We start from the raw sequence: 225,659 nt of genomic DNA on the forward strand, positions 1-225,659 counted from the left end.
AAATTATACAAAATATAAGTAATAAATTATAACAAAAATGTATTTTCATTGACTCCCTCGAACTTTCGCTGAATTTGTATACATTCTTCTCTATCTTCTGTTTTTTCTAATAATCTGGAAATTTATTATTTTATGTTGGAATTCTCGCTCATTTTTACTCACACCCCAATACATTCCACATGCAAAACATGTGAAACGAATTGTTTAGGAAGTCGTAAGAAGATGTCAGGTCGAGCGTTCCTTCTTCATGATAGTACTATTCAATTATATATACAAAGGTTGAAACTAATTCAAAAATCAATTTATTCCAGATCTACCAACTTAAGATACATACATATAATAAAGTAAGTGTTGCCATTAAGGCGAACTAAAAAGGTTTAAATAAATGACATTGAGATGTCGTGGTTACATGGTATGTTGTTTTTGTTTTTTTTTTTTAATTGATTTTTTTTTTTAACACTTGTAGTCATCAAACCATTTTGGTGTTCTCGTTTGCGATTTGATGGTTCACCGCCGCCGTCCTGTGTGCTCGCCTTTAGAGAGTTGTCATTTATAGAATACCTGGCAGCATTGATTTCGGAATTTTCCTCTCCCTCTTCTTCTTCGCTTTCGTTGTTTTGTATGTCAGTGTCAGTTAACAGCTGATAAGTGTTTCGTTTGTTATACTTTTTTATTTGTCCGGTATGGACTGTCCTGATTATTTCTTGCATAGACACACCATATAAAGACCGGAATCTTTCGTACGTTTTACCCTCCAACACCCATTTGTTTACATTGTTGTATTTGTAATTTTGACATTACGTCCATTTTGAAATGCGAAATCCAACAACAATTCGATGCGGTTTTGACAGATTTTTTTTTTTTATTAAATTGCTGTGGTGAGAATTTTAGATTTGATTTTAGCTGTCAAATGAAGCATTTCTTGTTTTGTTAATTTGTTTAAAAATGCAGGATCCAAATGGAATGATGTCTTCCGTGCAAAAGGTATCCTTCCACCCATGCTCGAGAATGCCATTGAGAAGCGAACTGGTGGTGAGAAGCAGAAAAATATCGAAGACATGAACATGGACGAATTTGAAGACTCCCAAGACGAAAGTGTTCGCGAGGAATATCGTCACAAACGAATGGCATAGATGCGAGCATTCGCAGACAAGGCTCTTTTCGGTTCAGTGACCAAAGCTGGAGAAGGTATGTGGGTTGTGTTGCATTTGTACACAAATAGTGTGCAGCTCTGTTCGCTCATACACCACCATATGCAACAGTTGGCCATAAAATTCCCACAAATTAAGTTCCTGCGGTCGATAGCCACTACCTGCATCCCAAATTTAACAGAAAAACATCTGACAATAGTGTTTATCTATTTTGAAGGCCAGATGAGAAAGCAATTCATTGGTGCCTTGGAGCTTCGTGGTTAAAAATTCACCACCGATGAATTGGAGTTCATGTTCGGTCAGTGTGGTTCAATTCCAACGGAAATCAAGGAAGATTCCAAGCAACAAACTAGTGACAAAATGCTCAGCGACCTAGAATCCATTGATTTCTATTGATTTCGCAATTAAGAAGAAATATGTTAGATTTTTAATATTTATTTTTGTGTTCGAATGTATATTTAAATATTCAAATAATAATAAAAAAGAAAATGGTACCATAGGTTCCACGAACAATTAAAAGCCGAATGCAAATTTTAAAGTGTTTTATTAACTCCGAGTCAGCCGAAAAAAAAATTAATAAAAAAATGCTTAAACATTTTTAATAGGAAAAAAAACATTGGAACTTATTTGGACGTGCTTTTTTAAGTTGTTTTGTTTTTTACTAAAAAGTGTGAATGCAAAGTTTTTACTCACACTTCAAGGATTCCAGGAATGGAGGAATGCTTCTTGGTTTTTGGAATTCGATTCTTTTGCTTGTTCGGTGATTGAACAACTGACATGTACGGCAACTGTGTACATACAGCTTGCAATCCTTGGCCGCTGAATGCCAAAAATATCGCTTGGATAGTTTTGAGAAAGTCTTTTCATGGTCCATGTGTCCGCTGCTATCGTGGCACATCTCGAGAATGCCATTTTGCAATGATTTAGGAATATAAATCCGACCGAAGCCTTTATTGTTTTTGTAAAGTAGAATGTTGTTTTGAATATAATAGTTTCTTTTTATTTTATGTTTGTGTTTGTGTTATTATTTAAGATTTTAATTAAGTCTTGACATTCTGGATCATTGTTTTGAGCAGATGAAATTTGTGTCTCGTCGTTGGATTTGAGAATGAGTTGAGCTACGATGCTGTTTGGGATCCTTGATAGTGAGTCAACACATACGTTGTGTTTGTCTGCTCTATGTTTAATGGTAAAGTTGTAAGATTGTAGATCCAAGAGCCATCTTGCAAATTTGCGATTGTATTTACTATTTTGTAGAAGGCATGCTGTTGTCCAATTATCTGTAACTAATGTAAAGCATTTAAGACCATAAAGATAGATGTGAAATTTGTCGGTTATAGCCCAGTGTATGGCAAGGCTTTCGATTTGATGTATGTGGAGGTTCTTTTCAGTATCCGCTAGTGCACGACTGGCATACGCTATTACGACTTCTCGATTGTTTTGCTTTTGGATGAGAATAGCACCTAGTCCAGTTAATGAAGCGTCAATTTGAACCTCAGTTGCACATTCGTTCATGAAGTGCCCAAGTATTGGTGGTGATTTTAGTTTTTGCTTTAGAATTTCAACTACTTCTGCAGCTTCTTCTGTCCAAACGAAAGGTGCAGAGTTGTAAGCGTTGCGTATTGGTAGGGCAATTTTTGAAAAATCTTTTATGAATCTTCTGTGATGTGATGCAAATGCGTGAAAAGATTTGGCATCTGTTTTAGTTTTGAATTCTTTGTTGTATCGGTCTATGGAGCTTATACGGTTTGGATCTGGACGTATGCCTTCGGCGGAAATTCCATATCCCAAGAAGAATATTTCGGTTTTGAACAGTTGGCATTTCGAAAGTGAAATGCGTAGGCCACTCTTAATCAATTCTGTTAATGCATTTTCAAAATTGTCTAATATCTAATATCGATGGTCGGGGCAGATTGGCCAATATCGTCCATGTAGGTTATGGTGTTTCTGGTTTTGTGGAAAGTTTGTCGTGTAATGCGTTCCATTGTTTTGGGTGCATTTGACAAACCAAATGGCATTCTCATCAACTCAAATACTCCATCTTGTGTAACGAAGGCGGTTTTGTGTATGTCTGATGGTTTTACCTTGACTGTCATGAAGGCTGTTCTTATATCCATAACATTAAATATTTTTGAATCAGTTTGGATAAGTTTTTCTATGTCGTCATCAATATGTGGTGGTGGAAAGTTGTCTTTCAAAAATTTTTTGTTTAGATGCGTGTAGTCTACGGTCAATCTACGTGGTGTGCTTGGATGGTGAGGCTGGTTTACAATCACTGTGTAGTATGTATTAATGTAGTACATAGATTGAATTACACACATACTCTCATATACAAAATTATGAATTCTCATTATGTTATAGACTAGTTAGTTATTAAAGTACTCTTGAACTAAGCACAAGCATTGGCCTTTTATTCTGCGAACACCACATGGTGGCAGCGGTGGGATGAAGAAAACCACGCGGGAAAAAAAAATAAATTAAGTTAGAATTCGCGCATTTTTAAAAGATTAAATTTTTCATTGTTGTGCAAAATGTCGGAAAAAGATGTTAAAGTTACTATTAACCATAGCAATTACGCGGTCGAGGCTCCTGCCCAGTTTTCTTTCGAAGATCCTTCTCAATGGGGCCGGTGGAAAAGAAGGTTCGAGCGTTTTAGAATTGCGTCTGGGTTATCTACAAAATCCCAAGAAAACCAAATAAATACTCTTATGTACGTGATGGGTGATGCAGCCGATGATATTTTTTTATCATTCACATTAAGCGCAGAAGATTGTAAGAATTACCTATCGGTTTTACAAGCCTTCGAAAATTTTTTTACCGGTTTACCGGTTGTCGGAGACCTGTGGCTACAACTCTCTCAAAGATGAGATGATTCGAGATCGGTTAGTTGTATGGGTGAGGGATAAAAGCTTATCCGAAAAGTTACAGCTTGAGGCATCTCTTACTTTAGAAAGAGCAATCACAGTAATACGCAGCAATGTATCAGTTCGTCGTCAGCAACAAGAGCTAAATACGTCATCACCATCAATCAACCGGTTTCAATCAACACACGAGGCAGCAGCAGCAACAGTTCACAAAAGACGATCATCTCAAAAGCCAACAATAAATCATCATCAGAGCCCAAAAGAACAGCAACAACGGACCGTCAACAGTAATCGAGGAACCGGGAATTTCTCAGCGAATACAATAAAAAAGAAATGCGATTTTTGTGGTAATGATGCCCACTTCGATAAACGCATATGCCCTGCATATGGCAAACGCTGCAGCAAGTGTAATAAGTGGAATAATTTCAGCTATGTTTGCAAATCGAATAATAACTCTTCGAAACATATTAACTCTATAGCTGAGCACACACCAAACCCAAATCATCTTGACACATTTATTGGTACCTTTCATGCCAAGGCAACTGGCAACCGCGACCAGTGGACCGAAGACATTGTCGTTAATGGTGTCAAAGTGAATTTTGTTCTTGATAGTGGTGCTCCCGTCAATGTAATCCCTTCGTTAGTTTTCTCTAATTTTTTTTCGACAACTGTTCTAGAAGTCAGTGGCCGCAATCTTGTAGGACCAGTTGGAGAAAACCTACAAATAATCGGTTCATTTGAAGCAAAATTAGAATGCAAAGGTAGATTTTTACATTCCACGATTTATGTCATAGAACACTTAAAAGCTCCATTACTGTGTCTGAAGGCATGTGAACATCTAAAATTATTGCAGAGATTAAATGCTATCGATATAAATAGTGCAAATATTCGATCTAACGTGCAAATTGAAATTGAGTTTCCTCAATTGTTTCAAGAATTAGGTTGCCTTCCTGGGCAGTATGAAATCAAAATAAAAAGCCCAAGCAATCCGTACGCTATTTATGCAGCAAGAAGAGTGCCTATCCCATTGATAGGGAAATTAAAATCAAAATTGGACGATATGGTAAGGCTGTAAGAAGTGATCAAATTCGTTGACGAACCAACAGAGTGGTGTGCTCCACTTGTCATAGTACCCAAACCCGATGGAGATATACGACTTTGTGTTGACCTTCACCGACTCAATGAGTGTATAGAACGTAAAGTGCATCCCATGCCAAGCGCAGATCACACCCTAGCCCAGTTAGCTGGTGCTAAATTTTTCACTAAATTAGACACAAAGGACGGGTTTTGGCAGGTAAAACTGTCACCTAAGTCGCAGCTACTGACAACTTTTTTGACGCCATTTGGAAGGTTTTGCTTTCTTAGGCTACCATTTGGAATTTCAAGCGCACCGGAGATTTTTCAGAAACAGATTCAGCGCATAATTGAAGGTATTCCAGGGGTGGTGTGTCAAACTGACGACATACTTGTTTATGGGTCGACCATAGAAAATCACGACAGTAATCTCCGCAAAGTACTAGGAAAGTTGAAGTCTAAGGGAGTGACTCTTAATCGCGAGAAGTGCCAGGTTGGTTTAACATCAGTAAATTTTCTTGGCCATAGAATCGATGGCACTGGCATTCATCCAGGAAGATCAAAAGTTGAAGCGATCGAAGGATTTTCACCACCAAAGAACGTAGCGGAATTGAGAAAATTCCTTGGTCTCGTGAACTGCTTGGGCAAATTCATCCCTAACTTGGCTTCGATTTGTCATCCACTGAATGAGCTCTTGAAAAACAACGTCAATTTTACATGGGGTGTAAGTCAAAACATTGCATTTCTTAATTAAAAGAATATTTTGATTACAGAACCTGTGTTGAAAATGTTCGACCCAAGCAAGAAGACAATTATTTCAACAGATGCTTCCTCATTCGGACTTGGAGCTGTCTTGCAACAGGAAGATAGTGATGGTTTTCTTAAACCAGTCGCCTATGCATCTAGAACGCTGAGTGAAACCGAAAGAGGATACGCCCAAATAGAAAAAGAGGCCTTAGCGATAACATGGGCCACGTGCGAGAAATTTAGAGATTACATAACAGGTATGTCATTTTATATTGAAACGGACCATAAGCCATTGGTTCCGATCTTCACTTCCAAGAACTTGGATGAATTAACACCCAGACTGCAAAGATTTAGAATGCGAATGATGCAGTTCTTATTTAAAATTTACTATACCCCTGGGAAAGATTTAATTGCAGCTGACGCCTTATCCAGAAGTCCAATTGAGTCATCGAACCAGAATCCAGAGAGCGAAGAAGACTTAAGGACTTTCGTAAAGGCAATCATTTCAGAGCTACCAGCAACAGAAAATAAATTGGATGAAATCAAAACAGCCCAACAGCGTGATACAATTTTGATGGAAGTTGCGAGATATGTCCGAGAAGGATGGCCTTTAAGGCAAAAACTTACTCCCGAAGCAAAGCAATATTACAATGATCGATATAGCCTGGCAATCAATGACGGAATGCTGATGTATGGCAATCGTTTAGTCATCCCACATACAATGCGTGACGAGATGTTAAAAAGAATCCACGAAGGCCATCTAGGAATCAAGAAATGTAGAGCTCGTGCTAGGCAATCAGAATGGTGGCCTGGATGCGCAAAGGCAGTGGAACATGTCGTCAAAGGATGCGAAGTGTGCATTCAACATACTGCCCCGAGGCATGAACCACTTATTCCGACTGTGACTCCAGAAAATCCTTGGCAGATGGTTGGAGCTGACATTTTCTTTTGTAAATCAAAAACCTACCTAATTGTCAGCGACTATTATTCACGGTTTCCAGAAATCGCTTTATTGGAAAATCAAACTGCAAGTTGTATTATTTCTAAACTTAAATCTATATTTCCCAGACATGGGATCCCGGAGATAGTACGAACTGACAATGGTCCACAGTTTAAGCAGCTTGAGATGTCAGAATTTAGGAAATTTGCCAGGCATTGGGGATTCCAACACATAACCTCGAGTCCAAGATTCCCGCAGAGCAACGGCTTTATAGAGTCAGCAGTGAAAATCATCAAACTTCTTTTGAAAAAAAATGAAGATCCTTACCTTGCCCTTTTGGAGTACAGAGCAACGACAACAGCAAATGGATATAAAGGATAATGTATTGACCAATGAATATATACTTATGTGTATAGGAAAAATTAGGTTTTCCTTCGGCTTTTTTGGTCACTTTGATCGTGGCAATGAAACAAGGTTGTTACATTAACTTTTCCCGACGTTTCGGCAGGGGTTGCTGCCTTCCTCAGGGGAACTTTATTAAACATGAAAAATAAAACACATAGTACAATATTGTGGACAACAAGAATAAGAAAAAACTTACAATTTAACAATTAAATTTTAAAACAATGTAAAAAAACACTTCTAATTAAGAAGTTCAGTCTATAACTACAAAAAAACAAAGAAAAAAGCTCTTATGAGGAAACAAGTGAGCAATATACAGATGATATACTCTGTGTGTCTTGCTTGCGATTCATATTGTTTTTGTTTTTCAGGATATGGAGCGTTTCGAGTGTATATCGCTTGGAAGTATGTTTTTCCGTTTGAAGAACTTTAACACAATCGAAATCCGGAGAATGACCTTTGTCTATTGAATGGGCCGCCAATGCGGTTTTAGCCAGGTTATTGTTTTTGATGTCAGATTTGTGGTTGGACAATCTTTGGCGCAAGAATTGTTTGGTGGTTCCGATGTAGCAAAGGTTACATGTTTCGTCAGGTTTACCTTTGCAGTTTATTTTATAAATCACATCAGTGCGTTTATCTCTGTCTATTTTGGTCTTTAGTTTGGTGAAAAGGTGTCTAATTGTCTGGTTAGATTTAAAAGCCAATCGGACATCTTGGATGTTTTTGGTGACAACTTGCTTAAAACTCTCAGCCAGTTTTGGAACGTAAACAATGCTTTTGAAGTATCCTTTGTTGTTATCCTCACTTTGTTGTTTAGCGCGTCTGCATTGTTGTTGTAAAATTAAGCCACGAATAATTGCTGGCGGGAAACCGTTGTCGCTTAAAATTTTGGTCACTTTGATGGTATTTGAATGGTGGAATCTTACGTCACTTAACGTAAAAACTTTGTTAATTAAATTGGAAGCTGTGTTGAAGATTATGTGTTTGGCTTGGTTGGACCGGAAGTTGATCAGACGTCCTGATGCTGTTGGTTTTTGAAACCAATCAAACGACAATTGAGTGTCCATACGGTGGATTTTGACATCAAGGAACGATATAGAACTGTTGTTTTCGTTTTCAACAGTGAACTGTAGTTTGGAGTGGAATCCGTTCAGGATCAATAATAAGTCTGCGACTTTGTATTTGTCCATAACCGCAAATATGTCATCAACATATTTCACTATAAAATTTGGTTTTGCATTACATCCAGTTAAACATTCGTCAAGTAAATGGTCCATTACCAAATCAGCAATAGTGGGCGAAAGAGGGTTACCCATTGGCATTCCAAAAATTTGTTTGTAGATAATGTCCTTAAACTGCAAATAGTTGTTGTCTTTTAAGCAAAAATCCATGATTTCAATAAATTTAGTTTGGCTGATTTTGGTATGTCTGCTAATCGTATCCCATTTCTTTTTAATAATATTAATAGCCAATTGTACTGGGATGTTAGTAAATAATGAAATAACATCAAACGAGACCAATACATCATTACTTTGTAATTTAACATTTCTCGCTTTGTCAACAAATTCGTAAGAATTTTTTACAGTGTATTTTGTTTCATTCGTCACTGATTGTAAAATTCTACCAACAAATCTGGAAAGCTCATAGCATGGTAAATTCAAAGATGATACAATTGGACGCATGGGCATGCTTGGTTTGTGCGTTTTTGGTAGTCCGTAGATAGAGGGAAGCTGCGCGGTGTATGTTGTCATTTTGTTCTTTTCCTTATCGTCTATGTGGTTGTTGTTGTTGAGCCACTTAACAACAACACTACAAAACCGAAACAATGAGTTGGTTAAGTGGCTCAACAACAACAACCACATAGACGATAAGGAAAAGAACAAAATGACAACATACACCGCGCAGCTTCCCTCTATCTACGGACTACCAAAAACGCACAAACCAAGCATGCCCATGCGTCCAATTGTATCATCTTTGAATTTACCATGCTATGAGCTTTCCAGATTTGTTGGTAGAATTTTACAATCAGTGACGAATGAAACAAAATACACTGTAAAAAATTCTTACGAATTTGTTGACAAAGCGAGAAATGTTAAATTACAAAGTAATGATGTATTGGTCTCGTTTGATGTTATTTCATTATTTACTAACATCCCAGTACAATTGGCTATTAATATTATTAAAAAGAAATGGGATACGATTAGCAGACATACCAAAATCAGCCAAACTAAATTTATTGAAATCATGGATTTTTGCTTAAAAGACAACAACTATTTGCAGTTTAAGGACATTATCTACAAACAAATTTTTGGAATGCCAATGGGTAACCCTCTTTCGCCCACTATTGCTGATTTGGTAATGGACCATTTACTTGACGAATGTTTAACTGGATGTAATGCAAAACCAAATTTTATAGTGAAATATGTTGATGACATATTTGCGGTTATGGACAAATACAAAGTCGCAGACTTATTATTGATCCTGAACGGATTCCACTCCAAACTACAGTTCACTGTTGAAAACGAAAACAACAGTTCTATATCGTTCCTTGATGTCAAAATCCACCGTATGGACACTCAATTGTCGTTTGATTGGTTTCAAAAACCAACAGCATCAGGACGTCTGATCAACTTCCGGTCCAACCAAGCCAAACACATAATCTTCAACACAGCTTCCAATTTAATTAACAAAGTTTTTACGTTAAGTGACGTAAGATTCCACCATTCAAATACCATCAAAGTGACCAAAATTTTAAGCGACAACGGTTTCCCGCCAGCAATTATTCGTGGCTTAATTTTACAACAACAATGCAGACGCGCTAAACAACAAAGTGAGGATAACAACAAAGGATACTTCAAAAGCATTGTTTACGTTCCAAAACTGGCTGAGAGTTTTAAGCAAGTTGTCACCAAAAACATCCAAGATGTCCGATTGGCTTTTAAATCTAACCAGACAATTAGACACCTTTTCACCAAACTAAAGACCAAAATAGACAGAGATAAACGCACTGATGTGATTTATAAAATAAACTGCAAAGGTAAACCTGACGAAACATGTAACCTTTGCTACATCGGAACCACCAAACAATTCTTGCGCCAAAGATTGTCCAACCACAAATCTGACATCAAAAACAATAACCTGGCTAAAACCGCATTGGCGGCCCATTCAATAGACAAAGGTCATTCTCCGGATTTCGATTGTGTTAAAGTTCTTCAAACGGAAAAACATACTTCCAAGCGATATACACTCGAAACGCTCCATATCCTGAAAAACAAAAACAATATGAATCGCAAGCAAGACACACAGAGTATATCATCTGTATATTGCTCACTTGTTTCCTCATAAGAGCTTTTTTCTTTGTTTTTTTGTAGTTATAGACTGAACTTCTTAATTAGAAGTGTTTTTTTACATTGTTTTAAAATTTAATTGTTAAATTGTAAGTTTTTTCTTATTCTTGTTGTCCACAATATTGTACTATGTGTTTTATTTTTCATGTTTAATAAAGTTCCCCTGAGGAAGGCAGCAACCCCTGCCGAAACGTCGGGAAAAGTTAATGTAACAACCTTGTTTCATTGCCACGATCAAAGTGACCAAAAAAGCCGAAGGAAAACCTAATTTTTCCTATACACATAAGCAAATGGATATAGCCCTGCCGAATTATTGATGAACCGACGATTACGAACGACTTTACCACTTGCAGCCAAGCAATTGCGTACAAAGTCTATTAGACAGGATGAACTCCAGCATAAAGAACAAATTTTGAAACAAAAACAAGCAACCAATTTCAACAATAGACATGGTGTCCACAGCCGCCCAGATTTTCGGCCTGGCGACATCGTTTGGGTTCGAGATCTGCAAGTTTGGGGCAGAATTTTGAACTAAGCTGATTCACCACGCTCCTATTTCGTCGAAACTGAAAGAGGTACATTTCGAAGAAATTCATTTCACCTTGTTTATTCTTTCAGAAAAGACATTCCTTATGTATCTAATGAGGTACATATACCCGAACCGACAGATGATGTGATAACAAGTAATGTGCCAACTACTAATGAAGACTCTAAAGGGGGAGAAGAGGTCACGAGAAGTTCTGACTTAACTAGACATCCCAATTATCTTACAACAACTCGATATGGTCGAACAGTATTTAAACCAAACCGGTATACATCATCATAGAAAATATACTTAGAATATCATTACAAATTATTGAAATGTAAATATTTTGAAAATGTAATTAATTTTATTCTTAAAAGGGGAGATGTGTAGTATGTATTAATGTAGTACATAGATTGAATTACACACATACTCTCATATACAAAATTATGAATTCTCATTATGTTATAGACTAGTTAGTTATTAAAGTACTCTTGAACTAAGCACAAGCATTGGCCTTTTATTCTGCGAACACCACTATCACTACTGGTGAAGCATATTCTGATTGTGAGTCTCGAGCTATTTTGAGATGTTTCCAATTTTCTACGGTCTCGTTTATAAATTTTCGATCGCTCCATGAGTATCGATATGGCTTTCTGAAGACTGTTATTTCGCCGCTGGTGATGAGAGAATGTTCGCCGATCGTACAATGGCCTAAGACGTCTTCATCTGTCGAAAAGGCTTGCAAATTGTTGTAAATTATTTGTTGAAACTTTACAATTTGGATAGAAGTAAGATTTGTAAATGATGAAATCTGATCTTCAGTTTCTTTTGATAGTCTAGTTGGAATGCTTTGTATGCCCTTAGAAATGCAAGAATTAATGCTGGTTTTGACATCGTCTGTGACTGAATCTTTAAGAATTTGGATATCGCCGTTCGACTCAACAATTATTGTTAAGTTGTTGGCTTTTCTCCAATCGCTGCCAAGTATGAGTGTAATTTGAGTATTGCTTACAACTGCTACTGGGCCAAATGTACAAGATATGTCACCTACAGATATAAATAGATCTATTTGACCAATTGGCTTGCACTCGCTGTTTATAGATGTGATTGAAGGTCCATAATATTTCTGGATGCAATAACTTGATGGGATTGAACGGCGGTCGATAACTGACTGTTCTGCACCACTGTCGATGAGTGTTGAAATAGGAGTTCCATCAAATACAATCGCCACCTTTTGTGTTAAAAGCGCAATTTGCTTGCTTTGGAGGAATTTTATTTGAGCAGTTGTTGATTGAATGACCTGTTTTGTTGCAGATGGTGCATGGTATGTGGCATTGAGAGACTGGATGCGAATATTTTTTGCAACGTGGACATAAGTAACTATTTACTTTGAAGTTATCATTTTGGGCTGTAGGTTTTTGGAAACTATATTGTTGGTTGGATGAAGATGGATAGTTATTGTTATGCTGTTGAGAAGTGCTATTTATGTATGGTTGTTGTTTATCGTTTGGAATGTGTTTTACAGTGTATTTTGTGTCATCATCAAGAGTTTGGGCTATTTCAAAGAGTTTATCTAATGTGGTGGGAGCGCCTATACGCATGAGTCGGCGGTCAGTGTTCTTCGACTGGAATCTTTATACCACTTGGAACCTTAGTTATAATTTCCAACTTACCGCTCAGATATTGTGTGATTGACTCGTTTGGATGTTGAACTCGTGCATTGACCCGTTCGTTCCATTCTCGCAGTGTTGGTTGCTTGATGAATCTTTGCTTAAATGCCATAAGCCATGCTGACCAGTTATCTTTGTTTTCGCCTTCGAAGTTCTGCCAATTTTTGGCAATTCCCAAAAGTTTGCTGGTGCAGAAAGTAGACTATTTGAGGTGCCCGCGTTTGTAATGGGCTGTACTTGAAAGTTTGTTTTGTATGATGATTTCAACTGCATCATCTTTTGTCGTAGCCTTGACTTCCAATCCTCTTTTTTTGATTTCACTCTTAAGAAAATCAAGAGTGAATTGGTTAAGGATGGAAGCGTCGGTCGTTGTTTCTATTAATTTGTCGAGAAGCGACATTTTGGTTTGATTTTTTTGCTGTTCTGGTTTTATTAATAAGAGTAAAAGTATGATTTGTTGTTCTTTAGAGTTACCGACTGCGCCATGTAAGTAAAGTAATATCTCATGGGAAGATATTCGATTAAAAAAGGAACTTTTTTATCTAGAAAATTAAAAACACGTCCGTTGTCGTTGAAACTAATTCAAAAATCAATTTATTCCAGATCTACCAACTTAAGATACATACATATAATAAAGTAAGTGTTGCCATTAAGGTGAACTAAAAAGGTTTAAATAAATGACATTGAGATGTCGTGGTTACAGGAATTAAGATAAAAAACCATAAAATTGACGAAATACATTCCAAATTAAAAATACCCCCCCTCAATTTGTTTGAGAGTCCTTTCTGTATAATTCTACATAATTATCTGTATAAAAAAAATTATTTACGCACAGACATCTTTCTTAAAAAAATCTTTTATTGGCTCTAGGGACCTTAAAATGTCAAAATTTTCAATTCGACAAATCGGACCGATTACAATAACATCTTATTTAAAGTTAATAACAATTGAATTTTCTCAAGAAATTTCTGAAGTTAAAGTACCATGTATGAGTCATTCTTGTTAATTATTTATCCCTAAAAGAAAACTAAACAAAAAATGTTCCCACTATTATAAGCATGGTTTGAAAATGTCTGTCTCATTTGAAAATGATTCAAAAAAAAGTAGGTCAAGCCTTCCAACGTCGACAAAGGAATGTCCCTACAAATTGCCCTAATTATGTTGCAAGAGTGACTTTACATAATTGTACGCCCGCAACCTTCACCTGCCGAAAATGTTAAAAACAATTAGATCGGTGATTGTGCATTTGTGACATTGTCCGATTTGGGATTTTGAATTTCCAATCGCAAAAGAATGTCAACGCAAACGACTTAAAAAACTACAATTTTTCAATCTATGCATCGACTTATGAGCCCTATTCCGGGAAGGTATGTTGTGGACGCCTGGTCAGGAACCGCATCCCCAATCCTAAAATAAGAAAATAAAAGAATAATTAAATAATAACCAAATAAATTTCGTACTTACTCAAATGTTGTTCAATGTTGTTTTGTAAGTGTAATATAAAGTGATGCAGCCTCATTGTTGGTCTCCATGGAAACTCTCCATACCTCAGTAGAGAGAAATTCCATGGGAAAGCAATGGGTGCTTTCCGGAGGAGATCTGGGTTTTGTGTATTGTCGTTTAAGTTGGTTGAATTGTTAAGTTGCATGTGAATGAAACTTTGTTTTATGTCCGTGTTAGTTTTCAGTACTGACGGTTAATGCATATCATTGCGGTGGTTAGGTGATTCGTATTCATATGTTTTGTTGATACTTTGTCATTATGTGTATGGATTTGTTTAGTGTTCTGTATTACAGGCATAGAGGAAATATATTATCTAGAGTCCCGACCGGTACCCGTCCTACCTGAAACACCCCCAAATTTTATTCGAGGTGAACTCTCCCAAATTCGAGGTAAACTCTCTCAAATTCACTATCGGTCAATACATGTGAGTGGAGAAAAAAAAGCAAAATGGGGGATTGGGCTAAAAAGAAACTTATGGAATTTTTGTGACCTGTCAAAAATGACAATCAATTTTGAAAAACAAAACAATGGGTTTCGGATTTTAAGAGTAAGTTTTTGTTAATTGTTTTGATTTTTAATATAATTTGATATTTTTCAGACCAAAATTCTTTATAATGAAGGGGGTATATACAAGTTCACTTCATTGAATAAAAAGTAAGTCAAATTGCAGTGAAGGAGGTGCAACAATAATCGATATATTTTAAAGTCTGTTTTTTTCATTTTAGATAGTGCCATAATGCAGGAAGCAATTTCCCTTGAGTAATCTTGAAGGCAAACCAAACAAGGCGCTGATTTGCAGGTAAGTTTTTTGTATATTATATTTCTCTTAACGAAATAATATCAATATTTTTAACTAAAAATACTGCCCATTATTTTTGTATGTACTTCTCAACGGCAATAGCTGCCGCAGGCGTTGACGGTGGAGGTGTCACCATCAAAACCATTAGAAACAACACCACCAAGTCAATGATGCAAGTGGATGTTTTGCCATGTAATAGTTGACCGCTGACGCCCTTCTCCATTACATACATATCGAAACAATCGCAGGAAGGCTCCAAAAAATGTCCAACCTTAACTGTAAGTCAGTTCAAATTTTAAATCTACAACGAATCCATTCGTTTTGCTCCTAAGGATCGCACTGGCTTAACGGTGGCAATCATTGGGAGGCAAATGAGCTGGGCCGACAAGAATCCCCAAGAAGCCAAACAGATTCAAATCAGTCTCTCGGCAGCTACTGACGATGTCAGCGAGTGGATTCCATCGATTTTCACACAGAAAATCAACATCAAAAAAAGTGAGTCAACTCTCATTTCAGATTTCCTTATATAATAAAAATTAATTTCTTTATAGTCACCACAATTCAGTAGCGTCATGGTCAACCTGCCGATCAACCATTCACAGTGAATAACCTCTATTCGTAGCGGAAACGGTCCCTGTGTTGTCGACAATGCGAACACAATGTCATCAAGCCGGAGTACCATCCAGGATCGATCAAGTATCGCATTCAATTGTTTACTCACTACCATGTGCCCGACGTTCTGCTTGTGTGTTGTGAAAATCCACTGAAGCCTGGCACGTCCACTGAATTGATCCTCAAGTTAACTAACCCAACGATGTACCATATGACCACAACCATTATGAAACTGCCAACCAAGGAAGAGGAACGACGAATGATCGACTTCAAATAAAAGTTCAACGAAAGTAACCAAAGTAAATAACAAACAAATCGAATTGGAAATTCTTATGTTGTTTCTCTTATTTTTTTTATAGATTCACCACTTGGAGAAAGTCCAATAAAGTAACAATCAAATTGAACTTCACACCTGAAGAGGGACTAAAACCAGGCGATTATGTTACCCTTAGTTTCTTGATGAAATATACTTTTGTGAATCCATACACACGCCCGAAAAGAAAGGACGTCGAAAACACGCAGTTTTTGCAAAAGTTGGTCAAATTGAAGCCTAGATTTATTTCTATGTATATCTAGAAAATAATCTTTTTTGCAAACAACTTGTTTATTTATTTTGAGCTATTGTGTAATTTTGAATATATTGTATATTCTACTGTTTCTTTGCTGACTAGGATTATTTTTCTTCAAAATTATTTATGATTTACTTTACTTTAATAATAAAGAAATTGTTTTGAATTCAAAGATGTTGGTGCTTTTTGGTTTAGGGGACCTACATAACTAAAATGTTCGTTGGAATTTTTAAACACCCATTTAAACGATATAAATTTTGCCCTGTTTTTTGTTTGCTCGTTTTTCAAATTGGAAAAAATCATCCGTTAAATTAAATTGCATATTTTTTAAATAACTCACGTTTGAAACTTCTTATTCTTCTGATGTTTTGGTTTATGATGTTCCTGTGTTCGCGATTTTATATGGTCAACAGACTCATGAGTCTTCATTTTATTCTACCTCAAGTTTTAAAAAACCTTAATTGTAACTTTTATGGTTTTAACCTTTCTATACCCGCGTCAAAAAAATAACACGTATACCCGCGCACGGTCTCTCAAACCGAAACTAAAAAGCCCGTAGTTTCTCTTCTACTTCGAATATCTTTATTTTTTTTTGTATTTAATAAATAAATTAAATTGCTAAATTACACCGTTACTAACATATTTGAGAAAAGGTAATTTTACGGTCTCACTGACCAATGCGCGGGTATAATAAGGTTAAATAGTTCGTTTGAGATAATTTTTGATGCTGATTACCAACCTAAACTTCGATTTTAGCTACATGTGTTCAAACTGAAGAACACCATTTCTCAACATTTTTTTAAGCAAAATATTGAAAAAGATATTGTAGATTTGGAAATCATCAATTTTTTTTTTTTTTGAAAAAAAAGCTTGAATTTAGTGAGCCTAGAAAAGCCTTAAATGTATGTATATTATGTCACTAATTATAACGTTGAGTGCCGAATGGAATTTAAAAACATATTTGTATTAATTTCATTGTATTTAAAAAAATATATAAACATGGTTAACAAACCAGGAAGTGTACATATTTAATGATTACATTTTTTTTTATCACAAAAAAGAATATATTAATTAACGTAAAATTTAATATGGATATAAGCTAAACAAATTGTTTTTATTCATATGCTCATCCTTGACAACAAAAAGGAGACATTTAACATTTTGAACTATTAGATAGAAATGGTGTATGATGTTAGTGCTGATGAGTTAGTGTGATGTTAGTGCGAAGTTTTGAGTTCGCTTTTGCTTGATATAGAACTCTCCAGCTGTGATGATTCTCATAGTATCAGCTGAAAGATTTTTAATTTTAAAATAAATTACCTCAAGCAAAAACATAACACTTTTCACTTACTCTCTGTTGTAAAACATTTAGCTTTTAGTGCCAGATCAAGAATTGATAGTCCAGGCTCTGGATCGGATTTCGTTGTAATTCAGTTCACCTAGTTGTTCAACATTTCTCTTATAGAGCGCCTCTGTGACTTTTTCGTCTTGTTTTAGACATACTTTTGCAATGAGAAAAACTTAAATAGCTAAAAGAAGTGATTTATTTGTTTATTAAAAATCACCTCCATGGACTAGAAGCATCACATCTTCTTTGTGCTTTTCTCTTCTCTGTTATTTTTTGTTTTCTTAAAGGAGAAATGCAATTTCTTCTAGTGGGATAAAAGTGAACAACTTGAGAAGCTTCTCGACTTCAGAATCTGGCATTTTCAAAAAGAACTGATAAAGAACAAATGGCGACATTTTTTCTTCGTCCAGCCAAATACCATTGCTAGCAGATTTTCCGAACTTGTCTTCTCCTTCGTTGGTCACAAGAGGAGGTGTCAATCCAAATACTGATTTCTTCTTTTATACTCTGCTGATAGTTTGTGGCCAGTCATTAAGTTACCCATTTGTTCACTGCCTCCCATTTGAAAGCGACAATTGTATTTCTGAAGGAAATGCAACCAGTCATAAGCTTGGAAAATTTGATATGCGAATTCGGTAAAGCTCATTCCAGCTGCACTATCAAGTCGCTACTGGACTGACAATATTGAGAGCATTGATCCCATTCGAAAGTGTCTTCCCATATTGGCAACAAAGTCTACTAAATGCAGATTTTCGTACCAAGATGCATTGTTGACGACTCTAAAAGAAAGATTATCAAAACGATTGAGTTTTTAAAGAACATTAGGTTTCTATTATAGTTACCTAATAGGAGATAGGTCATTTTTGTTTTCACTTTTGCCCCAAAGTCCATCCTGATGATTCTTGAATATTCTATTAAGGTGTTTTTCTATAACAATTAATTTGTCTTAATGACCGACAACCCTAGTTTATTTCGTTCTGTTTTTGTTTTGCCACTAGGATCACCGATAAGACCCGTAGTTTTTCCAACTAACGCAATTGGATTGTGTCTTTCTCGATGCCATGTAGAAGTCCAATTATTACCAGGAGATTGTCAACGTGTAGACTATCGGCAGCTGGATCAAAGCCGGCGTAGATTGTTTGTTGTTTACTTGTGAAAAGTTTTGCCATTTCCGGACTACCGTTTTAAGAAGAACAGAATATAATTCATTACGATTTCTTATAGTTTTTATAAACATACAAAACAATATACTACTTACACAGCGGTGCCTGGAAAGAGATCCTGAAAGAATCTAGAGCCAAGTTACGTAGGGAAATACTTCTTCGGATATGATGAGGGCACTTTTTATATCGATGAAATAGTAGACTCTGGATCATTTTGTATGAAATTATTTATATAATATAGATAAAACAGTTAATCAGGAGTACTATTAACAACTTTGTTTTTATAATTTTTCACTTTTGTGTTGATTTATTTAAAGTTTAAATTGCAGAAATTGTATTTTGTATTCTTTTTAATCTTCAATGTCAAAATACTTACCTGGCTGTTGATCTGCCAAAACTGGGTACAACTCAAATTGGGTCACGTTCGCATTGCAGTTCTAGGGTGCGCCTATACTTTCGGCATGATTTATTCTGTTTTTAGCTAAACTTTTCATAAAAATTATAGAATTTGTTTGCCAAAAGCCGTTGAATATTATTTTTAGCACAGTTTTCACTAAAAAGAAGTTGCAAAATTAATTTTTATTTCTTTTCGCATTAATTTTTCAATTTTTGAATTCAACGAATCTCTTTTTTGAACGGCTGAGTTCACCTCATAGTTTTTTCCCCCGCGGTTAAGCAATATGGGCACAAATTCCATAACAACTACATTCAAATTGGCTTGGTCCCATAAGAAATGCACGGGACAACTAACACATGCTTATACCTATGGACAAAATCCTCCCAATTTAGTTTGTAGGCCGAAAGAGAGCAAACCCATTAAGTCGGGACTCTAGATAATATATTTCCTCTATGGTTACATGTGTTACATGTGTTCCTGTTAAGCGGCATATACACGCATCAAAATCTCATCAAGCATGTGCGAGTGTGTTTGTAAAATCTTTTTCGCCTTGAACATACACACATCAAGCATCATTTCTTCTTAGATTTTGGATGTGAATGGATATGCGAATTTTTTGTTAGAAAAATATGAGTGACACGGACGTTGCATAGCTCTGGGACTAGCGCTGGCGTTAAAAATGAAGAGGACAAATTTGCGGAAAAAACGGATCTGGATAAAAGAGTGGCTGAAAAAACGAAATCAGTTTACACATAAAAATCTTTTAAATGAACTAAAATTAAGTTCGCCAAGTGACTTTAAAAATTTCGTTCGCATGAATGAGGACACATAGAACCAACTTCTGGAAATGATAACACCCAAAATTATCAGAAAAGATACCGAAATGCGAGAAGCTATACCTGTTAGTCAACGTCTGTCAATAACTCTTCGGTTTCTGGCTACAGGCAATAAATTTGCAGACTTAAAATTCATCAGTGCTATTTCTGAACAGTCTATTGATCGAATTGTCATGGAAACGTGCGAAGCTATTATTGAAGTCCTAAATATTGAAAAAGATATTGTAGATTTTGAAATCATCAATTTTTTTTTTTTTTTTGAAAAAAAAGCTTGAATTTAGTGAGCCTAGAAAAGCCTTAAATGTATGTATATTATGTCACTAATTATAACGTTGAGTGCCGAATGGAATTTAAAAACATATTTGTATTAATTTCATTGTATTTAAAAAAATATATAAACATGGTTAACAAACCAGGAAGTGTACATATTTAATGATTACATTTTTTTTTATCACAAAAAAGAATACAATATTATTAATATTAATTAACGTAAAATTTAATATGGATATAAGCTAAACAAATTGTTTTTATTCATATGCTCATCCTTGACAACAAAAAGGTGACATTTAACATTTTGAACTATTAGATAGAAATGGTGTATGATGTTAGTGCTGATGAGTTAGTGTGATGTTAAGCCTAGTACATACTTCCTCGTGAAGTGAACGTTCGCCAGTGGAGAAAGTGAACTTTTGACATTGCTCACTGGTACACACTTGTGAGTACACATTTTGCACGTGAATTGCCCGTGAACGAAAACTCTCCACTTTGTTCTCCACTCAGCTTCACGAGCATGTTCACGGGTGAACCAAAAACTGAAATTTGTATGGGTTCACGAGATGGTTCACAAGTATGTACTAGGCTTTAGTGCGAAGTTTTGAGTTCGCTTTTGCTTGATATAGAACTCTCCAGCTGTGATGATTCTCATAGTATCAGCTGAAAGATTTTTAATTTTAAAATAAATTACCTCAAGCAAAAACATAACACTTTTCACTTACTCTCTGTTGTAAAACATTTAGCTTTTAGTGCCAGATCAAGAATGGATAGTCCAGGCTCTGGATCGGATTTCGTTGTAATTCAGTTCACCTAGTTGTTCAACATTTTTCTTATAGAGCGCCTCTGTGACTTTTTCGTCTTGTTTTAGACATACTTTTGCAATGAGAAAAGCTTAAATAGCTAAAAGAAGTGATTTATTTGTTTATTAAAAATCACCTCCATGGACTAGAAGCATCACATCTTCTTTGTGCTTTTCTCTTCTCTGTTATTTTTTGTTTTCTTAAAGGAGAAATGCAATTTCTTCTAGTGGGATAAAAGTGAACAACTTGAGAAGCTTCTCGACTTCAGAATCTGGCATTTTCAAAAAGAACTGATAAAGAACAAATGGCGACATTTTTTCTTCGTCCAGCCAAATACCATTGCTAGCAGATTTTCCGAACTTGTCTTCTCCTTCGTTGGTCACAAGAGGAGGTGTCAATCCAAATACTGATTTCTTCTTTTATACTCTGCTGATAGTTTGTGGCCAGTCATTAAGTTACCCATTTGTTCACTGCCTCCCATTTGAAAGCGACAATTGTATTTCTGAAGGAAATGCAACCAGTCATAAGCTTGGAAAATTTGATATGCGAATTCGGTAAAGCTCATTCCAGCTGCACTATCAAGTCGCTACTGGACTGACAATATTGAGAGCATTGATCCCATTCGAAAGTGTCTTCCCATATTGGCAACAAAGTCTACTAAATGCAGATTTTCGTACCAAGATGCATTGTTGACGACTCTAAAAGAAAGATTATCAAAACGATTGAGTTTTTAAAGAACATTAGGTTTCTATTATAGTTACCTAATAGGAGATAGGTCATTTTTGTTTTCACTTTTGCCCCAAAGTCCATCCTGATGATTCTTGAATATTCTATTAAGGTGTTTTTCTATAACAATTAATTTGTCTTAATGACCGACAACCCTAGTTTATTTCGTTCTGTTTTTGTTTTGCCACTAGGATCACCGATAAGACCCGTAGCTTTTCCAACTAACGCAATTGGATTGTGTCTTTCTCGATGCCATGTAGAAGTCCAATTATTACCAGGAGATTGTCAACGTGTAGACTATCGGCAGCTGGATCAAAGCCGGCGTAGATTGTTTGTTGTTTACTTGTGAAAAGTTTTGCCATTTCCGGACTACCGTTTTAAGAAGAACAGAATATAATTCATTACGATTTCTTATAGTTTTTATAAACATACAAAACAATATACAACTTACACAGCGGTGCCTGGAAAGAGATCCTGAAAGAATCTAGAGCCAAGTTACGTAGGGAAATACTTCTTCGGATATGATGAGGGCACTTTTTATATCGATGAAATAGTAGACTCTGGATCATTTTGTATGAAATTATTTATATAATATAGATAAAACAGTTAATCAGGAGTACTATTAACAACTTTGTTTTTATAATTTTTCACTTTTGTGTTGATTTATTTAAAGTTTAAATTGCAGAAATTGTATTTTGTATTCTTTTTAATCTTCAATGTCAAAATACTTACCTGGCTGTTGATCTGCCAAAACTGGGTACAACTCAAATTGGGTCACGTTCGCATTGCAGTTCTAGGGTGCGCCTATACTTTCGGCATGATTTATTCTGTTTTTAGCTAAACTTTTCATAAAAATTATAGAATTTGTTTGCCAAAAGCCGTTGAATATTATTTTTAGCACAGTTTTCACTAAAAAGAAGTTGCAAAATTAATTTTTATTTCTTTTCGCATTAATTTTTCAATTTTTGAATTCAACGAATCTCTTTTTTGAACGGCTGAGTTCACCTCATAGTTTTTTCCCCCGCGGTTAAGCAATATGGGCACAAATTCCATAACAACTACATTCAAATTGGCTTGGTCCCATAAGAAATGCACGGGACAACTAACACATGCTTATACCTATGGACAAAATCCTCCCAATTTAGTTTGTAGGCCGAAAGAGAGCAAACCCATTAAGTCGGGACTCTAGATAATATATTTCCTCTATGGTTACATGTGTTACATGTGTTCCTGTTAAGCGGCATATACACGCATCAAAATCTCATCAAGCATGTGCGAGTGTGTTTGTAAATTTTTTTTCGCCTTGAATATACACACATCAAGCATCATTTCTTCGTAGATTTTGGATGTGAATGGATATGCGAATTTTTTGTTAGAAAAATATGAGTGACACGGACGTTGCATAGCTCTGGGACTAGCGCTGGCGTTAAAAATGAAGAGGACAAATTTGCGGAAAAAACGGATCCGGATAAAAGAGTGGCTGAAAAAACGAAATCAGTTTACACATAAAAATCTTTTAAATGAACTGAAATTAAGTTCGCCAAGTGACTTTAAAAATTTCGTTCGCATGAATGAGGACACATAGAACCAACTTCTGGAAATGATAACACCCAAAATTATCAGAAAAGATACCGAAATGCGAGAAGCTATACCTGTTAGTCAACGTCTGTCAATAACTCTTCGGTTTCTGGCTACAGGCAATAAATTTGCAGACTTAAAATTCATCAGTGCTATTTCTGAACAGTCTATTGATCGAATTGTCATGGAAACGTGCGAAGCTATTATTGAAGTCCTAAATATTGAAAAAGATATTGTAGATTTTGAAATCATCAATTTTTTTTTTTTTTTTGAAAAAAAAGCTTGAATTTAGTGAGCCTAGAAAAGCCTTAAATGTATGTATATTATGTCACTAATTATAACGTTGAGTGCCGAATGGAATTTAAAAACATATTTGTATTAATTTCATTGTATTTAAAAAAATATATAAACATGGTTAACAAACCAGGAAGTGTACATATTTAATGATTACATTTTTTTTTATCACAAAAAAGAATACAATATTATTAATATTAATTAACGTAAAATTTAATATGGATATAAGCTAAACAAATTGTTTTTATTCATATGCTCATCCTTGACAACAAAAAGGTGACATTTAACATTTTGAACTATTAGATAGAAATGGTGTATGATGTTAGTGCTGATGAGTTAGTGTGATGTTAAGCCTAGTACATACTTCCTCGTGAAGTGAACGTTCGCCAGTGGAGAAAGTGAACTTTTGACATTGCTCACTGGTACACACTTGTGAGTACACATTTTGCACGTGAATTGCCCGTGAACGAAAACTCTCCACTTTGTTCTCCACTCAGCTTCACGAGCATGTTCACGGGTGAACCAAAAACTGAAATTTGTATGGGTTCACGAGATGGTTCACAAGTATGTACTAGGCTTTAGTGCGAAGTTTTGAGTTCGCTTTTGCTTGATATAGAACTCTCCAGCTGTGATGATTCTCATAGTATCAGCTGAAAGATTTTTAATTTTAAAATAAATTACCTCAAGCAAAAACATAACACTTTTCACTTACTCTCTGTTGTAAAACATTTAGCTTTTAGTGCCAGATCAAGAATGGATAGTCCAGGCTCTGGATCGGATTTCGTTGTAATTCAGTTCACCTAGTTGTTCAACATTTTTCTTATAGAGCGCCTCTGTGACTTTTTCGTCTTGTTTTAGACATACTTTTGCAATGAGAAAAACTTAAATAGCTAAAAGAAGTGATTTATTTGTTTATTAAAAATCACCTCCATGGACTAGAAGCATCACATCTTCTTTGTGCTTTTCTCTTCTCTGTTATTTTTTGTTTTCTTAAAGGAGAAATGCAATTTCTTCTAGTGGGATAAAAGTGAACAACTTGAGAAGCTTCTCGACTTCAGAATCTGGCATTTTCAAAAAGAACTGATAAAGAACAAATGGCGACATTTTTTCTTCGTCCAGCCAAATACCATTGCTAGCAGATTTTCCGAACTTGTCTTCTCCTTCGTTGGTCACAAGAGGAGGTGTCAATCCAAATACTGATTTCTTCTTTTATACTCTGCTGATAGTTTGTGGCCAGTCATTAAGTTACCCATTTGTTCACTGCCTCCCATTTGAAAGCGACAATTGTATTTCTGAAGGAAATGCAACCAGTCATAAGCTTGGAAAATTTGATATGCGAATTCGGTAAAGCTCATTCCAGCTGCACTATCAAGTCGCTACTGGACTGACAATATTGAGAGCATTGATCCCATTCGAAAGTGTCTTCCCATATTGGCAACAAAGTCTACTAAATGCAGATTTTCGTACCAAGATGCATTGTTGACGACTCTAAAAGAAAGATTATCAAAACGATTGAGTTTTTAAAGAACATTAGGTTTCTATTATAGTTACCTAATAGGAGATAGGTCATTTTTGTTTTCACTTTTGCCCCAAAGTCCATCCTGATGATTCTTGAATATTCTATTAAGGTGTTTTTCTATAACAATTAATTTGTCTTAATGACCGACAACCCTAGTTTATTTCGTTCTGTTTTTGTTTTGCCACTAGGATCACCGATAAGACCCGTAGTTTTTCCAACTAACGCAATTGGATTGTGTCTTTCTCGATGCCATGTAGAAGTCCAATTATTACCAGGAGATTGTCAACGTGTAGACTATCGGCAGCTGGATCAAAGCCGGCGTAGATTGTTTGTTGTTTACTTGTGAAAAGTTTTGCCATTTCCGGACTACCGTTTTAAGAAGAACAGAATATAATTCATTACGATTTCTTATAGTTTTTATAAACATACAAAACAATATACTACTTACACAGCGGTGCCTGGAAAGAGATCCTGAAAGAATCTAGAGCCAAGTTACGTAGGGAAATACTTCTTCGGATATGATGAGGGCACTTTTTATATCGATGAAATAGTAGACTCTGGATCATTTTGTATGAAATTATTTATATAATATAGATAAAACAGTTAATCAGGAGTACTATTAACAACTTTGTTTTTATAATTTTTCACTTTTGTGTTGATTTATTTAAAGTTTAAATTGCAGAAATTGTATTTTGTATTCTTTTTAATCTTCAATGTCAAAATACTTACCTGGCTGTTGATCTGCCAAAACTGGGTACAACTCAAATTGGGTCACGTTCGCATTGCAGTTCTAGGGTGCGCCTATACTTTCGGCATGATTTATTCTGTTTTTAGCTAAACTTTTCATAAAAATTATAGAATTTGTTTGCCAAAAGCCGTTGAATATTATTTTTAGCACAGTTTTCACTAAAAAGAAGTTGCAAAATTAATTTTTATTTCTTTTCGCATTAATTTTTCAATTTTTGAATTCAACGAATCTCTTTTTTGAACGGCTGAGTTCACCTCATAGTTTTTTCCCCCGCGGTTAAGCAATATGGGCACAAATTCCATAACAACTACATTCAAATTGGCTTGGTCCCATAAGAAATGCACGGGACAACTAACACATGCTTATACCTATGGACAAAATCCTCCCAATTTAGTTTGTAGGCCGAAAGAGAGCAAACCCATTAAGTCGGGACTCTAGATAATATATTTCCTCTATGGTTACATGTGTTACATGTGTTCCTGTTAAGCGGCATATACACGCATCAAAATCTCATCAAGCATGTGCGAGTGTGTTTGTAAAATCTTTTTCGCCTTGAACATACACACATCAAGCATCATTTCTTCTTAGATTTTGGATGTGAATGGATATGCGAATTTTTTGTTAGAAAAATATGAGTGACACGGACGTTGCATAGCTCTGGGACTAGCGCTGGCGTTAAAAATGAAGAGGACAAATTTGCGGAAAAAACGGATCTGGATAAAAGAGTGGCTGAAAAAACGAAATCAGTTTACACATAAAAATCTTTTAAATGAACTAAAATTAAGTTCGCCAAGTGACTTTAAAAATTTCGTTCGCATGAATGAGGACACATAGAACCAACTTCTGGAAATGATAACACCCAAAATTATCAGAAAAGATACCGAAATGCGAGAAGCTATACCTGTTAGTCAACGTCTGTCAATAACTCTTCGGTTTCTGGCTACAGGCAATAAATTTGCAGACTTAAAATTCATCAGTGCTATTTCTGAACAGTCTATTGGTCGAATTGTCATGGAAACGTTCGAAGCTATTATTGAAGTCCTAAACGAGAATATCAAAGTAAATAAAACTTTATTTTTTCAATGTAAATATTTTTTTATTTGTATTATTTTCTCTGTATTTTAAATCAAAATTAGAAATATAACTATTTAAATGATACAAAATTCCGAGAAACTTCAGTATTTTGGGGAGAAAAAAAAACCTTCCGAATGTCTTCACACTTGCAACGCAAAAACAAGAATAAGAATGATGCTTGATCAATCACGAATACACACTCTTCAACCACTTGTCAAGCATAGACCCCTGATTGAAGAAAAATCAAAACATTTTGATTTCGCGTCAAGCATACACACGCTTTATACGTGTTTCCATTTCACAAACACACTCTCACATGTTTGATGAGATTTTGATGTGTGTATATGCCGCTTTAGAGGTACAATACATCATCTGAATACCTTTTTTTGCCTGTATTGGTTTGATGGTAATTTCTGCTCACCTTCATTTGGCCGGTTACCACATAGTAGGGTGGAGGTGTATAAAGAATTTGAATTCAAGTTGAAAAAAAATAATAGTTGTTGAGTATTATAAATTAATATTGTCAGTCTGGCAACACCATAAATCTATAAAGCTTTTATTAATGATCATTAAGAATTATGTATACCTAATCTCTAGTTTGTAAGAATATGAAATAAAACACTCTTTTATTATCCATTGAACCATAAAAGTCTTTTTCTGTAGTTACAGTACACCACATAAATGGCGACGAGATAAAAAAAAATTAAAAATCAAGTTTTGATTTATTAATACAAATTTAAATTTATATTAGTTTCTTTTTTCGGTTGAAAAATTTTAATGATCGGTCCTGATAAAGATACTGAAATTGATAGTAAAACAAATATAATGACGACGACAACCGTATATCAAACAGCAAATTTGCCAGAATTTTCTCCATCAATTGAAACGTGGTTTGTGTGGAAAGAAAAACTGGATCTGCACTTTTGTGAAATAAATTGTGACGCCGAAAATACAAAAAAGGCTATTTTGTTAAAATCTATTGGTTCTGTTCCATACAATTTACTTCACAGCTTGTGTTCACCAAATTCACCAGTTTCAAAATCATTTAAAGAATTGTGCGATATTTTGGAGACTCACTACACACCTCCAACTATCATATATCGAGAACGTCGTAATTTCCATAATGCCAAAAATGGAGGCGAATCTGTGTCTCAATGGTTTGCTAAAGTTAAAAAATTAGCCATCAATTGCAAATTTGGAAATCACCTAGACGCATTTATTCTTGATAAATTTATTATGGGTCTACCAAATCAAATTTTTGATAAAATTTGTGAGGAGGATGAAACACTCACAGTTGATAAGGCCCTAAAAAAAGCATTAATTGCAGAAACTAAATTTTCAACAAAAGAAGAAGCAGCAACAGATTGCAGCGTGAACATTATTAAAAAGCTCAACAAGTACAACAATAAATTTAACAAAGGCAGCAGTAGCGGTAACAACAGTAACAAAAGCAACAACATTAACAGCGGTAATCATAGCGGACAAAAATCATGCAAGCATTGTGGATGGCGAAATCATATTTCCAGTGCATGTAAATTCAAGAGCAGCACGTGTAACTATTGTTCAAAGATTATACATTTGGCATCTATTTGTCGTTCTAAATTAAATAAAAGTGTAAATTATTTTTCTGATTCAGATGATATTGTAGTTAGTGATGACATTAATGTAAAAAATGAACTTGAATATTCTGTTTTTAGTCTCTCCACAGGTAATTCGTCTGATGTGTACTCGCTTTTGGTGGAATTGAATGGAACATCCATGAACATGGTTTGCGATACGGGTGCTCGGTGTACATTGATTTCAGCTTCAATATACCGAAATTTGCATAATAAGAATAAGCTTAGACAATGTAGCATACCATATGTTAATTATAATGGTGATCGAATTAAAATACTTGGTGAGTTTGATGCTACAATTAAGTACAGAGATATTAACAAAAATATAACAGTTGTGGTGTCTGATACATCTAATCCACCTTTGTTAGGGCGTTCATTTTTAAGAAAATTTAATTTTGAACTAACACAAATTAATTTAATTAATGATGATCAAAAGTATTCGGTTGTTATTGAACAGTTAAAAAGTGAATTTAGTGGTGTTTTCGATGAACAGTTGGGTTCGTACAACGGTCCGAAAATCTCATTACCAATAAGTAATGACGCAAAACCAATTTTTTTTAAACCGCGTTCCATTCCATTTGCCTGGAAAAATAGAATTGAGAACCAATTAAGGGACTTAATTAAGAAAGATGTTCTAGAACCTGTAGATAGTTCTGATTGGGGTACACCATTAGTCCCTATACTCAAACCAAACGGTGATTTACGTATATGCGGTGACTACAAGGTGACCTTGAATAAATATTTGGTGGATATAAAGTATCCATTGCCTCGAATAGATGAAAAGGCGGCAAGCTTTTCACAAAGCTTGATTTATCAAACGCCTACAATCAACTTATTTTAGATGATGAATCACAACTTTTTTGTACGTGGAGTACACATATTGGAACTCTAAAAATGAAACGTTTACCTTTTGGCGTTAAGCCAGCCGCAGCAATATTTCAAAAAACGATTGAAAATCTTTTACGCAATATTCCTTATGTTGTTGTTTATCAAGATGACATTACTGTCACTGGTAAAACCTTTCAAGAACATGTTCAAACACTGAAACTTGTTTTAAATAAGCTTCAAATAGCCGGTCTAAAGTTGAACAAAAATAAATGTTGTTTCTTTCAAACAAAAATAAAGTACCTGGGATTTTCCATTGACGAATTTGGGTTATCTAAAACAGATGAACGAATTTCGAATATTTTAAAAGCCCCTATTCCAACTAACGTTTCTGAATTAAGAGCATTCATCGGCATAATAAACCATTATTCGAAATTTATTGATAAATTTGCTGATAAAATGATTCCCTTATACCATTTATTACAGAAAGGAGTTTCATTTAATTGGTCAAAAGATTGCCAAAACACTTATGACTCAATTAAAAAGGAAGTCACTTCAGATAAAGTTTTGGTACATTTTAATGCGAAATTACCAATAGTTTTAACCACAGATGCTTCCAACAGTGCAGTTGCTGGTGTACTTTCGCATAAATATTCAGATAACACCTTTAAACCTATTGCTTTTATATCACGGTCCCTTTCGAAAAGCGAAAGAAATTACAGTACGCTTGAAAAGGAAGCTCTAGCTATAATTTTCAGTGTAACCAAACTAAGACAGTATCTACTAGGCAATCATTTTATTCTACAAACTGACCATAAGCCTCTCATATCAATTTTTGGTGAAAACAAAAGCCTTCCAATCATGGCAGCCGCAAGAGTTCAAAGGTGGGCATTCTTTTTGTCAGGCTTCAATTACACGATTCAGTACGTTAAGGGAAGTTTGAATGAAGCTGATAATTTATCACGTATTCCTCATGTTGTTTCTTTGGAAGATTCTGCCATTGAAGAAAATTATATCAACTTTGTTGAAAAAGAAAACAATTTAAGTCTTAATTTTAAAGACATTGCTATTGAAACAAGGCGAGCCCCTGTTTTGTCAAAAGTAAATCATGCAATTCAAAACGGTTTAGTCAAAAATTTAGATGAATCAGAATTCAAATCATTTAAAACTAATCGTTGGAATTGACGGTTGAGCAAAATTATATTTTGTGGGAATTTCGCTCTATAATTCCTCAAAAATTGCGTAATTTAGTTTTGAGCGAATTACACATGTCACATCTTGGCATCGTTAAAACTAAGGCACTTGCTCGATCATATGTTTGGTGGCCAAATATAGATGGTGACATCGAAAACTTAATTAAAAACTGCAACCCATGTCAAGAGTTACAAGCAAACCCAGAAAAAAGTCCATTGATTTCCTGGCAACCGACGTCTTCAGTTTGGAGTAGAATCCATATTGACTTTGCTGGTCCAATAAATGGTTTTCATTTTCTCATAGTGATTGATTCCTTCACTAAATGGGTCGAAGTTTTTAAGACCACCGAATTAACCACAAGATTTGTTATAAAAAAATTGAGGGAGCTATTTTGTCGCTATGGTATTATTGACACTTTAGTTAGTGATAATGGTCGACAGTTCACCTCCGAAGAATTTAAATACTTTTTAAAAATGAACAATGTAAAACATATATTAACAGCTCCAGGCCATCCAGCTACTAATGGCCAAGCTGAAAGTTTCGTTAAAATACTAAAAAAATCATTTTATGCTAACATTAAATCTGAAAAACAACCTGATATAGACACTATATTAAATCGATTTTTATGTGATTACCGTAATACAAAGCATTGCACAACTGAAGAATCACCAGCAAAATTATTTTTTGGCCGAACTTTGAAAACTCGATTTAGTTTATTGAAACCACCATTAATTAAAGATAATATTATCAAGAGTCAAATCAAAAGCCAACAGAATTTTAAAGGTAATCGTCAAATAAGTTTTAACAAAGGTCAAAAGGTTTACATTCGTGATTACAGAAATCCCAATAAACCAAGTTGGTCAGCAGCAACCATTGAAAATAAAATTGGGCCTCGTACTTATTGTTGTATCATCTCAAATAATAATTGACTAATCAAAAGACATTTAGATCAAATTCGGGGTGAAAACAGAAGCGATTCTCAGATAATTGATGCTGAGGTTATTGATAACGTTGCACCTGAAACACATACTATTACAAATACCATTCCACCTAAGGAGAGTACACCTCATGGCAGTTCCTCAAATCAAATTGAAAATGTAGGTTCTATTCAAAACAGACAATTAAGAGGAAGACGCGATAAAGGTAGAGCGATTTGTGAAAAGAAAACACATAAATAAATGTACTCTAACGTAATATCTTTTTATAGAATGTAAGTAATTTAAATTTGAAGTAATTTTCTTTTACTTTTTTTTTTAAATATAATAATTTGAATTTTGAATTGAATGATTTGGTAATAAAAAGCTCATGGAGAGCATGTTAAGTATTATAAATTAATATTGTCAGTCTGGCAACACCATAAATCTATAAAGCTTTTATTAATGATCATTAAGAATTATGTATACCTAATCTCTAGTTTGTAAGAATATGAAATAAAACACTCTTTTATTATCCATTGAACCATAAAGGTCTTTTTCTGTAGTTACAGTACACCACAATAGTAATAAGAAAACCTTAAGAAAATAGGATTTTGGGTAAATTTTTTTTTTCAATGTTAAGTCTTTGAAATAAAAAGGAAAACATTTTAAATGAATTATTTATAGAAAAAAAAGGGTGGCTGCTAAAAGTAAATACAAAAATTAAAGTGAAGGTCGAGTGCTGGGCAGAATCGAAGAAGGTGGTGAGTGTCTTAAAATTTTTTAAGTCTAGAAAGTTATTTATTGTTTCTTTTTTTTATGCCAGTTTAACTCTCGTTTTCTTTTTTTTTATATTTGATTGTGAGGTGCGAAAAAAAGATTGGTGTAAGACTTGTGTTCGGTCCTGTGATTTGTTTGTATAGTGCCCTAATAGATACATCCACAGAGCTCTTTAGGGGTAGGGATCTAGGGCTCCGTCGATTGCGTTTAAGCCTAGTACATACTTGTGAACCATCTCGTGAACCCATACAAATTTCAGTTTTTGGTTCACCCATGAACTTGCTCGTGAAGCTGAGTGGAGAACAAAGTGGAGAGTTTTCGTTCACGGGCAATTCACGTGCAAAATGTACGGGAACTGTTGGTGAAGCTTTGACATTTGGTTTGTTCATGTTCACAACGTGTACTCACAAGTGTGTACCAGTGAGCAATGTCAAAAGTTCACTTTCTCCACTGGCGAACGTTCACTTCACGAGGAAGTATGTACTAGGCTTTAAGATTAATTAAAAAAATACCGAAAAGGGTGCTTCTACGCAACGTAGAAACATAGACTACCAACCTGGCTTTTTTTTGTTACCATTTTCTTTTTGTTCTTTTTCTTGTTTTATGGTGTTAATTTTTTTGCTAAAATATTTTGTTTACACCTTTCTGTTGTTATACATTTTTTTACAAATCTAAACTATGCCTACTCTGTCATTTAAATACAAAAAAACTTCCGACCAAACGCCGGTAACGAAAAAAAAAAAAAAAAACAACAGTTTTTTTGTGTTTCGCCAAGCGAAACAATGAAAGCTTAATTTTCTTTTCAGGGGTGCCAGGGGTAGTGGAGTGAAAGTGAAACTAAGATGACCTGAAACCGATAATCGACCAACAATATTGGGGGTATCCAAAACTGGCCGCGGAAACCTAAAGTAGGGTGGGTAATGGCCCCACTGCACATCATCCGCAGTGCCCTGATATGGCAATAGTCCGTCCGGAGCTCAACAACCCCACCTAACCAAATCTTCCTATCTCTTTTTCCTACCTCATCCTTATCCTATCCTTCAACTTCACCCACCTCCTCTTGCCTCGCAACAGGTATAATTATAATCGAATCAATTTCATTGAGTGTTCGTTGACCAGAAGGCTCATGGCAAGACTACTTCAAAGTAAGTTTCACAAAAACCACAAACTTTGAAAGCACTAAATAATGTGTTTTTTTTTCAGCAACCAAACAAAACGAAGCAGTATTGCAACAATTCCTTCAATGAAGATGAATCGAAGTCGACTTGACTCTGCAGTTCATTTCATTCGACGACAAGCGCAGATTTTCATCCATTGTTAATCGGCCCTATCGAAGTAACCGTCGGAACGGAGTTCTCTCCAATTTCTACCGAATCGGAGACATTTTGCTTTAAGGTAGTTGTCCGATCAGCTGATCGGAAATTCTCTCCGTCAATGCTTTGCGATGAGATACTTGTTTGATTTTATTTTTGACAGATACAAACACAATTTTCCGAAGTCCTCCGACAAGTTCTCGTTTCGGAAAGTGTTTTCTTTTTTTAAAAAATAGCTAATTAAAATGTAAGTAATAAAAAAATTACCTTTATTTTCGTTTTCTTGTGTTATTAATAAAGGACGGTTTTTAATAACACACTGTCGGAAAGTGTTTTTCTTTTTTTAAAAAATAGATAATTAAAATGTAAGTAATAAAAAATTACCTTTATTTTCGTTTTCTTGTGTTATTAATAAAGGACGGTTTGTTTTTAGACAAAATAACAAAAACAAGCGCAATGTTCTCCTATTTTTTTATTTAGATTCAGCGTCTAAAAATAAACCAACGCTATACATTTTTTATAATTATTGCTTGTATAAGGTCAAATAAATAAATAAAACTTATGTTTCAACAGTTTTTTTTTCAATTTATTCTTTTTCTTTGACACTTCAAATGGAAACAAAAACATGTGTTTGAAATAGGGAGGGGACTTTCTTCGATAGTTTTGATTTAAAAATCGTTGCATCTACTTACATGTCTTAAAAATGCTAGCGCATTTTAATTGAAAAAATTGCTTTCTATAAGCAATAAATTACGTTCTGCCACCAATTTTTCATGGTTTAAAACGCTTATTGTCTTTATTTTATAAAATATTATCGAAAATATATCGCATTTTCGATACATCACTTAATTTGCCCATCTTTGCCTGAAATTTATATCCATCGCATTGCGTCGTCTCATGTCTGTAAAATTTCTTCCGATGACAGCTACCTCAAACCGGAATTCAATCTTTTTTCCTCGCAATTAAGGAAGATAAACGCATATTCCATAACAACTACATTCATAATCGCTGGTCACATAAGAAATGCACAGTATAACATATACTTAGCCTTATGGACAAACTCCTCTCAGTTTAGCTTGTAGGCCGAAAGAGAACGAATCCATTAAGTCAGGACTCTAGATAGTATAGGTTGTCTATTAAAAAAACCAGGATCATAAAACAAATAAGCCATGTAAATCGAAACTTTGAATACTGAAACAAGCAAGTAAGTAAGTAGGTAGAAACAGCCTTGCACACTCTGGTAAGAACTATCGAATACTCCCTAGATAAAAAGGAATACACAATGGTGGCCTTCTTTGATATTGAGGGCGCTTTCAACAACGTTGACACATCCGCTATCACTTCTGCTATGACGACCTTAAACGTCGAATACTCAATCTGTGAGTTGATTAATCTAATGCTTAAAAGCAGGATCATCAACTCCAGTTTGGGAGATTTTTGCACAAAAAGGTCTGTCAGTAGAGGCACTCCGCAAGGTGGTGTTCTGTCCCCTCTCCTGTGGAACATAGTGGTTAACCAACTACTAATATCCCTTGAGAGGGATGGCTGCAGAGTGGTTGCGTATGTCGATGATGTTGCTATCGCTGTCTCAGGGGAACATCCTACTACACTGAGAGACTTCCTCCAAAATGCACTCAATATGCTCACTAGATGGGCTGATAACTGCGGACTTAGTATTAATCCTCAAAAAACAGACCTCGTCCTTTTCACACGGAAATACAAGATCCCAGTAATTGTACCTCCTTCAATAAAAGGTATACCACTAATTTTTACCAATGAAGCCAAATATCTTGGTCTGATATTGGACAAAAAATTAAGTTGGAAATCCAATATACAGGAAAGAGTTAAAAAAGCTACAGTAGCTCTTTTCCTTTGCAAGAAAGCTATAGGAAGCAAATGGGGTTTTCAACCTCGCATAACCTACTGGCTATACACATCGGTCATCCGACCAATACTTATGTACGGGGTTGCAGTATGGTGGACTGCACTGGAGAAAGTCACATACTGTGACATACTCAGCAGAGTTCAGCGCACTGCATGTCTCTGCATAAGCGGGGCATTGAGAACCACACCCTCAGCAGCGTTAGACACTCTCCTCCATCTGACACCCCTCGACATCTTCAGTAAACAAGTGGCAGCGAGTACAGCGATAAGACTCAATGCCTCATCTCAATGGACCAACAACAATGTGGGACACTCCATCATTTTGAACCTCTTTGGTTCTATACCAAAGTACATAGACTACACTATACCTAAACCCCTATTTGGAAAAAACTTCCAGGTATCCATCCCATCCAGAGATGAATGGGAAGACAAAAAACTCCTGGATAAAGTATTCATTTTTATACAGATGGATCTAAGACAAATGAGGGAGTTGGTAGTGGTGTGTACTCAGAAAAGCTTAATCTAAGCATCTCATTCCGCCTCCCTAATCATTGTAGCGTTTTTCAAGCGGAAATTTTGGCGATCAAATAGGTTCTCTCCTGGCTAAGAGAAAACGTGATATCAACTTCTGATATCCGCATCTTCTCTGACAGTCAAGCTGCTATCAAATCTCTTGACGGTGTCTCGACCAAATCTTTGACGGCCCTAGATTGTCGATCGTCTCTTATGGAGATGGCGCAGCAATTTAACATTCACCTCTGTTGGGCGCCGGGCCACAGAGACATCACAGGTAATTGTAGAGCCGATGAACTCGCTAAAAATGGAACCGTCAAACCTATTTCACCTGAAAGGGAGAAGATAGGTATGCCGATAGATACATGTAAACTTATGCTAAAAGAAACAGCTTTTGCGATAGCAAATTCTAGGTGGCACAGCTTACCAACATGCGCAGCCACAAAACTCATATGGCCTTCACTGGACCTAAAGCGCTCTAAAGACTTGTTATCTCAAAGCAGACTTCATATTAGCTCCCTAATAGGTGTCCTTACAGGACACTGTCTTATAGGCAGACACGCAATACGACTTGGCGTAGCCTCAAATGACTTCTGTAGGAGCTGCATGGACGAAGAAGAAGAGGAAACAATCTCTCATCTCTTATGCACTTGCCCTGCTCTTTCACTCAGGCGCAAAAATTCATCTGAGGGACTACTCTTTTGATAATCCCAGCGAACTAGCTAAAAAGGATATTAAATATCTTCTTCGCTTTATAAAAAGCTCAAAATGGTTCTACTAGTTAGAAGTATTTCTCTAGATTCATGTGGTATCACATAGGCCGCAGCCACGTTAACCTAACCTAACCTAAGTAAGTAAGTAATTATTCAAAAAAAAATAAAGGTATAGTATGTACACATTTTTTTTTGTAATTATATGGATTCAAAAATTCATAAATTTAATAATATTAACACTAAACATTGCATTTTGCATCATAGCTCTGTTGAACCGTCTGTTGCGATCAAATATCATTGTTCTTGTTGTTCCTGTTGTTGTTATTGGTGTTGTTGTTGTTGGTGTTGTTGTTGTTGTTGGTGTTGTTGTTGTTGTTCTTGTTGTTGGTGTTTGTTGCCGTTGTTGTTGTTGTTGGTGTTATTGTTGTTGCTGTTGCTGTTGTTGTTATTGGTGTTGTTGTTTTTGTCGGTGTTATTGTTGTTGCTGTTGTTGTTATTGGTGTTGTTGTTGTTCCTGTTGTAGTTGGTGTTGTTGGTATTATAAGTGTTGTTGTTGTTTGTTGGTGTTGTTGTTGTTCTATCTATTATATTCTCTTATCAGTGCATTTCGATATTTCATAGCTTACTTCCTTACTTAAAGTGGCTCTACAGTCCTGTGTGAACTAGGGCCTCACCCAACAAACTTCTCCATCTAGCTCGGTCCCTAGCTAGATGTCTCCAGTTTCGCTCTCCAAGTTGGGTGAGGTCACCTTTCACTTGTGCGCGCTACCTGATCCGCGGTCTTCCTCTACTGCGCTGTCCTGTGGGTGTGGATTCGAAGACTCTCCGGACCGGAGCATTGGTTTCCATGCGCTCTACGTGACCCAGCCATCTTAGTCGTTGGACTTTTACCCTTCTGGTTAAGTCTACGTCGCTGTACAGCCCGTACAGCTCGTTGTTCCATCTTCTCCACCACTCCCCTTCGATGCATACGGGATCGTAGATCACACGAAGAACTTTTCTCTCTATAATCGACCCAAGGTGTTTCATCCGCTTTTGTCATAGTCCATGCTTCTGCACCGCATAGCAGGACGGGGATGATAAGGGTCTTATATAGCAACACTTTGGTCCCTCGAGAGAGGACTTTACCACTCAATTGCTCTCTTAAGATAAAGAAACAGCGGTTAGCAAGAGTTATTCTGCGTTTAAACTCAGCGCTGGTGTTGTTTCTGCGTTTACAGCGGCACCTAGGAAGAGGAAGTCCTACTACTACCTCAAAGTTACATCTGTCGATGGTGACGTTTTGACCAAGACGTCGATATTGTATGTCCTTTCTTGACGACAGCATGTACTTTGGTTTGACCTCACTACCCTGCAATGCATACGGGACCGTGATCACACGAAGAACTTTTCTCTCTATATACGACGCAAGGTGCTTTCACCCGTTATTCTCCGTTTGAGCGTAGGTAGACGAGTCCTTAACTACCTCAAAGTTACATCTATCGATGGTGACGTTTTGGCGACGTCGGTGTTGAAGTCCTTTGTTGACGACGGCATGTACTTTGTTTTACCCTCATTAACATTTATTTTTGTCGCCTCTGCCTAAATACTTTCAAAAGCCCCATTGACGTCACGCCGAGTTCTTCGAATTATTTCAATGTCATCACCATATGCCAGTAATTGGATAGACTTTTGAAACTTTACATCTAGTGTTGCTGTGGGAGCTCTGCACTATTCTTTCAAGTACAATGCTAAAAAAAATCAAATGAATTCTTTATTGTCATCTTGCACAAACGGAAGAGTTTGGCTGGGATGCAAAAACTAGACATGGCTCTATACAGCTCGTCCCTGTAGATTCTGTCATATGCGGACTTGAAATCGATGAAAAGATGGTGGGTGTCGATTTGGTGTTCTTGGGTTTTTTTCAGGACCGTAATGTGAATATTTGATCAACTGTTGACTTTCCTGGTCTAAAACCACACTGATAAGGACCTATTAGGTTGTTGACGATGGGCTTTAGAGAAGATTCTATAGGTGATGTTAAGTGGACTGATTCCTCTATAGCTGGTGGAGGATCGGGCAAACAATACTTAGGTTCCATTCATCGGGCATGCTTTCTTCCGACCATATCTTACAGATAAGTTGGTGCATGCTCCAAACCAACTTATCTCCAGCTGCTTTAAAGAGCTCGGCATTCAAGCCATCCGCTCCATCGGCTTTATTAGACTTCAGCTTAGATATGGCAATCTTTACTTCGCCTAAGCCGGAAGGATGGGATTGTTGGGTTTCGTCGTCTATGTTGAATGGATCATCCTGCCTGAGAGTGGAATTTGGTTCGTCGTCGCCGTTATACAGTCTGCAGAAGTGGTTCTTCCATATCCTCGGCATTGACTGCGGTAACACTATGATGTTTCCGCTTTCGTCTTTGCAGCCTTCGGTTCTAGGTTTACGCACCTGTGAATTTTGTTTCACCTGTTGGTTTCAAACTTCATTCCTGCTTTTAAACCTCTCAACATCTTCGACCGTACGCTTCTCATGCCCTCTGTTTTTCCTTCAGAGGTGGCTTCTCTGATTGCATCTTGGCAATGTTGCCTGGTTTTCGATACATTGTGTTGGCGGCAGAGAACTTCTAGAGAGGTTACTTGTATCTCGGTCGGAAAAGGATTTGGCGATCTCTTGCGATTGCAGCCGTTCGACGTTGTACCTTTTCCCAGTACCTCCCTGTTTTGCTTATGTCTGGAAATCCGAAGTGCTACATTGCCTACAACAAGGTAGTGGTCCGAGTCGATGTTAGCTCCTCGAAAAGTTCGTACATCCATAATGCTGGAAACGTGTCTGGCGTCGATTGCAATATGGTCAATCTGGTTGACGGTAGATTGATCTGGAGAAGTCCAAGTTCCTTTGTGGATGTTGAGGTGTTTAAAACGCTTACTGACTACCATGACATTTCGCCCCGCAGCAAAATCTATGAGCCTGAATCCGTTGTCGGAAGTGTTGTCGTGCAGGCTGTGTTTTTTCCGATTATTGCACAAAAGATGTCTTCTTTTCCCAGCTTGGCATTAAAATCGCCCAGGACTATTTACATATCGTAGCTAGGGCACTGCTCATATGTTTTGTCTAAGAACTCGAAAAACATATCTTTGGTGTTGTCTTTTTCTTCTGTTCGGGCGCGCGCGCATATCAGGCTAATGTTGCCGAATTTTGCCTTGGTGCGTATGGTCATGAGGCGCTCATCAATGCACCAATAGCTCAAGACTTCTTGCCTAAGTCTGGCTCCAATGACGAAGCCGCATCCTTGCCAAGATTTTTGTACAATCAGTTCTTAGCTCCTTCATAATATCTCGGTTTATGAAAACTACTAATCCACCACTCGCTCTTCTAAATTGTGGTGAACGTACTGCGGGTGTCCATGTCAAATCAAATACTGGGGAAAATTTTGTATATCTGTCAAAATGATCCACAAGGAATATTTCATACAACAAAAAAATGTTAAAATTACATAAATAATTTAAAAAATTTGGATATATTAATTTATTTGATAGTCCTGAAACATTGTAGGACACGATTTTTGTTTCAGTTTTCTTACAATCTAAAATATTTAAATTTTGTTCACAACAGTCATATAATTGCTAATCTAATATGGTCTCGCATTAACTGGATTCCAGATGGAAATCCATTCTTGAAAAATCTTTATTATATATTTCCCCTCACTTTGCAGCTCATTTGCTACCACCGTAAACAATTTTCCTTCTATATCAAGCTTTTGCCCTTGAACTTAATTGTTTCTGTTTTATCAAATTTTCTTATTGCATTTCGTATTCGTAGCAGATAATTGTGACGTTCTTTTTCCTTCTGAGTCATATCCCTTTGAATGCCATACTTTGTTCCTGCTAGTTTAGCGGTATTTTGTAGGATTGTTGCATTACTGCTTGTGCTTCAAATTCGACTAGAAAATTCTACTTATCAACTCTCCCTAAACTTAAAATTCTTACAATCTCTAATCTTTCATTTATTTTAAGAATGCTTTTACATAGCATTCATTTATCATTTTTTTCCAGTGAATCCTTTTCGAACTCTTTAAAATGAGATTGTTTTTTCGTGTATATTTATCAAACGTTTCGTTTTTTCTTAAACTCTCTTCTGTATATTCTTCGAGCTGTTGTATTTTGTTTTTGAAATTGATGTTTTCTTTTTTCAATTCTTTTGAGTGAGAATCTACTGTATCCTTTGTGCTCTTCATTTCTTCCTGTATGATTCTTCGAAATTGCTCCATCATAGTGTCCCATGTGGACATTTCCACTACTGTTTGATAAAGCTTCGTATATTCTTCGTCCGAGCCATAGAGGAATATATTTACCAAGAGAACCAACCGATACCCGTCTTGATTGAAACACCTTAAAATTTTATTTGACGTGAACTCTCTCAAATTGGCTATCGGTGAATATGTACATGTGAGTTATGGACAAAAAGAAAAAACAACTTATGGAATTTTTGTGACCTGTCAAGAATGACAATTCCACAATTTCAATTTTGCAAAACAAAACAATGTGTTTCGGCTTTTAAGATTAAGTTTTTGTTAATTTTTTCGATACATAATATAATTTGATATTTTCAAACTAAAAGCCTTCATAATGAAGAGAGTATATACAAGTTCACTTCATTTAATAAAAAGTAAGTCAAATTACAGTGAAGAGGTGTCAAAATTATCGATTTAATTTATAATCTGTGTTTTCATTTTAGATGCTGCCAATTACATACCATAAATGCAAGAAGCAAACAAGGCGCTGATTTACAGGTAAGTTTTGTTTTATATTATATTGCTCTTAACAAAATAATATCACTGTTTTTAAAGACAGACGCTGTCCAATTTCTTGTGTGTACATCTCAACGGCAATAGCTGTGGCAGGCATTGAAGGTGGAGGTGTCACCATCTCTACCAATAGTCAAACCATTTAATGCAATAAAATCATCATCAACAACACCACCAAGTCAATGATGTAAGAGGAAGTTTTGCCATACAATAGTTGACCGCTAACGCATTTCTCCCAGCAGCTAAGTGTTGTATTGGAACGACATAACAGCAGCAACTGCCAACGTGGCCTATTCACCAGCTACCAAGAAATAAATTCATATCGTGAACAACTCACTTAATCTTCATATTTTAGGTGTAAAGTGTACTACCAGCCGGTAGTTCTGCAAGAGAAGCAAGAAAAACAAGACTTAAATCGCAGGAAGACTCCAAAAAAAGTCCAACCTTGACTGTAAATTATGTGAGTTCGAATATTAAATCTAAAACGAATCCATTTATTTTGCTCTTAAGGATTGCACTTAACGGTGGCAATCATTCGGAGGCAAATGGACTGGCCCGACAAAAATCCCCAAAAGGCCTAACAGATTCAGATCAGTCCCTCGGCAGCTACTGACGATGTCGGCGAGTTGAATCCATCGATTTTCACACAGAAAATCAACATCAAAAACAGTAAGTCGACTTCCATTTGAGATATCCTTATATAATGAAAATTAATTTCTTTATAGTCACAACAATTCAGCAGCGTCATGGCCAACCTGCCGATCAACTATTCACAGCGAACAACCTCTATTCGCAGCGGAAGTATTTGTGAATCAAGCGATCTCTGCGTTGTCGACAATGCGAACAGAATGTCATCAAGCCGGAATACCATCAGGGATTGATCAAGTATCGCATTCAATTGTTCGCTAACTACCTGCCAACCAAGAAAGAGGAACGGTGAATGATCGATTTCGAACAAAACAACAGGCGACCGTGCCTGCAGCAACATCGACTCCATCATTAAACACGAGTCTATTGAGATACACATAACTGACTGAGGAACCACGTTGTATTAAGAGTCCCACCAACGCCATACTAGACATATTGGATTCTTCGTTTGTACTAAATCAACGCGGGGGCATAAGAACCTATCGGAATAGTGCGATTGGATTGTTAGGAATAAAATCTTGTCGTGAAGTGTAATTTCTACAAAAAAAAAGAATATTCATATAATTTGATTTTAAAATGAATGTGATGAACACACTTACATATCTTGAACTTGTACCTCTTAGTGGCCTGTTATTTTTCGCTCCAGAATATACATGTTGGCGTTGTAACTTCTTTCAGGGAATGTCACTTCTTCTGTTGCAACATTAAATTAATTTAATTAAAATAACAAATTAATATTTTGGATTTAAATTGTTTTAGCTTCATTTGGTTTACTGGGAAAGATTTTGGTTTGGTTACATTTTGTTGAGTTTTCAAATTACAGTTCTAGGGCAGTTGTAGGTCGAAAGGGAGCAAACCCCATAAGTCGGTTCTCTTGGTAGATATATTTATTAGGGATGTGGTTTTTTACTGGGTACACCGACCAAATCCGGTGATAGCTGTGTTCTCTTTCGTTTACCTGACTGATCCAGTTTGATTATTGTGTTAACACCACAGTTTAGTGATCAAGTCTATGCAGTAGACTGGAACTCTATATATCACTATAAATCTTATAGTGGGTTCAGCTCTTTGCTCTCGTAGGGTAGTCGTCTATAACCCTACTCAATCTGCAAAGACTGGTGGGTTCGGATTCCTCAACTAATCGTTGTTTGTTTTCCTAAGTTTTTTTTACTGCATTGACTACTTTTCTTCAATTTGCTTAAGTAGTGTAAACCAATCAACTAAACTGCGGATAGACTTTGACAAATAAATAACGATGTTTATTTTTTTTTTATTTTTTCTACGATTTAATTTGCATCACCCTATGGGTTCTTAGTAAGTGATTGAGTTATCTTGGGTTATCTACCAGCCCACAGACGGCGTTCCTATTCTTATAGTGTGGTGTCTTTTATTGACACCAACTAAACGAGTGCCAAATTCACCACAGAAACAAGTGAACCAAAGAAAAGAAACACTGAGATTAGTTTTAACAATTTTAATAATAATGATAGTAATAATAAATTAACAAGTACATAAAGTTAAATGAATATTAATTGAAATTAGAGACTTTGTGATATAAAAACAGACCGAATTCAAAGAGAATAAAAGTACGAGTGGTTAGAGAAATTCAAATTTCAGTTTGTATCTGCCCAATTTGGCCGTTTGGTTTTTCGTACACTTTGAGTTAAAGATTTGTTTTATTCTGGAATTTTCTACTTTAGTTTTTGGTACACTTTGAAGATGAAATGTTGAAAGTTGGAATTCGCCAACAGGAGCGTGACTGTCGTTATAGTGTCGCCACAGTACTCCCCCTTGAGTGGGTTTTATCAGCTGGTTGATGAAATTTCACGATTCGTCTTTGGTAAGTTTGTTGTGGCGGATCCATAGTGGAACTCCAAAGATGTGGATGGATTTTTTGAGTTGTTGCTGCTGTAGATGTCTCATCTGCTTTGATGCTGTCGGATTTACTGATGTAACATGGTTTGAGTCTGTCAATTGACACATTTTTTTCCTGGTTATTGATGTTTAATTTGTAGATTCTGTCTGATGTTCTTTCGATGACTTTATAAGGACCTTGGTATGGTGGTTCTAAGGGAGCTTTAACGTGGTCACAGCGTAACCAGACGTGTGTACATTTGTTGAGATCCTTGGAGATAAAGATCCTGGCTTTGTTGTGATGTGCAGTTGGTGTTGGACGTATTCCTCGCATGTATTCTCGATGTTTTTCAATAAAGAGTGATGAATCGGATGAAAGATCTGTTGACACAAAAAACTCACCAGGAACTCTCAGATGTGTGCCGTAAAGCATTTCAGCAGGAGTGGCTTGAATATCTTCCTTGAAAGACGTCCTTAGTCCAAGTAATATAGTCGGCAGAATCTCAATCCATGATTTTGGAGAACACATTAGTGCTGCTTTGAGTGTCCTGTGCATGCGTTCGACTATGCCGTTGAATTGAGGATGGTAGGGTGTTGTTTTTGCCTTCTGTGTTCCCACGAGGTTGGTGAGTGCATGGAAGAGCACTGACTCGAATTGCGATCCTTGGTCTGATGTGATGGTAACAGGCGAACCATAATGAGATATCCAGTGATTGAACAGTGCTGTTGCGACAGTGTCAGCGGTCATGTCTTTGATTGGTACTGCAGCTGGCCATCTTGAAAAGCGGTCTAACATGGTGAGGCAGTATTAATAGCCTTGGACCATTGGTAAGAAGATAATGTCGATGTGCACATGGTTGAATCTTGAGTCTGGTACTGAGGTGGTCTGGTTGAAGTTTTGTGTGTCGATTTACTTTGGCTCTCTGACAAGATAAACACTCTCGAGACCATTGTAATGTATCTTTGCGAATGCCAGGCCAGGTGTACTTCTCTCTCAGCAGACATGAAGTGGTTCTACCGCTGGGATGTGCGATGTCATGGATGGTTTTGAAAGCTTGTCTTCTTAATGATAACGGAATGTAAGGTCTGACGATTCCTTGGGAGATGTCGCAATAGATCTTGACGCCTTGTTCAGCCTGTAGTTCTTGAAGATGTAGTGAAGATGGGTTGGTTCTTATGACGAATGTGCGACAGTCCAAGAGATGGTGGAAAAACTTGATAGATGCAAATATGGCAAGAAGCTCATGATCGTATGTGCAGTAGCCTTAGTTTTCGTGAGAAGAATCCAAGTGGTTCCCAATTACTTCCAGACAATTGTTCCAGTTTGGCTCCGATGGCGGTGGAGGAAGCATCAGTTGTGAGTTGTATCTCAGCATCTGGAGAAGGAAACGCGAGAAGGGCCAGGTTGGCTATTCGCTTTTTGCATTCCTTGAAAGCTTTTGATGCTTCTTCTGTCCAGATGATTGGTGTTTTGTCTTTTTTCACTGAATGCTTGAGATAGTTGTTTAAAGGAACTTGCAACTTTGCTGCATTTGGAATGCAATGTCTGTAATAATTGGTAATTCCAAGAAAGCGTCTAAATTATTCTATGGTTCCCGGTTTTTTGAATTCAAGGATGGCATCAACTCTATCGCTTGATGGCGCATATCCCTGAGCGTTGATGATGAAACTGAGGAAATTGACTTCTTTCTTACCAAATTCGCATTTTTTTGTATTGATGTTTAGTGAAAACGCTTGTAATCTTTCGAAGACTGTTCTGAGGTGCTCTTGGTGTTGTGTTTCGTTTTGTGACATGATTAGTATATCGTCAATATACACAAAAACGAAATTGAGGTCTCGAAAGATTGAGTCCATAAATCGCTGAAACGTTTGTGTGGCATTTCTTAAACCAAATGGCATAACCGTGTATTCATATAAGCCCCATGGTGTTATGATGGCTGTTTTGTGGATGTCATCTGGGTGCATGGGAACTTGATGATATGCTTTGTCCAGATCAAGTTTGGTAAAGATAGATGCGCCATACAAACGAGTGAAAAGGTCTTGGACGAGTGGAGGTGCATATTTGTCAGCTTCAGTTATGAAATTTAGTCTTCTGTAGTCGCCATTGGTTGTCTTTCTTTTTTGTGAGGATAATGGGACTTGCGTAAGGACTTCTGGGAGGTCTGATGATGCCTTCTTCCAACATGCTGAATATTTGTGTCCTTGCTGAAGATGCCTTTTCTCCTGCGAGTTTGTAGGACCGTGCAGAGACTGGTGGACCATGTGTGATGATGCGATGAGCGTAGTGGCTATTGTTGAGATTTGGTTTGAAATTTGGTCTGGTTATGTTGATGTATTCTTTGAGGAGCTGGGTGTATTTGTTTGGAAGCGATGTATTGATGGTGGAGATGTTAAACGTTTTCGTCTCTAGTGATTCACCTTTGGTTGACAAGGAGGTGAGAGGATCTAGGAGACGCTGGTTTTTTAAGTCCAGAAGCAGTTTGAAGTGGGTAAGGAAGTCGGCTCCAATGATGGCAGTGGGAATGTCGGCAATGATGAATGTCCAGGAAAAACATCTTCGTAGGTTGAGGTCGAGCTTTAGGATTTTAACGCCATAGGTGTTGATGGTTGATGAATTTGCTGCGTAAAGTTGCATCGTGTCTCTTTCAGGCTTGGTTTTGAATACATTCACCGGAATGATTGAGACGATAGATCCAGAATCAATGAGGAAAGTTTGGTTTGTTGATCGATCCTTGATGTGCAGTCTGACCTCTCTGAGCGATGCATCTATGCAGTCACCAACTACTGCTCGGTTGATGACAGCATCATTAGTTTCCCTGGTTCGATGTTGTCGGTCCAAAACTGCACGGCTTGGTGCAATGTCAAGCGTCACTTCCATATCGATTGTGATAGTAGCAGATGCCGTTGTTACGTTTGGGAGTGGTGGATCTTCCTCGTGGCCGTTGGACATGGTGTTGACACTGTTGTTGTTTGTGATTTGCCTGTTGCTGTGGTTGTGCACTTCTCATCTCATAGAGGGTTTTGTCTATTTGTTGTTGATTTAAGCTTAGGCTCCGTATCACTTTTTGGCAATTGAGAATGGTTAGTTGCATCTCTTGCAATTGTTGCTCCAAACGTGAGTATTCAGACTGCATTCTGAAATGAGACGGTTGGATGTCCCTGCCGTGAACCGCCATGACAGAAGTGCTGCTGAGAGCATCCATTATGCGGTCTGCCGTGTCTGCTAGGACACTCAAGTCCTTGAGATTGTCGGAAACCACCAACAATGGACGAATTTTTTCGGGCAGTCGCTCTGTCCAGAGCTGATGTAGAACCTCATCTGTTACGGCGTTCTTGGCAAGCTCTCTGATTTCTTTAAGCAGTTGGGAAGGTTTTTTGTCGCCTAGGACCTTCTCTCCGAGTAACTTCTGGAGCTGCCTCTGACGAGATTCTGAAAAACGTTGGAGTATGACGGTTTTCAGGTTCTCTGCGCGTCGCTGGAGATTCTGTTGGCAACGAAATCCGCTTCAGCAGTCGCGAACCAAAGCTCGGGTGATTCTTGAGCAAATTGAGGAAGATGCAAGTTGACAGCATATATGTATTCCTGTTGTTGTAGCGTAGGAGAAAGCATGCCGATTTGGTTGAATGGATACATTTTGTTTCCATCTCCTCCAGTCAGTCCGCTATCGCAGTGTGCAGTTTGAGCGCCTGAGTCGTAGGGTGGATTTTCTACGTCAAGTAAGCTCTGATTGCCATCCATTGGATTTTCTTGGGACATGGTTCGTGCTCCAGAGGTTGCTTTCGGTGGTGTTCGGCTCAACATGAAAATAATTTCAAATACAACTTAGAAAAAAATTAACGTATATCACGTCGGGGTCACCAATGTGGTGTCTTTTATTGACACCAACTAAACGAGTACCAAATTCACCACAGAAACAAGTGAACCAAAGAAAAGAAACAATTAGATTAGTTTTAACAATTTTAATAATAATGATAGTAATAATAAATTAACACGTACATAAAGTTAAATGAATATTAATTGAAATTAGAGACTTTGTGATATAAAAACAGACCGAATTCAAAGAGAATAAAAGTACGAGTGGTTAGAGAAATTCAAATTTCAGTTTGTATCTGCCCAATTTGGCCGTTTGGTTTTTCGTACACTTTGAGTTAAAGATTTGTTTTATTCTGGAACTTTCTACTTTAGTTTTTGGTACACTTTGAAAATGAAATGTTGAAAGTTGGAATTCGCCAACAGGAGCGTGACTGTCGTTATAGTGTCGCCACAATAGTGTAGTTCAAAAACAGTCTATATAGTGTTTTTGGTGTAGTCAAAGATGAAATAACTACACATACATTTATATTTTCAAACAATTTATTAACAAAAGAATTTCTTTAGCTTAAAAAAGTAAAAGATTCTATTAGAGTGAAATGAATAGATAGTTAAATGAAGAGATACAATGAATGTTGTAGATACTTTGTTTAACTATTCATATTCAGTATTATGGCTGAAACACAAACACGCTTCAGCTTCGGCTTCGCCTGACGTTTACGAGTTCAGCCATAGGAATTTAACGCATGCTATCACAATGGAGCTTCGACCTCACGTTTCGTTTGACAATCGTAAGGAAAAGAACGTAATGTAACGTAATGTGACTCCAAACGGAAGCTCTAGTTCAATTATCTGAACATTTGCTTTGTCTGACAGCTCATCAGCTGTAAAAAAATGTCAACAAACAAAATATTTACTCTTTGGAGGGATGAAATAATAGAAATGTCATTCAAAGCAACCCCGAAGCAGGCCTAACGTAACGCAGACGAAGCCGAAGCTAAAGCGTGTATGTGTTTCAGCCATTAGAGGCCCTGTTCCTGGAGCAAGAGTTTAGTTTTTTTCTCTCTGCCTGGAGCTAAGTTGCCACAATAGAGTGGCACGTCAAAGATGGCACATAACATGAAAGTTCTTGTGCTGATCTTTCTTGTTTTGATTTCAGTTTTAATTTTTTTCTCTTAAAACGTATTTCTCTACATAAAATTTGAGAATAAATAAATGAACGGTTTCTATGTATATTCGTAGCGAAAAAGTTTTTGATTTTTTTAAAACAAAATTACAAATAAGTTGAAGAATACCTTGTGAACGATGATTTCCTCAACAACACAAAAACGCCGGTCTCGCAACCCACACCACAAATCAAACTTTAGGTGTTTTAAATCCCTCGAAATCGCCCAAATCCTTCGTGCCACGCCGCGCTCAAACCCTTGTAATCCTATCAACACTCCGATCAGAGAGAAAAAACTGCTCCGATTCTGACCAATACAGAAGCAGAGAGAAAAAAACTAAAATTTAGTTTTTTCTCTCTGTACAGAAGCAATAGTCTTCAGTTTTTTTTGTTTGACACCTCATTTGTAAAAAATTGGTTTATGTGGGAATATTTACTATTGGTAGTCTATTATTTTGAAACAAATTTTAATGAAATTGCATTTAATTTGTATCCTTTATTAATAATTGTGAAATTGCATTCACTGATATCTAAACCTTTAAGTTTGTGCTATAATACATAGAAACATTAATAAAACTATTGCTTAAGTCATATTTTGAATAGCTTCGAATAATGGTAAATCCTGTCGTTTTCTTCTTCGTTCACATTTTGGACAAGGTTCTAATTCGTTTAAGCAACTAGCATGAAATACTGCTCCACAAGGTTCACACTAAATATAATAAATTTACAATCATATAGTTTCATTAGATAAACAGCTTTATTACTTACTCGATATGTTGTGTCAATATGAAACGGATATAAGACTTTATGACTATTGCAAATTTCACAGATGAATCCTTTTACACTGCACAGGACACATTTAAGAATGTGTAGTTCTCCAGAACTAACTGCTCTTTGAAGCTGGTTCGCAAGAGTTCCTCGTTGAATTAAATTCAAGTCTCCAATCGAATATTGGTGTATGTGCTCAAAGAGATAATCTTTCATAAAAACTAACTTTTGCAATTCTTCAATGCTTGAAGGACAACATGTGTAAAGGTAGGCTCTTATGAAATTTAGACGTATCCGAAGCGACTGTAACTCAGCCATTTGTTCTGATGCATGATAGATGTCTGGATTAAGCAGCTAAAATTAAGTTTTATTTTTTTTTGGGGAAAAATGAAAATCAAATAAACTTACTTTTAAATCAATAAAAGGATGGTATTGGAATTCAGTAAGGAATTCCGCAACTCTTTTCGAAACCGGATATCTACGGAAATCCCAATTATAAATTATTTTGGCTGGTATAAGAACAAGTTCGACATCCATACAAGCTTTGCAATAGTAGTTTCCGCTGAACGCGCATACCCTAAAAAAATTTCATTAATTTGCTACTTATAGATATGAATATCATTTAAATTTATTAATAAGCAGTATTTTTTTCGTATTAAAATAAGAGAATATTTGAAGATGAAGTTTATTGCCTTTCAAGAGAAAACATTTAATGTACTTATGTATGTATCGTTAGTAGCAACGTAACTGGTAAATTCATAGGAAATAGGTTGTAGCAGTTGTAATTAGGCCATAGCATTCTTTGTGGATTAATTATTTTGTCTTTTTTTAAAATTACATACAATTTACTTTTTGATGTTGTATGTTAAACAAAACTAAAAACACTTTTGTTGATTACATAGCCTTGACAAATATTTATTTAAAAATTGATTTTTGAATTTATTCTTTCTGATCTTGTTACTCCTTTTGATTTTTGATTGGCATACATAACATACCGATCATTATTTTAGGAACAGTTAAATCATTTATTTATACAATTTGTTCCTTGGCTCAATTTATGAATAGTAAATTTACTAACAAAATAACAGTTCTTTTTTATTTAATAGTAAGGTTCAAAAACATAGAATATTGTCATTAAGTAAATGTATTTATTAAATTTCGTTATGCGATTATTAAATAATAATAAAGCATTTAATCTAGAAACTTTTCAAAATTGTACCAATTTATTAAATAATTTTGGTTTAGGGTCCATACGATTTTGCATACCAGAGCCGTTTTTAACTGTTCACTATTTCTTAGTAAAAAGAATATAAGATTAGATTTTGTGATCAATTATTTCATACATCAAAACTATAGAAAATTTCTGCAAAAGAAAATGAATGAAATTCATTAAATTAATCGTGGCATTCAAAAACGTAAAGTAAATTCACATATTTCGATTACACTATGAAAAAGCCCTGCTTTACATATTTACGGTTGCATGGCAGTTGTAAAGTGGACTATATGTCATGTCAGGAACCCTTAAGTATTGTATTTAATTTAATAATGTTGAGCACAATGGCACCAGGTGACCCGAGTATGTTTGCTGAAAGAAAAAGAACGATAATGACCTTCCGCGTCTGAAATTCCAAGGAACTGAAGAGAACAGAAGAGTACTTAGGACAGCGCAAATATGTAGATCCAGAAGAAGCTATTTGTAACGATGACTTTTACATAATTGAAGATTCGAAGGAGAAGGTGGAGGAGTGGGAGCTGCTTTCCAGCAAGTATACAAGGTGAATGTTAGCATTCGGCCCCACCACTACCTGGAAAACAGCTCATCTTTAACGGAATACAAAAAAAAAGCAGCAGGTTCCGATGGTATATCCAACGTTGTACTAAAACATTTGCCGATGGAGGCAATTGACATTTATACAACACTCTTCAATAATGCACTGACCAATGCATATTATCCAGTTCGGTTTCAAGGCGGGCCATGACACAATTCATGCTGCGTCTAAACTCGTTTCTGATATCCAATGTTATAAATCAAACCAACAATGCACTGGTGCTGTTCTGGTTGATTTGGAAAAGGCTTTTGACACCATATGGTTAACATTCCAAATGTAACAATGGTCTTCAACAGGGAGCGGTGAATTCGGCGATTCTCTTCAGCATTTACACCACCGATCTCTTAGGTAGTCTTTGAAAGGCAATTGCGTACGACGACGATCTAGTTGCGTACAGAACGGTCCAAAAGGTTAAGGTTATTGAAATTCTCTTGCAGCGTGATTTCGACAAAATTCAGCGATATTGCGACGACTAAAAACTGAAAATAAATGTACAGAAGTCGGAAACAATTCTGTTCCGGACTCCGTTGGCTAGAGCCACGAGGCATATGTGCAAGAATTGGCCCAAGATGGTCATCGTTGATGTTCACGGGCAATGATTAACGAGCAAAAGTGTAGTGAAGTACCTCAGTATCTGGTTAGATCAGTATTTATATTTCGCTCTGACGAAATGGCAGTCGACTTGACCCCTGAGTGAAGGTAAAATATATGTTTATAGGTACATGGCCATCATACGGCCTATGATTGTTTATGGTTGTCCTGTGTAGTTCTGTAGTTCAACGAAGCCCATACCTAGATGGAGTAATTTCAGGTGTTCGAGCGGCAGTGTTTACGACGATGTACCGGCTTCGGTTCCGTAGAGCTGTGTCCGAACGGGACCGAATTGAGAGGGTGAAGCGGGAGAACCAGTTTGGGTGGCTTTAATCGGCACTTGATAGTAGGTCGGAATAGGTTTTTAAGCCTTAGCCGGCTTACATACTTGTTCTATAGTTTTAGTGTTTATTTTTTAGTAAAGTAGGCATGCCGGAACAAAAAAAAATTAAAATAATAATAAAAAAAGATAAACCTAGATTTGCTTCTGCGGTTGTTCTAGTTTTCAGTAGTTTAAGACCTAATTTTAAGAAGTTTTTAAGTAAAAGAAAAAAAAAATACTAAAATTAGTTCTTTAAAATTTTCCAATAAAATAAAATTGAATTATAGTAAAAAAGATCACAGGGCCAAAAGGCATTAGTATTTAGTATTATAATTTAACTTAGAGTGTACATATGGGACCAGTAAGTTAGTTGTAAGTTATGGTTAATTAGGCAAGTTTTATGAACTTTTGTCTAGCTTTAAGATAAGTTTAAGAATTAATTCATAAAAATGACTTTAATAAAAAAAAAGTGCGTTGTTGGTTTTAATCCCTGCCTGTGCCATCTAAAGTTTTTTCACTGGTACTGCCTCTTGCAAGAAATTGACAAATTCTCCAAGAGTAGTTCTTGTCATGAAAAGTGCTTTCTCAAATTAGCCGTTCGGATTTGGCATATAAACTGTAGGTCCCCTCCATCCTTGTAATCACTCGCACACAGGAATGGTTGAGAGTTGTAAGTCACTAGGCCCTGGTTCTCTACGGACTCTTGCTCCACCTAAGTTATTTGAAATAACTGAAAATTGAGATTTAACATAAAATCTAAAGTGCGTCTAATAATGTTGCCAGGGACTGTACATATGTAATTACAAATCCCCATATTTTTTAGTAAATTGAAAAAAGTGTAATAAAATTTTGTGATCCAAGCCAAATGAGAGGATTTTCATCATGACGTATAAATGAGGTTCTCCCCTAACGGAGTATCCGGATACCTGGCGACCTCCGGATTAACTAGCCTTATCTGTACATGCGAATCTCTGTGCAGATGGACATTTTTTCTTCGCGTCTCGTGGGACCAACAAATGAACAAAACAAACAACAAAAACAAAAATAAAAACATAAGTGAGACCGGTATCTCTTCAGGACCGGGCGGCAGCTTGGTGTCAAAGCCTGCTATCGTATCTCTTGCGCCCAACACAGAGAAGGGAGTAGTGGCTAACCATGGACCCTCCTCTGCTGCTGGTAGCAACGGGATTAAAAAGGTAGCGATACCTAATTTCAGTAGTGGCAGGGTTGTGAAAAATGGCCCTACCACTACTACTGAGAATACTTCCAGAAATGGCAAAATCTCTAAAGGTCTTTATAGACAAAGGCGGCATGCGGCGAAAATCTTGAAGGCCTCTGGTGCATCATCGGGGGCTGAAAAGACACTGTAGCAAACCGCTAGCGTCGAATGGGCCAAAAGCATAATTGCTACAACTAGATCCAATAAGGACTCTACGTCCAAAAGAGAAAGATCTCTTGAGGGGGCCGCACCGACACCAAAACGGCCTCGGGTGCATAATACGAGCACCCCCCTCAATCCCATCAGGATTGTTTCAGTTTCAGTGACGTCGCGAAGGGCAAAGTCGTGGTTGCGGTCATTGACAGGAGCGATGATGATGGCACAATATCGGCTGATCGTTGGCAGTTGGTCAAGGTTAAGCTCTCGGGTGGCTTTTTGAGCATTTTGAGAGAGCTTCCAGGACCACTTCCTTCCATAAGCGATGGGGGTTGGCATCAAAGCCATGTCAAACTCATGGTTTGTGGCGACCAGAAATCTTGTGACCTTTACAAGCTTGCTGTCAGCCGGTTAGGTGAAGTTTGGCCAGGTGCGAAGCTCGAAGTTGTCGCTGTGGAAGACATTCCCAGCAGACCTAGAGCCCGCATCTGGATACCGATTAAACCTGCTGGTATCGAGGACATTCTCGAGATGGTCAAAGTGTGTAACCCGTCCCTTCCGACGCATAACTGGAAAATAGCCAAGCTAGAGGAAGTGAAGGGTCTTTATAGGAGCGCCATTGTGGTACTCAATAAAGAATCCTTGGCTCCTCTAGCCCTAAACGAGGGCTCCATAAACTATGGTTTCGAAACCATTAAAATTCGAATATATAATAAAATGCACGACTGGGTCGCACGAACTTGCTCCTGTATGCAAAGAGTCTGTTTAAAAAAGTACTTATATGAGATTTAAAAATATTCCTATAAAATAAGTTTGGCTTCAAAGATATAAATGCCATTTGAATTGTCAAAAAACCGCACAATCTTTGTATATGAAAACCATAGTACTCTCATGAGCATAAACTTTTAAGCCTAGTACATACTTGTGAATCATCTCGTGAACCCATACAAATTTCAGTTTTTGGTTCACCCGTGAACTTGCTCGTGAAGCTGAGTGGAGAACAAAGTGGAGAGTTTTCGTTCACGGGCAATTCACGTGCAAAATGTACGGGAACTGTTGGTGAAGCTGAAGTCAAATGTTCACAACGTGTACTCACAAGTGTGTACCAGTGAGCAATGTCAAAAGTTCACTTTCTCCACTGGCGAACGTTCACTTCACGAGGAAGTATGTACTAGGCTTTAGGGCGACCAAATGCCGAGTCGTTGGCGTGGCGTTAGTACCTATCGAAAGTGGAGAAATTCAGCGGGAGCGAGAGAAAAATATTATTCCCATTCCCATAAGCAGCCAGCAGAATAAGGGAGATAATTAATTTTCGACCGAAAAAGTCAACACAATTTCCTTCATTTTATTTGAGTCTATCCTCTTATATGTTTTCACATAAAGAGCTTTCATATAAAGGTTGATGAATTTGTTTTTGTTTTTTTATATCAATGCACTTTATATAAAAAACAAAATGGCTTAATATTGTATCTAATAAGGGGATGAAACAAACTTTTGCATTCTTACGTCAGCTGTTTAGGATCTTTTACCGATATTTGTTTTTATTTACATTCATAAGTCTGCTTTTACTTGGGTACGATCTTTGTATATGAAAAATGGTTTGTATTATGTATAAAGCTACGATGCGATTCATATAGATTCAACTTGTTCCTTAAAAGCTTTTTTCCTTTAGATAGCTTTATTGTCATTTCATATTAGAAGAACCAGGATGGAAAATAAATAAGATAAGAAAGAGGCAGACCATGAATGGTTAAATTGTAAGGCGATCGCTTATTGGTTGTGTAGTTAGGTAGCAGGTAGATGCCTAAAACGACCATAGAATAGTTCACTTGGCGTGCTTAGCTTTATGCAGATAGATAGATAAGGACATGTTTATGATGATAATGAAGGAATGTTATTGGTGGCTTAAAAGGTACATACTATATTCCTTCTTTACTACAAGTTTTCAGCGCAAACATGGAGTTATTACGTTCAGTCTATTTTTTTCAGTAAAGTTTTAAAAAACAAGCATACGAACAAGTACAAGAAATTGCTGTTCATGTGTTGTTTACAGCCAGTTAAGAAGTGACTGCACTAATTTGGATGAAAGCTAGGAATGTAATTACAATTTTGTCAAAATAATGCGCTCTTTCGGGCTCATGCACACTAAAAATAATTAAAAAAATAATATTTTAAGATTCAAAATTTTACTTGAAAAATAAGTTTGTCTTCAAAAATTTAAATGCCATTTTATAAATAAAAAAACCGTTGATTTTTTAAATTTTTATTTTGAAAATCGTTAGAGCGGTTTTTTTTAAAATTAATTTTTTATATATAAAATTTTCCAATTTTGTTCTAAAAATATTTTTGGAATGCAGTTATTTAGTGATTGTAAATATACGTCTTACGTTTGCATTTCGTAAAAAATTGTTGACCCGTTTTTGAGATATAGAGTTTTGAAAAATAAAAATTCAATATTTTTTAAAAAATCCAAACAATTAAAAATTGAATTTCTGTTAATCAAATATTGTTAAGGAAATATAGGAGCTTATTCAGAAAAAAAAATATTAAAATCAGTTCATAAGTTGCTGAGAAAATTAAAAAACAAAATAACGGTTCTATGAGCGGTACCTTTCCTGAGCAATACAAAAATATGGTTTTCTTATAGAAAGAAGCCAAGTTAAAAAATAAAATTTTAGATAAAATTAAAAAAAAATCTATCGGTTTGTTTTTGAGAAAATTCGAATTTTCGTTTTTTGACCAAAAAAATTGTATGGGGGCCACTGTTAGTTTTGATCTTAAAAAAAAAATGAAAAAAACGCCTAACGCGAATTTGCTCAAAACCTTAACTTCCAAGTTTGAACTCAATCGACCCAATGGTTTAGGCTGTAGGAGCGTGGACAGACAGACAAAACCGACCGGACGGAATCGCGGGACCCACTTTTTTCGACTTCTCTATCATCGTAATATCATGTTTGATTAAAATCTCGAGTTCGAAATTTTGCACGAATGCAAAACTTGCCATATAGTTCCTATATGTCGCAAGTAAAAAAGATGAGGTTAACGCGGAAAGCGGGCCTCCAAAAACTACCGAAGGTGAACTAGCGGTTGGTGAACCTGGCACGTCGTCTTCTCTCCTAACAGAGGGTGACGATGCACCCTTGTCCTCTCCAATCGCGAATGCACTCTCTACAAAAGTCGTGGACAGTCCATCCTTAATGGAGATTGAGGACGACCTTAACATGATCCTTCTGAGCGAGGACGAACTCTTGGGTTCATCCTCAGACTCAGAGGAACAAAACAAAACCGTGGTGGAGGTTGATCTGCCTAATTGTAGCCAAAATGCTGCAGTTAGTACAGATTAATCTCCAAAACTCCATAAAGGCCTTGGCCTCACTTCTTCTCCGTCTGGCGACTAACGGGGAAGATATTGTCCTGATCCAAGAGCCATGGATTGCAGGATCCGTTGTTCGAGGACTCAGGACTCCTGGATACTACACACTTTGTGTGACAGATAAAGGTGAACCTAGATCTTGCATACTAGTGAAACGTAGCATTAATGTATTTTTACTCCATCGTTTCAGTGACAAAGATACCACCGTAGCTAGGCTAGAAACAACCAAAGGAAGTTTCTGGCTGGTATCGGCGTATTTTGGGCATGACCACCTTGGCCCTCTCCCTGGAAAAACCCTGGAGAAAGTCGTCGCTGAAGCGGAAAGGCAAAGGATCCGCCTAATTATTGGGAGCGATGCTTACGCTCATCATACTGTATGGGGCAGTACGAATATCAACGACAGAGGTGAGTCTCTTTTTGATTATATTCTTGGTACTAACCTCTTAGTAAGTAATGTTGGTAATGAACCAACCTTAATAACTAAAACTCGACAAGAAGTCTTAGACATAACTCTTGTCTCAGATAGAATACATCATTTGATCTTGGACTGGAAAGTATCCAAAGAACACTCGTTCTCTGATCATAGATATATCCACTTCAATATAAATGTGGATGATAACCCGAGTCCATTGACTTTTCGAAACTATCGGAAAACTGACTGGGCTTTATACAGGAGCTCATTACAGAGTTTACTAGAACCTGGACTATCTAGTCCTTCCTCTAACGCTAACGAACTTGACAACAAAGTCAATGACCTTACCTCAGCTATGAACACAACGCTAGAAATTGCTTGTCCACTTATACACATAAGAGGAAAGAGGAAACCACAATGGTGGGCCTCAGAGCTTGACTCGCTCAGGAAGGAATGCAGGAAACTTTTCAACCGGGCCAAAGCTGCAAGACTAGCCTCTCATTGGGACTCCTACAAAGAATCCCTAAGAATCTACAAGAAGGCACTAAGGAAATCCAAGCGATCTTCTTGGCGATCCTTCTGTGGCATGATAGAAGAAACTTCTGAAGCCTCTAGGTTACGGAAAATTCTTTCAACTAATCCAGCTATGCCAAGCTGCTTGAAAAATACAGACGGCTCCTGGACAAATTCAAGTAATGAATCGCTGAACTTACTATTGGACACTCATTTTCCTGGTAGTTCTCTTACCGAAACTTGCAACAGTTTTATACGTTCAAGTTCAAATTCAACATATCCACAAGGTCTAATCACAAAGGATAAGCTACAATGGGCTCTCAACAGCTTCAAACCATTTAAAGCTGCAGGACCAGATGGTATAATACCAGTCGAATTACAAAAGGCTTCTGATATAATTGCACCAATCCTTGAGGCAATTTTTACAAGCTGTCTTTACCTGGTCCATGTTCCCTCGGCATGGAGAGAAGTTAAAGTTGTTTTTATACCTAAAGCAGGTAAATGCTCCCAAGTCAATCCTAAAGATCTACGACCTATAAGTTATTATCATTCCTTCTTAAGACCCTGGAAAGACTTCTGTCTTCGTCTCAACATGTATGGTAAATCGGTGGAAACAGCGTTACACACTTTAGTACGCATCACAAAGAGTTCACTTTGGTTGCTTTCCTTGACATCGAAGGTGCCTTTAACAACGTGGACACATCTGCAATCACATCTGCACTGACATCTCTAAATGTAGAGAGTTCGCTTCGGGAGTTAATTCATTTAATGCTTACTAGCAGAATAATTAACTCAAAACTGGGCAACTCTTCTTGCAGACGATTCGTTAGTAGAGGGACACCGCAAGGTGGTGTTCTATCCCCTCTCCTCTGGAACCTAGTGGTGAATGAAATCCTAACTAGTCTGGATGCGGAGGGTTTCAAAGTGATAGCATATGCGGACGACGTTGATATAGCAGTTTCAGGAAAGCATCTCAATATCCTAAAAGAACTCTTACAAAATGCCTTAGACAGACTAATACTTTGGGCTGATCGGTGTGGACTGGATGTTAGCCCACACAAAACTGATCTGGTCTTATTTTCGAGGAGATACAAAATTCCATTTGTCAACCCTCCTTATATTAAAGGAATCCAATTAAAATTCTCAGACGAGGCTAAATACCTAGGTCTTGTCTTAGACAAAAAACTAAATTGGAAACGCAACGTACAGGAAAGAGTCAAAAAAGCTACTGTAGCTCTCTTTTCTTGCAAAAAAGCTATTGGTAATAAATGGGGTTTACAGCCCAGAATCACGCATTGGCTATACACATCGGTAATCAGACCGATTTTAACGTACGGTATGGCAGAAGTTAAATAAAGTCCAACGTTCAGCCTGCCTATGTATAAGCGGATCGCTTCGCACGACCCCGTCTGCGGCACTGGACACCTTGCTCTACCTTACACCTCTTGACATATTTAGTAAACAAATAGCTGCAAGCTCAGCTATTCGCCTCAATGCTTCTTCGCAGTGGACTAACAACAACATTGGCCACTCCGTAATTCTAAGGTACTTAGAATAAATTCCAAAGCACACAGACTACACCATCCCCCAACTACAATTCGACAGGAATTTCCAGATTTCTATACCTACCACATCTTTTTGGGAGGATAGGACATTCTTAGAGGATGAGTCAATCCACTTTTACACAGATGGCTCAAAAACCAAAGAAGGGGTTGGTGGTGGTGTGTACTCTGAACGACTGAAATTAAGTCTCTCATTCCGCCTTCCCAATCATTGTAGCGTGTTCCAGGCGGAACTTTTGGCGATTAAGGAAGTCTTGTCTTGGCTCAAAGAAAACGTGATATCAACATCTGATTCTCCGACAGCCAGGCCGCTATCAAATCTCTGGACTCTGTCTCTACAAACTCTATAACGGTCCATAACTGTCGATCATCTCTAATGGAGATGGCGCAACAGTTTAATATTCACCTATGCTGGGTGCCGGGCCATAGAGACATTCCAGGTAACTGTAAGGCAGATGAACTCGCCAGGAACGGTACAGTGCAGCCCATCCTACCACGTTTGGCAAGTACTGGCATACCAATCGCTACTTGTAAACTGCTACTAATGCAAGACGCTGCGAGGAGGGCAGGCACCAGGTGGACCAACATCACCACGTGTCAAGCCACAAAAAACATCTGGCCAACACTGGATTTAAAACGTTCAAGGTGCTTGCTCTCTCTAAGCAGATCGCATATAAGCTCGATAATAGGTGTCATAACCTGACACTGTCTAATAGGAAAGCACGCCACGAGACTAGGCGTATTCTCAAATGACTTTTGCAGAAGCTGTATGGACGAGGAAGAGGAAGAAACGGTTCTTCATCTTCTCTGCACATGCCCTGCTCCAGCTCGAAAACGCAAGAATTACCTAGGAGAATTCTTCTTTAACGATCTAAACGATCTAAATCATATCAGTATAATCAGCCTCTCACGTTTCGTAAGGGACTCTAACTGGTTCCATTGAGCTTAGGAGGAAGCCTCAAGATTCATGTGGTATCACAATGGGCCATTAAACTGGCCTAAGTGTGTCCGTTTCCATCTTGGGCAGCCACTATAACCTAACCTCTCCCCTAAAATCGTCGAAGTTTTCGATGCAAAATCATTATTTTATCTTATTTTATTGGACTTATATTTAGAAGTAGGAAAACGATTGTCGAAGCAGCTTTCATTTATTGCAAAATTTCAATTAATTTGTCTCAAAAAACAGATTTTATAGTAGTACACATATGGAATTTGTGATCAAGCTGGAGGCAATGCAGTTTTGTAATGTTTGTTTTTTAAATATATGTAAAAGTAATATAAACTTACTGGGCTGGTGAAAATCCTATTCCAAGAGGATGTGCGCAAGATTTACAAAGGAATCCCTGTTCATCTAGTCCTTTTTCATGAGCTAATTTGCATAAGGTTTCTACCATTTCCTGAAGTTCACTAATATCAAATTTTTCGGAGACCGAATGTACAATAACCTCAAAGTCAGCAGCTGCCTTAAAACAACATTTAAAAATTATTATTACTTGTATTCCAACTATTTCGTTTACAAACCATACAATTTGTTCGTGTTCTGGAAGAAAATTATTTCCTATGTTTTCAGTTTCATTTCCAGTTAATCCAACGAATTTTTCCCAAACATTGGTCCAATCAACTGGCCTATTATCTTCATGTTTTTTAAGCAATGTGTTATAGCTACATCTATCAATAGGTGAACGTACAGAGTTTACGGAGCTGACACTACTTATGGAACGAGTTAAATTAGCTGCTTCGTACAGTAATGTACTATTGTTATTTGTATTATTTTCATCAGAATGTTCTGATGACCAAGATGTCTGCATTAAGTTCGTCAGTGAATTTCCATAGAAAGGTTTTTCCCCAATTTCTGAACGTTTTAAATTATCTTTTAAATCATTAATTGGGTTCTCTACAACTGTAGTGGAAGAGACGTGTTTTGATTTTATTTCAGAACTTTGCTCAATGATGGCTTCTCCTTCTTCGACAATTTTTTCCATTTCGTCGTATTTTTGAAGAAAAATGTCTACATTTTCTTTATGAGTTAGATCTTCCACTGCAAAATTTGACGTTCGGCTAAAGGGAGAGTTTGAAATAGATTCAGAAAACAGTTCATTGGTTTGAAGTGGTCGTGGCGTAGGTATATTGACAACATCGGTAATAGAACTAGCTACGTCAACACCGCTGCTAATCTGTTGAAAAAGAATCGATTAACTTTTCATTATTACATTAAAAATCGTACTGGACATGATTTTAATGGCAAAGTCCATAAACCAGATAGTTGTAATGAATAGTTGGGCCATTGATTAAGAAGGCTTGAGTTTACTGGTAGAGTGAAATTAACACATGATTCAATGCCTTCTATTATTTTTGATGCTACTTCAGTAATATCAGAGTCTTTGAGGAAAGCATTTCTTTTGTAGTAAGGATTAAGTGCGGCGCCGTTTTTACGAATGTTGTTTAGGTATGATGAAAATAACGATTCATTTAAACTAGTACGAATCCACGAACGACAATATCCAATTTCAGAAATTATTTGAGTATGAGCTTGTATCTGAAAAAAATATAGATGTGTAGATATTATTATTAATGAGATTGTAAAGACTGAGTTCATAAAATGTATGTAATATAATATAATATAATTTATGTAATATAAATGATATGTAATTTATGTCTCAACGTATCACATTTTTAGTGCGGTGTTCGTTTGAATATATGTAGATCATTAAATATAAGGTTACGCTTTGAAGCATCTGCTTCCCAACTGCTATCTCTAACTTCATTTACATTTTGTTTGTCCGCTACGGTGTGGTTTTCTTAAGGGTATAACCTTACATAATTTGTTTCTAAAACAGTATGTTCTATAGATAAAGGTTTTTAAGCTGATGAAGTACTGACTTTAGTTACGCTTTCGATGTCTCCCAAAGGAATATATTGTAATGGGTTCAACTTGTCAAATGATACTGTTAACATTCCTCGATGTTTCAAGGTCCCTAAAACCGTACTTCTGTACGACATAACTCTTAGCGACCCGGAGAAAAAGACATTCTTAACAACACGCAAAAATCGACTAGCTCCTCTAAAAGATCAAGAAACATAGGAGTTGCTAAAAGGCAGATACCCCTTAGGAAGACATTGAAGATGTTTTGAACTTAGCTCAAAAATCTATACCAGTACTACGTAATGCAGACTTTAAGGTGCTCGTCGGGTTAACCCAGTGTTAACTTAGATTGCTAGCACGTTAAATAAACAGATTAGTGAGGCGGTAAATAAAACTGATGATGAACTTTACAGTAATTAAAATTAGTCTTCAGCACACCGAAGTCGCCAGCTCTAACCTTTCTACTCAATGGAAAGAAGACTAATACATAAACTCATGTGTATTAGCTATTAAGCAATTTAATCTCCTTTCTTAACAACTTTTAGCAATATTGACTAGACAGCAGTAAAACTAGTGACATAAGAATTTCCACCACTTATAATGGGATCTTTTTACGGACTGGATTCTGTTAAACGTGAAGGTAAGGATCTTTTTACGGACTGAATTCTGTTAAACGTGAAGGTAAGAGCAGACGCCAACGCACATTACGTTCATAAGAAAGCTTTGACATTAATTCCAGAATCTCTTTGACTATAAATTAGAAAATAATCTTTTAGTATTAAACAGAGAGAACACAACCACTTTTGGTACTAGTAATCGTAAGGAGGTACTCGACATTTCTGTAGTCAGCAATTCAAGCACCTGTCGTATAGACCAATGAGGACCGCATTCTTTCTATTTTTCAGACGGAAATTCATTTTCCTGATCAGCTGATACGATAAACTGAAAGTAGAGGGTAAAGAAGTAAAGTTCAAAGTTTTAAGTTTATTACACTTGGCCAACTAACTATTTACTTGGTCACTTAACACTTGTGCGCGCCACCTGAATTGCGGTCTTCCTCTACTGCGCTGTACTGTAGGTGTGGATTCCAAGACTTTACGGGGAGGAGCATTGGTTTCCATGCGCTCTACTTGACCCAGCCATCTTAGTCGTTAGACTTTTACCTTTCTGGCTAAGTCTACGTCGCTGTACAGCTCGTCGTTTCATCTTCTTCTCCATACGGGACCGTACATCGCACAAAGAACTTTTCTCTCGAAACGACCCACACAGGGGCCAAATGCATGAATTCTTGGCAATAATAAAAAAAAAAAATTGGGGGTATCCAAAAAAAATTACGGTGTTGTTGTAGTTAACTGACCTAATTTTACAAGTGCGTTATTATTTTTTTAATGCTGTTTGCATTTTGACCACGTCATTCGTCTGAAGTTGTACATTCTGAGCAGTGATTTAGCAGGAATATTTAAGTAAAAAAAACTAGGAAGTGTTAAAGTCAATTATTTACGAATTTATTTATTTGTATACATATTTTTTTGAAATGGATTCAATTCCCACAGGTATTTGGACAATAATTATGTAAAATTATATTTTTGTGTTGTTAAATAAAATGTTGGTGAATTTTTGAAAGTGGGTTGTAATTGAAGAAAATTGTGTTTTTCCGTATTTTCGTGTAAGGTTCTATTTGTGAATATGTCAAAACATGTCTTCGAAATGTATCTTATTTGATCGTGTGTTATGTGTACTTGTTGTTACTTCAATAAAAAGTTGCGCCTTTTTGCGCTTTTTGAAGATATCGCTTCTCCAAGAGGTTGTTGTCTCGACTATAAAAAAATATGTTTTTTAAAAATATTTGTTTCTATTTTGTTGTTGTTGTAGGATCAGGTTAAACTGACATTTTTATTACAAGACGTACATTATTTCAACATATGAAGGAATCAGGTGACGTAACCTCGGCAATCCAATCTTCAAAATTAAAGGAATTCGTTGAAATTCGTACGAAATTTCCTGATCATGCTAACCCTATGTTGCGAAAGCGAATTACATTTTTCATTTCCGATTTCAAAAAAAGATGGCAAAAATGTTGTAGAAAAGAGCAAAGGTTTCTTATTTTTAATAAGACTTGGCTTGATTCTGCAATTAGTTTCAAGAATTATGCAATTTCTGAGAAAAAAAAGGGTCGTCCTTGTAAAAGTTTCGATGAATTTTCACAAATAACCAAACGCTTAAAAACTGAGAAATTGAGAAAAGAACACTCAGCTGAAGAACTAATTTTTGCTACTCAAATGAGTTTACGATCTTCAGGGCAAGTGGAAGCATCTAAACTGCTGAAAGATTTGAGCACCAGTTCGCCCAAAAGAGCTGCAAAATATAGGTTGGCGTACAAGAAGTTTGAAGGCGCTAAGAAAAAACAACTTTCTGGAAGAGAAGCTTTGTCGATGTTTGTTGAAGCCAAACTTACAAGACACCAATATAGCATCATACGATTAAATGCTAAATCAAAGTTTCCATCTTATAAAAAAATACAACTCGCCAATAAAAGAATGTTACCCCGCAAAAGAACATATTACGGTTACGGAGACTGTTGCTGATATCAAATTGCAGGCTTTACTTGATCATACTGTGAATAGGCTATTAGATGCTCAAAAGGAAGTTTTGGACGTGCAAGAAACGGATTCTTTAAATAATTTGAATCTTATATGTAAGTGGGGTCTGGATGGTTCAGCGCAGTCAGAGTATAAACAACATTTTTTTGATGCAAATTTTAAAGATTCTAGTATCTTTAGTTCCTATTCGATTGATAACAAACAATCCAGGAGAAAATCAGCAACTTGTTATTTGGCAAAATGAAAGGCCCTCCTCAACACGGTACTTCAGGCCAATTAAGTTTATTTTCCAGCATGAAACAACAGAATTGGCAAAGAACGAAGTGGAACTAATGCGCAAGCAAATTGAAGAGCTGCAAGAAGTCACATATACAATGAATAACATCGCAATACATGTAACAATTACTATGCTCTTTACAATGGTGAATGGAAAAATTTGCATGCTGTAACAGACACCAAATCAACCCAAAGATGCTTCGTTTGCGGACTTACGTCCAAGGATTTTAATAACTTAGAAAAAGTATCCAATACTTAAATTATAGATACATCACGATTAGAATTCGGGTTATCTGTGCTGCATGCATGGATACGTTTCTTCGAATGCTTGTTGCATCTTAGTTATAAACTACCATTAATGAAGTGGCAAGCTCGTGGAGAGGATGAAAAAAAATTAGTTGCTGAGAGAAAAAAAGAAATCCAAAGCAAATTTAAAATTGAGATGGGTTTGGCAGTCGATAAGCCAAAACCTCGCTTCGGAAGCAGTAACGACGGAAACACGGCTAGAAGATTTTTTAGTGATCCAGAAGTTGCGGCAAAGATTACTGGGTTGGATTTAAATGTTATCAAAAGGTTTAAAATTGTTTTGCAGACTATAGCTAGTACTTATGAAATCAATGTGGACAAGTTTCAACAATATGCCTTTGAAACTGCCAAACTGTTTGTGGAAAAGTATAATTGGTACCCAATGCCACCTACAATCCACAAAGTTTTGATTCATGGCTCAGCAATCATAGAACATGCGTTATTGCCAATAGGCCAGCTTAGCGAAGAAGCACAGGAAGCACGCAACAAGGAATTCAAAAAATATAGAGAAAGTTTCTCTCGCAAGATATCGCGTGTCAAAACAAATGAGGATATTTTGAATTCACTCCTCATTTCTTCTGACCCGTTTATTACAAGCCTAAGAAAACTTCCCCAGAAAAAGGCTTATAATATTGAGAATAATGTTCTTGAATTGTTTAAGGCACCTGACCTTCCGTTTACCTCGGATACTTCCGGTACATCAGCTCTTCTTAGTTCCGATAGTTCTTCCGAAGCTGAATAATCATTTTTTTGAATTTAAATTATTATTTAAACACTAGATGTATGCTTTTTATTCATTTTCCAAAGGTTTAGTGCCATAAAATATTTTTTGCCAAGAATTCATGCATTTGGCCCCTGTGTGCGACCCAAGGTGATTTCATCCGTTTTTGTTAAAGTCTATGCTACTGCACGGTAAGCAGGATGGAAATGATGAGAGTATTACTCGTATATAGTGACACTAAAATGGAAAGGGCATTACTGCTCAATTGCTTTCTTAGCTCAAAGAAACAGCGGTTAGCAAGTTATTCTTCGATTGATCTCAGCGTTGGTGTTGTTTTCGGTGTTTATAACGGAGCCTAGTAGATAAAGTCCTTGACTACCTCAAAGTTACGTCTGTCCATGGTGACGTATTGACCGAGAAGTCGGTGTTGTAAGTCCTTTCTTGACGACAGCATGTACTTTGTTTTGCCTTCAATTACCGTTAAACCCATTTTTGCAGCCTCTGAATCAAAACTCACAAAAGCCCCATTGACATCACGCTGAGTCTTTTCGATTATGTCAATGTCATCAATGTAATAGAACAGACTTTTGAAAGATGTGCCTCTATTGTTGCCATGGGAGCTCTGCACTATTCTTTCAAGTACAATGTGAATGAGCGTGAACTCTCCATTGTCATCCTGCACAAACGGACGAGTTTGGTAGGGATGCCAAAACTATACATGGCTCTATACAGATCGTCCCTGTAGATGCTGTCATATGCGGCCTTGAAATCGATGAAATGATGCTGGGTGTCGATTTGATATTCTTTTGCTTGTTTCCATTATCTGCCGTAATGTGCTTCTCTAGCTTAGATATGGCAATCTATAGTTCGTCTAAGTCGGGAAGACGTCGTCGTCTTCACGCTTCTTCTACTCTCTTCTCGCCTCTTCTGCTCATGAAGCTCATGAGCGCTCTTGTCCTTCTATGCAGCGCCGCTTTAAGAGCCTGTTGTTTGGCTGCATTTGCCTGTCGACATTCCAAACCTGGGGTTCCTTGTTGGTAGCTGCTTGAAACCCAACACGTCAGAGGCAGCTTCTCTGATTGCATCTTGGCAATGTTGCCAATGGTTTTCGATTGTATCTTCCCCCAGCATCTCCCTGCTTTGACTTGGGTTTGGAAACCTGAAGTGCAATCTTGGCTACAACGAGGTAGTGGTCTGAGTCGACGTCAGGTCCTCGGAAAGTTTGTACATCCATGATGCTGGAAGCGTGTCTAGCGTCGATCGCAATATGGTCAATCTGGTTGACGATAGATTGAACTGGAGAATTCATAGTTCCTTTGTGGATGTTGGGCTGTGAAAAACGCGTACTGGCTACCAGGCGTTTTGCCCGTAGCACAATCTATGAGCCCGAATCCGTTTTCGGAAGTGTTGTAGTGCAGGCTGTTTTTCCCGATTAAAAATACAAAATGGTGTGGCGCAACATTCCGTTGGGAACCAGGGCCTAGTGACTTACAACTTTCAACCATTCCTATGTGCGAGTATTGTTGTCAGGAATGATAGCGACCTACGATTTTAGTCCGAAAAAGAACGACTAATTTGAGAAAGCACTTTTTCATGACAAGAATTACTCTTGGAGATTTGTCAATTCCTCGCAAGAGGCAGTACCCGCGAAAATTAATTTTTTTAAATTCAACAGACAGGGATCGAACCCAAGACATCTCGCATGAGAGTCCAACGCACTAACCACGGGTACTACGTTTTTCCCGATTATTCCACCAAAAATGTCTCCCTTCCTAGCTTGGCAATAAAATGGCCCAGGACAGTTTTAATATCGTAGCTAGGACATTGCTCATATGTTTTGTCTAAGAGCTCGAAGAACATATCTTTCGTGTTGTCATCCTTATCTTCTGCGGGGGCGTGGGCGCATATAAGGCGCTCGTTGATGCACCTATAGCTTAAGACTTGTTGCCTAAGTCAGGGTCCAATAAAAAGCCGCATCCAAATAAGCGCTGTTGATTTTCTCGGTAGCAGTCACCATAGTAAATATCGCAGTTTTTCATCCTCTTTTTGCCTGGCTAATCGCATCGTATTTCCTGGATGGCGGTGATGTCTGCTTTATAACAGTCTAGGGCCTCCGCTATTTCTCCTGCTGCACGTGGTCTGTTAAGGGACCTAACATACCATGTGCATATCCGAAGTTTGTTGTCCTTAGTTTGTTTGCGTGGGTTGTCAACAGTAAATCCGTCCGTATCCGAGGCTTGCTGGTGCTTCGCAACTGGGTTTTCTTTATGTGGACAGGAAGTCCACACTGGATTTTGAGAAAAAGCTGTAAACGCTTGTGTCCTCTGGAATGCACATGTCTATCGTTTGAACATCCAACTAACATACAACTAACTATTTGCCCAGGGCAAAATTTAAAAATATATCGATCCGACTTTTTCACAAAACCGTCTCTCCCGATTTTGTCGACTATACCGCTTTTTGAACGTTCCTGCTTCTCGTTTTTTTTTCGCATTTTTAATATTATATATGACTAATTTGGTAGTTTTTATCAATACTATTTTGCAAGAACATAATTAATTGAAAGAGGTTAAAAAAGAAGTGCAGGGAAAACGACACATCTCAATGTCATGGTAGGTAATATATGGAACAATTGTAGGATTTAACAACATAATTAGCTTAATATATATAAATAACGTGACACGATGCGTGTCCCCGATGGACTCCTAAACTACTTAACCGATTTTTGTCAAAACACCATGTGCAGTTTGATCCAAAGATAGGTTATTTTGCATCTCAACTTATGATCGCAATATTATTTTTTTGCAAATGATTTGTATTATTATAGTATTCATTAGATGGCGCTATGTCAAACTTCCAAACAATTTAATAGCATAACCACCTCATGTTGCTCAGGCTTTAGTATAGGTAAAACCTATTTTGTATTAAACGAAATGCAGTTAATTTTACTTTTTCAATTTTAGTTCTTAGCAATTATTCGAACAATTACTAGATATTGTGAATGTTAAAATAGTACTGCAACCAAAGACTCAATGCATTAAACTGACGAAATTTTTCTGCACTGTTGATTCAGAGCATTGTTCCGGATATACAGAGCTATTTTGGCCCCAAACATTTTGACGAAATTAACTTCCAGATACATCAGTTGTTACCAGGCGATCTGATTTCTTTTAAATCAATCGATACTGTTGTTAATGAAAATGATAGTGTACATTTTCCAATTAAATTCTTAAATTCCCTAGATATACCTGGAATGCCACCACATAATCTATTCAAATTACGCAGAAGAATAATAAGTGAACAATTAATTTGAATCTACCTTCAAATATCCAACGGTGCCCGTTTGATAATCAAAAAAATCAGTTTAAATATTTTTTAAGCAATCATTTTAACTGGAAAGTTTAAACGAAAAGTGATTTTGTTGCCACGTATACCGTCAGATTCTAACATACTTTTGAGAAGGTTAAGGTTTGTTTAGCTTTTACCATGTTTATAAATAAGTCTCAAGGCTAAACAATGCCCATTTCGTGCTTTAGTGTTTCTCATGGGCAATCTATTAATGTTAGTGTTAACTTGAAATTAAAAATATTTTTAATTCAAAATAATTAATATTATTGTTAGAAGATTTTAAATTATTCGCGCAAACTACCTTATTTATGAGTTCAACTGTCACTGTTATTTACTAAAAACTTTGTAGTATATTAGTTTCTTTTTTACAAACTTAAATAAAAATAATAGTACATTTTAAATTTAATTCTTTTGTAGGTATTGATTTTTGGTTTACATTAACTGTACGAAAATTTTGATCAATTGTGTTCAAAGTCCTATCACAGTATATTTTTATACCAGCTTTATCGTTTTCGTCTTTGTCCGCTTTTTACAAATAGTATATAATATGACAAAAAACGTTAGCCACAACGCGTGGGCGGGTCAGCTTGTATAAAATAAACCAGTCTCTTTTAACCTACTATTTAAATGTCAATATACTGAAATAGATATTTCTTTGTTGATAATATGAAATTTATGAAAAGTCGCGGCTCTAGGAGGTTCTTCTTAATAGAAACTAGAAAAGTATTCTATGAATTGCTTGATTCGAATTGCTAGCTTCAATCATACAATTAAATACAGAAAATCCAGCCCTTAAACATTATATTTTTAATAATTATCGATTATTTTCTGTTGATTTGAACACTTAGTATACCTACCTTAAGCCATTGCATTATTCTATTTTTTGTTTTAGTAACATACATACCTGGGTAATGACTTCTTTGTGCATGAAAATCAATATCGGAGGCCAGAAATTAGGCTCAGGCCTACGGTCTTCATCTCCTGATAATACATGGACTGTTTGCCAAATAAAAGAGTCTTTTAGACCATGCAGGAACATTGCTTCTAGGGTTGTGCACAAATTGTTGGTGGCTTCATTTAGGTCTAAGTACTCTTAGTTTTTACCAACATAGACAAAATTATATTTTCACTTATTATATTTGCATTTACATTTATTTTAATTATTATTTACCCATTTTGGTTTCATTAACAATAAATTGTATTTCCCTTGCATTTTCACTGAGAGTACTCAATAGAGTCTCTTTTACTATGTTTTCTTGTTTTAAAGAAAAATTGGATTTAAAGAACGAACTCATTACAATCACAATCGGTATTAGTTGTATTATTTATATAATTAACAGAAAATATAATATAATTAAAAGTAAACACTCAACTTCCCAAAATTTACAAGGAACACAGCTCCAACTACCAACTTCAAAAATTGGTTGTCATAATATGACATATGAACATAAATAAATCAGTTTTCATTTGTTACTGATCAAAGACAGTCCAGTACAAAAACACTCTATGTGCAGATAAAAATTCTTCGTGCGTATCACCCTCCAAAACCCATTTGTTTACATTTTTGTATTTGTGATGTGGACGAATTAAACGAGAAAAATTGACGTGTTATCACCCATCCATAGCATCACTTACTAAGTTGTTTTGGCGAAATTTCATAAATTAGAGGAGAAATGACACGCACACTAAGAAAAAGTTTATGAGGCTGGTTTCCGTTTAGCTTGTAGGCAAACAAAGATGTCTACCGAGGATTTATATCTTCATATAGAGTGTTTTTGGTCCAGTAGGAAATATAAAACTCGGCTGTCAAACATCTGTCGATGAGAGTACGTATACGTAAGAATACACGATACATAACCCATTCCTATAAGCTCTCACCCAGCAAATATTTTTTTATTTATGGACGTGTTCAACAACCATGGAACTTGAATGAACAGAATCTCAAGCGCCAACGTATGGACCTATTCTGATAAGTCTGTAATACTGCCAGGGAATTCTGTTATGAATATTATATAATTAGCACCACAGTTCGAGGTTTTATTAAATTTTAATCTGGAAACTTCGAAAATGAAAGATGTTGATATGCAGAGCTTCAGTCAGTCATCATAAAATTATAGCTAAACCCTAAAGCCTAGTACATACTTGTGAACCATCCCGTGAACCCATACAAGTTTCAGTTTTTGGTTCACCCGTGAACTTGCTCGTGAAGCTGAGTGGAGAACAAAGTGGAGAGTTTTCGTTCACGGGCTATTCACGTGCAAAATGTACGGGAACTGTTGGTGAAGCTTTGACATTTGGTTTGTTCATGTTCACAACGTGTACTCACAAGTGTGTACCAGTGAGCAATGTCAAAAGTTCACTTTCTCCACTGGCGAACGTTCACTTCACGAGGAAGTATGTACTAGGCTTAATCATGGTTCGGTCTTGCCAACGTGGACATACTGAATAAAAATAATGTATGTAAGTTATGAATCAGTTAAAAATTGTTTTTATTAAAAAATAAGTCATAAATAATTTAATTCATAAAGTTAGTTCATGACTTATGATCTTTAAAAAATATCAAGGGGCGACTTTCCATTACCGCAGCACGAATTTCCTTCTGATTTTTTTTACAGTTAGGTAGGGGTCTCAATAAAACATGTTTTAAATATTGGGGCGAGGAAACAACTTTAAGTCATAAAAAAAATATTTTCTTTTTCGGACTTAACCCTACTTTTTTGTTTTGCATTTTTGAGCCTAAAACAAGTTTTTTTTTAATTGATAGCACGGCGCACAGTGGGGCACCTTGTATGCGAGATTGGACAAAACTCTATAAAATCTAAAGTAATGAACCGATTTTGATAAAATTTTGAGGAATGATAGCGAATAGCAAGACAAATCTGACCAACAAAATTCCGCCCATTTCCACGCCACGAGAAAATATTTTTTTCGGAGAACATTTATAAAAACAAAGATTTGTTTACCAAATTTAACGTATATTACGAAAAAAATAATATATAGCGAAAAAAACAATTTAAAAGCATGGTAAATTACTAAAAAATTAGTTTTAATATGTTTAAAAGTGAATGGTTCTGCGTAATGACATTACATAATAATAATATAGATAGTTGTTGTTTTCAAAGCTTATCGTTTGATTTATTACAAAATAAATTCAAATAATAAATACAATATAAAAAAATAATTCAAGAACATAAAATAAAAATAAATTCATTTAATCTTAATAAGTTATCTATTCTTAAATAAATTAAACTCAAATTAGTTCACATAAACTTAATTTGATATATTTAAATCTATGAAGTTTCAATGGAAGGTATTTCTGATAGACATTTATTTCTTTAATCCCTGGTACCAATTAAAACTTGTTCAACGAGAAAATGAAGAACGAATTTGGAAAAATATTCGACTATTTTCAACCCATCATTCACCAGCTCTTCAATTTTCCTTTTCGGAAGAAACTCCGGGAAAAGTTAGAAAAAAGATCGTGTAGAAACTGAAATTCTGAATCCTTGAGAAACTGAAATTCAGTGCAATGGATTCTTCATTAAAATAAAACATTTAATGTATTTTGAAATGATAGAAGAAAACGCTTCATGGAGTATATCCTGTACTTATCATGCAACACCATACCCCTCTGACTGCGGAAATAAAAAATGAAACTATAACCCATATATCAAATCGTTTCGAGAAAAATTGGAAAATACTTATTGACATTGTCTAACAAAAAATTATTATTAATTTATTCTATTGAGAGCTTTTCTTATAAACCAAAACTAAGTTCGTATTCTGGTACATAGATGACTTTAAGGATAGGTAAAGAGACGAAATGCAAAATAGTAGCAAGCTAAATAAAAAGGGATGTACATATATAAAACTCTGTTTACCACATTGCCTCATTTTTTTCCGATGCTTTATATCATATTGTTAGAACCATAAAACCCTATTACGAGACACTTTCACTTTCAATTAAACTTCAGAATTTCAGAAAGTAGTAAGCTTATAGCAAGAGTCAAACTACGATCAGAGGCTCATCATAAGTGCATGTGTTAGTTGTTAGTAAAAAATAATACAAGCCTAACACACGCACAAAATACAAAACAAAATTAGCATTTAACTATTACAGAACAAAAAATTACGATAGTGGAGCACTAGTTCTAAACAATGATTTTAATCCCACCTTATTTAAATTTAAATCTATCGATGAACAGTTTAAGTTATATAAAATGCTCATTCGAATTTAAGCTTCATTCTTGCCATAGTTAGTTCTATGGAAGTCAATATGTATAAAATCAAACGTGCGCAGGTGATGAGTTCCGCCCGGTAATTCAAATGCACACAAGATAGCAAATAAGGTCATTATTAACACGCCTTGGAGAGATTGCATTTGAAGAAGTAGAATACGATGTTCATAGGGAGGCAGATCATAGGGATCTTCCCAAGGAAGACCTTTTAGGGCAAAGCGAATGAAATTATGTTGAATTGATTCAATACGTTTTCTATGAATTTCGTAATAGGGAGTCCATACCTGCGAAGCATATTCAAGATGAGGACGAACATGGCAATTATACAAAGAAAGGGTAACATAGGGATCATTGAACTCCTTTGTCCAGCGTTGTATAAAACCAAGCATAGAACTTGCCTTATTAACAATAAAATTAATGTGATGTGTAAACTCTAAGTTTGAACAAAAATGTACACCTAAATCTTTAAATGTGGAGACACGACAGAGTTTTTGCTGTGATATACAGTAGTCAAATACGTTACTGATTAGTTTTTTAGTGAATGTTATGGTCTGGCATATTAAAGGGTTGAGTAAAAGGCTATTTTTCCCACACCAAAATGTGAAACTATCAATGTTGGCTTGTAAAAGAATACGATGATGGTTGGACTTTATTATTTTGAAAATCTTCATATCCTCAGCAAAAATGAGACGTTAACTTGAGCGTAGACATGACGATACATCGTTAATAGACAGGATGAACAGAAAAGGGCCAAGATGGCTTCCCTGGGGAACACCAGATTGAGCAGCAAAAGGTTCAGAATGAAAATTTCTAAATTTTACCTCGTAGGATCTGTTTTCAAGGTATGACTTAATCCAAGCTGAGAAAAATGGTGGAAAACCAAGAGCCTTTAGTTTAAATAAAATAATTCCGTGGCTAAGTTGGTCAAAAGCTTTAGAAAAGTCAGTGCATACACAGTCAACTTCATAACCTTGTTCTTAAGCGTTTTAACATATGTTTGAGAATGTGAGGAGATTAGTAACGGTTGATCTTTTTTTCACAAAACCATGTTGCTGTTCGCAAATAATATTTTTACTAAAATATGCTACGCTTTCACAAACAACTTGTTCAAATGCTTTAGGAATACAAGAAAGCTTTGCAATGGGCCTGTAGTTGCATATATCCGACTTGTTGCCTTTCTTGAAAATTTGTGACTTCTTCCATATACTGGGAAATTTGCCTGTTTTTAGAGAAAGTTTGAATAAAAACGTAAGGGGTTCAACTAAAGCATTACTACACTTTTTTAGTACTATCGGGGGAATACCATCAGGACCGATTGAGCAGTCATCATTCAACGCAGATAAAAGATCAAGGACCGTACTCTGTAGCACAGGTATGTGACTACAGCTAGTTTGCGAAAAAGTGTGAAGATTATGAAAATATACTTCATCAACTTCTTGAGGGCTATTAACAAATGACTCACGGAAATTCGATGCGAAAGCGTTACAGATATCAAAAGTTTTATCTAACGAAAGGTTCTTGTAAGTGAAGTTAACTGGAAAGCCATCTGATTTTTTCTTTGAGTTTACAAAATTCCAAAATTTTTTAGGATTCTCTTTCAAAGAGGTGCCCATATCAGTAACATAACAAGCATATAAAAAATTAGAAAGAGATTTAAATTGGTTAAAGAGTTCAACATAAAAAGTTGACTGGAGACAGAGTTTTGAGATACGTTTTCCATGCCTTATTTCTTTTGTTACGCAGTAAACGCAATTCCTTCGTGTACCAAGGATGGCTAAAGTTTGTATTTCTTGATCTCTTTATCGGTACATTTTTTTCAAAACAACAATTAAGGATCCTATAAAAGTTGAAACTGCTTCGTTAATGTTAGAAAATGCTAGTGTATCAGCAATTCCAGAAATGGTTAAATCTTCAGACAACTGCTGGAAATTGGCTCTTCTGAAATCAAAATTATATAAGCAATCAAAAGCATTACTGTGATTAGTAAGGTGATTACTCAAATCAAAAAAAAAATATCCAAAGGGGGGTGATATTTGTCAATATTAGTAATTCCTTATCTAGATTCTAGAACAAGAATACTAATAGCGTCAGAAGAAAAGACTAAATCGAGAATTCGATTCTTTGAGTTTTTAATACAGCTTGTTTGCTGTAAGTCAGTAAGAAGGACTTTATCGAGAAGAGATAGTTCCATTTGTGAAGAAGAAGCTTCAAGGCAGGATTCGTCTTCGGATGGAATCCAGTCAATGTGTGGTAAATTAAAATCACCTAAAAGTAAGATATTGGTGTCAGAGCTGGACAAATTTATAAGATAGTCTAATGCCTAGGAGAGATCGTTATAAACAGACTCCAAACTTTTTGGAGGAATGGAAACGTTTAAAATGAAAAAAGTCTTAGTCTGTACCATTATCTTTGCACATACCAGTTCAATTGATAATACAAATGGAAAAGATACAGAAGAAGAGAAATATGTATTTTTTACCGCTATGAGAACACCTCCACCTAAATCCTTTGCATTACCAACATGACTATCGTTTCTGTAAACTTCGAACTCTTGACTAAAAAGTTCTGTGTCGGAAAAGCTTGAATTAAGCGACGTTTCTGTCAAAACGAATACGTCGTGTGGAAATGATTGGGAGTTAAGAAAAATGTCAGTAGTCTTGCTACGGAGTCCCCTTACGTTTTGGTAGAAGAGCGCAAGCCTGTTAAGTTTTTTGATTTGTTTTTCAAAGAAACACCCTGTTTTTGACTTTGAGTAAATTCTTTGACTAAAGTCTCTGCTTGCCATATATTTGGATTGCAAATAGAATCAAAGTAAGTGGGATTCATTATTAATTTAAAAGAGGAAACAAAGCTTTTTGGTTTACTGATCTTAGTACACCTGATAGATGAGCTGGAAGGTATGCTCTTGGTAGATACTAAGTGAGAAGTTATATCTTTTGGCGTAGTAACTGGGTCCAGACGAGATATAAAAATTATTTTTGGTTTGGAGACAGCTTTGATAGGGATGACGTTGTTTATTACAGTTCCTGTAACGGTGTCACTATTGGAAGCTAAATCTGAGGCAACAATTTGAGGTATATTGGGAGTTCCTGTGGGATCTGTAGGTATTGGAGCGATGTTGACATTTGTTCTTTTTGATGGTGGGGTAGAATTTTTAGCAAGTTCAGAGTTTTCTCGGCTTCTTTTCTTAGACTTTTTCTTTTGTTTCTCAGGTACATTTTCTGCATTATTAACACCAGAACCTGATTGGGCGAGAATATCTTCACATGTAGAAGAGAAAGTAGTGGGAATAGGCTGTGCCAAATCATTAGTCGAAGTAGAACTATCGACCATGATATTGGTTACAGAGTATGCATTTAATTTGCAAACTGCAGTGTTGAAAGACTTCAGTAGCTCTTCAAAATCTTTAGAAAGTTTTAAAATGTCAGCCTTAAAAGAAGACATTTTAAAAGCTATTGAGATACAGAGAGCTTACGGCAGTCGTGACAGTACCAGTAAGCAAATTTAGAATTGGCTATTTTTTCAATGAAAGCGTTGGTTGAACCAACGCATTTTGAATGGTAAAGATTACCACAGGGTCCGAAACAGGCAAATAGTGGATTATTATTAGCACCCTCTTGGCAGTTTTTGTTGTAGCAATCCATATTTCCTAAGGAGTGTGAAAATAAACAATAATAAAAAAAATATATAGATAAAATGGTATTTAAATTAAAAATAATAAAAAAAAAAAAAAAATTACCACGTGAAGCGGGACTCGTACCTACGTGCTTCAACAGAAGTCTCAATTAATTTCAGAAAATCTGTTAACTCAGTGCTGGGTTATGTAAGGGTTTTTCACATAAGCGTCTTTTTAACATATAAGATCGACAGAGCTGGTTAAAAGGCATAAATATAAAATTCCATAATCAAAATAATTAATGTATTGTGTTTTTTTTTTGTATAACTTCCCAACCTAAAATTGCTCTAAAAACCGCCTCCGGACGTATTCGGATGAGATTTTTACTGAAAAATGTTGCTGAGACCCTACACTATCTATTGAAAATAGATTGCCAACAGAGGCAAACAGAGGAAGTAGTTAAAACCTTATGCGAACTAAAAAAATCACAGAAATAGTGTTTTTTCGTCAAAAATTACTTTAACACTGAACAATAAACAGGGAAGAAATGTCAAAATCAACCATTTTTGTGTGTTTTGTATGTAAAAAAGTGAACTTTAAAAATTAATTAAAAATAGAAATAAATGTTTCTTCGCTCTTAAATTGCTATAGTTATTATTTATTTGCACATATCTATCGAATAAAAAAAACCGTGAGTCAAAATTCGTGCTGCGGTAATGGAAAGTTGAGCCAAAATCAATTCTTAAGCTAATTAATTACATACTAATTTAAAAAAAAAATATTATTTTCCAACTTTTTAAGCCATTTAAGAATTAATAAAATTGAAGACATAAGTAAGTAAGTGACTTATGAATTAAAAAAGAATTTACAAGATAGAATGCAAATTTGTCGATTTCATTCACGTAATGAATTTAATAAAAGAATTCGAAAAATAAACACAGCATTCAAAGCTAAACTACTTTCTTTATTGACATTTAACAAATAATTGAGCGGTGAAGTTGGCAGCTGAGAAATTTCGGAATAGGGATGAGCAAGATGAAAAGGTAGTAGAATTAAAGAAGGAACCTTAGTGACAAACTCAAGATAATTGTGAGAATGTTGCCAAGTTAACATTGGGAATCTGAAAAACCTTCTCTCTCAGTAGAAAAGTGAAGAATTGAGAAAAACTCACACTATGCAGGAAAAACGTTTTAACGGAAAAGATGGTTATTTTATGAACTTAGTAACAAAGACCTTTGTAGGTATGAACAAAGGAATACCAGCAAGCTTTCGAGCCTTCTGAGGTACTTACACTGCTCAAAAGCCTGGTTAAGTCTTTTTCCTTTGGACCATAGCAACGACCAGTCTATTCAGTTTGCAAAGTTAACATTTTTTTTTTTTTTTTTTTTATAATTCATTTTTTATTAATTCATTCTTAAACCTATCTTAAAGCTAGACAAAAATTCATAAAACTAGCCTAATTATCTATAACTTACAACTAACTTAATTGTCCCATACGGACACTCTAAGTTAAACTATAACACTAACTACTAATGCCTTTCGGCCCTAAGATCTTTTTTAACTTCAATTCAATTTTATTTATTTTGTATTTATTAGAAAAGTTAAAAAAAAAAACTAATATCAATATCCTTTTTTATTTTTACTTACAAACTACTTAAAATTAGGTCCTAAAATAAAACTTAAAACTAACTTAAACTACCTATTCTACCTATAAACTACTTAAAACTAGAACAACCACAGCAGCAAATCTAACTATCTAACATTTTTGTTTTTCATATTTCGTTGCCTTTTTTTTATTTTTTTTTTATTTTTATTTATTTTTTTTTTAATGTTTTTTTTTTTTTTTTTTTTTTTTGTATTTCTTGTTTTTTGTTTTTTTTTTTATTTTTTTTTTTCGTGCCACCATGCCTATTCTACTTAAAACTAAACCCTAAAACTATAAAACAAGTATGTAAGCCGGCCAAGGCTGAAAACCCCATCCCGACTACCCAATATCAAGTTTGAAGCCACCAAAACTGGTTCTCCTGCTTCAGCCTATCAGTTTGGTCCCGTTCGGACACAGCCCTACTGAACCGAAGGAGCTCTGCTCCGTCTTGTGCCATGACGTCCCGACTGTACGGGAGTCGCCTATCCACGGTTCTTCGTCTGACGTGGTAGATTAACGGAACTGCCAATCTATCCTGTATCAGACCGCATTTGTCTAAAAAGAGGAATGCCTCTGGTGGAATGAAGCCGCTCAAGCGTGCACTCTCAAAATACTCGTCGTTCGGATAGAACGCCCCGAAAATTAAATTGTTGGTCGAAGACATAGCTCTTGCAATGTGACCTCGAACGAGTTTTATCACGAAATTGTCAATTCTGTTGACTCGAGCCCCGTTGTACAGGACCTCGTTGGAATAGTAATGCACATAAGAAGATTCGGCTGTTCGATATAAGCCGGTACAGCGTCCTAAACACTGCCGCTCGAACACCCGAAACTTCTCCATCTGGGAAGGGGCAACGTTAAACCACACAGGACAACCATACACGATCATTGGCCGTATGAGGGCCATGTAGCAAATTACCTTCACTCTGGGGTCAAGCCGACTGCTAAAAAACAGCCGTTTCGTCAGAGCGAAGACTCCTCTGGCCCTGGTCAGAGCAGCATTTATATGTCTGTCGAAATATAAATACTGATCTAACCAGATACCGAGGTACTTCACTACACTTTTGCTCGCTAATGGCTGCCCGTGAAGATCAACGATGACCATCTTGCGCCAATTCTTACACGTATCCCTCGTGGCCCTAGCCAACGGAGTCCCGAACAGAATTGTCTCTGACTTCTGGACATTTATTTTCAGTTTCCAGTCGTCGCAATATCGCTGAATCTTGTCGAAATCTTGTGAAAGAGAATTCTAATAACCTCAACCTTTCGGGCCGTTCTGTACGCAATTAGATCGTCGTCGTACGCAATTGCCTTTGTAAGACTACCTATCAGATCGCTGGTGTAAATGCTGAAGAGAATCGGCGAATTCACCGCTCCCTGTTGAAGACAATTTTTAATTGAGAATGTTGTGGTAGAAGTTACATTGCCACTTTTGACAACAAACTTTCTACCGTTAAGCATATCATAAAGTATATACAACAATGGCTTGCTTATGCTAAGCCTGCTCAGTTTTAGGTGAAGACCCTCTAACCATACGGTGTCAAAGGCCTTTTCCAAATCAACCAGGACAGCACCTGTGCATTGTTGTTTTGATTTATTCCATTGGATATCAGAAACGAGTTTAGACGCAGCATGAATTGTGTCATGACCCGCCTTGAACCCGAACTGATTATCCGGAATTATTTTGTTGTCCGCAGCCCACTTAGTCAGAGCCCTATTAATGATCTTTTCGAAAACTTTGCTGATGCTCGGAAGAAGACTTATCGACCGAAGATTTGACGGGTTGGAGTTGTCCTTTCCCTTTTTCACAGCCACAGCGGTCTTCCAATGCACTGGATTTTGAATCTATATACATATATAGAAGTTTAATTAAAATTGAATTTAAAATTTAAAACGAAAAGGAAACGACGGTATACGTCCATCTATATTGTAAAGAATATTTATAAAAAAAGAAAGTGGGTAACAGGCATTTTCCCTCAGGCAACTTGGAAAGCCTAAAAGTTCCCTCTACAAGTCCTTAGGGACTTGAAGTGTACGAGCAATAACAGGCGCGCAGAAGATTAGTCGCTATTTAATTATCTAAAAAGGATAACCAGTTTATTAAGTAACCTAGTAGAAATTTTATAAATTAACTTTCAACTAATTCTTGATAAAGAAGATAGCTGAATTGGTTAGCACGCTGTTTGAAGTCCAGCTGACTGCAAAATCATTTTTATATATATTTATTTTTTTTAAATCTTAATCGATTAGTTTTTTTAATAGTGCAAATTAAAATAAAAGTGTAAGAAAAACGTAAGAAAAATTATAGTGTCGTAATAGTAAAAGAAAAAAGAAAAGCAAAATTATAGTGGTATAAATTAAAGTAAAAAAAAGGGTTTTTAAGGAATCTTGCGGGAGTTAAGAAAAAATAAAAAATAGATTTTATAGCGACAACGAATTCAACGCCGATCGACAAGCAGCAGTGGCCACTTCTACTTCGTTTTTGGTGAGTCTTTGAACAATTTAATTACAATTTAAATATTAAACTTACGCCAGATTACTAAATAATACAAATATCTCATACTTAAATTCTTCCCGAATAATTTAATAAGGGATTAATCTATAATTTTTGTTTTACTTTTGTTAAAGTTTTATTTTCAATTTTGTTTAACTTCATGAAATAAGCTTTATAAGCGAAAGATATGAAAGTAACGTAACTTAAAATGTAAGCATAATTAATATTATTAAATCTGAAATGAAGTGGTAAATTTTTGTATTAAGAGATGAGTGTGGCGGAACTTAAAAGACGAGGAGAAGTTAAATAAAGACACAAGGCAACGGCCTAGTCACTGATAAAGCTTCGGTTCCCTTATTGATATTAGTTTTTTCAAAATTTTCTAATAAAAACAAAACAAATAAAATTTAAATTGAAGTAAAATAGATCTTAAGGCCGAAAGGCATTAGTAATTAGTGTTATAGTTTAGCTTAGAGTGTCCGTATGGGACCATTAAGTTAGTTGTAAGTTATGGATAATTAGGCTAGTTTTATGAATTTTTGTCTAGCATTAAGATAGGTTTAAGATTGAACTAATGAAAATGAATTTAAAAAAAAAAAAAAAAAAAGCTTCGGTTCCCATCGATCACCGAAATCAAGCATCAGTGAGCGTGGTTAGTAGAAAGATGGGGGACCGTCTCGAAACCTACCGCGTGCTGTTGTCATGTGTTATTTCTTTCTGTTGTTCCTTATCTTCTGTCTTGTATTAATGTCTTGTGTTGTTATCACCTTACATAGCCTTAGTTGCTCAAGGTGCTGTGTTCTCTACTCTGCACATTTATGTGCATAGTAGTGTGAAATGTAATGTAATGTAAATAAAGACACCAGTATTAAGGGTCGTCTAGGGAAGTAAGACGAAAATGGAAGGGAGGGTAAAGAAATATCACTCGCGTACCTTTTAATACCTATAGGTACCATAGACTGGTATGATTTTTTTTTGTAACGATTAGGAGGTCAAAGAACCACCCCAACCGACGAGCTGCAGTGTTACCAGCATACCAGCACCGAACTTAAGTCCAACAAAGTCGTTACATTTGTTAGCATGTTTTGACTACATAATTATTTATTTATTGAAGCAGGTTGGTTGAGTGATTTAAAGTAATCTTACTAAAAACGTTGTAAAATACTCGTACATAACAAAATTAAATGATTGACAAAAAAAAATTATTTAAAAAAATATTAGAAAAAAAAACCACCACCAACTAGGACAAGACCTACGACTCAACTGCAACAGTGCATAGGGGCGGACCCAGACTTTTCATCAAGGAAGGGTCACACTCTTAGTAAAGGAGGCTATCAAAATTTAACAATTGCTAAATTGAAAACTTTAGTTGTCAACTGTTGTCCAGCAATGTATGGTCTAACTACTTAATTTGGATGACTCCCTACATAGAAAGCATTCCAAGATTTTAACAGTTTTCTAAATAAGCCATATTTAAGAGCTAAAACGCAATAGTTTAAAGGTTTTTCGCGCAGAAATGTAGGAAATTGTTTTGAAACGTTGCTTTTTTCCAAAAATACAATACACTTTTGTTGTTTTTATTTCTATTAATGCAAAAATTCAAATTAAAACAAAGTAAGGTAGGTAAACAAATAATTTGGGAAGAAAAGTTTTTGTAGCCCTTACAAATTACACGTTTTAAAGCTTTTATGTCAATAGATATGAAACGTTTATTATGTTTTTCACTTAGTTTAACAAAAATGTCGCTTGATTTTTTTGGGAGGTTTGTATTATTGAAATTCGTGTTTAAATCTCAGTTCTAGAGCATCCAAAGCAAAAGTAGATTTATTTTTTTTAAAGTACTTTTGTATTCAACAGAAACCCAATTTTGAAATAAATAAAATGCACGACTGGGTCTGTTTAAATATATTTCCCATATTTTAAGATTTAAAAATGTACCTGCAAATTTAGTTTTTCTCAACAATTTAAATGTCATTTTATTTGTCAAAATTTAAATGCTATTTTTTTTGTCAAAAAATCTAGATTTATTTATTTTTTTCGAAAATCATTTTAAATTTTGTTTTAAAAATATTTCTGGTAAGCACTTAATAAAGAGCTTATGAATATACATATGTACATTTTACATTTAAATTTCGTCAAAAAATGTTGTCCTCTTTCTGAGATATCGAGTTTTGTAAACAAAATTAGTATTTTTTTTTAAATAAAAAAAGATCTCTTATTCTAGGTTTCTTCTTAAGAACTTGAATATTTACTCTTTTTCAAAACAATTTTTATGAAAATAATTTAAATCATGACTAAAGATTTTTCAAATTCAAAATTAAGTAAAAAGAAAAGTTTTAGTTGTTTTTGACAGCAAACCACTTTTTGGCGAATATCGTTAAATTACTAACAAATCTTCAGATGAAATCTTTACTTATACAACTTAACTGCATAAGCTTTATGGGTCAAGACCCCTACGACCCCCCCTGGATCCGCCATTGGTTTGATTGTATTTAAAATTTATTCTTTGGGAAACCGTGGGATTCAAGATCCCTGGATTAAAACCCGAAATGTTTTCAAAATAAAAATTAGCGAATTACAAAAAAATTGAAATAATGAAAAAAAGCAAATAACAAAATAAAATGGTGTTAAAAGCCCGGATGCGTACCGAGCAAAAGAACAAAACAAAAATAGCTACTTATCTTCACATCTCGATCCTCTATCCTCGAATCTCCAATTTTCTTTTTATTATTCTGGATTTCCTCAATAACCCCCAATTTCTCTTCCTCCTTCTCGACTTTTCTTTTTCCTTTACACAATTTCTCGAAAACTTTCTCTCTGTCGCTTATCGCTTGCGAGGCTCTATCTAGAGTGCCTTCCAAGCTAATTTAAAAACTAAAGGCCCAACTATAATAGGCTCATAAGTAAACGTCCGAATACAAAGAATCTCAATGCGAGTGAGCATAATAGAGTCCAGCTCCGTTTCGTTCAATTTTTCTCAGTTTCGTTAAATTAAGCAAACTTAAGCAAGAGCGATCCCAGTCGCTCGCCGCATAAGTAAAATCTGACATGTCGATACGTGAAAAAATTGCATTATGGCTATCCGCAGTAATTTCAGAAACTTAAGTGAATTTTCGTTGGGTTTTTGACATTAGCCTATGTTTGCTTATGCTTATTGTAGTTGGGCCTTAATTCTTCCTCCCTCGACCATTGCAGTCGCACACACTTTCATCCAACACAAACATTCTTTTTCGTGATTGTCGGTCACAGCATCACGGCTTCCAGGAAGCTTTAAGCTCATCAGGAAAGCCACCGTTGTTGACTCTCAGCGAAACTTTCCTTTCACACACACAATCACGGTTTCAACAAGTTGTTGGATGAGCTTCCAAAATTTGCCGAAACATAATGGCGAATTAAGACCCATTCCCAACTATTCTATTTTCGAGAAAGTTCAAAGAAAAACAAAAATGGAGAAGAAGTTTAAACTAGACATTTTCCTATAACTATTACGCGAGGTTTGAGGTGTGAATTTCGTACCAAACATGAAATTAAGCGACTTAAAAAAAACATTTTTTACATAAACGGTTAGATGTTAATTATTAAATCTACGTTAAGAATTAAAAATGTGAAATTAAAATAGATATGTTGTTGTTATTGCTGTGTAGGTAAGGGTCCGCCTGACCTCATACTTCTTCGGCTCATCCGCCGGCATTTTCGACCTTGTCGAAAGAACTAGTTCTCTATCTCGATCACCTGCTTTTGTTGCTTTTGCAAAATAAAGACTAGGTACACCTGTGGCTGATGAGACCATGATCGCTCTCAACTTTGCCGATATTTTGCAGCCACAACCAGGGAAAAGATAGAAATGCTGGTTTTTGTTGCTGTAAAATTTACCCACCCACCTTACCTCCCAAGAAATGTGTTTACTTTTCAAGAAAAGCAAACCATTTCTTTAGGCTCAGCCAGGGATAGACAACAATAACAAAGGATTACCATCATTACATTTAAAAGAGAAAAAAGAAAAAAAAATCATTAGTGTGGCATATTAATTAAACAAAAATGACACTGAAAACCCAAAAAAAATACTACTACAAAAGGGACTTGACTCAGACATCAACAAACGGTTTTAAATCCTTAACATGCCACGTTCCTCGCTCCTTACCGCGATCATCTATTAAGAGGTATGTCCAAGGTGACATCCTCTTGCTGACCTTGAAAGGTCCTACAAATTTGGTCGCCAAATTCGCCTAGAAATAACTTGCTGCATCGGACAGCGCGAAGTTTCTACACCAAACGAGATCACCCGTGTGATATTGCGCGTCCCTCCTACGTAAATTATAAGTCTTAGCAGCTTTCTCTCTCGCTGCTTCCAACTTTCTCGCTATGTCCTTTCTCAGTTTCCAAACTGCCTATCAATTTTAGTTTTATCTGGGTCCCTATCGCTATCCCTTCATTATGGCGAAAAGAAGAAACACATTTTCTTCCAACTCCCGACATACCGCTTTCGCCGTTGCGGACCGTAACGCGAAGAACAAGGGGAATTTAGTGAATTAATCGACGACCATTAAAATGTATACGAATATTCGCGACGATTTTGGTAATGGACGCACCAAGTCCACGCAAATCATTTCCCACGGTTGGGAATTACTGACTTGTTCAATCATTACACCAGCTGGCTCTTGTTCACTGGTTTCACGCTTTGATAAATTTTACAATTTCTAACATACCTCATAATATCACTCCTCATTTTGGGCCAGTAATATTTTTCTGCTATCCTAGCAAAAGTTTTCTTAACGCCCATGTATCCTGAAAGCGGAGCATCATGGCACTCGTTAAGAATTCTCGTCCTATTATTCTTCCCTAACACTAACTTCCACTCCTCACCATTATTTTGAACGCCCATTCTCAACTCGCCAAGATGGGTAATCTAACGGGCTCTTTTCTACCTGTAATTTCAAATGCTTGTGATGTTTGTCGTTCAAATTAGTATGACCGTCACACTCTAAAGCCTTACCTTCGATTTACTCCAATCCCTTCATACCCCACTGAAATTTTACATATGGATATTATAGAAATCAAAGAAGAAAAATTTATTACTTGGGTGGATAAATTCTACAAGTTTACAAAATTTTTCCGTATCAAAAACAAATCAGCTCTACACATCCGAGATAAAATAATTAAAATGATTCATTTTTACTCCGTCATAAGAATTTTAGTAACGTATAATGAAAGCAGTTTCATTAGTCCCTTTGTATTAAATTACATAGAAGCTCTTGGTATTATCGTCTATTTGGCACCCCCACGAAAAAGCGTTTATTACATTTCAAAGATATCGTCAAATCAGATCTTAAACATGAGATCAAACGCAACCAAGCAAAACAATTAAGGGGATGTAATAAGAAAAGATCACCACCTAAAAACTATAATTCTGGTGAAATTTTTTTCAAGAAAGATAAACAAATAATGGGAAAAGACAAACCTATGTTTCAAAAAGAAACAGTAGGGTTAGATAATAAAGTTACTATAACAACAACCAACGGTAAACGAATTTACAAATATAACCTTCTGTTACAGATTAAACTCCTTGCTGTGTGCGGACGCTCTTGTAAACATTTATGAATATCAGAGTCCATTAGTAGCAATTAAGCAGGGAAATAGAAGAATCATAAATGGTGTTCTAAAATCATTCATCTTATAAATTTAACAGCTTATGAAGAAATCGTAAGTGACATCAGAATGGACATAAAACATTACGTACCCCAAACAAGCGCATACTTACCACAGCTAGAACTCCAACAATCGAAGATAGAAATGTTTTTAGAACAATTCCAAAGTACGAAAAGAAGAAATCGATCAATAAACTGGATTGGATCCGCTTGGAAATGGCAGGCTGGTAATCCAGATGCAACGGATTGGGATACTATTGTTTCTCAAAATAACAAACTAACCAACAACAGCAATTGGCAGTACCACTTAAATCAATATTTAAGTGAAGTAACTGATGCTCTTATTGATAAATATTATAAAATAATTGACAAAATTAATGTGAATCATACAGAGAAATACGAACAAATTATCTATAACAAACTTGGCCTTTTAAAAGATGAACTAGGAGAAATAGTTCTTGTAAATTCGAATTTATTCAACAAAGTCGAAATTGCAGATATTCTTTCGAAAATAGAGACACTTCCATTTAAAAATGAACGTCAGGCTATAGAATATGCTGAACCTATGATGCATGTTAAAAATTCTATCCTGCTTTACGTTATTTGCTTGCCTCAAACTGAAGATACAATTTTTAATAACATTATTGTTAGACAAACAGTAAAAAATAATAAAAAGGTACATTTAAGCTTTTTAAATCTATTCATTTCACAACACTTTAAATATGGTATAACAGTAAAATGCAGAGAAATTGAAGAAACCACGCTTTGCACTTTTGCAGTAGACCTTAACTTCAAAAATTAGCTTCAGACGATTGTGCACTAAAACTTTTTTATGGTGAACAGGCAAAATGCGATGTTAGCTTTGAAAATAGACCAGTAATAGAATTAATTAATGAAAGTACACTATTTCTTACTAATTATATTGGCAACATTTCTTTTATAATCAATTTCTTTAACGAATCTATAGAAGTAAATAATATTAAATATACAAATAGGGAAAATAAAGTATACCACATAATTCCTCCACTGCTTCAAGATAACCTTACGGAAGCTCAAATAAGAATCGATCTTCAATATTTGCATAAGCTACATTTAGATAATGTAGAGAAACTTTCGTATTCAAACACTGGATTATTCTTAGGGTCAGATTTAACAATTCTTTTTATCAGTATAGTTATTAACTAAGTTTAGTTTAGTTTCATAAGACGACAAGCAAAACATAATAAAAAACTCATTATTCTTCAATTTAATCCAGTAAAACTCAATTAAGACTCACTCAATTCAATTTTTACCCAAATTTCAACACTAGAATCAGTACAAAATTAAAAAATAATCTGCGACACGCAGATACTTAAGAAAGGGGGAGTTAACACGACACCCAATTCCCTTTTCCCATAACAAGTATTGAACCTCTTTTTCGTTTCCCATTCTACTTTTCCCACAATAATCCATTCCCATAAATCAGCAACAACCCAAATTCAAATAAATATTAAATAATTAAATTCCAAGAATAGTTTGTACTGAATTTTATATTATTATTTCTTTTTGCATAGTTTTTGTAGCATAACCAAAATAATAACTTTTATTAAATTGTATATTACTGTTTGTATTTCTAAGAATTACTTTAAAACAAATTGTATGATTTTTGTAGCATAAGCAATTTATAAATGGATAAATACAGGTGAATAAAATAAAATTGGCACTAAAAAGTCAACCACGAACCTAAATGGTGTTTTTTATTTCGTGTGGCAATACACACGTTAACTTGTATGAACGCATGAAAAAATGGAGGTGTAGTAGAAATGTTATGCGCATGTCAACAGGTCCGTAGTGTGAGTTCAAATTTTAAGTTGAAGAATTGTTTATACTTAAATGTCGAAGTGCAAAGCTGTTTCACTATCAGGATTAATTATCGATTACACAAAAGCTAAAAGTAAATAAAAGGAGAAAGTTGGTGCAGATGTTGAGTTCATTTGAAAAAAAAATGAAAACCACTATAATAATATGAGAACTCTAAGTTCTATTGAAACAAGAGATAAAACTTCAGATGATGCAGATTTTCACATTTTTAAATTGTAAGATTTAACAAAACGAAAACCAAAACTGTTCATGGCAATCGAAAATTGATGTTTTTTTTAAATTAAAATTGGAGCTCTACCAACTATTCATAAAAGAACACCTGCAAGCTTTTCTTTTTAATAAATGACCGCGTGCTTATGTTCGTTATATTTATGAATCTTCTGAAATAAATAGTTAATAATAACAATGAATTCTCTTTTTATTAATTTATTTTAATCGATAAACATTTCAAGTAGCAAAGTTACAAATTTGTTGTGCATACCTACATTAATATTATTTTAATTTATTTAAATAAACTTTTTTCTATATTTTATCATTTCATTATTTTTAACATTTTTATTATTATCATTAAAATGCTATTTTTCAATACGACCTATTTTTAGACCAATCTGAGTAAGTACATTATGAACAAGAATTCAATGCTTGAGTAAAAGCTTTAATTGATACAGTTTAAACTTAAATTTATTTCAAATGTACACAAATACATAGTTATCTTTTAAATCGCCATAAAATACTTGTATATACTCTTAGTTCTTTTCCAATCAGTCTTTAGAAAAAGAACCAAGCTTTATCGACGTTGTTGATGTGTTTTTTTTGTTATATTTACAAAATTACAATTCAAACGCACTTGCTGTTACAATTATTGATTGAACCACAAGTACGTTGCTTTTACTAAAATCCTTCTAGTAGGAAGCTTTTATATAACCGAATTCTTAAATCTCAGAGTCATAATTGTGGGTATTGACTTATGTGGGTTCTGTCAAAATATGTTGGAGTATCACCCTTAAGTTGTGTCAACACGGGTGATGATTGTGATGGACTAAGTATGGGGTTATCTTCTTTTGGTGATCCAATTGTGAGTCGAACATGCAAGCCTGATTCTTTAATGAGATTAACGACATCACCGTGGCTCATACCTGCTATATCTATTTTATTGACTGCAACAATTCGATCGCCAACTTTTAAGTCTCCACAACGGTCAGCAGGGCTTCCCGGAATTAACTTTCCTATAAAAAAAAATATTATTTTGAAAAACGATTATTTTTATTTTAAACAAATAAATATTAGAAAAAACAGTACATTTAAAAAAAATAATTTTTCACAATTTATTTATATCAACATTTCAATTCTCATCGTGAAAGAGAATGTAGAGGAATTTCGTGTGGTATCTGTCGTGCTAAGGTTGATAAATTCGACTCGAAAGTAAATTGCAGTATATAACGTCAACATGCAAAACAAAATAGTAAAATGACTAGAGCTCTAGTTGATAGGTCTCCTAGAACGCTAACTTCGGCATTCACTAAAATAGCGGTAACGCAGTCAAGGCATTCTGATTGGTTATTGATAAATGCAACTACAAAATGAGTTTAAATTTCCCCGCCAACATAAATCGTTCAGTATTTGAATACAAATATAAATCACTCATATTATATCTTACATTTTATTTTATTTTATTTAACAATAAAATTAAATCTTTGAAGTTCTCAAAACACAAATGTTTCTTATTTTATATACTTGCATAGTCACTAATAGAACAGTATCGGATTGATTACTTTGTAGTTGACTTCAACCAACAAAATCTAATGCCAACAAGCTAAAGCGAACAGCTAATTCATAAAGTCATTGAAGTATGTGTGACATTTGCGATCACAATTGTGACAGTTTCACCTAAAAATTTAGTAGTTAATTTTATGTATGCGTGAAAACAATCCAAATTTGTTCGTTGAAATTCACTTCTTTTCGTCGGCATTTCAAATACAACAATGTTAACAAATGGGTTCTGAAGGATTATAAGTACGAAGGATATATATCTTCATATATTGTTTTTGCTTAAAACTCTTAACCATTCATGTGTACGTGTACTGTTGTCAGGGATGGAGGGGACCTACAGTTTTAATCCGAATCCGAAGGCTAATTTGAGAAAGCACTTTTCATGACGAGAATTACTTTTGGAGGATTTGTCAATTCCTCGCAAGATGCAGTACAACTTTACTCCAATTGAAGTAAGAACATTAAAATCTACTTCCTAGTTCGCACCATTACCAATATTTTCAGGTCTCTGTTTCTACCCACTTCAATTCTACCAACAAATAGACTGAACCTACTTCTTTTTCCTCCTTATCAATCTTGTATGTAGTCTCGAAATGTTCATAAAAAATACAAAAGAATTAAAGTTCGATTGAGTATGAAGTGAAGTGGGATTCCTTTTTATCTAATATATTCTAGTTTAACCTTTTTACATTGTGTGTAATACATAACATTACATTACATTTCACACTACTACACATAAATGTGCAGAGTAGAGAACACAGCACCTTGAGCAACAAGGCTATGTAAGGTGATAACAACACAAGACATTAATACAAAACAGAAGAACAGAAGAGAAAGAACACAAGGCAACAGCACGCGGTAGGTTTCGAGACGGTCCCCCATCTTTCTACTAATCACGCTCACTGATGCTTGATTTCGGTGATCGATGGGAACCGAAGCTTTAAGAACTACGTAACTCGAAAGTAGAATTCAAAACAAGTCAAAATTGAAAATAATCACTCTACATCAAATGTGTTTGCGAGCCAACCAGGCCCAATTTGAAATCATGATAGAATTCATGTCAAATAATCGGGACCTTTCCAAAAGATATTTTAAATCACCCGAAGGTCCACCACAACGTGATATCAAAGGATGGAAAAAAGTAAGAATGTACACTAAATTTAACAACCCCCTTATTAATTCACGATTTATTTTCAGGTGTGGTCGGATTTCAAACACAGCACCAAGGCCAAGTTGAGAACAAACAAATTAAATTTATTGGGCACTGGTGGGAAATAAAGTGGCTTAATTGCTTGACCTTTCAACAGCCGTCGAGGGAATGCCAGGGATTTGTAGCTTCGCGGTTGTCATTAATAACAGTGATGCAAGACATATCCAAAATAGTGAAATCTATGTATGACTCTGGCTGCGGACATTGCAAAACAAATTGAAAGTGAAAGAAGTGGAAGTTAAAGTGAAAACATCACTCGGCAAAAAATTAATCCTAAAGAATTATCTATTATTCTTCTGCGTTCATTTTTCTCGTACCGCTATTCATTTTCTTGCAAATTAAACCAAATTCCAACGGTGCCCAATTTTTTAATAATAATTCTTGTACAAAAATTTTATGTTTATTATTGTTTTTAAAACTGTCAAACAACATTTCAAAACAAGTTGGTATAACTGACATCCGATTCTTCTTTCATACTTTGTACGATTTGAAAATAGTATCGGAAATGAGTTTGAAATATAATCAAACTTGATTTGTTTGCTTTTAAAATGAAAAGATATTTTAAAGTTGTCAAAAAAAAATATAAAACTTTGTTGATGTACTGAAATTGTATTATGATTAAAATAAGAATTTCTTGTAGCACTAGTCCTTGCAATCAAAACATCCTAAAGTCATTTCACCTGACCACTACGAGCTCAATTATTGCAATTCCGATGCCAACAACCGAGAACTAATTTAAAAAATATAACATTAACATATTGAAATATATAATATGAAGGCTTAAATAATTCAATTTTTTTTTTCATTGAAATAATATAATTTAAAAAATGTACAACCATATGAAAAGTTCATTTTTTTAAATCACTTTCATTACAAAAAACCCCGACTAGTTTGCCTACATTATTTTTACACATATCTCCTTCAAATTTTTAATTTTATATTAAATTATATTATGATGCATTTTCATTTTTAACTTCCCATAGGAAGTTATGTAATCTGTGCGATTTGTCGAATTAAAAGATTTTTAGAGAAATGTTTGTGTGTGCGTGTGTACGTACGTTCTTACTTCTACGTTCGCGAAGTTTTCTTCTTCGTCAATAGCTTAAGAACCAGTAGAGATATGGACTTCAAATAAATTTTGTTATACAGATAATAATGCAGAAAGGACTCTTATAAAAATTGAGTTGCTGGTTTTCTAACACATAGCAATTTAAAAAAGTTGAACATTTTGGTTAACCTAATATATCTCACGAACTAATAACGCTAGAGTCTTAAATTAAATTTTAAGTTATTTATTGTAACGTGATACCAAACTAGTATACTTTTGGAAAAAACCAGTTAACGGTTTTTTTTTAATCAAATAAACTAAAAATGTCACTTTGAATATCTACCGAACAAAAATTGATTATATACTAAAAATAATTTTGTGCAACGAAGAATAACGTTTTTGTCATCTGGTAAAATTTGGAGAATGGAATTGATAGTTTTTTTTATAAAAAAAACCTAAAAAAAGCTTTGCTAAAGATTATGACTTCAAACTAATTTTGTCTTATAAGATATATTGTTTTCAACATTCGATAAAATTTTGATACAAATCGAATTAGCAGTTTTTTAACAAAAAATAGAATCCTAAAAAAAGCATTAACCCATTAAAGCCCTGCGATGCCAAATGGCATCGCAAAAGAAACCGAAATATATCCGTTATTTTTTCCAATTCTTTTGACCCGGTTGATCTAATTCCGTTATTTTCTTATCAGGTGAGTATGTAAGAAGTGTTATTTTCAACATTTATAGTTCGAAAGTGATTCAGTGAAGTGTAAGCTAATTTTAAAAATGGAACAATGTGTGGATCTAGAGTCTCTGCGAAAATCGCTTGCGTAAGTAACCAAAACTTGCATCTACGGTATATTTTTTCATTATTTTATTATCTAAATATATTATTTCACCTAATACAAGATAGAAACATCGAGTATATTGGTTTTTGTGTCGTGGGGAAGACCACATTTATGAGTGATGCCGTATGGCATCACTGGGCCAATATGGATGTGCTATTATTTTGCATGTTTTGTATGAGAATTTATAGGTATTATTCCAATAAATCTTTGCAGACCTGGATTTTCGTTGCAGGATGCACTGGATATCTTATTTTCGGATGCACCTGAGAGCAATGCTCCTGTTGATATTTATATCGAACCTCCTGAGCCTTGTGTTCTCACCGATGTGTCAAAAAAATGTAACTGATGTTGCTCCCATAACAGTCGAAGAACTCAAATGTTTTGTTGGAATTTTAATTCTAAGTGGCTATAATGTTCTGCCTTCCTGTCGTCATTATTGGGATCAGAAGTCTGACATGTATAATGAAATGGTCAGCAACGCTATGCGCCGAAATAGATTTTTATCCATTTTGAAATATATACACTGTGCTGACAATGATGCGGATTTTGATTCTTCCGACAAGGTTTGGAAGCTGCGTACACTAATCAACACCGTCAAAAAAAAGTGTATTTTGGCAGGCATCCAATGAAGCAATTCATCAGAGGTAAGCCAATCAGATTCGGATTCAAAGCCTGGTGTGTGAATTCTCCCGACGGGTACCTGGTAAATTTTGAAATCTATCAAGGAAAATTACAGAAGGTTGATCCAATACATGCATCTTTGTTTGGAAAAGCAGCCGCACCTCTGACGAAGATGCTCACAGAATTGCCAAACAGTGTCCGCGATCTTTCTTTCAACATTTTTCTTGACAACTTGTTTTGCGGGCCAAGCCTTTTTTGTTATTTGAGAGCACACAATTACTCTGCTACTGGAAATTTTTGAGAAAACAGAATATACAAATCATCATCCGGGAAAAGTTTTGCAGAAAAAAAAGTAAATTCTAAGCTCACTAAAAATAAGAAAAAAACAGCAGCTTATTTCGCATAAGAAAACTTCACAACTTACCCTTCCTAGTAGATCTGAGTTTGAAAAGCAGCCAAGAGGTAGCATCGCCAGTGCAATGGAACAAAACGATGAGATTTTGTATGTTCGTTGGAGAGACAATGGTGTTGTTACGGCCGGATCTACAAAATTTGGAGTGAATCCAACAGTCCCTGTAAAACGTTACTCTCCGGAATTGAAAAAAAACATTACGGTTCAAATGCCTTCAATGATACACCGCTACAACAAAGGAATGGGAGGAACAGATCGAATGGATCAAAATATAAATGTATATCGCATCAACATCAGAAACAAGAAATGGTGGTATGGGATTTTTTCTTGGATGATCGATGCAGTCATTCCAAATTCTTGGATTCTTTCAAAAAAAAAAAACAAACAAAATAACGCAACTGAATTTTAGACGTGCTATCGTCGAAACGTGTCTGACAAGGTATGCTGTGTCACGAAAAAATCCCGGACCTTCTGGAAGGTTTATTTCATCGGCCAGGGCCTTGGATGATATAAGATTTGATCGTTATGACCATTGGATTATTTCCACACCAGACAAAAAAAGGAAGAGATGTGCTGCTCCAAACTGCAAGTCTTATACCAGAACAATGTGTAAGAAGTGAAAAGTTGGTTTATGTGTCGAATGCTTCTTAATTTTTCATTCCAAAATGTAAATTCTTTTGAAAATAAACTTTGTTTGATTTATTGTAACACAATTTGATTTTTTGTTAAATATTTATTTTCCGTTTTTAGCGAAAATCTATAGATAGCAGATAAGTGGAATGCCACCGATGCCATATGGCATCGGGCATTTAATACAAAATGGGTGAGCATATATTAAAAAAAAAATTTTTTTAGGTTCTAGAACCTATCTACAACACTCTGACCAAATATTATACAAAAATTTTAACATAAAAAAATACGGGCGCTGTTCGTACAAATTGATTTTTGACTCAAATATCTTTTCAGAAATTTGAGGTATTGGCTTCAACTTAATTTTTTTTAAATATTGTTTTCAACATTCGATACAATTTTGAAAAAAATTGAATTAAGAGTTTTTTTAACAAAAAATAAAAATCTAAAAAAATTAATAAAAGTCAGTAAAAATTGATTTTCGAATAAATATCTTTTCAAAACTTGGAGATTATGCCTTCAAACTATTTTTGTCTCATAAGAAATATCGTTTTCAATATTCGTAAAATTTTGAAAAAAATCGAATTGATAGTTTTCTTACAAAAAATAAAGACCTAAAAACAATACTAAAACTTGATAAAAATTTACTTTCGACTCAAATATCTTTCCAAAAATTAATAATATTGGCTTCAAACTAACTTTGTCTCACAGAAAATATTGTTTTCAATATTCAGTAATTTTTTTATAAAAAATCAACAGCAAGTTTTTTTCATAAAAGAATAAAATCTACAATTAGTCAACAACCACGGTAATACAGCGCACCTGAAAAGGTACAGTGGGGGCGTGCGTTGGGAGTATAAATTGTAGTGTTTAGTACTAAAGTAATATAAAAACAAATATTTTAAGTAAAAAAAGGCCAAGAGCATCAGTCGTAAATTATGCAATTTGAGGTGAAGGTGCCTTTTGTAAAAGATTTTGAGAGCAAAGAATTCACATTCTCAGATCATTTTCCAGTCGTTGTTACCTTCCAATGGCATCTACAACCAAATGAAGAAACCCGTAACACGCGATTACTTCCTAGACTCAACTGGAATACCTCAAGAAGAAGAATAGACAACAACTTGAATCGAAACTTTAATCACACCAAAATGTAGACTTCCCATGTTAAAGCAAATTTTAAAGTAATCTTACCCTCAACAACAGGGCAGTGAAAAAAAGAGCTAATTTAGAAGGAGCCTTGGTTTGATGAAGAATGTCAAAAAGCTCGTAAGAAATCCTTTGCATAAGAAAAGATAAATCATAGATACGGAAATTAATCTTCCATAAGTGGAGTTAATTCCACTTCTTGAAAATTTATTTTCGAGGATCTCTTACAGATAGAAAAGCGGCTGGTGCAAATGCTACTCCTGTTGAGTTCTATTAATACGGAACGGTAATGGAAAAAGAACGTCTGCTAATACTTTTTATTGGAGTATTTGAGGAGCATATTTCCTTAAATGAACTTCGAAATGCTATAATCTTCTAGACACAGCTATACTCTAAAATAGATAACATTTTTATTGTCAGAAGACTAGCTGAAAGCTTTATTAAGCAGGGAAGAAAATTGTATGCATTTTTTATTGATTTTAAAGCAGTATTCGACCAAGGTGCTTTATTCTACAGCTATTTGGTCTTGCCTTGTCTCTGAAGTTTGGACGCGTTCTTGAAGAGCTGTATAGAGGAACAGAGCCTGCAGTGAGGAACGGAGCTGAGCTTTCTGATTGGTTCACAAACACCTCGGGAGTAATACAGGGGTGCACATTGAGTCCCATCTTGTTTTCGCTCTTCATAGATGACTTTTTAGATTACCTTCTAGGTGGTGTTGATTTTGTTGCAAAAAGTTTCACCCAGTGAATAAACTCTGAATACATTATGTGAAGAGAATATTTCGTCTGCCAAAAATACGTCAAACTACGTGATTATGCTGGAAACCGGGCTATTATCTCTATTCATAAAAATCCTGAAGATGGAGGCGGATTATCTTCTGCACGTTTTCAGTATGCTCGAATACCGACTGGTTAGAAAAATAGAAATAAAAGCTATAGAAGACAAAAATCCCTGATGCAGTGAGTGGTAGAGTCTCGCAGAGGGGTGCAATTTAAATTTTAATTTAAATGCGGAAGATTTATCGCACAGTTAAGCTCTTATTAACTAGAAGAAGAAGAAAAGTGTATACAGAATATGCAGCAGTTGGGTACTTGTTCAGAACAACTTACAGACTTAATCATAATCTCACAGGAAGGAACTACTTACATGATTCAAATAATGTAAACGTCATTGCTACGTTGGTCAAGTGAAGAAGCGAACTACTCAACCTGAACTTCATATCGTAGAGACCCGATTTATAACGAGTGTATTATTTGCAATTTAGCAGAAAGAGAGAACATCATACATTTCGTCGGAATTTTAAGAGAAACTACAAAAAATATTCTTGGAAGTGACTTTTTATCAGAGGAACAAGTTCTTAGTACGCCAAATGAGATGGATGTCTCCAAGCCGTAGAACTATTGCAAGGTTGAGTTACGATATATGAACATAAATCCAGAATTTTGCATGAAGACTTCTGACGTTTCAAATTTGCTACTCACTTGTTTTTTTTCTCTGTTGTTAATAACAGTAATATAATTTATTTAAGATGTCAATCTGGCCGACGGCAAATGCTTTGCTATTATGGTTTTTGTGATATAAATATTTATGTAATAATTATTGTAAAATTAATCTTTAAGTGCCTGGCGCAATAAAGAATTACTTTTGCGGATACACACAGAAAAAAAAATTAATTGCAAAAGGAAATTTGTTGTATACATTCTACTCCCCCGCAAATAGAAATGAAAATGTCTGACAAAAGGAGAACGAAACATGATTTTAAAAGCAAAACTCATATCTGAAAATGAGGAAAAAGACAAAACTTGGCATTTTTTTCCATCCCTTTCCTTCTTTTTAAAAATCATCCGTTCTCTTTAGTGAATTAATTCTTTTTTGCGCTCGTGCAAACAGGCACTAAATCAATAAAAATCAACTATATATCTATATATCTAAAATCTACAAACAATAGTACGCGAATTTGGTAAAAAATGTTGTTCGATTCGGGAACAATAGAAGGTATTGACTTCAAATACATTTTATTCATTAAATTTGTATTTGTTTATATAAGAAATACAAATTTTTAAATTGGTATAAATTGGTTTTCGACTGAATTGCAAAAGCAATTAAAGTGTCAAGAAATTATATACATACATTAATTTTTGTCTATTAATGTAATTGTGTAGATAAAACTCAACAGAATACAGTGCCAAACACAGATTAGTAAGGTTTACTCTGTCAAGTTAGCAACATCCTGACATACCTATCTAAGTAATCTGCATTCAAATAAATGTTGAGCAGATCATATTCGTTTCTTAATAAAAGATCACACCTAAAAAAGCAACCAAACACTTAGTCAAAATAGTGTTTTCGACACTTACAATACTTACAGGGATAATACTTATGTGTTACCTGTAATTTTAAAAGCTCTTCTTCAAATACTATTCAAGAGCCTAAAGGAAGTTACCGGAGCACAAGTCCAGATATGAGAATTATACTTAAGTTCAGATAAGAAAGTGAGAAACATTTTTGCATCGTCTGGCGGCATCGGGTATGTGAGATTTCCACAAGAGGTGGTTGGTAAAGCACATACCAAGAACATTGAGATGTTCAGTTTTATTGATACAAAAGCCACTCAAAGATACTGGGAAGGGGGTTTATCTCGGTTTAACGATACAACAAATCATTGGATTTTCGAAGCATTAAATTCCTCAAGGTTTCTTATTCCACGAATTATACTTAAGTTCAGATAAGAAAGTGAGAAACATTTTTGCATCGTCTGGCGGCATCGGGTATGTGAGATTTCCACAAGAGGTGGTTGGTAAAGCACATACCAAGAACATTGAGATGTTCAGTTTTATTGATACAAAAGCCACTCAAAGATACTGGGAAGGAGGTTTATCTCGGTTTAACGATACAACAAATCATTGGATTTTCGAAGCATTAAATTCCTCAAGGTTTCTTATTCCACGTTGTCCAGTTCTATAATATATTTGAGAAGAAGGGACGTGATTCTGAAAACGAATATGAAAACCTAAAAGTGCTTTCGTCTTTCAAACCATGAAAGAAGTTTGGAGGAAAAACTGAGCGCTGGGGCACACCAGCATTTATATTGTGAGTTTCAGACTCAAATTCCTCAAAAACAATTTGTATTTGACAGTTCAAAATAAAATTTCCAATCTATAGAAGAAGGGTTTTTGATACCAATTCACGCATTTTAGATAAGAGCAGACTTTATCAAATGTCTGTGAAATGATAAGATTTGATTTGTAATGATTTGATGTCGATAATTTGAGGGGAAAGAAGATTGGCCTTTTTTGGCTGAACAAATGCTGCTTCCAACTACTCCAGAAGAATAGAATAATTGAAAGAACACTTCTTTATAAAAGTAGAGGAGATACCGATGTTCAAATGGTAGACATGTGCATTCAAGAGGATACAAGCGTCCACAGGTTTTTCTCAAAGACTACCTCTGTCTATCAACTCCTACTCTCACCTCCCCGAGTTGAACAGATAGAGATAGATAGAGATAAGTAAATTTTATTTATGAAAAACAAATTTTTATACATTGTATTGAGTAGTGAACATGAATAGATTAAGACATGACAAAGTTTGTCGTGTGTCTGTAGTATACAATATTATGTGATAATAATTCGTTTATAATTTTTAAACATTAATTTTATTTTTAACTGATAAATTTTGCCAAATATTTGTAATATTACAATTTTTAAAACAATTTCCGTGGACTTTGAGTTTAGTTAAAACGGAATGACTTTTAGTTTAGTTAAAACAAAAATTAAAATTTTAAGTAAAGCTTAAACATGCATTATTGCATAGCTAATTGAAAACTTTCGGTGATTATCCTTGTTCTATAAGCATAGGCCTTACTATAATAGTTGAATAGAAGCTGCCAGTCGAAACCACTTAGATAAATCTTTACTTAATCGATGTAAACTACTTTTTACCAAAGTAGTGACGCCTTATTTCTTTAAGCGCGGGACAAACTCCAATAAAATGAAGGATGTCTTCCCTCTCTTGCAGATTACATAAACTACAGTTCACCGCCGTTTGATGTGGAGTAAAGTTTAATTTGATGAGTTCGCCTCTAATTTTGAAGATGGTCCCTATGTTGTAGCACGAGAAACAGCTTTTAAAGTAGTTATTTTCATTAAGAAGGTAATTGAATAATGAATAATACTTTCGCTCTGTTGAACTGTGAGCTTTTTCGATAAAGGCATATCTTTCATTTTCATCAGTCAGTTGGATTATTTCATAAAAAGCTAACTCATAGCTTCTGACAAGTTAATCGTTATTCCACAGTTTCCGGCAAGTTTCACCCAATTTTTGACGAAGAGAGTTTTCTTTTTCAGTGCATACTTAAGAATCATCTTCGGAAGTCTTGATTCGTCCATATTTATCACCCTTAATAAATAATCTGCATGTATTTTAAGAGCAGAAATAAACATTGTTGGCCACCCCGACTCCAGGTGATACATATATTTTGGCGTGTTTAATGGAAGGTAAAAGATTTTCTTTAGAAAGAACCGAAGCAGGCTTTCAGTTTCCTCCTGTCGTTCTATCCCCCAAACTTGTGCACCATAAAACATAATAAATTTGGCTGTAGCATTAAATACACTATATTTGGAGCTGGTAGTTATTAAATTTTTGCTGAAAATTTGGCTGCAGCATTAAATACACTATATTTGGAGCTGATAGTTATTAAATTGTTGCTGAAATTTTTTTTCCAATTCTGGCATATTGCTGATTTCGCCTTATCTACTTTATTTTTTAGGTGGTTTTCCATTTTTAAATTGAACCATAATTTCATTCCGAGATAGGTATATTTTTTTACTACTTCTAGCTTACGTTCGCCATTTTTTCCATTTTCACCGCTTGCAATTCTTCCAGACCCTTTTTGGAAAATCATAACCTTTGATTTTTCCACATTTACCTCCAGGCCCCATATTAAGAAATACTGATAGAGCTTGTTTATCATCGGTTGCAATGAAGATGGTGATTCGGCAAGAATGACTATGTCATCCGCGTACATGATAACCTTTACCTTTGTGTTGTCAATACCAACCCCACATGTAAGGTCATCGAGAAAGAGTGCGAACAGTAAGGGGCTGAGGTTGCAGCCTTGTTTGACACCTCGGTTTGCAATCAGTCTTTCTGATCTGTCTCCACTATTGCTTATATTTGCTGTTGTTTGCTGATAAAGTTTTATTAATCAAAATCAAATCAAATGGGGTGGCGCAACAGTCCGTTGTGAACCAGGACCTAGTGACTTACAACTCTCAACCATTCCTGTGTGCGAGTACTGTTGTCAGGAATGGAAGGGACCTACAATTTTAGGCCGAATCCGAACGGCTAGTTTGAGAAAGCACTTTTTCATGACAAGAATTACTCTTGAAGGATTTGTCAATTCCTCGCAAGAGGCAGTACCCACGAAAATTTTTTTAAATTAAGGTGGCACAGGCAGGGATTGAACCCAAGACCCCATGCATGACAGTCCAACGCACTAACCATCATGCTACGGGTACTCGCAAAAAAAAGTTTTATTAATGGTCGTGCGAATTTTGTAGATATTCCTAAATTGTACAGCTTGTAGAACATTGCATTTCGATTTATCATGCCAAATGCAGCTCTAAAATCGACAAAGAAAGTATAGAGCTTTATATTATGGTCTTTTTTTATTTTCGCTATTGAAGTTAAGATGAAAATGTTATCGATAGAAGAGTAACCAGAGCGGAAGCCAGCTTGAAACTCGCTGAGTTTGTCTTTCACGGAAACCCACTCTTCGAGTCTTTTGTATAATAATGTTGTATAAGCTTTTAGCGCCGAGTTGAACTGATCCCCCCATAATTGGCTGGATTTGAGCTGTCACCTTTTTTGTATATTGCTAATATCAAGGACTCATAAAACTGATCAGGTAGTGTTCCAAAGTTAAATATGATGTCGAGTGCTTTTGCGAAGTTCTCTTTGAAAGTTTGGGAGCTATATTTGTAGAATTCGGCCGGTATGCCGTCAGGTCCTGATGCTTTGCCATCTCTTAAGGAATAAAGTACCAATTCGACTCCTTCAAATCTAATTTCTTTATCTAAAAGATCGTCCACAATGTTGGGTTGTGCAAAACTCCACGTAGTTTGATCCGTTTGGTATAATAGAGATTCAAAATGGAGTCGTAAGCTTTCCAAGGGAATCGAAACTTGTTCTTTTGATTGGTAGTTACCAGACAGTTTTCTAGTTAAAGACCACAATTCTTTTGCATCCTTCCTTTGACTTAGTTCACATGCCAATTTTTCTTCATTAGCTCGCTTTTTTATTTTTACAGTCCGTTTATAGTGCTTATTTGATTCCAAATAATCTATTCTAATCGACTGAGATTCATTTTTTCTTAACAAGTTAAGCAAGGCTAAACACTTTTTTCTAAGTTTTTCGCATTCACGATCATACCATGCGGATTTCTTATAGAGTGTACCTGATTTGGGAATTGATGTCGCCGATTTTATGACGACTGATTCGAGATCACATAAAGGCAAATAATATGCAATCGATCCCGTGTTGAACAATCGGTTGCCTAGTACCTTAACTGGAGATTGGGTTCTAACCTTAGTAGAAAGTTGTTGGGGGCTGCAAACGAGAGTGGGGGAAGGGGTGTTTCCACTCTCCTCACCTCTCCTTATCTACACAGCAGCGGACGAATTCTTGAGATGGAATCAACGGTGGCGTCTACAGTTCCAGTAAGGTTGAACTAATTAGTGAACACCTTATAGAGCTTCTACGACTTATTCGGAGCCCAGGCCTATAAGGAGCGGTTTATCCGGCTAACCGTTGGAGTTATACTAAGGAACTGGCCCTCCAAGTTGGGGGTTGGCCATCGGGGTAACTTCCTGACCACGTAAAAAAAAACCTTAGTTGCGAAGCACCAACAAGCTAAGCAAACGAAATAAGGACGACGAACTTCGGATCTGTACGTGGAATGTTAGGTCCCTTAACAGACCACGTGCAGCCGAACAATTAGCGGAAGCCCTAAACTGCTGCAAGGCAGATATTACAGCCATCCAAGAAGTGCGATGGGATGGACCGGGCAAACGCAAACTAAAAGACTGCGATATCTACTACGGCGACTGCTACCGAGAACAAAGACAGCGTCTATTTGTGTGTGGATTTGTTGTTGGAACTAGGCTCAGGCAAAAAGTCTTGAATTTCAACAGTGTGAGCGAGCGCATCACGACAATCCGCATCAAGGCTAAATTCGCCAACATAAGCCTAATATGCGCGCATGCCCCAACAGAGGAGAAAGATGAAGACACCAAAGACATATTCTTCGAGCTCTTGGACAAGACATATGAGCAGTGCCCTGGCTAGGAAGAGAAGACATCTTTGGTGGCATAATCGGGAGATACAGCCTGCACGACACTACCTCCGACAACGGGTTCAGGCTGCTCGATTTCGCTGCGGGGCGAGACGTTCTGGTAGCTAGTACGCAGTTCACGCATCTCAATATCCACAAGGGGACATGGAAATCTGATCAATCAACTGTCAACCAGATTGACCACATTGCGATCGACGCACTACACTTCTCCAGTATACAGGATGTCCGAACTTTCCGAGGGGCCAACATTGACTCGGACCACTACCTCGTTGTAGCCAAGGTACGGCTACGGATATCCCGGTCCAAGCCAAAACAAGGAAGTACTGTGAGAAGTTTCGACGTTAGACGGCTACAATCGAAAGAGAAATGTCCTTTTCCGATCGAGTATCTAGTAACATCTTAATGAATTCTATGGTGCCTGCATTAAGCATTGAAAACCAGTGGCAACATTGCCTTGCAGCCATCAGAGATGCCAACTCTGAAGTGCTAGGTTTCACACGGCCACAACAGCGAAACCCCTGGTTTCATGACGAATGCCGGCAAGCGCACGCAGCGAAACAGGAGGAATACAAAATGGCGCTGCACAGAAGGACCAGAGCTGCTCGCGAGCTCTACGAGCAGAAGAGGAGAGAGAAACACACCGGTTTCTTAGATGAAAAATAAAGAGAGCATGAGAAGCACGCGATCGAGGAGATTGATGGATGTCACAACAGGAATGAGGTTCGTAAATTTTACCAAAATGTAAAAAAAACCTCCCAAGGGTACCAGCCACGAACCGAAGCCTGTAAAGACGATCAAGGGAACATCGTAGTAGAACCGCAGTCTATGTTGAGAATATGAAGACCACTTCTCCAAATCATATAACGGCGATGACGAACCGAATTCCGCTGTAAGGGAGATAGAACCACTCAACCTAGGCGACGCAGATCAACAATCCTGCCTACCCGACCTCGACGAAGCTTTATCTAAACTGAAGTCAAACAAAGCTGCTAGAGCTGATGGTATCGTCGCCGAACTATTTAAAGCAGCAGGCGATGACTTGTTTGGGAGCATGCACCAACTCATCTGCAAAATATGGTCGGCCGAAAGCATGCCCGATGAGTGGAATCTCAGCATAGTGTGCCCGATACATAAGAAAGGAGACCCCCCAAATTTCGCCAACTACAGAGGCATCAGTCTCCTTAACATTGCATATACGATCCTCTCTGCCGTAATATGTGAACGTCTGAAGACGTTTGTCAACAACCTGATAGGTCCTTATCAGTGTGGCTTCAGACCAGTAAAGTCCACTGTCGACCAAATATTCACACTACGGCAGATCTTGGAAAAAACCTAGGAACTTCAAGTCGATATCCAACATCTATTTATCGATTTTAAAACCGCATATGACAGCATCCATAGGAAAGAGCTCTCAGTCGTTCTTTGACTTCCAAACAGTGAAGAAGTGCTAGTGATTATATTTATTTCAAAGTTAAATAAGTTCAATAGTTTTATTAAAACTAAAGTTGGCTAGTTGCCACTGTATTATATAACAGATCGGTAGCCTAGTGGAACCGGCTTATATCGAACAGCCGAATCTTCTTATGTGCATTACTATTCCAACGAGGTCCTATACAACGGGGCTCGAATCAACAGAATTGACAATTTCGTGATAAAACTCGTTCGAGGTCACATTGCAAGAGCTATGTCTTCGACCAACAATTTAATTTTGGGGGCGTTCTATCCGAACGACGAGTATTTTGAAAGTGCACGCTTGAGCGGCTTCATTCCACCAGAGGCATTCCTCTTTTTAGACAAATGCGGTCTGATACAGGATAGATTGGCAGTTCCGTTAATCTACCACGTCAGACGAAGAACCGTGTACAGGCGACTCCTGTACAATCGGGACGTCATGGCACAAGGCGGAGCAGAGCTCCTTCGGTTCAGTAGGGCTGTGTCCAAACGGGACCGAACTAATAGGGTGAAGCAGGAGAACCAGTTTTGGTGGCTTCAATCGGCACTTGATATTGGGTACTCGTGATGGGGTTTTAAGCCTTGGCCGGCTTACATACTTGTTTTATAGTTTCAGGGTTTAGTTTTAAGTAGAATAGGCATGGTGGCACAAAAAGAATAAAAAAAAAAAAATACAATAAATACAAAAAAAAAAAATTAAAAAAAAAAAACATTAAAAAAAAACATGGAATAAAAAAAAAAACAACAAAAAAAAAGACAACAAAATATGAAAAACAAAAATGTTAGATAGTCAGATTTGCTGCTGTGGTTGTTCTAGTTTTAAGTAGCTTATAGGAAGTTTAAGTTAGTTTTAAGTTTTATATTAAGAACCTTATTTTAAGTAGTTTTTAAGTAAAAAAGGATCTTGATATTAGTTTTTTTTTCAAAATTTTCTAATAAATACAGAAATAAATAAAATATAAATTGAAGTAAAATAGATCTTAGGGCCGAAAGGCATTAGTAGTTAGTGTTATAGTTTAACTTAGAGTGTCCGTATGGGACCATTAGGTTAGTTGTAAGTTTTGGATAATAAGCTAGTTTTATGAATTTTTGTCTAGCTTTAAGATAGGTTTAAGATTGAATTAATAAAAATGAATTTGAAAAAAAGTGGCGTCCGCAGACAAGTCCAGGGGTCGTGGGTTCGAGTCCCAGAGCGAGTTAGCAAAAAATTTGGAAGCTTTTTTTCATAATCGGGAAATTGCCAATTTTATAAACTGGGAAAAAAGGCAAATGATGAAGGAGAAAAGAGCAGGGGTATCGAAAGATACCTTTGCCAACACATCGGGTGATGTTGCGGTGCCAGCAGCGGTACTGCAAACAACTGCAACAACATCAGGTCAGGCATCTGGCCATTCAACGTCAAAGACCTACAAAAGAAAGCTGACTAAACAAAGCCCAAATAAGGTCAAGAGAACCAATTCGGCTAAACGGCAGGCCAACAAAAAAAATGGAGAAGAGGGAAGGTATCACCACGGAGAGTGAATTTTCAGACTACACCGAGTCTGAGAAAACTGAATATATGTCAGAAGGTGGAGAGGGGCTCTTTAGGTCTCCGAATAAGGTTTTAATCCTATCGGAGCCAGAGCCAGTCCCGCAGAAAAACAAGGCTTTGGAGGTAGCGGCGGACCTCCAAAATGAAAGAGAACGGGTGCAGGCCCTGCAAGACAAACAGGCAGCAATCAGCCAGTTCGAGCAAAGCCTCAGTAAGCTCAAGGAGGAAATTGCGCCCCTCCTCAGTCAGCTAAAGCTGAAACAAGAGGCGTGCCGAAAACAAGAGGCAGCCCAAAAACTACAGCAGCAAGTACAATAGCAGCAAAAACAACAGCAACAACAACCACAGCAGCAAAACCAGCCACAACCCAAGCCCGCTCCCAAAAACACAGGAGAGGAGCAAAATAAAAAGAGGCCATCAGCAGTGACAGGCCCAATGTCGGAGGGCCCATCGACTTCGGCTAAGGCCAAGCAACAGCTACAACCAAGGCAGCAGGAGCAGCAGAAGCAGAAGCAGCAACATCAACAGCAGCAACCTCAACAACAGCAGCAGAAACAGCAGCAGCAACACCAGAAACAACCACAGGCCAAGAAAGAAAAAATACCACCAATAAGAACCCATAGAGTTGACCTGGACGACATAAGACAGGTATGTAAGTCGGCCACAAAGGCCAAATTTTTAATTAAACTCTTAAGCGAAAAAGAAAAGAATTATTAGGTCCAGTGCTTCTCACTGGCCGAATACAAGTTAGTAAAAGGGTTGCTAAAAGAGGCCACAGCTGAGTTCTTCAGCTACACACCTAAATGTGAGAAATTTAAGACGGTCCTTCTGAAGGGCATAAGTTCCTGCACGGAACCGGAGGAGCTCTTAGCTGAGCTCCGCCAAAAAGCCAGTGACGATCTCGATTTAAGCCTTTCACTACGGTGAAGTCCAGACAAGGGGGTTATAGGCTGCCAATGTTCCTCGTAACATTATCGCCCCAAAGCAGTTTTGAGAGTGTGAAGAGAATCGAATCCAACAAATGAAGCAAAAACAGGCCAGTCAAAAAGCCGAAAAAAGTCGAACAGTTCGACAGGCTCCAACACAACAATTCGTGGATCCCAAATGGTGTCAGGGAATGGGAACACGAGACAGGCTCCACCAACGGTTGCCCCAAAGGCCCCTGTACCTAAGGCACCAGAGGTGCAGCCTGACATTGTAGCCTTGTTGTTGAGCATTCAAGGTCAACTATCAGGGCTACAAAGTCAGATAAAGGAGCAAGGCAAAAGTGTAGATCATCTCTACTCTTTGTTGCCTGGCCTGGCGCAATTTAGACCATAATGGGCGCGCTGCCGGAGACGCGCCTTAAAGTCCTAGCTTTGAATGTAAATTCACTGATAAGGATTGAACGATGAGCCAATTGTTCCAATTGTTGAAAGACTACAGTCCCGATGTGTTTATGGCTAGCGAAACTAAGCTAAACCACAAACACAAATTGACTCATAAAAATTACAATATCGTAAGAAGAGAGCGACACCGCCCCCTTGAGTGGGGTCGGTGTCGCTCCTCTCCCTCTCTCAAGGGAAGCGGATGTATATGATTGCGGCTTATGCGGCTGGAGCTCCGCAGGTCACTTACTTTGCTTCAGAACTCGAGATTGTTTTTAGGGAACTTAAACTGAGCTTGGAAGAAAACTATTTCATCTTGGCCGGTGATTTGATAGCAAAACATGAAGATTGGGGAAATCAACATAATAATCCCAGAGGTAACCATCTTTTTAATTTGATGAATCTTTACAGCGTTAAATATGGCGTCGACCTGCTGGCTACTGAAAAGCCATCGTATCCAAGAAGTGGCTCCTTTCTGGATCTTTTGCTGTACGACACCAAACTGACAGTTACAGACAAAGTGGGTAATCACCCTCGAAACTGATTACAGACAGTCGAGTACGACAGTGATCACTGCGGACTGCCTACTGTAATGCAGATTCCGAACGAACGCGTGGAATTGGAAGAATACGTTGCAACGCACTCTTACAATTACAGTAAGATGCGTTGGCCTCGTTTCACCAACGCCTTAGCGAGAGAACTTCGTTCGAGTGACATAGCCCCACCAAACAACAGAAACCTGACAAATACAGAAATTGACCAACACTTACAACAGATGGATGAAACAATAAAACGAACGATGGAACGGACAATACTAAAGTACAAAGAACGGGACCAAATGGACGCATACAGAATCGCGACTATTGACGCACTGCGAAGGCGCAAGAGTGGCTTACTGACAAGACTCAAAAACTTGTACAGACGACTTACAGACCCACACGACTTGGAGGTTAGGACACTGAAGTCGTCAATAAAAAATGTCAATCTGTTGATTAAGGAAAACTACAGGTTATCAATTAACAAGTACTGGGACCACAAGATTCGGTCAGATTCAGGAAAAAGAACGACAATGACCTTCCCAGTCTGAATCTCCAAATAACCGAAGAGAACAGAGACGTACTCAGGACAGCGCAAATAGATCCAGAAGAAGCCATCTTTGACGATGACTTTTACATAATTGAAGATCCGAAGGAAAAAGTGGAGGCGGTGGGATCTGCTTTCCAGCAAGTGTACAAGGTGAATGTTAGCATTCGCCCCAACCACGACCTGGAAAACAAAGCCCTACTTAATCACTTTTACCTCCGTAATGATATCACACATTGGCGATCTGAGAACCGCGGTTTCATGCGGTTCAATGACGATTCCTTGGCAAATGCCATAATCGCCGAGCAAACGGGACCACGTCCCTTGTTAGTGACGAAGGTTGAGCTTCAGCTCATCTTCAACTCAATAAAAAACAAAAAGTCAGCAGGTGTCGATAGTATATCCAACGTTGTACTAAGACATTTACCGACGGAAGCAATTGACATTTACACCACTCTCTTCAACAATGCACTAAATAATGCATATTATCCAGTGCATTGGAAGACCGCTGTGGTTCATCCTTTCCCGAAAAAGGAAAAGGACAACTCCAACCCGTCAAATCTTCGGTCGATAAGTCTTCTTCCGAGCATCAGCAAAGTTTTCGAAAACATCATTAATAAGGCTCTGACTAAGTGGGCTGCGGACAACAAAATAATGCCGGATAAACAGTTCGGGTTCAAGGCGGGTCATGACACAATTCATGCTGCGTCTTAACTCGTTTCTGATATCCAATGGAATAAATCAAAACAACAATGCACAGGTGCTGTTCTGGTTGATTCGGAAAAGGCCTTTGACACCGTATGGTTAGAGGGTCTAAGCATAAGCAAGCCATTGTTGTATATACTTTATGATATGCTTAACGGTAGAAAGTTTGTTGTCAAAAGTGGGAATGTAACTTCTACCACAACATTTACAATTAAAAATGGTCTTCAACAGGGAGCGGTGAATTCACCGATTCTCTTCAGCATTTACACCAGCGATCTGATAAGGTAGTCTTGCAAAGGCAATTGCGTACACCGACGATCTAATTGCGTACAGAACGGCCCGAAAGGTTGAGGTTATTAGAATTCTCTTTCACAAGATTTCGACAAGATTCAGCGATATTGCGACGAATGAAAACTGAAAATAAATGTCCAGAAGCCGGAGACAATTCTGTTCCGGACTTCGTTGGATACGTGCAAGAATTGGCGCAAGATGGTCATCGCTGATCTTCACGGGCAGCTATTGGCGAACAAAAGTGTAGTGAAGTACCTCAGTATCTGGTTAGATCAGTATTTATAATTCGACAGACATATAAATGCTGCTCTGACCAGGGCCAGAGGAGTCTTCGCTCTGACGAAACGGCTGTTTTTTAGCAGTCAGCTTGACCCCAGAGTGAAGGTAATTTGCTACATGGCCCTCATACGGCCAATGATCGTGTATGGTTGTCCTGTGTGGTTCAACGTTGCCCCTTCCCAGATGGAGAAGTTCCGGGTGTTCGAGCGGCAGTGTTTACGACGCTGTACCGGCTTATATCGAACAGCCGAATCTTCTTATGTGCATTACTATTCCAACGAGGTCCTATACAACGGGGCTCGAATCAACAGAATTGACAATTTCGTGATAAAACTCGTTCGAGGTCACATTGCAAGAGCTATGTCTTCGACCAACAATTTAATTTTCGGGGCGTTCTATCCGAACGACGAGTATTTTGAGAGTACACGCTTGAGCGGCTTCATTCCCCCAGAGGCATTCCTCTTTTTAGATAGATGCGGTCTGATACAGGATAGATTGGCAGTTCCGTTAATCTACCACGTCAGACGAAGAACCGTGGATAGGCGACTCCTGTACAATCGAGACGTCATGGCACAAGGCGGAGCAGAGCTCCTTCGGTTCAGTAGGGCTGTGTCCGAACGGGACCGAACTGATAGGGTGAAGCAGGAGAACCAGTTTTGGTGGCTTCAATCGGCACTTGATATTGGGTAGTCGGGATGGGGTTTTAAGCCTTGGCCGGTGTACATACTTGTTTTATAGTTTTAGGGTCTAGTTTTAAGTAGAATAGGGATGGTGACACACAAAAAAATACAAAAAAAAAAACAAAAAAAAACATGGAATATGAAAAAAATATATAAAAAAATTAAAAAAAAAAAAACATAAAAAAGACAATAAAATAGAAAAACAAAAAACGTTAGATTTGCTGCTGTGGTTGTTCTAGTTTTAAGTAGTTTATAGGTAGAATAGGTAGTTTAAGTTAGTTTTAAGTTTTATATTAGGGACCTTATTTTAAGTAGTTTTTAAGTAAAAATAAAAAAGGACCAATCTTCCAAGGGTCCATGCAATTACTCGAATACGCAGATAATATTGGCATAATTGGAAGATCAAAGAGTAATGTCAGTGGAGCGTTTTTGAGCATTGCGATGGAAGAGAATAAGATGGGTTTAGTGGTCAATGCTGTCATCAAAAAAGGACATTGAACAACATCGTCTTGGACAAAACGTCACCATGGACAGCTATAACTTCGAGGTAGTTAAGGACAAAGAATAACTCTTGCAAATCGCTGCTTCTATGGACTTTGAAGGCAATTGAGAAGTAAAGTCCTCTCTCGAGCATCTAAAATCACCATCTTTAAGACACTCATCGTCCCGGTTCTCATTTATGGCGTTGAGGCATGAACCCTGTCAAAAAAAAATGAGAGCGTCTTAGGATGCTACGAGAGAAAAATTCTTCGGGTGATTTTTGGTATAACGACGAACTGTACGGGCTGTACAGCGACACTGACCTAGTTAACAGAATTTAAGTCCAACGGCTTAGATGGCTAGGTCATGTAAAGCTAATAAACATCAACGCGCCATGCACATGGGGCACGCGGGTGGGTGAAGACCTCAACCAACTTGGCGTGCGACACTGAGGACAGCAAGCTAGGGACCGACCTGGCTGGAGACGTATGTTGGTGGATGCCCAGGTCCGCTCGGACTATAGCACCACCTTAAGGGGACTCCGTAGCAAGACTACTGACACTTTTCTTAACTCCCAATCATTTCCACACGACGTATTCGTTTTGACAGAAACGTGGCTTAATTCAAGCTTTTCCGACACAGAACTTTTTAGTCAAGAGTTCGAAGTTTACAGAAACGATCGTCATGTTGGTAATGCAAAGGATTTAGGTGGAGGTGTTCTCATAGCGGTAAAAAATACATATTTCTCTTCTTCTGTATCTTTTCCATTTGTATTATCAATTGAACTGGTATGTGCAAAGATAATGGTACAGACTAAGACTTTTTTCATTTTAAACGTTTCCATTCCTCCAAAAAGTTTGGAACGATCTCTCCTAGGCATTAGACTATCTTATAAATTTGTCCAGCTCTGACACCAATATCTAACTTTTAGGTGATTTTAATTTACCACACATTGACTGGATTCCACCCGAAGACGAATCCTGCCTTAAAGCTTCTTCTTCACAAATGGAACTATCTCTTCTCGATAAAGTCCTTCTTACTGACTTACAGCAAACAAGCTGTATTAAAAACTCAAAGAATCGAATTCTCGATTTAGTCTTTTTTCTGACGCTATTAGTACTCTTGTTCTAGAATCTAGATCAGGAATTACTAATATTGACAAATATCACCCCCCTTTGGACATTGTTTTTGACTTAAGTAATCACCTTACTAATCACAGTAATTCTTTTAATTGCTTATATAATTTTGATTTCAGAAGAGCCAATTTCCAGCAGTTGTCTGAAGATTTAACAATTTCTGGAATTGCTGATACACTAGCATTTTCTAACATTGACGAAGCAGTTTCAAATTTTTATAGGATCCTTAATTATTGTTTTGAAAAAAATGTACCGATAAAGAGATCAAGAAATACAAACTTTAGCCATCCTTGGTACACAAAAGAATTGCGTTTACTGCGTAACAAAAGAAATAAGGCATGGAAAACGTATCTCAAAACTCTGTCTCCAGTCAACTTCTCTTTTTATGTTGAACTCTTTAACCAATTTAAATCTCTTTCTAATTTTGTTTATGCTTGTTATGTTACTGATATGGGCCCCTCTTTGAAAGAGAATCCTAAAAAATTTTGGAATTTTGTAAACTCAAAGAAAAAATCAGATGGCTTTCCAGTTAACTTCACTTACAAGAACCTTTCGTTAGATAAAACTTTTAATATCTGTAACGCTTTCGCATCGAATTTCCGTGAGTCATTTGTTAATAGCCCTCAAGAAGTTGATGAAGTATATTTTCATAATCTTCACACTTTTTCGAAAACTAGCTGTTGTCACATACCTGTGCTACAGAGTACGGTCCTTGATCTTTTATCTGCGTTGAATGATGACTGCTCAGCCGGTCCTGATGGTATTCCCCCGATAGTACTAAAAAGGTGTAGTAATGCTTTATTTGAACCCCTTACGTTTTTATTCAAACTTTTTCTAAAAACAGGCAAATTTCCAAGTATATGGAAGAAGTCATTTCTAACACCAATTTCAAGAAAGGTAACAAGTCGGATATATGCAACTACAGGCCCATTGCAAAGCTTTCTTGCATTCCTAAAGCATTTGAACAAGTTGTTTGTGAAAGCGTAGCATATTTTAGTAAAAATATTATTTGCGAACAGCAACATGGTCTTGTTAAAAAAAGATCAACCGTTACTAATCTCCTCACATTCTCAAACATATGTTCAAACGCTTTAGAACAAGGTTATGAAGTTGACTGTGTATATACTGACTTTTCTAAAGCTTTTGACCAACTTAGCCACGGAATAATTTTATTTAAACTTAAGGCTCTTGGTTTTCCACCATTTTTCTTAGCTTGGATTAAGTCATACCTTGAAAACAGATCCTACGAGGTAAAATTTAGAAATTTTCATTCTGAACCTTTTGTTGCTCAATCTGGTGTTCCCCAGGGAAGCCATCTTGGCCCTTTTCTGTTCATCCTGTCTATTAACGATGTATCGTCATGTCTACGCTCAAGTTAACGTCTCATTTTTGTTGACGATATGAAGATTTTCAAAATAATAAAGTCCAACCATCAACGTATTCTTTTACAAGCCGACATTGATAGTTTCACATTTTGGTGTGGGAAAAATAGCCTTTTACTCAACCCTTTAATATGCCAGACTATAACATTCACTAAAAAACTAATCAGTAACGTATTTGACTACTGTATATCACAGCAAAAACTCTGTCGTGTCTCCACATTTAAAGATTTAGGTGTACATTTTTGTTCAAACTTAGAGTTTACACATCACATTAATTTTATTGTTAATAAGGCAAGTTCTATGCTTGGTTTTATACAACGCTGGGCAAAGGAGTTCAATGATCCCTATGTTACCCTTTCTTTGTATAATTGCCATGTTCGTCCTCATCTTGAATATGCTTCGCAGGTATGGACTCCCTATTACGAAATTCATAGAAAACGTATTGAATCAATTCAACATAATTTCATTCGCTTTGCCCTAAAAGGTCTTCCTTGGGAAGATCCCTATGATCTGCCTCCCTATGAACATCGTATTCTACTTCTTCAAATGCAATCTCTCCATCAAAGGCGTGTTAATAATGACTTAGTATTTTTTCATCAACTCAATAATGGTGAAATTGATGCACCTTATTTGCTATCTTGTGTACATTTGAATTACTGGGGCGGAACTCATCAGACTGTAGCCCCAACTTAAGTAAGAGTTTCCATTAGAAAAATATTATTTGTCGATTTTATCTTGCCCACACATGGAACAAAAATTATCTATATACCTTCTGAAAAACTAATAAGTTTTAACTTCTGAAACCGGTATGTAAACGACCTCAATTTGGTTTCGGTTTACCCGAATCGATATATAAACGTAATAATATATGTATAAATCTTAATCTATTTTAAAACCCATGACAGCAATGATGTGAAAATTAAATAATAAATTATTAAATCAATTAACCAGAATACACAGCTTTAATTAATCAAATATATCTGTTAAATAGTTTAATTGTTTATCAAATACAATTATAAACATAAAGCGACTTACCAATAGCTGATCCGAAGTATTGATTCGATGATGATATAATTACAAACCCAAAACCTTCACTTTCATGTCGACTAACAATTACATCGTATGGATATCGAATCGGTCGTCCTTGAGTAGGAGCTGAAGAATGTCTCATTCTACGTCTCAATATCATTATCACTTGTCCACGTAGGGCAGCTTCACCCATTAAAGAAACAACTTTATGATGAGATGAATTTACCTAATATAATACGAAGAACTTAGTTAAATAAAAATAATAATTTAAGATTATCATTACATATTATAAATTTATAACCTCCGTCTATTCTGTCTGTGGGCTTGTTAGTTCGCAATAATTCCAAAAACTACTAAACATATTTGTATGTTATTTTTTTTCTATTAATTAATGGTTCATGGTTCATTAGAGAGCTTGAGGGGTATAATATGTTAAAATTTCTTACACTAGTCTGGGAAAGCTAGGGTCAAAGTTTCCAATTATTAATTCAAGACATTTTATGAATGGAATCGACGCAGCAAAGCGCCAAAAGCACCAATAACCACATATTGGATTTTTGTAAAATGGCATTTAGGTGACTGAACTTGCTTAAGTTCCAAAGGAAACTATGACCGAATGTAAGATATAATATAATATTAATAAAATATTATTTATTTATAAATTATTTTATAATAAGAATAAGAATAAGTATTACGCAAAAGTCAATTCATTATTTGGTAATATAATCCAGTCTTCTATTTTAATTGAAATTCTGTCAGCTTTTTCAATAAAGATCTTGGAAACCGAACTTTGATTGATACTGAATTCTTCAGAATTTCCGCTTTGCAAACCAGGAAAAGACGACATATCTCCAATAACACTCATGCTCAATACTCAATTCTATAAACAACAACGCTACAACCTCCAGATAACATGGTTACATAACACCAACATCTACCATCTAAAAAATGCCCCTGTTTGTCTTATGATTTGTATGGCAAAGCTTGAAGTTTCTCATCAATTTTTAGTAACAGATATTTGTGACAAGTGAATCATTGGAATATGTACTATATGAAGGAGCATAGAATGATTTTGGACATCAGTAATCAAGTTCTGAAATAACGAAATGTCGAGATTCAAATGGACTTTGACAACAAGAACTATTAAAAATGTCATTAAAGAAGATATACGCCTGCCTTCTTCTTCAGAAGTTTTCGTGTGGAAAAAAAACCAAAAGATGACTATTGACCACATTGATACCTCATTGTGAAACCAGACACTGAACAGAACATCATAATCGGGAATCGAATATTGTTAATGTTAATTTAATTACTTAACATGTTTAAAACTTATATGTATTTCAATTAAGTTTTTCTCTATACGTTAAATACGTTTATTTAATATTCAGTTCATTATTAATAATATTGCTAACTTATGAAATCATTGTTTTGATTTAAATTGGATGTTCCATCTCTACATTTTGTTTGTGAAGTATCGATAAATTTCCAAGTATGGATGTGGTACATCAAGTTTTTGGCGATAGAGTTAGATTGGCCAAAAAAAAAGTTAGGGATTTGCTGGACTACCATAAAGGATCGTTAGATGCAATATATGGAATATTAAAAGCTTCTTCTAAAACCAAATAGTTATAAAAAAACCATTACTTATTCTAAATCCATGACAACAAGCTCTGTTACAGATGTAGAATAAGAAAATAATGGATAAGGAAACTGCATACAATGCATGGAATGCACTTAGACAGCAATTTGAAGCACTTTCTTAAGACCAATAAGATGTTCAAAATGTTCACTGTTCTTTTGCGTCAAATTGGTCTTCTAGTGAATATATTTCCACGCATTTATTAAAACTAAATGGTCTAAAAGCTGAAAATAAAAAGGCACTTCCAGAGATCAAGCTGGATGTTATTCACAAAAGATGAACAACAAATGTTTAATGAACAAATTTAACAAAAATAAGCAAGACGTTCGAGTGCAACGTTCCATTTGCTTTTAAACGTTTATGGCTTAACCTGTAAATGTTGCCTAGTTTATTTGAATGATGTCATCGTTTATTGAAGACGAATATTGTGACCACCGTATAGCTATTATTCAGAGGCTATAAGTAGAATATCAAAAGTTGAATTTAGAGATATGTATGCGAACGAGGTTAAATATTTGGAGCATATAATCATCTTTTCTCTGTGAAAAACTACAGAACTTCCTTGGTCCGGCAATCGCCAAAAGCTTACACTAGATTTCTGAGAAGAGTAAGCTGTTCAAATGATCAGGTGAGTTTAAGAAAAGTTTTCAAAAAGTTTTCAGAAACTGAAGCGATGCTTATGTGACTCTCCTGTGCTGGCATACCCGACTCCAGGCAACCCATTTGTTAACAAAAATATTAGTTTGAAATTCAAATTAGTTCGCATACTTGACTTAAGCTTAAAATTAATGAAAAACTTTCATTTAACAACTTGTTTTTCTATGGCAATGAGAGCTCAAAATAAAAATTGCCGATTGATTGTTGAATAAGTTTGTTACTTTGTAGATAAACGTCGAGGTCTGAACGCTGGAATACTATCCGCAGAGGAGTTTAAATCATTATACATCAATTCTAATGGCTTATTGAAATGGATTTTATTTATTTCACAATCTATTTTTTGAGTTCTTCCCCTTGATTTTGAAATTGAAATTGGCTGATGAATTACTACTTTGTCAAGATCATCAAGGGTAATCACAAAAAATATTTCAAGATCATCAAGATTCGATATACATACATATGTGCATAATTCAGATGTATGTATTAAAAACAAAAAAAACATTTTCCCTTGTTTGTTTAAAATGTTTCCGGTACTTATCATTCATTTCACTTATTGATGACTTGATTTTGTCGTTGTTTCATTTTATTGGACAACGATATATCACTGCATTCGTCGTAATTGAAAACGAACCCAGAAGTTATTTGTTTATTTTCTTGATGTCAGTGCAACATTGGTGGAAGAACTTACCCTGCGGTAACGGCCACACGTTTGTAATTTTACAAACGCATTATGTTTTTTGGTTTGTACAAATTGGGGTTGGGTACGAAAGTACCCCAATCCTTCTGTTTGCCACAGAAGGGGGTACTAGGTTATGGTAAAACAGTTTAATGTTTTTTTTTAAGAAAAGCAAAACAACGTTACATAGCTTTTGTACATTTTTTAAAATTTTTTTTAAATAAAACTTGTTTTTTTATTGAATTTATAAAAACTATAATTACTTATTTACTTAAAGAAAGAAAACATAAAACCACTTGTACGAGATGAATGTTATGCATAAAGATAATTTTGTAAGGACCTTGATAACGTAAAAAACGCTGAATATTACTGGCCAATATTAATTTTTCCTAAGAATAAATATGCATGCATATCATTTTTTAAGGTGTTCTTGTTACTGAATTTTGGGTCAATCATTTCGCGTGAAAATATCAAAAATAAACTTTCTTGTTGCTTATTGCCGCAGAATTTTTTTAATATGTAATCATATTTACAACAACATAGCTTCATACACCGTTGTGATTATTTTTTCGGTAAACACACTCAAAAAGTATCGAAGAACAAAATCATTAAAATTTTGATTGATAGAAAAGAAGTCTTTCTTTTTTCATAAAAAACATTATCTCTATCTTACAATTCTTGAATTCTGACGATTTTACAGATTATTCTAAAAGAAAGATAAATGTTACAACTCGAAATGATTCACTTGTACTTGTAAATTTTTTGTTTAAATAATTTTTTGGATTTGAAGTATTTTTTAGATAATTAGATAATTTTTAGATAATCGTATTTATCATTTGGAGAACTGTAGTATTTTCTAGTTTCCTACGACTTTTAAATATACTAGCATGTGAATGAATTGATAGTGTGTGAACACAAGGTTGCAAAATATGCTTTACACTTCACTTACTCTGGAACTAATCTTACATAAAAAAAAGATATAACATATTAAGTCATTTTATGGTTTAAATGTTCATAATTGGTAGAAGTTGTAATGGAATTTGTCATAATAAGTTCGAGTAGAATATTTTGAATTATTTTGAAGATGAGATTTTGATAATTTTTGTTTTTATATTATATTTGATCATACCACATTCACTCCATCGATGCTTAGAATTTCATCACCAGTAGCAATTCTAGGATCTCCATCAGCTGCACCTCCTGGGATTACGTGCCCTACAGTTACTTGGGAACCCTCTTCAGTTCCTCCAACTATGCGGAATCCAAAACCTTGGGCTTGTCTTTCCAACGTTACTTCAGATAGCTCGCATTCTTCCTAAGAACAACAAAAAAAGAATAAAAAGAAATAATGAAACAACTTTAAAAACATACATCATTTCTAGTTGTCGTGCTAGTCACTCCACTTATATAGTTCCACATTTGTGGAGCTACTTGCATATAGTTTTGTTGTGGTTGTTGATGCTGATGTTGCTCCGATAACAATGGACGATGAATCTCCAGTGGACTAAATCCTGTTTTCCTTCGATCGTTCAATAACTCAGTCACTCTTTTTTGTATCCTTCCATTTTGAGAGTTTTGATGGTTATGATAGAATCCATGATGGAATTTGTAACGCTGATAGTCCTGACAATCATAACAATAGCAACTATCCTGGTGATAGGTAGGCACTGGAGCCATTATTGCCATATGAGGTGAGTACAATCCGCTTCCTACTTCACCATTTTGTTGAGCAGGTTCACTGCCTTCGTAAGGCTCTCTTTGAACTGTAAGTCCATCGTATAGAGAATTATATCCGAAGTCTGGAGATGTAAGCATATTTTCATATCCATCTATTTTAGGCAGCGTTCTATTTGTATCCATTGGATAAATGTTATTATGATTTTCATTTACTAATGATGCTTCAGCTAGTCTTTCACTTAAGCTCGTTACTAACTTTGGATATGGATCCATAAATGGGATATCATTATTTATGGAATCAATTTCTTGCAAACTATTGGTCGACTTGGCATCTGCACCGATGGACTTGTTGTCTTCACTATGTTTCTCCAGTCTATTTGTTACTGCAGCTATTTCTTCATTAAGCTCATGCGAAGGAGTCTTCACGCGAGCACGTCGTGTATCAACCAATGGTGTTTTAGGCCGAATTGGCAAAATCTCTTTCGGTTGAGTGCTATAAAGTTCCGCATTAGGTGTTTTACTCCGAAACATTCCACTTCCTAAAACTTGCTTGCTGCTTAAACTGAATTTTCTTAATTTACCACTACTAACAGACGTTAGACCACCCGTATTTGAACTGCTTATATTGTTCCCTCGTTGAATTTTTACCGTAGTTGATTCAGTTTTTGGGCAATCTTTTAAAACCCGAACTACTTCACAGTGTGTCATATGGTTCACTGGAGAATTGTTTATCTCAAGCAAAATATCTCCTTCTTGAAGATTTTTACAACAGTTTCTATCTAGAATTTTTTTCACCTTCTGACCATGGGCGCTATCAGCAATTGTAAACCCAAAACCCATACCGCCTTTAGAAATAGCCAATGTAAGTACCTCGGGTTTTTTCATTAAAATGAATTCATCATTTACGTTTTTGTCATTTGATTCACTTGATATTCCTGGACCAAGTTTGTGTGTCTGTTGGTTATTTCTATCCATTCCTGTGGAGTCAGATATATCTACAAAATTATAGTTCCCATCCGTATTCAAATTCATGAGCATTTGATTTTTGTCTGCGTTCGAGCTTATTCCATCGACAGCAATTGTTGTTACAACTTCAGTGTTCGGGTCGTTTGGATCAAAAGGAAGAGGATAACCCCTGCACACTTCTAGGGTAACCGTCTCCCCAGGTAATATACTTTGGAATACATTTACCATTTCATGGTGAGTGAACCCCAGGACACAGGTGTCATTTACAAAAACGAGAATATCACCAGTTTGCAACTGACCATCCAGCCATGCTGGACCATTTGGAACAATCGATTTAATTTGCAAAAATTCCTCTTCATTATCATCACCTCCCACAATTGTGATGCCAAGACCACGAGATGATTTCAAAAGAGTTGTTGTTATCCTCTCTCCTTGCATTTCTTGAGGGTTTTTGGTGAATTTATATGGCAATATTGAATTGTTTTCATCGGGCTGTACCAAATCACCGACATTAATATGTTCTTGATTTGACTGTTCAGCAGATCTTCTTTTAGCCTCAAGAACAGGATTCTCATATTGCGTACGACGGTTAACGTGATCTATGTAATATGTGCCATAAAGAGCATCATCGATCTTTTCCCAACCGTAGGGCAGTTCATTTTCACTACAATCTTCCAGAGATTTTTTTTGAAATTTTGACAGTCTAGGATCAAGCCAATGAGATGTGCCTGTGTTGTGGCTATAATGACAAGCAAATTTATTAAGAAAAAATAATTAGTTGAAATAAATTCAAAAAAATTAAATTACTCCATTTCAAACCAAAAGTAAAAAAAAATAAATAAATGCAATTAATAATAACTGCGTTTTTTAGGGTTCATGATTATGGGTAATCTTACACCGTATAAAATAACAATTAGATTAATGACAGTCAAAAAAGCCGAATTTCATCCATGTATGGTGATAGTCAAATTGACAGCAGTCACAACAAAAATGTTGTAGTCATTTTCCAACAAATATGAAATAGAGATACCAGGCGCTTTCATAAACAACTGCAATATTTTATCAGTGACCTATTTTCCGGTGTTAGTCTATTTGACTATAAAAATGTGACAATTACTGATAAGTAATAACCTGTTGAAAATATATGAATATTATAAGTGGCAACACAGGTTGTTGTTATCTACTTTTAGCATCCTCTTTATCATATCATGTACTTATGTAATTTTTCTTCTTATCTTTTAACTTTATTTCTGTTATACATAATTGAATTAAATAAAGTCAGTCTTGTTCTGGAACTTCAATAGGTTATGGGCCCAGGTCCTACTCGTGAAAAGTTGCGAAATTTTCATAATTAAAATTAAAGTAAAAATAATTAATATGAGTGGGTCAACAAATTTTCAAATCGAAAAATTGGATGAAGGGAACTACGATTCGTGGAGCGTGCAAATGAAAAGCGTTCTCATATGTTCAGAGTTGTGGCCCTTTGTTTGCGGGAAGCAGGTAAAACCTGAAGTAGATACTGGGGCTGATGCTGCGGTTGTTACGGCTGCAAATGTGGTGGCGGCGGCATGGGAGGCTTAGGATGAGAAAGCATTGGCATCTATTATGCTTTATATTAAGCCATCCCAAATTAACCATATACGGCATTGTAAGAGCTCATTTAAGGCATCGAATAAGTTCCGTGAGGTGTACCAGCTAGAGGGTCCTGCAAGAAAAGTATCGCTATTTAAGCAGCTGTTGGGGCTCAGAATGGCAGAGGACGGAGATGCATGTAGCGAAGTATGTGTTATCATTCCAGAAGAACTTTTGGTAATCATTTTGCTCTCGAGTCTTCCAGGTTCGTATGAAAATTTCGTTATAGCTATCGAAATTCGAGATACGTTTTATCTAAGATTATTGAGGAGGGGGAATGTAGGGTAGACAAAGGTAGCGGTGTTTTGTTGGCGGATAGCAAAGCATACTTGGTACAATCCAAAGGTCAAATATCAAAGGAGAAAGCAACTAAGAAGAAAGGCAATGTGAGATGCTTTAAATGTGGACGCAATGGTCATTTTGCATCAGAGTGTAAAGAGCGAAGAAAAGACGAGAAATCAAACCAGCATGTATCTTTCTTATCAATTGTAGCGGCTACAAGTACGGAAAACTTATCAGGTGTGGCATGGTGCGTTGACAGTGGGGCAACGGCACATATGTGCTGTAACAGGAATCTGTTTTCTACCTTCGAAGAACACAGAGAAGAAATACAAGTAGCGGGTGGAGAAACGGTGCTTGCATACGGTAGAGGAGATGTCGAATTAAAAACAAACGGTTCTCACGGTTTTACGGTCATTCTTAGAGATGTTCTGTATATGCCGAATTTACAAAGCAATTTTATATCAGTTAGCAAAGCGGTATCAAATCATAACACTGTTTTATTTGATGATAATTATGCATGGATAAAAAACAAAACTGGTGGTGTTGTGTTAAAGGCAAAAAAGGTGACCATCTTATTTTTATATGATGAGAGCAACGCCACGCCTGTCTAGTCGCACATAATAATGTTAGTGATTCTATCATATGGCATAATGGGTTTGGACATTTAAATTTTGGCAGCCTTAGTGATATTGTTCGGAAAAATATGGTAGGTACATGGCATGAACATTTCTAATATATCTGAAAGTGTATTGAGTTTTAAATGCACAAGCTGTCTAAATGGTAAAATGTGCGTGAAACCATTTCCCAAAATGTCAGAGAATCGTTCAAAGCACTTGTTGGAGCTTGTCCACTCGGATGTGTGCGGTCCTATCAACACGTTTTTAAATGGTGGGGCTATTTATTTTGTCACCTTCATTGATGACAAGTCGAGGTACATTTTCGTATATTTTCTGAAGTCCAAGGATGAAATTCTTGGAATTTTTAAGAAATTCAAAGCTGAAGTAGAGCTTCAAACTGGTAAAATGATCAAAGAACTCAGAAGTGACAACGGCACTGAATATGTTAATAATGCTTTCAACAGTTTCCTAAGTGAGAGTGGCATTAAAAGACAGCTAACAATGCCGTACACACCTCAGCAGAATGGTGCAGCAGAACGTGTAAATAGAACACTTGTGGAAATGGCGAGAAGTATGTTAGGTCATGCAGGTATAAAGGAACATTTCTGGACAGAGGCCATTAGCACAGCAGCGTATTTAAGGAATCGCTCACCTACTAGGGCTTTAGTTGACGTTACTCCATTTGAGGTATGGACGGGTCATAAGCCAATCGTAGCACAATTAAAGGTATTTGGATCTAAGGGAATTGCACTTAACAAAAGAGAACAAAAATCGCATCAAAGGGTAAAACTGTTTTAATGATGGGATATTCTCAGACTTCTAAGGCATACCGAGTTTATGATGTTGAGACGAAATCTATCATAATAACCAGGGATGTTGTGTTCATAGAAGATGGGAAAACTGAAGAAAAAGACTTAATAAATGAATCTTTTCCTTGTATAATCAAGAATAATGACTCTACTGATTCATCCGTGGAAATCGCTGAAGGAGACGTGTGCGAGGAAAGTGAGAAGGAAGGTGACGTTGTTCAGAAGGCAAATAGCGGTGAGTGTATTAAACAGGAAGTTGTTAGAGAGGTGGGTGCTCCTAGGATAGGCCCGCGCAGACCATACGGGGAATCCAGGACGTCCCAAAAAACAATACAATTTGGTAAATTTGAAGAGTTCTAACCAAAATATTAAGGTTCCGCAGACAGTTATTGAGGCTGTTAACGATAATTCACATAAAAATATGTGGGTCAAAGCTATGAGCAGAGAATTTGATTCACTTATTGAAAACAACACTTGGACTTTATGCGATCTACCTCCAAACAAAAAGGCGATAAATTGTAAATGGGTTAAAGCAAGATTAGTTGCCAAGGGGTGCAGTCAGCAGTACGGTGTAAATTACGAGGAAACTTTTTCGCCCGTCGTAAGATTCGCTACCATCAGAATGATAATTGCCTTAGCTGCAGAGTACCAGCTGTTTATACACAAAATGGATGTGTCCACCGCCTATTTAAACAGTGAGCTACATGACGAAGTTTACATGAAACAACCAGAAATGTTTGCTGATGAAAAGTGTCCAGATATGGTTCTGAGATTGAACAAGGCAATCTATGGGTTGAAACAATCTGGGCGGGAATGGAATGCGATGCTTGATGAAGCATTAAAGAAAATTGGATTTTCGCAATGCGAAAGTGAGCCTTGTGTTTATGTTTTGAATTTTGAGAATGAATTCAACATAATCATAATCGCAGTCTATGTCCACGACATCTTAATTGCTTGCTCTAATGAAACTACACTGGCCAGAATCAAAGCAAGTATAGCAAATGAGTTCGAGTTAGTAGACAAAGGCCAACTTCACTATTTCTTGGGAATGGAAGTCGAGGTGAGCAGGACAGAAAATTCTATTACATTATGCCAAAAGCAATACATTAATGAATTGCTAAAAAATAACCACATGGAGGACTGTCGCGAAGCATCTACACATCTGGATTCAGGTTTTTAAGTGCATTGTACGTCTAAGGAGTGCAAGAGAATCGTTGAACGAACCTACCAAAGTTTGGATCACTAATGTATTTGGCCATATCGACTCGTTCAGATATATTGCACTCTGTATGCAAGTTATCACAGAGAAATAAGGATCCACACGCTGAACACATGGCAGGGATAAAGCATATTCTCAGATATTTAAATAAAACCATAAACTTTAAACTAACTTATAAAAGAACTGCAAAGCCAATTGAGTGCTTTGTTGATGCAGACTGGGGTGCGGATATTTCTGATAGAAAATCATTCACAGGTTATGTTTTTCTCTTTGCAGGCAGTGTTTTTTCATGGGAATCGAAAAAACAAAACTGTGTGGCCTTAAGTAGCACCGAAGCAGAGTACATGGCCTTAGGTACTGCAACAAAAGAAGCAGTTTACCTTCAAAAACTTTTGACTGAGATCGGTCTACATCATAATGAAACACCAATGATCATCAATGGAGATAATCTCAGCGCACAACAACTCGTACGAAATCCAGTCTATCACTCGAGGAGTAAGCATATAGACATCAAGTACCACTATGTCCGTGAGATTTTCCAGCAAAAGAAGATTGATTTGCAGTATGTTTGTACCAACAACATGATCGCTGATGTTTTGACCAAGAATCTTCCGAAAGAAAAACACAACAAATTTACTCTTTTAATGGGTCTAAATTTAAATTAATTAAAATTAAATTATTAAAATTATTTAAAAAAAAAAATGAATATGTAATGTACTTAAAAAAAAAAAAAACAATGTGTTGAGGAGGAGTGTTGAAAATATATGAATATTATAAGTGGCAACACAGGTTGTTGTTCTCTACTTTTAGCATCCTCTTTATCTTATCATGTACTTATGTAATTTTTCTTCTTATCTTTTAATTTTATTTCTGTTATACATAATTAAATTGAATAAAGTCAGTCTTGTTCTGGAACTTCAATATAACCTTAAGTGATAACCTTTTTTTTGGGTCGATTTCAGAAACCCAAAAATTTGTTTTTATTATGAAATGACGGGTAGATAACTATTATGTGTTGCTAATGGTAAAGTAGCGTGAATTCTAATTGTAAGAAAAGTGTCCGACACCTTTTGTTTGATCTATATCGTTTTGTTTTAGTAGGATAGTTTGTTATTACACTCAGATGTTTTTATAAAGAAGCAAATAATTGCGAAAAAGAAAGTTGGTGAAATAGAAATACTTTAAAAAGGCTTTTATCTTACCTTTCCTTGTTTCTTTGTTTCTTGGCGTTTCTTTATAATTGTTTCTAGTGTTTCCGAGTAAACAAGAAATATGCCGCCGGACAATTTCAAGTGGAGCAAGGAGCTCAAAAATACTCTATATGAAGATATAAATAAATGTGGACGAATTCAACGAAAAAAATGACGTCTTTTCACGCATACATAAATAACTACTGAGTTTTTAGGGGAAATTTCATAAATTAGAGGAGAAATGATACGTACAGTTAAATAAGTTTATGAGTCTGATTTCCGGTTTAACTTGTAGGCAAACCAAAATGGCTCCCGAGGATTTATATCTTTATTAGAGTTTTTGAAGGAGCTTATAAACAAATTTATTTCAAATTTCGAAATTCATCCTGTTTTGTACGATCCCCGTACGGACTACTACAGAGTTAAAAAGAGGAATGGTTGAGAGAGTCTCGTTTGGTAGTTTAAGCTTTGAAATGTTTCAGATTTTAATCCAATTCCTTTTTTTTCTTTTGTAAGTAAGTAAATAAGTAATTCATTTATTAACAGTTTTTAAAATAAATATATAAACATTTGTTTTTGAATTTAAAAGCTTTGGCTTTGCCGTCAGCTCGACTAGCAACTTAAATTTGTTGTGACATTGGTCAACTTTGTTTTAAATTTCAGTTTTAATTATATATTGATTTTTACAAACATAATATATACATCTACTAGTTTAATCATATTCTCTCATAATCAGTTTTCTAAATATGCAAATTTCCTGCAGATAGCTGACAATTTTGTCCAATTTGGTCCATTCAATATTAGAATTGTCTCTTGTAGAGTGGGAGAGAATTTTTTTAAATATGAGAATCTCTTGTATTTGAAAATTGGACATACGCTTATAAAATGGAAGCAGTCTTCTTTGGATGTATTATTGCAGAGTGTACAGTACTTGTTGAAACTTCCATTGTATGGTCTACCGTTGAGACATGAGACTTCGCATCTAGCTTTGAAAATTAAAGAAATATCTTTGTAGCTTAAAGATTCATTGAAATAGTTATTGTTACTCAGATTAAATTGTAACTGGCTACATAATATTCGACTTTTTGATTCACTAGCTGTTTTTATAAATTGATTCCGAACCGAGTCTTCATTAAGCTGGATAATTTTATGCATTTTTTCCTTAACATCAAAAATTTTACTTGTATCAATTTGCATATCTTCACCAAAAGTGGCAATTCGTTGCCATTTGTCATACCACCAATCATTCCTTATTTCGTAAAGCAGCATCATTTTGCTCAGTCGCTCATCTGGAAAACCTAACACTTAAATAATATAATCCGCTTGTAGTTTCAAAGTGCTGGTAAATATCTTAGGTAAGCCAGTTTCTAAGTAGATCGTATAGTTCGGCGTGTTGATCGGTAGGTTGAAGATTTTTTTGATAAAACTCCTCTGAAATTTTTCAATTTATTCATACTCTTCCATTCTCCAAACTTGAGCTGCATAAGATAAAGTCAACTTCACAGCTGAATTAAAAATTTGGTATTTGGTAGACAAATATAAAAGGTTGTTCGAGAAAATCTTTCTCCATGTTAAGTTTATTAGACTTTGTGATGTGTTGGCTTTAATGTCAAGGTGCTTACTAAAATTTAGTCGTGGGTTGAGGTTCACTCCAAGGTATCTTTATTCGTTTGTCACATCCAAGCTTCTTACATTGTACTTAAAATTTCTTCCAGCTTCAGTCCGATTGGATCGCGAAAAGATCATTATTTTTGATTTATCAGTATTGATTTCTAATCCCCATTTATCGCAGTATGCAGACAGGTTAACTATGTCATTAATAAATAGTGAAAATAAAAGCGCATCAAGCGGACATCCTTTCTTGACACCAGAATCAGTACTAAACCATTCAGAACAATGCGCTCCATCCCAGACGTTAGCTTTTGTGTTTGTATACATATTATTGATGACATGTAAAAATCTTGTTGAAAATCCCATCTTCGAAAGTTTGTATATTAAAGCATTGCGACCAAATCAAACGCTGCTTTGAAGTCGACAAACATCGAGTAAACCTTTTTATTTCTTGCTTCAAATGCTTTGATTATCGATCACAAAATAAAGATTTGGTCAACAGTGGAATAATTTTTCCTAAATCCAGCTTGGAAGTTTGATAATATCTATTTCTCTTCTGCCCACTTTTCCAAACGGTCGACAAGAACTCCGCAAAATATCTTAGCTATGATATTTATTAAAGATAAACCTCTGTAGTTTGAGACGTCATTTAAGGAACCTTTTTTATGTATTGGGAAGATAACCCAAAGGACCTTATTTTAAGTAGTTTTTAAGTAAAAATAAAAAATATGTTGAAATTAGTTTTTTTTTTAATTTTCTAAAAAAATAAAAATAAGTAGAATTAAATTATAGTAAAATAGATCTTTGGGCCAAAAGGCATTATAATTAAGTATTATTGTTTATCTTAAAATGTCCGCATGGGACCAGTAAATTAGTTGTAAGTTATGGTTTATTAGGCTAGTTTTATGAATATTTGTCTAGCTTAAAGTCAAATTTGTTTTATTTCGTTTTTAAATTATTCTGAAATTTTTTCCATGAAAAATTTGATTTCGACCGACACTAAAACCATTTCGAGGTATAATTTTGCAAATTAATTTAAAAATGATAAAAAAAGAAAACGAAATAAAACAAATTTGACGCAAACCGTGTTGAGAAATTTTAATTATATATATTTTAATATTATATATGGGTACTTATACGAAAGTTGGATAACTTTAGAGGATATTTTGTTTACGGTAGTTATTAAATCAAATCAAATACTGAATTTGAATGACGAGGTTACATAGTAGTGATACATGTTATACCTACACAGTTTTTAAAGTATTATAATGGAATTTAATACAAATTATTAAAAATCTCTTAGGATTTAATAATGATCACTTAAAATCACTTAGTAACAATTAAAAATAATTAGTAATATGTAATACTGGGAGAGAATACTATATCCGATTTCAGAACAGACTTTTGACATTTAACGTAACGTTATTCACTTATCTTTTACTACTTTTACATAGTCTTACTAAATATTTCTAAGAAATCAACAAGCAATAAAACCAAAATGTAAAAATATTCATTTCAAAAGTACTAATAATCATAAAATGAAGAACAATAACAATATACCTGACACAGGACTAACGCCATAGGACTGACGAAAAAGACGAAATTTGAGATTATAAGCAGGAATAATGTTGTTTGCTTGTAATTTCGAACGTCAACAAACTATATTTGAATAAATCAAAGTCTAATATGAATAAATAAAAACAAACTTTTGATTAACAAAAATTTAAAAACTGGCTTGTTGAGTGGCTTGGTACGTTACGTATATGGACACCTAACATAATCCAAACTCTGGTACAGTTATGATGGCCGTCGAATTGTGCGACCCGCAACTAACTTTATTACCAACATTAAAATTCAAAGTGGGATTTGACGTTGAGTCGGCGATACTTCACACGAATTTTAAATTTAAACACAAGGGACTGACGAATGAAAGTGAACACAACATATCTTATTTTTTAAATAAAGTGGAGAACACTGCTGTATGAAAGTTGTAGTATAAATTTAACTATATACTCGTACATCACAGATTATAGTAAATTAAAAAGTTTTCTCAAATCAATGATAATGTTTAATAGACAGTCACTTAATTGTTGGTTTTCAGGGTTGTGACAAGCCAAGGGACTTACATTTTAAGAACTAATTGTGTTTCTTTTAATAACTTGTATTCACAACGAAGAACTCAAAATTGGGTGACTAAATAAAAGTTTTTCTATTGTTTTAAAATAAATTGTAATTTCAATAAAATATAATAAGACTTTGTATATATTGATTGATGACATCGAGTTACCGAACTTTTGTCTAATCACCCATACATATATACATACATGTATAGTCTAGTTTAAACAGAGGTATATATACCTATATATATATATACCTATATATATATAACCTATATATATATATATATATATATCTATATATATATATATATCTCTATATATATATATATATACCTATATATATATATACCTATATATATATATACATATATGTAAATATATACGTACAATGATACTTACGCCAGAGCGGTTACAGTGGGGCATAAAGTTTTAAAAACTGGAATTAATATTGACAAAAGAGGATCGTATATCCCATATTTTGGAATAAAATCGAAGACGTAATTACGATTTTCTGATAAAAGTTTTGAATTAAAAACCGCATAGTTGCCACCAGAGTAATGGTTTGTTTTCAATTGTAATTTAACCTATTAAAATTTTTCACTTAAAGTAAACACAAAAAATGATGTTTGTAAAATTATTTTGGATCTAGATTATTTTTGAAATAAATATTAAATATATAATGGAGAACTAATTATTTTAATAAGAAGAGGTTGGGAGGGATGAGGCAAGGACGATGAAGTAAAGATGACATTTGGAAGGGTTGTCCTAGCGAGAGGGACAACCAAGGGTCGGTCCAGGCGACATTATCGCGCGTCAAAAAAAAAACCTTAGACGTTCAGACCGAAAATTATTTTTTTTGTAACAGATTCTAGGTTCAAGAACCCACGGCAAAGCTAGACAAAGGGTTATTTTAAGACAACCTAAACCGATGGCAAATAAGTCATTTACAGGTCCTAGTTGTCTACAAGGGCAAGTAGGCTATCAAGGAAGTAGAAAGAGGTAAGCTTCCGAAATGAATCCAGAAAACCCGAAGATCTTAAATTCCGAAAACCTAAAATCCAGAAAGGCTGTGAAACTTTTACTGAAAAAAATTAAAATATACTATGTTCAACAAAAAAAGCCCTCTCACTCTGATTGCATTGGTTTTCATTAGCAATTCATTTTTAAAGCTCTGACAGAGTTTTCTTTTTCAAAAACCAAAAGCACCTTAATAAAACCCAATGAATAAGCTCTTTGATTGCAATTTAGAGTGTTAATGCTAACTGTGTTAATATGTATAGAACAAGCGCACGATTGTATTGACAGTATCCTAATGGCAGTGGGTACAAATTTTCCCTGACGCAGTGTAGTAAGTTTGCGTTCCTAAAACACCCTACCATCACTTTATAATTATACAAAACAGCCTTTATCAATATAAATGTAATGCTAACACACGATACACATCAAAGTGCATATCAGCACATTTAAGCATAAACAATTTGTGTGGGAGTTCATCCCAAAAGTAAATTCCATATTTATCTTGTATCAACAAATATAAGACAAAACAAGTATGATCATCAGTCAAACTTAGATTTGCTAACTTAACATTTAATTAATATAAAAAAGGGTTTTATCTGAGCAATACAAGCTCAGTCATGTTCAGTTCATACAGTTAAGTTCTTATAGAACAGTTGATCTTCGTATAGCCTAAGATTTCCCCCGACCCGTAAGGGATCTGAAGTTTTTTTTAAATAAACTAAAATTATTAAACATAAAACGGAGTTTTCATTTAGTTGTAGTATTCTCTAATAATATATTTTTTAATTAGTAAGGGTACATCAGGCGCCACAAGACCGCCCATGAAGCTTGTACTGACTTTTTTTTGTTGGTTAGAGTATAGTCACTTTCATTACGTTCAGAATAATGTTTTATTTTATTTTCAATTTTTTCGTATACAAGCTATTGAAATGTGATGTTGTAATATAGTCTGGGAGTAGTGTTACGTTCTTCACTTTTCTTCGAAGTAACTATTTTAATTTTTTTCATTATAGAAATTATAGATAATTATTGCAAAAGAGCAATTTTTTCGCGATCTTACGATTCTGGGAAACTGTTTTTCCGGAACTTTTAGTTTTCGGGATTCTGCATTATTGTGATTTTGGTTTAACGGTATTTTGGATTTTCGAGATTTTTGGTTTTCGGGATATAGGTTTTCATTTGTAAAAATATTAAAAATTCTATCTTTTCCTTGTGAAAAAGCTGACTTGTTGGTATGGCAGTTAGCTATAAATTTCACTTTGTTGGATTGATTATGTACGACCAATGTTCATGAAAGGTCGTTATAATTATATAATATTTAAAAACGTTTCGCCTATTTCTTTTTAAGACATAAATGTAAGTTTTGTATAATATATAAAGGCCAACAGCTTATGAGGATTTTTCATAATGCTTATGAATATCTGCAATTATTCGAAATAAATATAGAACATAATAATAAATAAAATTTTACTGAGTTTAATCCATTAGAATTTTCCAAAATATTTGTTTTACATTCAGGCATTAATAGAGTAGAAACTACAAAGATTGCTATTCACGTTAAACTCACTCAATAAAATAAAGTTCACCACGTTCAGTATAAGCAGTTTCCCACTTTGGAGGCAACGGGCCAAGATCGTTATCTTCGTCATTTTCTTTTAAGCCGTGTGATACTGCTCCATTGCAGTATTTGTGACTTGCAATATCTGAAATTGATACAAATAATACGGTTTAAATTATATTAATGAGTATAAGCTTATAAATATCTATCAAATAATTTACTTCTAAATTAAAGTTATTACGCTCTTCCAAACAAAACAAATTAATTCTAGCTTTTTTTAAGTCCACCAAATTCTTTCCAATCATTTGGAACTTTTTGTATTTCAAGAAGTTAATCATAGATTGATTCCAATGAGCTATTTGGTTTTGAGACATTTAGAAATCCTATGAGCATTTGTAATTTTTGTTGGTCTTGAATACGTAGAACAAAATTGTAAACGAAAATTGGAAATTAGGTTAGAAAAATTATAATGAAATAATAGTAGTAGATAGAGGGGAGAGTACGATAACTCAGACGACGAAGTATAATGATGGATTTCTATAGAACAGTTAAAGACAAGCATTTTTTACAATGGGAGTGGGGGTCTATTTCCACCCGTTAAGGCGGTAGGAGCAATTTAAATAGTAACTTTTCAAAACCTTAAGATTATCTACTATTGTTTTTTTTTTATTTAGAATTCTTTGCTCTCATTTGTTTTTAATAAAAAAAACTGAAAACTAGATGATATTATGTCTTCTTATTCTTGAGAAAATTGAAAGTTTCCAACAAAAATATTTAATTAAATTATTTTTTTCTTGCTTGAGTATTTACGTAGTTATATTTCGATAGTAATAATCGAATATGGATTATGATATACCTATGATAAACTAATTATTTGTCTTAATGCCAGCTTATTTAAATGCAAAAGAAACTTTGCATGCACTCCATGTTGCACCGAACTCACCTTGGAACCTCCTAACCTTGCACCCACTCGACCCACCCCAAATCCTATAGTTTGGCCAAGCAGGGGGGTTTCAGGGGGGCAGCATAACCCCCCATCCCCCCATACATATCCCACACAACCAAAATGTTTGTTTTTAACTTTTCTGACAAAATCCGTTATAATATCTTGTTGCCTAAATTATCGTTCTTTTGCCTAGATAGATACATAAATCGATACCTTAATTTTTCGAAATATTAATTTCTATTTTGCCAATAATTTTTGAGTGATGCATAAAACGGATAGATAAATCATAAACGGAAATGTGTGGAGAATTGTAAAAAAAATTAATAAGTATTCTAACCACCACCACTAAAGTATAATTAACCACCTTTTTGCAAAGCCGCCAGGGGATGAATATTCATATACAGTGTTGGCCACAACAAAAACAAATTTAGCTGTCTTGCCAATTTAATTGGATCAAACAGATCTGTTTTATTTTTGCAAATAATCCATTAATTCCTCGTTCTTCAATTTCCCAATTATTTTCTATGGGTTTGAGGTTTGGGGACTGCGCTGGCCATTGTAACACTTTAATCCGGATTTCTTGAAACCTGACCTTAACCGTATTGTACATGTATATTTGGGTCGTTGTTGTCCTGCTAAAATATCCATCCATCGGAACCCTTGAAATTGAATTTGGACTCGCTTGAAAAGAGTAAGTTCCTCCAACGGTCCAGTTTATGTGGTCTTGAGGAAATTTTAATCTAGCCAGTTTGTTTTTGGTGCAAATAAAAGGCTCTGAAAGATTTTAGTGCACCATCAACACCTCGTCTCCGAATTGTTCTCGCGCTTACGTTCAGGTCGAATTGAGTTCATAATTCTCTCGATGATATAAAAGGGATTTTTTATTTGATTGTATTATTGCAGAATCCTATCGATTTGTTATTTTTATTAGGCGTCTACCTCGATGCATTGTTTGAATTAATGGGCAAATCACTGATTTTGGAATTGAATATTTTTCCGATATTTTAATTGGATTTATTTCACTTTCATATTCTTTCATACTTTTTTTTATTTTGTAAGAGATTTTTTTTAAATGGAATGATGGTTAGTGCGTTGGACAGTCGTTCTTTGACTTCCACGCAGAGAAGAAAGTGATTGCAGCTTAATTTAAATAACTTATCGGTAGCCTAGTGGAGATAGCGTCCGAAGACAGCTCCAAGTGTCGTGGGTTCGAGTTCCAGGCGGAGTCGATAAGAAATGTCATCGCTTTTTCACAACGGAGAAATACTTACTTACTCACTACAGTACGGAGCGGACCTGAGCCTAAACAAACATGCGTGTCCAGCCAGCTCGGACCCTAGCTAGCTGTCTCCAGTCTCAACAGAGAAATAGTCGATTTTATAAGCTGAGAACAAAAAAATAGAGAAAGAGAAGAGAGCAGGGGTATCGAAAGATACTCTGCTGACATATCGGGTGATGCGAAAGTACTGCCAGCAGTGGTACCGTAAAATCGGGTCACGCATCGGACCCGCAAACATCAACGACCAAGAGGAAGAGGCAAACACAAACACAAACACCCAACCTCGTTAAAAGTGCCAATCTAGCTAAGGGCAGATCATTGAAAAAAAAGCTGCAAAAACATAATTAAGAAGTGAAGTCTCTGAGGGGAGAGAAATTAGGGAGGAGAAAGGAGGTATACGTCTCCGAAGATCAGGTCCGTGGTCCTATGGAGCCGGAGCCAGAGCCGTAAAAAAGGCGTTGGAGGTGGAGTTGGACCTCTTAAAAGTGGAAAAGCTGATGAAGGCCCTCCAAAGGCACCACCAGCAACAGCAGGCCTAAGTGTTTCCAAAGAATGACTACAAGAAGAGCCGAAACAGCCGCAGTAACAACAAAACCAGCCACAACAAATTCAGCAACACCAGCAGCAACATCAGAATGATGATCTTAACATCAAATTACTCTTTACCCTATCTTTTCCTTTTCAACCACCTCTTATCTTTATTGCACTAGAACTAAGTTGTTAAACGACCCGTGCCGATGATCAGCTTGGCTGGAGGCCCAATTCAAAAATAGGTCAGTCTCTAACGGATTATCCGGATACCTGGCGACATCCGGGTTAACTAGCCTTATCTATACGTGCGAATCCCTGTACAGACAGACATCTCTTTCTTCGCAACTCGAGGGGCCAAAGATGAATAAAAAAAAAAGAAAAGAATGATGAGACCGGTATCTCTTTAAGACCGGGCCGCAATTTGGCATCAAAGCATGTTGCCGTATCACACATACAAGGGAGTAGTGGCAATCCATGAAATGGAAAGGGAAACTCTCGAAACGCCTATACAAACAAAGGCAGCAAGCTGCGAGAATCCCAAAGGCCTCTGGTGAATCATTGGAGGTTTGAAAGGACACCGCAGCAAACCGCTCGCATTGAATGCGCAAATAGTGTTCTTGCTGCTACAAGGACCAGTAAAGACTCTACGTCTAAACGCGAAAGGTCTCTTGAGGGGGCCATACCAACACCAAAACGGCCTCGTGTGCACAACACCAGCACTCTCCTCAATCCCATCAGGAAACAAGCCAGCTTCAGTGGCGTCACGAAGGGCAAAGTCGTGGTTGCGGTCATTGACAGGTGCGATGATGATGGCCCAATATCGACTGATCGTTGGCAGCTGGTCAAGGTTAAGCTCTAGGGTGGCTTTTTAAGCATTTTAAGTGAGCTTCCAGGACTACTTCTTTCCATAAGCGATGGGGGTTTGCATCAGGGTCATGTCAAACTCATAGTTTGTGGCGACCAGAGGTCTTGTGACTTATACAAGCTCGCTCGCTCGGTTAGGGGAAGTTTGACAAGTTTGGTGCGAAGCTCGAGGTTGTCGCTAAGGAAGACATTCCTGGCAGACCTAGAGCCTGCATTTGGATTCCAATCGAACCTGCTGGTATCGAGGACATTCTCGAGATGATCAAAGTTTGTAATACATCCCTTCCGACGCATAACTGGAAGATATCCAAGCTAGAGGAAGTAAAGGGTCTTTATAGGAGTGCCATTGTGGTACTCAATATAGAATAATTGGCTCCTGTAGCTTTGACCAATGGTTCTATAAACTATGGCTTCGAATCCATCAAAATTCGAATTTATAAAAAAGATGAGAATACCGCGGATAACGGGCCTCCTACAACTATCGGTGGGTGGGCCTGGGACGTCGTCTTCTCTCCCAACAGAGGGTGACGATGCACCCATGCCCTCTCCAATCACGACTCCACCCTCTAAAAAAGTCGAAGACAGTCCATCCTTAATGGAGACTAAACGTGATTCTTCTGAGCGAAGACGAATTCTTGGGTTCATCCTCAGACTCAAAGGATCAGAACAAAACCGTGGTGGAGATTGATCTGCCTAGTTGTACCTAAAATGCTGCAGTTAGTACAGATTAATCTCCAACAGTCTCCATCACTTCTTCTCCGTCTGGCAAGTAACGGGGAAGACATTTTCCTGATCCAAGAGCCATGGATTGTGGGATCCGTTGTTCGAGGACTCAGGACTCCTGGGTACTACAGACTGTGTGTGACAGATAAAGGTGAACCTAGATCTTAAATCCTAGTGAAACGTAGCATTAATATATTTTTACTCCATCAATTCAGAGACAAAGATACCACTGTACATATACATATACATATAAAGGGTGATTTTTTTGAGGTTAGGATTTTCATGCATTAGTATTTGACAGATCACACGGGATTTCAGACATGGTGTCAAAGAGAAAGATGCTCAGTATGCTTTGACATTTCATCATGAATAGACTTACTAACGAGCAACGCTTGCAAATCATTGAATTTTATTACCAAAATCAGTGTTCGGTTCGAAGTGTGTTTCGCGCTTTACGTCCGATTTATGGTCTACATAATCGACCAAGTGAGCAAACAATTAATGCGATTGTGACCAAGTTTCGCACTCAGTTTACTTTATTGGACATTAAACCAACCACACGAATGCCTACAGTGCGTACAGAAGAGAATATTGCGTCTGTTTCTGAGAGTGTTGCTGAAGACCGTGAAATGTCGATTCGTCGCCGTTCGCAGCAATTGGGTTTGTGTTATTCGACCACATGGAAGATTTTACGCAAAGATCTTGGTGTAAAACCGTATAAAATACAGCTCGTGCAAGAACTGAAGCCGAACAATCTGCCACAACGTCGAATTTTCAGTGAATGGGCCCTAGAAAAGTTGGCAGAAAATCCGCTTTTTTATCGACAAATTTTGTTCAGCGATGAGGCTCATTTCTGGTTGAATGGCTACGTAAATAAGCAAAATTGCCGCATTTGGAGTGAAGAGCAACCAGAAGCCGTTCAAGAACTGCCCATGCATCCCGAAAAATGCACTGTTTGGTGTGGTTTGTACGCTGGTGGAATCATTGGACCGTATTTTTTCAAAGATGCTGTTGGACGCAACGTTACGGTGAATGACGATCGCTATCGTTCAATGCTAACAAACTTATTGTTGCCAAAAATTGGAAGAACTGAACTTGGTTGACATGTGGTTTCAACAAGATGGCGCTACATGCCACACAGCTCGCGATTCTATGGCCATTTTGAGGGAAAACATCGGAGAACAATTCATCTCAAGGAATGGACCGGTAATGTTGTATAAAGTAGAACTTAAAGGTATAAACTTTGTATAACACTTTATCTAATACTCATATTTATATACAGACAAACATTGATTTATAGCTATTAAGAATACACTAAGTCAGTCTTATACTTACTGTGGTTAAATAAAGAACTATTTTATATTAAGTTAAAATACTTAAAAGTCTTTTCTTTTAACACACATAACATGGTGTCAGATGTGTGTCACTAAGTCTTAAATCCTAAATAAAATTAAAAGTCAAGTCATAAGTATAAGCCGAATTAAGTTAAATAAAAAACGATGTCAAAGAAGCCAGAAGATTTGGTTTCTGTCTCAGCAACGACACCCGTATCGTCGGTGTCACCGCTTAACCTAAAAAGCACAAATTTGCCAGCCGCATGGAGACACTGGCTCAGTCTATTCAAAATTTATTTACGTGCGTAAGTAGCATTATTGCTACATTACATGGGTCCTGATTCACTGGATATATTCAATTCTTTCAATGAAGATCTGGACAAAATCACATACGATGTCCTCGTGAAAAAACTGGATGATTATTTCCTTCCAAAGGTGAATATCATAATGGAAAGGTATTCATTTTTTTCCAGGCGACAAGGTCCAGACGAATCCATTGATGAATTTGTCACTTCGCTCAAAAACTTAAGTCTGACATGCGACTTTGGAACCCTACGTGAGGATCTAGTTCGCGACATATTCATTTGTGGCCTTCATAACAAGTTTTCTCACTTAAAAGAAAAGCTTCTCAATGAAGACAAAATAACTTTGGAAAAAGCAGTCCTAACATCCAGAAGCATGGAGCTCAACAAAGAGCACGTCCAACAATTGCAAGCCCAGCAAACAAGCAGTTTCATCGGTGCTTTGCAGAAACATAACAACAACTCGTCATCAGAAGCCCAGAGTCATCGTCATCATCGGCAGTTTTCAAAGCCAGCTCGTCAACAACATAAAACGTCATCGTCGTCATCACCACAGTCTCATATAAAGTCGTCTTCAAATCGTCAAAACTCATTCCGCTATTCACGTCATAACCAGCAACAAACCGGTCGAAAAAATTACCATCAGCAGAGTTCACAGTACACTTCATCGAACGGTAAGAACTCGTGTAAAAATTGTGGACAGGTTCACAAATACACTTGTCCAGCTATGGGTGTAACTTGCTACAGGTGTAGAGGTAAAGATCATTTTTCGAAAATGTGTCCAAGGAATCTTCAAGTCCGCAACATCGAATTTGCGACTGATGTGTCGGATACAGAATCAGTCTTGTCAACATTATTTATTGGCGTTCTACAACAACAACAGAACGAAAATCAACAACGTCAACGTCATCATAGTCCCCATCATCAGTTCCAGAATCAACAACGTTATCAACATGACGAAGATGAGCCCCAATGGCATGTGTCTTTGCAGATCAACAACTGCAAAATTTCCTGTCAACTTGACACAGGAGCTCAAGGTAATGTCATGTCTGTCAATCAGCTACAAACACTTGGATTATCCCGCAGTATTATTAAATCAAGTAATCAAAATTTATTAACTTTTAGTGGTGAAAAAATTTATTCATTAGGATATTGCATGCTTAATTGTACTTATAAAAATATAGTTTATAAAATTAAATTTATAGTTGTTGAAATTGATTGCAAGTGTCTTATAGGTCTTAAAACGTGTCTAGAAATGAATTTAATTAAGAAAAATGACGAATATAATTTAAACGTGAATGCAATGTGTTCTAAAAATGATGAAAAAGATATTCATAATTTGCCAAATTTTGTAAAAGAATTTAAAGATGTCTTTGAAGGTTTAGGTTGTTTGAAAGAAAAGTGCCATTTTAAAGTTAAATGTGATGTAACTCCGGTAGTCGACAGCCCTCGTAAATTTCCATTCGCGTTAATGTCGGATTTTAAAAAAGAGCTCGAAAGGTTAGAAAATCTTAATGTCATAACAGAAGTTAAAGAGCCTACTACGTGGGTCAACTCTATTGTTTTGGTTAAAAAACCCAATGGGAATTTACGTTTGTGTCTTGATCCGCGTAACTTAAACAAAGCGATTCTTCGCCCACATTTTCAATTTCCGAATGTGGAAGATATTAAAGCTCAATTGAGTGGTTCAAAATATTTTTCCGTTTTAGATGCAAACTCGGGTTTTTGGATGATTCAGTTAGACGAAGAATCTTCAATGTTGTGCACTTTTCATACGCCTTTTGGCCGTCGTCGTTTTTTGCGCCTACCTTTTGGTATAAATGCAGCGCCTGAAATTTTTCATTGTGAAATGGTTAAACAGTTCAGTGATATCCCAAACCTAGAAATTTATATTGATGATTTTTTGATTCATGCTAAGACCAAAGAAGAGCATGACAAAGTATTGAAGTTAGTTTTGCTTAGAGCCAGGGATATAGGTTTAAAGTTTAATCCGTCAAAGTCAAAATTTTTTCAAAGTGAAATAACTTTTATCGGTCATTTATTTAGTCATGATGGTGTTCGTCCCGATCCATCGAAAGTTGAAGCTGCTATACCCAGGCCAAAGTCCAAGACGGAGTTACAACGCTTCCTGGGTATGGTTAATTATTTAGGTACATTTGTCAAGGGAATGTCTGCCCAAAATGTTAATTTGCGTAATCTTTTAAAGAAAGATGTAGAATGGCATTGGTCCGATGACCATGAAAAAGAATTTAAAAAACTAAAAGAGTTGATTTCCAACACACCAGTCCTTACTTATTTTGATGTCAATAAACCATTGACACTTTCAGTTGACGCATCGCAAAATGCAGTTGGAGCTGTAATTTCTCATGATGGAAATCCTATTGCGTACGCCTCAGCTACACTTACAACGTCTCAACAAAACTATGCTCAAATCGAGAAAGAGCTTTTCGCGATTTTATTCGGATGTACTAAATTTCACGCTTTCGTATTTGGCAAGTCAGTCTTAGTTGAGACAGACCATAAGCCCTTGGTTCCGCTTTTCGATAAGGCATTGTACAAAGTCCCAGCTCGGTTACAGCGATTTATGCTAAGACTCTTAGCATATGATTTAAAAGTTATTTTTAAACCTGGAAAGTACATGTATGTCGCTGATACATTGTCTCGTGCTGCAATGCCAAACGAAACCTTAACGGAATTTGACAAAGACATAAGTCTTCATTGCAATTTAGTCCTTTCTTCTCGTCCTTTATCAATGTCAAAATCAAAATATGAAGAAATACAAAAAGAAACAAAAAACGATAACGTATTGTCAAAAGTCATTGAATATCATTTTGCCGGTTGGCCAAACAACAAATCAAAAATAAATGAATTTTTAATGCCATACTATAATATTCGTAATGAATTTGAAGTCATAGATTCGTTACTATACAAGTCAAATCGTCTGGTGATTCCTTCAAAAATGCGCCATAATATTTTAATGCTTTTGCATGAAGGACACATGGGCATAGAAAGATGTAGGAATTTAGCCAAACAATCAATTTATTGGCCAAATATTGACCAAGATATTTTAAACGTCATAAAAAACTGTGACGTATGTATTCGCTACCGCTCAAAAAATCAAAAAGAACCTATTCAGTTTCATAATGTTGTGTCTATACCATGGTTCAAAATCGGAATGGATTTATTTGAATTCAATAAATGTATGTATTTATTGGTCGTCGATTTTTTTTCAAAATATATCGAAATTGCACAGTTAAATAAAAGTTATTCAAGTAATGTCGTCATAACTCATCTCAAATCCATTTTCGCACGTCATGGAATCCCAACCATTATGTTGAGTGACAATGGACCCCCTTTTAACTCTGATGAGTTCAAACAATTTTCTGAAAAGTGGGGAATTGACCATGTTACCTCAAGTCCATATTTCCCTAGGTCCAATGGATTGGCTGAACGTTCTGTTCAGACCATTAAAAAATTGCTTAAAAAATGTCACGAAACAAATTCAGATCTATATGTAGCTCTTTTGCACTATAGGACAACTCGAAAGGGAAATATTAACTCGCCTTCAGAACTTTTAATGTCTAGGCAATTAAGAACAAAACTACCCGTTTTAAATGAAAATTTAAAGCCTGTCAATGTTGACCTAGATGAGCATAATAAGAAAATTAAACTCCAGCAAAATAAGACCCGTGATTATTATGACAAAAATGCTAAAGCATTGCCAACTTTGACCAATGGTCAAAATATTTATTATAAGAAAACTCCAATTTCAAATTGGGAGCCAGGTATAGTTTTACAGAAATGTCCAGAGCCTCGGTCTTATTTAATTAGTTCAAAAGACGGCTCAGAATATCGTCGTAATAGGGAGCATCTCCTAGAGGGATCCTCAATTGACACTGAAAAAATTAAATCAGAAAATAATGACCATATTCGAAATGGAAAATGTCAGCAAGAATCTTTGCCTGTTGAAGGAAAAGGTAATGAAGATGTACCTCATTCGGGTGATTCGAATAGCCTCACTCCAACGCCTGATTATGTAACTCGTTTCGGAAGAACAGTAGCGCCACCGAATCGTTTCGGTTTTGATTAAAATTAATTACCTAATAAATAATGGCATTTTTCCAATCGTAGAATTTTTGAATTACACATTAAAAAAAAAAAAAAAAAAAAAAAAAAATGAATATCCAAATTTGGAATTGTAAAATTTAATATTTAAAATTTTGAATTATTAAATACTTTATTCATCTGTTTGAATATTTATTATATCTTTTAAATATGAACTGTAATTAAGACAATATTGAAAAATTGAATATACATATGTATTTATTTTAAATATATTTTAAATGTATATTATATAAATTTATAACCGAATTTCAAATGTCCTTCAAATATATATCATACATTTATAATTAAATATATTCAATAACCAATAAGAAAAATTAAATAAAATGTAAACTGAAAAAGAAATATTATATAAAAGGGAGATGTTGTATAAAGTAGAACTTAAAGGTATAAACTTTGTATAACACTTTATCTAATACTCATATTTATATACAGACAAACATTGATTTATAGCTATTAAGAATACACTAAGTCAGTCTTATACTTACTGTGGTTAAATAAAGAACTATTTTATATTAAGTTAAAATACTTAAAAGTCTTTTCTTTTAACACACATAACAGGTAAGTTGGCCACCAAGATCATGCGATTTGACGCCTTTAGACTATTTTTTGTGGGGCTACGTCAAGTCTAAAGTCTACACAAATAAGCCAGCAACTATTCCAGCTTTGGAAGACAACATTTCCGAAGAAATTCGGGCTATTCCGGCCGAAATGCTCGAAAAAGTTACCCAAAATTGGACTTTCTGAATGGACCACCTAAGACGCAGCCGCGGTCAACATTTAAATGAAATTATCTTCAAAAAGTAAATGTCATGGACCAATCTAACGTTTCAAATAAAGAATCGATGAGATTTTGCAAAATTTATGCGTTTTTTTTTTTTTTTAAAGTTCTCAAGCTCTTAAAAAATCACCGTTTACATATACATATACATATACATATACATATACATATACATATACATATACATATACATATACATATACATATACATATACATATACATATACATATACATATACATATACATATACATATACATATACATATACATATACATATACATATACATATACATATACATATACATATACATATACATATACATATACATATACATATACATATACATATACATATACATATACATATACATATACATATACATATACATATACATATACATATACATATACATATACATATACATATACATATACATATACATATACATATACATATACATATACATCCTTCCTAGCTTTATACAATTTTGAACAAATTAGTTTGTATTTTTTTCCAATAAATTATTTTTGAGAAAACATTCTTTTCACAACATTATTCCTTATTATCTTCGTAACAATTTAAAGAATTACGAAATTAATTACAGGTATCTGAAGACATAAAAAGTGTTTTGAACAAATTAGTTTGTATTTTTTTCCAATAAATTATTTTTTAGAAAACATTCTTTTCACAACATTATTCCTTATTATCTTCGTAACAATTTAAAGAATTACGAAATTAAATACACGTATCTGAAGATACCTGTTTTGTCTGTCACTCTGTATTTGTTGTGCTAACCTCACTAACTTCAAATAAAAAATGAAAGGGAAAATATTTCGTATGCAGAAGTGCAAATTTTACAAAACACGATACATACTTTTAAAGTAAATCAATCTGAATTTTAAATTTTAATTTTATTTTTTTTAATAAGATACCCTCAAGAGGATAAAAATCTGAATACTTGAAATTATATAATTTCACACCAAACTGATCTCTCTTCTCTAAGCTAATGACTATGACATTAAGGATACATTTATATGGGTAAGGTATACATTTAACTTAAAAGACAAAGTTTAAAACCTTATATGAACGTCCAATTACATTTTACACCATCGACCACGCTCAATGCAATTTGAAGTGAAAAGTTTCGGATGAGTACTAAATTGAACTCGCTTAGTATTCAATATTTATAACGCAGCTAATCCTATTATTAAAAAATGTATCATAAAAACAACCGCGAAAACGTTAAATATTATACTCATTACACAGATTTAATAAATATACCAATGAAAAAACGTTATAAACCATTGACTTGATAAAATGGAAGAACAAATTATAGTCTAAATAACGCCTTAGGTGCAAAATCTGCATAAAAAAGCGTGGCGGTTGCTCTAAGCTTTAACTTTGAAACTCAAAGTTTTTGACATAAACCTCGTGGTCTTTAATACACAACTTGCTTCCTGGTCATATCTTGAATAACAAAAACCATTTTATGCTTTGAGTTGCAGGATTCAGTTTAGTTTTTATTTAAATATGCATATGAACGGTAGAAAGTGCATTTATTAAGGGTGCATAGCTGTACGAGTAAAGTATATGCAATTTCCTGTTCTATGCATGTGAGTTTGCTTTAAAAACTGTTCCTTACAAAGTACATATTTAGATTCACCCAGTGTTTCATACTTCAGAGATTTTTATCAAATCGCCTGGCCTTTTATTTTCCGTTGAAATAGATTAAGAAAGTGAATGCTTTTACTCACTGAACTGAACAGCTTTATCACGTATGTATATATGTATGTAGATTTAGTATATTTCACAGAGTAAAATGGAATACTAAGAACAAAGGGTGTTGGTCCATTTTGAGTTGTTTTTGCATATATCTAAATGTTTGTGTACGAGTAGGTATATCTTGTTTACATTTAAAAATACAGCTACTATATCTTTATACATATCAATTACAATAAGACTTGTTGTGCTACATAACGTACAGGCTTTCATTTTATTTAAATTGAATAACTTAATAAATGCTTTTTTTCCTTACAAGTTTTATAATTTAAATTATTTAAACATCTTGTATAAAATGGTCATGACTTAGCGAAGATTATGTTAGGTTAAAGTGGCGGTCCGTGATGGAGTAGGATACACATAGGCCTCTAAGCTCATTCTTCATTGCGTCCTACATTACCAATAGTTTACATGTAGCGATTGGTGTGTCAGCATTTGCTCAATGAAATGTGTTAGAATGGGTTGTACTATACTATTCCTGGCGAGTTCATCTGCCATACATTTTCCTGGAATGTCTCTATGGCCCGGCACCCAGCAAAGGTGAATATTAAACTGTTGTGCTATCTCTATTAAAGATAATCGACATTTATGGACTGTTATAGAGTTTGTAGAGACAAAGTCCAGAGATTTGATACCGGCCTGACTATCTGAGGAAAATACGGATATCAGATGTTGGTATCACATTTTCTTTTCTTTTATCGCCAAAAGTTCCACCTGGAGCACGCTACAATGATTGGGAAGGCGGAAAGAGACTTAATTCCAGTTGTTCAGTGTACACACCTCAATAAACCCGTTCTTTTGTTTTTGATCCATCTGTATAAAAGTGGACTGACTCGTCTTCACAGGAATGCTCTATCCTCTTGGAAAGACCTGGAAGGTATAGAAGTCTGGAAGTTTCTGTCGAATTGCAGTTGGGATTACGAAATGTTTTTGTTAATCCACTGTGACGAAGCTTTGAGGCGAAAAGCAGAGCTTGCAGCTATTTGTTTGAAGAATAAATCAAGAGGTGCAGATGGGGACTTGCAAAGCGATCCGCTTCTACATAGGCAAGCTGAAAGTCGGACTTTATTTATTTTGTTGCGGTTTATAGCTCTTTCTAAACAGTTCACAATAGTGCCAGGCCGGCCGCGCAGCCGTACATTAAAATCTCTCTCATTACCGATGTGTGTAGCCAATTCGTGATTGGGGGTTGTAAGCCCCATTTATTAATAGCTTTTTTGCAAGAAATGAGAGGTACAGTAGCTTTTTTGACTCTTTCTTTTACATTGCATTTCTTATTTAGTTTTTTTTCTAAAATATTATTATTATTATTATTATTATTATTATTATTTTTATTATTATTATTATTATCATTATTATTATTATTATTATTATTATTATTATTGTTATTATTATTATTATTATTATTATTATTATTATTATTATTATTATTATTATTATTATTATTTATTAACACAAAATTACTACTCCTATGCTAATAGAAAAGAGCTCTAGCTACAAAAGCATTCCACTCTAATATAACTTATTAGTTAATTATATTATTAAATTGTTCATATGAAGGTATTTGTCAAGTTTTAATATATTTTCGACATTAATTCTTTTAAGAAACCAATAAATATTTTGGTCGGTTTTTAGAACAGCATTAATTTTTTTGGAAATTCTACATGATGATAAGCCAAGTATATGTGGCATGTTCAAGTTGTTGTTGCATGATGGGTAGACAGGTGGACTTTCTTTCCTTAGCGGATCAGTCAGTGTTTATCTTTACATAATGATTTTCGTAGCTATTCCAGTTGAGATTTTTGTTATTTTTAAGTAATTGATCGATATATCTTTGAATGTCGTTCTTTGAAAATGTATAAACAGGTGATTCGTTGCAGTGTTTTGCAGCTTTGTCGGCATGACTGGGTACCCACATTAATTTGAATTTGTTCGTGTGTTTTATGAGCAAATCTCTTATATTGTCCACCGATAAGTGGATTGCAGGACAGTTTTAGCAGCTTCAAAAATGGCTAGTGCTTCAGAAGCAAATTCCAACTCTTTTCGGCGAAAGTTGAACGATAGATTCTGTTGTTTGTGTTCTCTTTATTGTATACTGATAGAGTTAGTTCTACCGAGTTTGTATCAATGTTCGACGGTGGGAAGGTTGAAGTGGTGTTTCCTTTGACGCGCTTAAATGGTAACTCCATTTGTTTTGCAGTTGACAAGGCTTTAGTAATTGTAGATGGAAGACGCATATTTTTTTAATTTGGAGGCTAAGTCGATATCTTTATCAATGACGGAGTCCTTGGAGAATAGAAGCCTTGACAGTATTTTTAACAGGCTTTCTGATTGACGCTGTTCCAAAGTAGGAAGTCCAGCCTCTGCCATGATGTTGTCTATTCTTGTACTCCGATAGGCGTTGATACTTCTTCTTGCGGATTGATGGTATGTTGATTTGAGAACATTTAAAGTTGAGGTTGGATGTTTGCCATAAATATAAAAACCATAATCGATTTCACTTTAAACTAAAGCTTTAGTAATTCTACATAGTGTATTAATGTGAACATTTAATTTATTGTTGGATAGATAACTTATAATATCGCTTCTTCCAGCTAGGCTCTTTTTAAGATTCATACAGTGTGGTTTCCAATTAAACTTATTAAATCTTAATCCTAAAATATCTAAGTTTTCTACGCTTTCAATATTTTCATTCTTTATTGCTAGGTCAAGTTTAGGACATGATAATTTGCGACATATATTTAGTTTTACATTTGTTTAGTGAGAGCTTTGCTACTGAGTTATTACACCATTCTACAATATCGATTACAATTTTTTTTTAAATGTATTTTTTTGCTTTCTCTAAATCGTTGAGTTTACACATGATGAAAATATCATCAGCGTAACAATGATCGAGAAGTTTATATTTTTCAATCATGGCACTGATATCATTAATAGCCATTAAGAAAAGCAAAAGTGATAATGGTGATCTTTGTGGGATACCATTATTTAGTGGTTTGGCTGTGGAAAAAGAATTGTTTACCCTAACGGATATTTTGCGATTTGATAAAAATGATTTAATGAATGAGTATATTTTCGGACCAATGCCCCGATTTTTTAATTTGTTTAATATTAAGTGGATACCTATGCGGTCGAAAGCCTTCTCAAAATCTAATGAAAGTAGCGAAATGTGGTTTCGGGATGATAAAGCTTTTGATATGTATTGATCGATGTGTAGCTATAGTGTCCGTATGGGACCATTAAGTTACTTGTAAGTTATGGTTATTAAGGCTAGTTTTATGAATTTTTGTCTAGCTTTAAGATAGGTTTAAGAATGAACTAATAAAAATGAATTAAAAAAAAATGTGTAGCAGAACCACGGAATAGCCTCTCTTAGATTTCAAAGCAACTTGGTTGGTGCTTATAAATAAGACCCAGGGGTGGAATCGGCTAAGGTGATTTTTGATTGTCACCTTTGTGATCATAAAAAGTGATCAAACTAATTTTTGCGTCTGTGTAAGGTGATCACCAAATTTTGTTTAGAATTTGGTATCACTTTAAAAGAAATTCACTGACGTTTGTTACAATTTCAGTTGTTGTATACAAAATCCGATCTGAAGCTATCATGTTGATGTTCTGCCTGCACAATAGTCAGCATTTAACTTTTCTCGTTTCTATGCTGTGTCTATGACTCTGTTTCCATACAAAGCTGTCGTGAACACTCCCGCCATTATTTGCATTTATTGCCAGAATTTTTCTGTTCTCGTTGCAGATCTAGATTGTAATAAACATTCGATAAGGCAACAAAAATAATTAATGAATCAAAAATTTCTTCCTTTTCTATTGAAATACATATGCTCATTTTCCGAAGGGCTAAGAATTATAATATGACTCCCATCAATGCAACAAAATCCTACCTCCAGGAGTTTGATATTTTTCGTAGAAGAACATTTTTGTTGCTTCTGAAGCCGATTGATTAAATTTGATTGTTAGTGGGCACAATTTCCTCTCCATTTGTTTTAAAGTCAAAGAAATAACCTCACATACAGTACTTTGGCCCGTTGGAGCTGACCAGTCACCCCCAATGTTTGCCGCAAGGACAATAGCATAAAAATTATTAATGATTATTCTCCGCAGTCCAACTGTCGCGAAGTCACAAACATAAAATTGCCGTCGGTAATTCAAAAAAAGTCGCACAAATTCAATTAACGATTGTTAGTGCCCAAAATGAGGTAAAAAGAATTTAAACGAATTTAACCATTTGAAATAAAAAAGAAAACAGTTTTTATTTTACTTTGTAAATTTAAATTTTGTATTTTAGTTAATTTGTATGATTTTAGGTAGAACTTCTTTATTTAGCTTTCGAACTTGCCTTTGGTATCCACCACCTCCAAGAAAATTAAAAGTCACGGCTAATAGAAGGATAGGGAGAATGTGTGTTGACCGCATTCCAGCTGACAAATCCAGAAGAAGAAGTAGGATATGTAAAAATGTTTCCTTATTCAATCGAAAGTTTTTTTTAAGAATCTGTTTAATACAGAATATTATTTATAAATAAAAAAAAACAAGTTATAATAAATAGGTATTTATATGTGAACAAATATATAGCACATATGCGTACTTACTTAAGACTTGAAAGATCAATAATGTTTATTTTATTGCGGAGGTTAATCCTCAAGAGCCGGACATTTTTATTATGATTAATATTTTCATTTTCAGCATTTTCAGAAGGTAAAATCAAAGGCACAAACGCAGTTATATTGTCTTGAAATTTCAGCAACTAAAAATAAAAATCAACCGTTTTTGTTGATTGTGACTGTCACCTATCACAAATCACCTTACCCGATTCCACTCCAGGTACTTACTTGAGAACTTTAATTGGATTCCTTTAATAAAGGGAAGAATTTGTTTTTCCACGAAAATAGGAATAATTTGGCTTTGTGTGGGTTAACAGCCAGTCCACACCGATCAGCCCAAATTATTAGTCTGTCCAAGGCATTTTGTAAAAGTTTTTTTAAGTTCTTTACTGAAATCGCCATAGCAACGTCATCCGCATGGGCAATCACTCTGAACCCTCCGCATCCAGACTAATTAGCATTCATTTACCACTAGGTCCCAGAGTTGAGGGGAAAGAACACCACCTTGCGGTGTCAGTCTACTAACAAATCTTCAAGCAGAAGAGTTGTCCAGTTTTGAGTTAATTATTCTGCTAGTCAGCATTAAATGAATTAACTTCCCAAGAGAACGCTCTACGTTTAGAGATGTTAGTGCATATGTGATTGCAGGTCTGTTCACGTTGTTAAAAGCACTTTCGATTACAACGAAAGTAACCACAGTGAACTCTCTATGATGTATTCGATGGTGCGTACTTGTGTGTGTAACACCGTTACCACCGATTTACCTTTACAGTAGGCATTGATATCAATCAATCGTTCCAAGGTCTTAAGAAGGAATGATGACAGACTTATAGCTCGTAGATTTTTAGGGTTGACTTCCGAGCATTTACCTGCTTTAGGTATAAAAACAACTTTAGCTTCTCTCCATTCCGAGGTAATATGGCCCGGATACAGACAGGTGGTCTGAAAAATTTGATAATTTTCCATCGAAATAATAGAAACAAACCCAGGTTCAAACGACATAAGTCAATTAAAAATGAGGCAACTTTCTAGTATATGATTTGCCAGCTTCCAAAAAATAGATCCAAGTTTTTTAAAAGTTGACTGGAAAGTAAGTAAAGACAAATTTTCTTTGGAACCAAGTCAAGCTTATGTGAAAATATCAGCTGGTTATGTTTTTTCATTCGATTGAAAGCTAAACTTTATAAGATTGACATTGAAATTTGAATGATTTATATTTGCATTTCATTTTGAATTCGTGTGTCTTTACAGAGCAGCTGATTCTGAAACGTCAAAATCATTCTCCGCTAACTTTGTAGCCTGATTTTTTACACTACGTCGGGGAAATTTCAATTACTTTTTTAGTTAGATTTAGCCAATCAGAACAGAATCCCTTGACTAAGTAGTCTTTAGCTTTGTGAACGCGACCATTGTGATTTATTGAGATAATAGTGTAGTTTAGTGTTAAATTGTTACTTATTATATTGAAAAAGGAAAAATGTGTTTTTCGTACATACGAAACATAAAGTCCAGGAAAATTTTACAAACAAATGGAGACCTTCATTTATACGTCCTTTCTTCCAAATTTTTAATACCATGTAATTCTACTAAAAAAGATTAGAGCACTTTTTTCGTACAGTAGATAGATTTTGAGAACAATGTTGGAAAACATAAAATTTTAATGCATTTAGTCAAACAAATAAAAAAAATCCATATTTTTAGATGACGAAATTTTTTTATTAGATAGATAGATAGATAGATCTTTATTGTAACTGAAATTCTTATAATTTAAACCTAGATTGCACAATTTACAGAGATATGGTGTCTTACATTCTACCTTACTACTGAAAATATTATAACAAGCATTCAATTTATATCACAGATATATTACATTTTGAAGGAAAAGTTACTAAAAAAAAACCTTCATTAGATATTAGAATTTTTTCATAGGAAGAGAGAAGTGGGGAGCAGAAAACTGTCTTAAGATGTTGTTTAGATTTTATCACAGAAAAAAAGTATATTAATAAATAAGAATGAATAAATTAAAGAATAAATATATAAATAAATAAATAAATAAATAAATAAATAAATACATAAATAAGTACAAAAAATAAATAAATAAATCAACAAGTGAATAACAAATAATTAAATACAAACGAGAAAATAAATTAATTAATGAAAAAATGGACAATAAGTAATAAATTAATAAATAAATAAATAAATAAATAAATAAAAATAAATAAATAAATAAATAGAAATAAATAAATAAATGAATAAAATAATTAAACACGAATGAATAAAATAATTAAACACGAATGAACAATTTTAATAAATAATGAACAAGTGAACAAATAAATACAGAGATTAATAAATAAATATTTTAATAAATTAAAAACCATTAATTAAATTACCTAAACAAATAAATAAATAACAAGAAACAAATAGAGAAAACAAAATCAGTATATAAATAAATAATAATTAATTAGATAAATGTGCCATTCATTTATTAATAAATAAATCAAAAGAAAACAAAAATTTACTAACACCTTAAGCAGCTAAGTTTGAGATTAAATTGTTATCCGAACAATTACACGATAAAATATAACGGTCTTGTAACTTCGAAATTCTTACAGGAACCTCATCAATATTTGCTATTCTATGAAGCTCTTTTGTAGAAAAGTACCAAGGCAGATTAAGCATAATTTTTAATATTTTATTTTGCATTATATGTAATTTTTGTATATGAGTTTTGGCACATTTTCCCCAGACAGGGGAACCATAGAAAATTATACTTTGGAAAATGGACTTAAATATCATTAGTTTGTTTTCTGCACTCATCTTAGACTTGCGATTTATAAAAGGATAAAGTGTTTTTATCACAATATTCAGCTTATTTAATGTTTGCTGAATGTGCAAGTTAAACGTCAATGTTTTATTCAGGTGTACCCCAAGATACTTAGCACTTGACTTCCACTCAATTTGCTCTCCGTTCAATTGAAGGTTATTGTATGGCAGTAAACAAGGTTTCCTTTTTTTCGTAAAAAAAAGAGCCTGTGTCTTTGATGCATTTATTTTTATTTTCCAATTATTGAAATAAATCTGAATAGTATTCAGAGCAGATTGCAAGTTGGTTTCAATGCAAAAACCAGTTGAATCTGATGAATAAACGCAAGTGTCATCAGCAAATATTGCAGTTTCACAATTTTGAAGTTTAGGGAAATCGTAAGTATATATGTTATATAAAAATGGGCCTAGAACTGACCCTTGGGGTACACCTGTAGTGATATTGTTCTCTTCAGTGTACCAGTTGTTCACACAGACTTTAAATGTTCGGTTTGACAGAAATGACAAAATAATTTTTACAATATACAAGGGAAATCTCAAGGTAACGAGCTTATGAATCAAGCCCTCATGCCAGACAGTGTCAAACGCTTTTTCCACATCAAGAAGTACCATTCCTGTGCTCTTTCCTGAAGACAAGTTTTTCTTTACAAACTTTGTTATTCTGTCAATTTGGTTAGTTGTACTATGATACCTTCTAAAGCCAAATTGTTCTGGTGGCAAGATATCAAATTGATCTACATGCAAAACGAGTTTGTTTTTTATAAGTTTTTCTAAACATTTGCTTAATGAGCACAACAAACTAATTGGTCTATAACTAGAAGGATCACTAAAACTTTTTCCTGGCTTATGGATAGGAATGACTTTGGCTGTTTTCCACTCTGTGGGGAAGTAACCTGTTTTAAAACAATTGTTAAACAAATTTTTGAGATATCTTATGCCTATTTTTGGAAGATTCTTTAAAAAAAGATTTTTAATTCCGCCAAATCCGGGAGATTTTGTGGTCTTAAGACTTTTTAAAACAAATGCAACGTCATCAAAAGATACTATATCTTCGGTTACATCAAGGACACTTTCGTTGAGTAATTGCATTGATTGATTAACAGTACATTCTATGTGATTATTAGTTACATTGTTGCCGGCAACTAAACTGTTTGCACAAAATGTGCGGGCTAATGCGTTGGCTTTTTCGTCGTTGGATATTAATATAGAATTACCTATTTTAAATGACGGAATATGAACTTTTTTCTTTTTAATTACTTTTATAATATTCCAAAACGGCTTGCTACCTTTATCTAAACCCTGTAATTTATTGCCCCAGCTCTGATTTCTGAAAAGAAAGATTGAATTTTTGATGAACAGGTTAATTCTATTCATTTCAGATAGAAAGTATTCGTCCCCGGTCCTTATCCATTGGGTTCTATTTTTGTTTCTTACTTTAATTGCTTCCACTACATAGGAGGGAAGTGAATTATTATTGTTTCGACTTTGAGTTTTTTTTGGAACGGTTTCTTCAACACTCTCGAGTATTGATGCTGTAAGCGTTCTAACTGCTCCGTCAATTTGTTCGATACTGATATTATTTGAATTCCTCTCTGTACTGTTTCTCAATTTGAGGTGGATACTTTTTTTAAATTTTTTCAAATCAGCATTTGAATAGTCAAAAAATTCATTGCAATTTTCCACAGGGGTTGACTCTATGTTTATTATTACCGGGAGATGATTCGAACTAAGATCATTTTCAACAACAGGTTGATTGAAAAGTTCGGGGGAATTTGTTAGGAATAAGTCTATAGTAGATGGATTAGATCTATTGTTTGGGGGCATACATGTAGGTTGAGGGGGGTACAAAATGTTAAATGGGTGTCTTGAGTCTAAATCAGCTAGTATATTTCCCCATGCATTAGCTCTGACACAGCCCCAATTTCTGTTCTTGCAATTGAAATCGCCACCAATCAAGTATGTATCATTTAATGCAATCAATTTACGTAAATCGTTACGGAAATCAATCCTTTTTTCTGGGGAAGTAGAACCACCCGGAAAATAAATTGAAAACATTTTTATAGAACGCCCATTTTGAAATGGTACTTCAATGCCAATATTTTCAACAAGTTTAGTTTTAATCACAGGAAGTATTTTATGCTTAATCGTTTTTTTAACTACCACCGCAACACCGCCCCCTCTTCTCTCTTCTCTATCTACACGATAACATTTGTAGTCTTTATTTGAGATATTTACATTTTCATCTAACCAAGTCTCATTTATTAAACTAACATCAATATTATGTTTGCTTAAGAAAGCAAAATATTCTAATTTTGTATTCCGAATGCTTCTAGCATTCCAACAATTTATCTTAAAACTACTATTCATACTTATTTACCTGAGTATAGATACTTAATTGCTAATTGTGCAATCGTATTAAACTGATCTGCTTTAGTACTGCATCGGCTAAGTAATGTTATCATCTCTGCTGTGAGTGAGTTGATTTCTTCCATCGAAAATAGAACGTTGTTCCCACTGTTTGTGGTCTCAGCAAAATCGATTTTGTGCGAGGTGTTAGTCCACACATTGGAGTTGTTGTTTGTTGCTTCATTATCGTTTGGTGCTAATACCTCAGTAATGTTTGGACCTTTGGACTTCTTGTATGGCGTGAGCGCGGGAAAGTCGGATTTATTTGGGATATACGAAGTATGTTGTTGGTAAACATCCCTTGATATCACCTTAGCATGTGTTCTATTTCGTATAGATAACTTTTCGCGAATTTTAAAGAAACTTTGTCGGCTGATGCAGGTTGGGTCATTGGCCTTGTGGACTTCGTTGCAATTTGCACACTTAATTTTGTTAGATTTACAATTTTTTGTCTCTTGATTTTCTGCACAGTTGGCACAGTGAGTTTTAATATGACAATTTTTCTCTCCGTGCCCATACATTTGGCAGTTGTAACACTGTGTGAGTTTGTTTCTCTGCCTTCGGGCAAAGTCCCATTTCACTTGGGTTTTAAGTATCGATTTGCATTGTTTCTTCAAATCATTTAACTTAATTGAGCCACACTCGAGGTACACAAGATAGAAGATGTCTACAAAGTTTTCATAGTTTTTTTTAATAATTTTTACATTAAGGCATTTTAAACCAAGCGATAATAGCTCTTGTTTAATCACGTCAATGCTTAATTCATGTAGGCCATATAGAATGACTTTGAAAGACCTTACAGAGGGCAAATCATGCGTAAAAAACTGCCAGTTTTTTTCCTTAAGTGTATCGCAAAGTTTGGCATGAGTTTCAATGTCTTCACAATTCACTTTTATCCCAATGGACATTTTCTTTACACTGTAGTGTTCTATTTTGAATTCATTAAGTAAGGCATGAATACATTCACTTGTTTTTTGAAGTACACAGACCGATGGGATTTTGGATTTTTTATTTGACACAATTGGTTGCGCAATAATTTCGTCGTCTACTTCAATATCGATATCTGTATCTGGATGAGTTTGTAAAGGAATCCAACGATTATGCTCAATAGAGCTAATCTTTGGGTTTTTGCTGATGGAAGGCATGGTGTCTTCACCAACTGGGGATCGAGATCTCTTAGTAATTTTAAAGTTTATGAAAGGTACCGCACAAAATAGGACAAACGTCTGACGAGTTTGAAGGTACGATTGGGTTATGCCTGACAAAATGTTTGTATTGAAAACCCAATATACAAAGTGATTGCATTTTTTTTTTATTATTTTGGATCTTCAACCTTTCTATTGGACTTATAATAACCTTCCAAAAGAGCTCTTTATCACGAATATCGCTCGCGTTAGAACTAGTCTTATCGTTGCATATTTATTTTTATATAATGTCCAAAGGAAACCCATACAAGTAATCCCGGTAAGAATGGTCTAAACTGAATATGGTGATACCCCAGGTCATCCGGTTTTAAAGTACCGGATATTTTAATGAAGTTTTGAAAAAACACATTCTTTTAGTCAAGTTTTTATTCACCCTGTCTACAAATTATTTTTGTTTTCAGTTTTTCTAGCATTTAAAATTAACAAATGCAAAAGGAAAAAAAATGTCATTTCGATACAAACTAATGAACACCCAATTTCAATCTGTAGCATATAGTACTGACAAAAACTTTGATACTGGTTTGCAATATTATTTTCCTATTTTTTTTTTTTTTTTAATTCATTTTTATTACTTCATTCTTAAACCTATCTTAAAGCTAGACAAAAATTCATAAAACTAGCCTAATTATCCATATCTTACAACTAACTTAATGGTCCCATACGGACACTCTAAGTTAAACTATAACAATTAAAACTAATGCCTTTCGGCCCTAAGATCTATTTTACTTCATTTAAATTTCATTTCATTTATTTTTGTATTTATTAGAAAATTTTAACAAAAAACTAATATCAATATCCTTTTTTTATTTATTTTTACTTACAAACTACTTAAAGTAAGGTCCTTAAATAAAACTTAAAACTAACTTAAACTACCTATTCTACCTATAAACTACTTAAAACTAGAACAACCACAGCAGCATTATTTTCCTAATCTGTTTTTTTTTTTTTTTTTTCATTTTTATTTAATTCAATCTTAAACCTATCTTAAAGCTAGACAAAAATTCATAAAACTAGCCTAATTATCCATAACTTACAACTAACTTAATGGTCCCATACGGACACTCTAAGCTAAACTATAACACTAATTACTAATGCCTTTCGGCCTTAAGATCTATTTTACTTCAATTTAAATTTTATTTGTTTTGTTTTTATTAGAAAATTTTGAAAAAACTAATATCAATAACCTTTTTTATTTATTTTTACTTACAAACTACTTAAAATAAGGTCCTTAAATAAAACTTAAAACTAACTTAAACTACCTATTCTACCTATAAACTACTTAAAACTAGAACAACCACAGCAGCAAATCTAACTATCTAACATTTTTGTTTTTCATATTTTGTTGTCTATTTTTTTATTACTATTTTTTTTTTTTTTTAATCCATGTTTTTTTTTTTAATGTTCTTTTTTTTTATTTTTTTTTATTTTTTTTTTTCTCTATTTCTTTTCGTGCCACCATGCCTATTCTACTTAAAACTAAACCCTAATACTATTAAACAAGTATTTAAGCCGGCCAAGGCTTAAAACCCCATCCCGACTACCCACTATCAAGTGCCGATTGAAGCCACCAAAACTGGTTCTCCTGCTGCACCCTATCAGTTCGGTCCCGTTCGGACACAGCCCTACTGAACCGAAGGAGCTCTGCTCCACCTTGTGCCATGACGTCCCGATTGTACAGGAGTCGCCTGTACACGGTTCTTCGTCTGACGTGGTAGATTAACGGAACTGCCAATCTATCCTGTATCAGACCGCATCTATCTAAAAAGAGGAATGCCTCTGGGGGAATGAAAGGACAACACAGGACAACCATAAACGATCATTGGCCGTATGAGGGCCATGTAGCAAATTACCTTCACTCTGGGGTCAAGCCGACTGCTAAAAAACAGTCGTTTCGTCAGAGCGAAGGCTCCTCTGGCCCTGGTCAGAGCAGCATTTATATGTCTGTCGAAATATAAATACTGATCTAACCAGATACCGAGGTACTTCACTACACTTTTGCTCGCCAATGGCTGCCCGTGAAGATCAACGATGACCATCTTGCGCCAATTCTTACACGTATCCCTCGTGGCCCTAGCCAACGGAGTCCGGAACAGAATTGTCTCTGACTTCTGGACATTTATTTTCAGTTTCCAGTCGTCGCAATATCGCTGAATCTTGTCCAAATCGCGCTGCAAGAGAATTCTAATAACCTAAACCTTTCGGGCCGTTCTGTACGCAATTAGATCGTCGGCGTACGCAATTGCCTTTGTAAGACTACCTATCAGAACTGCTTTGGGGCGATAATGTTACGAGGAACATTGGCAGCCTATAACCCCCTCGTCTTGACTTCACCGTAGTGAAATGCTTGACGCCGATAAAATCGAGATCGTCACTGGCTTTTTGGCGTAGCTCAGCTAAGAGCTCCGAGTTTGAATAGTGTCGAGAGAATCACATCTCTCGACAATCAAACTGTACGCTGGGAGACATTAAAAAGGCACGACGACATTCTACAATGTACGAAGTGCCAGAGGTTTGGCCATGCCAATGCCAACTGCAATATGCAGTTGCGTTATGTGAGGTGCGGAGAAACCCACAAAGAAGGAGAATGTAAGCTGGGGAATGATCGGGTTGAGGATTTGACCCTGCTCAAGTGTGTCCTTTGTGGAAACCAAGGGCACCCGGCTAACTATAGGGGTTGCCCTAAGGTACAACAAATGAAACAGAAACAGGCCAGTCAAAAAGCCGAAAAAAGTCGACAGGCTCCAACACAAAAATTCGTAGATCCCAAATTTTCCTACGCCCAAATGGTGTCAGGGAATGGGAACACGAGACAGGCTCCACCAACGGTTGCCCCAAAGGCCCCTGTGCCTAAGGCACCAGAGGTGCAGCCTGACATTGTAGCCTTGTTGTTGAGCATTCAAGGTCAACTAACAGGACTGCAAAGTCAGATAAAGGAGCAAGGCAAAAGGGTAGATCATCTCTACTCTTTGTTGCCTGGCCTGGCGCAATTTAGATCATAATGGGCGCGCTGCCGGAGACGCGCCTTAAAGTCCTAGCTGTGAATGTAAATTCACTGATTAGGATTGAACGAAGAGCCAATATGTTCCAATTGTTGACAGACTACAGTCCCGATGTGTTTATGGCTAGCGAAACTAAGCTAAACCACAAACACAAATTGACTCATAAAAATTACAATATCGTAAGAAGAGACCGGCCCGACTCCACTCAAGGGGGCGGTGTCGCTCTCTTTATACGAAAAGGCATTAATTATAAAGTCATATACAACAATGAATTGCGAAAGCTCAAGACGCTAGAAGTTTGCGTTGTATGCATCTCTCTCACGCAAGGGAAGCGGATGTATATGATTGCGGCTTATGCGGCTGGAGCTCCGCAGGTTACTTACTTTGCTTCAGAACTCGAGATTCTTTTTAGGGAACTGAAACTGAGCTTGGAAGAAAACTATTTCATCTTGGCCGGTGATTTGAACGCAAAACATGAAGATTGGGGAAATCAACATAGTAATCCCAGAGGTAATCATCTTTTTAATTTGATGAATCTTTACAGCGTTGAATATGGCGTCGACCTGCTGGCTACCGAAAAGCCATCGTATCCAAGAAGCGGCTCCTTTCTGGATCTTTTGCTGTACGACACCAGACTGACAGTAACAGACAAAGTGGGTAATCACCCTCGAAACTGCTTACAGACAGTCGAGTACGACAGTGATCACTGCGGACTGGCTGCTGTAATGCAGATTCCGAACGAACGCGTGGAGTTGGAGGAATACGTTGCAACGCACTCTTACAATTACAGTAAGATGCGTTGGCCTCGTTTCACCAACGCCTTAGCGAGAGAACTTCGTTCGAGTGACATAGCCCCACCAAACAACAGAAACCTGACAAATACAGAAATTGACCAACATTTACAACAGATGGACGAAACAATAAAACGAACGATGGAACGGACAATTCTAAAGTACAGAGAACGGGACCAAATGGACGCTTACAGAAACGCGACAATTGACGCACTGCGAAAGCACAAGAGTGGCTTACTGACAAGACTCAAAAACTTGTACAGACGACTTACAGACCCACACGACTTGGAGGTTAGGACACTGAAGTCGTCAATAAAAAATGTCAATCTGTTGATTAAGGAGAACTACAGGCTATCAATTAACAAGTACTGGGACCGCAAGATCCGGTCAGTTAATTCGAGCGACCCTAGTATGTTCCCTAAAATCAACAAGATATTCAGAAAAAAGAACGACAATGACCTTCCGAGTCTGAAACTCCAAAGAACCGAAGAAAACAGAGACGTACTCATGACAGCGCAAATAGATCTTTGACGATGACTTTTATATAATTGAAGATCCGAAGGAAAAAGTGGAGGCGGTGGGAGCTGCTTTCCAGCAAGTGTACAAGGTGAATGCTAGCATTCGCCCCAACCACGACCTGGAAAACAGAGGCCTACTTAATCACTTTTACCTTCGAAATGATATGACACAATGGCGATCTGAGAACCGCGGTTTCATGCGGTTCAATGACGATTCCTTGGCAAATGCCATAATCGCCGAGCAAACGGGGCCAAGTCCCTTGTTAGTGACGAAGGTTGAGCTTCAGCTCATCTTCAATTCAATAAAAAACAAAAAGTCAGCAGGTGTTGATGGTATATCCAACGTTGTACTAAGACATTTACCGATGGAAGCAATTGACATTTACACCACACTCTTCAACAATGCACTGAATAATGCATATTATCCAGTGCATTGGAAGACCGCTGTGGTTCATTCTCTCCCGAAAAAGGGAAAGGACAACTCCAACCCGTCAAATCTTCGGTCGATAAGTCTTCTTCCGAGCATCAGCAAAGTTTTCGAAAAGATCATTAATAGGGCTCTGACTAAGTGGGCTGCGGACAACAAAATAATTCCGGATAAACAATTCGGGTTCAAGGCGGGTCATGACACAATTCATGCTGCGTCTAAACTCGTTTCTGATATCCAATGGAATAAATCAAAACAACAATGCACAGGTGCTGTCCTGGTTGATTTGGAAAAGGCCTTTGACACCGTATGGTTAGAGGGTCTTTACCTAAAACTGAGCAGGTTTGGCATTAGCAAGCCATTGTTGTATATACTTTAAGATATGCTTAACGGTAGAAAGTTTGTTGTCAAAAGTGACAATGTAACTTCTTCCACAACATTCTCAATTAAAAATGGTCTTCAACAGGGAGCGGTGAATTCGCCGATTCTCTTCAACATTTACACCAGCGATCTGATAGGTAGTCTTACAAAGGCAATTGCGTACGCCGACGATCTAATTGCGTACAGAACGGCCCGATAGGTTGAGGTTATTAGAATTCTCTTGCAGCGCGATTTGGACAAGATTCAGCGATATTGCGACGACTGGAAACTGAAAATAAATGTCCAGAAGTCAGAGACAATTCTGTTCCGGACTCCGTTGGCTAGGGCCACGAGGGATACGTGTAAGAATTGGCGCAAGATGGTCATCGTTGATCTTCACGGGCAGCCATTGGCGAGCAAAAGTGTAGTGAAGTACCTCGGTATCTGGTTAGATCAGTATTTATATTTCGACAGACATATAAATGCTGCTCTGACCAGGGCCAGAGGAGTCTTCGCTCTGACGAAACGACTGTTTTTTAGCAGTCGGCTTGACCCCAGAGTGAAGGTAACGGCCAATGATCGTTTATGGTTGTCCTGTGTTGTCCTTTCATTCCCCCAGAGGCATTCCTCTTTTTAGATAGATGCGGTCTGATACAGGATAGATTGGCAGTTCCGTTAATCTACCACGTCAGACGAAGAACCGTGGATAGGCGACTCCTGTACAATCGGGACGTCATGGCACAAGGTGGAGCAGAGCTCCTTCGGTTCAGTAGGGCTGTGTTCGAACGGGACCGAACTGATAGGGTGAAGCAGGAGAACCAGTTTTGGTGGCTTCAATCGGCACTTGATAGTGGGTAGTCGGGATGGGGTTTTAAGCCTTGGCCGGCTTAAATACTTGTTTAATAGTATTAGGGTTTAGTTTTAAGTAGAATAGGCATGGTGGCACGAAAAGAAATAGAGAAAAAAAAAAAATACTAAAAAAATAAAAAAAAGAACATTAAAAAAAAAAAACATGGATTAAAAAAAAAAAAAAATAATAATAATAAAAAAATAGACAACAAAATATGAAAAACAAAAATTGTTAGATAGTTAGATTTGCTGCTGTGGTTGTTCTAGTTTTAAGTAGTTTATAGGTAGAATAGGTAGTTTAAGTTAGTTTTAAGTTTTATTTAAGGACCTTATTTTAAGTAGTTTGTAAGTAAAAATAAATAAAAAAGGTTATTGATATTAGTTTTTTTTTCAAAATTTTCTAATAAAAACAAAACAAATAAAATTTAAATTGAAGTAAAATAGATCTTAAGGCCGAAAGGCATTAGTAATTAGTGTTATAGTTTAGCTTAGAGTGTCCGTATGGGACCATTAAGTTAGTTGTAAGTTATGGATAATTAGGCTAGTTTTATGAATTTTTGTCTAGCTTTAAGATAGGTTTAAGATTGAACTAATAAAAATGAATTTGAAAAAAAAAAAAAAAAAAAAAAGTGCGTTGGACTGTCATGCAAGGGGTCTTGGGTTCAATCCCTGCCTGTGCCACCTTAATTTAAAAAAAAAAAATCACGGGTACTGCCTCTTGCGAGGAATTGACAAATCCTTCAAGAGTAATTCTTGTCATAAAAAAGTGCTTTCTCAAACTAGCCGTTCGGATTCGGCCTAAAATTGTAGGTCCCTTCCATTCCTGACAACAGTACTCGCACAGAGGAATGGTTGAGAGTTGTAAGTCACTAGGCCCTGGTTCACAACGGACTGTTGCGCCACCCCATTTGATTTTTTAATTTTTTTGTATTCAATGTATGTTTTTTTGTCTTTTCTAATAATTGATTCAACAGTGTTAGGAGAAGGTGCTAACATCGTTCGTTATTATGTAGTTTGCCACAACTGTACACAATTCCTCTTTTTTTGATATTCTTAGCAAGATAACGAGAGCTGTTTTTTAGTTTTCACAAAATAAAAATGCTTGCATGCTAGTTCACTTTAATTAAAAAAGAAATGTAATAACTTTCCTAATATGTATGGGATTATAATGATATAGATAGTAGAATGGAAATGTATGGATTATAAGTGACAAGCTACAATTGTATGTTATAAAAATGCAACAAATTATCATTATCATCATACCAAGCAGAAGAGGTCAAGAAAGCTTTTAAAAAGCTCAAACAAAACAAAGCCGATGGAATATCAGCAGAGCTATTTCAACATGGCGGGCCAGCTTTAAATCTAGCAATTCATGAAATACTAGTGTACGTATGGGAACATGATGAAATGCCAGAAAACTGGCAAAAATATATCATCTACCAAAAAAAAACTAAGTAACTGCAAGAAGAACAGTTAGTCAAACAATCAAGGTAATGGAGCGTGAATTTGCAATAGTGCAATCCTTTGAAAACCTTGGTCAATAGTAGCAGCCAATAACAACATAGAAAAAGAAATACACGAGTAGCTGTTTAAAGCCTACAGAACCTACCATAACTTCAAACAGAAATCAGTCCGGGAAGTCCTTTGTAGTACATTTTATGATAGGCGACAGCGTGCCATACCATACTTACTCAGGAGAGATGGTGTATAACAGGTCACCCGAAGCCTTTGGACGCGCAACTGGATCATTTCTTTCGATCGGGATAAATTGAGAAACTTTTTGAATGAGGCTAGGACCAGTTCCTGGTTGCGCTCAAACAGTATTTCTACCCCAACCGATTCGTTTTCTTATAAAAGGATGTTTTAATCAAAAACATACATTTTTTAACATACTATTTTTCTTGAAGTGTTAGCTTTACTTAAGTCAAAAAAAATTAAAGTCAAATCTAAGAAATATTTCTATTATTGTAGCTATGTATAAAAATAATTTTAACAAATTGCATATACAAAAGTTATAACGTTTTTGAAATATAAATATTTATTTTAAAAATAAATGTGTATAATATGTACTGCAAATATATAAATTTTGATATTTAAGTATTAATCGGTCTAGTATTAATATGTTGATTGTTTGGTATAAGATGAACCAAAAGGCTAGAGCGAGTAGGTCGAGCTCAGAAAAAAAAATCGTATCAAAGGCGATTCTATTTTCTCTCGTTTAGGCGGGAGTGGCAACTTTCAAAAAAAAATCACTTGAAACAGTCAAATAAATATTTAAACAAATTATTTGATTTTTAAATAAAATTGTATAACTGTATTTTTTTGAAAAATTAATTTTTAAGCTACTAATATAAAAAAATGAGTTGTATCCAAAAAAAAATTTAAAAATCTATAATCCACTAATTTAATATCTAACCAGAGCAAATCAAGCTACTTTAAATATTTATTTTAATTTGTAGAAAACTAAGATACATTTGAGCATCCGTTTTTTTGTTTTTCATTGAAAATTAATAATATTTTTAATTAATTTTGAAAACAAAAATCTTAAACCACATAAAATTAAAAACATCTTTCTTTTACCTATAAGTTCGAAATAATTTTTTCATAATATATTCACCTAAACAATTTTACTTAAAAAGTAAGTTAAATAATAAGTTTATTGATCTTCAAAATGCTATAGCATGACTCTTATGTGTTTTATTCATATTTTTTTTCAGGTACATTTTTTAGATAACTGCACCTGCCCTTTAAACCTGTATCTATAAAATTAATTTGTGAAAGAATATTGATAAATAACTTGAGACATGTTTCAAAACTTTACTTTTTATTGAATAATTGTTACCTACCTTTGGTTCTTTTATGATAAGAACTGCTAGCCGATTGATGACTAGTTATCGATGAAGCGCCACCAAGTGATGTTATATCTTCTCGAGAGTTCACCAAAGCATTAGATGAAACGTTCTTTTTAATGAAACCATTCACACTGCCTATTGATGATGTATCTGACTTATTGGATGTCGCAGAATTTGTTGAACCAAAAAATCCTCCATCATTTACTATTTCACCGTTGTTGTTGCTAATGTCGCTGGCAAAACAGTTGGAATTATTATTAATGCTTTGTTCGCCGCTCATACAGTTTCCTTCAATATATACATCAACTTCCGATGAAGGATAACGATTATGGTAGTCCGACATTGTCATGCCACCTGTTGAACAAACTGGCACACAACTTGTAGTGGTTAGGGTAACAGAAGATAATGAAGAAGTTACTGGTTGAGGTGATTGCAAATGTGGCGGCCGGAAGAGTGGCGGCAATGGCTGATGATCTTTATGATTGGAAGCCATCACTACCCCAGCCGATAAGATCTCTGCTGATGGTAAGGGTAACGAAATGGAAGGTGAATTTGTAGAAATCGACAAAGAAGTTGATGCATTACTATCAACTACAGTTGATGTTGTCGTATCAGCCTTGGCTTTGGTATCATTTCCAATTGCCATGTTTTCAAATATATTTTACTTTATTTGTTTTTGTCTTTTCAACCGGATGGATGGTTTATAATTCCGTATTTTATTATTTTGATGTTGAATATCGGACACGAACAAAAAGTCTTTACTTTGTTTGCTTCATTATTTTATTGGAACGAAATGAACTATATTTATATTTGGCTTTTGATTGAATTTGGTTTAGTTCCAATTGTGTAAAATGTTTGTTAGTTGAAAATTGAAGGACCGTTTTCTAAACTATTTTACTATGCCGTTAAGTCTGAAACAAAATAATTATGCATTTGAGTATTTTGTATGTATAATTTATAATTCATATTGTATATACATACATATGTATGTGTATATATATTATTATGTTCATAAACTGATTTATTTCAGGAAGTTATATATTGTAGATGATAATTTGTAAAGAGAGTGAATTAAAAAGAAGTGGAGAAAAATAACTTTGAAGCCGAAACTTTTACAGTACGTCGAAGGGAAAATTTCAACTCCTTTTGTAGCATTGAGCCAATCAGAATGACATGAATACGCAGTCACTTGGGGCATTCACTCAGCTAGTGGGTACGTAGTCAAGGCATTCTGGTTGGCTAAATGCGACTATAAAATGATTTGAAATTTTCCCTACAAAGTTAGTGTACACTAATTTCGATCTTTCACAAACAGCTCAGTAAGGACATAAAGATTCAAAATGAAAATATGCAACAATTTAGCATTTAAATACAAATATAAAACTCTTATATTATACCCGTATCTTTTAATAGAAATAGATTTAAAAGCTTTGTGTTAATTCCGGCAACAAAACATAATACTAGAAAAAAAGCTGGAAGAGACAATACAAATAATGTGATGTGTAAATTCTAAGAGAAAACAGAAAGGAACACCTAAATCTTGAAATATGGAGACGCCAGTGCCGAAGCGTCCATATACATAAGTCGATTATTTCTTTCAGTCATATTCTACACATACAGTCCCTGGACATATTATTAGACGCACTGCAGAATTTTTATAATTATTATATTATTGGCAATATTTTTTAACGTTCAAGAATGGATGTATGATTACATTTGTATGCAAGATAGAGCTCCATGCCACACAGCGCGGTCCATAAAATTTGAGTGAAGAAAACATGCATCTGTTGGACCGGCCGGGAAACAGCCCTGATATGAACCCAATTGAAAATGTATGGGAGCTGATGAAGAGGGAAGTAGCTAAAGATGCGTTCACTTTTTGAAAAAGTAGTACACGTGTGAAATCATCACCCAAAAATGCAGGAAACAGTCAAATCATGCATTGACAGTATGCCGCGCAGAATTGAGGCTCTTATTAAAGTAAAAGGAGGTTCAACAAAATATTGAAAAAATTACAAAAATAACAACAACAAAAACTGAAAATGTTAATTTAAAAATAAATAAATAACACGCAGCACTCCGACTTATTTCATGAATATGTATGTATCCCTGCTCTGGACTCATGTATCAAAGGTTGCCACTTTGACAACAAACGTGCGTGAGTTACGTACATATATATAATAGGCAAATATTTCCAAGTAAGTACATAGGTCTTTATTGATCGGAAGCTGGAGTTCAAGTGATCGTACAAAATAATTTAATTTAAGAGAACATAGATTTCAAAGAGTAACATTTATATACACTAGTAATATTAAATGCTTATCAAAAATACATATAACGACATAAGATGATAAGAGTATGTCGTGCCGGTGATGATCGTGATGAGAATGATGATGTTGATGATAAGAGTTTGGCTTGTAATAATAAATGGACAATTCTCAGTTCTCAGTTATGTTGTTAATGTGAGTGCTACAGTGGGGCACGTAACTCTTCCCCCCAAATTTTGAACTTTAACAGAGTAAGTTCAACTTGTGTTTCCAATTGTCATCTTTGCATACGTCATTAAATGAAAAAATTTTTAACATCCTGAGTGGCTTTTTCGGAATAAGCCCTTTTATGTGTTGGTTATTTGGTGGGGAAAAGGTAGGAGAAAGTTTGGGATATTTTTTTCAAGTTCATTTGTTATTATTTATCTGTGATTATTACTATATTTTTTTGTAAATGAATGAGTTAAAAAGGGTAACAGAAACTGTATTTTTTTTGTGAGTGTAATATTCAATAGATTTTATGCCTTAACCAATTGATTATACATTAAGTACAGATGCATAGTGTTTTAGAACTTAAGTGAATTTTCGTTTTCTTTTTAATTTTTGTTTGTGTACTTTTCTTTTGTTTGTTTGAACTGTTATACTATTATCTTGTATTGCCTTATGTTCTATATGTTTCGGTGCAAGTTTATTTCTTCTATCATCTTTTTCGTATATTTGATCTCCCACATTAACTGTGGGTGGTAAACTTCTTGTTTTATTACGATTTTCAATTATTTTTTTCTTATAAGCTAAACTTCTATTGTGCGCTAGATCTTTTAAAAGTTCGTATGTTTTTATGTGTTCTGTCAAGTAGTCTTGTGCTGAGTTAGTTTGGGTTGTAGGTGGAAAAACATTCTTTTTTTGTATGTGACCATTAAGCAATTCAAAAGGAGTCATTTTTGTTACAGAATGTATGGAGTTATTATAGCTTATTACTGCCTCATCTACAATCTCACTTATAGGCTTATTGGGAAAGTTTGATTTTATTATTCTAATTAGCTCTGTGAGGGTGGAATGAAACCTTTCAACAGGTGAATTTCCTGTCGAGTTTCTGTTAGCTCGAATTTTAAAGGTTCTACTAAGCGTTCATATTTTAATTTTTGGCAAGTTACACAATTGTTTATTATTTTAGATACTATATTTTTCATATTAGGAAAATAATATTCTCTTTTTATATGTTCGACGCATTCTAAAATACCTCTATGGTTTGATTTTTCGTGATAGTTTCTTATAATGCGTTCCTGTTCGTCACGTTGGGTCACATCCTGCAATAAAGTTGTACTTCTAACAAGTTTTAAAAGGGCATTGTTGAAGTACTTCGAATAGATTTCTTGAACGACTTTAAAGGTTTTATCATCTGTCAGGATGGCAGTTACTCTTTTTGTATTAATAAAGTTTTGAAAAATGCCAATCATAACATCCTCGTTGCATATTTTGTTACTTTCAACTCGGTGTCTTTTCTTTCGCTTAAAAAGAATGCTTAATGTCGCATGAAGTTTTTTTTTATTTAGATTTTCTATAAGTATTAACTGATTGGAAAACTCGTTAAGAGGTCTTTCCGTTATGGGGATGCCATCGTCTACTTGTTCTTTTCCTGAATGGATAGTATTTAAACTCTCTAGCTCATCGATGTTATTTTCGGTAGATGCAGAATCTAGATTATCTGATTGTGGTAAAATATTTTCGTTAATATGAATTTCAACTCTGGATAATGCATCTGCATTCAAATTCAGTTTTCCACTTTTATGTACTATTGTATAATTAAATTCCTTTAGATTTAAACGCCAACGAACTAGTTTTGAGTTTGGTTCCTTTAGAGAAAAGAGCCAAGTCAAGGGTTTGTGGTCTGTGACTATTGTAAACTTTCGGCCATAAGGATATGGACGGAAGTATTTTGTAGACCAATAGATTGCCAACAGTTCCTTCTCAATTGTGCTATAACTTTCTTCGGATTTGGACAATGTGCGACTTGCGTAACAAATCGGTTTGTCTGATCCAATTAACCCTTGCGATAGTACTGCGCCGATTGCAATGTTACTAGCATCAGTTGTAAGATTGAATGGCTTTGTAAAATCAGGATATTGCAAGATCGGTTCATTACATAATAGGTTTTTGGAAGTTTCAAAACAATCTATATATCTTGAATTCAGGATTATTACCCTTTCTGAGGCATTCTGTCATGGGCTTAGTTATCTTAGCGAAATCTCTTATGAATTTCCTATAATATCCAAGTAAGCCCAAAAATGATTTTATTTGTTTGGGTGTTCGAGGTATAGGAAATTGTTTTATGGCATGAATTTTATCTGGGTTTGGTTTAACCCCTTCAGGTGTTACCAAGTGCCCAAGAAAAGATACTTCTTTTTGAAGAAACTCAGATTTTGAAAGTTGAATTTTGAAATTTTGCGTCATGGAGTTTTTTAAATACCAGTTCAATGTTTTGGATGTGCTCTTGAAGTGATGTTGAAAAGACTATTATATCATCCATGTAGACAAAACACACTTTTCCTTGAAGATCCCTTAAAACATGGTCCATCACTCTTTGGAATGTGGATGGCGCATTCTTGAGACCGAATGGCATTCTAACAAACTCGTAATGGCCATTGTTTACAGAAAAAGCCGTTTTAGGTATATCTTTTTCATTGACTTGAATTTGGTGGAACCCCGACGCTAAATCCAAGGTACTGAAATACATAGATTTTCCTAATTTGTCGAGAATTTCATTGACATTTGGTATTGGATATTTATCATCTATCGTCTTATCATTTAATTTGCGATAATCTATTACCAATCGCCATTTCTCTTTACCACTCCGGTCTTTCTTTTTAGGCACTATCCAAATTGGAAAAGACCACAGGGAGAAACTTTGACGGATTATACCTTCTTTCAGCATCTTTGAAATTTGTCTTTGAACTTCTTCATTAAGTGCGTAGGGATACCTATAAGATTTTGTATAAACCGGAATATCATCCTTTGTTTTTATGTGGTGCTTTACTTCGCTATAGAAAAAGTCAAGTTATCGTTTTCTTTAAAAAAAATGTTTTTGTATTTTAGACAAAGCGTTTTGATTGCTTTTTGCTCTTCCGGATTCAGGTGATCAATTCGAAGCATGTCAATAACATTGAGATTGCCTACATTTTCCGAATTTTGGACTGAAATATTATGTATTTCGACAACGTTATCTGGATTTATTTTGGTTGACTTTATGGGTTGTTCGACGGTAAATATCTGATCAGAATCACTAGAATTTATAACTTCAACCAACGAATATAACCCTTTTGCATTATACAATCGCTCGGAGATTAGAAGATTTGTTTTTATTAATGTAGGCTTTATAAAAATACTGCCAAACTCAACGTCTACAGGAAGACGACAAATTATTTTATTCATTCCAGGAACATGAAATGTTTTTGAAATCAAATTAGGCTTAAATTTCAACGGTATTTTAACTTTTTCATTTTCTAGTCGACTATAATTTCAAGATTTTTCAAAATATCTATACCGATTAAACCATCAAAATAACTGTGAAAGTCAAAAAGCAAGAAGGATATTTGTTTATGAGTTTTTAATTCGGAAAGCCCATTCAATACAACTTCCTTATTTAAAAGCTGTGTATTGAAGACAGTTTTTATCTCGATTGGATTAATTGTTTTTATATCAAAATTCTTCGCTATTGTTGGGTTTAAAAAGGATTTATTGCTACCTGTGTCTATAAGAAATTTAAGTGCTGAATTATTTAAGCTATCTATTGTTATGTATGGTAATAAGTTAGTATTATAATTGTTCATGTTGATGTATCCTACTGATTTTCCGAGGCAAGTGTAAGAAAATTTGTGTCATCTATTTCGCTTTGTATAATTTCTTGAGAATGATTTGAAGACTCAAAATTCTGTAAATAGGGTTGCGGTTCAGTATAGTCAAAGTAGTTTGTATCGTTTTGTGATTGTGTCAAACACCTACCTTCATAATTGTCGTTAAATTCTATATTGTGCAAATAGTTTTGGGAATTAGGATTCGCACGACTTAAATTAGTATTTGAACTGACAACATCCATTGGTTCTGAGCGTGAAAGTTTAGTTTGAGTTGAATATTGTTGTGGGCGTGAAAATTTGCTCTGATTTGAATATGATTTTTTACTATTTGTATTGCTTTGGAATGGAATACTTTGAGCTGATGTAGATGGTCGATTAAACTGTGTAGCTTGTGAGTTAATAGTGTTGGGTTTGGATTGAGTTTGAACGTTATTGTTTAATGTTAGCTGAGTATTTAAAAGCTGTTGGTTATTAGGTGAATGATAAGTAGTAGTATAATTTTGTTGCCTATTATTAGTTGATACATTGTAAGCTTGTGGATTATTGTTAGAAGTATATTGCTTAATAAAAGGAGTTATAGAATTTTGGGGATAATACTGTTGCCCGTCTCTATTTTGATTTCTGTTTTGTAAATAATTTAGGTTGTTTATATCGCGGAAGTAAATACAGTTTTGTTCCTTTAGACAAAAGTTCAAAGCATCTGTGAGCGTAATTGGTCTCATAGATCTAACTGTAGAGCCTAACGGTTCACGAAGTCCAGATAAGAAAGTGTTTAAGCACATTTCTTCATACAACTTTTGTTTTGAAAAAATCACACTAGGTTCGCTTTCATGCACTTTAACATGATTAACCATAGCGGATAGTATATCAATTATTTTTGAATAAAACATGTCAACTGTATCATAATTTTGTCTAAGCTGATGTAGGTCACGTATCAAACTTGTCTCGTTCCTTTTGTCAGAATAGTGCACAATAAGGTTTCTCTTAATTTCATTCCAGTTAACTGGAGTACCGTACATGTTAAGCACTTCGTTTGCTTGTCCCGTTATCTTATTGCGAATTGCTCGAAGAATAATTTTATGATATGCAGAATCATTTAATTGAGGCATAAAACTTAAGATTTCTTCAACGTTAGAAAGGAAATCGTAGAGAAGCCTAGGATTCCCGTCGAAGTTAGGCAAATCTTTGACAGCATCAGGAATCCTGAGTGAGTTAAAGATTTGTAACGGAATTGTAACATTATTCGTAGTCATCTCTGAACCCGTTTTTAACACACCGTGGACTATATTTTTTAGGTTGCACGATAATCTATTTCTTTCTAAACGCGATAATAGGCTATGAACTTGTAATTTATTTTGTGTTTGGGATTTAAAGTAAGGCATAGGAATAATGGGAATATTTTATAACCAACAACACATAAGGACTTACATAGGATGGGAACAATGCGGGAAAACTCGGAGTAGGTACGCTGGATAAATCTGGTCCACGTGCTTCGTTCAATTAAAGTTGTAATTGTATGTAAGTAATGTTGATATTTTTCAATATGCAGTTGAATTTTAGATTTTTAAGTTTTATTACTAGAGCTACTATTATTCACTTTAGTTATGTAGAACACCGACTGCGCCAGTTATGTACATATATATAATAGGCAAATATTTCCAAGTAAGTACATAGGTCTTTATTGATCGGAAGCTGGAGTTCAAGTGATCGTACAAAATAATTCTTACAAACTAGATTTAAATTTAAGAGAACATAGATTTCAAAGAGTAACATTTATATACACTAGTAATATTAAATGCTTATCAAAAATACATATAACGACATAAGATGATAAGAGTATGTCGTGCCGGTGATGATCGTGATGAGAATGATGATGTTGATGATAAGAGTTTGGCTTGTAATAATAAATGGACAACTCTCAGTTCTCAGTTATGTTGTTAATGTGAGTGCTACAGTGGGGCATGTAACTCGTGCATATTAGATCTAATAACAGAAGCCATATTTAAACTATATTAAACATATTGAAATATACAAATATTTCTTGTATTTATGTATGTTAATAAAATGAAAAACTGTCGCTTTTTTTATTTATTTATCATTTTTAATAATTTATGAATTGTGATGTTCCTATTTTCCTTTAGAATAACTACATATATATTTGTTTAAGATATTATAAATGCTTCTGCCAAATAAGTTTCTGTCGAAATCTGCTCTAAGCTCATTGTTACATTTAATAAAATGACAAAGGTATATCAAAGTTTTTCTTAAATACTTGACTTTTTGGCTTAATACGAAGACATGCATTGCACCGAAAAATTTTAAGTAAGCTTTTGAAATTTAGATTGGCAACAAACTTTTCTTCAATGTCGGCTTGTAAAAGAATACGATCATGGGTGGACTCTATTATTTTAAAAATCTTCATGTCATCAGAGAAAATAAAAATTTCACTTGAGCGTAGACATGATGATACGTCGTTCATAGACAGGATAACCCGAAAAGGCCAAGATGGCTTCCCTGGGAAACACCAGATTGAGCAAAAAAAGGTTCTGAATGACACCATTCTAAGTTTTACCTCATAGGATCTGTTTTCAAGGTATGATTTAATCCAAGCTAAGAAAAATTGTTGAAAACCAAAAACTTTAATTTTAAATAAAATGATTCCGTGGCTAAGTTGGTCAGAAGCTTAAGAAGTCAGTGTGTACACAAGCAACATCGTAAACTTGTTCTATATATGTTCTACATATGTTTGAGAATATAAGAAGATTTTTTTTCACAAAACCATGTTGCTGCATGATTGTTCAAATGATTTAGAAGCCCAAGAAAGCTTTGCAATGAGTCTGTTGTTTATTATATCCGCCTTGTTACCTTTCTTGAAAATTGGTGCTTCAAATGATTTCTTCCATATACTGAAAAATGTGCATGTTTTTAGAGAAAGTTTGAATATGAACGTAAGGAGTCCAACTAAACCATTAGTACACTTTTTTAATACTATGGGGGGAATACCATGGGGACCGGCTGAGCAGTCATCATTCAACACGGATAAAAGATCAAGGACCGTACTCTGTAGCACAAGGAGTGAAGATTATGAAAATATATTTCAGATATCAACAGTTTTATGTAATGAAATGTTCTTGTAAGTAAAGTTAACTGGAAAGCCATCTGATTTTTTCTTTAAGTTTACAACTTTCCAACATTTTTAGGATTCTCTTTTTAGTTACATAACTAGCATATACAAAATTAGAAAGAGACTTAAATTTGTTAAGGAGTTCAACATAAAAAGAGAAGTTGACTGGAGACAAAAATTTGAGGTAAGTAGTAGCAATTCTTTCGTGTACCAAGGTTGGTTAAGTTTGTATTTCTTGATTTCTTTAAAGGTAAATTGTTTTCCAAATTATAATTAAGGATCTAATTCAAATTTGAAAATGATATGTATCAGCAATTCCAGGAATGTTTAAATCTTCAGGCAACAACTGGATATAAGCTCTCTCTCTGAAATCAAAATTATATAAGCAATCAAAGGAATTGCTGTACTTTCTTAAGTCAAGAAAAATGTCCAGAGGATGGTGATATTTATTAATATTGTAATTCCTGATCTATATTTTAGAACAAGTACTTGTGTCAGAAAAAAATACTAAATTGAGATTTCGATTTTTTTAATACAGTTTGTTTGCTGTAAGTCCGTATGAAGGATTTTATCAAAAAATATAGTTCCAGTTGTGAAGAAGAAAAAGAGGCTTCAAGGCAGGATTCGCGTTCAAATGGAATTCAGTCAATGTGTGGTGAATTAAAATCACCTAAAAGTAAAATATTGGTGTCAAAAAAAAATCAAGTGGGGTGGCGCAACAGTCCGTTGTGAACCAGGGTCTACTGACTTACAACTCTCAACCATTCCTGTGTGCGAGTACTGTTGTCAGGAATTGAAGGGACCTACAATTTTTTACGCCGAATCCGAACGGCTAGTTTGAGAAAGCATTTGGCACAGGCAGGGATTGAACCCAAGACCCCTTGCATGACAGTCCAACGCACTAACCATCATGCCACGGGTACTACGGGTACTACAAAAATATTGGTGTCAGAGCAGGATAAATTTATAAGAAAGTCCAATGCCAAGGAGAGTTCGCTATAAACACTCCAAGCTTTTTTGGAGGAATGTGTTTTAAATGAAAATGGTCTTAGTCTGTACCATCAACCTTACACAGACCAATTCAATTGATAGTTAAATGGAAAATATACAGAAGAAGGGAAATGTTTATTTTTACCGCTATGAGAATACCTCCACCTAAATCCTTTGCATTACAAACAAGACGATCGTTTCTGTAAACTTCGAAATCTTGATTAAAAAGTTCTGTGTCGAAGTCCCCTTACGTTACGGTAGAAGAGGGCAAGCTTGTTGAGTTTTTTTGACTTGGTAGAATTTCTAGCAAACACACTTTTTCCGGCTATTTTTCTTGGTTTTATTCTTTTGTTTGTCAGATACATTTCTGTGTTATCAACACCAGAACTTGATTGCGCAAGAATATCTTCACCTGCAGAAGAGAAAGCAGTAGGAATTTTGGGCTAAGCTACATCATTAGTCGAAGTAGAACTATCAACCATGATGTTGGTTACAAAATATGCATTTAATTTGCAAACTGCACTCTTAATGACTTCAGTAGCTTTTCAAAATCTTTAGAAAGTTTTAAAATGTCAGCCTTAAAAGAAAACATGCTACTTAATATACGGGATTTTGATGCGCTTTACAATATAATTGCCATGAAGTTATTATAATTTTAGATTTAAATGCGAGAATATTTAATAATAAAACACAAGAAAACAGATTCACAGAAAAAACAATTCAATGCATATTATACTATCAATATAAGAGGAATTAAACTGATGAACCCTTCATTCGTCGATTAAAGATTTTAGGGTTGTAGGCATACCGTTCACTTACCAATTCAGTTTTATTTGGAATTAAAGGCACACATCGGAAGGATAAAACTGTATTAAAGCTTGAAACTAACATGGCTAACATGAAAAGAAGATAACGTGGACGCATATAAATGAAACCTTCATGCACTGAAACGAGAAAATTTCATCAACAAATCTGAAGCAAAAACAACAATGTTACAAACGGAGAGCAAAAAAGTACGTCAAAAATTCTTTGGCTGGCTGGAAGTATTCAGAAGATACAGCACCAACTACGTTGAAAAAATTTAGTTAAGAGCAAGGTTGTTTAGGTTGATGGGCAGGCGATTGATGACGTTATCTCCACACTTAGATCAATTAAGAGGATTTTTTTGTTCCAAGCCTTTAGAGGTTGCATATCCGTGATATCCGCGAAATCGTAAAGATTATTAAAGAAGAATTTGAAAATAGTGTGGCTAGTTTAAAGTAGGTGGACAGTGTCTTCTTGTTCCTCCTTATCACTGCATCTTTTGCACATATCATCGGTGGTAAGCCGCATTTTCTTCTTATCGCAACCAAACAGGTTGTGGCTGTTATTATGCTTACAAGCAGTCTTACAGATTTTTTTGTCTAGATGCATAATCGAACGACATTTTGTTTTGTCGATTTTAGACCATAGTTTCCTGGGCATAGCCCAGGTTTCAAGGTATTTCCACCTTTTTTTTGGTTTATTGGACAAGATAATGTCACTTATTATGCGTTTTAATTTACAACATGGGTCAATACTGGATTGGTTCAGTGTTGTACATATTCTCGCCAGCGTTTTTTTCTTCTTGTGTATTAACAAGAATATACAAAATAAAAACAACTGATAAAAAACAAAAAAAGAAAACCTAACAAAAAACCATATTTCTTTTTTTTTTCGCTGGCCTTTTTGGGAAATTCTTCACCCCTCTTGTGCTGGTTTGGCCAGAAAGGCGAGTGTATACCTTAGAGACGATCTACGCAATTATGCGTTTTATTGCGATGAATGCAATAAAATATCCGTGTCCGATATTATGATTGCAATTCAATGTTTTAAAGAATCGCTGTCTAATGAGCATTCCGTTTGCCAAGATCAAATTTCTAATCTCTCCAAGAAATTTGATCACGTCTACAATTATTGTATTGAGGAATCTAACATCCAATCTCAACAATCGTCACCCTGTGCCTTTCCACGATACGTTCTCTGGAAAAAACAATATTGTGGCGGCATCAGTGGGTTGAATTTTCTCCGTTCAGACTGTTGATAATACTGAATTACTTTTTGAATTACGTTTATTTGGCAATACTGGCTCCCACTAAACACTGTACTAAAAATATATATTAAATTTATATTTCATACTTATATAATAAAGTCAGTCGCTCTTTATACTTCATACCAGACGTTTCGTCTTTCATTCTCATATAAGATAACAGGTTATGGGCCCAGAACACGCTATACATTAAATTTGTTAAGGTTAAAATTGAGGGTCACCTTAAATAATTTTTTTTTGGTACGCGTCAATTTTTTTCGAAACCCTAAGCTATACGAGTTGGTAATTTTTTTTTATAAGAAAAGAGAAAATGGAGAGTGAACTCTTTAAAGTGGAAAAATTGCAAAACCCTGAGCAATACGCAGTATGGAAATTCCAAGTTACGATCTTGTTAAACGCATCGGGTCTTTTTGATCATGTGAGAGGGTTAAGCACATTACCTGTTCAGGGACAAAAAGAGGACGAGGGAGCGTTTAACCTTCGTGTAAGTGCGTGGATGCAATCGGAGAGCAAAGTGCAGAGAATCATTGCTACGAGTATTGGTCCAACACCACTTAGGCATATAGTTAATTGCACAAATGCAAGGGAAATGTGGACAAAGCTGGGGGCGGTGTATGAACAATCATTGAAAGCTAATGTCCACATGTTACTTCAAAGGTTCTATAGTAACACAAAAGATCAGAGTGATGACGTAGCAACACACATTTCGAAGTTGGAGAACATCGTTCGACAACTAAGAGATGTTGGAGAGAAAGTATCAGAGAGTATGGTAATGACAAAAATATTAATGACTCTTCGAAACAGTTTTAAACATTTTTTTGTGCGTGGGAGTCGTCAGCCAAAGAGGATCAAACTTTGGAGAATTTGACGTCACGACTAGTAATGGAGGAAGCTCGAATGTCATCTCAGTCTCTCGATACAACCAATTCAACAGCATTATTCTCTAAGAAAAAGGGGCAAAGGCATAGAGAAAAAAATTCTAAGCCTGGGAAGTGTTTTGTGTGCAATGAGTATGGACATTGGAAAAGAGACTGTCCGAAAAAGATTGCAGAGCAGAGAAAGGGTGGTAGTGGTGTAAAAGGGAACGCACTGGTTTCCAACTCTTCAAGTGTGTCTTATGATTTGTGGACTGGAAGTAGAAGTGAAGTGCTAAGGGGTGACGCACTCATTAGCAATTGTGGGTAGAGTGAAGACTGGAACTGGCGGTGAGCTGCGAGGGGCAGATGCTTATGACAGACAAACATGGACTGGAACTAGAAGTGATAAACAAGGGGCAGGCAAATTTAACTCAAACGCACTGGTGGTAACAGATGGTAAAATTAATAATCGATGGTATTTGGACTCAGAAGCGAGCGATCACATGAAGTTTTTCAGATCCGATTGGGATAAGAATAGGAAGTGGAGATCAAATCTCTGCGATAGGAATAGGGGATATAAATATTCTGGCTTCAGATGGCAATACATGGAACAAAAAACACCTTTCAAATGTGCTTTATGCGCCAAAAATTTCTTGCAATTTGTTTTCACAAAGTCGTGCATTGGACAAGGGTTTGAAGTTCATATCTGACAGTATGCGTTGTGAATTTGTGGCTAAGGATGGCACTATTGCAGCGGTGGGAGAACGAAGGGAGCACTTATTCGAAATGTGTATAAGGGTGCAAGATGATGGTAGTAAAATGGCTTGTGTGGCAGCTTATCAAACTTTGTCACTCAAACTGTGGCATGAAAGGATGGCGCATCAAAATGTGGCACATATTCGTAACCAGTTAAAAAAGGAAGGGATTGCTTTTGAGGATGATGCTAACTTTTCTTGTGATTCTTGCATCTTCAGTAAACTACATAGGTTGCCCTTTCCAAAAAGTGAATTTGTAGCAAAAGAACCAGGAGAGCTTGTGCACAGTGATGTGTGTGGTCCAATGGAGGAACCTTCTTTAGGTGGAGCTAGATACTTCATTTTATTTAAGGATCATTTTTCGCGTTATAAGATGGCATTTTTCTTAAAGAATAAGTCAGAGTTTTGCAACTCGAATGAACAGTTTATTAATAGGGCAAGATGTGAAACTCGGTGCCCAATAAAGACAATACGAACGGACAATGGCTGTGAGTTTATCAATGAAGGTGTAAAGTGTCTATTAGCAAGGCACGGTATTCGGCACGAGACTACTGTTCCTTATACTCCAGAACAAAATGGTTCAGCTGAAAGGGAGAATAGAACTGTGGTCGAAGCAGTCAGAACGATGTTGCATGGAAAGAATTTATATGTTCTTAATAGAACAGGGACTAGTTCTTTGAAATGTAAAAACCCTTATGAACTGTGGTGGGATAGAAAACATAGAGTTGAGGATTTTAAAGTGTTTGGCATTGAAGCGTTTATACACGTACCCAAGCAAAGACGCAGAAAGTGAGATAAGAAAGCCGAAAAGGGTGTATTTATGGGCTACGCCAAAAACACTAAAGGATTCAGAGTTTGGTTACTTGAAGCTAGGAAAGTTGTTATAGTTAGGGATGTGACATTCAGAGAAAAGATAGAGAATGATGAACAACATCAGGTGATGTTAAGACAGAATGACACTCATGAACAACCAAAAATAGCTGTGGTCTTACCAACTCCAGATGTCGATTTGAAGAACGACGAAACCCAGATTTCAGATTTCGAAGATGAAAATACATGTGGAAGTGATGACGCTTTTCGATCTGTAGGTGAAAATGATGATGAATCAAATGAAGATAGTCTTGATCGTACTCTTCCGTTGAGAGAACGCTTGCGTGCCTTGGATCCTGTAGATTATTCAGGTATGTGCAACATTTTACAAAGATATGCTTATCTCGTGCAAGGGGAACCAAACAGCTATCGACACGCACTTGCCTGTGATGATGCAGCTCATTGGAAGGAAGCAATGTCAGATGAGATGGATAGCCTGAACAAAAATCACACCTGGGATTTGGTTAAGGGTTCAGAAAAAAGAAAACCAATTGACAATAAGTGGGTATATAAGCTTAAAAGCTTATGCTTAAATGGAACACATAAATATAAAGCCAGACTAGTTATAAGGGGTTTTAGTCAAGAAGAGGGTGTTGATTACGGGGAGACGTTCAGTCCCGTGGCAAAGTTTACGTCAATTCATACCATTTTTGCCATTGCAGCAAACGAAGGACTAAGCCTTACGCAATTTGATGTGAAGACAGCCTTTTCAAACGGAGAACTAAGTGAGGAGATTTATATGGAGCAACCCCAAGGCTTCAATGATGGATCTGGTAGGGTGTGTAGGCTAAGAAAGAGTCTATACGGCTTGAAACAAGCATCTAGGTGCTGGAACAAGAAGTTCACTGACGTTCTAAAACAATTCAATCTTAAACCTAGTGAAATGGATCCGTGTATTTTCATCTCAGGGGATGTAAGCAAGCGCATGATACTTGCGATTTACATAGACGATGGATTGATTGCGGCGAGAGAAAAACAAGATGCTATGAAGCTGGTGAATTTTTAAAGGAAACAGTTTGAAATAACGTTATTGGATGCAGAGGTGTTCTTAGGTATTGAATTGGCAAGGAAATCTGATGGTGTTATTTCTGTCAGTCAAACACGATATGCGGAAAGTGTTCTTAAAAGATTCAGTATGGATTTAAGCAAGCCAGTATCCACTCCAGCTGAAACTTGTTCGCATACAGAATCTTTGTCTTCGTGATACATAAAATTTCCATACAGAGAGGCAGTGGGCTGCCTCATGTATCTGGCAGTTGCTACTCGTCCGGATATTGCATATGCAGTGGGAGTTGTGTCTCGGTACTTGGACTCACCAAACCAAATGCAGTAAAACGTATCTTAAAGTATATAAGCGGAACCAGGACAATGGGTATAACTTTTAAAAAATGTAACAATTTTGATTTAGTCTGTTTCAGTGATGCTGATTATGCGGGTGATCCCGAAACTCGACGTTCGACAACTGGCTACATTTTCATCATCGCTAATGGTCCTGTGTATTGGTCATCACAAAGACAAAAGTGTGTTTCTCTGTCTACTGCGGAGTCTGAGTATGTGGCGGCTTCACAGGCAGTGAAAGAAATGGTATGGCTTCAGCAACTACTTCTGGAATCGGTTCCAACTGGTGTAGTCGAAACAAGTTTGAACATGGATAATCAGGGAGCTATCAGACTTGTAAAAAACACAAACGAACCAAGCACATCGATGTCCGTTACCATTTTATCCGAGAGCGTTATGAGAGAGGAGATTTTAAAATCAATTATGTTCCTTCTGATTTTCAAAAAGCAGACATATTTACTAAATCTCTAAGTAAAGATAAATTCGAAAAATTTCGTTCTTTGATTGGAGTTTCAATTGATTAAATAATGTTTATTTACTATCTTTTTGAATTAATCAAAAAGTGGGAGTGTTGAGAATACTGAATTACTTTTTGAATTACGTTTATTTGGCAATACTGGCTCCCACTAAACACTGTACTAAAAACCTATATTAAATTTATATTTCATAATTATATAATAAAGTCAGTCGCTCTTTATATTCATACCAGTCGTTTCGTCTTTAATTCTCATATAAGATAACACAAACATTAAAGATAAGTTAAAGGTGCCTAAATGATCGGCAAACGAGCTGAAAAAAAAAATCGGAAATTGATTGCTGTTTTCAAAGTACGTCATCCCGGCTCTCTCCTCTTCCAATCAATTTAGTGATGTTACGAAATTGAAAACAGTAATTGTATGCTTTCTTGCAGGCTTGAATCTGCTAACAACACATGGTTCGTGCTGAATAATTGTCCCAGATATGCTGATGCTACATGGATACACTCCTATTTGAAACGAGAATTCTGTGTCAATATCTGCGAATGTCTTCAATTGTCTGGAAAAGGATTCAAGTTGGTGATTCCCACGAAATATAACTGGAAGTTTCATAGCCAAAGAGGATATATACGACTTGGTCGAATGCGGCTTTCCAGAATGAGTAGCAATAATCATATAATTAAGTATAACAAACCCAAACCTAATCCCAAAAATAATATTGAATCCAACTGGACTCTTAAAACACGAATCTTTCCAAACTTTTCTCTCCCTAGCGAACTTTCGTCCCTTTAATGAATTATAATGGCTCCATCCAATTCTTTTAACCCTTCTCATCCGGGTCTTGGTTTTCGCCTTCCGATGGTTGATCTTCCTGTCAAAACATCCGCGTATCCAAATTTCATCCATTCTCACACCCTTAACTCTGCAACTTCTTCATTAATTTCCCAAGAACCACAAGGATTCCTTAACCCAATGATCCCTTCAAATGTCAAGTTAACGAATTATTATGACCACAAAATGTACAATAATGTTCGTCTTTACCTAACTTTCTTGCACGACAAACCAGATTCTGCTTGCTTTGAATGTAAAACAAATACAAACATAAAGGTTTTAATCTCCCAACAAGGCCTCCCTAACAAACGTGATGCACTTATGGAAATATTTTTGAAACTACATGATGGTGTTGAAATTTCTCCTCAGATATAAAGATGTTGTGGAATGTGCGAGTAATACACAGGGCCGTGGTTTGCTCTTAGCTATAAATAATAATTTTGAAAGTTCATAACTCCATATTTCTACTTCAATCGAATTTGAAGGTGTATCAGCTAAGGTTACACTCTCTTAGTTTTGTCTTTTTGTCATTTGTTGTTATATTCGACCAGCCCAACAAATTAAAGCATACCAAGCTGCTGTTAATGCCATTGATTATCTGCTTGAACAAGTGCAACCTAATGATTTAATCATCGTTCTTGGCTACTTTAGTCCTCCCTATTTCAATTGGTCCACCTCAGATGATCAGACATCCTTCTTTCCAACTAGTATCTCCCCTCAATCTGAATCGCTGTTCATTGATCGTCTGTTTGACTGTGGAATTTTTCAACTAAATGGAGTAGCAAACTTTATGGGGAGACACCTTAATCTCATCGTCTCATCTGATTGCGCTAACTGCGTTGTCTCCGCGAGCCCTCACCTTCACTCAACATTGAATCGCTTTTATCCTTGCCTTAATCTCTCCTTCCCCATTAAATTTGAAAACAACTTGAAATGGAGAATTACTGTTATGATTTCATTTATCCAAACTTAACAATCTTCTAAGCTTAGCCGACTTTGAATTAAGTTCCCTCCACTCAACAGTAGAGTCCTTTACAAATTGGTTTTATTTAATTCTCTCATACTGTATTGAAGAATCAGTACCATTCTCTCGCATAAGGGCCCACATGAATTAATGTTGAAAACAGAGAACAAGAACTAAAACAAAAATGTTAAGTTAGTATTGAGTTATGTTACAGCTTGTATTAAGCTGAATAAATAAATAAATTATTGGAAAGATAATAAAATAAGAATGAATGAATGAAAGATAAAAAGATGTTAAGTGAAAAATTCCCTAAACGAATATTTTGTGCTTTTTGTTCCTAAAACGGAATGAAATCTACTACCGAATATGTTATCTTTCGATTTATATTAAATTATAATTAATTCAAAGCACAAATTTAGGTGTTGAGCCTTTTTTTGTTTTTAAATTTGTCAGAAAAACTAACCCGTAAATGGGAAAAGTATTAAGTACTATTTTTTCCAATTTGAAAGTTTTGCGTATTACCAATTTAAAAACGAATATCACTTTTAAATATGATTGACTAACGAAAAACAATTTCTTAAGTAGATGAACAACTAAGATATGACTTTGTGAATGCGAAAACTAACACAACGAGAGGATCTACATATTAACTGCCTCTTATGTACCTTAAGGGAAAAAGAAGCTATACATACATATCAGAGGAAAGTGTAAAATTGTATCTATCTATCTATCTGTCTATGATATACGTAAGCCGCGCACTAGGATAGTAACGCAATGCTCATCTGCAGATTTACTTCTGCAAAACTACGTCGTTTGATTCTAAGGAAAAAACGCATTTCTTTGAAGCATATGACGCTCAGGTCAAAAAGTGAATTACATAAATCTTTCCAGACAGCTCTTTTATCTGCCGCACCATGCTGTGGTGAAACCGGATAATACTTCAACAAAAGTTAGAGTCGGTTTTAACTCAAGTGCTTCTACGAACTAAGGGCATAGATTAAACTATTTTTTGTTTAGCGGACTTGCTCTTCAAAACGATCAACAAACTATTTTATTAAAATGGCGACAGTATCCCTATGTTTTTATTAGCGATATTGAAAAAATTTATCGCCAAATACATGTTTACCCAGATCATTATAGATTCCAAAGAATAATTTTTTTATCGTCAAATTCAGAATCAGATTTGGCTGATTTTGAAATAAATAGGGTTACTTTTTTCCATATTTGGCAATCCGAACATTGTATCCACTTGCTTCTGATGAAGGAAATAATTATCCTTTAGCAAAACATATAAAGTAGTCAGATTTGTATGTGGACAATGTTTTTTCTGGAGGTTTTGATCTAGATACTGTTGTCCAAGCTCAAGCTCAGTTAAATGCACTTCTTTTGTCTGGAGGGGTTTGTTTAAAAAAAATGGACTGCAAACCACCCTAGCTTGTTGGAAAAAATTCCTAGGGGCGATGTTTTAGACCAACACTTCCTCATGTTCGACGATAATTCACATTCGAAAGTTATAGGTATAGGGTGAAATGCAAGGGAAGATTGCTTCTATATTCGATGTAAGCTATTTTCTTCGACAACTGTTTTGACCAAACGTGAACTTTTGTTCAAATATAACTAAAATATATGACCCTATAGGTTGGCTTGCACCAACAACAATTTTATTAAAGATTTATTTGCAATATGTCTGGAAAGACAAAACCGAGTGTGATGCGCCTATAAAATCAATTTGGTTAGAGGCATGGAAAGACTTTAGGAAATCTTTTCCAATAATAAAGGATATCAGAATTCCAAGATGGATCAATTATACACCAGGTATGTGTGTCGAAATCCACGGCTTTTGCGACTCATCTCTAGGTGCATATGCAGCTGCTATTTATTCTAGGATTTCAGATCCCCTCTGAAAGCTATTTCGATACCTTGGCTGGAGCTTTGTGGAGCTGTTTTGCTGGAAAAGTTAGTTAACGCTGTACAAAGCTCTATAATTATCCTTATTAGATTCGTGACTGTCCACCTCGACTGGAGACTTTTGTTCGGGTATCTAAAGCACAAACTGAGAACCCGCCAGGTTGCATTTGGAAACATGTTCCTTCTGAACAAAATCCAGCTGACATCGCTTGCCGGGGTGTAATGTCTCAGAATTTTATAAACAATGACTAATGGTGGCATGGTCCAAGTTGGTTAAAGAATTCCCAGGAAACTTGGCCAATAACGAAAATTCAAAAGGATCCCAATTGGAACCTTGAAATCAAACAAATTAAAAGTTTTGTAGTATATCAAAACACAAACGATGATATTTTGAGAGGATTTTCATGTTACTCTCGTGCTATAAAAGTCATAGCATATTTGTTTAGATTTATAAAACTAGCTTCTCGCAAAAGAAAAACGTTTTACCCTTGCAGATACTTTGTGAAAACTCGACTCGTTGTACTAACACAACGCTTCTATTTTAGTGAAGAGTTTAACGCTTTATATAACTGGAAACCGTAAAGTAAAAATAGTACCATTTTATCGCTTAACTCCACCTTAGGCTCTGACATAAACATGAGAGTAAATGGTCGTTTAACCAATGCAACTTTCCAATAATATTGCCATATTTATGTCCGTTGTCGAAACTATTAGTAGCATTCGTCCATAAAATGTGCCTACATGGAGGGTGTTGCTGATGTAGAACAAAAAAGAACAAGATACTTGAACATGCCCAGAATAGAAATGGGCTTGCACTGATAAAGTGGTCTCTTTTTTATTTACATTTATTCTTCTCTTTCTCACATTCTTGATTTCAGTAATTTAAATATTAACGCTTTTACTCATGAAAAGTTGTCTGCGCCTAGCGCACTTAATTTTTTAGTTAAATAGTTTTGTAATAAATATTGAATCATTTTTGTAATAAATTGTACTACTCAAAAAAGAGTTTTTCTTTGTTACTAAAGAAGTAACAGAATGCACCAACAAGTCCTGCACCTAATGCGGATTCCATAACTAAAAAACTTAGGAAAATCATTTGTTAATAGTTTCTGTTTTACACAAAAAGGATTTTTAAACCCAACTTATGTGAACACTCCCACCCGAAAGGGTTAACTATTCCTTTCCGTTCACCTATGTTGGATTGGATTTCGCTGGCCTTTGAACTACAAGTTAAAAGGGTCGGTTCTATCAAGCAATAAAAAGTTATGCTTGTCTTTTTATTTGTCTCTGAACAAAATCTGTACGGAGTCGTTTTTAGCTGATTTTGAAAGATTTGTCGGTCGTAGAGTTGTTAACTACAACTTTTCTCTGATAACGGCACCAACTTCGTTGCTGCTTATAAAATATAAGAAAAGGAGTTGAAAAAAGTATTATCAGATGCTACCTTGGAAGATGAAAAACTCTATATACCAACAAATTCTAAGTGAAATTTCATTCCACCAGGGTCGGTTCTATGAAGCAATAAAAGGTTATGCTTGTTTTTTTATTTGGCTCTGTACAAATGCTGTACATTTAGAAACTGTAGGAAGTAAGATTTGTCGGTCGTAGAGTTGTTCCCCAACAACTTTTCTCTGATAACGGCACCAACTTTTTTGCTGCTAATAAAATATAAGAAAAGGAGTAGAAAAAAGTCTTATCAGATTCTACCTTGGAAGATGAAAAACTCTATATACCAACAAATTTGAAGTGAAATTTCATTCCACCAGGTTCTCCTCATATGGATGGCCTATGGGAGACCGGTTTTATTTGTTTAAAACCTACTTTAAAAGGGTTGTTGGAAACTCAAGGCCTAACGTTTGAAGAGTTTTCGACACTGCCAGTTAAAATTGATCCATGTATGAACTTCCACGCTATTTTTCCGATTAGTGACAACCTCTCTGACCCTCTTCCCTATACAACGTGGCATTTTTTAAAAGGTGCACTATTGTTTTCCTTACCGCAAAGGCAAATATTAAATTTAATCTATTTAACTCAATATATTCATTGTTTTTTTTTGATATTTACTGCACATCACCCTTTGAAATTTAATCAATAATTAATATTTTTTTTAAACTAACATTTGTATTCCCACTAACTTAAACTTAACTTAACTTAACTTAACACTAAAGGTATAAAAATTGTTCTTTTTTTCTTTTGAATTGCATTCTGGTACCTTAAGTGATTTACACTTTTTTCAGCAAAAAACAATTGTAGCCCTGGGATTTATATTAAGAGTATACCCCCCAACAAAATGTTGTAAGAAAAAATTAATGATTGGCTTACAGCTTTTGGTTTTTAGGATTAACAAGGGTAGCTTTGTCTGGAATGTGAACCAGATGTATACAACCATTCAACTGTTGATAAGAATGGGTATGTAATCAAATTTTATAAGATTATAAATATGACGAAACAGTTAAAAAATAGAATGTAAGGAATAAAATGACCCAAAATCTCAATGTTTCTTTTTGGATTCTGACAGAATGAGTATTACCTGGAAGGTAAAAAACCCACACATATATGACAAAAAATCACATCTGCGACAATAACCAGAAAGTTCTTTTTTGGGGGTGATTAAACAATGTTATTGGAAGGACAAACGAATGGGACATATCGGGTTTGAGTTCGAGGTTCTAACTTCACACAGCTAATTTTTTAGCAATCCATAAGTTTCGTAAGTTTCGTAAAACTGTATATGTTTTGCTCTACGTTAATATTCTCTTAAATGTCAGACCCAAATGATGTTCAAATGGTAGACGAGAGAGGGGCGGAGAGGTGTTTCCACTAAGGCACCTTTTCTTATCCAGACGGCAGTGGAGGAATTTCCGAGATAGAATCAACGGTGGCGTCTACAGATTCAGTAAGGTTGAACTACTTAGTGAACACCTTATAGTACTTTTACGATTTATTTGGAGCCCTGGCCTATAAGGAGTGGTTTATCCGGCTTCCTATTCTTGGAGTTATACTAAGGATCTAGCCCTCCAGGTTGGGGGTTGTGCCGTCGCGACGGGGTGACTTCCTGACCAAGTACAAATATCCTAGTTGCGAAGCACCAACAAGCCTCGGATACGGACGGATTTACTGTTGACAACCCATGCAAACGAATTAAGGAATTAAGCGGAGGCCCTAGACTGCTATGAAGTAGACATCACCGCCATTCAAAAAGAGTATGAAAAAGTGCGATATTTACTATGGTGAACTGTACCGAGAAAACCAACAGCGCTTATTTGGATGCGGCTTTGTAACAAGTCTTCAGCTATAGGTGCATCAACGAGCGTCTCATGACCATCAGCATCCGCAGTGTCCTAGCTTTACCTAGCTACGATATTAAAATTGTCTTGGGCGATTTTAATGCCAAGCTAGGAAGGGAAGACATCTTTGGTGGAATCGTCGGGAAAAACAGATTGCACGACAACACTTCTCAAAACGGATTCAGGCTCATAGATTTTGCTACGGGGCAAAACACCATGGTAGCCAGTACGCGTTTTCCACACCTCAGCATCCACAAAGGAACTCTCCAGATCAATCTACCGTCAACCAGACTAACCATATTGCGATTGATGCGACGCTAGACACGCTTTCAGCATCATGAATGTACAAAATTTCCGAGGACCTGACATCGACGTGCTCGTTGTAGCCAAGATAGCACTTCGGGTTTCCAGACCCAAGTCAAAACAGGGAGATGCTGGGAGAAGATACAACATCGAACGGCTATAATCGCAAGAGATCGCCAAATCCTTCTCTGACCGAGTTACAAGTAACATCTCTCACACTTCTCTGCCGCCAACGCAAAGTATCGAAAACCAGTATCACCATTGCCAAGATGCAATCAGAGAAGCTGTTTTTTGACGTGCTTCGTTTCAAGCAGCTACCAACAAGGAACCCCAGGTTTAAAGAGGAATGTCGGCAGGCAAATGCAGCCAAACAACAGGCTCGTAAAGCGGCGCTGCATAGAAGGACGACAGCTGCTCATGAGTTCCATGAGCAGAAAAGGCGAGAAGAACACCGGCTTTTCAAAAGGAAAAAGAGAGTAGAAGAAGCGTGCGGTCGAAGATGTTGAGAGGGTCAAAATGAGGAATGAAGTTCGAAAATTTTATGAGCAGGTGAAACGGAATTCACGAGTGCATAAAGCTCAAACCAATAGCCAAACGAAAGTGGAAACATCATAGTGCAACCGCAGTCAATGCTGGCGATATGGACGGATGACTTCTGCAGATTGTACAACCGCGACGATGAACCTAATTTCGCTGTCAGGCAGGGTGATCCATTTAGCATGGACGACAACAAATAATTCCGCTTTCCCGACTTAGACGAAGTATAGATTGTCATATCTAAGCTAAGGCCTAACAAAGCCACTGAAAGCCGAGCTTATCAAAGCAGCTAGAGATAATTTGTTTAGGAGCATGCACCAACTTACCTGTAAGATACGGTCGGTAAAGGGAATGCCCGATGAATGGAACCCCAATATTGTTTGCCCAATCCTAAAAAAGGAGACCCTCTAAACTCCACCAACTATAGAGGAATCAGTCTACTTAACATCGCTTACAAGCTCATTGTCAACAACCTGATAGGTCCTTATCAGTGTGGTTTTAGGCCAGGAAAGTCCACACTCGATCAAATATTCACATTACGGAAGATCCTGGAAAAACCCCAAGAACATCAAATCGATACCCAACATCTTTTCATCGATTTCAAGGCCGCATATGACAGTATCTACAGGGACGAGCTGTATAGAGCCATGCCTAGTTTTGGCATTCCTGCCAAACTCGTCCGTTTGTGCAGGATGACCCTGAAAAATTCACCCTGCTCCATAAATGTTGGAAACAACTTAACTTAACCTTTCGATGTCAAAAATGGTTTTAGTCAATGTCATGCAATTTTTTTAACATCTTACTTGGCAACACTAAAGACAATATCTTTCAAAAGTATGTCCAATTACTAGCAAATGCAGTTGACATTGGCATAATCGGAACTCAGCGTGATGTCAATGGGGCTTTTGCGAGTATTGAGGCAGATGCGGCAAAAATGGGTTTAACGGTTCATTAGGGCAAAACAAAGTAAATGCTGTCGTCAAGAAAGGAATTACAACACAGACGTCTCGGTCAAAACGTCAAACAACACCAGCGCTGAGATCAAACGAAGAATAACTCTTGCTAACCGCTCATTCTTTGGGCTAAGAAAGCAATTGAGTAGCAAAGCCCTCTCTCGAAGGACCAAAGTCTCGATATATAAGACCCTCATCAGAAGAAGCACCTTAGGTCGTTTCGTTCTTCGTGCGATCTACGGTCCAGTATCCATAGAAGGGGAGTGAAGGAGAAGATGGAACGACGAGCTGTACGGACTGTACAGCGACGTAGACTTAGCCAGAGCCCAGGAGGGTAAAAGTCCAACGACTATGATGGCTGGGTCACGTAGTGCGCATAGAAACCAATGCTCCGCCCTGAAAAGTCTTCGAATCCACACCCACAGGACAGCGCAGTAGAGGAAGGCCGCGAATCAGGTGCACACAAGTGGAATGTGACCTCACCCAACTTAGAGCTCAAAACTGGACACATCTAGCTATCGACCGAGCTAGATGGAGAAGTTTGTTGGGTGAGGCCCTAGTTCACACTGAACTGAAAATTCGGGCAGTCTATTATCTATCAACCTGATTTTTTTTAAATTTATTCAAAATGTTGATGTTATTATTGTATTAGAAACTTTTTTAGAAGAAAAAAATGAAAATTAATTTTTAAAATATTTTAAAGTTATGTGCAAGTAGATCTTATGTACACGGCAGAGCCAGTGGTGGAATGTTATGTGGGGTTAAAAAAACTTTAAATTGTGAATTTGTAAGATTTATAAACAGAGAAAACAGACCTGTTTTTCAAATTTTAATAACTTAAAATATTTAATAGTTCCCGTGTATTTAAACTATAATAACTGGCAGAATGATTTTGAAGCTTTAATAGACTTTGTGAATAATTTAAATTTGGAAAACATTATGATAATTGGAGACCTTAATGCTCGAATTGGAAATTATCAGAATATATCTATTCAGAACCTTTACACTCAAAATACATTATTCGAAATAAGAAACTCAAAAGATAATAATTTGAACCGCAGTGGCTCCCTATTGAGTTTTTTGAAAATCTTGGACTATTCGTGCTTAATAGAGCAACCAAAAGTGATACCGTGGCAGAATTCACATTTATTAGTAGCCAAGGACAGTCAGTTATTGACATTTGTGCATTCTCGTCAGACTGGATAAAATTATGTGCAGACTTCAAAGTGAGTGTAGCAAATTTTTCTGCTCATTTACCAATACAAGTTGAATTTATGTTTCCGGTTGAAGCTCCCCAAAGAATTCCAAGTTAATTTCTCAAGCTCAAATGGAAAGAAATTAATGATCATCTTTACAAATCTCATTTAAATTACAACTGCAGTTCCTTGCCTTCTCCATCAACATCCGAAATTGACCAATTAGACGAAAAAATAATAAATGTGATTAAAAAAATCAATTCTATCTCACATATCAATAACACCCATTCATTGATTCCACGAAATATATCGTACGATAACGATTGTAAGAGCCTATCTTTTATGTATCTGAAGCTTTTTAGATCTACAGATGCCTTGTTTTTCAGAAATCTCTACCTTCGGGTCAAAAAGGAATACAAAGCGCTTTGTGCCAATATCTTTGCCTTCATAAGATGAAAAACAATAAAGCTCCTGCAGTCACTGACTAGCTGTCGTGCTGTAAGCATTGTTTCAACCTGCGGCTTTCTATTGTGTGCAAGTTCATACATTTCATACATTTTTTCCACTCTCCGTTACATACTTAAAGAATATTACTTCTTTCTCTTTTACTCCTTTTGTAGTACCCAGTTCCTACTCATCTCGCGAGTGATAGTGTTTCTTAACCATCATGGCCCAAGGGCCGAAAATGAAAACGGGAAATAGGTTCAGCGCGCTTGGTGAAGTCGAATTTTCCGAACCCCAGTCGAAAAGAAATAAAATAACATTTAATCCCCTTGAACCATTCCCCAATCTCCCTAAAACCATCAATTATAAAAACCCTAGATTTATTGTTATTGCCCCTCAAAAGTGAAAATAAACCTCTTTCATCAGTGAGAATTTTTACATTGAGAAAAGCTATAGATGCCATAAGCACTGAATATGAGCAGATCTCACAACTCAGAGACGGTAAAATATTAATCCTTACTAAAAATAAAAATCAAACCTTTGTCCCGTCACGATCACCTTGCATAACCAGCTCACCTCGTCTAAAGGCATAGTCTACGCTCCCTGTCTTAGTAACGAGGCAGATATTATATTGGAAATGAAAATGCAAGAAGTAACGGATGTCTACAAATTTACAAAACAAGTAGATGGAAACCAACGTCCAACAGGATTGATGCTTTTCACTTTTGACACTTTTCAAACTGGGATACTGTTGAAATCGGCTGGTACAATGCCAGGGTCACTGAATATATTCCTAATCCCATGCGGTGCCGGAACTGCCAGTTACTTGGGCACACCACCAAACGATGCAACGGTACCCCCATGTGCCAGATATGTAATCTTAAACCACATGCTAACTCGGAGTGTTCCAGAACTTTGTGCGCAAATTGCCTCGCCTCCCATCTCGCTTCATCCAAAGACTGCCCAAAGTTCAATCAAATGAAAGAAATTTTAAAAATCAAAAGTCAGAAAAAGTGCTGTTTAGCAGATTTTAAACGCATCTACAATGACCAGTTTCCCTTCCAACTTAATTTGTCCTAGCAAACTGAAAGGAAAGACACCAGGAAGAGATAAGCTTTCATATCCTATGTTCAAAAATCTACCGACGGAGATAAGAACGATGGTTCTTATCGAACTCTTTAACAACGTTTTTGACATGAGTGTGATTCCTCAGTACTGAAAAGCCGCCACAGTCATTCCAATTCCCAAACCCAACAAAGAGATTAATAAACTCGATGGGTATAGACCTATCTGACTGTTACCATGCATCTCAAAGATTCTTGAAAAGATTATAGCTAAGCGTCTCCTCTGGTATACAGAATCCAAAAAACTCATTGCCTTAAACCAAATTCAAACCAAAAAGGGGATGTCAAGATGCTTTGTTTCATATTGACAGCTATATTTCGAACGCTAACTCAGCCAAAAACCACGTTTCAATACTCTCACTCGACTTCCAGAAAGCCTTTGATCTTGTTCTAAAAAAGCTGAGAGAGCAAATAGGTCCCAAAATGTTTGGGTACATAAAATCTTTCCTTTCTAATAGAAAATTTTGTGTGAGGGTAAATAACTCTCCAAACTTTCCTCTACACAATGGCATCCCATAGGAATCAGCACTTTCAGTAATGCTCTTTTCTATTGCATTTGATTTGATCAGCAACATTATATCTAAATATAAAATTCTTGATCATTGTTGTTAAGCTGATGACGTATACATACTTTGTAAAAACAATGATTTAGATACAACTAAAACTATTTGTATGCAAGTATTAAAAGATATTGCAGATTGGTCCACTTTTTCCGGTGCCAACATTGCATTACAGAAGTGTAAAACATTTCATATATATAGGAAAAAATCTTGCCCTAACGTAAAATTACAAGCTGTAAATAATTTAAGTATATAAGGATTAACTTTTAACAATAAATTTAAATGGACCGATCACTGTATAAAACTAAAAAAAACACTTGCTGCAAGGATTAACATTATCAAATATATATCTTCAAAAAAATGTAAAATTCACATAAATACACTTTGTTACCTTACAAACATAATAAAACCTACATACCATCAAGCTGCAAGACGATCAATCAACGCATTCCAAACTACACCAATCAAAAACATATTAGCTGAATCCGGTTGCACTTAATGGGAGATATGAGGAAACGATTTTAAAATCAGCTCTTGTTCCCCTCCAGATCCGTTATAAACAAAGATGCTAATTCAGCCCTTCGACCCACACGCCAAAAAAGAATCATATCAGCAATTTCATGTATATGGAACCACATATCAACCTTTAACTTGCCCCCTAAAACCTCCATTATTCGAACATCATCATACCCTCCCTGGATGTGCAGACCAGAATCTATACACCAAAAATCTTTTACCGAAAAGTATTCGACACCATAGAAAAAGAACCCATAAGCAGGAATTGGAAATTCATATTCTCTGACGGTTCTAAAACAGAGCACCACACAGGCTTTGCTGTAACATCACAAAATGGCAAAGTACTCAGGATAGGTCTCCTTCTTGAATACTCATCAGTTTCTATCGCAGAAGCTCTAGCTGTCTACGAAGCTTTAAAAGCAACGCCAAAGGACACTGTGTCGTATGCACAGACAGCCTCTCGGTCATCCATGCTATCATGAACTTGAATAACAGCTCCCCATCAATCACAATTCTTAGGGATATTGTTATCAAGACAGCAAACAAAGCAAAAATTATGTGGGTCCCTGCCCACATCGGCATCATGAGTAACGAATACGCCGACAAAGCTGCGAATTCTGATAACAAATCCCCCTCCTTCTTACTTAATACATTCGATGAGCCGGATCTTATAAGAACCATCAGAACTAAAATCGAGGCAAAGATGGACGACATATACCCACCACTACTCTAATATCAATATCCTTTTAATGTAAATAATGAGTGTGATTATTTATTGATTCGCTTTTAACTGTTAATGAACAAATGAACAATTGTAAAAATAGTTTAAATAGAACACTCGATCTATTGTTTGCAGATAAAGACTTAAATTTGTTCGTAAATAATTCTATTTTTCCAATATTTCCAAACACTTTACATCACATTGCTTTGATTTTTGAATTTAAAATACTGAACTTTTTCAAACCAAAAATGCTTTTTTAAATATAGATATAATTTCTCCAAAGCTAATTTTAACAACATTGCGAGTTATATTGATAATAATGTAGTACTGCCTTCAACTTTTATTCAATCTTCGAAATTATCAAGTTTTTACAACAATTTTCTTAGTTCTCTTAAGACAGCCATCGATCTATTTGTTCCTAAAACTAAGTTGAAAAATGCTTCTAAGCCTCCTTGGTATAACAGTCGATTAGTGTCGATTAATTAATTTAAATAATAAAAAGAATAAAGCTTATAAATGTTTAAGAAAGTGTTATTCTGATGCCAATTTGCGCAGCATTTATAATGAGTGTGAAATGAATTTCAATGTTCTAAATAAATTTTTATATAAAAACTATATTTACTCTTTGGAATCCAAGTTAAGAGTTAATAGGAAATGTTTTTGGAGTTTCATTAAAAGTAAAAAAAAATCTAATGGATTCCCTAAAAGTACGCAATATTTAGGTTCGACTTTAACAAGTCTACCATCTATTTGAGATGCCTTTGCTAAGTTTTTTAAGTCAAATTATATTGATTCTAATAATGTCACTAACGGCTCTTTTTGTCAGTCTCTAAATAAAAAAAATGTTCCGTCGCTCTGTCTAGAGTTTTGTGTTTTGTGTTTAATAGTTCGTTAACATATGGCGGAGCAAAATCGCATCGTCACCTCCAAGTGGTGCCCGCTGGATAACCGTAAGGTGAACTAACGACGAGCGTTGGATCTATTGAATCCAAGAGCTGAGACACCTGAGCTACCTTCTCAGGAATTAGGAGCAAAAGATAAGATAATCGCTCTGAAGAACCAGTTCTGCAAGAAACCTAAATAGAAGAGGTAACTGAGCTATTTATGGAACTAAACAAAAGTTACAAAAATAAAAACAAATATGGCAATGAGTAAAACAAATAGATATAATACCCCAGGTGGCAATCCAGATAAACTGGTAAATCCACTCTCTTCGGAGATCGGTCCTATGGATTCTGGGGAGGACCAATTATTGCTTCTAGGAAATAGACGGAGTTCAAAAACACTAAGAACTCCACCAAAAATATCACCAAGGGTTACTCCATCGAAACCCCCAACGCAAAAATCAAATGACATAGAAGTCATTAACGAAAAAGGAACCATCCATGAAAAGATCGAAACAAAAGATCAGCAGTGTTTCACAAAAAACAACGAGATCCACCAAGTTGAATCCGAAAATTATTTCGATAAATGGCAAATAGAAATCTTAGCCAGAAAACAACTTGAAGCCCTTGTTGAAAGTCTTCAGCAACAAGTGAAGAGACTCGAAGAAAAAGTCAGCTTGCTCGATAAAAAGTCCGTGAAAGACAATATATCAAGTCAAAAGTCACCAGTAGTGAAAAGCCCACAAAAAACTGCTAATGAGTTTCATACTGATGAGGAAGAGCTCCTCCTTGAAACTGAAGGAAACCGAAATAAACGTAAGTCAAAGAAACGAAAAGCAGAGAGTAGCCCAGAGGCTGTTATAAAATGTCAGCAAACAGGTTCAAAATCAGATACTGCTACAAAAATGAGAGCATCCAATAAAGAAATAAGAGATTTACCCCAAAATAAGTCTCACGTTAAAGGTACCAGGCAAACTGCCCCACCCCCAATTATGATCTCCGGATTGGCAATGTTTGGCGAGCTAAAGAGCATAGTAGAAAAATGCACGAATAAGGCATGTAAATATACATCATACAATAAAGACAATTGGAAAGTCATTGTTGAAGACGCCGATGCGTATAGATCTGTCACTGAAGAATTGAACAAAAAGAAAATTCAGTGGCACTCGTACGAAAATAAAGCTACAAGATCGATAAAAGTAGTAGCAAGAGGCCTTCACTCTTCATGTGTTGCCAAAGAAATTGTCGAAGACCTTATACAAAAAGGCTTTCAAGCTCTCGATGCCAATAATCTTATTAAAAATGAGATAGTAAAAGACTCCACTGGGGTATCAACGACAAAAAAGAGATCTCTACCTTTATTTATGCTCACGTTTGAAAATAAAGAAAGTCTCGATAAGATTTACAGTATTAAATCAATTATGGGCATAGTTGTCAAAATTGAACCACTGCGAAAGTCGAAAAGTGTTCCACAATGTAAGCGCTGTCAAGCCTTTGGGCATACACAAAAATACTGCAATCGCGAGTTCGCTTGTGTTAAATGTGAAGGCAGACATGCAACCAAAAACTGTCCCATGGGCAGAGAACAGAAAGCGAAATGTGTTAATTGTCAAGGCAATCATCCTGCAAGTTACAGAGGATGTCCAGTAGCAAAAAAGTTCCAAGACACAAAAAGAAAAAAACAAAACTGGGAACAAGTTTAGAAACTCAACCAACACAAAACCAGTAGTTGAAAGCAAAAAAGTAACGGTCGATAACATTACTAAAAATCAACCGGGAAAAGCAATTGCACTAAGCAAAAGTGATGAAAATAAATCCTATTCCCAGATTGTAAAAAATGTGCGGAAGAATGAGGAAACTTCTATAAAAGAAATGCTGGAACTCATCCTGAAAAGGATTGACCAACAAGATTTAAACATAAAACAGCTAAGCGAAGAAGTCGCTCTTAAAAAACAATGATGGACAGAACACTCAAAATCGCAACATGGAATGCAAACGGTCTCTTACAGCATGTATCAGAACTAAACATCTTTTTAGACATAGAGCATATAGACATTTGTTTGGTGTCCGAAACCCACCTCGCTATTGAACAAAATCTTGATAATAAATTACCAAACTATACATGTTACCACGCTCCGCACCCAGCTGACAAAGCTAGGGGAGGATCAGCAATACTTATAAAAAAGTGCTTAACACACTTTGAAGAACCAAAGTTTACTAAAGAAAACATGCAAGTAACAACAATTAGTATTGGTATAAAAAAGAAAGAATTCAAAATAGCAGCTATATACTGCCCTCCGAGGCGCTCTCCAACTGAAGAAGACTATGCAGAACTCCTACATTTGTTAGGACATAACTTCCTTGTTGGTGGCGACTTCAATGCTAAACACACCCAATGGGGATCTAGGCTCATAACAACAAAAGGTAAACGGCTATACCAAGCAGGCCGAAAATACAACTGCGAATTTTATTCTTCTGGTTCGCCAACATATTGGCCATCTGATACTAACAAAATACCAGACCTTATAGACTTTTTCGTAGTTAAAGGTATTAAACGAAATCATATAAGTGTCGAAGGTAATTATGATTTATCATCAGATCATACTCCAGTAATTTTATCACTGAGCGAAACAGAAATAATAGAAAAAAGTAATCCCAAGCTCGTGAATAACAGAACAAACTGGAACGAATTCAGAGACAAACTTGAAAATTTTATAAACCTAAGATCCCCTATGCAAACAATTGAACAAATTGATCATGAAGTAGAACAATTTATTGCTGATGTGCAGCAGGCTGCAGAAGAAAGTACTCAAACTATTTCGAATGCGAGAGAAAAAGAAATAAAATATCCTATCGAAATAAAGGAGTTGATATTGGAAAAAAGAAGAGCTAGAAGAAAATGGCAATCCACGAGATTCCCAGATGATAAGGTAGTTTTTAACCGTCTTAACAACGAATTAAAAAAAAGAATCTGTGAGTTTAAAAATGATTCACTAAGTAGATTCCTGAAAAGTCTGACGACGGATGCTTCTACAGAATACTCCTTATGGAAAGCAACTAAGCGCCTAAAAAGACCTCAGACACAAAACCCGCCGATAAAATCTCAAGATGGTAAATGGATCGGAAACCCGAAACAAAAGGCTGATCTCTTTGCTGAACATCTCGCGAATGTTTTCAAGCCATTCCCAGCAAGCACAGCTACAGATCCCTTACAGTTTGTTGACAGAAACGACGAATGTGAAATACCTTTTGTCACGCTCAAAGAAGTAAGAAGCATGTGTCAACATAAGCTGTCAAACAAAAAATCACCAGGGTACGATCTTATAACTGCTCAGGTTCTGAAAGAAATGCCTCTTATAGCCTTCAAGAAACTCCAATTTATAATAAACGCATGCCTTAAACTAAGATATGTGCCACATCATTGGAAAATTGCGGAAGTCATTGTTATACCTAAACAAGGTAAGCCACCAACAGAAGTTACATCTTACAGACCAATATCGCTTATACCAATCATGGCAAAAGTTTTTGAAAAACTGCTACTGAAAAAGGCTTAACAAAATAATTGAAGAAAGAAGACTAATTCCGAGCCATCAGTTTGGATTTAGAAATAAACATTCCACGATAGACCAAGTGCATCGAATATGTTGTGGAAAAGGCACTTGAAGAAAAATAAGTATGCTCGTCTGTATTCTTAGATGTTGCTCAAGCTTTTGACAAGGTTTGGCACTTGGGACTTGAGTACAAACTGCATAGGGACTTCCCCAGGCAGTACTACGAAATACTGAAATCCTACGTTACGAACCGACTCTTTAGAGTACGGTACAACCAAAATTACTCGGAACTTAAGAAAATTGAAGCCGGTGTACCACAAGGAAGTGTCCTAGGACCAACCCTGTATCTGTTATATACAAGGGATATTCCAGTGGACATCAACGCTATCATGGCCACCTTTGCTGATGATACTGCAATATTGGTGCCAGATAAATCCGTTACGAAGGCTACACAAAAATTGCAAAATGCAGTCGATAAAGTTAGTGATTGGACGCACAAATGGCGTATCAAATTAAACGAAACAAAATCGACGCATATAAACTTTACAAACAAAAACATAAACAATGTTCCAATTTTTATAAACAGTACAGAAGTACCTTACTCCAATACCGCCAAATACCTTGGAATGAATTTGGATGCAAAGCTTAAATGGAAAGAACACATCAAAAAGAAAAGAGAAGAACTAAACTTGAAGTACAGAAAAATGTACTGGTTAATAGGAAAGAACTCTGACCTATCTATCCAGAACAAACTAATGTTATATAAGCAAGTATTGAAACCCGTTTGGACATATGGCATCCAACTATGGGGCTGTACAAAGAAAACAAATGCTGAACCCATCCAAAAATTCCAAAGCAAGGTCCTTCGTGGAATAATAAATGCCCCTTGGTATATAAGAAATAGCGATCTACATCGTGACCTTCAAATTGAAATGGTTACAGAAGTGGTTAAGAAACACGCTGTATCACACAATAAGCGGCTGCAAAGTCATACTAACTCTGAAATGGAGACCGTATTAAATGTACGAGACAATGTTCGGAGATTAAGAAGAACCAAGCCTCATGAGCTGATGGGCTAAAAGCTACGGGAAAGTGTTATAACCTTAAACTTCCCCCAATGCGATTTTAAAAATTAAGAAATAAAAATCATTTGTCGATCTTTCATAGATTGGTCCTGATTCACCGGTGGTTTTAGTGCGGTAAGAGTCCCACACTACTCGGTACCGATTCTTACCGAGTGTCTTTTGAAGATTTCCATCGGATATAAAAAAAAAAAAAAAAAAAAAAAACATATGGTGTATTTTTGCCAGAATGGAAAACGTCCTTTGTTACTCCTATTCACAAATGTGGTCCAAAACAGGAAATAACAAACTACCGACCTATTAGTAAATTGTCCTCGATACCAAAAGTATTTGAAAAAATTGTTTGCGATAAATTGAATTTTTTATTAAAAGTAATCATATCCCCGTACCAACACGGTTTTGTACCCGGTAGATCAACTTCCACTAACCTAACCATTTTCACGCATTGTATTCTCAATTCATTAGAAAAGGGTTACCAAGTGGACGTTATCTACACCAATTTTGCAAAAGCGTTTGATAGGGTGCATCATAAAATTTTATTAAAAAAATTAGAGAACATAGGTTTTCATTCCAACATGCTAAAATGGCTGACAGCTTATCTTACAGGGCGCAGTCAACTCGTTTCAATTGATTCGATTACCTCTCATCTTTTTTCTGTAACTTCTGGCGTTCCGCAAGGGATTCATTTAGGTCCAATGCTGTTCCTTATTTTTATTAATGACCTACCTGATGTCCTTACAAACTCAATGCGTCTTATGTTTGCGGATGATTTAAACTTTTTTAGACGTGTAAAAAACTTAACAGACTGTACACTTCTCCAAAATGATTTAACTTATCTTATCAAATGGTGCAATATAAACCAATTAGCTCTAAACATATCCAAATGTCAATGTTTTTTGTTTACACGTCGTTTGTTACCTATCGTTTACGACTACAATATGCAAAGTCATGTCCTTGATAGAGTTTCTATTGAAAAAGGCCTTGGATTCATTTTTGATTACAAGCTAAACTTTGTACAACATACAGAATTCATGGTAAACAAAGCCAACTCTATGTTGGGTTTTATTTTTCGTAATTCGTTTGGTCTTAAGGACCCCTACACACTCAAAGCCTTTTATGTGGCTTATGTTAGATCAATCCTTGAATATTGCTGCGTAGTGTGGAATCCTCATTACAATGTTCATATTACAAGAATAGAAAATGTCCAAAAAAAATTTACAAGATTTGTAGTACACAAACTAGGCTGGAACATTGAAATGCCTTCGTATAACATTAGATGTCAGCTTATTGGTATGCAGACATTAGAAAATCGCCGTAAGATGTTTGCCATAAATTTTGTCAGAGATATTTTATCATATCATATTGATTGTCCTTATTATCGCTTATTGATCTTTACGCTCCTTCTAGAGAACTAAGAATTCGAACATTATTCCGGGAAAACGTTCATAGAGTAAATTATGCGTTTAATGAACCCATTACTCGCATTGTTAGGGAGATTAATAATGTATCACTTAATATAGATTTTAATTTTCATTTGAGTCGAAACTCATCCAAAAATATGTTAAACTTGTACTTTTTAACAAATTGAATAATGTAATAAAATAATTGTAATTTGTTTTTGTATGTAGCTTTAATTTTATAATGATTCAACGAATATTTTAAAAATTTCATTAGTCTATTTGAGATTGTAAACTCTAATTGATATTAAATAAATAATAAATAAAATATTTAAAAAAAACCCCACCCATATTCCCAGCTACTATACTCAAGGAAACTATCACAAATTTCGTTCGTCTTCGTTTAGGCCACACATCTTTAACTCACCAACATCTTCTAAAAAAAAAGAAAACCCACCGATCTGCTCTACTTGCACAGTAACAATGGACATGCCACACCTACTAGCCCACATAAACCGAATTTTATCTAACAAAAATGTTAACATTTACGAACTACTTAAAAACATAAATGTACAAAACCTAGAAAGTATTAAAAAATTAATTTTAAAACTTACCTTTAAATTATAAATCTTTATCAGCCAGCCGAACGACTTGTTCTCTTTAATTTTTTGTACTAACTTAGCAAATTTAAGATTACTATGTTAGTCTGTATAAATAAATAAATAAATTAAGCTCCTGGCATAGATGGAATTACAGTAGAATTCTACAATAATAGCACAATTCAATTCAAGGATTACCTTCTATCATACCTCAACATATTATACAGTGATTCTTATGTGCCACACAACCTAAACAAAGCAGTTATTTTTGCAATTCACAAGAGCGGTAATGTTACTCTACCGGAAAGCTACAGAGGAATTCCTATTTTAAGCACTTTGAGGAAGATTCTTACTTCGATTCTATACGAAAGGCTTACCAAATGGATCGAGGAAAAAAACCTTTTGAGTATGTTCCTAGCTGGTTTTCGGTCGGGCTTCTCAACCATAGATCAAATATTTGGTTTGACAAGCATTGCAAGAAAATCCATTAATAAAAAGAAAAAACTATACGCTTGCTTCGTAGATTTCAAGGCAGCATTTGACAAAGTTAATGCACAGGCTTTGCTGTACAAGCTTTCGGCGATAGGAATCTATCGAAAATTTTTGACCACGTACTCTAAATTTTTTGTTTCATCTAGTGCATCTGTTTGGGATGGAACGGACTTCATAGAATGATTTGAAACAACTGCAGGTATTCCATAGGGCTGTATTTTAAGCCCATTACTTTTTGCTTTGTTTGTTGACGACATTTGTGTTATACCTACTTCCAGGAGGGATATCGTTTGCTGATATACAAATTAAAGTTCTGTTATATGCTGATGACTTAGTACTACTCGCCGAAAACCCTTACACTCTGCAATTACAAATAAACAGGCCGAATGCATTTTGCTAGCAATGGGGGTTAGTCATCAATACAAGAAAGACAAAGGTGATGATTTTTTAAGCACGTCAAAGGAGAAGACAACCCGACGAAATGTGGTCTCTCAATAATGTAAACATCGACGTTGTGCAAGAATTTAAGTGCCTGGGTGTTTAGATTACCCACAATCTCAATTTTTAAAAACATGCCAAACAAAAAAGTAATGAAGAACTAGCCTTTAGTATGATGTGGACTAGGTACTGTGCAAACCAAGATGTTTGAATCTGTGCAGAGATATTTCTTCAAACGATTATTCAGACTACCTAAATCAATCCCTAACTATGCTATCTATGTGGAATCTTTATATAATTATTGCAAACACGCATTAACCTTCCTTAACAGTTTCAATATTTAAATCATTTAAAATTCAAAATTGTTAATACTTTTGTGTTTCAAATAATTTCAAAATTTTGTGTTTCAAATCATATTAAAATTGAGTTAACGCTATCAAAATCTAGTGTAAAATTAATAAGAATAACAATAAACATACAAATTTATCTTTTTTCTCACAACCTTAACTTTCAATTAAATAAGAATTATAACCGATTTAAAAATACTAATACATACATACTATGTATATTATTAGCAATTTTCATTTTTTATTGTTCACTTCATAATCAAAATTGTAATGAAATGTCACATCAGGGAGACGGCAGAAAAGCCATTTTCTTATTCTTAAGAAATGAAATTAGTAAACCATTTTTTGTATAATAAAAAATGTATCTATCTCACAGAACTGTAGTGCCACCTTAAGGGAGTACGTAAGTCAGACCCAATTTCTTGAAGTTTCAACAAATTCAATTGAAACATCTCCAAGTTCGATTGTTCTTGTTTCTCCACTTCTTATGAAGAAGACCAAGAGCGCTTCCTTTATAAATTTGAATATCAAGAGCATACAAATATTTCGGTGAATTCAAATAGGTATATCTTCGAAGTTTTATATAAAGGGAAAACAAGAGCGTTTATTCGTAAGCCAAACCTTTGCTTGTACCTTAAGTGTGTAGTAAATCCTTTACAAATCACATCATAATTGTTAAAATAGGTGCACATAACAGACTTTTTCAAAAGGATAGGAAAAACAAGAAATTTCGTGTATTCAACAAAGCGTTTGTTAAACAAATTTTGTAGGAAGTTCATTATTTAAGGTGTTAATTACCTACCGATTAAACTAATCAACCGTCAAAATCTAAATCCATCATGCACAAAAACCATTTTTTTTAACAAAATTAAATGTTTTACAACTATAAAATTTTAAATTTGCAATAATGCTTATTGAACTAAGTATATATAAATAAATAACAAAATAGTAATTTACAACATAAACGAGTTGCTACTAAGAAAATTTTAACCTGGGATCGAATTTCTCTTAATGATAAACTATGTATAACGACAGGTACATTTTCTGTCTCAGGTTTAAATGAGGCAGGGATCTTGTTTTTTTTTTAATAGCTTATTTTCTATAGCTTTTTTTTGATTTTTTATGGGAAATCAAAATTTGTTACTCAAAACAAAACCCAAATAATAAAAATATGTAAGTAGCTACTTATTTTCAATGTCAGTGACTATGAATATGAAATTTGAATGTATCCTTAAAAATTATTTAAATAATAAATTAACAAACCTTCAATGAATTTCCTGGCAGCAAGATCTGGTTCATATAATATTTTGAGCGGAAAAGAATTCTTTTTCAACAGAAGCAATTTTGTAGCCTAACTCTCTTTTCTGTTATCCATTAAAATAGCACAGGATATGATAGCAATTAAGAAATACAGGAACACATAAGACCCCGTTTTCGAAGTTATTTGCCTACTTTTTCACACAATATTACACACAATACAGCCACAAACTTAAGCTTATGCCATTAAACGACAATAATTTAACTATGATTTGAACAAAACAAAACACTGCACTTTATTTGTAGCCATTATGAATGTGCATCGAGCTTGGTTATTCCAACTGTTCTACTCGCCAAGCAACAGTTCTTTAGAGTAAACTAACTACCAACGGCTTCACAACATTTGTTTAATGAAGTTTTGTTGCAAAATGCATAACCTTTTTTCAGATATTTTTTTTATTTTGTTTATCTAGAAAGCAACTGTGATAACCGATGTCCCTATTAAATTATTATTACTTTATTTCCGTGAGCACTGAGCAATAACATACTGAAGTAGAACAAAAACACGAAAAGAAAATGAAGACTGAATAAAAAAGCAAAATAGGTTTCTAACCAGGAATTATTTTCATGGATATAAGAGCGAACATTTTAAAGCCTCGATATTTCTAACAAAAACAAACTTTCGAAATGAAGTAGAACATTGTTTATGCAGCACTTTAATTACAGGTGTAGCAATATAAGTATTCAAAACTATTTAAAGTACAAAAATTCCAACACTGGTACTGGCGTTTCTTTTCATTGCCTTGCATACCCACAACTAAATTTTTGACAGGTGTTATGTACAGTCGGATATGAAAATGTTAGCTGTAGTAATGGGTACGTTCAATGCAATAATAGGAGAACTGTATTCAAAATGTATAGTGGAACTATGAACATGGACAAATTATTAGGCCAGTTTATATTTCTCAGTTCTTAGACATTTCCGTATTTTGAGATATATAAACAAAATTCGTGATCAGCGGTCTCCAACCATCCGATCCTACATAGTTATTTTCTGTCTCCCGATTGGATAGGTGATCGTGATACGGTCTGCTTCCTCAATATAAGGAATTAATTTCGTTTATTGACATTTCAATTTTATTGTGCGTTTATAGATTTGTATGACCATCCAAAAATTCCAAAACACAATCATCGAGCTCCAATCCAAATTGGAAATAGTCTAAGATGTATGAGACAATTTTCGGAAATTTAGGCTAGGCGAGCACATGCAACTTTTAGTTTCGAAACTGTTTGGTTTCTAAAATGAGCACTATAGACTTATATAAGAGTCCACGCACATGACATATTGTCACCCATTCGTGCAACTTTTTAGTTTGTGTTTTGACACAAACTAGACTATCACTTCAACCCAAATCCTTAATTTTTGTCACAAGGAATCATACGTAGGTAACTGCGTGGACATTGAACTAAATCGTTGAATAATTTTCTGTAAGTGTAAGAGAGAGAAACATTTAGCCAATGTTTGCCTTTCACCAAAAATTGTAGTAAAAGAAGGTAAAGTGTGTATCACTGTATGTGTATGGCAATGAAGGACTAAAAAAATTACACAGGGTCTTAAAAATATATAAATGTTTGGTTTTTGCTTATACTGTTAATGAGCTTCTGTCAGCTCATACGTTCAAAATGTGATTTTCTTCTGGAATCTGTCGATAAATTGGGACATCGTATTGATGGTTCAAAAATTCATAGATTGGACAAGCACGTACATAGTTGCAATCCGATATACACATCACCTAACAACAGCAGCAGAACTTCATGAAATAAGTTCCTAGTTTTTGAGAACGCCGATTCACTTTACCCAAAAACGTCTTCTTTCGTAATTCGTATCCATGTGCCACAATTTTACGCCAAATTTTAAACATTTATCAAATTCATATTGCACTTTTATTTTATAAATGCATGTTTTTATTGAGCTTTCAAATTAATGAAAGTAATTAATATTTCATTAACGAAACACTCACTGGATTAAATCCGGTAAAATATGAAAAACTAAATAAAATAGAGTTTATTACTTTTTTTAAATAAAATTTGACAAAAATACAAAATATACACATTGAAAAAATTACAAATTTACATAAAAACTAATTGAAATTCCTCACTTAGTGCTGCTAACTATATGACAGTCTATATTTCTCAGTCGGATTAATAAAGCAAGGTAGGTAAGTGAAATATAAACAGAATTCACATAAATTTTCACCTTGCAATCAAAATAGCTTCTCATATGTTTTATTCCGTTTTTTGAATTTTGATTGAAAATTTTTAAGAAGACGAATCATATACGGACGCCTCTAAATTCTTTGAAATATAAACTAGCCATTACGGTACATGACTGTTTACCTCCGCCGGTTTACCTCTGCCAGTTTACCACCGCCAGTTTACCTCTGCCAGTTTACCTCCGCCAGTTTACCTCTGCCAGTTTACCTCTGGACAGTTTACCACCGCCGGTTTACCTCTGGACGGTTTACCTCGAGAGCAGGTAAGGTAGTTTGAAATGTGGCTTATTTTGCTCACAGGGTGCTTCTTAATTAATGCAAAGGCCGATATTTCTGCTTTTTCGTGTTTTATTTTATAGTGTCATTCGGCCGTGATATTATTTATTTTTAAATACTCTTACTCATGAATGTTTTTATGGCCATTTTCTCGTTTTTTTTATTGAAGAAAGAGACATTTGAGCTTTGTTTGATTAGGTCGTTCAAGTTTTGAATGGTTTTTTTGATTGGTAACCCAGAGAAGAAATGCTATTGAGACTAGATGCATCAATGAAGAAAATATATTACTGTGTAACTATAAATGTGTCCTATTCTTTGTGTTATGAAAGAAAAGAGTAGATATACATACAGACAAACATATGATATATTATTCTGAGCGTCTGGAAGTATTCTACTAAGCCCGTCACACTTTAAAGAATCATTCGACTAAAATGCACTAATACGTGCATATACCAAAGAAACTATTTACTTGAATGTGGGTGCAGTTACGTGTATCATAGTAGGGACGTTTTTTATGGGTTTAAACAACTAATACATTTTCGTAATCAATGTATGAAAGAGAAAACTAGTGAAACTGAGATGTAAGGTGGTCCTCTTCTCTCAGAATTTTTGGTGAAAGCAAAACCTTGACTACATTTTTCTCTCTTTTGCACTTACAGAAAATTATTCAACGATTTTGTTGAATGTCCGGGCAGTTACCTATAATTCCCTGTGACACAGGTTTTAGTTTGTGGCAAAACACAAACTAAAAAGTTGCTCGAATGGGTGATAGAATGGTTTCTGCATGTGCGCGGACTCTCATATAAGTCTATAGTGTTCACTTTAGAAACCACTGTTTCGAAACTAGAAGTTGCATGTAAGTGCTAGTCTAAGTGCTTCTGGTTGCTTATAGTAGCTGTTTTTTGTTTTCGGAAATGATACGTATTATCTTTTAACATGTAGTACAGCAACAACCTAAAAATTAGTTTTAATTATGAGGGGTAGATGTGATTCAAATAGTTAGACATTGTGTGCTGCAGTTGAAAGAAAAATGACAGACAAAATTTGAAAAGTAAACAAGCGTACAAAAATGTATGTCTTGCATCTATAACTTTTATTTCACAGCTAGTATCATCATGGAGCAATATTTCTTGGCTGCAATGTGGTGTTGCATTACTTAATACAAATATTAAGCCAAAAATACAAGTTAAGATTTAAATATTAAAGATTAAAAAAAGTCTGGAAAAGCTAATGTCATCGGAGCCACTAGGTACTACTCCAGAAGTGTCTCCTGATACTAGTCTTATTGACTTATATTCAATAGTTGTTAGAAGGGAAACCGCACTCTCACTCTCATTTTGAACAAGCTTACATGACAAACTAGTAAGTATACACGTTAGAAGACAAATTAATAAATTCATATAATTCCCTAGGAAAATATGCATGAACCTTTAAAAAATTCGCATCAAGAACTATTTCGACAGAAATAGGTATTGTATTTAGAGAATCATATCGTTTTTAGAATAGCAAAATTGTTGTTAGGGAGTAAAGATGATTTCGTCAAAGAAAATACATGCACAACTTTTCTTAAAAATTAACGAAATATATTAAAATTAAAGAAGACACAATATTAGAAATATTTTCATCAAACTAAATTTGAAAATCGAATTAAATCGTAGTGGGTTGCATGTATTGAGTCGCCCTTTCCTGTTTTAAATGCTGAACACGTTTCAGAAACTACCTTATCTGACTGCTTGAATGGTTTCATTTTTCACTTATTATCATTATTGCACTGCCTTACCTTTTCAATATGTCAATGTCAAGTCCGAGCTATTTGCTGTCATTGTTTTCACTATAGAGGAAATATAAGAAATGAAACATGAAAATATAATATTTCGTCTACAGCTTTCACATCCGACATCGACGTATGTATATTTTATTATTATTATTATTATAACTTTATTAACAATAAAATATTCATTTAGAGCAGATTTAGCTACAGCATCTGCAACTTCGTTGCCATTGATACCTTGGTGCCCTGGGATCCATGCAATTTTTAGTTTTCCACTTCTCGAGATGAGTTTATCGCGGATGGATTCGATAATTTCACTATTATTATTAATGTTGTTGATGGCATTTACAGAGGATAGACTGTCTGTAAATATGATAGTCTTTTTGTCCTCGGATTTTTCAATTGCCATAAGAATGGCAAAAGCTTCAGCTGTGAATATCGAGGTGAAAATTGGAAGTATGCCTTTGCAGATGGTTGTTGAGTTTTCTGCGATAACAGCAAATGATGTACCGTCTTGTGTTTTTGAGGCATCAGTAAACAATAAGTGCCATCCTTGTTTCTTGTGGCTCTCTGCCATGTCAAAAAACATGGCTTTAAAAGCATCTTTACTGGTTGATGTTATGGTGTATTTGCTAAGGTTGGTGAGAATAGACTCTTTTGGTAAGTTCCAGGGCGGATAGGTGGTTGAGTTTACATTTTGAATGGCAATAGGTATGTCAAGTTCTTTTGCAGATGTTAAAGCGGAGTTTAACGTTGATTTAAGTCTTGGGGTTTTCTTTCGTTTTATAATTTTTTTGGCATCGTTGTGAATAGGTGACCTTCTGGAGCAGTTTATTTTTTGTATCGTAGCCGTAGTAAGATATTCGATTCTTTCAATAAGCTGTGGTAAACCCGCATCTGTCAAGAGGTTCCGAATCGGAGTTGTACGAAAAGCCCTCATACCGCTCCTGATGGCTGCGTGATACGGTGTTGTGATAAGTTGGGTGGATGACTTCGAACATTTACCATAAATCGCTAAGCCATAGTCGATCCTAGACAAAATAACAGATCTTATTACATTAATTATAGTATTTACATTGGAATAGCTGTTTTTAGAGGAAAGATATTTTATCAAATTAACTCTAGTAGTAAGGCTCTTTTTTAAATTTGTACAGTGTTTCTTAAAGGTAAAATTAGAATCAAAAATGATACCAAGTATTTTAGCAAAGTTAACATTAATTATATTAAAATTATCTAATTGTATTGAGATATTTTTACTACAACTACATTTTTTACAGATATGGAGAAGCTCACATTTTTGTATTGAAATTTTTGAACCTGAGTATTGCCCCCATTCTGAAAGGCTTTGAAGAATATTTGTGAATTTTGAAGCTAGGGACGTTAAGTCTTTGCGCTTTGAGTAAACAATCAAGTCGTCGGCATATATTGTGTGACCTACAGTGCTGTGACGGTCAACTATGGAGCTGATTTCATTAAATGCAATTATAAAAAGGACGACTGATAAAGGCGATCCTTGTGGAATGCCATTTTTCAAATTATGAGTAGACGAATAGGTACCATTCGCCTTAATTCGGAAATATCTATTGCTTAAGAATGATTTAATATAATTCAGCATTTTGGGCCCAACTCTCCAATACGGTAATCAATACATTTATTTTTTTCAAGGAACCAGAACAATCGTCTGGAAATTATTTTTTCTAAGACTTTCCCTGTACAGGGGAGGAGCGAAATAGGACGGTATCCTGAAATAACAGAGGGATCTTTATTCGGCTTAGGGATCAAAACAATGCTCGCCACTTTCCATGCATGTGGGATTATGCCTTCGTTAAATATTTGGTTGAACAAATCCAACAATCTTAGTTTAAAGGCTGCGGAACTGTTTTTTAGCATGGCATAAGATATGCGGTCGAATCCGGGGGTTGTGCCTTTAACAAGGCATAGACAGCTTTCTAATTCTGTCATATTTAAAGGACATTCAATTAGAGCTGCTTAAGGGTTAATAGTGTACGATGCGATTACTAAATTTTGTTTTTCTCTTATGAAAGTAGGGTGAACATTTGAGTCATCGCCGGAAATTTTCCATGTTTTTGCAAAAAATTCGACAATTTTTTGTGGACACGTGATAGCTTCCGTTTCAGCTCTAATAACTTTGATTGAGTGATGCAAATAATTTCCAGTGAGTGCTTTTATGTCGGACCATAGTTTCTTAGATGTGGAAATTGGGTTGATGTTCGATGTGAACTTTTCAAAACTTAGAACTTTCTCTGTTTTTACAACTTTACGAAACTTGGCATTGGCTTTACGGTAGGTTACAAGATTATTATCAGTAGGATGTTTTTTAAAAAGGAAGTTACCTAACTCCTTTTTCCACCAGGGAACAACTTTTTTGTAAGCCTTGTTTGTTGATTGCGGAATAGATACATTTGCTGCGGATCTTACACATTTTTGTAAAATGGCAGCTTCTTAATTAATGACATGAGAAGATTTCCTTTGTACAATTTCTTTTGAAAGATTTGATTATTGATGAGTTAGCTAAGAAGCATGATGAGGATGCCCTAGACTTTGAAACCAAAGAAGAAGAATGCGTTAAACAAGGAAAATGCTAAAAAGTCCGATCGCTGTCCCCAGATGATTTTGAAAAAGAAAACTATTGCATCAAGAACAGCGCTACACCACCAGAAGTAAGTTTTTTTTTTTAATCCGAAAATATGTAATTGATTGATTTACTCATTTAAAGGTTGTCCCACAATATCCAATACATAAGACTTATTAAGAACCAATCGGCCTGCTTCCACTTATAGGACGCTTTGACCGAGGTCCACCACTTCCGATCTAGGATTATTTAGATCCTTATGGCCGCGAGATTTGATATAGAGGGAAACTAACCAAATATCAGTTTTTATAACGATGATAGTAGGAGTAAATTTATATTAAAGTTTTGTAAATATCAAAATTCAAGGATTTTTAAATACCTTTGAAGCTGCTACTCCGGCCGCATCGCTTCCATGCGTGTGGCTCCTTATTTTCTGGATGAAATTGCCAGAATCAGCAAAGGTATGGATTCGTGCATAGCACCCGTCTGCTATGCGCTTATCGCAGCGCCAAAACGCTTTGGTGCCGTCAACACTCAATTTTTCAAAATTGTAAGTGTGCCCTTCATATGAGATTTTTGAGCCGTTTCTTTTAGATTTATGCATATCCATTATTCTGGAAATATATGTAGATATATAATGAATAAATAAAATAAGTTTTTCATTTAAACTTGACTTACCGGCTGTTAGAGGTTTGTTAATTCGAACTTGCACTTCACGAATTTAACAAAAGATAAATTCATGCTTTAAATATACAAAGAACAGTGAAAGTCATGGCCTGCTAGTTGAATTGAATTTTCAAATATTTGAATAAAAGTGGTTACGCCTATTAGAAAAGTTTGGGATACATTTTTTAGTCGGCTATATCTCAAGAACCAGTGGAGATATGGACTACAATTAATTTGTACAGACAATAACATCAAAATATGAAGGAAAAGTTTTCAAAAAAATTCAGTGCGTGTATTTTTTAGAATACTATTTAAAAAAAATAAAAAACAAATATCTTACGAACCATTGAATGTAGCGTCTTCAATTAAACTTTATATTATACATATATTGCGATGTAATACCAAATCAGTATAAGGTTGAACAAAATTTAACAAGCGGTTTTATTTAAAGGCCAAAAATCTAATAAAAATTTTTTGAAGACCTAGAAAATGTTTATTTAAAGTCGGTACAAACTGATTTTTGCCTCAAATATAGGGGCACTGATTAAAACTATTGGATTTATTCTAATTGTATTTTAAAAAATAGCATTGTTTTTACATTTTTACTAAAAATAGGTAAACACAAAAAATGTTATTGACTATCTTTTAATTGTATAGAAAAGATATTGAAACTTTTTCAAATTCTAAAAATCGAATTTAGACTTTAGTATCTTGAGAATAAAAAATATACTGACTTAAGGGATCTTTTATACCATATAAATATTGTAGTTAATATTATGTAAGATTTCTTAGGAAAATTAAAGTTTAACAAAAATCTTTAGCGAGCATCAATGGGAAGTTTTTAGTATGTGTAAATGGGAAGTTTTCAGTATGGGCCACCCTAAGTCTCTTTTTTTGTAATATGTAGAGACTTAACGGGTTATTACTAACCTTGACATTAACTAAAGCTTTCACACTGGAGGGAGACGGATTTTTTCCATACGATTTAAAACAGCCGTCTCAACGACTGAAATATACTGCGACCGTGCCGTCGCCGTCTATCAGTGGCGTACGTGACTACGCCATGTACATGGAGTATTAGAATTTCTCTTTGCAATTTTTGTTCTATAGATGATATATGGTGATGTGCTAACTACTTACTACCAAAATATGGATTGAAAATTTCCTCTACGACTAATTGAGAAAGTTCAAATACTTCCTTCATCACCACCTTTTTCACCAACAAATTTAATTAAAACTTGTCATTTTCAATTTAATCTATGAACGTTCAGTTTAAATTATGGACTGGGCCGATTTTATTCTTTACTCATAGTAAACGTAGGCATAATTGCATGTGCTGACATACAGCATATATTTAAAATGAAATTCTACAAATATTACGTTTGTTAATGTTAACTAGATTTGTTTAAACGAAACAAAAACAAACCATATTTGCATCCTGTAATAAATTATTGTAGGCCAATTAGTCTCGATCCATTTGAATTTCTCCGTCAAAGGTTCACCCGTCAGTGTTTTTGTAGGTTGCTGAAAGGCAAAGTAGTCATCGTCTTTCATATCAATTGTCAGTCCACATACAAAAAGGAAATTTAAGGCAAATAATACAAAACAACACTTAATTCAGTTTTTTTTTGTAATTCAATTGGAAAGCTGTTATCCACTAATTTCATAATTGAACAGGGCATATCAAATTTTTGAAAACCAAAAAGAAATGTGAAAAAATTACATTTGTTTTTATTTGTTCTAATTACTCAATAACTTAAATAAATGTTAACGTCTATAATCTTTAAATAATGCCATTGAATTTTAAAAACTAACTAAGCTAAATTACATACAAATTTGAAAAACAAAATTACAACATTATATAATAACTACTTTCGCTACGACGAACTATGTCGTGGAATCAACTAAACGGCTGAGTCAAATCGACCTCGAAGTTTCCTTTTGATTTGTTGCTGAAAAGAACACAGCAATTAGTGTTTTATAAGTATGTGGTTTATGTAAAACTTACTTTGAAGTAGTCCTGCGCCTGCCATCATGAGCCTTCTGGTCAATTATTGATTCTATTATAATTATAGAATTACTGGAATAGAGCTCGTAAGTCAGTCATGAATACAAAATCTTGGCTTCTAAGGTCATTTACTTTGATATTCTTTTTGGAGCCAAATTCCAAAATCCCAATTGCGTAGGTCAAGGTTTCCGGATTGCGCAGTCACAGGAGTTGACTTTATGAATTCATGGAATTCGGCTTCTATTTTGCCAGTCTTTAAGTTTACTAAAATTACCTGGAATTATAAAGTAGGACATTCAAAAAGGATGCTATTATTCTTTATTTAAATTAATTATAATTTATTTTTGAAGAAGACTTGCCAATGATATCCAACTCCCGTCATTTATGTGCTATATTCTCTGAACAGATTGCTTCGAAATCGACCTTCTGTCTAGTTACGTACCTCATCTGCATGTGTCGACTGTATAAGCCTCAGCGGCAGCAGTAGTCCCTGTCTCAGCCAACTAAGTGTGCAAGTGTAGTCATTTAGCGGCAGCGTGACATTTGGAGCTACAAGCCTGGACCTTGAAGAAGATGTGGATTAAGTGAGTTGATAACGATATAAATATTTCAATTCTATTTATTTACTTTCACAACTAATCGCCGCGCGCAGTTGTACTCTGTGGAATAAGAAGATGTTGCTTTTGTTGCTGCTGCAAGAGTAGTTTCTAGGGGCAGATGTCACCGATCATGGTTCAACAGCAATTGGGGACAATCTATACAAATTGTCTAGAATTTATTGTCAATGTCCACACAATGTCCAGCGTCTGTCGTTAAAAACATTGATATAAGGTATTTTGATAGACAAATATGATATAAAAAACTTACTTGTAAAAAGCGGCCTTATTTTGAGCAAAGCTTAGCATCCCGGATTCCTTGAAGGAAGGATTCCTTAAAATGAACTTGAATTACTTCATTATAAAGGTTTTGTTCTAAAAAATATCAAATTATATTAAATATCGAAACAATTTACAAAAAACTTACTCTTAAAATCCCAAATGAATTGTTTTATTTTGCAAAATTAAAAGCTTGGAACTAACTTTTTTTAGAAGATACGCTGCATTTCCTAATAACATTTTTGTCCTGAAAATGATTGAATTCTGTTAAATATTCAACCAAAACAAAAAAAAAATACAAAAACTTGCTTAAATATCATATTTTGCTTTGAAAAATTGCACTGTGGAAGTGTCATAATTCATTTCATAAAGAATGAAAGAAAATTAAAAACAACACGAAACTAAATGTCAAAAGTTTTCTATTAGAAGGTATAATAAATAATAATAAATAATAAACTACCTTACCTGCTCTGGAGGTAAACCGTCCAGAGGTAAACAGGCGGTGGTAAACTGTCCAGAGGTAAACTGGCAGAGGTAAACCGGCGGAGGTAAACTGGCAGAGGTAAACTGGCGGTGGTAAACTGGCAGAGGTAAACCGGCGGAGGTGAACTGTCCTGCTTCGAGCCATTATGTAGCTTTAAAACTGACAGCTGCGCAAAAAGCGGCCTATGCAAAATTAAACTTTTTATTTTAAAGCCTTACATATATCACTTAAAGCCGAAATCTAAGAATATATACCGCCATTGTATATTAATTTGAGTAGTACTATCATGGAACACAAAATTTTGGTACGAAAGGCGGACCATGGGGGCGCTGCCTGTACGAAAATTAAGTGTGGAATCTAAGAGCGACTGGAAGTATACAAATATTGAAATAAATAAATTAAATAAATTACTCAAATGTAAACAAAAATCAGTCGTTGCCAACGTTACCTGAGATTTGTTTTATTCATACCTATCAATGTGTAGAAGATATGCATATACAATACATTTAGTTGTATGTGTTTTAGATTTGTTAGCAGAAAATTGTATTCATTTGATTTTAGATTTTGTATTTTTGTGAAATCTGAAAATTTAAATGCAACGTTTTCAAATTTAAGTTTTGATACAATGCTACGTTGCCATATTTTGAATTTTTCCATAGCAAATACATTCGATGTAGGTATTTTTAATTTTTTTTATTGTAATGTAATGTTAAGGAGTGGGTGGGTTATGTAGGTATGTAGAAAGCTAAGTATTAAGGAGGTTGGTGTGTATTAAGATGCATTGTTAGGACTTAAGTCGTTTCGTAATTGCAGTTAAGTCATGACTCAACCTTGAATTAAACAATCAACTTAAAGGGCCAAGGCGTTGACTCTCTGACTTCAAAAAAACATCTAAACATTCTGTGTCAACGCACGCACTGTAAACGTTCACAGCGTCAATACTTAAGATGTTGACTATCACACTATTAGACAAAATAATATTTAATAAGCCAACTTTATTTTTATTTTTTTTCATATTAGGGTGTGAAAGAATGTTAAAATTGGTACAGTGTAACGTATTACATAATTATTGTGTGGTTTTTAATTATTGTAGATCTGCAAATGACGTCTATTTTACGTCAAAGAGTCAACGCGTTAACCGTTAACGTTGACCTTCTAATAGTAGCTTCAGACTTTTTTCTTTAATATTTTGCAGTGCGAAACAACTGTGTTAAAATTGGAAAAAAATGAGAGTTTATGCATGTTTACCTATTTTAAAACATGTTTTTCTTTATTTATCCTTTTGGAGTTAAAAAAAGGTAAATGAATAAGTACGATAGTAAGTGTTTAGGTTGGCAGGACGTTTCTAGGGAATAATTTTGTTAAATTAATGTATTAAACCAAAAAGGTAACAAAATTAGTTTAATAACCTACTATTCTGCTCACCTTCATTTTGGTTGTTTCAAAAAATGGACAAATGGCTAAAGATTACTACACTATCTTCTTCGTGCTTCTTGCGTTCTTAGGAAAAAGGGCAAATGGTTTTGGTTTGTCGGGTGTAATTAATTATTTAAGTAATCACCTTACAAAAATGACATTCTAATTTTAAGGAATTTAATTAAGGAATAAAGATCAAAAAAACTTAACAATCAAGAAATACACATCAAATTTCAAATCAAAATTTAATCCATTTTTTATTTCTAACTAAATCTTTGTCAATTTTAATTTTCACCTCAATGACTATTGATTTATTTCTATGGTGTTAACATCAAATCAACTAAAAAGAGTTTTTAAATAAGTGATCATTAAAGCTGTTATTTAAACATGAATATATTTTCATAATAGCGGCTGGAATGCAACCCACACTGATAACTTACCATTTCAATTAATTACTTAACTGTTGGATTTTAATAACTGTTTGATTTTATTAGGTAAATGTCGCAAATAATATTTTCTGTGAGATAAAACTAATTTGAAGCCAACGTTTTTAATTTTTGAAAAGGTATTTGAGTTAAAAGTACATTTTTACCACAGATTAGTATTATTTTGTTTATATTTTGTACAAAAACTGTCAATTAATTTTTTCTCATAATTTTACTAGATGTCAAAAACGTTATTTTTCGTTGCAAAAAATTGTTTTGGAGATGAAATCATTTTTTGTTTGTATAATTTTCTATGCGAACAATATTTTGTTTTTCAGTTTTTTTTGAATTATAAAAAAACGCTAATTGGAATTTTTCAAAAAAATATATTTCGTTGGTATCGTTCGTGAGATATTTAGGGTTTACCAAAATATTTAAACATTTTTCAAATTACTATGTCAAAAAAACACCGACGCAATTTTCTTGAGAGCCCTTTTTGCATCTTTCTACATTATTATCTATGTATGTATATAACAAAATTTATTTCAAGTCTATATCTCTACTGGTTCTTGAGCTATGGTGGACGAAAAAACGTCGCGAACGTTCACACGACAACTCTCTAAAAATCTTTTATTTCGACTCTAGGGACCTTGAAACGTCGAGAAATGTCAAAATTTTGAATTTGACAAATCGAACCCATTACCTTAACTTCCTATGTTAAGTTAAAAATGTTCGCACTATTATTAACATGGTTTAAAAATATTTGTCTCATTTGAAAATGATTCGAAAAAATAGGGAAAAACTTAATTTTTCTAATTGGCAGAAACAAAAAATTTATATTCTAATTTTTCTTCTATTTTTTGTCCTGTGTGTTTTTTTTTAAATGATTTCATTGCCAATCAACCAATCAAACAATAAAATAACAAATCATACAAAATATAAATAATAAATTATAACAAAAATGTATTTTTATTGACTCCCTCGAACTTTCGCTGAATTTGTATACATATGTACATTCTTCTCTATCTTCTGTTTTTTTAATAATCTGGAAATTTATTATTTTATATTGGAACTCCCACTCATTTTTGCCCTCACCCAATACATTCCACATGCAAAACATGTGGAACGAATTGTTTAGGAAGGCGTAAAAAGATGTCAGGTCGAGCGTTCTTTTTTCATGATAGTACTATTCAAATATATATACAAAGCCAAATGCTTTTTATATAAACTGAATAGTATTATCATGGAACAGAAAATTTTGGTACGAAAGGTGAACCATGAGGGCGCTGTGTGTACGGAAATTTGGTGTGGAATCTAAGAGCGACTGGAAGTATAAAAATATTGAAATAAATAAATAAAATAAATTACTCAAATGTAAGCAAAAATCAGTCGTTGCCAACGTTACCCGAGATTTGTTTTATTCATACCTATCAATGTATAGAAGATATGCATATAAAGGGTGATTTTTTTGAGGTTAGGATTTTCATGCATTAGTATTTGACAGATCACGCGGGATTTCAGACATGGTGTCAAAGAGAAAGATGCTCAGTATGCTTTGACATTTCATCATGAATAGACTTACTAACGAGCAACGCTTGCAAATCATTAAATTTTATTACCAAAATCAGTGTTCGGTTCGAAATGTGTTTCGCGCTTTACGTCCGATTTATGGTCTACCTAATCGACCAAGTGAGCAAACAATTAATGCGATTGTGACCAAGTTTGGCACTCATTTTACTTTATTGGAGATTAAACCAACCACACGAATGCCTACAGTGCGTACAGAAGAGAATATTGCGTCTGTTTCTGAGAGTGTTGCTGAAGACCGTGAAATGTCGATTCGTCGCCGTTCGCAGCAATTGGGTTTGTGTTATTCGACCACATGGAAGATTTTACGCAAAGATCTTGGTGTAAAAACGTATAAAATACAGCTCGTGCAAGAACTGAAGCCGAACGACCTGCCACAACGTCAAATTTTCAGTGAATGGGCCCTAGAAAAGTTGGCAGAAAATCCGCTTTTTTATCGACAAATTTTGTTCAGCGATGAGGCTCATTTCTGGTTGAATGGCTACGTAAATAAGCAAAATTGCCGCATTTGGAGTGAAGAGCAACCAGAAGCCGTTCAAGAACTGCCCATGCATCCCGAAAAATGCACTGTTTGGTGTGGTTTGTACGCTGGTGGAATCATTGGACCGTATTTTTTCAAAGATGCTGTTGGACGCAACGTTACGGTGAATGACGATCGCTATCGTTCAATGCTAACAAACTTATTGTTGCCAAAAATGGAAGAACTGAACTTGGTTGACATGTGGTTTCAACAAGATGGCGCTACATGCCACACAGCTCGCGATTCTATGGCCATTTTGAGGGAAAACATCGGAGAACAATTCATCTCAAGGAATGGACCGGTAAGTTGGCCACCAAGATCATGCGATTTGACGCCTTTAGACTATTTTTTGTGGGGCTACGTCAAGTCTAAAGTCTACACAAATAAGCCAGCAACTATTCCAGCTTTGGAAGACAACATTTCCGAAGAAATTCGGGCTATTCCGGCCGAAATGCTCGAAAAAGTTACCCAAAATTGAACTTTAAGAATGGACCACCTAAGACGCAGCCGCGGTCAACATTTAAATGAAATTATGTTCAAAAAGTAAATGTCATGGATCAATCTAACGTTTCAAATAAAGAATCTATGAGATTTTGCAAATTTTATGCGTTTGTTTTTTTTTAAAGTTCTCAAGCTCTTAAAAAATCACCGTTTATAATACATCTAGTCGTATGTGTTTTAGATTTGTTAGCAGAAAATTGTATTCATTTGATTTTAGATTTTCTATTGTTGTGAAATCTGAAAATTTAAAAGCAACGTTTTCAAATTTAAGTTTTGATACAATGCTACTTTGCCATATTTTGAAATTTTCCATAGCAAATACATTCGATGTAGGTATTTTTTAAATTTGTTTTTTTTTTATTGTAATGTAATGTTAAGGAGTGGGTGGGTTATGTAGGTATGTAGAAAGCTAAGTATTAAGGAGGTTGGTGTGTATTAAGCTGCATTGTTAGGACTTAAGTCCTTTCGTAATTGGAGTTGATGATGATGACTCAAGCTAGAATTAAACAATCAACTTAAAGGGCCCTTTGTGCATCTTTTTACATTATTATCTGTATAACAAAATTTATTTCAAGTCCATATCTCTACTGGTTCTTGAGCTATGGACGACGAAAAAACGTTGCGAACGTACACACGCAAGCACAGACAACTCTCTAAAAATCTTTTATTTCGGCTCTAGGGACCTTCAAACGTCGAGAAATGTCAACATTTTCAATTTGACAAATCGGACCCATTACAATAACTTCCTATATTAAGTTAAAATGTTCGCACTATTATTAACATGGTGTAAAAATATTTGTCTCATTTGAAAATGATTCGAAAAAAATAGGGAAAACCTTAATTTTTCTAATTGGCAGCCACAACAAGTTTATATTCAAATTTTTCTTCTAATTTTTGTTCTGTGTGTTTTTTTTTTTTTTAAATGATTTCATTGCCAATTGAACAATCAAAAAAAAAAACAAATTATACAAAACATAAAAAATAAATTATAACAAAAATGTATTTTTATTGACTCCCTCGAACTTTCACTGAATTTGTATATTCTTCTCTATCTTCTGTTTTTTTTAATAATCTGGAAATTTATTATTTTATATTGGAATTCGCACTCATTTTTGCCCCCACCTCAATAGATTCCACATGCAAAACATGTGGTAGTACTATTCAAATATACATATATACAAAGCCAAATGTTATTTCGAATCCATTTCAATTCGATTGCTCGACTCAGTGCCACCACATATCTCGACCCATGTTCTGTAACTCTGACGATAACTTTTCGCATCGTTAAAAAATTAAACGATTCGTTCCCCACTTATCGCCATTGGAAAAAATTGTGTGTCTATAACTGAACGCGATAACTTTAGTTTTGGGATTTTTTTACTGGAATTTCCATTGGAAGGCGATAATTCAATCTGTCATTTTTTGATTTTCAAAACAAAAATCTAAAATTTAAATCTTTTAAAGTATCCGTTTCTGCTTTTTAAAAAATATTAATAATAATACTACAAAATGTTTAGTGCGCGAATTCACCTAGAGCATGCGGGAGAACGCCGAAATCAAATGCGGATACAAAGGAGAAATTGGCGCGATTGAAATGCCGGAAGAGCGCTTTCGTGAATTATTTAGATCCACGAGAGAAATTGCAATTATTCTTTTGGATGAATTACGACCCCATATGACCCAGGGACTACGAATAACTTTCATTCCCATCCCGCTAAGAGTTTGCGCTGCTCTTCACTTTTTTGCGTCGGGGTCATACCAACGAGACATTGGCCACGATTTTACATAGATACAGAAACCAATTTTATCGCATTTTTCCAGTATTTCTATTCCGTTTGTTCCAGTCGATAAAGTTATCGCCTATCAAAGTTACAGAATCCCGATTATGCGATAAAATGAGTTCTTTGTATATTGATTTGAATAGTATTATCATGAAACACAAAATTTTGGTACGAAAGGCGGACCATGGGGGCGCTTCCTATACGAAAATTATGTGTGGAATCTAAGAGCGACTGGAAGTATAAAAATATTGAAATAAATAAATTAAATAAATTACTCAAATGTAAACAAAAATCAGTCGTTGCCAACGTTACCTGAGATTTGTTTTATTCATACTTATCAATATATAGAAGGTATGCATATACAATACATTTAGTTGTATGTGTTTTAGATTTGTTAGCAGAAAATTGTATTCATTTGATTTTAGATTTTGTATTTTGTGAAATCTGAAAATTTAAATGCAACGTTTTAAAATTTCAGTTTTGATACAATGCTACATTGCCATATTTTGAATTTTTCCATAGCAAATACATTTGATGTAGGTATTTTTTAAATTTGTTTTTTTTTTTATTATTGTAATGTGGGTAGTGGGTGGGTTGGGTAGGTATGTAGAAAAGTAAGTATTAAGGAGGTTGGTGTGTATTAAGATGAATTGTAAGGACTTAAGTCGTTTCATATTTGGAGTTAAGTCATGACTCAAGCTAGAATAAAACAATCAACTTAAAGGGCCAACGCGTTGACTCTGTGACTTCATAAAAACATATAAATATTCTGTGTCAACGCACGCACTGTCAACGTTCACAGCGTCAATGCTTAAGATGTTGAATATCACACGATTAGAAAAAATAATATTTATTTAACCCAACGTTATTTTTATTTTTTTTTTTTCATATTAGGGTGTCAAAGAATGTTAAAATTGGTACAGTGTAAGCATATTCATAACTATTGTGTAGTTTTAATTGTAGATCTACAAATGACGTCTTTTTTACGTCAAAGAGCCAAAGCGTTGACCGTTTACGTTGACCTTCTAATGGTAGCATCAGACTTTTTTCTAAACAGCTGTGTTAGAATTGGAAAAAAGAGAATTTATGCATGTTTACCTATTTTAAAACATATTTTCTATATTTATAGTTTTGGAGTTAAAATAGGTACATGAATAAGTACGACAGTATTTATTTAGGTTGGCAGGTTGTAGCGTAGACAAAAATGTAGGGAAGTTTCTAGGGAATAATTTTGTTAAATTAATGTATTAAACCAAAAAGGTAACAAAACCTACTATTCTTCTCACCCTCATTTTGGTTGTTTTAAAAAACGGACAAATGGCTAAAGATTACTACACTATCTTCTTCTTGCTTATTGCGTTCTTAGGAAAAAGGTCAAATGGTTTTGGTTTGTCAGGTGTAATTAATTATTTAAGTTATCTCGTTTTAAAAATGACATTCTAATTTTAAGGAATTTAATTAAGGAATAAAGATAAAAAACCTTAACATTGAAGAAATACACATCAAATTTCAAATCAAAATTAAATAAATTTTTTATTTCCAACAAAATCTTTGTCAATTTTAATCTTCACCTCAATTACTATTGATTTATTTCTACGGTGCTAACATCAAATTAACTAAAAAGAGTTTTTAAATAAGTGACCATTAAAGCTGTTATTTTAACATGAGTATATTTTCAATGTAGCGATTAACTACTTAACTGTTGGATTTTAATAAAAATTAGGTAAATGTGGCAAATAATATTTTCTGTGAGATAAAACTAATTTAAAGCCAACGTTTTCAATTTTTGAAAATGTATTTAAGTTAAAAGTACATTTTTACCAAGTATCAGTATTGTTTTTTTTTATATTTTGTACAAAAACTGTCAATTAAATTTTTCTCATAATTTTACCAGATGTCAAAAACATTATTTTTTGTTACATAAAATTGTTTTGGAGATAAAATCATTTTTTGTTCGTATAATTTTCTAGGCGAACAATATTTTGTTTTTCAGTTTTTTTGATTTATAAAAAAACGTTAATTGGAATTTTTCAAAAAATATATTTCTTTGGTATCGTCGTGAGATATTTAGGGTTAATCAAAATATTTACCCTTTTTTCAAGTTACTATGTCAAAAAACCACCCATGCAATTTTCTTGAGAGCCCTTTTTGCATCTTTCTGCATTATTATCTGTCGGTATAAAAATATTTATTTGAAGTCGATATCTCCACTGATTCTTGAGCAATGGATGACGAAAAAAGTTCCCAAACTTACGGATGCACGAACGTATGTATATACGTACACGCACAGACAACTCTCTAAAAATCTTTTATTTCGACTCTAGGGAACTTGAACGTCGAGAAATGTCAAAATTTTGAATTTGACAAATCGGACTCATTACAATAACTTCCTATGTTAAGTTAAAAATGTTCGCACTATTATTAGCATGGTTGAAAAATATTTGTCTCATTTGAAAATGATTAGAAAAAAATAGGGAAAACCTTAATTTTTGTAATTGGCAACCACAAAATGTTTGTATTCTAATTT

General features: G+C 35.2%; 4 protein-coding genes, 4 long non-coding RNA genes and 4 pseudogenes across 11 annotated transcripts; 5 read left to right on the plus strand and 7 right to left on the minus strand.

Annotated features, from left to right (window-relative positions):
* The first annotated feature begins 230 nt into the window (after window positions 1–230).
* Window positions 231–1,547, plus strand: LOC129952396 (viral IAP-associated factor homolog; annotated as a pseudogene).
* Window positions 1,548–7,641: 6,094 nt separating this feature from the next.
* LOC129950610 (uncharacterized) lies at window positions 7,642–8,866 on the minus strand. The gene is made up of 2 exons (XM_056062542.1): window positions 7,777–8,866; window positions 7,642–7,712 (listed from the first exon to the last, which is right to left on the minus strand). The coding sequence occupies exons 1-2, from the start codon at window positions 8,864–8,866 to the stop codon at window positions 7,642–7,644; spliced, it is 1,161 nt and encodes a 386-aa protein (XP_055918517.1).
* Window positions 8,867–8,951: 85 nt separating this feature from the next.
* LOC129950611 (uncharacterized) lies at window positions 8,952–11,351 on the plus strand. Its single transcript, XM_056062543.1, has 2 exons — window positions 8,952–10,414; window positions 11,144–11,351. The coding sequence occupies exons 1-2, from the start codon at window positions 8,952–8,954 to the stop codon at window positions 11,349–11,351; spliced, it is 1,671 nt and encodes a 556-aa protein (XP_055918518.1).
* Window positions 11,352–15,389: 4,038 nt separating this feature from the next.
* LOC129951441 (uncharacterized) lies at window positions 15,390–16,295 on the plus strand. The gene is made up of 3 exons (XR_008782187.1): window positions 15,390–15,518; window positions 15,575–15,934; window positions 15,995–16,295. It is a non-coding gene; the product is annotated as an uncharacterized LOC129951441 (long non-coding RNA).
* A 996-nt stretch (window positions 16,296–17,291) lies between these two features.
* Window positions 17,292–18,928, minus strand: LOC129950612 (tyrosine--tRNA ligase, mitochondrial-like; annotated as a pseudogene).
* A 1,861-nt stretch (window positions 18,929–20,789) lies between these two features.
* Window positions 20,790–22,316, minus strand: LOC129950613 (tyrosine--tRNA ligase, mitochondrial-like; annotated as a pseudogene).
* Window positions 22,317–24,177: 1,861 nt separating this feature from the next.
* Window positions 24,178–25,704, minus strand: LOC129950614 (tyrosine--tRNA ligase, mitochondrial-like; annotated as a pseudogene).
* Window positions 25,705–40,109: 14,405 nt separating this feature from the next.
* On the plus strand, window positions 40,110–42,899 carry LOC129952695 (uncharacterized). Of its 3 annotated transcripts, XR_008782360.1 has the most exons (5): window positions 40,110–41,362; window positions 41,432–41,486; window positions 41,544–41,952; window positions 42,012–42,170; window positions 42,227–42,899. It is a non-coding gene; the product is annotated as an uncharacterized LOC129952695 (long non-coding RNA). The 3 variants fall into 3 exon arrangements; XR_008782359.1 differs by having other exon boundaries at window positions 41,544–42,170; XR_008782361.1 differs by having other exon boundaries at window positions 41,548–42,170.
* A 6,556-nt stretch (window positions 42,900–49,455) lies between these two features.
* Window positions 49,456–71,425, minus strand: LOC129949682 (uncharacterized). Its single transcript, XM_056061278.1, has 8 exons — window positions 71,010–71,425; window positions 70,743–70,930; window positions 61,949–62,260; window positions 61,251–61,898; window positions 61,012–61,187; window positions 50,156–50,324; window positions 49,748–50,101; window positions 49,456–49,688 (listed from the first exon to the last, which is right to left on the minus strand). The coding sequence occupies exons 1-8, from the start codon at window positions 71,131–71,133 to the stop codon at window positions 49,563–49,565; spliced, it is 2,097 nt and encodes a 698-aa protein (XP_055917253.1). The 5' UTR covers window positions 71,134–71,425; the 3' UTR covers window positions 49,456–49,562.
* Window positions 71,426–89,927: 18,502 nt separating this feature from the next.
* Window positions 89,928–206,759, minus strand: LOC129952594 (membrane-associated guanylate kinase, WW and PDZ domain-containing protein 2). The gene is made up of 7 exons (XM_056065266.1): window positions 205,963–206,759; window positions 165,964–166,880; window positions 133,469–133,604; window positions 120,133–122,143; window positions 119,891–120,076; window positions 115,796–116,015; window positions 89,928–90,562 (listed from the first exon to the last, which is right to left on the minus strand). Exons 2-7 carry the CDS (start codon window positions 166,613–166,615, stop codon window positions 90,282–90,284), a joined length of 3,486 nt encoding a protein of 1,161 aa, XP_055921241.1. The 5' UTR covers window positions 166,616–166,880; window positions 205,963–206,759; the 3' UTR covers window positions 89,928–90,281.
* A 3,415-nt stretch (window positions 206,760–210,174) lies between these two features.
* On the plus strand, window positions 210,175–213,234 carry LOC129951527 (uncharacterized). Its single transcript, XR_008782196.1, has 2 exons — window positions 210,175–212,957; window positions 213,014–213,234. It is a non-coding gene; the product is annotated as an uncharacterized LOC129951527 (long non-coding RNA).
* A 2,011-nt stretch (window positions 213,235–215,245) lies between these two features.
* Window positions 215,246–217,007, minus strand: LOC129950175 (uncharacterized). Of its 2 annotated transcripts, XR_008782088.1 has the most exons (6): window positions 216,884–217,007; window positions 216,567–216,665; window positions 216,411–216,514; window positions 216,171–216,349; window positions 215,544–216,106; window positions 215,246–215,487 (listed from the first exon to the last, which is right to left on the minus strand). It is a non-coding gene; the product is annotated as an uncharacterized LOC129950175 (long non-coding RNA). The 2 variants fall into 2 exon arrangements; XR_008782087.1 differs by lacking the exon at window positions 216,884–217,007 and having other exon boundaries at window positions 216,567–216,721.
* Window positions 217,008–225,659: the final 8,652 nt, after the last annotated feature.

Source organism: Eupeodes corollae, chromosome 3 (assembly GCF_945859685.1).
Source record: "Eupeodes corollae chromosome 3, idEupCoro1.1, whole genome shotgun sequence".
Classification (NCBI taxonomy): Eukaryota; Metazoa; Arthropoda; class Insecta; order Diptera; family Syrphidae; genus Eupeodes; species Eupeodes corollae.

Excerpts from the sequence above, each read along its gene's own strand:
- LOC129949682 (XM_056061278.1), bottom strand. The coding sequence starts at position 71,133 with ATGAGTTCGTTCTTTAAATCCAATTTTTCTTTAAAACAAGAAAACATA. Across the intron at positions 61,899-61,948 it reads TGCCATTAAAATCATGTCCA|ATTAGCAGCGGTGTTGACGT; the intron begins GTACGATTTTTA and ends CTTTTTCAACAG. Across the intron at positions 50,102-50,155 it reads ATCCTTTTATTGATTTAAAA|CTGCTTAATCCAGACATCTA; the intron begins GTAAGTTTATTT and ends ACTTAATTTTAG.
- LOC129952594 (XM_056065266.1), bottom strand. The coding sequence starts at position 166,615 with ATGGCAATTGGAAATGATACCAAAGCCAAGGCTGATACGACAACATCA. Across the intron at positions 133,605-165,963 it reads TTATCATAAAAGAACCAAAG|ATATTGCAAGTCACAAATAC; the intron begins GTAGGTAACAAT and ends TATCAATTTCAG. Across the intron at positions 120,077-120,132 it reads GCACGACAACTAGAAATGAT|GAAGAATGCGAGCTATCTGA; the intron begins GTATGTTTTTAA and ends TGTTGTTCTTAG.
- LOC129950611 (XM_056062543.1), top strand. The coding sequence starts at position 8,952 with ATGTGGTTGTTGTTGTTGAGCCACTTAACAACAACACTACAAAACCGA. Across the intron at positions 10,415-11,143 it reads ACGGAAAAACATACTTCCAA|AAAAGACATTCCTTATGTAT; the intron begins GCGATATACACT and ends TTATTCTTTCAG.
- LOC129950610 (XM_056062542.1), bottom strand. The coding sequence starts at position 8,866 with ATGCCCATGCGTCCAATTGTATCATCTTTGAATTTACCATGCTATGAG. Across the intron at positions 7,713-7,776 it reads TTATAAAATAAACTGCAAAG|ATTGTCCAACCACAAATCTG; the intron begins GTAAACCTGACG and ends CTTGCGCCAAAG.